The sequence below is a fragment of the Pocillopora verrucosa genome, chromosome 13 (assembly GCF_036669915.1).
Source record: "Pocillopora verrucosa isolate sample1 chromosome 13, ASM3666991v2, whole genome shotgun sequence".
NCBI lineage: Eukaryota > Metazoa > Cnidaria > Anthozoa > Scleractinia > Pocilloporidae > Pocillopora > Pocillopora verrucosa.
The window spans coordinates 6,383,317-6,648,094 of NC_089324.1; the positions used below are offsets into that span (position 1 = coordinate 6,383,317).

The 264,778-nt window shown below is 37.9% G+C and overlaps 18 protein-coding genes, 1 non-coding gene and 1 pseudogene across 20 annotated transcripts in view; 7 read left to right on the top strand and 13 right to left on the bottom strand.

Moving 5' to 3' along the window:
- The window catches only part of LOC131796997 (E3 ubiquitin-protein ligase TRIM71-like), a 7,612-nt gene extending 7,137 nt beyond the window's left edge, over positions 1–475 (top strand). The window contains exon 2 of the mRNA XM_059114608.2: positions 1–475. This exon is cut by the window's left edge and continues 3,991 nt beyond it. The gene's annotated coding sequence lies outside the window, so the exon portion shown is untranslated.
- Positions 476–2,413: 1,938 nt separating this feature from the next.
- LOC131787433 (spectrin beta chain, non-erythrocytic 1) lies at positions 2,414–35,988 on the bottom strand. Of its 2 annotated transcripts, none has more exons than XM_059104542.2 (54): positions 35,739–35,988; positions 30,328–30,457; positions 28,420–28,571; positions 27,749–27,829; positions 27,544–27,636; positions 26,838–26,926; positions 26,443–26,523; positions 25,933–26,048; positions 25,437–25,549; positions 24,680–24,867; positions 23,956–24,073; positions 23,405–23,469; positions 23,133–23,175; positions 22,878–23,003; positions 22,458–22,546; positions 22,192–22,330; positions 21,955–22,117; positions 21,364–21,605; positions 20,803–21,120; positions 20,167–20,282; positions 19,597–19,723; positions 19,080–19,172; positions 18,861–18,979; positions 18,381–18,477; positions 17,913–18,047; positions 17,798–17,848; positions 17,573–17,644; positions 17,173–17,252; positions 16,938–17,031; positions 16,409–16,600; positions 16,028–16,105; positions 15,396–15,568; positions 15,024–15,114; positions 14,673–14,819; positions 14,188–14,451; positions 13,678–13,808; positions 12,928–13,024; positions 12,566–12,655; positions 11,767–11,967; positions 11,104–11,312; positions 10,375–10,579; positions 9,692–9,886; positions 9,207–9,386; positions 8,562–8,806; positions 7,805–7,943; positions 7,128–7,212; positions 6,832–6,923; positions 6,610–6,714; positions 6,151–6,387; positions 5,261–5,376; positions 4,907–4,982; positions 4,221–4,312; positions 3,999–4,041; positions 2,414–3,457 (listed from the first exon to the last, which is right to left on the bottom strand). In XM_059104542.2, exons 1-54 carry the CDS (start codon positions 35,856–35,858, stop codon positions 3,290–3,292), a joined length of 7,101 nt encoding a protein of 2,366 aa, XP_058960525.2. In that variant the 5' UTR covers positions 35,859–35,988; the 3' UTR covers positions 2,414–3,289. The 2 variants fall into 2 exon arrangements, with proteins under 2 accessions (XP_058960525.2, XP_066016020.1); XM_066159923.1 differs by lacking the exon at positions 35,739–35,988 and adding an exon at positions 30,806–30,943.
- A 4,181-nt stretch (positions 35,989–40,169) lies between these two features.
- LOC131787449 (ribitol 5-phosphate transferase FKRP-like) lies at positions 40,170–42,014 on the bottom strand. Its single transcript, XM_059104557.2, has one exon. It carries the CDS (start codon positions 41,871–41,873, stop codon positions 40,224–40,226), a length of 1,650 nt encoding a protein of 549 aa, XP_058960540.2. The 5' UTR covers positions 41,874–42,014; the 3' UTR covers positions 40,170–40,223.
- Positions 42,012–48,031, top strand: LOC131787450 (nucleolar and spindle-associated protein 1-like). Its single transcript, XM_059104558.2, has 10 exons — positions 42,012–42,389; positions 42,976–43,037; positions 43,205–43,368; positions 43,977–44,054; positions 44,234–44,273; positions 44,651–44,729; positions 44,828–44,884; positions 46,207–46,541; positions 46,819–47,031; positions 47,457–48,031. The coding sequence occupies exons 1-10, from the start codon at positions 42,294–42,296 to the stop codon at positions 47,539–47,541; spliced, it is 1,209 nt and encodes a 402-aa protein (XP_058960541.2). The 5' UTR covers positions 42,012–42,293; the 3' UTR covers positions 47,542–48,031.
- Positions 48,032–49,533: 1,502 nt separating this feature from the next.
- On the bottom strand, positions 49,534–51,774 carry LOC131787444 (uncharacterized). The gene has a single exon (XM_059104552.2). The coding sequence runs from the start codon at positions 51,621–51,623 to the stop codon at positions 49,869–49,871; it is 1,755 nt and encodes a 584-aa protein (XP_058960535.2). The 5' UTR covers positions 51,624–51,774; the 3' UTR covers positions 49,534–49,868.
- Positions 51,775–52,634: 860 nt separating this feature from the next.
- LOC131787447 (solute carrier family 35 member G1-like) lies at positions 52,635–54,845 on the bottom strand. The gene has a single exon (XM_059104555.2). The coding sequence runs from the start codon at positions 54,697–54,699 to the stop codon at positions 53,467–53,469; it is 1,233 nt and encodes a 410-aa protein (XP_058960538.2). The 5' UTR covers positions 54,700–54,845; the 3' UTR covers positions 52,635–53,466.
- A 1,014-nt stretch (positions 54,846–55,859) lies between these two features.
- On the bottom strand, positions 55,860–58,235 carry LOC131787446 (solute carrier family 35 member G1-like). The gene has a single exon (XM_059104554.2). The coding sequence runs from the start codon at positions 58,072–58,074 to the stop codon at positions 56,860–56,862; it is 1,215 nt and encodes a 404-aa protein (XP_058960537.2). The 5' UTR covers positions 58,075–58,235; the 3' UTR covers positions 55,860–56,859.
- Positions 58,236–59,132: 897 nt separating this feature from the next.
- Positions 59,133–67,715, top strand: LOC131787442 (uncharacterized). Its single transcript, XM_059104549.2, has 9 exons — positions 59,133–59,488; positions 60,486–60,531; positions 60,689–60,907; positions 61,947–62,213; positions 62,455–62,727; positions 63,329–63,604; positions 63,915–64,085; positions 65,231–65,419; positions 67,161–67,715. Exons 1-9 carry the CDS (start codon positions 59,165–59,167, stop codon positions 67,379–67,381), a joined length of 1,986 nt encoding a protein of 661 aa, XP_058960532.2. The 5' UTR covers positions 59,133–59,164; the 3' UTR covers positions 67,382–67,715.
- A 1,085-nt stretch (positions 67,716–68,800) lies between these two features.
- Positions 68,801–70,615, bottom strand: LOC131787455 (uncharacterized). The gene is made up of 3 exons (XM_059104563.2): positions 70,428–70,615; positions 70,123–70,237; positions 68,801–69,155 (listed from the first exon to the last, which is right to left on the bottom strand). The coding sequence occupies exons 1-3, from the start codon at positions 70,497–70,499 to the stop codon at positions 68,935–68,937; spliced, it is 408 nt and encodes a 135-aa protein (XP_058960546.2). The 5' UTR covers positions 70,500–70,615; the 3' UTR covers positions 68,801–68,934.
- Positions 70,616–72,359: 1,744 nt separating this feature from the next.
- LOC131787432 (vacuolar protein sorting-associated protein 8 homolog) lies at positions 72,360–115,888 on the top strand. The gene is made up of 53 exons (XM_059104539.2): positions 72,360–72,499; positions 73,262–73,327; positions 73,947–74,041; positions 74,400–74,490; positions 75,706–75,738; positions 76,241–76,295; positions 76,597–76,641; positions 76,953–77,032; positions 77,623–77,709; positions 78,098–78,165; positions 79,489–79,539; positions 80,358–80,460; positions 80,884–80,940; positions 81,712–81,789; positions 82,807–82,848; positions 83,419–83,499; positions 83,993–84,076; positions 84,212–84,298; positions 85,302–85,376; positions 85,849–85,884; positions 86,189–86,279; positions 86,563–86,609; positions 87,040–87,132; positions 87,504–87,550; positions 88,389–88,487; positions 88,818–88,858; positions 89,203–89,285; positions 89,389–89,478; positions 90,211–90,262; positions 91,425–91,540; positions 92,185–92,230; positions 92,311–92,384; positions 92,861–92,895; positions 93,140–93,218; positions 93,354–93,446; positions 94,093–94,149; positions 94,817–94,899; positions 94,973–95,057; positions 95,563–95,661; positions 96,526–96,615; positions 97,314–97,363; positions 98,088–98,232; positions 98,761–98,850; positions 98,918–98,984; positions 99,211–99,311; positions 99,859–99,937; positions 100,196–100,278; positions 100,680–100,760; positions 101,109–101,284; positions 111,832–111,997; positions 112,313–112,363; positions 113,133–113,216; positions 114,275–115,888. The coding sequence occupies exons 2-53, from the start codon at positions 73,298–73,300 to the stop codon at positions 114,404–114,406; spliced, it is 4,083 nt and encodes a 1,360-aa protein (XP_058960522.2). The 5' UTR covers positions 72,360–72,499; positions 73,262–73,297; the 3' UTR covers positions 114,407–115,888.
- On the bottom strand, positions 100,496–110,254 carry LOC131787431 (glutathione hydrolase 1 proenzyme). Its single transcript, XM_059104538.2, has 8 exons — positions 110,067–110,254; positions 106,921–107,354; positions 106,098–106,296; positions 105,358–105,662; positions 104,580–104,716; positions 103,695–103,885; positions 102,861–103,101; positions 100,496–102,383 (listed from the first exon to the last, which is right to left on the bottom strand). The coding sequence occupies exons 1-8, from the start codon at positions 110,123–110,125 to the stop codon at positions 102,117–102,119; spliced, it is 1,833 nt and encodes a 610-aa protein (XP_058960521.2). The 5' UTR covers positions 110,126–110,254; the 3' UTR covers positions 100,496–102,116.
- A 713-nt stretch (positions 115,889–116,601) lies between the features above and the next one.
- LOC131787434 (uncharacterized) lies at positions 116,602–126,718 on the top strand. Its single transcript, XR_010716054.1, has 12 exons — positions 116,602–116,736; positions 116,846–116,906; positions 117,092–117,173; positions 118,564–118,855; positions 119,261–119,569; positions 119,857–120,317; positions 120,409–120,496; positions 121,692–121,848; positions 122,323–122,386; positions 122,798–123,075; positions 123,732–123,906; positions 124,996–126,718. It is a non-coding gene; the product is annotated as an uncharacterized protein (transcript).
- A 1,200-nt stretch (positions 126,719–127,918) lies between these two features.
- LOC131787435 (uncharacterized) lies at positions 127,919–139,484 on the top strand. Its single transcript, XM_059104544.2, has 12 exons — positions 127,919–128,104; positions 128,207–128,273; positions 130,397–130,493; positions 130,987–131,261; positions 131,936–132,256; positions 133,293–133,753; positions 134,243–134,337; positions 135,018–135,174; positions 135,534–135,597; positions 136,921–137,198; positions 137,544–137,715; positions 138,256–139,484. Exons 1-12 carry the CDS (start codon positions 128,063–128,065, stop codon positions 138,429–138,431), a joined length of 2,205 nt encoding a protein of 734 aa, XP_058960527.2. The 5' UTR covers positions 127,919–128,062; the 3' UTR covers positions 138,432–139,484.
- Positions 139,485–141,208: 1,724 nt separating this feature from the next.
- LOC131787454 (uncharacterized) lies at positions 141,209–163,947 on the bottom strand. Its single transcript, XM_059104561.2, has 21 exons — positions 163,789–163,947; positions 159,163–159,400; positions 159,046–159,079; positions 156,325–156,966; positions 154,833–155,888; positions 153,157–153,266; positions 152,808–152,884; positions 151,968–152,107; positions 151,437–151,739; positions 150,437–150,733; positions 149,689–149,994; positions 148,297–148,605; positions 147,597–147,899; positions 146,872–147,177; positions 146,152–146,618; positions 145,694–145,788; positions 145,214–145,370; positions 144,921–144,987; positions 144,282–144,544; positions 143,481–143,655; positions 141,209–142,903 (listed from the first exon to the last, which is right to left on the bottom strand). Exons 2-21 carry the CDS (start codon positions 159,217–159,219, stop codon positions 142,611–142,613), a joined length of 5,457 nt encoding a protein of 1,818 aa, XP_058960544.2. The 5' UTR covers positions 159,220–159,400; positions 163,789–163,947; the 3' UTR covers positions 141,209–142,610.
- A 2,913-nt stretch (positions 163,948–166,860) lies between these two features.
- On the bottom strand, positions 166,861–176,834 carry LOC131787443 (prolyl 4-hydroxylase subunit alpha-1). Its single transcript, XM_059104550.2, has 12 exons — positions 175,973–176,834; positions 173,877–174,217; positions 173,049–173,100; positions 172,485–172,696; positions 171,499–171,669; positions 170,828–170,898; positions 170,167–170,266; positions 169,655–169,708; positions 169,484–169,549; positions 168,304–168,372; positions 167,701–167,797; positions 166,861–167,429 (listed from the first exon to the last, which is right to left on the bottom strand). The coding sequence occupies exons 1-12, from the start codon at positions 176,310–176,312 to the stop codon at positions 167,359–167,361; spliced, it is 1,644 nt and encodes a 547-aa protein (XP_058960533.2). The 5' UTR covers positions 176,313–176,834; the 3' UTR covers positions 166,861–167,358.
- A 19,511-nt stretch (positions 176,835–196,345) lies between these two features.
- Positions 196,346–223,579, top strand: LOC131787438 (uncharacterized). The gene is given in 20 exon segments (XM_066160607.1): positions 196,346–196,633; positions 199,519–199,555; positions 203,899–204,564; positions 207,309–209,762; positions 209,810–210,570; positions 211,122–211,177; positions 211,571–211,716; positions 212,200–212,508; positions 213,105–213,416; positions 213,739–214,044; positions 214,524–214,826; positions 215,438–215,740; positions 216,616–216,927; positions 217,174–217,637; positions 217,825–217,919; positions 218,536–218,692; positions 219,282–219,351; positions 220,087–220,358; positions 220,804–220,975; positions 221,861–223,579. Coding segments are annotated over 20 exon segments (7,611 nt in total). The 5' UTR covers positions 196,346–196,561; the 3' UTR covers positions 222,205–223,579.
- A 313-nt stretch (positions 223,580–223,892) lies between these two features.
- LOC131787453 (uncharacterized) lies at positions 223,893–226,757 on the bottom strand. Its single transcript, XM_059104560.2, has 3 exons — positions 226,599–226,757; positions 226,331–226,419; positions 223,893–225,412 (listed from the first exon to the last, which is right to left on the bottom strand). Exons 1-3 carry the CDS (start codon positions 226,671–226,673, stop codon positions 225,187–225,189), a joined length of 390 nt encoding a protein of 129 aa, XP_058960543.1. The 5' UTR covers positions 226,674–226,757; the 3' UTR covers positions 223,893–225,186.
- Positions 226,758–228,173: 1,416 nt separating this feature from the next.
- On the bottom strand, positions 228,174–240,044 carry LOC131787437 (uncharacterized). The gene is made up of 14 exons (XM_059104545.2): positions 239,710–240,044; positions 237,676–237,732; positions 236,970–237,042; positions 235,691–235,761; positions 234,914–235,021; positions 233,741–234,064; positions 232,776–232,844; positions 232,042–232,105; positions 231,419–231,478; positions 230,710–230,887; positions 230,200–230,243; positions 229,989–230,063; positions 229,564–229,640; positions 228,174–229,124 (listed from the first exon to the last, which is right to left on the bottom strand). The coding sequence occupies exons 1-14, from the start codon at positions 240,042–240,044 to the stop codon at positions 228,992–228,994; spliced, it is 1,668 nt and encodes a 555-aa protein (XP_058960528.2). The 3' UTR covers positions 228,174–228,991.
- A 1,430-nt stretch (positions 240,045–241,474) lies between these two features.
- Positions 241,475–246,944, bottom strand: LOC131787448 (uncharacterized; annotated as a pseudogene).
- A 2,676-nt stretch (positions 246,945–249,620) lies between these two features.
- LOC131787452 (uncharacterized) lies at positions 249,621–256,649 on the bottom strand. The gene is made up of 4 exons (XM_059104559.2): positions 255,988–256,649; positions 253,741–253,776; positions 252,813–253,085; positions 249,621–251,447 (listed from the first exon to the last, which is right to left on the bottom strand). The coding sequence occupies exons 1-4, from the start codon at positions 256,472–256,474 to the stop codon at positions 250,168–250,170; spliced, it is 2,076 nt and encodes a 691-aa protein (XP_058960542.2). The 5' UTR covers positions 256,475–256,649; the 3' UTR covers positions 249,621–250,167.
- Between the last annotated feature and the right edge of the window lie 8,129 nt (positions 256,650–264,778).

Below are 264,778 nucleotides of genomic sequence, written 5' to 3' on the forward strand. Positions count from 1 at the left end.
CAGTATCCATATTCTCCATACTTTTCTTTATACACATCTTTTGATACTGACGAGGAGAATTTGTTCAACAATCAAAGCTTCTTGTGGTAGCGATCATTTCCTTTGTTCTCATGATCTTAGTGAATGGTTTAGCAGTATTATTGCTAGGAGAAATTAGATGCTGATCACCCTTGGGGTTTTAATAGTTAACTTCGTAGCATGCATGTCCTAGTTGGTCGTATTTAGGGCGGTTTTCATTACATATAGCTTGTAAAGTCTTGTAATAATCAGACTACCTGAAGTAAATAAGGGAAATTTTCTGTAACTGAAAATGGGAGGATGCTTTAAAGCAGACAAAATGGCCACAAGTACATTAACTAGGAATCTCATTTCAAGAACATTTTGGCAAGTCATTTATTTTGGTCTTGGAGGACGATTTTTTAGCATTGTATATTGTTTATCACAAGTTTGTCATACTCAGTAAAATGAGAACATATAGGAAAATACTGACTTTTGCTTGTGGTACTTGGTTTTTTTTTTGTAATCGTATTTGATCTTCACACGCCCTCTCTTATCATGAGATAATTTGGTTTCATCAACTGAGTTGATAATGTAATTTTGTAAAGAGTTTCCAAGGCTGAAGTTTTAAGCGTTAGCTCTTCGTCAAACTGAATGGCAAAGGGTGAACCTCAAAACGACAGCCTTAGAAACTCTTTACGGTGGCGAAATTGTATTATCAACTTATTTGGTAAAACGAAATCACCCTGTTATACTGTCTCACCAACGCAGCGCTACAGTTTCTTTGGAAACTTACCCCCCCCCCCCCCCATCTCTCTTATCATAGTTCCGTGTGGAAACGGTGGTCTGATGCTGTGACAATTGTCTTTCCAGTAGGTTATATTTGATCTAATTTCCTTATAATAAGATTAATTCGGGCAGCTTCCCACTTCCTAAAGCAATCTCTCTTCTCCCTTAAACCCTTTACACCTTTGAATCATAATGTATATTTTCCATAATGCATCTCACACATTTTCATTAAAATGATATCTAGAATTTGCTTGACAATTACGAGCCTCCTTAATTTGCGTTCATTTCATTTCTTCTCGTGACCTTAATATTTTGCACAGCAGAGTTGCTGTATGTAGAACTTAGATCCCAGTCGCTCCCAAGGGTTAGAGGCTTCAAAGATCTTCTCCTCTCTTTGTAACTCCACTCACGCTGCCTTGTAGACTGATGTACATATCTTTACCTGTTTATATTAGCTTATATTATATTAGCGCTGCACCGGTATCGCAGAGGTCATGGGTTCAAATCCCGTACGGGCCTGAAAATTTTTTTCAGGTCCTACTTACAACTACTAGTTTCAGTAGTGTTCTTAGCTGCGAGGATCTTCTAATTTCATCTTTCCACCGCAGTGCAAATATGTGAATTTTCATATATCTAAATCTTCATTCCCTCGGATGTTTATTTGTACCCAATTCATTGACCAGCTCCCAGTTGGCTTGTTAGCTCAATTGGTAGAGCGCTGCACCGGTATCGCAGAGGTCATGGGTTCAAATCCCGTACGGGCCTGAAAAAATTTTTTTCAGGTCCTACTTACAACTACTAGTTTCAGTAGTGTTCTTAGCTGCAAGGATCTTCTAATTTCATAATTATGAAATGTTACCCATGCCTCCGTCGGGTCTGAAAAGAGTGGCTAAAAGCAATACAGTTTCGTTGTTTGCTTCCCGAGCCATTGTAATCTGGCTGAAAGAGCTAGTACAAGTAAGCTGTAAACTCTGTTGGTGGACTGAACTCAGCTTACTTACGAAAGTTTTCATATGCATAACAGTACAACAAAGTTACTGATTCCCTTCGAAATCGTAGTCGCCTAGAACATGAACTTGCAGCTGCTACAAACTTTTACGGCGTTGAGCCGAGTTCATCATAAGACAAATAGAAGTCATTTCCTAATACAGAACTGGGCAAAAATATGATCGCAAAGCGGAGTGGCCCCAGTGTGCCATCGAAACTTTGATTTTCTTCCCGGTTTCAAGGCTTGCCTATTTGAGCAACTAACTTTTGAGCAAATCTAATGATTTCGTTTGTTTTGTGTTCCTCTTTTGCCCGCTGCTTTTGCGGTTCTCACTCAAGGTCGTAGGGAGTTTTTCGAAAACTAGAAGCCAAAGTACTAGAAAATGGCATAATACGGAGCTCGGAAAAATACGTGCAATGAGCTAACGCCCGCCCGAAATATAAGCTAAACCATCCAAAAAGTTGTATCTATCTTGTATAAGGATCTTGGTTAGAGGCGACGAATAAAAATGTAGAGGGGAGACAAGGAGGTTTTTCCCCCAATTTATTTCCTATAGCTCGCCCCACGAAACGGACACCTTTCTCAGGCCGACCAGACACTATCCCGAGATCAGTGTGCTTTAACAGCATAAGACATCAGTTAGCATTATTTAACTTTATTGACCAGCTTAGCGCTGTTCGCAATATTGTACTACACAATTCAAGGTGAATCAAGAGAAAAAAAAGTAGGATGTTCACACTTATTATCTGATCACCGGCAATGTTATCAAGATTATATTTTCGCGGATAATTCCTTCCTTGAACCAGTGTAACGTTTTCATCTACATTCACCATTTTAGCAAAACGTATCTCAACAAGAAAATGTAACAGAGAAATTAAGCATCAAAGTTTGAAGTTTTTCAACTAAACCCATTCCTTAAACTCGTATTTGATGACTTAACAAAATGTAAGTTAATTACAATTAAGAGAAAAAAAAAAGAAGAAAAAAAAAAAAGAAAATATCTATATACCACTTAAAAGTTTTTCCTCTCCCTTCCAAAGGTATTTGTTCAAAATAAAGCACACCTAAAAATATGTATGTTGAACTAATGAATGCTGACTATTAAACTTACAACAATATAACCTTTCCATTCTCGTGATTCACAATTCTTCTGTGTCGCTCGTCTGATTTTAATCACCTCCCTTGTAAGACAAAGGTCTAAACGTCCATCTTTACCTCTGACGCAATCTAGCGAAGTTCGCGTAAAAAGCTTCTTTCGGTTTTTGTTCTAACTAAGAGGCACAAAATCCTTTTGAAAACTAAAACCGTCTCAGTTCACACTAGAATTCGTTTTTGCTTAGCAAGAAAACACTTACACACAATAAACTTTACAAACAGGTCTATCCAGTTTAAACAACATTCCTTCAAGAAAGCCAAAGAATAATTCGTCTGAAAACGCTCCATTACAAAATGAAATTCCTAAACAAAGCGATTAACTGTTTGACAGATATTCATAACTTTTCGTTTCATCTTCTTTTATTTCTTCTCCTCTTTCTCCTTATCTAAGTTTTTGCTTCTTCGTTTGCCAAAAATGCCACTTCCACCTTTGCCCTTGTCAGTTTTCTTGCCAGGTGATGCATCTTTCCCGGCAGCCTCTCCGCTGATATTCTCCTGAATGTGTTTAATCCACAGTTTCATGTCCTCCTGAGACGGGCAGGGTAAGGAGAGAAAATTTATGTCAACGGTTAAAGAGCAGAAAGAGAGCTAAAACAATCAGCATAAAGGGTGACTAGCGTCTAATTTCTACCCATTGTATCACCCCTGAATGATACGGAAATGTCATGAGAATAAAGCTTAAGGACACCTCTTTAACTAGCTCTCGATTGCCTAAGTTACTCTCCTTGTCAGAACCATAAGAAATGTAGACGGAACAGTTTGGAGAATACGCGTACTGATGTTTGGGTTGTAAAGGTTAGGCAAAAATTTTCGAGGCTCGGACGAAAATAGAAGAACATGGAAAATGTCACTCTTTCTGACAAAGTTTGATGGCGATCAAACGAAAAAAAAAAATATATATATATATATATAATAGAGAAAACTACCAAGCAGTTCACAATTGGTGCATGTGCCAAATATCAGACGATACCGCTTTAAACTTGAGCTAACAAAGTTGCGATTACTTGATAAGTTACTTTACTTTTCACCGATTTTGAAAAGACTAAGAGACATTTCTTTCATTGCTCACCTCATCTTTAGCTTGGAAAAGGAATTCTTGACCAGCACTGGATCTGTGAAATAAAAGGAAGAAGCGAGTCAAACATGGGGTAACAATCAACGTCTAAAATAGCGACACATTTGCGAATAAGACATCGTGTGCTTCCTTTTAAGAGGCACCGCTGTTGAAAACAAAAAAAAGCGTTTTACTTTTTTCCTGAGTGCGACTGATAGAAGATGCAGAAAAAGGTACCTGAATCTGAACACGTTCTTTCTCTTGGTGTAATCAACGGCTTTTTCCACAAAACCTTCCTCTGTAGTCAAAGAATGGGCTGCCTCGTGATCCTAACAAGTAAAGCAAATACGAAGTGTTATTGTATAAACAGGTTAATATGTATGCATTATTTACTAAGGGAAAGGTCAAACTGTCTGCACGTCTCTGTCCATTGAGACAATTGGGACAAAGATGTCAACGAACATAAAAACGCCAAACCAAAAAAAAAAAATTGAGACCAACCACTAGCAATCTATTGAGGATACAAACAGATACAATAAAAGACACGTTTTATTGACAAAAGACTGAACAAAACAGGTTTGTCTTTGCGGAATCAAAGCGAATGTTCCTGAATTGACACTATGGTCCTCGATCGAGCAGCCAATGAGAACACAAGATTCGCTTTGGGTTACCTACCCGCTTACACAGACATAAAAGTTAATACATAAATTGATTGCAATATCTAAATTAAAAGATAAGTGAATAAAGACATATGGTTTCTTAAGTGAGTTATCTTCTGATGTTTACAAGTACCGCAAAAAGTTGAGAGAACTGGTTACAGCAGGATTTATTTTCTGACAAAACGAAGATAACTATTTACTGATTCGACGCCCGAGCGCAAAATCTTATATATTTCCCATAATCGATCTAATGTAAGTTCTTACCACGCGTGCTGTTTTCTGATCTTTGTAGAAATGAAGAGACATGTCTTGTAAAACAACATAGAATTGCTTCCATTGCCTAGCGGAAAAAAATCAGAACAGAAAAAAAAAATTAACGACTGATGAATTTCTTAAATTAGTTTTCAAAGAGAAAATAATTAAGTTTGATACCAATTTTTCCGAATGGAGGTTTCATAAAGCTGTTGTTCTTTTTATTCATTCTTTGAACATAGCAGTGGGAAACTGGATCCTACACCTCGTGCAGTCAAACCATACTAGAGAATGCTTCAATCAATTTCACATCGTTTACCGCCAGAAACTATCGGGAATTATTGGAAACTCTTCGGGTATACTTACCTGATCGGTGCCTTTCTGTTGGGAGCATCCATTGTTGGCTTACGATACAGATAGCCTTCCATTTTACCGTCTGTAACGCTCTCGTCTGTTTCTTTTTCATCTGGTGCGCCTTCGACCTTGACAGATCAAGATAAGGATAAATTTTATACATAATTTTTAAAGGTACATATGTTTCTCATAACGTTGGTAGTTGAGGCAGCTAAGTCAGTAGGCGAATTGAGAAACCCAAACTGTTGCTACTTTTCCTGAACTCCACAGCATGCAGTGATTATGTATCGCTATTCGCTAATTCCACCGTAGGGAACAGCATTCCATCGCCAATTCCCCCCCCTTCCCTCCCCTCCCCTCCCCTCTAGCATTTGTCAAGTTTCGCTAATAGTTAGCAAGAACTCGTTTACAATCCGGGTTGGAGAGAGGAACTAAGTGAGTAAGGTGTCCTGTCGAAGGAGACATCACTATGATAGTTATTTACTTATCATTGCATTCTCCATTTGAATATAGTGTGACTATACCACGAACTACCCTCTCCTCCCCCCCCCCCTTCCCAAGAGGGGGAAAAGAATCCCTTTTCGAATTCGTGTTAAACCATATGCTTTGAAATACTAAAGGAAGGGTTACGTCACGGCGATAATAGACAGCAAACAGACTCACACTTTGGGGTGCGGGATTAAACAGGAAGGGCGCACATTAAGGTAAGCGGGCTGGAGGTTAACCCAAGCGTGAATTGAAGGGTTGTAGAGGAAAAGCGGTTCGCGCCTGGCTCGCTCATCTCGCCGACCGTTTACCTTTACCGTTCCGATTTACAATCCTTTTTCGTCATAATCTATAATCAATATAGCGACCCCTTTTCAAGACACTGCGCGGAAGGGAGATTGCCTCTTCTAACTTACCCCTTCAGCTTCTGCGACAACGACAGCCTCCTCCCTCGCTCTCTGTTCAGCTTCCCTTTGCTCACTTCTTCTGCGTGCTTCTTCTTCTTCTCGTCGTCGGAGCTCTTCTTCCTCCTGTCTGCGGATTCTCTCCAGTTGTTCCTGCCGTTCTTTTTCTTCTCTCTCTTTTCTTTCTCGTTCTTCTCGTTCACGGCGTTCTTGTTCCATTTTGCGACGCTTCCCTTCACGGAGCTCGTACTGATAAAAGATAATGGAACATATTGCATTTAGTTGCTACGTTCCAAGAAACTACAGGAAAAAAAATTCTTCCCCGTTAAAGAAATGAGAATTTTGTAATCCAAGCCGCTTGTGGGAAAAGGTATTAAAATCCCTGGTCATAGAAAACACACAGGAAGTCTCCTTGAAGCGCAATTAAGATATGAGATGATGCTGTAAGCGTATCATAGTCTAAAAACCTACCGTCGTTAGGCGCTCAAGAGCCTGGAATCTTTCTTCTTGAGTATTGACGAGTTTCTCGAAGTTGCTGTGTTTCTCCAGCAGCTGTTCGACTTCGTTGAGATCGCTCTAAAAACAAATATAAAGGAAAACCATGAGTTACAAAAAGTGTTCGGAAATGTAAAATAACTTTCGTAACTAACTCGGTTATTTCCGTAAACTTACGGTCGGAGAGAGAATACCTACCCCAAGGTTCTCGTTTTTCAGGTATGGTTCCTGAGCGATCATCCATCCTTCCGCCATGTGAGCATCACGTGCAAACTGCATGACTTCGTGGACTGTCAACCATAAATGAACAACCTGTTAGGGCCATGGCTTTACGGAAATAACTTTGTTTCTCTGCTTGTTTGTTTGTATGTTTGTCTTCTATCATTTTCTATGTTTGTCTTCTATCATAAGCTACATTTATGAAAGCTATGCCAAGTGACACAAAAGAGTAAATGGGAAAAAGGAGAAAAGATGGAAGTGGAAGGCGCCGTTACCTAATTGAAGATGTTCCCATCTCTTGTCCCACTCGAGTGACAATTCATCTTTGTGTCGGTTCAACATATCCAGCTTCTCATTAATCTGAATAGCGGAGAAATTTAAAATTTTTTTCATGTTTGTTATTTCAAACATATATGTAACTTTATTTTGGTAACGCGCCACACAAAGGAAGCCTCAATTACAATAATGCCGGTCAGGAATCTGTCAAATGTACTAAACTATGAACATGACTAACATTAACATCACAAAAAGGAAAGCGTCACCATGTAGAGGGCCAGGACAAGAAGAATCACTTCATATTTGCTTGAAATTTTACTTTTCCATAGCCTCTATCAAAAATGTTCATTTTCCCTGACTTTCGCCAGACTCCCTAACTTAAAGAAATTTCTTGTTCCTTTTCTTTTCCTAACCTGTGGCAAACATGATCCTGCTTAACTATTAGGCTAGTGATAAAACCCGTATAACGACATATAAGACACTTTACTAGTTCTATTTTTATTTTATTATTAATTAATTAATTTTTACTATTCGTCACCATTCGCCACTATTCGCTGTATTCGGTCGTTATTCGGGTTTTATCACTAACTTTAACCATTTTGCACTCTCTTCTGACTTTCGCCTAATGTGTGAAAGGATGGGAGTGAAAGCTGAAAAGAAGACATCATTATTTTACCTCAGGAGTAGCGTAATGGTTTCGGGCGATCAAGTCTTTTCCCATCTTCACAACATTCTGGAAACTGTCTTCGCGTGCATCAATTTCAACTTTCCTGGTTTGATGTTGTTCCATCAAGACCTCGACTCCAGGAACATCCCTAAAGTAACATAAAGAAAGACATACCATAATTATTTTCGTTTCCGGAAGGTTTTAGGTCAACAGAGCTCTTACAGTGCCATTCTTCTCCATTGCTACACTTCGCGGTTAAGCCTTAAACTCCCATGAGTGACCAAGAGAGAATTTCTCCTTGCAATATCAATACAATATCAAGCATAGAAGTGATGAGAGTAGAGTAAAATATCAGTTAGTGGATTACTAGTTGATCCAATATCAAATTCTCCAAATTGATATCATACGAATTGTATGTCAGACAGTAAAGAGAATTATTAATGAGATGTTGGGAGTTAAAGGGTTAGTCATCTGACTCCTCTGTGGTGTTTTTCTAGCATAATTTACAATTATTCTTTCTGTTTTGAGGGATATGCCATAGTTTATTCGTCTTGAAAGTTGCGCGACATTTTTCGAGCTAGTTATTCGCAGTCCTCTCCATCTTTTGCAATCTCTCTTCCTCTCTTCTCCATCTTCATTTGTAGGTATTTAGCCCATCTCCAAACGATAAATTTAATTGCATTGTATATATAGGCGATTCTTATGAAAGTATTGTGAATTACTGTTTCCTCGTATGAAATGACTATATTAGGGTGGGAATACTCACTTCGCTTTCTCATAGGTTAAAATTTGCTTCAGCATGTCGTTCATCCACAGCATCTGGTCTTGAACAGCCAGTAAGAATCGGTACAAGTCATCAGCGTCATGAAGGCGCTCGGTACGTTGTTTTACACGCCAGTTAAGACGCTTCCATGCGTCTAACACTTCGTCCTCTTTGTCTTGGATTTCTCTAGCTTTGTCGCCGGCATAAGAGCCCTGGAGACGACTGGCTTCCTCCTGGACCGCGACGACCTGGTAATGAAAACAATAATTGGAATTCGTTCACGAAATAGCGGGAATGAGCTGACTATGCGCCGGAAAAAATGAATACAACTGCAACACTGAAATTTCACAGCAATTGTGGTACGAGTATGTAAATAATGTAGTCTGAACGGAGCCAGTACTGGCCACTACGCATTGCGCGCCTCTGTTTTTGTTATGGTTTTCACGAGAGCGAGGTTTGTATTGTTTTCTAGAAGCTTGTGGAGTAATCAACATCGAATTGATGGCCGCCGATGGTCAACGCCGCGCTTGATGCATACTAGTCAAAACTGGGTCTTTAAAGGCACTCTCTCTTGGCTTTCAAACCCTAAAACGGCGTTTTCATGCAAATGGTAAACGCTATTCCAGCAAGATAGCAGGAGAGGCATACCTGATTGCCGAGTGGCGCCAAATCTGCTTCGAATCCTTGGTGCACAACTTGCAGTTGATGTAAGCTGTTCAAATCCCGACCAAGGTCGTCTGTGAGAAGGTTTTCTTTCTCTTGGATCATGGCTAATACTTCTTTGGCCTCGTAGAAGAATTTGTGCAGTTCACGGGCAGCTTCTAACATCTGAGAAAATTTAGCAACCGAAGCAATATTGTTAGATAAGCAACGCAACAGTTGTTGCTTCAAAAACTACAGTTGAGAAATTTCCATCTGCGGTTTAAAAGTAATACTGGATTTCATTGGTTCTGCTTCGGTAAAGAATAAGAAAAACTTCTTAAAAGAGCAAACGCAAAAGCCTAATCCCAACTTATTAGTCACTAGAGGTTTCCCGCACCACGGTCTAACGTGGTTTCTTTTCAGGCTCTCATGGGCTCCCTGTGAATTTAAAATTTACTCGAGAAGCACTCCAACAGACAATATTTACTGACCTTTGTCCTCGTTTCAATGAGTTCTAAAAGATCGGCCCATGACTCGTTGATCTGATCTTTCCATTCCGCTATCGTAGCAGCGTCAGTGTGACCTGTTCCAATCAGCTGATCACAGACAGCATTCGTGGCAGCCACGCGCTCAGTGCCAGTGTTCGTAGTATCACGCGCGAACTCGCGGAATTTCTCGATTAGCAACTGTTGAGAGATAACAAATGAACAAAGAGAATTACCTACGAGAATTTTCACGACAAAAGCTACAAAATAAAGCTATGAGCTTGGAGCTGATTCTATGAATAAGGACAAAAAGATATCTGAAAAATTAAGTGACACAAGCAAAAACAGAAGATAACATTTGAGGCGTTGTATCTAAAAAAAAAACTACTGAAGATTATATTCCAAAGACTTTGTTCAAAATAGATGAGATTCCAAATGGCATGGAGCTGATTATGTATTTACTGTCTCAAACCGATAATAATTCCACATATTTATTATTGCCCCTTTCACCAAATCTGAAAATTACTTCGGACTACTTGGAGTTTGAAAGTTCCAAAATTCTAAGCACGGGTTTCTTCGATAGGCCTTTAACTAAAAGAAACCCTTACTATTGTGTCATAAAACGCAAACTTCCTATAAAAATATGGAAACAAACAGAACATGTGAAGGAATGAAACAACGAATTGTACCTCTACTTGGGCAAGGTCTTGTCCAATGTCCTGCGATCCAGCTACCACTTCCTTCTGAGCGATCCAGTGTTCCAGATCATCAATTTCTCCCTGCAGCTGATAAAGTTTAAGAGTCTCGTCCAGTTTCCCTCGGCGTTCCTCTGCTAGGTCCTTCAATCCTTCGTACAATTTTTCGATCTGACCTTGACGTTTCTTGACTGCCTCACTATGATGAACATTATCAAAGAGGCGATTTAGTGGACATTACGAACAGCAATCATAAACAAAACAGTAACGTACTACAAGTCCTCCAATAAAACTACGGTGAGCATTTTTAATAATTTGAAATGATGTTTTTGTGAATCATCCCTCCTTCCACTTTTTCGTGCCATTTTGTGTTCGTTCTTTCGCTGATCTTCTGATGACAAACTAGAAAAATTCTTTGGTTCATCACTTTATTCACAAGTTGACTTATTGGTCCACTCATTTGTGTATTCTACCGCTTACTAAATCTTTGGAACTGGACTTGAATAGCACTCCCTTTTGGTAACTCAATAGATACCAGAGAGTCAACTTAACATACCCAACTATGCGTTAGGTTACAGGTAATTTAGTGTTAACACTAAATGTAGTGTATTTAGAATATCAGCGAATTTATTGCTAATTTAGGGCTAACGCTAGAAACGTCAGCTTGAGTCACAACGAACAAAAAGATCGTAAATTCGACAAAAAGTAAAGTGTTTTCATTACCTCTCTGGATGCTCGCTCTCTACAAGAGCATTAGCTGTGTCACCTAATTCATTGACTGTCTCGGAATAATCAGCAATGGCTGCCTCCAAAGTCTCGTGTTTCTTGAGCATGGCATTGGCGCTTGCTTCGTCTTTTCCACGTTCGTCACCCATCATGTTCAATTCTTGTTCGCTCATCCACGATTCAGCTTCTGCTGCATCGTAGTAATACTGTAAGAGAAAACAACAGATTCGTTCATTTTTCCTTCGTGCGGCGGTATATTTCTTAGTCATGGAAAATCCGTTGCGACGATTCATAAGAAACAACGAGTATAAAAGCTTCTCGTGTAAAAAAAACGTTTTTTTAAAAACTATAGGACTTCGACAATGTCTACTATCGTGGACGGATAAAAACACTGGACATATTATCATTATCTGTCGAAGACCACAGAATGACCGCCGGAAGCTTAAAGTTTCTTAGAGACATTTGAAAAAGTGCTTCGAGGATCTAAAATTACATATATCCAAACAGTAATTAAGAGACATAACTGTTCGATGCAACGTAAAACATAATTTTGACAAATGGGTTAACTCAGAGATATTACACAAACAAAGTCTTATTTTTTTAAGCGTCTGACCGATATCTTTAGATCTTCATATAGAGCGAGCCAGAAACCAGACAAACCTGTTTAGCCTGTAGTGACAGGTCCAGCTGACCTTTGTACGCATCCGACAATTTCTTAAGATTGTCGTATTTCTCTTGCAGGTCCTGGGTCCTAGCAGCCACTTGCTCAGCCTCTGGGTGTTCGCTGTCCACGAGTTCTTGTCCTCGTTTGCAAATGGCGTCTTTGTGAGCTTCATGAATAGCAATCTCGGCACACAAGGTCTGTTAAACAAGATAAAACCCTGGTCAGTCCCTTTAGAAAGACGTTGTCCGCTCTGTCACGAAGGTTGGGAAAAGAAATTGTCCGAAGCATCTACAGGCAATCGAAAGACAAGACTACGGACTCCGCGCCCCGATGCTTTACCACAAGGCACAGAACTCCATGACGAGCTAAGCAAGTCAGTTTAAGTTACAAGTGTTGGAAAAACAGCCGATCAGTTTACGTGAACCAGACCAAAAGAACACCTGACTGACCAAAAAGATTTTTCATATGACTTCTCAAGTTGTTGAAAAGTCAGTTTATTTTTTCAAATTTTTTCAAGAACAAATTCACCCGGACGATCCTACAACACAATTGACTGATAGGAACTGTCAAAAATGAAGCTGAGGTAATCTCGTCCAAGAATGGACGCAAAAGATGTCCGAATCGATTTATTTTATTCAAACTGGTTATTTCTCCAAATCTTCCGTTTCTAATGAAATTTTAACCGCCCTTTAATCTAAGAGAAATCACTAAATTTCTCTTAAAACTAATATCTCTTGTAAACTATCTGGTTTCTGATTGCCCATTTCCCCTATCATACATTAAAGACTGTAATACCTGTAGTTTTTTCTGCAATGTCTGCACTTCAAACAGGTTGTTGCCGTAGTTGGTAGACTGAAGTAGAGGCTCTTTTTCCTTGATCCAGGCCTTAAGACAAACGAGTAAAATTGAAAATTAATCAACATGAAAATACTGATCGATGACTTCATTCATTAAACTTTAACTTTTAAATTTACCGAAAAAACACCACCAGACAAAAAAGTGTTTATGAACGCAAGCAAAATCCTTGTGCAGTGATTCTAAAGTTGTGACGTTATAAATTACGAGGCTCAGAAGATCTTACTAGGACAATTCCTCAATCATTCTAGAATGTTTCCTTGAGCTAAACATCATTCAAGAGAGGTGTAAAATCTCTTTACCTCTTCATCATCCACATCTCTGTTGAACTGGAAGTAGCCGAGGGTACGCTCTAGTTCTACACCCTTTTCGGACAACGGGGCAGCCATAGCGTCGACCCTGCGAAAAAAAAAAACAATAGCGAACGATTCAGCAAAATATGTCACTTTTTCCACCCTTGTGACATACTGGATCAATAACAGTATCTGGGTAACTGCCCACCTACCCCTCCCCTAACCCAACAACAGTCAATTGATGACAAGTTAGGGTTAATGTTGGGTTAGGGTAGGGGTAGGTGGGCAGTAGCCCAGATACTGATATTGATCCGACATAATTATGCATTTGACCATGATGACATTTCTAGTGATAACCCTTTAACTCCCAAGATCTGATTGTTAATTCTCACCTCTAGCCGCAACACATTTCTTTGTAAATGAGTTACAAGAATTTGGTGTTAGATCGAGATAACAACTTTTACCTGATAAGCTTCAGTATTCTCATTACCTGTTTACTGGATAATGTGAGGTTGTCATAGGGAGAGGTTACAAGTCATTTACTACTGGGAGTTAAAACATTGATAAATAGTACTGTTATTGCAACTACAGTTAAAACTAAATAGTCTTTCCGTATAAAGCGACTTCTTTCAGAGCCAAAAGGATTCCTCGCGTACCAAGCGGACAGAGACAAACAAACAAACAAACAAACAAACCATTTATCTCAAAAAAACAAATTTAGAACGACAACATCATCTTAAAAAAAAACTTCCCACAAACCTTTCTTCCATAACAATGCGAGTTTCCTCCACTGCATTCGGATCAAAGTGTCCAGCATCAACAAGATCTTGAGCTTGGCAGTTCAGTTCTTGCATACGCTGTCGCCTGGCCAAGATTTCTTTTTCCATCATCTAAGAAAACCAGAAAAATCAACATTCTTGTTGCATTTAGAAATTTTAAATAAAAAAACGTCTAAGAGCTGAGTAGACATTCTTATCTCTTATCCCGAAGGTTCCTCTACACCCAAACAAGGAAGTAACTCCTCGACCCGCATGTTAATTGAAATAATCAGCGCTAAGTCTTACTCCAAGTGTTCAGAGTTTGAAGTGAAGCGTTCTGTCTTTGGCACTCTATTAATATCTTCTAATAACTTACCAATATCGTTCCATCAGTACGTATTGCTACCTTTTTCGCGTTTTTCAGCAGTAACGAATTAATAGTTTGACGCCTTCCACGAATTGAAGTTAACATTTACCGATAACAGATCATGAAAGTTTCCATTTCACAAACCTTGTGTTTTTGGTAGAGCCTTGTGGCTGTGGTCAGGTCAGTCGCCTTCTCGTGGGTGACAACAGTTTGTTCGATCTCTGTGAACCACTGTTGGATGTTTTGAACTCCAGTGTTGAATTCTTCCTGTTTCTGTGCATCACCTAACTTGGTTCCCTTCTGTTTGGACGCATCTGACAGTTCTTGCCATTTGACGTTTAGTTTTTCCAAGCGCTCTTCAATTTCTGGTCTGTTCTGTGGTTTCTCTTCCGCGATGTTGTTTCCAGACTGTCATGGGAAAAATAAGAAATGTATCACGATTTAGCCCAAACAGTCTGTGAACATATTCCCAGACCTCCTCCATTCTCGTCCCTTCTTTGTTTATTACTTTGGAAAAAAAATTTTTCTCGGTATCGTTACACACACTGCATGGCCATTCACAGAAGCTGCATCACCACTAAGTTGAATACTGACAGGAAACTAGCTTTCGGGGATACTTTCTGACTCACCTCACAGATATTGTCAAGGCGTTCCTTGTTGGCCTGGATTTCAGCTTCAAAGGTCCTGTGTTTCATGACTTTACCCTGGATGTTACTCAGGTCTCTGTAGGTCTCTTCCGAAGCGATCAACAGTCGCTCGTTCAGCCAGTCGTACATCTGTGGAGTTGAAAGAAAAAAAAACTCACATTGAAAGCTTTTTTAACTGTTACCTCATTAAAAAGCTTAGCTTCTACTATTCCCATTACCTTCGCCTCGACTATTTGTCAATATAAAAAGGCTTCCTAGCCAGCCAATTATCCTTGAAATTTATCAACCTTCATTTCTGTATCGTGTCGTGTGTAGTTCATAACAAAGACTTACATCTTCGGCGTCTTGGATGAATTGTTGAAGCTCCAAAGCATCTCTCAACCTCTTCAATGCTGCCGCCATCTTTTCGTGATTTGCGTTCCTCCTGCGACAACGGAAACCTCGATGTTAGGACGGACGAGGAGTAAAAGGATGAAGACCGTGAAGGTTAAGAGGAAGGAGGATGGAAGAACAGGGGAAGGCAGGCAAAAATGGAGAGAGGGAAAAGGTGAGACAGCAGGAGAGTAAGAGAAGAGGAAGCAAGTCAGCCAGGGACGAGGAGTGAAGGGGAGGAAGGAAGTAGGGAGAGGACGCGGGGACGGAGGAAAAGCATATTATAAAAAATAAAAATAATAAATAATAATAATAAAAAAGAGTTGTTCTCGCCTTTCATCGATGCTGCGTGCTTTTTCTGTGATCTTGTCAGATGCATAGTGATTTTCATCATTGAGACGATCAGCAAACTGGATCATTTGGTTGATCTTGTCATCATTGGTTTGCATTCGTTTATCAAATTCTTCGTGCTTCTTAATCAGCTCTTTTACGGCCTCTACAGTAGCCTGTAAAACCGAGTGCACACATATCATTAAAACCAATCAAACAAAAATCATTCCGACGACCCAACCAACATTGTTCAACAGTCAAAAAAGCCGATACACCTCCTACACGACAGCACGGAAACGTTTCTACTCCTCACTGGTTACACCAGTTAATAGCTCGACTTTAGAACTAAGGATTTTATTGTTTTATTGGTTTTTATTTGTGTAATTTATAAAAACACAAAGGGTTAGTTATTAATACGAGGTCTAACCCAAACCATGGTTTTACACTATCAGTGGGCCTCAGGCTCTCTTTGTAGGAGGATTGATTCAATTAAATAAATGTCCTTCCCCAGTTAGCTTTTGACCTTCTTGACACTTTTCACAAAAACACATGTTCAGATAAATGTTCCAGCTAAACAGAGGATTGTTTCGTACGAGGATTTGTTTAACGGCTAAAATCTTCCTTTCTACACTTACTCCGCTTTCCTCCTTGGACAGGAACAACTCTTGCTGGCCGAGAATGGCTTCACACTGTTTGGAGTCTCGGATAAAAAGCTAACAAGAAAGACAGACAGGAATATGGATGAGTAAAAACGTCGACGAAAAATGTCAAATTTCTTATTTGTACCTGTAACAAAGAGAGGAGCAAAAAACCTTTGACAACACAAGTGCGATTCGATTAGTATGGTGTCTTTCCTGAGAAGTCTTCGAGTTCGTTCGTTTGTTCTTTCATGCAAGCGCACGCACGCGCGTGGGTTCATCCAATTGTTAGTCTATGTGTTCGTGCGTTTACTTAATTGTCATTCTGCGCGTGCGTGCGTGCATTCGCGTCCTCCCGGCTACGAGTTCTTCTAGTACCTGATGGTTCAAGGCCTGAATGAGCATTTTCTTCCTGTTATCCCACAGGATATGTACATCACTCCATCCAGTCTCCAAGTTGTCAAGTTGTTCTTTCAGCGATTGCTGTTGGAGGTCTGACTCGTCCTGGATCCACTTTGGACCACTCAACATCAACTGCTTGAAGTCAGGTTCTCGGCTGTCAATCTCGTCCTAGAAGGACAAGGAAGTAAACATTACTCCACGGCACGTTTCATAGTTAGAGCAGCTTTCAATTGAGTATCAAAAGAGTATCTAGATTGTTTTGGTTTTGCTTTGCATCTTTGAATCTCTCTTTAAAGTCACGCAACACACTTCCTTTGGCGTTATCGTAACTCATAACGAGCTCAAATGACGGTTGACCGGAAGATTACTTCATTCATGGGTAAATGCTAATAATTCCTCTTGGGTCAACAGGTCGGCTGGATTTCTTTTTAAATGAAACACTATGAGAGATGTCAAAACGTCTTAATGTTAACAGCACTCTCCATAGCAAATACAGCGGCAGCACCTTAAGGTCCTCAAGTTCTTTCAACATCTTCTCTGCATCAATCAACGATACAGGCATTTCCTCAGAAGCAACTTCATTCTGAGTGTTGTTCAACCTAAGAGAGAGACAATGAGAGGGTCTTTAGCTCATAAAATCCTCCTCGATTTCTTTAACTGACAAATACAAGTTTCAGGTGTATTTCCTTCGAGTCTTGTGAAGTATCTTGATGTTTACATGAAGTATACGCCATGCTTACCATATTTGGAAATTGTCAAGATCGATAACAAAGCGTTGCAATTCTCCTGATTCTGCCAAAGCATCATCTCGCTGCTTCACCTGTTGAAAAATACCAATGTATGCAGCAAGTAAGTCAAGAGGTTATGCCAATCGGCTCACATAAATTTGTTTCCAAGTCTGTTTCCACTAGTAGCATAACGAGCTACCCCATGGTTTCTGCATCGTGAAAAACTTAAAGTTTTTTTTTAAGATTATAAATTGCAATCCTTGCAATCTTTCCCAACCTGAACCATTTCAGCTCTTTACTCTTTCCAGCCTTGTGCTTTTCTTTCTTAGCATACCAGTATTATGTGGTATCTTTTCCGTTGTAACATAACGTCACACCTCTAACAAGTTTATCCTTAAAAATATCGACTCACGTTGTCCTTAAGATCAACCCACGCACTGCTGACGACATTGATTTTATCCCTGATGATTGGTTCTTCTGGTTCCTATGGAAACCAAAAAAGATAAGAATCACTCAAATGTAAAAAAGGGGCGAAATGAACAAAAAATCGTTAATAAAAACAAAAACAAAGCTGAATGCATTAATTGTAGGAAGGCAGAAATGAAATACTCGAAAATATTGTTTTCTTGATACTCACCCCTTGGTACTCAGAGCAAAGAACTTCAGAGTCATTTTCCAACTTTGTGACCTACGAAAAGAAAAAATTGTGAGGACAATGTCTAATAAAAGGCGAGTCTCCGACAGAAATTTACCTTGTCTTCTAAAGGTCCCAGATCTCGTTGGATGCTGTTGAGCCGTCGCTGCAAGATCATTACTGTAGCAAGATCCTTCATGTTAGTGACTTCCTCTACACTGAGCAAGAGACTGGATTTCTCGGTAATCCACAACTAAAGACACAAAAATAGATTGAAATATAAATAAATTTGAAGTTCAAGAACACAATACAACATCACCACATTTTACTAGAATGTGCTCAATATACAAAGGTCTAAAGGGCTGTGGTTCCAATCACACTACTGATATTACTTTTCCAAGCAGTTTACAAAAAGCTTGTGACCTGTGAACCTAGTAATTGTCTGGCTCGCCAGCAAGTGTACTGTAGCTGAGTAGGAGAGGATTCAAACAGAAGTAAGAATTGGTTCGAGTTTGGATCCTTACGGAATTCTTTTATCCGTTTCTTTCTTTGTTTCAGAAACGACTTCAAAATTCAGATACCTTACCTTGGTTTCGTGGACACCAGCATGAAATTGTTGGAGTCTGAGGGCTTTATCTAGTTTTGCCTTCTTGATGTCGGCCGCATTTCGAAGATTTGCCCACCTGTAAGTGGAAAGGTAGAATACCTGATCAGTAGTCTGTTACCATCGCCTCAACAATTTGTCACGTTCCTAGTCTTCTAAAAACATAACACTTTCTTCCCATACCTTAACACATGTGATACATGTATACAAATCATTCCAATAGCCTTTCCAAATCTCACCCCTCACCCCTTCTATAAAAATCTGGTCTCTCTTCCCCAAACAATACCTGGCTTTATATCTGTCTCATTCTGCTGCTTAACGACATAAAGACGAGGGAGAATGGTGGCAAGTCTCTCACTTAACACGAATTTGAAGCATCGGTAAAATTTTGCCCCTTTGAGAAGTTTTGCTATTTACTTTTAATAAACAAACATGTTTTAGTTTAGATCAGAGAGGACTTACTTTGTGTTGAGACCATCAATGGTGTCTTTGATTTCATCAGAATTGATGTGTCCTTTCTCAATAAGTTGGCCTCCAAGATCGTTCACAACTCCAACACGCTTCTCGTTTGCATTCAACTCCTGCAAGGAATAAATGCATATTCGTTTCATACCCAATCATTCAAGAAAACTCGAAAGATGCTAAAGGCAACTCATCGTCACACACAAATAGATAACAAACCTGCTGGAATCCGTCAAATCGTTGTTCAATGATTTGGCATTCTTCAAGATCCATACTCTTTTCGACAGTGAGAGCTGCTTCGAGCCTATCCTCCTACAAAAGGGAAAAAACTCATTACGGTAAAAGACACTTAAGCTGTACATGGCGAAGTTCAGTTGTTTAAAGTTTATGATGAAAGCACATTATCCAGAAACCAATGCTAAGTTTTCAGGCGATAGGGACTAACTAAGGTGGCACAGGGGGATACGACATTCCAGATTTAACATGTCATGGGCAATTCCTAACAGCCCAATAAAGTAGAATTAAAATGCTGTGTATAAAGGTAATAAGTTTACAAAATGTAATTCATTCCCTCCTTATCGCCACAGATAATGTGTTTGTTTATTTTTTTCCTATTCACACAAAGCAAAAGTCTTCGACGTAAATGAAACAAGTCAGGCATTTGTTAGTTCTCATAGCTTCAACAATGACGTGAATGATTCTCATCCTAGTAAACGTATCGTTATCAAGAACCAACCTTCTCATTGATCCAGCTATCCACGATGTAAGCATCTCTGTTGAGTTGATGAAGAGAAAGAGCATCCAAGAGTTTGTGTCTGCGGTTAGCAGCTTGCAGCCGTAAGTTTTCGTATCGAGTGTCCACACTGCAAGGAAGTAAAAAATTGTGTACCATTAAAAGCTGGAAAAATAATTAAGACTGGCCTACAAAAATATCCAAACGACACAAGTTTAAGATTAAATGCAAGAACTTCAAAGATTAGTCTTGACATTCTTCCACCTCTCTTCACGGCAGAACAAGTTTCCTCGCGTATGAAATCATAAAACATTCATCCATATGCTTGTGCCTTACTGCAACTGTTCGCTAAAGGAACCAGTTTAGTGACGTTCCAGTTCAGGATAGTTACGCAACAAGTTACATTTCTCAACATGTCGAAGAAGAAGTCGTTTCGCTTCGACCGACAATGGTAAAAAAAGTGTTCTTCAGTGCTCAGCAGTAAATGTATCAGAAATTTTACCATTTTGCCAAATCACAGAGGTAACAAAAGATACCCCATTTTGCTAGGTGCTCATGAAATTCAGTACTCACTTTCTGCATCTGTCGACCACTTCACGGGAGGTCTTGTCCTCGTCACCAAGTTCATCAACCTCATCATGGAGGCCTTTGATCACTGAAGCATAATTCTCGATGTCTTCCTCGATGATCTGAATGAGACGTAGGAAACGTTATGAATTGCTAGTGCAACAGACACACTAACTGTACCTTAAATTATCTATGCGAGTCGCATCTTTCAGGTTTCCTTTGAGATTCCAGAGACACTTAAGAATATCTGCTACAGCCAGCTTCAAATTCAATCTTTGCTGTCTAAGTTCTTCTTTCAATGTTTTAGTTTGCCTTTTTTTCATGAAAGGTGACTCGTATTAACTCTAACAGTCATATTCAACCATGAAAGGTTTAAAATACCGGACGAAAAGAAAAATAAGACCTGAAATCGCCCAGAATCATAAAAATATTGTCCACACAACATGTACAATCATGCGCTGCAAAGGGAATTGAAACGACCTGGGATTTCGCTGAAAACGCGAAATGACAAATCTGAACTGTACTGCACTTTGACAAAGGGCTTCGAATTAACGCAGGCGACAATCAGGAAAACACATGGAACAAATCCAGGACAAAAGTGTGCTCCTGGAACAATCATTAAGAATTAAGATAAAGACTCACCTTGTGTTTCTTCAACAATGTGTCGCTGCTTGCCTCATCATATCCAAGGTCATCGTTGGCGACAATCCTTTCCATCATGTCCAGCCACGACATGATATCATTATAATCAGAGATAAACTGTTGCAACTTCTGATTTTCCTCGATCTTCTTCTTGCGATAGCCAGCCACGTCTTCCAAGTTTGTCCATTTGTTCTGGATGCTGATCATGCGCGACTGGATCGTGTCTGAGGAGTAGTGTCCAGAATCCAGAAGATCCTGGCCACTCTTCATCACGGCCTGTGTATGAGTGTCACGCTTCGCGAGTTCACGCTCAACCGCCTGAAAAACAATCGAAATTTCTTAACATAAGCACTATTTAAAGGCTCTTAAAATTGTCACTTTTTATAGCATATTGATAAGCAAATAAAAAACCTCCCAAAGAAGATTTTTTTGCTTGCGTTAGCCCCCACAACCAAATTCGCCCCTGAAAGTAAGTCAAACAACCTCCACCCCCTTGTTCCTGCAAGATAAATGTACATTAAAAAGTACATAAGCGAATCAGGGGTTTTTACATTCTCATACCTCATGTTTGTTCAACAGGACCATGGCACTGTTCAGATCATGTCCATAGTCTGTAGACTGCAAGGAATGAGCCTTCTCTGACACCCACATCTCTTCCTCTTCAGCATCCCGGTAGAAGGTCTGCAGCTTGTGAGACTCGTCTAGTCTGGCGCGCCTTGCTGCTGCAAGCTGCAGGAGCTCATTGTAGGCACCTTCTAGTTCAGCTTGATGATCTCTGATCTGGTTTTCGTCTGGTTTGAAACCTGTATTTAGAAAATGCAGAGAACAAATTACGATGACTTCAAACTCTTGTATGTTGCATCATCTAGCACTGTGCACTATAAGAAACGGATGTGAACTTGCCGCGCGGAACTATGGGAGTGCACCTCACTCCCATAGTTCCGCGTGGCGCGCTAACAACAATTTCACTACCTTTTTCTTTTTGTCGCGTGACGGAATCCGCTGAACGGGAGGGAAGCTCATGGTCTAACAGTTTTGCAATAACAGGTCAAACGCTTGACACTTTACAAATAGTCGCAGACGATTTTTTTCCCTACTCATCTAAATAATGTTGTTTGTGATCGACACAAACAATTTTTGTATATTACATACCATCCTCTTCATTGTCCAAGTGTAGGAACACTTCAGCTTGTTCGTTCACAGACTTCACTCGGTCAGCTTGTGCTGCAATGTCTGCTTCTACCAGACTGTGTTTTTGTAAAAGATCTTCCACGCCAAGCAAGTGTTTACCATAATCTTCCGATAAAAGGCCCATCTGCGATTATACAGCACAACGAATTAGTGATCTTAATATGTGGGTATTGACATTACAGCATAAAACTCAGTTACCTTGATCTCATCCATCCAATCAATTGTGTTTATCATTTCTTGGAAGCAGCGTTGCAGTTTCATGGACTTCTCCAACCGAGATCGTCGACGCTTCAGCAATTCCAGCAGTTGCTCCCAAAGCCTTAAAATCAGGTCTTTCCTGAAAAAGATAAAGATGTGATCTTAGAATCAAGAATAAACTACGGAAAGAAAGAGGCAATAAGTTTGCATTCAATTAAATCTTACAGTGAAAGGAGAAGAAGAAAAGAAATTGTTGGAATACAAACCTCTCCTGGATTCTGTCTGATTCATGGTAGTTTTCTCTGTGTAATTCATCTGCAACTTGAACGATGGCTTTGATACGTTCTTCATATGCCTAAATAAAACAAAGTACTGTCATGTCCAATTGAACTTAATTTGAATCGAGTATGAAATGTAATTTGTGATAATTCTTATCATGACGAGCGCTTTTCTAAATTTTATCACAACTAAATTCTCGATTCAAGCTTTTAGTCTAGTCCTTGCAAAAGAGTCGGGCGAATTTGACAGAGCACAGAAAAGCGCTCTGTCGTTGAGAAGTTTCCATTCTTATCATCATGTTCTGCAAAATGTTTAGCTTTGTACTCAAACTCTACACACAGGATTTGAGCATGGTCATTGCATAGGCGAAATAAAGAATGTAATTTTAACCAAACAAACATACTAACCATGATATCAGTTTCAATTGCCTCGTGTTTCTTTGTAGCAGCTTCCACAGCAGCTATGTCATTTCCAAAATTGTCTTGGGACACCAGACGCTGGTTCTCATTCAACCATGTCTCTCTCATGGCAGCCTGCAATTCATTACGTGATCAGACAAATAATAAGCGATCTTGTCAATGTGTTAAGCTTGCCCGTCTCTAGGGTTTTCAAACGCGGAAATTTGAGATTACAAATTTCGAGGAAGATTTGTTATTGCTCACCTTTCTGTCAAACTTAGCAGCAAGCATCTCTAGTCTTTCTTGCCTATGAAAAGAAGGGAAATGAGATTTAAGAGAGAGCTACAGGGATTTGAAATTGTGAGAGTAAAAAACATCACATAATAAACAGAAAATAAGACTGCCGAAAAGATCTTATATACACAAGCATGTACATTTATATTAGAATGTGTAATTAAAAGTCAGAGGAATACATCAATCCTTTGCAGGCCCATTTCAAAGATCCTGTGATTATTTACAGCTCTGACAATGCATACCTCATGAGTTCTTCTCTCAGAGCCAGTTCCCTTTCATGTTCAGCTCTTTCAAGTGCTTCCCACGCCTGAGTAAAGGCAATTGAAATATATCATGATATGATTTTCATAACAGCTGCTTTCTTACTCTTTTATGTTTTAAGTCACTTTGCTGAAGCGACCTAACGGTTTCTGTATCATAAAAAATTAGCATAAACTTTTATGCTTAAAATCTATATTTTGTGAAAATTTGCTGCATCTACAACCATCCCCTCTCTCTTGATTTCACTCACAATCACTTAAACATTTAACTCTCAAAATCTGATTGTTAATTTTCTTGTCTAGTTGCAATACACTCCCTAGTAAATTAGTGACAAGAATTTGATGTTAGATCAGGATAACAACTTATACTTAATAAGTTTGAGTATTCTCATTACCAGTCTCCTGGATAATGTATGGATATTATAGGGAGAACTTACATGTTAATCACGTCTGGGAGCTACAGGATTAAAACTAGTTTCCTCTGCATCCAATGTTTGGTCTTGTCATGCAATACATGTGCAGGAAACACATACCTTGTTGATATCACTCAGTGCCTTGTTCTCAGGAGGAGTGTACATCTTTTGGTGATTGGCACGCAGTTTGCTTGTCAGAATAAACAACTGTACTTCAAGGTTTCCTTTCTCAACAAACCTGATGGTTGTAATAGTCAAAAGAACAATTCAAAACAATAAAGAGCCAAGAGATATAGGGGAATTGATAACTTCTGTACATGCATCTTAAAAAAAAATTTTAAACTCCAAATTGGTTTACTCACAAAGCAATTTCAGGACTAGAAAGAATTCTTCAAGTCTCAAGTCTCAGTGGCTCTCTCACCTTAAAGGTTTCCATTCAGGAGGTTTATGAGGGAGGGATGGCTAAATACACAAACTAATAGAGAGCAAATTCTAATTTCCTCTCAACTATACATTTCTTTGGATGAAAAAAATCATTTCACTTAAAACTGATTTTGACCTTAAAACACAAGTTTTTGACAGAAAGGTTACCTAAAGTTAATAAATACTCCAGTAAAATCCCTTTGCATTGCATGATTACATACTGAATTACTACTTTTGCCAGTGTTTCTATTGTCACAGTTTTTTTCAAAGGATTAAACATAAAAAGAGGGCAGGAAACTTGAAACTCAAAATCAAGGAGGGCTCTTTATTGGAGAGGTTGAAGGCCTGTTAGATGCAGTTTCCTCAGTCAATTTATCTCAAACAAAATGAAACAATTATCAATAATACACTTTTCTCTAACCTGGGTGGCTTTTCCTGAGTTCTGTACTGATTAAACTCTAACATCTCTTGCTGAACTCCAACAAGAGTGTTGGCAAACTTCCTGTCTGAGAGCTTCACAATGGTGATCTGGATCCACTCAAGAAGATCTGTTGCCAGCTTCTCATATTCGATGATCAGTTCATGGTTTTCCTTGATGCGCTCAATTACCTGAGGTGCAATAAAATTTTTTTGTAAAAAAAAATTGATTCTTTAAATTGCCTACATCATCCCATTCAATGTGAGGAGGGGGATTCACATACATATACACTACAACACAAGTAGCAGTTATTGTTTACTCTTTAACTCCCAAGATCTCATTAGTAATTCTCCTTACTTTCTGCCATATAGTTCTTGATGTTAGTTTTGAGAATTTGGTTTTGGATCAACTAATAATCCCCTAATTAATCGTTTTCTTTAATCTCATCACTTGTCTGCTTGATATTGTCTTGATATTGTAAGGAGAAATTCTGTACTGGTCACACATGGGAGTTAAAGGGTTAATTTAAAGTTACTATAAGTCACACACATTTACATCATTACTTCTTTTTTACCATAGCCAAGATTATCTTCATGTACTGGGAAATTAATCTCATAGAACCAAGGTCCAAGATTACTGGCTGATAAGCTTTGATTCCAATTTCTATTTCATGAGTGTTGCACACATCCAATATTCAGTATCCATTTGATATTTAGTATTATTTGAAAACTGCAAGTACAGTTGGAGTTACTTGACTTACCTTGCCAATTCGGCTGCCACTAACTTCCACTGTCTTCATCTTGGCAAAGTAATGATAATAAGCTGCCACATAGGTGATGACTGACTTCTCATCAGGGAAATCAACATTGACATCTGAAAGAGCAATGTTTGCAAATTACAGTAAGCATCATGCTGTCACATAATCACAAATTTTTTGTCATGCTGAAGTCGAGTTACTTTTTTCTTTAATATGTACATCTTTGCCTATCTATGTTTGTTTGCTTTTTCACGAGTTTGTTCATATTTTCTTTGTTATTAACATGTTGTTTGTTTTTTTCATTATTTGTTTTTTATTTTCTTTTTTCTTTCTTACTTACTTGCCTATTGCATGTCTAGATGAACATATAAATACATGATTAGCCACGATTCACTGTCTCTTGTTTGGAAGAGGGAAAAAAACACATTTCTGAGGAATCATAGCCTTATCAAACTTGGGCATCATTACAAAGAAAAAAACAATCAAACTTTCAACAAACCTTCTGCTTCTAACAGCTGTGGTATTTCAAGCTGTGTCTCTGCCACTTCAAAAGCCAGGTTCAAATTTTTCTCTGGCTCACTCTTTGTTAGTTTTTCATATTCAATAAGATCAGGCCTAACAACAAAAGTATGGAAGATATGTAAGTCATTGTAACTTGAACAAAATTGAGATGAAAGCTTCATCATTACTCCAACCCTTAAACGCTTCTTTGCCACCAAATACCATGGATATTACTAGATTATAAACACATCTTTCAAATGAGAGTTGCAGGGTACACTGCCACATATCTTATCAAGGCCAGCTGAGAAAACGTTAAAAAAAAAAAAAGTTTACCAGCAAGCATTTTCATTTAAGGAGACAGAAAATTGCTACTACAACAAAGAAAAACCTTGAAGTTAAACTTTAAGCTTCATGTTATTAAAAGTTTCTGTTTTGGAAACATCTAGAAATGTACACATCACCTCCATCTTATGTGTACTTCTCTGAACGAAAATTTCATTCATTTTACCTGTGTCTGTGAATAAGCGCATTGAAAGCTAATCCATCTCGCCAGCTTGTGGTAAAGTTGGACACAGTGACATTGCGATACCTGTAACATGAAAATGAAACTTCTATCAGAACCAGAAACAAAATCTATTCACTTTTGAAAGGAAATTGGCCATTTTATAGTTGTTTACTTAGTTGCCAAGTCTTGGATGTGGAGCAAGACTGAAGGTGACCATGTTGTGATAGAGACCAGTATCTAGTTAGCATGATATCAAAGTAATTTACATTTGAAAAGCAGCAACGTTTATATCATAACAAGGTCACCCTTAACCTCAGTCTTGTTCAAAGGCGTGGCAACCAAGCAGGCAACTGTAAACTCTTGAACCTGACAAAGAATGAATAGTGCAACTAACTAACCCAACAGTCTTTGACTGACACCACAATAACAGGGCATCTTTAGCAGATCTCTTTTCTTTTGTTTCACCTTCAATGGTAATATCTTGAATCTAAAAACAAAATACATTATTGTTATCACCATCAAACATGTATATCCTTTCTAATCTGACAACCACATTATTGCAAATCTTAATTCATCTGTGGCTGGAACAGACTTTCCCCTGATAAAAATTACATGTATTAAATATGTTTGACCCAATGCATAAACCATCTTTTATACATTAATGCGTAAAATGCAACCAAGTCTTCTTTATGAATGAAAGAAAGAGGTGACTTCATAATGATTTATAAAACAAGCAAATGATCAAATTGTTAACATGAGGATCCTAGGCAGAAGAATTTGACTGGAGTGTATATGGTTTTTCTTGGAAATATTTTGACAGAATTGCTCCTTCATCAGTTACACAGCATAAAACTTGTAACCACTCAGTCAGAGCTGCCTTCTAATTCAAGTATGGTTCTGTAAATGTTCTTCTAGGATGATTTAACAAGATAAAAGAAGCGGCAAGGATTCTTTTTAACTCTGGCCCAACTGCAGCTCACAAGGTTTAGCAACCAAGTTTAAAAACTAGGGTGACTGGTTCATTAACTACTTTCATTCTTTACTCTCCTTTCCCCTACAGGCCAGAGAGTGTACACAAAAATAGAACAAAGAGCATCTTCGCACCTGGAATCTGAGGATTATTGTCCAAATCAGACCCAGTGTAATCTTGTTGTTTCCATCAACAATGTCATGTGCACCAATGTTTTCCAGATGGACCTGAAAGGAAAATTTGTCACTGTCATTGGAAACTAAGGTTTACTCCAATAAATAATTAATTCATACAAACTTCAATACTTTGATTATAGACTAATTAAAAATACCAGCTTACCTTCTGTTGTTTCAAGAATGTTAAAGCTTTGTCAACATTTTCAAGCATGTGAATTCGCATTCTTCCCTTGGATGGTTTGGGCTGAGGACAAGACAAATTAAAATGTATGTTAATATACAACTTCAGTTACATCATAGGTGTATCAGCCATAAAATCCATTCTTTACTCCTCTAGATCAGCAAAATGCTCAACTCTGGTGATTTGCTATACAAAAATCGTGTTACAGTAACTATCAATCCATGAGTTTACACAATGTTCAATTCTTTAGTTTCTCCATAAGTTCCTTGACAAATGACAGTCCAGTTACTGGTTCCTTAGCTGTATACAAGCAAAATATGAACAAAGCAAAAGAAAACACTCAGCACCAAGGTTTGACCTAAACTGGAATGAACCTCAGTAAAATGACCTGATCTAAAATGCTTGGATAGACTGGTCTGCTTACACAGGATAGCCAATATCAGAAACTAGCATGTACAATAGGCATAGGAATATATTTCCAAATAACCTTTTTCAAAAAAATTGATTGAGGGGGTAGGAAGTAATCCTTGTTATTAAATTTCAAAATGAAGTCTTTCCAACAATTAGTATTTAGCCATTCTCACTTTCAGAAAATCTTGATTGTGTCAATTGACATGCAATCACTTTATTTCCTCAAGTCTATGCAGCCTTACCAACTTTTCTCCAGAAAGAATTTCAAGAAGAAGAATTAACTTCTTTCCTTCTTTAAGATCATGATAAAGGTCATTAACCCTGGCACCAACTCTCTGAAGATGTGAGTTGATCCATTTTGTAAATGTCTTTTTCTGAACCTTTTCTCTTTCATCTGCAAATACAAATTGACAATTTAAAAAAATTAAACAACACAGTGACATGATTGACTACCAGTATTGACGCTCTTGAACTTACTGTAATTCTATGTTCTTACTTCATAATCAAAATCATCCCTCCTTAGCAAATAAATTTCTTTCCAAATAAGTCCAATGAATTTGATGTAACATTTTACATATACCCAAAAGAGACCTTATAGCTGATAAGTTTTCTTTTCCATCTTCTGTCCTCTCAATAATTAAATAAGAATGTTATGTAAGGTTACCTATTAATTACATCTAAGAGTGAATATTAGGTTAATAAAAAAAATTGAAGAATTTTAACTGCATTACATCTATCCCAAACTGCCAATCTAATACAAGTGTCTCTGTTTTAATTGCATCAAAAAGCAAAAGTTGTTCTCAAAATATTAAAAAAGAGAAACATTTTATCACAGCAAACACCAATTTTGAGTTAAACAAAAGTAAAAACTGTTCAAAAATAATTGAAATTTACAGACAAATAACATTGTTTACAATATGTAAAAGCATGGACGTTGCGCATTCAGACCACATAGAGTCACTAACAATTAAAATTCAAATCATCCTCGACCTCTCTTTGAAATAATCGCATTTGCTGCAAGCTGAGTTCTGATAACAACAGAAATACAGAATTCTTTGGCATCAGTTCAAAACCTAAAATGACGTCGTTACTATTTCGAGTTTTTGTTTTCCTAATCATGCAGATATCTTTTTAATAAAGCCGCTTTGGAAATCAACTAGTTAAGTAATTACCAAAATCTTTGACAAGAAATCGGTCACGCAAAGGCGATGCAATCCAATGAACATTTCTCCAAATTGAAATGCAAGCTCATATTAGCAAAAAATAACATCAACAACAAAACAAATTAAATTAGTGGCAATCTGATTTGAGGTTTCAAAATATTGTATCAGTATTTAGTATTTCACGGGAATATGAAGACAATACTACACCTCTTTACTTACGTTCCTTTTACGACGATCGCGATCACAGGTATTTCACGAATTCAAGTGGCATAAAAACGAAGAGCTCATCTACAAATTACTAGTAGACAATCGTGTCATTGTCACAATTTCCTTTTAATTCAAACGTTATTGAAATACCAATTTGGCTGCTTCCTCGAAAATCACGCAACACCTCACCCACACCACGCCTATGAAATTCTACTTTAAATATTCACAACTGCATTTTGCTACCCCCTTTTTCGATCATGTGTCTATTTCGATCAGTTGACGTTCCGTCTGGATAAAAATAAAACGGCTGAAATGCGATTAGGAGCAAATTGATCCCTGACGAATAGAAATTAACGGTGTTGTCTCAATCAACCATCTTTTGTCCGCTCACACAGCGGTGAGCATTCGATTGCTCGAGGCAAGACACCAAGACTAAATAAAATTCCCGCACGCACCTCTGCGTAATAACATCTTACTTTTAATCATCGAAATATAAGTTTGTGGCATTACTGATTTACTAAAAGTTTTAGATGCATCGTAAGGTCAGAACTGTTAACAATCGAGCAAAAAACCTTCCTAGTTGCAAAATGATCATTACTATTCATAACGCGAGGATTATAAATAATTTACAATGCAAGGTCGGTTGAGGTTTTATTAAAGATTCAGTTCACATGCAGGTACATATGCTTATCATAAGTAAATGTGCGTTCAATTTTAAAGTGCTCAAATCATTTGGCGTTCATGGCAGACAACAAAAGAACTCAATTCAAATGTACGAACCTGCTAGCACTTTGATTCGAGATCGTTCGAACAGCCGCGCGGAGCTTTGTTGTTCCATCCACTGATCTTCCTCTGAGTCACGATAGTCCGTTGATACCTCTCCCATCGTTCCCATCGATTGAATAAAGGCCTGAAATTTGAATAACAGTCAACAGTGCTTCGATTTCTCGTAAACGGAGAAGATGCAATAAACTGAAGAGTGTCAGGGGAATCTGTAAAAGTCATTGAACTTCGCGATCGGGGTAAACACACTCTCTCCTCTCATTAAACATAAAACACTTTAACAAAGAATTTACACTGCCTGTTCCTGTCTTCGAAAGCGCTAATATTATGCTCTTTCCCTACAGTCTAGTTAGCAAATGAACTCTTTCTACAGATGTAATTCAAGTCCAAATCACGAGAGGAAATAAAGCATATGAGCAAGTACAGGAAATATTTCACGTCTTTTCCGATCGGGCCTGGAAGCAAAAAGGAATACCTCTCAACCAGAAGATGCTTTCACATCGTCCAGAAATATATCGATGGGAAAGCAACCCGTTATGAATTTTGAAAAGGACAAACTCCTAATGTGCATAACTGAATTCCACGCGACACCTTTTACACGCTCCCCGCCCTGTCCGAACAAGCTGGAACCAATCAAAAAACGGCTAATAAATACACCAGCCAATAGAATTGCTTTTTATAGCTCGTGAGTCACGGGCTCATCTCGCGCGTATACATTAAGCCCGGGAAATGCAAATCGTGACAGCAGAGGTTAGAAATTTACACGAAAACAAAAATCTCTTTGCGATAAGAGACACATTTTCTGCATTTTACAACATCGGTTAGAGCAAGAACTTTCAGAGAACTAATTAAATCCACGCCAAAGGCATTAGATGCGAAAATTACTCGCCTTAATTGCTCGAATGGGTCTAAAAGCAGACCGCAATGACCTTTTAACCTCCAAAAATTATCTACGTTAGCATTTCATCAAAGATTGTTTGTAAAGCATATTTCCTCATGTTTGGATACACTTAGTGCTGTCACAGATAAAGATACTGCAATTATTGATGTGTCGCTGAAACTATATGTTAAGCCAAGAAGGAGATACAAAAATTTCAAGCTTGTTTGATTTGGTAGAACCGATCTGGGGAAACAACTCTCTGTTATTATTTCACTTTTTTAAATGAAGCCACAGATTTGATCGTATTAGATTTGAGGCAAATCTTACTCTGGCTATAGAACAGGAATTTTAGTTTAAAAAAAAAAATATGTAAGCCCTCTAACCCTCAGCTAAACATTGTCAATTTAACTGACACACAAAGAGAAGATGTGAATTAAGACTAAAGCCCACAAAATACATTATGGGCACTATCAAATTGACTGCTGTAGAATCAGACTAATCAGAAAAAATACAACAAGGGTAAATATGACAAGAAGCAACTAAGAATCCAGGGTTATTAACCCTTTAACTCTTGTGAGTGACCAAGACTGAATTTCTCCTTACTATATCTATACAATATCATGCAGACAAGTGATGAGAATAAAGAAAAATATCAATTATGGGGTTACTAGTTGATCCAATAACAAATTCTCCAAACTAACATAATGAGAATTGTTTGGCAGATAGTTAGGAGAATTACCAATGAGATCTTGGGAGTTTAAAGGGTTAAATGTAACCAGCCTCTAACTGGATTAGTCATTGTGTTGCATCAGATTCGCTGAGAAGGGCACAAATTATTAGGAACAGTCACAGAGTGCTGAAATCAATGCAAAATGTGATTTCTGGTTTTCTTGTAATGACACGACACTTAAACATCAGGCTGCAGTTGCCTAAAGGGTGGATAAAGTTATCTGCTGGATATCTAGCACAGTATATTTCATTGACACTTATATGCTGTGTAGTGATTTATCGTTTGGATGGTGTGATTCACCTTTTGAACAACCAGGCCCTGGTCATTTTGCGATGGCCAATTGAGGGCAATCAGAAATTAAATCTATTTTCTATAAACATTTTGGAATTTACTGGATAGCTCTCTTTGCACTTAAGCCACAGCTCATCTTTGCCATTGCCTCAAAGATATACTGGGTATCATTCCTTCTTCAGTTGCAGTTAAGTTCATATTATCATTTGATATTTCAGTGGCAATCTTTACACAAGAATTTTAAATATTGTCTTCCAAATGTATAATCAGCAAAGAATTGAAATGGTTTTGCAAAAGTCTGAATGAACATCAACATATTACTAGACCACTGAAGAAAAGCTACATTACCTAGGTAAGGCTCTTGATAAATTTCAAATGGAAAATTTTCATCTTCTTTGCTTTTTCAAGGACATTTTCATATACATTTTTTTCTAATTCAGCAATTGATTATGCTTCTCTGTCTGAAGTAGTTAGGGCTTATTTTAAGCTCTACTGACCTTCCCTTTAATTTCAAAATGCCTCTTTAAAGAAACTTTCTGTGGGTGAAATGTGAAGTAAGCCCAAAGGATAAAGTTGTAAGTAACATATCAAGGTATTTCCTGTAACTGAATCAATACAACTTTTGGGTCAATTTTTTTTTCATTTAATTTTTCACAGGTGAGGGCCACATGTTCCATTTAACATGTCTACAGTATACACAAACTTGACCTTGTTGGAGAGAGATAAACTTCCATGACAAATTTTACCCAGTTATTTCAACCAAATGGTTTACTTGTTACGTGTTCTCAAAGGTTAAGTAAGAAAGAAAAATGAAAGTATTCTTCAGGAATCAGTTAATATGTTATCTGCAATAAAACACAGTATTTGGTTGATAAAGTGGTCAAGTCCAGTTTAGAGTTTTGAATTCCATCATTGATTCTAGATAGCAGTCTAAAGAACAGTGAGCTATTATTTTTAAACAATTTAGAGTGACCAGTCTCTAATTTCTCCTTACAATATCACCTCTGAATCTTACATTATGGTCATAAGAATGATCACCAACTTAAGAAGCTCTTGATTGTTAAACAAATTTTCCCTGCTGGCACCATAGGACATGTATTTAAAAAAAGCATGGGGAGGTTAGGGTGTAACCTTGTTTTAAAATAAAGCATGTGGCAGTCTTTTTAATAAATTGAAAGCTGGTGCAAGTTTTAAGTTCAGGAAAGAGTAAGGAAACAAATTCTTTAGTGCAAGAAAATCTTGCAAACTAAAAAACTTTAACCTATTTAAGCTTAAGTATTTTTTTTCATATTATATCAAGTGCTTCTGGGATACATATTTGAGTAAAAATATGTACCCGTTAGCAACTTCACAAACATGTTATTACTGAATATAAATATAAATGTAATGAAAAAAGAGGTATTGTCATAAGTCCTGATGAAAAACTGGAATTGATTTAAATCCTCCCTGCATCTTTTTTCTCAATTAAGACAGAGAGTGCATGTAGTGAAAGTAACCAGTCTTGTCACCAGCTATTTGACATAAATGGTATTAATTGAAATTACTCCTTTCAAATTGGTTAATCTTGTCAGCATACAGGAACCCTTTGACCTTAAGTAAATTGCTTTTGATGAAACATCGTGGTGTCAAAAATAATTTTAAATAGGAATAGATGTTAGGCAGTAAGGAAAGTTCATCTTTTTTAAACTCATACAGACATACTGAAAATAAATTTTTCTATTGCTGTATTTGATTATCTTCACAGGTATACGTCATGAGTTTAATGGAGTACACTAAGGGTAACCTTCAAGCTAACATCAACCAAATAAATTCCTGATACATGGGTTATATCTTGTCTTTTACGCTCAATATTGAAAGCTTGTGTCTTACGTGTTGCTCAGTAAAAACTTCCTACTCCAAAGTGTTACAAATTTTATCCAAACATAAGAAGTTTGCGAAAGTCATCAGGAATATTCAGTCATCTCTTCTGATGAACTCATTTACTGGATTTCAATCGTTGGTAATAACATAGCAAGACCCCAAAATGGCTAATCGATCGTTACAAGCAAATTACTAGACAAGGAGTAACCTCCAGAAATCCAGTGAATTTAAACTGCACAGGACAAAATATCCGCCTCGATCACGCACTGTAAGTAATATTCATCGATTCAACAATGCTTCACACAAAATTAAAATACTCCTTTAGTATCCAACCATCAAAGAAACTGTTTTAAATTCCGTTTGAAATAGTAGCGAGCACAGAGAAGAAACACCAAGAACCCGACAAAATGTCTCTTAATCGTATCTTTTGTCGACGGAAATCAGCCGCATGCGTCGCCAACGGTATTGAATCTTGATTTTCACTGAAAATTCATAATACGTATTTTTCAACAGCACTGACAAAAATCGGAATCAAAGCTTCGATTCGAAGCAAACGTTTACTTTCAATCAGCCGAAACCTGATAGCTCAATGTAAACAGTGACTGTTGAATCGGTGTTGTCTATTTCAGAAATCAGCAACAATGAGACATACCACAGAAAGCAATGAATGGGCGGGTGAGCGTGGAAATTTGCATCGCTAGTGTTTGTATTGATTATTTTCCAGCAAAAATCGATCGCAGAGATAAAAATTTAAATGCGACAGCCTTTTATTAGAGTGGAACGTGTTTTACAAGCGTGCAACACTGTTCAGTGGTTGCGATCATAGTAACGTGGCTAACCCTGACAAAGAGCGTGTTTTTTAAACGAAAGGCTTTCGTGTCTCTCCTCTGCAAAATAGTTTGCAAATGGCCTCGATCTTCAGAAATATCACATGGCACATGTAAGCAGTCTATGAAATGAGAGACTCTCATAAAACTCCAATTACAGTAGTACAGAGTTCGTTTAACAAAGATTCTCGAAATACCAACATGTACAGCAACATTCAAAATTATAGAGCTTTCTAGGTCTACCTCGATCGATCTGTACTTTTCTTATCCAAATTACTACGATCAACTGCGATCGATATCAAGGTCTCGGTAGTACCCACTGTTAATGTGGGTTACAAATAGGGTGAAATTACAAGGAATTTAACGAAAAACTGTCATTGGAACGTTCGCTGACATAAGCATTACTTCAAACTGAAAACACATGCTAGGCACAAAGAAGCAAGCCGCCAGGCGGTTAGATGCAACATTGACTTTAAAACAATTCTAATTCAGGTCTCAATTTTCCCGACTTGGATAAATTACCCCTTACCTAGGATTCGCGTTTCTTATCGATTGTCATTCAATAGATTTTCCTTTACCCAAACGTGTTGTATTCGAAGAAGTGATCGTTCGATTTCCACGTTTTCTGTAGAGCTCCCCTAAAGGCTTCTCGTCACGCACGAATACTAGTGACATTTCAAACATTTGAAGCTTCCCTACTTCAGAAAATCCATATCGATTGGAGCTTAATACAGCCCTTGGGCAAAAGAATAACTCGGTGTTTGTGATGTGGTTTGGAGACGGTCCGATCTATGAAAAAATATATATACTCTATGCTTACCTTCATAACGTCTGCATCTCGCTCTTCCATCTTTGTCGAGAGTGGTTCGAGTCGATGGCGACTCACTTCGAGCAGATCGGTGCTTGCCGCATCAAGCGGATGTTTCACATCGACAGACATGGTTCAAACGCTTTGATCGACCGCAAAATTCCCTGAAATTTATCAAATACGCGGGCGAAACAAGCAAGGTAAGAATCGAATCTACGATCAAAAGCAGTGAGAGACGCCCTAAAAACTGGGCCGGACTCGCTCGCTTGATATTCAATATTCCTGCATAAATTATAGAGTCCATTTACTGAATTCTCTAAGGACCAATCAGCGATCGATAATGGTCACGTAAAAAAACTGATCGTTCGTCCAGAACATTCATTCGTTCTCTACCAATCACACGCAAGAATCTCAAAACGCGGGACAGAAATTGTTACAGGGAATTATTTTTCCTTCGGCATAGATAAAGTAATGGGAGTTTTCTTGTTCAGCATAATAACAACATACTTTTTTCCTCCTCTGCATACTGACTATAATTATCAACGAAGAACTATAATCTATATAAACCCTGCGATTTTCATCTTAGTCATAAAAAAGTATTTCTTGGAATTTTGACACTACCAGTATTTTGAGACACCATACTTCAGTCCATTCAAAAACTGTTTCCGTGAGATAAAATTAAAATATGGACACAATCGTTTCTAATCTTCTCGAGCAATTTGCCGTAACAAACGCTCTCTCTCCCCCCCTCCCATTTCTTAGATACTCTTAATATAGCAGTTTTTAATCCCATTATCATTAATATTTTTTATTTTCTTTTTTACGAAAATCAGCTGTGATAATAGCTGCAAATGAAGAGAGCCTCGTGCTTTTTCATGTTTTGTGCGGCTTAAATACCCCCTTTCATTTGTTTTTTAATGACAACATATAAACTAATTCTCATGTCATTCGAAGACACTCTATTCGGGGTTTGGTTACTTCATGAAATTACCTCAAAATGTAGTCTCCACCAAAATTTCATACATCCATACCTTTCAATGACAGTTGTGATTCATGTTAATCAGGAAGTTGTTTGCTATTGAATTAAAAAAAAAAATCTCACAGCAGTAAGGACAACAGGTGGGCAGGGATCTTCCCTAAGGGCATAGCCTGGGGGGTGGGTCCTAAGGTACTTGTGACCAACTCTTTGAAAGCCTTTTTTTGTCATATAAAGTAAAACACGCGCATGTGCGCGGAGGACAGAATGACAATCTAGTGAGTACCCTCTGTTTGACACAAAGTGACCCCCCCCCCTTTGAAAAATGCTGGCTACCCCTGTTCCCCTCACTACCCCCTGTTAGTCTCGTATTCAGACCTTTCACGGTCAAATGGTTCAGTTACAGTTGCATAGTAGGATCTGGGTATGAGATTGTTTGAGTATACCTAACTTATCCTTTAATTTTATAATTAATTAATAGCGGAGCTTGCGTAACTCCATAATTATACAAAATAGTAGTAACCCATCAAGCCGAAAAATTTGGATGTACGACCGTACGACTGTACGACCGACCGACCGACCGTACAAGGTGCTACTTGTAGCATGCGCGGCCAACTGTACCACGGGCACTATCTTATAATCAGTCCTCTACACGGACACGGAGAAGTTGCGAATGAAAATCCATTAATATTACAACGCACTTTATCCATAGTAGGGGCTTTAGTTTTGTTGAAAAGACGTGCGGGAAAAAAAATGCGACCTCCGCTTTTAGGCTTGCCTAAATCTATATATTAGTGTTGTGGTCAAGTAAGTCTTAGTGTGGCAGCAAAAACACCATTTTTTTTGTTTTTGTTTTTGTTTGGTTGTTGTTGTTGTTTGTTTTTGTTTGGTTGTTGTTGTTGTTTTTTTTTTGTGCTTGTCCCGAGTTATTTGCTGCTTGGTTCCTAAGGGATGGAAATATGCCAGCCTAATGATTAGTGTGCTGGACCCAGTTGTTCAAAGCTGCCCAGATAAGTGCTAACCCAGGGTTAAATTTAAATAGTAGCTTCTTTAATCCTTTTCTCCACGAGCATTGAATAATCAAATTGTGGTCAAAAAGAATTATACTGATTTTTCTTTTAAAACTTTCAGACCTGAAATCAAATTTCACACTAACCCTGGGTTATCTCAACCTATCTTTGAACAACTGAGCACTGGACTCCCCATATAAAAGATCAGGCTGCAATTCCTGTTCAGGGTCATTAAATGTTCATAAGCAAGACACTATACACTCACAGTTTCAAAGTTCCTCTCCCCATACAGGAGTGTACAAGGGTGCCAGTAAGCTATCAGAGAGACCTGACAAAATGCTAATGGAGGGGGGGGGGTGGTGTGGGGAACTGTGATGGTCTGATATCCCCTCAGGGGAAGTGAAAATGCTCATAGTAACTTAATGTCATGGAAACCAGGATAAGCTCTGGTTGGAAATGCCATTACCCTTTAACAATCAAGATGTGAATGTTGATTCTCCCTTCTAGCTGCTACACATTTCCTTGTAAATTAGTTATGAGAAATTTGTGTTAACTCAAGATAGAAACCTCTACCAGAGAAGTTTAATAATTCTCACTCTCTGTTTGCTTGAAAATGTATGAATATTGTATTGAGAAGTTACATGTTAATACTTCTAAGAGGTAAAGGGTTAAGCTCATGGCAAACTTAACCCAACTAAAGGTGATAAATGCTATTGACAAGAATTTTTAACCCTTTAACTCCCAAGATCTGATTGTTAATTCTCCCCTGTAGCTGCTACACATTTCCTTGTAAATTAGTTATGAGAACTTGGTGCTAGATCAAGATAGCAGCTTTTACATGATAAGTTTGAATATTCTGATTACCTGTTTGCTGAAGAATGTATGGATATTGTAGGGAGAAGTTTTATGTTAATCACTTCTGGGAGTTAAAGGGTTAATAAAAAATCAGGCATTTTTGTATAACATTTATCGACACACATTTTATCCATACAATGGCTCTATATTGCCATTTACAACTACCATTAACTTTTTAGTTGAAGGTGTTTTTAAGAACATTTGATCGCTTCACACTTAATAGAAATCAAAATAAAACATTTTTTATATCATACACAGTCAAAGAGCTGGGTCAGGTTTTTTACATCTTAAGAAATTTCACCTTTTCACTTTTCAAGTTGCTGCATCATTTTCAGTCTCTATCAACCTTCTCATCCCTAGCTATCCAAGAAACCTCTTGGCTTACAATTTTCTCTTTAAGGTATTTTTTCTTTTTTAACCAAACTCAGCCCAATATTTCATGGGCTTCTTTTAACCCTGTAAGTTCCACTAGTGACCTGGACAGAATTTCTCCTTACACTATCAATACAGTATCAAGTAGAGAAGTAATGAGAATAAAGAAAAATATCAATTAGGGGATTATTGGTTGATCCAATTCCAAATTCTCCAAACTAAAATCACATGAATTGTGTAGCAGACAGTAAGGAGAATCACTAATGAGATCTTGGGTGTTAAAAGGTTAAATTAAAGGTAGTTTTAGAAAGTGCATTGAATTTAAGCAGACCCTCCTCATTGGAGCCTCATGTTTTGCCAGCTCACCATTTACAAGGGTTCATACTTTCTGGCGGGCAAAGAAATACTTGTACTAACGCACCAATGAAAGGCAGTTCAATGACTACCAAGTGCAAATATTCACTCAGAGAATCATGACACAGCTCCCTTGAAGTGTTTTTCTCTGGTTCCCAGAGTTTTCATTGAAAAATAAAGTGGCAAGGGAAGAGGGCAAAATATGGAGAATTTCCTCCAGGTCTGACAAAAATAAATTGCCCAGTAAATAAAAAATTTGCAGAGGAATTTGGATTAAAATAGAATGTATAGCCATTGCAATAAACAAACTGGAATGGTAGACTGATCATTTATTCTTTATTGATGTTTTTATCTATTCCAATTTCTCAAAAATATGCCACATATTAAATACATTTAGAGATATATACTTCTCTTTAGAAAATTTTCAAAATCTTAATATACATTGAAAGGTTACAAATGAGAAGAGCAACTGTTGCCAAAGAGTAATACTCCATGCAATCATCAAAAAGAAAAAAACACTCATTTTATCATTACAAATTTTTCTCTGTAGCAAAACATGACAAGGAGGGGCCACTGATGATGATCACAGGAAAATAATACCTGTCAGTCACTAACAAGGTTGATGGAGAAGATGGCAAGCGAATGAAATGTGAGTTAACTAGGAACTCACTTGCCCATTTCAAAATTTTAGCATTTATTTGCTGTATAATCTTTTGGGTTTACATTAAAGATTATAAACAGTCTATAAAAAATACTTTGTGACATTCACCCCCTGAAAAAATATCCTCAGGACATGGCATCTCAAAGCCACTTGGAGTTAGTTTGTCCCTTCCCCCACAAAGAGTGAGAAACTAAAAACAAAAAGCAGCTTAACTGGTGAAAATAAAGTGATTTCATTCGTAAAATACATTCCTAACTTTTAATAGGGGATCAACTCTTAATCTTTGACTTTTTTTTCAGTTTTGATGGGTTTGGATATTGAGGATTTTCAATAACACCTTTACCAAACTTGAATTCCAGAAATTCTCTGACATTGTTTGGAGCAGATGCTTTCATTCCAATGAAATCAATTGTTCCTAGAGGCTTCAAATAATGAGCAGGAAATTCCCTATCTTGTCTGTGAGTTTCAAACCAGGTTTTCTTGGTCATGGTGCCATCTTTTTCATAGAATGGGAAAATGTCCACATGTAAGTGATTATACTGACTAAACTGGATTCGAAAAAATTCTCCTTCAGTGGCTTTTTCCCAAGTGTAGCCTTCACTGTCAACATATGGTTTGCCAGAATTTGAGAGCTTTTCTGCTTCGACCAGATATGAGCATTTGTTGATTTCATGCTGATAAATACCAATATCTACATCGTAATCCCATGGAATGATGTCACCATATCGAGCAGCACCCAACAAACTACCTCCCTCCAACCAATAACTTACACCTGCTTCTTTAAGAATGTTGAAAAGATAACGTGCAGTTTGACGCAGACTTTCCAAACAACAGGGTGGTGTCCACCTTGACATATAAAGATATTCAGGCATATCATCAAAAACAGTGCCAAAGCACCGTCCTGTATTCTTGCCACAGCCATACCACTCCACTTCTCCTGATGGAAGAACAACTTTCTTGACCCCTAGTTTTCTGTACATGTCATTTCTTCTTGTTTTGAAATTATTCTCATATTTCCATTTTGTGTGAGCATTTGAAAAGAGCATGGATCCTTGTGAGAAAGAAACCTTGTGGAGAAGTTTTGTTTTTATATGGTGCAGCGAAGCTTGAATAAAGAGACTTTCAGGAAAAGGTCGTAAGTATGGTGCACTAAGGCTGTGAAGGAATGCAGCTTTTACCAAAACCACTTGATTGGGGCCAACAGAATCACAAGTTCGATAATAGCTCTGTGCTTCATCTTCGGAAATCGAGTACTCTAATGTCCAACGTTTAAGGTCAAATGAAAGTTTGTTGCACTGTATAGTTTCTTTTGATATCACTGGCACTGTAACAATTTTATATTGAGGTTTCACACCAGCCAAACCTTTAAGCTCTTCAAGCATCATAACTGGCAAACTTGAAGAGCTGAATCGGACACTATCTGGCATGAACATGACGTATGGCGTTGTGATATAATTCTCGGGTCTTCCAGCCGATTGCTTTTGATCGGGGGACAAGTCTTGCACAACCAATTGAATTTTGCCATTCGGAATATCTAATGGCGGATACGGTCGTTTAAGTGATATCAGCACAATATGAACGTTTGGGAAGTACTCCAAAATGGAACGAATTGTTCGACTAATGTCATTCTCAAAGTTTTCAAACTCCAACAAGACAATAGTCACTTCATTTTCAAATTGCGTAGCTTTGTTTCCCAGAAAGGAAATTTTCTCCTTAATTGCCTTTAATTTGCTTTGTTCTAGCCACTCCCCGTTTGTGTTTTGTACATGAGAAATGTAGAATAAGATGACACAATTGCAAGCTATTGCACATACCAATAGCACTTGGCATTTGTTGATCCGTGGCATGGAACGTTCGATCGCTCGCGTGCGAATCGTTGTGAGTTTCTGTCCTTGAGAATTTGAGTCAATGCTACGCATAAGCACCTTACTTCCCTTGTAAACATGAATATCTCAAGTATTGTATTGTCGGCTTCTGTGTAAATATTGATTAGATTAAAATTATCCGAACATAAACAATATTTTGGGTGCCTTCCTACGCCGCAGGAGACATCTAGCTTGAAATGTACGAGGCATTGCTCAAAGACGTGTGGGGACTGAGTACCATATCTCTAAGAACTTGCTCCCAGTCGTTCGCGTTCTGAGGAACTGGCCAATCAAGAGTAAGCGGTCCATTTCAAACTTCAGCTGTGGGTGATCAAACGTTCGATGAAGTGCGACTACCGCCATTAGACGCAGTGAGCGGTTTGTTTTGAACAGAAAGAGCTTGAAACTGTATAAAAAAGAGATCTAATCAGGACCAGTAGTTGGGTTGTAAGCCTGTCAGTATTGTGTGTCACGATGGCTGTAACTTTTGACGCAAATGAGCTTGAGGGAATGAAGCGCGCTGAGCTTCAAAAGCTCTGTAAGAGCGTGGGAATTAGAGCCAACAGCAAGGTAAGCGTGCAAGCATGCAACATTTATTGTGTTCTGGAAATCGACCTAAAGACAATTACGCACGCAGTTCCTCTCAGTTTCAAATAATATGCAGCATGCGACATAAAAGATTGATGGTCCAATTATGCAGGCAAAATTACGGGGCCGCAAATTTTCCACTGAAGCGTTGAACTGATGACAATTTTGTGGAGGTGTCTACCTCCTAATCACTTGAATATTGAAGAATGATGTTTTCCTTTTTGAACCAAATATATATTTTGACGTTTTGACTCCTGAACTCGATCATTAAAGAGGTTTTTAATTATGTTATATGTGAGCTTTTCCTTTAACAAATCTGTCAAGACGAGACACCTGTTTATGAAGAGAGATTGCTTTCTGTCTTTCTGCGTCGAGTAACACAATTTGAAATTATAATTCTGGATGACTGTTTTGTCCGTTTTGCGTGCTATTCTCCATATAACAGACCTACAAAATTAATATGTTCATTCATTTGTGATAATACGGTGACTTCTTCAATACTAAGATCACACAGAGTCATATTGCTCGCAACTTTTGTCACTTATTAACATCGTACGAAACATTTCAGACTTCTCAGCTTATTGAAGAACTAAAGATATATGCATTAAAGATTACTGGCGCAGCAGAAGAGTGAGTAGATGTTCTCTGAGATATAATTATTTGCATGCTCTCAAAGTGATGGAATGAATCATTTTTAAGAAAAAAAATTGTAAGGGGGGAAAAAACTCTAATTTGTGAAGACAGTCTGTTTTGAAGTGTTATACAGAGGCTGAGCTAATGATTTTCTCCCTTTGTAGTTCTTTAGTTGAGCAAGGAAAAGAATCACAAACAGCTGACTGCACCAAGATAGAAGAAGCAGCTAAAATTCCAGAATCAACAAATTTCAATCATGAAAGTGATAATGATGATAGCTACAAGAGAGAGCTAATGGATCAACTTGATAAGAAAGTTGAGGAAAAAAGTAAGCCTAACATTGAAACATCCACAGTCTGTACAGTTCGTGTTCCAAATCAACAGACACCCAGGTTAAATTGAAGAGGATAATTATATTTTGGTGCTTGCAGCTGGCTGCTAAGAAAGAGTCTAATAATAAATCTTGGTTGATGAAAAAGAAACAAAAAATTGGTGAGCTGGTCTCAGGCTGGTCTTCTGTAAGCTGTTTGCTTACAGAACTGTTTGTTACAAGAGTTTTGACAGCACATGACTGTATGCAACTTTGCACCTTAAATCAATGGCATATTATTTTTAATTTGTATATATCCTAGACTGGTATTATCATGATTTGCAATTATAGAAAGATTTCATTTAAGTCCTAGACTGGTATTATCATGATTTGCAATTATAGAAAGATTTCATTTAAGTTTATTAGGATATAATAAATAAGTGAATCATACCAGGAGAAGCTGAGTTACTGACTACATTTCACAGTGTTATAGTAGATTGCCTTCTTGTGACCATTATATGATTTAATTTGCAAAATCATGAATTTGAAAAGAATCAGAGCTAAGAGTGCTGCATTGTTATGTCATAAATTGAGTTATGAGTGAACCTTTTTCTATAACATTTTAGTGCCTGCAGAATGTAAAATCCCCCGATTTGTTCAGTTCCTCGGTAAGGAGTCAGCAGCAGAAACAAATAAAACTCCAGGTGAGCTTCCTGGTTTCAATAAAAACAAACCTTTTTTTTTGGCTTTGAACTTCTTTTCACTGGATGTTGTTCTATATTTATTTTAAGCGATTTCATAATTCTGAATGAGTTGATACATGTTTATAACAAGCATTCAATTTGATGAAAAAATTTCCAATTCTTTGTTTTTATGTTGTTAGCTAATAAATGGAACAAGATTCACAAGCAACAGTTTGAAAAGTAAGTGATAGACAGATGTTCAGTGATCTAATATAAGAAAATTGTAACAAGAATAACCTGCAATTGGTAACAAAATTGTTGACACATTGACCTCTTTAACCCCCTCTTACTTTAATTTTATCTCTCATGCCCTTGCTGAGTAAACCTATTTGCCCCCCCTTCCTCCCCCCCCCCCCTGGCCCAACTGGCCACCATAGACTGGAGTTAATTTTTAGCCCTAATAATGTGCCAGTTAATTTTGATGCTGGTTGTAGTAACAAGCTCTTGGTCAGTTGAGAAAGAAAACATGCACACAGACACTGGTGGACTTTGCTAGTTACTCTGAAGGTAAGAAATTACACTTTTTACATTAAGATAAATTTCTTTTTTCTTTTCAGGATGGATTCAATTGATGTATATTTGGAGAAGAAAAGGAAAAGAATGGAGTGTTTTAATCAGTCAGTCAAGAAAGCCAAGGTAAATTAAAGCAACTGACCAAGTTACGTCACATGTAAAAGTTTATCTGCATTTTGTTAGTCTTCAGTTCTAATAAGTTCACTTTGTTTCTTATTTAGATTGTGGTAGATGGTTGCAAGAAGGAGAAGGAAAATAGGAAATCCTCAGCAAGAAAAGTAAGAGGAAATTTTGAAATTTTTTTCAAATATAGTTTTTAAGCCGTCAAGAGTTGATGCAATTACTTATTAGAATGGATGTAACCTTTTCAAAATTGAGGGCTGGGTTGTTCAGAACTTGTTTAAGATAACCCAGGGTAAGCATGAAATTTAAATTTCAGATCTGAAAGCTACAGAAAATTCAGTTGTAAATTATTTGTGACTACAATAATTATGATTGGATTCTCTACAGAGAGTTCTGAAAGTTGTTCCAAAAGGCCCTTGAATAGAGAAATATAGAAACCTGGACTGAAATTTAATCCTGGTTTAGTGCTAATTGGCCTTTGAACAACTGGGTCCAGGAACTTAACCCCTTAATTCCCAGAAGTGATTAACAAGTAACTTCTCCCTTCCACGTCTATTCACTATCCTGCAAACAAGTAATGAGAATACTCAAGTGTATCAGTTGTTATCTTGATCTAACACCAAATTCCCATAACTTATTTACAAGGAAATGTGTAACAGCTAGAAGGGAGAAAAGACAATCAGTGACCAGTTGTTCAAAGGCCAATTAGTACTAACCCAGGGTTAAGTTTTAATCTGGGTTACTTTATTCCCTTCTTCAAAGGCCTATTTCAGATAATTTCTTCAATTCTTTTTAGAATATCCAGGCATCAAATTGTAGGCAAAAATATACTAAATATGCATTTAAAGCTTCAGATCTGAGGTCAGATTTCATGCTAACCCTGGGTTATCTTAACCTAGCTTTAAACAACTTGACATAGATCTTCAGAGTTCAAGGGTCAATTGCCAGCCCTAAACCCTTTGACCCTAAGAATGGCTGGTATCAAATTTCTCCTTGTACTATCATCCCCTAATTCAAACATTATGGTCACAGAAATAAAGGAATCAATCAACAACTAAACATTGTAGCTCTCCTTGTCAGCACCTTTGGAAATGTTTATGAAATGGTATGGAGAATATGCATACTGATGTGAAGGGGAAAGTGTTAACCCTTTAACTCCCAAGATCTCTTTCATAATTCTCCTTACTGTCAGCCGTATATAGCTCTTCTGATGTTAGTTTGGAGAATTTGGTATTGGATCAATTAATAATCCTCTAATCAATATTTTTCTTTATTCTCGTCACTTGTCTGCTTGATATTGTATAGATTATTGTAAGGTAAAATTCTGTCTTGGTCACTCATGGGAGTTCAAGGGTTAAATAGCCTTTATAACCATGTTACTTCAAATGTAATGATATTCTAAACAGTGTAATAGTTAATCAATAGTAGATTGTCTGGTCATAAATGTATATAATATGTGTTGTTTTCTTATTTGCAGTCCACTGAAATAAAAAGGAAAAATCATGGCAAACCAGCTGAAGTTACATTCAAGCCAATTGTTACAACTATCAATAAATCATCTACATTTGTTTTTGGTTCTCCTGCTCCAAAACCATTCTTCCAGCCTGCTAACAAAATTGCCACAAAAAGTGAGAAACTCAGATTGAAATCACCCAAAGTTTTCAAGCCTATTGCTTCTGGATCTGCTTCAAACATTGAAAAGCCCAAGACTCCTTTGGCGCGGAAATCCCTTCCTGCAACAGCCAGGAAGGAAGACAAATCAAAAACACCAGCAAATCCATCCCGCAAGTCAATTGCTGTGACACCTTTCAGGTAAGATTTTGCCTCAAGCATTTCAAGCTTTTTTTCCCTTATGGAAATTTATGTTGTTTCAACTGCAGATAGAACTATTTAGTCAACAAAAGGGACTCATCTGGATCCAGTTTGTAGTCTTTTGGGTCACAGCATATACAAACAAAACTTTGAAGTTTTTTTAGACATTCTTGTTACAAGCATATATTTTGACTTCTGTTGGAACCTGTACCACTATAATCTTAAAGACTTAGAATCTTGTAATAACAACTTTTCTATCTTTCTTTTTTGTCCTCAGATTTTTGCCAGCCAATACACTAAATGTCACAACACCAACCCCAAGAAAAAAATTTGATCTCAAAGCAAGCTTGGCCAAACCCTTATCCTACAAGCCACACACTGGAAAATTGAAACCTATTTCTTCATACCAGGAGGAAGTAAGGCCTACCATGAGCCATGCTAAAGTGAAGAATCATAAAGTGGATGTCAAAAGTGTGAAAGTTACATCAAGGTAAGGACTTCAACCACAGAGTAGCAGTCCTGCACATTTACAAATTATCTGTTTAGCTCTTAGTGAACAAACTTCAGCCACTATTATGTGTCAAAAGTCCTCAAAAGAGTAACTCTTCACTCCCACAAGTGACCACAATAGTATTTCTCCTTACTATGGCTATACAATATCAAGCAGAAATGATGAGAATAAAGAAAAATATCACATAGAGGATTTTTAGTTGATTTAATACTAAATTCTTCAAACTGACATCACCAGAATTGTACAACAGATAGTAAGAAGAATTAATAAATGAGATCTTGGGAATGATAGGGTTTAAAAGTGAATGATTTTAACAGTTGTAACACATAGTAAATTAATCCCAATAAACTGGTTATTATTACTGGTAAATTCATATTTTCCTTTGTTGAAATTTTTTTTTTCAGGGAACAACGGCGTAAGAAAGAGAACAAGAGCAGAGTTGACAGAAGAGCTAATAACTTGAGTAGGAGGAGAGGACTTGCTTGCTGATGAGACTGCACCAGACTTCATGCAAGTCTTTTCAGGATGCCACAATTACATATGTTAAAGTACATTTAAAAGACACACACTTGTGCCGCACACCTTTTTCACACTGACAGCTGCCTGTATGATCACAGTAACGTCACATTTAACTATAAAACATGTATATACACTGTATTTTGAAGAGGTCCTACCCAAGAAGCATTCTGACAGGAAGTTTACTCTTGTATAGACTTGTATTTTATACAGTTTTGAATTGTCCATTTTGTGATGAGTCTTTTCCTGTGAGGTAAAGCTATTCTAGGTTGTATATGGTTATATTCATTTCTCTTTTAGCCTGATTCAATTAAATGTTTATATTTTCAGTGAATTGATCCCATTTTAACATTTGGAACCTTGTGTAAACCTAGTATACCTGCAAGGTAATAGGTAAGACCTTGTAAATAGAAAAAAAAGCAATTGTGGTTACTTTGACAAAATAAATGGAAGAAGAAAATTATCATTTTTGAGCAGATTTATTGGTTTTACTGACAGGAGCCCAGAGTATGCAAAAAGAGGATTTGGAAAGGTTGCTCTTATCTTGAACTGCCTTTCAATTTTTTTTTGCTCTATGCCAGTATAATTGTGCCCTACAGTTGATTTTACAATTGTGTACTTGGTTGCCAAGCCTTTCAACAGGAGTGAGGCTAAGGGTGACCTTGTTATGATACAAACCTTGCTGCTTTTCAAATGTACATTGCCTTGTTATTATGCTAACTAGACACTGGTCTCTATCACAACATGGTCAACTTCAGCCTCACTCCAGATCAAAGGCTTGGCAACTAAGAACACAACTGTAAGATGGCCTATTGCTCAACATTTGGTGTTGGTTGTATCTAAAGTTGCTCATCCTTGGTTGAACACCGAGAGCTTTTTAAGCAAGACCTGTTCAACAGTGAAGACAACACTATTCATAATACTTTTCCAACATCTCAAATATGTGCCAGTTGGCCCACTGATGTTGAAGCAATTCCTATGGTCATGAGATGGAACATCAGAGCCAAAAAATGCACATTCGTTTGAAGTGACAGTGACAGTCTTTCCTACCAAAACAGAAAAGTACATGCCATAACCTTCCATCTTAACCCTAGCCAAAAAATGCACTGCTTTTCAATTTTTCAGAAATTTTGTCATTTTAGTCTTACTAGTGTTGGCTTTGGTTTCACTCATGAACCTACTTAAGTTCTGAACATTACTGCAAATTTGTCATCTCTGTGGCACCCATTTATTTTTGGTGCCCCATTTTAGATGGTGTCTCACATATTCAAACATTAATATGCCAAGTGATCCATTGTCTTCTCCACCTTCCATTTAAAAAAATTTATTTAACCCTTTTACTGTACTTATGGGAGTAAAAGGGTTAATAAAAAAATATCATAAGTACAGAATTTCTCCTTACAGTCTCATTACAACATCAAGCAGACAAGTGATGAGAATAAAGAAAAATATCGGTCAGGGGATTATAAATTGATCCAATACCAAATTCTCCAAACAAACATCACAAGAACTGTACTGCAGACAGTAAGGAGAATTACTGATGAGATCTTGGGAGTTAAAGGGTTAACCCTTTACACCCTCATGTCAATATGCATATTCTCCATACTCTTCTTCATACATTTCCTAAGATTCTGACAAGAAGAATTTGTTTAACAATCAAAAGCTGCTTTTTTTAGTAAGTAACCATTTCCTGTACTGTTGGGTTCTTAATATGTGAATCAGGGATGATATTGTGAGGAGAAATTAGATACTGGTCACTCTTCAGGCTTAAAAGATGAATAATTGGCTCTCTTCTGTTCTTCCTAGTTTTTTTAAATGAAATTGGTTAATTGCACCACAGCACAAGAATTACCAACTTAGAATATTCTAAACTTCTGTTAATTTCTCTGCTGACTTTCCTTGTTTGTTTGTTTGTTGTTAGTTAAACTACAGGTAGTCTCTAAAAAAAAATCTGGCATAGCACTGTGCATGAATCATGTCTTTATTTCAAACTCTGTAAAGAAATAATATTTTGAGTAGAGATTATACGCCTTAGGTAGCTAGCTTTGTTGTTTCCCAATCAAAATCATATATTGTAAATTGGCATTTAGAAGAAATAAATAAAAAATCATACTTTGAAAGTACCCATGACAGACGAAATTTGGAAAATTCAAGTTGACTCGTTTCATTTTGACCCAAAAGCAAAATGTTGGAATTACTTCCAAGTGCAACACCAAATTCTAGATCCAACTTAAGAGACCTGTATCAGAATTTGTATGATGAAGTTTGAGATGACCCTATGAGAATTTCGAATGTATTAATCACAGTGATGGCAAAAGAAACATCTGAAGCGGACATCCACTCAAAAGAACAACTGCAACAGTGATATTGTCATGGCTACCAGCCAGGATAGAACCTTCCACCAGCCGTTCACTCAGGGCCTTGGCAAGCGCCGAAGCCTTTTCTTCTCGCAAGACCTTTGCAGTTCGTGATCTGGCAGAGGGGGAAGGCAATGACTCAGTAGAATTTGTCGCGTTTTTATTTTCATCCATTTCTATGTCCATTTTTTGGAATCTCTCCATGGAATTCTCATTTTCTTCGTCACTTACTATGTTTTCTAGTGAACTTTGATCAGTAGTCTGTATCAGTGACATGTCACTGTCTCCCTCAGTATCTGCTGCGCCCTTGTTACGTCTGGGAATTTCATTCCACTTTGGGACAGGCAGTCCCACCTCAAGTGCAGAAGCTCTCTCTTGCATTCTCTTTACAATGGCCCTTACATCAATATCTGGTATAAGATCCTCCATAAGAAGAATGACCTCTTCCTCACTGAAAACTTGCCAAACCCCATCAGACGCAAGAATAAGAAACTGGTCGGTGTCCTCCAAAGTAAGGCAATTGACCACTGGTGTTCTAATCACGCTAGTTTTCAGAATGGGATCTCCATGATTTCCGAGACCTCGGGTGCTTCTAACCACACCATTAACCAAGGCTGTTTTATCGCTTTTAGTGACGTCTCCTTTAGCTTTCCTTATGCGATGACGCTCTTTTTTATCCCAGGGACTGTGATCGTTGGATAAGCGTTCTATCGAGCCATCCCCCCTGCACAAAACCGCTCGGATGTTCCCGGCATTGGCCACATACAAATTATTTCCCCTCAGCAAGCACGTCAGAGCAGAACAACCACTCCAGCGATTTCTTGATTGTTCTTCTACACCGTATAGCAAAATTTTGTCCATCTCCTCGTATGCATCGTTAAAAGCGGCCGAGATTTCCGCGTCGACGTTTTTGTGTTTCATGCTTGTGTTGTAAATTCTTTCGACTTTCTCCTCAAGGATTTCACCCAAATAACGCGCGCATTTTTCAGCAGCCATACTTCCCGAATAACCATCATAAACAGCAAAGAACCCGCTCTGAGGATCGTTACAGAAAAGATCCTTAAACGCGAAACGATCTTCCATCGACGTTTTCCATCGCGAATTCGCATGTTGACAAATGCCGAACGCTGGCGCACAGTTGAGGACTGTTCCCCAACCTTCAGTTCTAGGCTGGATTTGGAAAAGATCGTCCTCGTTTCGAAGAGCTGTTTTTGTTCCTTCGATATCAGCCTTGAGGAGCTCATAAGCCTGGTTCAATTTCTGGAGTTTCCTCATGGAAACTGGATTTTCAGAGTTAGCTGTCTCGTTGAGTCGACGCATAATTGCTCGCCGTCGTTTGACTAATTGTTTGACACTCGAAGGTTTTCGTTCCATGTTGAATCGGAACATTTCCAAAGCGTTGTGAAATTCTTGATGTTCTTTTAGTTGGCGGACTTTAATTTCTTCTTCGCACTTCATACAGACGATGGATATTTCGGATTTTACAGGAATAACTGGAGGAATAACTGGAGGATTTACAATCGGTGGTAAGTGGAGCGACCGATCGCTATCTGAATTATTAAAATCGATCTCGCTGTTGTTTAGGTAACTTAATTTCACAACAGACTGAGAAAAACCACTCAGATTAATACTGTCGTCATGAAAATGGTTCTCCATCGTAAAAGAGCGCATATGATAGCTCTCATTTACAGCCGGCATCCCAACCAAAAGGCTCCATATTCCTGTTCACCAAGAGAGCAACTCACTACAACATCTTGTTAATTACAGTTGTCATAACAACAGTCAATTTTGACAAGTAGAACAGAAATGTAACGCAATCGACACAACGTAGCAACTGCTCGCGTTTCAAAACTTTTTTCAAGGTACAAGAGAATATAACAACAAACTGATTGCTAAAATATAATTTGTAACAGGTGTTGAGAATTATTAAACTCGCACATCTCATCTGTGAGGAGGAACTTGCGAAAGACTTCTTTGGAACCGTTTTGCAATGCCGTCACGCAGCACACAAACTAAAAGAAAAAATACAGTGGTGCGTGACGTGAGCAATTGACGGCCAATGAAAAAATAGCAATAAAAATTACTTACCTGGCATGGAAGCTTACTTTTCCCACTCACGATCTTTTCTCCTGATTTGCAGCATGTAGAAAATAGGCCTCTGCCAGTGGAGAACTCTAAAACCAATTTTCCATAACTCATCTCATGTATATCCCAATAATTGGCCAAAAAATAGGCCTCAGTGATTTGAATCGAGGTGCAATAAAAAAATTGAAGCTATAGAAATATATAATTGAATGATACAGTTTCAAAAAAAGTTGTACGGTGTTACTTGATGTTGATACAATTCAACATATGCTTCGGAAACTGAGATAAGCTCACACAGAATGAGCCACTAAGGTTGAATTGAGACTCAAACAACTTGCAGTGATTGAAATAATTAAGAAGCAAGGACTGGTTATGTAATTCCATCCAACATGCTTATGTTTGCTCTGACATGACCCCATTTGGCACGTCAAATTTGGACAACTTTAAACTCTTGCAACAATGATCCCAGATTACATGATGCTAAAATACTGAACTGGCCTTAAATCTTAACCTTCTTTTAAACATATCTTAAGTTTTACCTTCTTAAAAATGCTTTTAATCTGTTAGTTCATTAGTTTAGAATCCAAATTTTGTAAAATATTTATTTGTTATTAATGAGGTCTTTCTCTGTAGTTTTATCAACACCAATTACTTGTTTGTACATATTGGACTTTTATCTGTAATTCCCGTAAAAAGTGCATTTGATCATGCTTGCATACAATTTGCTCTATACAAATTTTAATCATTATAAATCATTATTTCTTACATACATATGCTAAAAGCTTCCTCTTTGAAAAGACCAACTCAATATTCCAGTGGGGTTTGCAATGAAAATTACAGTTTAATAGTTTTTCTCCTTTTCATAGTGAAGGTAGCCTCAATTTCAGAACATGGAATGTAAGATGGAACAACAAACTGCATTGGTTGAATCCTGCAAAATCAATTATTTGCTGACAATTGCTGCATTGCCTCTGCGACGAAACTTTTTTTGAACCCAAAATCTCAGGTGTTCTTTGACTTATCAGACACCAACATGCCACATTCCAGCAGCAGAAATTGATGCTATCGGGGAAAGTTGTGACAATCATCAGTACAGAATTTCAGTCTTGTTTCAAAGAAAAATTTTTTGAGATTGTAAAAAAGTTTGCTCATGGTAATTTTTAAAAAGCACAATTGGATAGACAGCCCATCTAGCAATCATTATGCAAAGAGTTAATTTCCTGCTCAATTCCTAATTCTGATTAGACATTGTCCATTGGCTGGCTATTAATTCAAGCCCTACACCTACATCTCTTTGAGCTGCCCCCCTGAAGAGTGAACCAAAGATTAATTCTACCCTGGCCAGACTAGCTGTGTACAGTCTCCCCCTACCCTCCAAAAGAAAATCAGGAGGGTAGGGGGTGGCTGTGCACAGGCTAGGCGTGACAGGCAAGAAATGGTTGAGAGATTAGCAAGATTACTGATGTTCAGTATCCTCCTCCTGTTTAGGAACTTCTGCATGGGTCTTCTTTACATCCAAAAATTTCTTTAAGAAAATACAAACATTACAAAGCAAGACAAGAATTGCTCCACCAATACTTAATCCACTTGGAGCATCATCCAGGATAGTTATTTGAAAAATAAAGGAGTACGCAATTCCAATTGTACGCACCAATGAAACCACTGATGCTTTTTCCATAGATAAAGCCTTTGTTGCAAGTAACTGTCCGCAAAATCCACAAAATGCAGCCACAATGATGTAAATGGTATCATAGGAGCCACAGTCTGGGTATTTAAATCCTAAAGCCATTGATAAAGCAAGTGTCAAGACTGATCCAATAAGAAAGAAGTAAAATATCACTACCCTGATGCCCACTTCTTGCGACATTTTCCTTGAAACAGTGGCAGTAACAGCAGCACCAAGTGCAGCCAAAACAGCGAGAAGAGTAGGTATCCACGCTTGTATAGAGGTAGAGTGTTCTCCCTGAGATCCGAACAGAAAAGTAGGCCTTGCGATCAGCACCACCCCTCCTATACTCAGTATCATAGCTGCCACGTCAAACTTGCTAACGGACTCTTTGAGGAAGATCCGCGCAATGATAGCGGTATGAACAGGTGATGTGTAAAATATCACTCTAGCATCTGCAAGAGGCATGTGCTTTATTGCGTAAATACTCATTGTCATAGCTGTGACTCCGACCGTTCCCCGGAGGACTAAAAATTTGGTTTTACTCCACGGAAAAATGAAGTTGTCCTTGTAGAAAATCATTGTTGGGAGTACACAAGTTAACTGTATCGTCAAACGCATGAAAGAAACCTGTACGCTTGAGACGCTTTCGGCGAGCTTGACCATCAACGCACCTGATGTGAAAAAGAAAGCCGACGTCAGGGCTAAAATAATCCCAACAAAAGCCCGCAGCCTTTTCTTTGCAGGTGCCCTCTCTCTCGTAGTAATTTTGAAGCCGCCGCTATCTGAATCCTCGAGATGTTTTACAGCATGATTATCCCTCGTGTCTGAACTAAGGGAATTCCTATGGCCTGTTTCAAGTGTTTGTTCTGTTTCTTCCAGTAAAGTGTGATTGTCTTCGATTGGTTCCTGGAGGAAATCCTCCTGCAAAAGCAAGCCAAGGTCGTTTTCCACCAGGCGTTTGCGACCTTCCGCCTTCCTTCGAAATCTGTTAGTGATTGGAGCAAAAATTCTCGCTGTCATGTCTTAACGAGTAAGTTAATTATTCGGAAAACAGTTCGGTTTACTTCACAGCATTAAAGTCCTGGCAAGGCAAAATCAAGGGACATTTTGGTGATGAAACTTGCGATAATTTTCACTTGTTGATGATGTAACATTCGCCTCAGGTGACTTGCAGTTGACTGTGCTTTTTAACATCCGGGGCTCGGATAGAACGTCACGCAATTTCGTTAGCATTCTCCAGTTCTTTCCGACCCCCTCCCCTCCCCTTCCCTCCCCTCCCCTCCCCTCCCCACTGCAATTAGGCTCTTGTTGATTATGCTGGCATAATTTTTGGCATAACATTTGGAAAAACGAACATAATATTTGTACTTTTTTGTAAAAGTGACACTTCTAGCATTATCAGCATATTTTATGTGTTTTTTTGAAGGAAATATCACCAGAGTAATGATTTGCTTGGTCTGCAAGATTAATCATTTTTAAGTTCGGTCAATGGTTCAGCCCATTTTCAATGATGTGATGTCTTGGGAGCAGCAGGTTACTAAAATATTACGTATTGTCGTCAGCTATAGAAGACTGAGCACACCGGAAGTAAAGTTTACGTCGGTCCCAGTATAACCGCAAATGGAAGGAGTGTGTTGTGTTTTATTAGAGCTCCGTGTATCCCCGAGATAAGTTATAGATGTCATGTTATATTACCAAAAGACACAATACATAATTTGGACTTTTTGTTTTTCTCTTTTGAAAAGAACACTTTGAGAAAAAGTAGCAAAGTTTTCAAGAACGAGCGTAATTCTGAGCATAAAATAATCGTGCAGTGCTAATAGCATAATATGCTACTTTTACTAGCACCATCTCTAACGGCCTAACAATATTACTACAATATTAATTCACCGATTTTTGTTTGAGTCTCAAGGACTAAACTGGGAGAGAAAGCTGTTCAATAAAATAAAACCCGGAAAAATATTCACGTTGCCAATAAAAAATGAGTGTCTCTTTCCATATAGCCAACTCAGTGTAGGCGACTATGGACTCGGCTTCTTCTAAAATCCTTCCCGACAGAAACTGATCAGTCAAAAGGGCTCATGGGAACGCAAGCGGAGGAAGGTAGGCCTTACTCTTCAAGCATACAAAGTATGCTAAATAATAGCATAATAATAGAGTCATGGCAAATACTGCACTGGTTCAATCAATTAAGTTCGCTTTTATTCGGCAAACATAGTTTCTTTAAAAAAAAGATTGAAACAAATTACTCCTCTTCATCAGTACTTCACTGCTTGAATACAGTTTAGACAACCCATTCCGGTAGTGCTGATCTTTCCCCGCGGTCAAATCGAGCAGATTACAATTTCCAATCCTTTGTGTACACGATGTCTTTAATTTTCAACCCATGTGATTTATATTGAAAGAAAGTTCCCTGATATGCAATGATTTCTACGTTTTCCACATCGCCAGCATTTTATAAACTGAATGCTATTCCCAACTTAATCTACTTCTTATTTCAAGAGAGGAGAAGCTTTTTTTTTGTCTTTTTTGAATACATTGAGTCTGCTAGTTGGCGTAACTCAGTCTATAGTGAAAAACTCTTCTAGGGCTAATTCAAGCTAAAATTCGGCCGCTTTAGTTTAAACTATGCCCCTCATATAACTTTTGAAATCATAAACCACAGTCTTAGTACAGAGATTATGTTTCTTGACTCTAAATTGTTTCAACTGATTTTATCATAATGTTAATGACTTTTAGTTTGCCCAGGTACGAAGAGTCACGACGTGCGTAGCTGAGTGCTTCGCTCTAACTTAACGGAGTACTTTACCTTAACAGTCATAAAACTAAAGACTTATGTGCATGCTAGTGAAAGTACTTCTGAAGAAACGGCTCTCTGAGCCGACTCTACGGCCTGTTTATGCTTATTGTCAACTTGCAAACCCAAAATATTGTGTGTTTCTCCTTAAAGTCTCCCGTGAAGGGAAAGAGCAGCTACAATGCTGTAGCGATGGATTATGTTTTACTGCCGTATCCTCTGATGTGTTCCGACGGATGTGTTCTTTCTCCACGTGCTGTTGTTCTCTCTTGTCACTGAGGTGACTAATCGTACCTGGCTATACTTCATGTGAGTTATGATTTTCACGCTACTTGTGAATAAATAATAAGATAAAGGTTATTCGATCCTTGAACGAGTCACCCTTAAGTATTGTTCGAAGCCTTTGCGTGACTGTTTTTCTTGTCTAAAAATTTCTTGATGAAAATAGAAACATTACAGAGGAGGACAAGAATAGCACCACCAATACTAAGGCCATCTGGAACAACATGAAGGACAATGAGCTGGAGAACGAACGAAAACGCGATCCCAGTTGTGCGCACCAAGGAAATAATTGAAGCTTTTTCCAAAGTCAAGGCTTTGGTTACCAGTAATTGGCCTCCATAACCTAATGCACCGGCGCCAAGGACATACAGTGCGTCGTGAGTCCGACAGTCTGGGAATTTGAACCCAAAATTCGAAATTAAAGAAGCTATAAGGCTTATGATTGTTCCAACTACAGCGACGTAGAATACTACCACTCTTGAACCGACTTCTTTTGATATTTTCCGAGTCAGGACGATAGAGCAGGCATGACAAATCGCTGAAACGACAGCGAGAAGGGTTGGAAACCAGACTTTTTCGGATTTAGAGGCCTCCCCTAAAGAACCGAACAAAAAGGTAGGCCTCGCGATTAACACCACCCCACCAATAGTTGATAGAATGGCTACCGCGTCGAACTTACTGACGGATTCTTTGAGAAAAACGCGTCCAAGGATAGCTGTATAAACAGGAGAGGTGTAAAATATAACCCTCTGGTCAGCCAATGGCATGTGTTTGACAGCGTAAATACTTAGAGCCATGCCTGTAACTCCAGTGACTCCTCGAAGCAATAAGAATTTGCTCTTGCTCCATGGATGGATAAACTTATCCTTGAAGAAAATCATTGGTGGGAATGAGAAAACGAGTTGTAACGTCAAGCGGATGAAGGTGATCTCCAGGCTTGGAATGCTCTCGGCGAGTTTGATCAACAGTGCCGCTGAAGAGATGAACAAAGACGAAATTACACACAGTGTCATCCCTAAGAAGGCGACCCTTTTTGCTGCTGGTGGTGTAACTTCTGTTGTTACAGAAACTTCACCTGTCACTGAATATGGAGGACGCGCCGTATCTTCCTGTAGGTTAATTGTAGTGAACTCATCTGTGTTAGTGTGGCTTGATTCCTCCATTTTGTGGTGGGCATTCCTGTCTACAAAACATTTCTCGTCGACTTCAAGGGAATGCTCCTCGTGCTGAAGCACAATTGCGTCGTTTTCCAGTAAGCATTCGTCGTCAGACTTCCTCCAAAGTCTTAAGAAGGGAGAGAAAATCCTCGCTTCCATATCTGTCGAATGTCACAGCCGATGCGATTCCCTCCAAGAGATACTGGCTCTTGCCAATCTATGCTATGATTTTGGAAAGAAATTTTGTGGTTTTATGTACTTCGCCGTATTTCACAATCATAGCTCTAAGTTGCATCACAAAAATACGTTGTAACAACGTTACGGAGATAAATACGTTGTAACAACGTTATGGAGATAGTTGACCTTAAGTCACTCATGACGTCAGTGTCGAGTAGTCACACTTTTGTTACCTGTTTACGTCGCAAAAATGTGGGTAGCTCACGCAATCAAGACGTGTATCACTCTCGGACTCCTCACAAAGAACAGCGACAACGGAGAATGCTGGACAATGAGAAGGATAAAAGGGCTTTGACGTGTGGCAGATCGTTATTGGCTTAAATAAAACTTTTTAAAGTATGCAATTTGTTTTTCCAAGCGCTGTCTACTTGAAGAGTTAAAAAAATTATTGTCGAAACTAGAAGTTGCATATTTGAAAAAAAATAAGTCGCTTAAGCAATAGGCGTTCCAGGGTCAATCTTTGAGAGTTCGGATAATTCAAAATTTATATATTCATTTATTTACGTGGGTTTGAAAGTGACTTTTCAGTAGACTCGGGTTTTGGTTACATGAGATGGTAAGTGGGTAGGTGGTATAATTTAAAGATTGCTACCCTATTCAGAGATGAATTGATTTAACCCCTATCAAGATGAACTAAGTACCTCCTGCCGTAAAACCTGTAAATGATTCTTAGTTCGCCTTGTCTCCTCATTCTATGACTAATAAGAGTAATGCTCTACTTACGCAACGCAAGAGACTTACTTCTATCAAAATGCTTTACAACTTTTTGACCATTAAAAAACTGTTTCTTTGTCGTAGATTATTGTTCCCCGGTTCACAACTGCACTGTGCATGAGTATATTGGTCACCGAAAAACAACCGGCGACACTTGGATCCGTTAGACGATAATTTATTGGCATTCAAGTAAATCTGACAGCGAAAACTAACACCTTTTGGATGTTAACATATCCTTGTGCCATTTGGCAGTAAGCCATCCCGGCAGTTCCCCTGTTTCAGAGGGTAAAACGCGAAGATGGAACCCAAAGCAAATGGGAGGTCCCAGGCTCTTATTCTTGGCCTTTTCGTCAATTTAGTTCTGACTTTAAGCTCAATAGCTTTCACATACTATTCTTTACATCGATTCGATTCCCGTCTGACAGCAGTTGAACAAAATTTACAGCTGACAAGTTCTCCGGATCAGCTTGCTGATCGTGTGATCGCTCAGCCAACATTTAAACAATCGTCGCCGAGTGGACCACAAATGAAAGAAGATGACCGCGTCAAGAGAGCCGCTAATAGGCAGTTCATGTGCCACAAATGTAGCAGTGCCTGTTTGAAGTCAATTGGCCATCGAAATGTAAGTTTTTTTTTGCCTCTATGCATCACAAAGCTCTCAGGCCCTTGCAATGTTTTGAATTCCTGAAATTGGCGAATTCATATCCAGATGAAAAGGAAAAGAGTAATATTGCCAGGAAAAAGAGATAAATCCGTCTGAGTTTCAAGAAACATTTTTGGTTTCCTCAAACAAATTATGAGAACGGAGGAACGAGAAGTATACCGGATATGATCTGTTTGAGCAAAAACCGAATGCGTTGTCCAATCCATTTAACCTCTGAACTTTACTTCCGCCATCGCACTGATCATAAAACCGCCTGAATCCCCAGTTCTTTGCCTTATTTTTTCATTATTTAATCTTGACCGATTTTTCTATGTATTTTTCATGCTAACTTGATACTTTTAAGCAAAGTTTTTAACCTAAATCATATAATTTTAGAAGTAACTGAATTCCACAAACAGTGTTGGAATGGTAAATGCTATATCATGTTCCCGATAAATAGAAAAGTCTAAAAACTTTGACACTCCTGCTTTGATTATTAACAGACCTTGAAAAAAAAGTTGTTGTTGAAAATACAAAGAAGCGGAATTGAAGTTTCTGGTCCAAAATAAGTTTTAGCATATCTCAAGAGTAGGTCCATGATTTGTAGCTGCCACGGTTAGAAATACAGCGACAAAAAAATAAACACAGCTACGTAAGGCCTCTTGGCTGTACTGATTTCTCTCCAACTTCTCTGCGTGACTGCTGCTCATTTGAAAACCACAAAAGTCTTGTTTATCGATATCAAGGATCTCAGCGATCTTTTTCAACAATCTTTGGGATCATTGAGGATGCACACAAACCTGGCTTTGCCACATACTCTGCACAAGAAATTATAAACTGTTTATAATCTCTTGCTTTAATGGAACTATGTTAGGTTTTTCCGTTTTGATCAAGTTGATCAATAGCAAACTCTTGAGTGCTTTTTCATCAATGTGTTAATTGCTGAAAACAAAAATTGTTTTTCCTTGTTCTGCAGAATTCAACCACGAGTGGAAGCCAACTAAATGTAGTGTGTGTAGAGGGTAAGTTCTACCTTTTTTAATTCATTGTAATTTATACCATCATTTTCAATTCTAAAATGTCTGGAGTAAAGAAAAATATACATGATGAGACCGCATCTATAAACTAAGCTGAATATTATTAACCACATCTCATTCTTTTATATCTTTATCTTGTCAGCTCCAGTTAGACCTCAAGGTCCACAAGGCTACCCCAGACTACCTGGCCCTCCTGGTGCACCAGGCCCTCCTGGCCCTCAAGGACCGAGTGGCAAAAGAGGAAGAAAGGGTTCAAAGGGCGTACCAGGTCCCCGAGGAAAGCAGGGCTCGAGAGGATTACCGGGACCCCCTGGAAAATCTGCATCAGATGGGACAAACCATGGCAGTGGAAACCAACTGGGTACAGAGTTTCATTCTATCTTTTAATTCTATTAACTCATTCGGGGCCTTTGACATTGTCGATCCTGGCAGTATAAGGTACGTGATCTCGATAGCAGAACAGTCGAATAAGCAGGGGTAAGTGGTCAAATAAACTGACTTATTGTCAAGCTCAAAACATTGCAAAACCAAGATGGCCGTTCGAGTAAAAAAGAAGTACACCGACGCCCGCGGTCTTCAGCGGCAAATCCATAAAAGGGCGGGAAAACGAGTGATATGTAAACAAAACATATACATTCCTTAAATCCTTCTTTAACAGTGCGTGTGTGTCACATATGAACATAACAATGGCCAACACTGTTGAGTCTCTGTGGCTCAGTGGGTATTCCCTCATGGGAATCAAAATTTATGTTCCGCGCTCGTGAAAATTTAAAAATGTATCTTTTTCCAGCAACGGAGCTTGTTGCAATTTCGTAAGTATGGAGCGAATCGGAATATTGGCACCGCCCCCTTGAAGGAGTGCTAGTCCGTCGAAGGTGACCCTCCTTCCACCCCCCACCCCTGACACACCTCCTTCCACCGCCATTTCGTTACTCCTTTATATTTCTAGGTGGAGAATGCCACGGGGCTGAAACAAACAACACGACACAGGGTCGAGTTATAATGATCATCATCATCACCACCATCATCGCTATTATCATTACTATAGTTATCAAAGCCCTTTTCGATTGTGTGTCATCTGAAACTGAAATTAAAGTTGACCAAACGGCCAATCAGGTGGAAGGAAAATTTCATAAAGAGCCAATAAGAATCAAAGTAGAAATGAAACTGGCAATCTGCCTTAATTGCGGGAAAAACGAGTGACTTGGTTAATTGGTCATAGTTTTGCATGTTACTGATTGACAGAGTGGCACGAATTTTCTGGACCAGTCACAAAGCGTCACGACGCAAAACCAGCGTAGTCCTCGGATTGCCTGTTCGACGAGTGAAAATTTCTGTATAAGACTGACAATGACCTAGGATTGTTAAAAAGAAAACCGTCTAAAATATTTCTTTTGCAGAGATTCCACGTATTATTTCGAAACCACCCTCTTCCGATCCCATTAAAGAGAAAGAGAAAGTTACTCTTCCTTGTAAAGCTGTTGGCTTCCCACAGCCAATTATCACGTGGTACAAGAATAATGAGCTAATAGACGAGGGAAGGAAGCATTTTACAGAGTGGAATTTGGAATTTCAGGAAATCAAGTTTGAAGACCGTGGTATTTATACCTGCAAGGCGGAGAATTTGTTGGGACATGCGAAGCTGTCGGTCAATGTAACCGTGAATGGTTAGTATAGTTAACTATCAGACTTCCGAGCAGGAGGTGGTGAATATCTCATTCCCTCTCCCCCCTCTCCCCCCTCCCCCTCTCCCCCCTCCCCCTCTCCCCCCTCCCCCTCTCCCCCCTCCCCCTCTCCCCCCTCTCCCCCTCCCACTATCCCCCCCTCTTCCCCCTCTCTCCCCTTCCCCCGCGCGAGGCTTGTCATGCTTCGGTTATTCAAGGTTTTTATCTTCATTTTGGTTTGCAGTACCACCAAAATTCATTACGAGACCAAAGAGTTTTGTGACGGGTGTCAAGAATTGGGACACTGTTATTACATGTGACATAATTGGCTACCCCACCCCGGCTATCACATGGACAAGACCTCCGAAGCAACTCTCTTCGAACAGGCATATCATAGATGGCAAGCAACTTACGATTAGGAACACAAGCGAAAGCGACGGCGGAGGTTATGTTTGCCATGGGGTTAACTCATTAGGAAATGTGATGGCTATGACATGGATCTTCGTTAAAGATGTCGGTAAGAAGATTAATCGAAAAGCGCCATAAACGGAAACCTGGGGAGTACTACTCGTTAATTCTTCTTTGTCTTGGTTTTCCTATTGGCTTCATGAGAGATTTTGTGCTTAAAAAAGTTCGTAGCAAAGCAGACAAGGAAGACGCTCCTAAGAAAGGGTGTTTGACGAACACATTCCTTGGGCATCCACTATCCCCATCCAAAGTCCTTGTCCTCCAAGGAAAGACTGAAACCATATATGATCTCAGCCTTGTCTTTCAATTGGGCACAGGAGAGAGAGCCGAAGTGTCTCACAGACTTGAATGTGCCTAACATTGTCTAGCTAACAAACTAAAGAAAACAAACATAACAGATTTCTTGATAGCTTAGTTTTCAAATCTCAATTACCCGACGATATTTTCTTAATCTATGCACCTGTAATAGATCTGCATGTCAAGTACGGTCAACGGTACTATATCCAAAAGGTAAAATTCAAAACTAACAGTTATTAAGGTACATGAAAGCAAAATATATGAAAGACTTTCAATCAATCATGACGGTTTAGATCAAGAAATTAAAATGCTGCAGTAACCTCTTTTCTTTTACTTTTTGCATCTCGTCTTAGTTAATCCCTATATTGTCTCCAGTCCTCCAAGTAAAATTGAGGTGGGGAGTGTTGGTGATGCTGTGACGCTAAACTGTTCAGCTCGTGGGTCACCGCTACCTAGAGTCACGTGGTTCAAGAGTGGAAAACGCGTTGTTTCAACAGAAGAGGATGATGGGAGTGATTTATTAAAGAGTGGAGTCGTCATTCCTTCCTTCCAGCACAGTGACGCTGGGGTTTATACCTGTTTGTTTTACAATGACAAGAATATGACAACAGAAGCCACAACAAGTCTAAGTAAGTATGAATGCTTCGTTAGCAAAACGGATTCGATTGGTTTCTCAGAGTTTGATGTTGTTTTCGACAGAATGTGGATCGTTGGAATGGCTCACAAGATTGACTGAAACCCTATGGTGATTTGAATTGTGTTCCATTGCCCAGGTCAGGCAAAATCAATTAAACGATTGGCTTCCAACTGGGTTTGATTGGCAAAATCTGAACCTATTACGCTAGCTATTATTCATAACTTTTGAGATTTCCACATCCGGTTTCGACTTTGAAAAGCTTTCTCTCTCTCAATTGATTAGCTTTTCTTCTTTTCCTCTAGGTCTGGCCAGTTGTGGTAACCCTGGTGCGCCACAAAACGGACAGAAACGAGGCTTACGATACTGGTCCGGTGAATCAGTCTCGTTTGTTTGTGATCCACAGTATCATTTGACTGGTTCGGTCATCAGAACGTGTTTATCCTCTGGTAACTGGAGTGGATTACAGCCATCCTGTAAGCTAAGTCGCGGTCGTCAAGTTTGAGCCGTTCTCTTTCTTCCTGTTTTATTATTATTATTATTTTTTGTTAGGGACCTTTAGCAGTTAGGATGGCAACTCCAAGGAAGACATCGATTTAAAAATGATAATATATTTTTAGTTGGAATTTCGCGAATGACTGGATGTATTTACCATCTCTTACGGTGCCACAAGCCAGCCTCAGCATAAAAGTATGAGAGCGGCGTTGAGTTCCAAATTGAAACTTAAATGATTTGCCGTCAGGGTTTCCTTTTTCGGGCCACGCAAATTTTGATGATTTTATGGGGTAATTTTGCAGAGGCCGGCTAAAAAATGTACAAAGTTTTAAAACGCACTTGCCGAGCTAATGTTCTGCTCATTAGATCTTTTGTTTTGCTACGGCCTCGTTGACTTCGCCGTCTTGCTTTATTAGAATATTAGCTTTAGGCCGGTTATTTACACATGATTTTACGCAAGCAGTGAGCCTCAGGCTCTCTCTATAAGAGGGTTTATTTAATCAAATGAATTTCCTTCCACTATTAGCTTTTGGCCTCTTGTCACTGTTCTCAGAGATAAGTGTTTAGATGAAAGTTTCCGCTGAATAGAAGATGGCTTACAGCGCCGTTTTGTTCAACAACGGCTAAACTTTGTTTGAATAACTAGCCGTTAGGTTTCTTTTCTTTTTTTTCTAGAGAGATCAATCATATATATCAATCACAATTTTTATTATTACTAATTATAAAAATTGTGCAGTAATTGTCCAGTTGAGGACGCTCGTGGAAGTGACTGTTGTCGGTAGTTGTGACAGAAGGTTTAAAGACCCAAGCTGAAGATATCCACTAAGTTCCACTTATTGGCGTGACTATGTTTTTTTTACGTTCAATGTATAAAAAAACAATTATAAGATTCGTTTTTTGCGATATCCAGAATAATCATGGTCTAGTTGGGGGTTATCAGCCTCATGCAGCCTTCGGCTTCGGCTGATAACCTCTAAATCGACCTTGATTATCCTGGATATCACAAAGACCTCATCCAATAATTGCTAATAATTTCATGAGTCTGATTTGTCACTGATGTTTTTGTTGTGCCCTTACAACGGAAATATTTAATTTCAGAATATCTTCACTTCCCTTTTTTTTCTAGGCCACAGAATTTGTCCTCCTTTGGAAAGTCCAGACCATGGCGCCATCAACGGACAACAATTTTGGGAAGGGAAGACTGTTTTATACACTTGCGCTTCTGGCTATCAGCTTAGTGGAACCTCAGTGCGGCGATGCTTAAAAGATGGAACTTGGACAGAAAATAAACCAGAATGCCTTCCCCAGAAAAAAGGTAAACTACAAATAGCTGAGGTGGGAGAGAAGGGAGAGGAAACTCCTGATTTTCCTGTTTTCAGACTTGGCCTCTAAAATCTGTACCCGTTTTTAGATCTGGCAAACGGCTTATTGCGAAATAATTGATTCGGTATCGCATCAGTTGATCTAGGATTGGCAAAATTTGCCCAAACCCTTAGGTCTCATAATGTTTTTTGGCTATTTTTCTCTCTTCATCATTCATTTGGATCCGAAAAAAACCAAAGCAAAAACAAAAAAACCAAATAATTTATAAGCACTTATGGTTCCCTTGCAAACCACTCCCTATTTAAGACCATTACAGTTAAAACATTCTCTAGTATACAAACACTTCGACATAAACTTAAAGGTCGCATCTTGTTCTTCACATGGTGACAAGATGGAATTTTTCATTTGAACGTAAAAAATATTTGTTGGTACACTAAAGATCAGTAATTAATAATCGCCGTGGGGGGGGGGGGGAAAGGAATGATATACCTGATCTCCCCATAAGCCTCTGTAATATTCTCATGATCCTCTCTCGTTGGTATGTAGTTGGCGGTCAGTTTCTATAGCCCCCTCGGTATCCGCCGCTTTCGCCCCTTCGGATTCGCCCCCTACCTCATACCGTGTTCGCCCCCACACTTTTCGAGTTCGACCCCATCAAGTCGAGTTCGCCCCTTGATTGAGTGATATCCAGATGAGTTGATTCGTAAGTTGATGAGTAAATTCTTCAGTCTTAATTTCATAAATAAAGCTAAACGGGTACAAGTCTAACAACTTAAGCAATGCTGTCGCGATGAAAGCGTGGTTTACATCTTCTCAAGTCTGGTTGTTACGATCAACACATTTCGTGTTCGTTAGATAAACCGTGTGGTTCCCTTTATCACAAGTTCAGTGTATACAGTTATTTCTGGTAACCCCAGATCCCACGCAGAGTATTTAGTTGATTCTGTCAACCCAGTTCCCAAGCAGGTTCCACGCAATTGCCGAAATTCAAAATGATCGTCGCTGACGTGACATTTGGCACATTCTGTTAGTGCCTTCGTCATAAATCAACTCATCTGGATATCACTCAATCAAGGGGCGAACTCGACTTGATGGGGTCGAACTCGAAAAGTGTGGGGGCGAACACGGCTTAAGGTAGGGGCGAACTCGAAGGGGCGAACTCGATAGGGGGCGAACGCGGTGCAATTCCCCCCTCTATACTCTGTTGTCTACGACTGGTCCACCCCTCCGTTCCCTCTAGAAACCATTTGAACCCCTCCCCCCCTCTAAATCCTCCCCCCCAGTCAATAATCACGGGCTGGTCTCTTATTATCATTGTTATATACCTAGACTTTCACTCAACAAAACTAGCTCTGTGATTGGTTGATTATTGGTCACGTGTTCCTGATCAAATTCAAATGTATCCCAATCGAGATACAATTGCGCAGTTGTTGCCCGCGCGCCGAATACGACAGCATGTTTTGCCATATGACTGTTTAAGGGAAAGTCTAAATATATAACAAAGCACTTAATGTATAGTCCCTCGGGAAACTAGTTAGTTCTGTTTTCCCTCGAGTCCTGATGTTTCCCGAGGCTAAGTCGAGGTAAACATCAGGACTCTTGGGAAAACTAAGCCAACTGTTTCCCTCTCATACATTAAGTGTATATTGTTATATATTCCTTCAGAGGCGTAATACAAGTAGACGCGAAAACTCCCCCACAAAATTTAACCTTAGAGCATATTTTTTTTTCAGACAAATGGCCTGAAGGTCATTACTGCATTCTTGCTAGCGGATCATGTCCAGCAGGTTTTTCTCGGTCCTCGGGTCACATGCGGGCACTGAGTTTATTCAGTGGCAGTTCCACCTACATCACCCAGGCCCGGTTTGGGGACAGCATGATACAATGTCATGGAGGTTGCGGTCAATATGGGCATTGGATTGGAGAGATTTACATCAGAGCATGCTGTAAATAACTTCGTGTAATGCCTGTGAAATGGAATAAAAGGCATGATGCTGAAAAACCTTCGTTTACAACGTCCTCAAACAACTCTTAGTTAGCCTGATGTCAACAAGATTGCAAATTCTGATCTAAACGAAGAAGCTTTTTAGCGTCATAAGCTGTAGGAGTTTTCTTTGAAATAGAGGCAATCGAGTAAAAGGATTAATTCGACAGAAATAAACATTTGTAGCTGTAGGGTGTGTAACAAAGCGAGGTTTCTTGTTGGTACGCACATTAATCGCATAGACTGCTGGCAAAGATCATATATATGACCTTGTGATCCCAAATAAACATTTACCACATGGAAATGTTGTGGAGAAATCAGTTTGGTAAACAAGGCTAGCGCAGTTGTGGTAAATCTTTTCGCTGATTCTCTAAACGTGCCGGCTACGAATCAAAGATTTGCCCTTGAGACATCTGAACTTACATTGAGCTCCAACTCTGACGATTTTAATTTTTTCAGCAATCATTTTTCGAACAACTCCCTCTTCTCTGTATATTTTAGGAGATAATGCTCAATTTGTAGTCAAAAAATGATCACATGAGACTCAGGCCATTTGTGTAACCTTGTTCTTGAACCATTCAATCCAAAGTTGCACCAAAACTCTGCAAGGTGCATACCGCGTAGGGACATCATAATACCCGATGGACTGATGGTATGATTAATACGCGCTTCCCCTTGTCGAACCGACGATCAAACTGAAAATAAAACTAGTGCCAAGGGCTGAAGTTACGGGGGATGTTATAAGTAAAGAGTCTTTTGCCTCCATTACAAGTTTTGTGGGTGTATCGAAAATTAAAGGAACTGACTGTGATGATCATAGCATGAGTGTTTAGGTTTCTAAACTTCCCTATTATGGGTGATTTTATCATATTGTCTTGGATTTCAGACAAAATTGAGTGCCAAAACATAAGTGTGTAATGGATTTATGCGGCTTCTCTGTCATTGTATTAAGGTGATCGTAAAAGAGTTTCAGCCCCTACTTTCCTGCTTAGTTTCTGCCCTTCATTTTCGAAAATCGTCACGGTTTTTTGAAATACACTTGTCAAAACGAAATAAAATTATTACTGATCAATTTTAAACATTTTTGAACAGAGCAAAGAATTAACAGGCCAATAGGAGACGAACCGCAATACTGGGAGAAAAGTGGCTGAAGAACTTTGTGAATATTGAAAAATTGGTGAAAAATTGTAGTCACTTGAAAAGGAGAGACGGATTGTAAAATACGATCATCCTTATAGGATGGCAATGGAAGAGGGACACAAAGGAAGCTTACGACAGGCCCAGTGACCAGCATTAGATTGAGAACGACTCCAATAAAGCTCATGAAATCCAGCCTGCCATTTTGATCTGACACTGTCGAAGAGAACTTTGTTAAAACATGTTTTCTCGTCACGCCTTTTATTGATCATCACAGACACCTAACAAGGCTAATCCAACGGTCTGATGCAGCACAATGGCTGCGCTCGCTTTTTAAACTACTTGGGGCAGGTAATGTTGCTGTGGTAGGTGGTCTACTTCCTCCATTACTTGCAGCACGCTGTGATGTACAACTCTCCAATCCATTGCCCATACTTACCGCAGGGACCATGACACGTTATCTTGCTGTCCCCAAACGTGACCGGAGTGATATAGGTGTTACTGGCAGCATACATCTTCAGTGCTCGCATGTAACCAGAGGAGCGAAAGAAGCCCGCCGGACATGGTCCTTTGGCGAGAATGCAATAGTGGCCTGGAGGCCATTTGCCTACAAGAAGGAAACAGAATTTGCTCGGTTAATAATGTACGTAAATCGTGCTGGAAGAAGTAGTTCTCTCGCGCTGTTTTGGCAGAAAGTTTTTAGGTGTTTTTCCGAAGGGAGGTGTAAAGGTTAACTAAGAGGCAGTTGTGGGGATGCTTAACTATTTCTGAATCTTGAAAAATTTAAAGCAAAATAACGTTTTTAAGTTCGTCATTTGCAATCTGTTAAATTCTTCTTAATTCTTTTCAGTTTTCGTTGTTATTCTTTTTGTGTGTGTTATTGCCTCTTTTGTGTTTAATTTCCTACCGAACAACTGTTTTAGTCTCTCAAGGTAAGAAAACCTCTAGACACTGTAAAAGGTGGAAACATTACTCCGAACATCGTGACACGTAGGTCCTGGCTGGCAATATGAACCTTGGATTTGCATAGGATGTGGATTATGCACTTAGGTGAGAACTGAAATTGTCGTGAATTTTTGCGATCTAGTCAATGAGTTCCTGTCTCACTGTAATTTGCGACTAAGCTTACTGACTCTTTAAGCTAGGCGAATCTTGGTTAGGGAGGCTGATTTAAAGTGACATGAATGATGTGCTCGGTTAGGTCGAGCAAATACTTGTTGACTTAGTGGAGTCCATCTTTAAGCAAAGCTCATCGGGGGTTAGAAGCTAAGGCAATTATGCAGGAGGTACAAGTGTTGGGTTGGGTTTGTTTGATTGTTTGATCCTTTTTTGCAATTTAGTTCGTGTCCTTAAAAACTTCCAGTTCTCAAAAAACTTAAAAAAAAAAACTTAACTTTCCATTTTTAATGCAGCATCACTACATTACGAATTCGTCGTCCCTCCTCAAATATGCGAAATAGCAGGCCCTGAATTAATCGAATGATTCCAATTTGGAGGAACAACAATTCTACGAGCAATATGAAAATATGCATCGATCTGCTGTGAACATTCGCGGCAGAGGGGTGCAAACCTACCAATTGCTTGCTGCAACTGTTGCTTCGTCTTTTGGAGGTCGTTCTTAACACTTTGCAGCAATGTCTCTTGGCCATGGAGATAGGCTGCTAATGCAGGCAAACATTGAGGTATTCCCTAGATGAAAAAAAAAAATCAAATATGTTTCATGATGTTTTTGATGTTCAGAGCAGATTCTCATCTACACACTTGCAAGATTCTTGTTCATACGAATTCCATATGGTATACAACTTGCAAATGGTCGACTGGATGCTTTAGTTTTATAAACTTGTCATTTAAAGAGATTTACACTAGATCTCATACTCACATTGCCATGAGCGGGGATGGAATGGGAGAAGAAGCAAAGAATCACAACGAAGATGAACAAGACAAGCTTCATGGCTTTTCAGTAGTGGAACAAACCTGACTCAGATATTTACGAATCGTATCGATAGATAGACAACAAAATGTCGCGCACAGGAATTGATGATCTCCCTCATATATTCCTTCCTCGTAGTGAAGAAAGGCTTGTTGTAACTGATGAGTTTAGGAAAATAAACGGTTTTAATGGATTAAAATTTAAACAGCTTCTTGTGTTTAACTTTCAAATGAGCTGATGCCTGGATTATGTTTGCCTTAGGGCTTAAAAAAAAAAAAAACCATCAGCTTGGGATAAGCAAACAACTGCAAAGTGAGACTAATTAGCAATTATGGTGAACAGAATCATCTTTCATGACCTTTTTGTAACTTTTCGTACTTTCTTTTTCGTCAAGCTTTCATAAGTTCCAACAACATCAAAAATGGTGAAATTGGTTTAATCGGTGGTGAGATTTACCACTCAGTTCTTATGAAACTTGCAACAGATGGGAGAACGAAACAGCCATTAGCCAAAACAAAACAAATAAAAAAAAACAAATATTACAATGAAAAACAGTAACAACAAATCAGAGCTTGATCTGAATTTAATTACATAAGTCAGCGACAGCTGACCTGACATAGACGAAAAAAAATCTGAGGCAACTGATTTGTCTCATTCTATTGACAAACTACAATTGAAGAGTCGAGTAAGATAATTTGATGAGGAAAAAAATCATGTTATTCCCAGAGCATCTCAATAATATTAATCACCGCCTGGTTAACTGTAGTTGTAGAGCGCTGGACTGCTTCGTGGGTCCCTCTGGGTCTTAAAATAACTAAGGAGAATGTGCTGTTTTGGTTCTGACATCTACTATTGATTCAAAGTTCTAGTCTTCTCGGACGAAAAAATCGAAGGCTCCGTGTCCTGCATATTCTCTCCAAAGATTATTAAGGGACGTAAAAACCCCACACACTTTTCGCATGGATTAGGGGACGTAATTCCTGGTGCTGTATCCTTGCCTTTTTACAAAGATTCCTAAAAGAACAACTGTAAACTGCTAAATTAAGTCTGGCCAAAGTCCACTGCAAAGTGGTGGACTTTGGCCAGAACATCATCATGAGTAGAGTGCGCTATATAAATGCATCATCAACATTATTATTATTATTATTATTATTATTATTATTATTATCATCATCATTAGTGGCTACTATTGATATACGGTCGATCCATCGCGTCGGCTGATCGCACCAAAACATAAATTGGAGAAGCTCATTAGGGCTCTAAAAAATAAATGTTTTCTAGGTTTAGAATATTTCTTCAGCTTTATCGACTGTAAGATATTCAGCCCAAACTGCACTACAAAGAAAGCTGCCCCATCTAATGCTGTTATTTAACTCAAAGAATAGGGATGAGGGAAAAGGGAAGAGCCACTCGGGAACGTCACTCTTTGAACTAGACTCCTTTATCCTACGGACTCGCTAGACAGTCTTGTAATCTTTCCCCGATCGATAAAATATTTATTATCGCGTTGGTTTGACGTTCCATTTCTCAAAACAGAAGTAAGCACCGTGTCCCTAATAAGCACCCGGTTTCGAATAAGCGTCCTCCCTTCAGGTACCAAAAATAACTAAGCGCCTCTTAATTTCTCTCGATAACCCGGCTTGTCCAAAACACTAACACGCCAACTTTTGGACGAAGAGTTTAAGTCTAAGTAGCCAATATTTCAGCCGTTTAACAGAAGCATATAATTTTACGTTCATCAGTCGCGGGGAATCACGCGTGAGGCGAGCATAGAGGACAAGCTCACGCGCGATATTTAGCGGGAGTCCGTCCGGTTCAGTTGATGCCTGGTACCGTAACACGAGTAAGCCTGGCACTAGCTGATTAGGAAAATAGCCAAGATGGCGGACGATACGAAAGAAGACACGAGTGTGTTGGAAGGTTTGCTATCCACCAGTGATCACCTGGAATCACTAGAATCACTAGATCCAGCTTTCACTACAAACACCGGATCATTTAGGCAAAGACATGTTTCGGATTCAGTAAGTTTGGCTCAATTTTTCCATTTTAGATACAAAAGCAAATTGTATATTTGGGTAACAAAAACAAAACTACAGAAAACCCGGCTAGTTACAATGATTTGGCTGTTAAAGTTAGCCACTATTTGGAGAGCGCCATACCGACATTTCTCTCAATCGAAGACACTGACATCTTGTATGCGTTGAGAGCTAGGCCAGAAATCATAGCAGTTTGTGTGATGTGGCCATATCTTTGTACCTTGCCTTCAGCCTTGTCATTCAAGAGGTGTAAGGAACTCGAAGCAGAGTCATGAAGGACTGAACAACGTCATTTTAACTGGAGATTTTGTCCAATCATGAAAGCTTAGCAACTCTAATAGAATTTTGAAACTCAAATTTGAGTGACCGCCAAAATTTATTTAATGATTTCAGCATGTCTTCTCTGGACACATGTCAACAGGCGGTGACAGAGCTTTAGGGAACATAAAAAATACTAACCATAAGACCTGTTAATTTTGACTTGTAATAACCCTGAATATTTTGTTAAGGTATATATATTAGTCAGGAGCTTAGCCAGGATTTTTCAAAGGGGGGGGGGGGATTGTCACACTATGTTAAACAGAGGGTACCCACCAGTTTTTGCCACCTGAATATTGTAGGTTGTTAGCTTAAAAAAAGGCTTATAAAGGGAGGGGGGGAAAGGTAGTGGGAACCCTAGGATCCCCCCTAACCATACCCTTTTCAATTGGAAATTAAGCAATTCATTCATGGAAATCTATGTTGTAGGTGGACATTGAAGTTGATGTACCAGAGGTGGTAAACATGCCATCCTTAGAAAGTATCCTGAATGAGGTACAGTACTTTTATTGTGAAAAAGCATAGAACCTCCAGTCCTTCTTCTTGAACCTGTCTGTCTAATGATCCTGGATTTGAAAGTGATATTGAAGTTCATAGATAATTTTTTAAGAACAGTGAATAAAGTATGGTATTTATTTAAATTGAGATGTTGGGCTGTTTCTTTTGACAGTAAAAAGGAAGGAAAATTAACTGAGTTCAGTTTTACAGAGCTGCTATCTCAGAAAACTATGGAGTTGAATCTATTGCTATTATTACAGTCATCGGCATATGGTCTGAAACTAAATTGATTTAACTTTAACCCCTTAACTCCAGATCAAATTTTTAATTCTCCTTTCTGTCAATCATACAATTCTTACAATGTTAGTTCTGAGAATTTAGTATTGGATTAACTAATTATCCCCAAATTGATATTTTTCTTTATTCTCACCACTTATCTGTTTGATATTGTATTGATACTGTAAGGAGAAATTCTGTCTTGGTCACTCATGGGAGTTAAAGGGTTAAAAAAGACAACACTTAGATGAAGTAGATGAACAAATTGAATAGTTCCTTGCTATGAAAAAAATAAAAATGTTGATAAACATTATTTTATGGTTGTCATTATTTCACACAGAAAGATGAAGATATCATTTCATTAGAAGATGACCCTGATCTTGCCAACATCCTTGAGAACCAAGCACCGTCTTCTTCTCTTGACTTGGATCTTGGGTGAGTTCTCAGTGAATGTGCAAGGTAAAAGGTTTTTAAGTAAATACTGCTCTTGTGCCTCGTCCAAACAACAACAACAACAACCACAACCATAGCAGGAAAAACTACCACAAAAAACAAAAACTACCACAAAAAACAAAAACTACCACAAAAAAAAAAAACCAGCAGTTGAATGTTAAGTTCTTGGTCATACATGTGGACCTTATGGTGCTTGCTTTGTATATTATGATTCCAAGCTAAATGATTTTCTTTCCAGTTTTCCTTAACACAGTTGGTTGTTCATAGTATATGAACCCTGTAGTTGCATACTGTAGTTTCAGTTTTAATGTTCTTTCTTTTGCCTTTGTCTCTTTTACAGTTCAGGAAATAAAGCAAAGAAAACTAAACATGGTTCTGTTTTGCGACATGTTGTGTTGAAAAGTGTTTCCAGTCAGATGGTTTCTGCATCAGTAAGTGCAAAAAATTTTGTAATATTTATTAGTATTAATTATTAGCATGATAATAATTTCCTTGCTCTGATACAAATTTAATGATTGAGAAAGATGGTTTTATCGTCTTGTCACTAACATGGGACAAAGAAAAAATTCTGAGTCCTCATGAGGAATTGAACCTCAGACCTTCAGATTCCACGCTCTGATGCTCTACCACTGAGGCACAGAGACCCTATGGGGAGCAAGGCTATAAAATTTTTCCTTTGTCCTTTCACTTGTGACAAGATGAAAAAATGTCTTTCTCTATTTCCTTACTGAGCTCAAAATTTAGCATCTTTTTTATTCTATTACAACCATGATGCTATCGACATTGCTGATCCTAGCATTATGCAGGATGCATGTTATATATGACCTCTGTAATGGGCCTCGCTCATGATAGAGTCTCTGTGGCTCAGTGGTAGAGCATTAGAGTGTGAAAGCTGAAGATCTGAAGTTCGATTCTTCATGGGGACTCAGAATTTTTTCTTTGTCCCATGCTTGTGACAAGACAAAAAATAAAATGTCTTTTCTTTTAATTTACTTTACTCAGGGCTCAAAACTTACCATCTTTCTTATTATATTTACAAATTTAATGATATTTCAAAATTTTGATAATGAAAATTTTTCACCCAAATTTCACTTTTCAATGAGGTCTATTTTGTACCATTAATTGATGCTTGTAGGCTGTGAACAATATGAAAGCAAAGTACAGAAGAACTGTATTAAGTGGCACCATATTAAGCAGTCACTTGGTATTAAACCTTTACCCCCCAAGATCTCAATAGTAATTCTCCCCTATCGTCTGCCATAAATACTTATGATTTTAATTTGGAGATTTGGTATTGGATCAACTCTTAGTCCCCTAATTGAGTTTTTTTCTTGATTCTCCTCAATTGTCTGCTTGATTCTTTGTTGATATAGCAAGGAGAAATTCTGTCTTGGTCACTCATAGGAGTTAAAGGGTTAAGTGGTTGGTTGTCAAAGTCCTGAATTGTTTCCCCTTAAATACTGTAGTTTTCACCTCTATTGAGGGGTTGTGGTCACCTCAGAGTGAGTCTTAATGGCTTGTTTGTCCTCCTCCCGTACTGAACAAGTTTAAATTTTAAATTTTATATCAAGGAAATTTCCCTGTTTGAACCTACCATTAGATCAATATTTAGAAACAGAAGAGTGTTTATTCCTTTTTGTTTACAGGCCAGAGTGGATGCTGGTTTGCCAACAGCCATGGTAAATAACTGTATTTTTAATGTTATAGTGATGTATGTCCAGTTGTTTAGTCTATTGTGATAAGGGTCAAAAGACCACTTGAGTCTGATAGAAAATGGGAAAGATGGAAAATACATCTATTAGCATATATTCAGAATGGACTGTGCATGAATCAAGGAAGTTGTTGCTGTTCTGGCGAGTGCTTTTGAGTGTCTCAAAGCTTGATTCATGATTCTTAAATATTGATTCTCAATTCTACAAAATCAAAACTGGAAAGAAGATCTTCAAAATATGACCTGACAGCTTATGTTTTAGCTGTACTGTAATTCTGACTCACAGTGCTTTGGTTTGCATAAGAGTACGATGAGTACCGATAAAATGTCTATGAAACTTGTTGATTAATGTTAGGTAGTTACCTGTTACAGACTACCAATGCAACAGAAGTTCATGTCACACTGACTGGCCATGAACCTTTGAAGATTAATGTTTAACCTGTTTAATTAATAATTGTCATTTCTTATAGGCTGTTTCTTCTCTTATTTGTATTGGAACATCTCACGGAGTGGTGCTGGTTTTTGGTAAAGAAAATCATAGTTGTTTTGATCAACACATATAAGTTTAAGTCAGAGAAGATGATGAACATACACAGTGCAATCATAAGTCTGTCGAGTGTCAATATGTACAATGTATATGAGAGTAACTGGTGGAACTCTCTTGTACTCTAAGTCTTCACAGGACAATTCAAAGAATGCTTGCCATAGGAGTTTAAAATCTTGTGCAGAAATGATCAATGCAAGGGTTCATTTGAATAGTCCAGTTTTTTATAGATTCAGGATGTGATTATTGATTAAGCCTTAAGTTCATTTTTTTTTGTCTTAGATCCTCAACAAACACTTAAGCTGGTTCTGGGGAACACATCCCTTGGTAAGAAATGAATTCATTTTTATCAATTTCCAAGGTTTTGTTTATTTCAATAAAAATTGTTGAATCATTTGGAAAAATAATACATGACTTGATTGAGATAAATGATCTTTAGGGCATTGCTTAGTATTTTTGTTGATTAATTCAGAAGAGTATTTCCCTTAAATTTATTTTTTTTGAGTGAAATTGCATGTTCATATATGTCAGAGATATTACACACTTGTACAATCTGTTAATGAAACACTGATTATAATGACAAGATTAACATAAACTGCATATCCTGAATTTTTTTTTTAAAACTAATAATGTTACAGGTGCAGAGTATGGGGCTGTTACTGCACTCGGTATCAATATGGAATGTACAAGACTTCTATGTGGACATGCAAGAGGCCAGGTAACATGAAGTTGCAAACACAGATGTTATGCAGTGTGCTGTTAGAAGCAATGGATTATGCATTCTATCAGTTTACCATATAATTGGTAATTATTCACTTAAGTGGAGCTGAATATTGGGGGATATGTACCTTGCCGCTTTGTGGCTTGGTAAATATCCACCACTTTCACAGACATTGATGTGAGTAAGTATTTTAGAATAATTTTTATACCACACAGAAAACAAAAAAAATTAGTTTATTTTCATTGACACACCAAAAATTGTTTGAAATTAAATTGTTAATGTGCAATTTGTCTCTATGGCTGCTTGGATATGCATAGTACTTGCTAATCATTTCCAATTCAGCCAATCAGGGCATGTGGAAAGCACTATTCACCTACGTGGCATATACTGATAATCCATGAAGAATGCTTGAAGAACACAAAAAAATATATTGACCAATCACACGGGGTATATATCTACAGGGAAATTACATTCTCAAAATAATGCTGCTGAAAGCTATCAAACAAGACATCTACTATTTTATTGTAGTTCTGTACTGTATTTAATCAGTTTTATGATAAAGTTACCTATTTGATTATTTTTTCCAGATAACTATGTGGGATTTGCAGTCTGGGAAATTGTTGAGACAAATTGCTGATGCCCATCCCATGGGTAGTGCAGTGCTGCATGTTATGGTAAGAAAAAAGAATTTTTTGAACCATTTTGAAAGCATTTTGTTTTCTTAAAATGTGGTGTGCTATTTAGCCCAAAAAATTGTTTCTAGAGAGGGGTTTTATACAATTATAAACATATCTTGCAGGAGAGTGAGAAAAGAAAAGGAGCAATTAAAAAATAAAAAGTAAAAAAAAAAACCAAAGAAATATTTGCTTGATTTTTCACTTTTTTCCGCGGGAAGTTTACTATCTAACCTCGTCTTCGCGTACTCGACTCAGTCCTCCTGGGTCACGTTCAATCATAAGGGAACATCTGTCAAACCCTTATCAGCTATAGAGCACCTATTATTCTATTTTTAGACGTGGCTGCTAATTTTCTGTTGTTATTCATTGTGTAACTCATTCACAGTTCACAGATGACCCAACAGTTGCAATTTGCAGTGACAGTGGCGGTTCTGTGTTTGTTCTCAGCTTCAAGTAAGAATTTTTTTTATAGGAAAAAGGAAACGATGTAATGACATGAATTGCTCAGTGAAAAGGTTGCGTTATTAAGTAATTTCTGTGATCGCATCTATTTACTGGAGAAAAGAGCGATCACCTAAGACTGATTTTCAAGTGAAGAAGCACTTCTGAATCGGGAAGGGTAAGTTTACATTTGCAAGAGTTGAAATATGACAGGAATTACTTTAGCGCTGTTTTCCTGTTTAGCTTTGGAAGTCGACCAAAACAACTTTTCAGTGAAAATTTTAATAGTATGTCGTATTGGTCTCCCTCTACCACGTAATATGATTGGCCTCCCTCTACCACGTAATATGATTGGCCTCCCTCTACCACGTAATATGATTGGCCTCCCTCTACCACGTAATATGATTGGCCTAGAAAACTCGTGTCATCTTCTTAACCAATCAGATGGAACACCGAGAATTAGGCATACCTTGGCTTGTGTTTTCTCGCGCTTTTGGCAGTTTGCCTGTTTTTACCTTGAGTTCTTGTTGGCTCTTTGCACCGATCAATCATTGTAACTATTTAGGTATTTTCTTTAATGACAATCACTTTAATTTCGCTGTGAAGGAAGGACTTTTTGATCCCACGTGTACGGCTTCCCATGTTCTTCCAAGTTAAGCTTGTCGATAGGATCGTTTAGAAACTCCCAGGACATTTCTGAAACGATAAAAAAACAATTTTCAAGTGAACTGATCGAATCTTTACTTACCTTAATAACTCTAAATCTGAAAAAATATCACTTGCACGATTTGAGTTAATAGTTGTTGTAACAGTCCATGCAACTTTCATGACAAATGAACAAAGGGGGTAAGTTTCTAAAGAACTATGGTGCTGCGGCGGTGGGAGAGTATAACAGGGTTATTTAGTATTATCATCTGAGTTGGTAACGTAAATTGGCTACCGTAAAGAGTTTCAAAGGTGACGTTTCGAGTGTTATTCGCTCTGACGAAGGGCTAACGCTCAAACGTCAGCTTTGAAATTCTTTACGGTGGCCAATTTACGCTATCAACTCACTTGATAATACAAAATTATCTTTACAACCAATGCATATTTGTGGGACAGGTACTTATTCAATGAGTCGTATTTAATCAGATCCAATGAAAGAGAATGAGCATAGGAGAATATAGTACGGATTCAAGGAGCACTCAAAAGAAACCCGGCCTAAAACGTCCAGAAAAAGGGGGAAAATTGGGCGACCATCGGCGGTGCCACTTTTCTGGGCCAATTATAACGTTACTCAAAATAATTTAGAACCTACTTTGAAATACATATAATTCATGGACTTTATTCTAACAGGAGACTGATCGGAATGAGGACGTATGAATCAACTTGCTTGTTTTCAGGAAGGTAATGAAAATGACATGATATGATAGCTCTTATCTTTTAACCCCCAGATGAAATGTGTAATTCTTATTACTGTCAACCATACAATTCTTATAATTTTAGTTCAGAGAATTAAGTGTTGGATCAACTAATTACCCCCAAATTGATATTTTTCTTTATTCTCATCACCTATCTGGTTGATATTGTGTTGATATTATAAGGAGAAATTCTGTCTTGGTCACTCATGGGAGTTAAAAGGTTAATCTACACTAGGCATATGCACTTCACAAGTAAAGTGATCTGCATGTAAAGAATTATTTTACGTCTGTTTTCGTTAATTTGGTAAAAAAACACAACAAAAACAACAACAACAACAACAAAAACAAAACAACAACAACAACAACAAAACCAAAAACTTAGTTGAGGGTTGGCAACTTTGGAAAATCGCATCGGCCTTATGGTAAGTGCTCTTGCCGGATTCGAACCTTTGCATGCTGTTCTGATCTGTTCTTCGGCAAGTCAATTCCTCTTAGTGCCTTTCGCCACCCAAGGGTCGAAGTGGGTGTTGACCAACCTCCGAGGTAACCGGGAGGAAATTCCAGAAGGGGAGTTGGGGGTGGGGGTTAAGCTCTGGTGGTCTACCATCTCATTTTGCAAAGAAGCAATATGCTTCGTGGCATAGAAACCTGGAAAAGCTCCAGCCGCTGTGCAAATAAAGGTACACATGGAGACTTTCCTTTTTTTATTGTCACTGATTTTTATCAACTTCAGAATGGAGATCTTTTTGATGACTATCAGTTGCATATTATTGTCATGTTTGTTTTCTTTTTTTCGTGTTATAGCCGCGGTGAAGTGTGCACGATGGCACCTCTTCATTTGCATGAAGGAATGAAAGAGCATCCTCTTTATGAACAGTCGTTATTAGCTTTGGCCACTCTTACTAAGGTACAGTAAGACGAGTTCTACTGTAGCAGTTTCCCATGTTCCATATCGTGATTTTGACTTCTGCTTATATAAAGTACTTTGGACTAATGAATAAAGGGGATAAATTTCTAAAGAAACTGTGTTGCTGCGTTGGTGGGAAAGTAGAACAGGGTCATTTAGTATTATCGACTGAGTTGACAACATAAATTGGCCTTCCTAAGGAGTTTAAAAGCTATTGTTAACACTTGGTGCTAGGACTGTGCTCCAGTCGCTGACGAGGAATTTATAGCATTAAGAATACAAGTTTGATTGTGCATTCGATGGTCAATAAGCCAAAATGTAACAATGCCTTCATTCTTCACGAACTTAAGGCATATATATTAACGGTGTCCCATATGTATCAAAGAGCTTATATTCTACTACTTTTGTTGCGTTTGTTTACAGGTTCTGGTCTTAACACTGAAGCCTGAGCTCGAGGTCCTCTTTACTCACACTTTAAAGGTACGAATGTTGGAAGTAACTTTAAAAGTTGTAAATCTGTAAATGAAATCTAAAAGGTGGTAAATTTTGAACTCCCATGTGCAATACAGAAAGCTTTTATCAGCATAATCAAGCACCTGAGACTAAGAAAAGTTTTCTACGAGTAATCGGAGCTCAGACCTTTGGATCTCGTGGTCTGAGACGGTGGGGAAAGGGTGGGAGGGGGGAGGGGCGAGGCCATCACTTGATCAAGTGCGATTGGTGTTTGTTTTTTCTTTTCGTCGTCCCTCATCTATGATAAAACGAAGTACAACCATGACTAGCGTGAAAGTGCCTGAGTTCTTAATGTTAATGGCGGTAAAAACTATCCCCATTCTCCTCTGCGCCGACCGAAGTGGCAATATCTTTCTTATCTCTTCACCGAGCGGATTTTGCTTGTCATTCTTATCCTGATTTCAAATCTCGCGCTGAGATATTCGACTTAGCATTTTAGTATTTCAAGCCTTTTTTTTTTTTTTGCAACCAAAGAGCATTACCCCTTCGAAAGATAGCTACGACCGAAAATGGTACGCTCTTTTATCCACAGTAGTCTGATTGTCAAACTCCAACCAAACCCACCGTTTGATTTGACTTTTTTTCGTAGAAATATTTTAAGGTAAATTTTGGTAAGTTCGTGTCAATTCCCCCTCTTATCTCTCTCAATGAGCGTACATTATACTCAAGCTGAAAGCCCCACTGAATTTTAACATTTGCTTTTCTTTTTCAACTGTTAATAATTATTTCATCCCTTAGGGCCCTGCTGATTCTCTGCCGCTGTTGGCCTGGCAGTTTGCCATAATTCAAGTGGAGTCCAAAAAAGTCATTGATCCGGTGGGTAGCTAAATTTCTGTCAAGAAGTCAATATATTGACTGAGAAAATAGTTCAAACAAAGTAAACATAAAGCAATAAGGAAATAAAGTTGCGTTATCTATTCCAATTTTTCAGGAAGTAATTTTTTTAAAGTTTCGTCTGAATGTTTTGTGTCGTTCAGTGCGACGTGTAAAAGTACCTTTCAACTTGTTAAAGACCACAACGATGAACTTGAGAATTTAACTTTACACTAAATTTCCGCTCACCTGCGGATGAATATCAGGCAAAGAAATGATCCTGGCAGGTGGACTGCAATTTTGCAGGGCAAATGCAGGAAGCAAGGCTGAAAAAATTCGGGTTTCGCAGTTCACCTGCGTGGATCATTTCTTTGCTTAAGTATGCTTGAGTGTTTCAAGATAACCAATAGTTGACTGTGTTCCTCGCAACAAAGTAATCGTTGGAACAGAACTGACCCCATTAACGCTTGAAGTTGCCAAAGTGCTGGTACACCTCGGGCAGCAACGATTGTGCTGTGGTTGGACTGCGTGTCGGTCGAATTTCGACCCTTTCCGTCTACTAACCCTCCAAATGCCGATTGTTCACCAAGTATGTGGACGAGCTACGATCGACGGCGTACTTTTGGCCGATTCTGTCTGATAATTGCCTAAGGGCCGTTTTACAACTAATTATGTTGGACGACTGTCTACCGATAGTGGGCCGAAGATCTGGTCGACGCATTCGATGGATTGGCCCACTCAATACCACACGGAAATATCTCTTAGTTGAAAGTTGACTGAAGAGTTCAAGGACAGACGCGCAAAGTCGCTTAGGTGGAGAAGGGCATTTAAATGTGGCGTTTCCGCTGTGATTTGGAATACGGAACACGATGTGTCAAACAACTGCGAATTTCCCTATTGCAATTATCTTGTTCAATAATTTTAGATGAGACTGCTTCAGGGTTATTTTATGACAATGAGGTATTTATTGTTTTGTATTCTTAGAAAGTAATCATTATTGACATGTTCAATTTCCCGTAGGTTCTTGCATTTGGGAGGGGAACTGAAATTTTCTTTTATCAGGTAAACGTTTCTTTGCATGTTTCAACCATCATCGTGGCAAGCTAGTGGCTACTGTTCAAAATTATTTTGATAAAACATTTTGGTCAGGATGAAAGCAATTGTTAATTATGCTCTAAGGAACCTGTTTAACTTTTGATTGGAAAAGATGGGAAATTTTGAGTACGATCGTTGGGTAACGAAGTATGCATTTAATTTGTCATCAGAGTTGCACATCGCTGATCTCATCAGTAAGCAGGACGCTTGTTACATCTGATCTTAGTATATGGCCTCGCTTACTAAAGAGTTTTCTGTAGTTTGGTGTAGAGCATCGAGCCGCAAAAATTTAAATATCTGAGTTTTAATCCTCGTTGGAGATTCTGTGGTTTCGTAGCTCAGTTGGTAATAGCAAAGACACGGGTTTGAATCCCGTCGAGGCCTGAATTTTTTTAACCTTCTTTCTTCGGAACTGCAGCTCATTTGCGAGGATCATTATCTATTTGTACTCAGATTTTCTTCTCTTGTCTTGCTCTCACAATCACTGAATTCGTATCTTTCTCTGTTTAAACTTCAGTTTTCCTGTTTACTTCACAGGCCCATTCTCAAGGGGAAAAGCAAGTCAGATTTATGTTCCTACAAAGATTTGAGAGTTCGTATAAGCTCACTGCTCTTCATGTAAGTATGAGGTGTGGGCTTAGTTTGGGCAAATGCATTCATCATTTAAGGACTCTACACCGTTTTTTTAATGCCTGAAAGTAAGAAAAACTTTAAATTCCCTATGAAAAAAAAATCAATTGTGAGTAACTTGTCCAGTTATAAATCTAATTGGATTTCGGCGAATCTTGCTCAAGTGCGGTCCATCTACGCGGTTCATACCAAAGTGAATATGGAACTTCCGAATGTTCTTTTCCCTCGGTTCCCAAAGCAATATCTATGTAGTTTGACGGGGTAGTTTAGTTTTATCAGCTGAGTTGACAACGTAAATTGGCCACCGTAAAGAGTTACGGAGCTGACGTTTCGAGCGTTAGCCCCGTCAAAACTTTAGCAGGTCCTCCTTCAGGAGGCACCTGAAAATGGAACTCCTCAGCATTTTCGTTATTTATTTTTTTTTATCGGCGCCCGTTAGGTATGAATACATTGTAATATTCTGCTGTTCCTTTACTCCTAGTGGCTGAACCCACAAGTAATCGCTACAGTAGACGCGCTGGAGAGAGTCCATGTCATTGATGTGCGAAGTATGGAAGAACTTGAGGTGAAGATGAACGTGTGATGAACGATTTCAGTCGCAGGAAAATCTGATTGATTGTGGTTTTCATTTCTAGACCAAAAGCACATGCCAAATCAAACGGAAGCCATTTTTCTTGATATTTGGTTCAATTTCTTGCAGGTTCTTGACCTTAGCTCAGTACAGCTTGTGTACAGCAGCAGTTATTTCAAGTCACTCTCTACTGGAGGAAACGTCAGCAAGGCTTTGGTGAGGAATCTGTTTTTCGTTATTAGAGCTGTTTCCAACCCGAAACCTTACTAGCTACAATGGTAAATCAAAACAAATTTTTCATATCATTATTAGCCGATGAGAACTGAAAGGCACACTGCCAAAAGCGCGGGAAGACGTGGGTTACCAAGGTACGGGTAGTATTCGTACTGCTCTGGTTGATTGAGAGGACGGCGCAGGTTCTTGTCTCGCCAATCAAAGAATGAAGTGAAGCAAAAACAAAGCACTGGATTGTTGATTAATGCTCCTCTTCTTCCTGCCGTAGATCAACCAACTGAGAATTCTCGAACTTCCCCTCGCTACCATGCTTCTTTAACCCTTCATCTCCCAAGATCTGATTCCTTATTCTCCCCTCCAGCTTCTACTCATTCCCTTGTAAATTGGTTATGAGAATTTGGTGTTAGATCAAGATAACAACTTGTACCCTTCTAAGTTTGATTGTTCTCATTACCTGTTTGCTCGATAACGTATGGAAATTATTGGGAGAAGTTACTTGTTAATCACTTCAGAGAGTTAAAGGGTTAAAGAAAACAAAGTGTGAACAAAGAAGGATAAAGGTTTACCTATGGCCCAAAAGCATTACTGCAGAACCCAGAAGAGACAAATTTCCCATGTAGGTCTTATTTCAAATGCCGTCCCTCTCAATTAAATTTGGTATCCGCGAGGTTGTTACATGAACCAAGCTCTCTGCGTGAATGTTGTGTCAAGAAAGACCAGGAATTCCACACACAACTGGTTATTTCGATATTCTCATGCGAATCAACCTCGCTCCGTTACTTGATCACGTTATGCATCAGGTTCTCATCATGCGTTACGTCCACACACGCATCACGTTCTCATCACGCATTACGCTCCAATCATGCATCGCGCTTTTTCTGTTGGTGAGGAATAAGGTTGGAATAAACGCCACAAGGGGGGTGCAGTCTGATGGTTTAATTTTTTCTTGATTTAATCAACTGTTTTGTTTCTTTTTCATTCTCAGGTAGCCGCCAGTGAACATTCATGTTATCAGACAGTAGTGGTGTTTAATGGACAACAATTACTCCTGGGTGTCAAGGTAGATAAATTTTCTGAACCATGAAATATAAAGAAGAAGGGTATATCATGAAATGTCAAAGTATATTTTCAAGATTTCGCGGCACAACTAGTTACATAGTAGGGTGAAAACTTACTGGCCTCTAAGTACATCGAAAAAGAGAAACAAGCTGCACACAGGCTGTGACTATCAAATTCAAAGGGCTCAAATGAACGTTTGGTAAATTTCTAAGGAACTTTTTTATGATTTATTGGATTTTTTTTATGTAAAAATTTACCTTGAAACCACCAAACACCAAAATGAGAAGGAAACAGAACGAGGATATGAAATGATGAAGGATTGCAAGAGAGTGTTAAAAACATTTAGACTCACAATAATTTACACTCCGAATAAGAATGATTAATAATAAAGTTTAATCGACACATAAATATTCAGGATACCGTGATGACACTTTTATGGTTCACATATTCATTTATTTATTTTTTACCTTTAGTCCGTCCATGTATTGACACTAAGGAACTGGCGCGATGTAAGTTCAGACTTCATAATTATAGTTTTTAAGATATCTACATAAAGATTTGATCAACAGAATCAGTTGAAAGTAGGCAAAGGGTCAGGTTGTGATGACTTCTTTGTTATATTCCTCAGGATTCTTACGCGATGAGCAACTTTTGATTGCAAAGCTGAAGGGGGCGGGGGGGGGGGGGAGGGGGGGCACTTTGATTTCCAAGGCGTCCACTAAGGGTGCATACCTTAGAGGGTCGCGAAATAGTGAGGCGCATGGAGAATACTTAATTTGATTTATTGCTGTTTGTATTTTGTTTGTATTTTAGAGGATTGAAGTTTTCGTAAAGCAAAATAACTTCCTGGACGCTCTAGAACTGGCACTGTCTTTTTATGATGGCACTGCCATGGCTGTGATCGGTAGGTAAACACCTCTGATGGCGATCACAGTATTTCCTCAGGACCTTCGTTCTTATCATTTATCACACTGAAAGAAAAGATCTATCTGCCCAAGGCAGACACGCTCGTTATTTGATGTGGGTATTGATCTCCAGCTTTTGTTGTAATTTGCAACGGCTGTCACGGCATGATCCAAGAAATCGCGGAAAAAGTTTAGTACAAACTCAAATTTCTAACTTTTGATCTCCCAAAACCACCCTTCTTTCTTGTTCAATATAAACTGATTATTGATATTCTTTTCCAGGTTTAATTGGAAATAAAGAGCAGAGATCAACAGAAATTGCTGCACAGGTAAACTTTTAATTAGCGGTTATAAATTGCGTTGATTCCTTGAATCAAGACTAATACTTAGCATAGAAAACTACTCAGATGTCACAGCAAAACAAATTTGGATCAAACTTTCTTATCGGAAAGACGACATCTCTTCTCGATGCGAATCCTCAAAAAGAAACCAATAAATGAATAAAGAACAACTTTGAAGAACCCCCGCACACATTCGCGGACAAAAGAAAGAAGAAAAAAGAGAAATGATAATCCAAAAGTGTTTAATGAATACTTGAGTTGTTCATATTTTGTAACTCGAACAATTTAGTGTCATCTACTCGATAGAAAATTAGGGGTCGCAGACTGAGTCTCCATTGTGGTGGTAGAAAATTCCCCCCAACTTACTGCCTGGCTTGGCTAACATTTGACGAATTGTATTATTTTTTCTTTATCCCAGATAGAGGAACTATTACTAGCTTATGTTGATATAACAGTGTTCGTAAATTGCCCAAAGACTAGAGACACTAAGGAGCTGAGAGATTACTTCAAGGTGAGTTTTTGGTTCAAATGCTAAGAACTACAATATTATTCTTCCCCAATAAAGTAATGTGATAGCAGATTGCGTAAATCATCGAAAAAATAAGGTGGAATAACGTTTAAAACGACGATGGAGTGATCGTTGATTAAAAAAATTGATTCGATGAAACTACAGAATATGAAATAAAAGTGAGTTGAAAAAGAATGAAAAGGGAATGAAGGTTTCATCTTTGAGAAACTTTTAATGAAAGAGCGCCTTAAAACGCCGGGCGAGTCTATCAGGACGAAACTCCTTCTTTCGGAAATTCTTAATAAGGTTAATAATTTCTGATTAATTATTGTACTGTATTTTATCATTAGAATACTCTCTTATTGCTTTTGTAGGAAATGGTACCAATCTTTATCAAGTATAGCCTGGCCATCAATAACATGTGAGTTTTATACAAAATTTTAAGGAATGGTCTTCTTCTTCGTCATCGTTTTTATTCCTTGAATGTGTTTGACTTACGGAAAAAGCTTTAAATCCTGATAAGAGCGATTATACTAACTTTATTTTCACAAGTGAAATACAATCTCGGAAAAAACAAACAAACAAACAAACAAAACAGAAACAAAACCGATCAAATATTTAACAAATGAATTCCATGTGGCCTTATGGCCATGTGTCTATAAAAGATCTCAGATCACGTCAAGCTGTGGAAAGTGGTACACGACGTGCAGCTGAGTGTGTCACTGATGCTCTTACCACATTCAAAGTCTTCTGAAATCCATTAGCGAACAAACGCAAGACAACCGCGAATCGACTTGATTTAACCCTCTACACCCTTACATCAGAATCCACCTTCTCCATACTCTTCTCTGTGTGTTTCCTTTAGTACTGACAAGGAGAATTTGTTGAACAATCAAAGTTTCTTTGGGGTGGCGATCATTTCCTTTATTCTCATGATCTTAGTGAATAATTCAACCATATTGCTGAGAGGAGAAAATAGATGTTGGTCACTCTCAGGGTTTAATAGGGGTTAAGTAATAGAGAAGTAAAAACTTGTTGATGATTACGTTATAAATGCATCTGTTCTCCAAAAGACAGTTAGTGATAGCCAATCAAAAGACTTGTGTTTTTCAGCTCATTATTTAAAATGGAACTGAATGTGAATAAACCATTCTCATTCCATTTGTTATTGCGACGAATGGGCTCGAGCACATTCATTGATCACTGAACAGCATGGAATGTGAAACTGAGCCAATTTTTGTCAATTTTTATTCTCAAAGGGATCTCTTATTCAGAGAGATTTATGACAAGTTCTGTGAAGATCCTGTTGGAAAAATCGTGTTTCTGGAAAGCTTGGAACCTCATATCTTAGCAGACAAGTAAGTTTACTCAGAAGAAATAAATTTTTACGAGTTGAAAGAGGTGTAACTGGACGAACCTCTGCGGGATTGCATTGTTTTAAGGGCCACACTCGTTTTCCCGCGCTGGAAGTCGTACTTCAATTTGCTTCAAGTCCATTTTCTTTTTCTTTTTTCTTTTCTTGTTTTTTCTCTTTTTATATATTTAATAAGTCCCTTTCTTCCCATTACCCATTGGCTGGCGTCTTATTATTATTATTTTTTAATTCAATTCAATCTGAGAGCGCTTTTATTTTACATTATAAAATAACTTCGGAATGTCCCTGTTTTTTTTTTCCTCTTTTTTTTCAGACTAACGTCTTTGAGTCCGATTGTGATGAAGGAGTTTATAGGTAATGTGAATCTATGTATGTTTTAGGAGGTTTCTAGGCTGGAGTAAAATCTTGAGTAAACAGAGCTTGGGGTGAATTTTCAAGCTTAACTTCTATTTACAATTCATCTCAGGCAGATTCCATACCATGACTTCGTAAATTATAAACGACCTATCAGAAATCACGAATTGGTCTGTCAGTCTTCGAGGTAGTGAAGAATGGGTCGATGGATATATAATATATTTCTCGATCTGCTGGTTTACTCCGGGACCAATTATTTTAGCATAAAAGTAGCAAAGAAATCATGTTCATGAGAATTCCGAGACCTCTGTCCCATGAATAACTTTTTTCTTCAATTTTTTTAGAGCACTATAACCAGCAAAACAAGCTCAAAGATGTAGAATCATGTCTCATGCACCTAGATGTGACAAATCTGGATATACATCAAGTACGTACACATGACATGTCTACAGCGAATCGCATCCAAATCGAATCCAGTCCCTTGTTTTCAAGCGAAGTGACTTTTGCTAAGACCTCTCCTCTTTCCTCAGATGGTGAAACTCTGCTGGGCTCACGGCCTGTATGATGCCATTTTCTATGTGTACAACAGAGGCATGCGAGACTACACTACTCCACTGGAGGTATTCTTGGAATTGTAGGACGTTCATTATTTATCGCCTGGGGGGTGGGGTTCGGAGGATTTTGGTTATGTCACAATAAAAGTCACTTGATCCTCCTTAAGGCTCTGTGGTATTTGAATGATCCTCCTCAGTGGCAGTCAATTTTCCATAGTCCCCTGTTTATACTCTGAAACGACTGATTTCCCCCAACCCCCGTTCCTTTTGAAAACCAAGTGATCTCCTTTCCCCCCGTCCCCCTTCCCGAAAAAAAAAATTAAAAATCTTCAGATTAATTAAATTATGTCTGGTCCCTTGGGATATTTGGCCTTCCGTAAACCGTGTAAAGTTTCAATAGTTTTTACCTCTGTTGTAGTTGTTTTTCATGTTTACGCTGTTAAATGCCCAGCCTGTTCTGATGTGAGCGGTAGAACAAGAAAACTGCTTCAACTCCTAAACCTTTGAGAGTGACTAGCATCTCATTTCTCCCTAAATTATCAGCCCTAAATCAAACACTAAGATTATGAGAGTACAGCAAATGATCTATCACCAAATAAGCTCTTGATTGATAGACAACTTCTTTTTGTCGTTGCAATAGCAAATGTATAAATAACAGTACACAGGATATTCGTACTGACACTTGGGTGTGCAGGGTGGGTAGGGTGGATAGGATGGATAGTCTGGAAGTGAAACGTTGAAAATATTGCCCTCCCCCACTTTTCTGTCCTCTTGTTCATTGTTATAAATGTTCCACAGGAGCTGATTAATGTCTTAAAGGGCACAGTGCAGGCCAGAACTCCATTTGAAGGTAAGGTGTTTATCGTCAATGTAAAGAGTGACAAAAGAGTGCTGTGACTGAGGGATAAATGGATCTGTTCTGTGATTGAGTTCAGTGATTCTTTTAATCCTTTGACACCTAGGAGCTTCTAATTTCCTTACAATATAGCCCTTGAATCACGCGTGAAGGTTACGTTTTTAAAGGAAATGATCACCAACTGAAGCTCTCGATTGTTACAGAAATTCTCTTTGTCAGTACTTTGGGAAATGTCTAGAGAACAGTACGGAGTATATGCATACTAATGCAGGGCGTGAAATTGCGACTAATACAGGCGCCAATGCGACTAAATTTTTCACTTTGGCGACCAAATCCTGAAAAGTAGTCAAATTGGCGACTAGAATGCTTCATCATAACCATACCTAGAGATACGGTGAATTAAAAAGATTTACAAAGATAAATCCGCGGCAAACGTCCGCGTTAAGTTTGTTTCCAAAACTCAGCGCATGCATCTCGATCGATAACTAGACGTCATCTTGGATTTAGGTGAGCTTGAACGTTGTATATCTTCCATCCTAATGTCGACTTTGTAAAACTTCGAAGAACTTAATTTTGAAGGGTCTATCTAGAACGCTGATAGCGTAAAAAAAGTTTTTTTGTCTTTAAAAATGGTGACCAACTTTTTTTGAATTAGCTACCACTGTGAAAAATTTAGGAGCCAAGCGGCTATCAGCAAAAAAAAAAAATTAATTTCACGCCCTGTAATGTTAGGTTGTAGAGGGTTAAGATGTTAACAGCCCTTACTTCTGATACTGATCTTTTTGCCAAAATAAATATGGTATGAATTACGTTTGAACCGAGCTGTGCTGGTGGTGTTTGATTTATGTTTGCCATTTCTTTAGTTATTGATTATAAAGCGAAACTATAATGGAGTAAAAAGTATGAAGAACTTAAAAAAAATCGTTGCTTTGAAGTTTCGGATCAATATCAGTATCTGGACAACTGCCCACCTACCCTTCCCTAACCCAACATTAACCTTAACTTGTTGTCAATTGACTGTTGTTGAGTTCGGGGAGGGGTAGATGGGCGGTTACCCAGATACTGATATTGATCCGAAGTTTCTTGCAAGAAATAGTTGAGTGGTTAGTGCTTATAGCTTATCTGCTGACAGTTTTAATGTTCTTTCCGTTTTAAGATTCTGATCTTTCTTTGGGGAACAAATTACTTGTATACATCAGCTGCTGTCTGGCTGGACAGGCATTCCCAGTAGGTTCCATCCCTGAGGACTATGCACTAGACGTGAAAAAAGAGGTAAACGTACTTTTGTTGAATGCAGTCTTGGATTTTATTTCTTTTTCTTTTTTATTAGGTTTTTTCACAACTCTCGTTAAGTAGCTTTAAAATAAAATTTCTCAGTGAGTAAGTTACAAGTGTCTCCCTTAGGAGTTCAACGTTTCAGGCGTAAAACCAAAAATAAAAGAGAGAAAAGTGGTCAGTAATGTATTACAATTTTTCGTTTCTGTTTAAGTTAGATGGCGACTTGTTCGTACATGGTTCAAGAGTTCCTTCCTTCTTGGGCTAGCCCAGGAAGGAGCCTAGATTATACGCAGACCTTTTGCCAGCTCAAGGCCTCAAACTTTCCCGCGGGCGAAGGAACGCTCGCTTCGCAAGGCCAATGATGACGAGCTGCTCGTAGTCTTGTCTGTCTGTCAGTTTCTGATTATGTATTTTAGCCCTTTAACTCCCAAGATCTCATTAGTAATTCTTCCTTCTGTTTGCCATAAAATGCGAATGATTTCAGAGAATTTGGTATTGGATCAACTTGTAGCCCTTAATTGAGTTTTCTTCTTCATTCTCTTCACTAGTCTGCTTTATTCCGTGTTGATATTGTTAGGAGAAATTCTGTCTTGGTCACTCATGGGAGTTAAAGGGTTAGTTTTGTTCTTGCCTTCCAGGTGTTCAACTGCATCACGACCCAAAATACTAAAGACGGTTTTGAAAGTAAGTTAAACTATCCAGTGTTGCTCTGTTCATCCCATCGCGTCACTTTGTTAAAATTTTGATTATTGCTTTGCCCGTAGGTGAACCTTCATATCCACGTTTGCGAGTTTTGTTACATTTTGATACCCAAGAGTTCTTGAATGTTCTTTCTATGGTAAGTCAGTTCATTAGCGACTTCGTCTCTTACAAAGCATCCTACTGCATTGCTCAGTTCTCGAGTATTCTTTCCATGGTAAGTCAGTTCATTAGCGGCTTCGTCTCTTACAAAGCATCCTACTGCATTGCTCAGTAAAAATTCAAACAATGCACTGCAATATTTGTAGTCACTCTTAAAGACCAGTAACCTCCCCTAAAGACAAACTTATACTCTTTGACCTCAAAGAGTAACTAGCATCTAATTCCTCCTTACAATATCAACTCTCCCCCCCCCCCCAATCATATTTTAAGGTCACAAGAGTAAAAAGGCGACCGAGTATCTTTAAACGAATTCTCCTAGACTGCACCTTAGAAAATGTATAGAAAACAGTATGGAGAATATGCAAACTGATGTTAGGGTGTAAAGGGTTATAGGTACCAGTACACTAGTAAATGATTTTTTTTCGACCTATTATGTACTGAATTCGATTGCAGGCGTTTGAACGGAAAGATTTTGACGACAATTTTGAGTAAGTCAAAGATGTTAAAATTTACTTCTGATATTTATAAGTACTTTAAGTTAACAGAAGTGTGGTTGGTCTAGTCTTCATTAACCAATCTGATTCGCAGTCATGTTTTCAGTTGTCACGCACAGCCTCCTTTTGGTATGTCACGCAACGCTGTAGAAGGGACAATGAGGATATTACATGAGTGCGCGTGGATACGAATTTTACCATTGAATATTGATGGCGGTTTCTTGATTCCTCTTTATAGCGGTCCATCTGGTGTCACGCGAAGACAATACCTTGTGAATATCCTTCTTGACGTAATGGTGCAAGACACTGGCTTTACGGTAAAGTTTACGAAGAACTTCATGAACTTACGCTTCGTTCAAACAAATTTGCCATTTTTTTTCCTAATAAAGCTTTTTTTGCACAGAAATTTTGCCTTCTTCTTTGTCTTACAATATTGTTTGTTGCACATACAGCCAAGCCAAGTTGGATCGCTGTTTACGTTTCTAGCGCGGCAAATGGCAAAGCACGAGAACAGAATACAGGTCAACAAGGTGCTATTTGAACAGGTTGGACTGTCTTTTGTTTACAAAAGTGTTTTCATCGTCTAAAGACTCGCTTATTGTCATTGCATTTGTACGAGGCGTGTCAAAATAGTGGTTAGTGCAAGGGACTCTTGATCGACAGCTGCGGGTTGGGCCTTGGCCGAGTCATCCTGTTGTACTCTTAGAAAAAGCACTTACTCTCGCCATGCCTCTCTCGGCCCTGGAGCATAAATGGGTACAGGCAAACTGTCAGAGAAACCTGACGAAAGAAGCCTCCGGCTAGAGTTTATTTCAGTTTCTGTAGCATGAAGCGTCTAGAAGTACTGTTTCTTCCCCCTGGATGGAATGCTAATCCATCGTAGGTCATCTCCAGCCCCAGGAATTTCGTCAGGGTTCCTCGACATTCGCCGGCACTCATATATTCTCCTTCCTGCAGAGAACACCGAGGAAAGAGTCTTGCCAGAGAACACAACACAATAAAAGCCCTGAAGAAATGCGGAAGGGTAACCTTCGCATTTATTGGCCTCCTGTTCAGGGGGTTGGTAGCAGTACACCTGGCTGCTTCATACCACTGAAGCCGAGATAAGCTCCGAGACAAGTGCCGTGTAAACGAAACGTTACCGCTTTTGCCTTATTAATTCATTTTAATTGCCTTTATTGCTTTTTTAAGGTCTTGGAGTATCTTGCTAACCCCGACGATGACTCCAGACACGAGGAAAGACAACAGGTAGTGTTTTAAAAACTATTTGTTATGTTAAGCGATATTTCAGAAAATATCAGAGAGTGATAGCACTTGCGTATATGACAGCACAACTGACCGATTGCATCTGTGCTTTCTAATTGGACGATAGTGGTTTACGTTGATATGTTCTAAAACTATTTTTCAATCGAATATTTGGTTTTAAATCTAGAATTTTCAACACAAAGTTACGCAATTTTTTCTGACGGCGAATTTTAGAAGCGACGATTCAAGCATTCCATTTTGAATCTACTACGTGGGTCTTAAACATTCAAGAAATTCTTCCTTTTTTTGCTTCTAAAAAGCAAACTTAGATTTTCTATGGATAAAGCTCTGGTCTCAAAATATTTCTTGGTCGTTTTAGCCTTGCTGTTTATTCATAGTAGTACGCGATTACCTGGTAAATACGACACGATTGTAATAAAACATTTTTTTCTTGCGTAAGTTCTCTGTGCTATGTTTTAGGACAATTGTTTATACTTTTGACTGCGATTAATCATGAACCAATTATTATTTTTCGAGTGCAAACAACACGACCTCCATCGGATGTGACAACCGCATCGTGATACAAACAAGAATTCTTAATTTCTAGCCTTTTTTTCTTCTTTTTTTTTTTGAGTTCGTTGATTTTTTCTTTTATTTTGATATCTTTTAGGCCTTGTTAGAGCTTTGGAATGCTGGTGGCCTGAAACAATTCGATGACGCCCGCATACTGGTTCTTGCGGAAAATGCTAAGTTGTAAGTAATGTGTGAGGTTTTCGCCATAAACCGTGCATTGCCTCATCGTTGTTGTGGCTAATTTTTCCTCCAGCTATCGCGTTTGTGAGATGTTGTACGAGAGAAAACGGCAATTCTCCAAAGTGTTATCCTGTTACTTCAGGGATTCCTATCGAGAGGTAGATAAGAGTAATAATTATGTAGTTGATAGGAGGTAGATACGAGTAATAGTTATGCTTCCCATCAACTACGTTTCATATGTGATAGAAGTCCTAATCGAGCGGTGGACGGGGTGAAAATGCCTTCATCGATGGTGCTCGACTGATTTGAAAGAGATTTCCACAAGCGAAAGAGCATCTCAGATTTGTTAGATCTGCGCGTGATCGGAGAAAGGAAAACTTAAAAGTAGGCGTGAAACATTGCTCAAAGAAAAGAGTTTTTTAGCGGTTTGGGTGACATCTGTCCGGCAGTCATAAAATGCTTTATCGATTTAGAGATTTTCCAACATGTAATGACTCTCGTTAGAGTTTGCATTCTCTATCCACGTCCTATGCTCGTTTACAGCATGGTACTTTACAAAGATTGTCTTCGTGTCCTATCTACAGCACACGATCTGTTGTATGCGAATAAGTTTTACCAAGAGAATGGGAGACTTTTAAGCTGTTGTTTTTTTTTTTTAAACAGCACCAGGTTTTCACTTACGTCCATTATGTGATGTCAGAAGACGTGTATACTGATCTGGAGAGAGAGGAGCTGAAGGAAGCCACACTCAATAGTTTGCAGGTTAGTTTTGTCAAGGTCCAAAGTTCCTAGACAAAATGTCGTATGTTTGGATTATATATTTTCCCAAAGTTAACCAACATAGAGAAAGATGTTTTTTCGTCTTGTCACGAGCGTGGGACAAGGAAAAAATTCTGAGTCCCTATGAGGAATGGAACCTCAGACCTTCGGATTCCGCGCTCCGATGCTCTAACCACTGAGCCACAGAGACTCCACGGTGAGCGAGGTCTAATACGAAGTCCATATGACACGCGGCCTGCATACTGCTAGGATCAAAAAAACTTACCAGCTCTCTCAAGGAGTAGGCAAATGAATATTATTTATCAGTTAAACTATGATTTCCTAAAAAATGTTTTACGTTTGTCATAATATTGGTACTTCTACTTTATCACATACTTAATTCTATATCTTGATTTATATTTATGTGCAAACAAGTTTTACTGTTAAGAAAACAGAACCATCACAAAATGCGTAGAAGCCCTTATCCTGTGTTGTTACACAGGATAGTTTTATCCACAACCCTACACTGATAACAGTTTAACACGTGAACGCAATATTTCGAGGTAACAATTTTTTGAATGGTCACACACTAGGATCCCTTTCAGAGGCTAAAAAGTTGTAGTTACTTGGTACACCATGATAAATAGTACCACCTGAAAATGCTGCTTTGTAGTTAAACTCCATTGGTTTGCGAAGGCCCAGGTTGTGGGGACCTGCTATGTACAGCGTAACAAGCATTACAGCCCTTTGATTGAAGCTGACCTCTTACGAGCAACCGAACACGTATTAGATGATATACACCCCCTTGAAAACCGGTAACTTAGATTTGTTTCTAAAGGTTAGGAACGTTTTGTATTAAACTTTCAGAGCTTTCTTTCAATCGACTGCGGAAAAACAGCTCAAATGATTCTCACTGAATTTCCGGATATCTTGACTTCCGTTATCCGTCAGTTAGAGGTGAGTGTGTTGTTGAATTTGCAGTTATGACCACAAGCGGCCCAAGCTCCAGCTGTGAGATAATCATTTCACAGCAGGAGCTTGGGCTGCCTGTGTGATGACAGACGAATTTGACGCTTTTAGATAATTAAAGGCCAATCTTCATATATGTGGCACGTACTGTGCCTATGATAGGATAAGGAAGAGAATACAAAAAAATATAACGGTTGCATTATCGGTTTGATTTGAACTGTGCATGTATAATTACCTGGTAGAGATTGTTTATCTATTTGTGAAGCCATTTTTTTAATCTGCATGTATTTTTATGCCTATTTTCCTTGAAGTAAAGTAGTTTGCAAAAGGAGACGAAAAGCAGGAATATCTTTGGTTAGCGATTTGCTTAAGAATGTGCATGGTATTGCCATATGTCCAGAAATGCATGCATTAATGAAAATGACGGATTTGACTAAAATTTTTCAAAATTGTCATCTCCGCTAAGCTAGTTTCGCATCGACGAATTTGACTAAAATCCGCCCGAATCGTAAAATCCATGAACATTCACTCGGTGAGACAAAATTTCGTCAAATCCGCCATTTTCGTCACTGCGTGTATTTCTGGGCAAAAATGTGCAAGTGCTCTCCTGCTTATACTTCCCTTCCTTTTCCTTCCCTTTTTTTTCGTTAAATATTCTTTTCTCCTTTCTTTCTTTCTTTCCTCAGGGACAATCGACTGTGCAGTATGAATTTCTAAAAGGCGTGTTTGAGAATAAGTGAGCAAAAAATATTCTTTAGGATAAATTATATGTTAGTGAATTCAAAGAAATTTCTGAGTTTCTCTCTTAACTGTGATGAAACGTCACGAGAATGGACTGGGCAGAGTATGAAATGGTTCTCAGTTTATTCAACTGACTTAGCGCTTCAAGTTACCGTATGCATCAGGTGACAGAATCTCCTTGAGTGATTTTTTTTTTCTATGTTGGTTTTTGTTTTGTTCTGCTTTCTTTCTTTTGTCGTTATTTGCTTGTTTATTTCATGTTTTCTTTTGTTCTGTTTCTTTTTCTGTTTTTGTTATTTTGTGACATGGTATACAAAAAGGGAACACCCTTTTAAAGTTCTCAAAAGGAAATGCTTTAAACGAGTCCTTGAAGCTAAACGGTGTCCGTTGCTTGCTAAGAGATAGTTTTTTTTTAGCTTACCGTCACGGTGGGAATTTTCCCACCGCGATGATAAAGAAGCAGGTACCTTTTTTATTTTTTTTATACAACGATTCAATATTCTGAAAATAGAGCAGACGTTCGGCAATCATGTTCTAAGTGGTCAATTATATGGAAAGCTCGGTGATTTTATTAGTTTGAGCAATGGAATGCGTTTCTTCTATATTCGAAAGAACTTTCATGGCGCGAGTGCCGTGATTGATATGTTATTCTAGAATGGCCGAGAGACATTGCTGTTTTGCCATTTAGTCCTTTTTGTCTCGTCTCATCTTTATTTCAGATCCCAGACCCCTAGCCGCCCAGAGGACACACCTGACGCTGAAGTCCACGAAAAATACATCGAGCTGATGTGTAGATACCAGCCAGATCTGGTGCACAGTTATTTAAGAAATACTGAAAACTACAGACTTGAAGAAACTTTGGCGGTATGTATGGAGTAATCTTAAAATATGGCGATGGAATTTTTAGAAATGACTAGATATAAGACTTTTAAGTTTCGTTTGCACTAAAAATTTTGCATAATGAGAGATCACAATTCCTATAGTTTTCCACTTTATCACGAAAAGAAATTGAGTCAAATTACAGCCGTAAAGTTATTACATTTTGCTTTCAAGAGTGGGATTGTAATCGTGTTATTTAATGCCACTTGACCTGGCCTTTTGACGTGTAGTTTTGGATAATATGTTGTGATTTGTGGACTTGAAATTTCCACATTATGCCGTCATTTTGTAATCAACTCACGCGCTGTGTTCCCCAGAGCTATTGTTTTGTCAAACCGCTTTACTAAGGAAACGCAAAGTACCGAAAAAGCAATCAAAAATCTTAAACAAAGCATTGCATAACATTTATTTTCTCATGTTCCAACTGAACAGCATAGAATGGGTTTTAATGATAGTTAATATGATGAACACATTTTCTGATTGTCCCTCGTGCGTTTTGCTTTTTTGTTGTAGATTGTTCGCCAATTTAACAACACATATGCTACATCCTATCTACTGGAGAAGGCTGGCGATATTCATGGAGCTTTCCAGCTTCTTTTAGAGGTACGTATGCCTGTATTCTCCTTCGTTGTCAGAAGCAGTTCATGATCATTTTCTACTCTTTTTGCAGACGTTAAAGGTGAAAGTAAAAGTTCTTTGTGATGTTTTTGAGGAAAACGAATCACCATCTCTGAACGGTACAGTGATTTTTTTTGTAAGATGTTATGCCATCACGCGATAAAAATCTCTAGCCCATAATCTAATTTTTGATAAGTGAGCTGAAAAGGTTAACATTATTTCAGACGTTTTCGCTCCATCTGTTTAGCAGATTTCAACTATTTGATCCACGAAATAAACATACGCCACGCACATAACAGAATATGTAAGTTTATTTTAACACTGATTTGAAGGGTTCTCTTCCAGAAATCAGGAAGCTTACTACAAACATTGAGGCTGTTTTACTAGGAGTTTTAATTCCTCTGTGCCAAAGAAATTCTGGGAGACTTGAAGAAACGGACAGAGAGGTAAAGCACAATTTTGGTGACAAGATTCGTTGCTCCTAAGATACATCTTTCCAACCAGGAGTATTGAAGAATACTGAGCAAAGAAGACAATCTGACACTTTCTCGAGCCACGAGGAAGAAATTTGTAAAGCTGAAGCAGCGTTACCAGGACCGTAGTAAAATTAGTCGCCCTCCCGTTCCCTCATACTTTGCGTAGACCTTTCATTTCTGTCTGTTTCTGTAATTAACTTGTACCTAATCGTGATCAACGTTGCTACTTTGTTGCTACTTTGTTCTCGTACAACAACATCCACATTTATAAACTAAAATAATCCTCAGTGATGAAGCTCTGAGCTCAGGGGTTAAGGAGCCAATATTTTTTTTAAGTTCGTCATTTGTAGTCCGCTTTGATACTCTCCATTCTTAGCAATCTTCATTCCTCTTTGATTTGTTGTTGTCTTTTTCCTTTTCATCCACTGGAAGAAACACGAAGTTGAAAGTCTTTACTACTAAGAGCAAATTTCATCATTGTAGAAAATGACCAACTTTAACGTTTGTGTCTTACCAGGCTTTATGGTTTCCTCTTCTCGAAACCGTCATGGCCCCTCAACGGAAATGTAAAGATACAACTAGTGCATATTTTTTAGGTAAGAACCTTACGTCATTGTTCTCACATTGTAGTCTCCTTTCTGAATTACTTTTTATGCAGTTTCGTAAGCTGATATGTAGATACGAATGATTTTTAACAATTGTGAGAAACTAGTTTAGAATTATCACTTTAAGTTACTAAAAGGAAGTTTAAAAGAGAGAGAGAGAGAGAGAGAGAGAGAGAGAGAGAAAGCGAGGAGGAACATTAAAGTTGAATCGAAGATAAAACTTAATCATGATTTATACATTTATTGTAGCTTTTAAAGATCAGACAAGACACGTTTTAAACAGCATGATGGGCTATATATCGTTACCGGCCATTTTACAGAAGATTATGCAGGTAAATTTCCATTGATTTAAAAGACAAATTTCCGGTTGAGTGGCGAGTTGAATCTAGGATTGGATTGGTGTTGGTTCATTTCGCCTTGTGATTGGTTCAGGAAACTCCCGCTATCCTCTCAGCCAGTCAGCTGCGACTTCTTTTTTTTTCGCACATCAAGCTGCTAACTTGTGTTTCCTTTGATTTCTTGTGAAATTTGCATTACTTCTGATCAAAATTAATGATTACTTTTCTTTCTACTATTTTTATTGTTTTAAAAATAACTCTTGCTTTTTGCACTCTTATTCATTCGCTTTCTGCACTCTATTTATTTACCTTCTGCACTCTATTTATTTACCTTCTGCACTCTATTCATTTACCTTCCACCGAGTTCATTTGAACTTATCTTTTCTTTACTATAGGATCCGACTTACAGTACTGGTAAATTTGGTGAAATTAAGGAACTTATTTTAGGAATGTTAGACACTTACACATATGAATCGGTGAGTATTTTTTTCTCTGGGTCAACTCATTGTTATGTATAATTCTGCTGCAACCACATTGTCAGATTGAAAAAAAATATCAGAAAGTTGCGTGCTTCAAAGCCGAAAGACACCATCTGACTGGTTGCACTTACACTGTCATATATATATATGCAAAAAATCAGAAATTTACGTGCCTCAAAGCCGGAAGAAAACCATCGAGTTCGTGTGACTGCTCCTAGCGACAAAATTTTATGTCATAGAGACATAGATTTCGAAATTTTCTCATGTCACGCGAGGTGAATAGTCGTTGTGTCATATCACCTCGTGAGCTTTGACCTTTAACCATTTTCTTTTTTTCATCTTCAGACTCTTTTAAAAACAACCAACAAATTACTCTCTGGGGATCTTCACTCCTCTCTCAGCCATCTTAAAAATCAGAGTAACCATGGAATGACACCCAAGTCGTCAAGGTGTTGTATCTGTCATAGGCTCTATACTGATGATACTGCAAGTGGTCAACGGGATGATCTTTTGATATACAGGTGAGGAAGTGAACTCGGCGTCAGCCACTCATCATTAAAGTTATATCTATTTTTAAAAACTATGTAGATCATCTTGTGAAACTGAATTAGTTTGAAAGCGAGGCAGAACTGCTGGAAAAAGACCGGTATGAATGTTTCTTTTGATTAACAGTTCACTTCAAGGTTTTTTTGTTTTTTTTTGGTCTTTTGTTTTGGTAGTATATTTGTTTTGTCATGTTTACTTTTGTGTATGATCGATTTGACAGCTTTTTATTGAAGCTGGGTTGCAACATGTATCTGACGTCTGAAAATTTACTTGACCAGTACGATATCGCATTGGCAGCAAGATCTTAACCTAGTCAATCGGGCTGATATTTCCTCTACTTCGGATGTGCTAGTGCGCAATTTACTATCGATCCAGCAGTCGGATTTTGTGCCATGTGATATTTGTACGCAATAAGTCCTATGTGACATAGGACTTATTGCGTACAACTTACTCCCCGGTTTTTCTGAATTAAGGACGATATCATAAAAATACCTCACTGACCCCACATTGCCAGTTTATTTTATGAAATTTTGCTGTGAAATCTAAATTCCTCAAGTAAACTCGTTGTGTTACACGTTACGACATTTGAAGTGCATTATGGGATACTATTCTTAGGATCACGCTCTAAAGTTAGTTATAACTGTAACCTTCAAGTCATGGCAGCAGTTATACAAATTAAGGTTACAAAGACTTTCTCTTTTCAATGACGCAGATCTCCTCTAACAAGAAACTCGCTCTCTAATACTTAGATATTTTTACTGTATGTTGCGTGATAGAAAGTTTCGTTGCATTGCGTTACACTAATAATCAGTATCCAGCCGCCCAGCTACTCTTCCTTGGGTCCGATTTGCCAGTCAATGTCCCATCTTTGTTCCTTGCCACAGCCTGGACCACTGCGTAAAGGCTCTTGGCCTCTACTTTATGCCCAAGCTTCTTTAATCCTTCTTGGATCGGCAGAGGCATGGGGTAATCTTCGTCGATACGAATATACATCGGTTGTAACTGATGGTGGAGCCTGGGATCGACAACGGCTTGAGGGAGGGTTCGGCCAAACCAGAGATAATTCATTGTAACCTATAGAGTAAATAAAAATAACAAACAATGAATTATCGGAAAGCAAGATCAAGGAATGTACCTGTAAACCTCTTATTATTATGAAGAACCAAGTTGCTGGTGTCCGTTTTTGATTCCTTCGCAACTCAACTCTGCAATTTTTCGAACCTAGACTCTCAATATATATATATATATATATACATACATATATATATTTCTGGTGCATGACAAGACGCTCTCGACAATGCGTATTCTAGCAGAATGCAAAATGCTCGTCACACAAGAACCTTGTGAATCTCGCCAACGGGCTCTTCATGGCTCGATCAACTGTGGAGTCGAAACTGAGGCAACTCGCGAACAACTTTATTTTTTTACTCTTTTACCACTTTCGTGAATTATGATTGCCATCTGCCGTAAAAACTTTTAGTTTCGATATTTTTCTGTGTTTGCCTGATTAACTGAGCCGCAAAATTATTTCGAGATTTTCCGCTGTCTTACCAGGGAAACTGCAGTTGTTATTTTCGTTCCACCAGACGCACCAAGAACCAAACGTGCCACTCCGCTTTTATCCACAAATATAGAGGGTGTGGTGGAGGATTGAGGTCTTTTCCCTGGTACGATCATATTTGATTCTGATGGTAAAACACCGAACCAGTTTTCTTCCCCTGGAGTCGAAAAGTCGTCCATTTCGTTGTTGTAAATGATTCCAGTACGAGTCGATCGATATTTCGATCCATAGCTAAAAGAACAATGATGAAATTCAATTTACTATGCTTAGAGATTCAAAGGCGCAAGTAAAGTGCTCTCGGAATTAGGTAAGTTAACATCTGTTTAAAAGTAAAAGTAACAGAAACAGAAAAAGACAAAAACAAAACAAACAAACAATCAAACAAAACAGCAAAAAAAAAAAAGAAAAAGAAAAAAAAAGCAGGGTATAGCGAGATGCACAAAGTTCGACGCATGGTATTTTATATTTTCTGTCACACTTCACATTTCACATTCGGAATTTGGTAAGTTAACATCTGTTTAAAAGTAAAAGTAACAGAAACAGAAAAAGACAAAAACAAAACAAACAAACAATCAAACAAAACAGCAAAAAAAAAAAAAAGAAAAAGAAAAAAAAAAGCAGGGTATAGCGAGATGCACAAAGTTCGACGCATGGTATTTTATATTTTCTGTCACACTTCACATTTCACATTTCGAACTTCAAATTTTACACTTCAAATGTTCCTTGAGTATTCATGTTTCTGTTTTATGCGTGATATGTGAACAGCTCGGTAGTAAACGAAAGTTGCCGAGTGAAATAACCCTTATTTACACCAAATGACCTACTACAGATTGATCGTTGTAGTTGCTGAAACAGCGTCGCCATTTTCTGCAATAACAGACAAGTGTGAAGTCCCCTGATCGTTGGATTTTTGATAGAAGTCACCGTAGTGTGTGTAATTTGTGAATGTGCGGTCGTCCCGGATCCTCTGACGTAGAGATTCTGCAAACGTCTCGTTTGTCATTTCCTTGATAACCTACAATGCAAGATATTGAAAAAATGTTTTCGATCTTTTTCTCTTATTTTTAGACTTTTATCTCCTAAGATCTGATTACATGTAGTGTTTTCCTTCATAGCGCTTTACTTGCCCATGTTTCAGGGGAAATTAATCCTGCATCAAGATAACGCGTTAGCAACTCAGTTTCATCACCTGTTCACGGGGTTATATTTTAACATTCTAAGGAGAGGTTACGTTATAATCACCTGTTAGAGCTCATAGGTTAACTAACACCATAGCAGATAACACAGTTTGAATTTTCACTTCTTTTGCGCAAGGGGATGAGCAGCTTTTTTACACGGTTTCCTCTTACTGAGAAGTTGTACTCCTGTATTTAGAAAGGCGCTGAGCGCACAGTATTTCCGGCCACACGACTCGAAGCTCAGAGACGTATATTAACAGAGGTCAAAACATGACAAGGCATTCTTTGGGTGACTTAAGTCTAATTATTCCTTTAGTATAGCTGTTCTCGTATCTAAGGGAGAGTGCTAGGAAGAAGATAACACAAGGGATCACTAACTGCGATAAGAAGAGCATAACTTCCGCAGGCATCTAGGCTGAAATTTTTAGACTCAACCTATCCGTTCATACGATATTTTAATCCATGACGACTTCGTGTAACGGACCAATAGCAAGTTAAGAGACACGATTTTGATCGAAGTTATGGGATTACCTGTGTTACATTTGCAAAGTCCTGGTCTCCCAACAAAGCTCTGTACGCATACGCAAACTTAAAAGCCTCTACAATCCTGTGGTAGGTCACGACCGAATTCTTTGTTCCATTCCGATCTGATGGCTTCATGTTGTATCCTTAAGGATATAAGGTGGCAAAACTAAGTGAGTGGCTTGATTCATATAGAGGTATCAGTAGTTTCTATGGTGAGAAATCTACCTCGTGAACGGTTGAAGGTGTGGTCCAGAGAGACCAGAGTTATGTTGCAAATCATGTGAAACAAGAGTGTCTTGCACACATAAATTCCAGATCAATATCATTATCTGGGCAACTGCCCACCTACACCTCCCCTAACCCAATAACAGTCAATTAATAACAAGTTAGGGTGAATGTTGGGTTATGGGAGGGGTAGGTGGGCTGTTGCCCGGATACTGATATTGATCCTAAATGGATTAAATTCCTTTATTTTTTAACTACCCCTGCCTCGGAAAGAATCTAGCAAACATGTGTTTTAACAAACAAGCAAGACAGGACCAAACAAACGAATGAAGAAGCACAAGTTATTAAGGACTCTCCTTCCCCGTTTATACATATTACATTCCAACATGCAATCTCAAATTTAACTTTATTGTCGAGGGATCTGTCTTTGAGTTGAAAAATTTATGGGAAAAAATTAATTTTAACTGTGTCTTTCCTCATACCACAAAGGAGAAGGGGGGTCAGTTGTTCCTTTAGAGCCCACCTCCCCATCGGCAAGGCCCTCGTTGTGTTTTCCTACCTTTTAAAATATTCAGGATAAGACTCAGCACCGCACCACTTCCGGGGGGAGGGGTCGAGTACCAGTTGTACTTCCCCAGAGTTCCTTGTATGGGTATCTTGAATTTTGCCTTGTATTTCTTTAAATCTTCCAAGGTAAAAATACCGCCGCCTTCCTTGACATCCTTTACAATGTCCTCGGCCAGTTTTCCGTTGTAAAAATCATCAGGTTTGTCACGAATTTTCTCCAGTGTTTTCGCATACTTGGGCATGTACAGGGTCTCGCCTAGCTGCTTTAATTCGCCTTTCTTGTTAAAGAGAAGTTCCCTTTAAGTTAAAAGTAGCAGTTTTTAATGATATGGGGATTAAGAATAAAGGAGAAAAATATATTATTTGTCATTCAATTGAAGTTTTATTGTCACCCTCCGTGCAGACATAGTTATCTTTGAAGCAAAGCGAGTACGATAAATAAATCTACCGTAGAGAGCAGACCTATTACTTTGTGTTACCTGCAGGAAATATCATATCCCTTCTTTTTTTCTTATAATTATTTAAAACAGTCATAGCTTACGAAATCTGACTTAGAAAGAGTTGACACTCATTTACACTGCCAAGAAAAATTGTCAGGCGAAGACCTTTTTCGGGGAACTTGTTTGTGTGAATAGTACATGCACAAGCGCGCGTTGTGAAGAATACTTTGAAGTGTAAAATGGAACTCATAAATTCAATCCTAAAGCCGATTATCTACACATTTTTACAAACCTCAAGCCGGGATCTTTTTTAAGAAGAGGCTTGACAGTTGGCCTTGCGGCCGCCTTGTAAGCAGCATAACCAAATGGAAATCCTTTTTTGGCCATGTCAATGGAAGGCTGCACCAGTTCCCTCCAGGGAAGTTTGCCATACTTTTTCCAGCCTTCGTAAAAACCTTTCACCTCGCCGGGCACCCCAGAGGCTGTGGGACCTAACCAGTTTGTATGGTGATTTAAAAAAAGTATATTTATAATAAAAATAACAAGATAAAAGTCAGACGTCAAATAAGATGAAGTGTCGTCGGGAAATAATTACATGTAATTAACCACTTTGAACTGATTCGATTTTATCTGGTTATTTTACACTCTCGCAACTACTTGACCTTCGAGATCAGAACGTAGTAGGCAGAGTCCGTGATAGGAAGTTAAGGTTGTTATACATGTGATATGAATTGATCGAACCCATGTACCTGAATATAGACCGACAAGCACATGAATACTGTATTGATTATGGTGAAATTAGAACTCCCAAGGACTGACTTCTGGAATTCCATTTCCAATTACACACTGTTTCCATGATGGAACTCTGTTTCCAGTGAAATTTTATTTCGTAGCTCGAAGAGAGGAAAATTACTCTCCAAAATGAATTAAGATACGTTTCATTAGTGCCTTTTGTTGTAATAATAATTGGATAGAGAGTCTTAATGTTTTGGAGGATCCATCATTTGTCAAGTATATTTCGACACGGGACTGATTATTTCCTTTTACGGTGACTTTCCGAGTGGATCATTCTGGTCACGAAAATTCGGTTTTAATCATGTAAAACTAAAACGCACCTAATTTGGAGCTCATCGTTTCATTAACATACATGTTTCTGTTGGCCTTCCCCGGGGCTTCTTCGCGAAAGTCTATGACCTCCACAAATTTATTGCTCTTGTCGTACACAACCAGGAAGCCGCCTCCCCCGATACCGGCCGAATGCATGTTGTAAACCCCAATACAGAACAAGGTAGCGATGGAAGCATCCATGGCTGACCCATTTTTCTTTAGAATGTCACGGCCTATCTCTGAGCATAGGCCAGCGTCTGACGCAACAACCGCGTGTTTATAGGGGCCATCCGCTCCTGGTGGACCAGTTGGTGGAGGAGGAATCCCCACGCTCTTGGTGGGGATTGGTTCCTCTTTGTAAGTCGTCCAGACAATCGGGAATATAATTATAAATAGCAGCAAGAATGCAACGGTTATCGTAATGCAAATGATGCCGTTGAGTCTGCGGAAAAAAACGAATGAAATAATTACTTTAGTGTGATTTACACATTTGTTGTTTTATTATCGATCTATGAGGCTATGTCACCTTTGTTTGACTCTGCAGTGGTCTGTACCGGAAGTGTAACAATATCCTTAATAGGTACATGCTATCGGCACATGCCCTGGAAACAGGTTCAGACTATTGTAGGATGGGCTATCGTGTTCTTTACCGCATAAATCTCCGAACAACTTATCCAAGTGATAACCGAAAAATTACGCGTTTCATAACAAATTTTAAAAAATTTAAAAACTAAAATTTTAGCTACAAATCCAGCCCTGTGTCTATGTGGCTCGGTCGAAAAAATATTAATTGGTAATGTTTTGGGATCATCCTTTCTTGAAACAGGATTTACAGGTCGTGTTTTTGCTGCTTGAAGTTATTATATCTATTGTATGAATATAGCATCCAATTAACAAATCTTAGGAATTAGTTACAATTGAACACTGCTTTTTGTCCGTTAGAGGATTTTAACATTTGTGAGGCTCTTGTACGGATATTACGAGTCTTTTGAATCTCTGGCTTGAATCAGTGTATTTTCAACCCTCGATAGTAGATAATGCCGTAATGTTTATTAAGCTTGAATTGTTTCAGGAAGTATTTCTGTATACAGCTATCTGCAGAAGGTTGTCGGAAAAAGGACAAAGGTTACCTGTGTATTGGGTAATCAATGTTCTTTAATAGGTGGAACATATAAATATGGACAAAAGGACTAGTGAACAGGGAATGAATACCGACATGTACGTGAATACAAGAAGGAAAAATAATAGAACATTAGGTTGTGAAATTTTTTTCCTTGGGTCACTTCGAATGAGCTCTTTTTGAAATTACATCATTTTGGTCGCTCATCTTTAGTTTTTCAGCAGGGTTAGAATTAAAATTCAGTCTTGCGAACAAAATGATGTCATCAAACCCGCTGTGTTGTCTGCAGTGATGTCTTCTACTATTTCCCTGAAATGTGGAAGTCAAGGAGTTGTTTTCCTCGCTCTTCTTTAGTTTTTCACCAAGGTCAGAATTAAAATTCAGTCTTGCGAACAAAATGATTTCATCAAACCCGCTGTGTTCTCTACAGTGATGTCTTCTCACATTTCCCTGAAATCTTCAGGTGAAGGAGCCGTGAACTAAAAACTACCCATAATGCCTCTTAGGGTTGTTGCGTTTTTTTTTTTTGTTTGTTTGTTTTGTCGACAACCTTTATGCAAACAGCTGTTTCCTCTTCGTGTTCTGAAACAAAGCGTCAGTCCAGTCCCAAAGGTAATCTGTTGTTAAGATTGTTTTTTAGGCCATTGTTTTCTTCTATGAAAGAATTCTATGCATAATGTTGGATTATATGAAAATCTTGCCCTCTGGCATTCAAGTAGAACACATATCGATAAAATCACGAACAAGCGAATACCGTCGTCTTGATCACTACATGGATTAGTTAAAAGTACGTTCCAAATGCTTAACCCAGTGAGCAGTAAGATTTTAAGTAAAAAGTAAATATTGCTAATTAGTTATTTACATGCCGACTAAAAAAAAGCATGCTGACTTGCACTCATTGTTTGTCTCAAACGTTGTTAAGAAGCAGTGAATGTTACGAACCAGCTGAAGTGACCTAACCAGTGACAAAACGAGACCATCTCTATTCAGGCGTCGCTTAAAAATGACAGAAAGTTTCGGTGAATCATCTTCATCGTTAAACTCTATGCTTTGATGTTGCATAATCACTTGCTGTAACAAATAAAGCGACCAACGCATTGCAATGCATCGAGCACGTCGACCTCTGCCCTTTTATCCACACATTTAGAAATCTCTCGAATTAGCTATCAACAGCAAGCTTTATGGACATCTTCCTCGAACAAACTATTGACTCTGTGACTCAGTGACTCAGTGAAATTATTAAACCTGGCTGTACTTCGGCTCTAACCGAAGCCGACGATCTTGTTTTGAAATAGCGGAAGGGACCACCGTGCAATACAAAAGGATTTCCTTCTCACCCAGATGTCATTTTCGCTAAGCTTTACCAATAGATACGTGTTATACATAGTCAGCGGGTTCATTTTTCCATCCTCCTTTAGTATCTTATTGCACAGATTTCAAGATAGCGACTCTAAAACTCTGGTTCACGCGTTGGGCGAATATAGTTCTCATTTCTTCTGCGTGGTGTGGTTTTGAATGCTCAGTTTCTTAAGGAGGAACTTATCAACTTTTGTCTCAATCGGCGCCTTTTTGCGACTAAATGGACTGAATAGTGAAATTATTAAACCTGACTGTACTTCGGCTCGAAACAAAGCCGGCGATCTTGTTTGGAAATAGCGGGCGGGACTACCGTGCAATACAAACGGTTTGTCTTCTCACCCAGCTGTTATTTTTGCTAAGCTGTAAGCTGTAGTAACAGATTCCATCGTCCTTTCCTATCTACTCTGACAGCTTTCAAAATAGCGACTCTAAAAATCTGGTTCTCATGTTGAGCGATGATAGTTCTCATTTCCTCCACCTGGCGTGATTTTGAAAGCTCAGTTACGCAAGGAGGAACTTTTCAACCTTTGTATTGGAACCCTATTGCGACCAATCTTTGAAAGAACCGCCTTTCACCATATTGCCATTATAAACATTCCAGTAACACAGCGATCTGTTGCATAAGAACTTAAAGACGCTGTTGCAGCCGCCAAACTCGCGTGATTTGATACTCACCGTCTACGTCTCTCTGTCAGGTTACTTGAAAACGATTCTTTATATTTACCTTCCTCCATTCGGCAGCCAATTGATGTAATATCTATAGCGAAACAGTGGAAGCGAAAAACTCTACCTTAGAACTGTTCGGGAAAAAGAAGTTCGTTGAAACGACTTGTTGTGTGTTTGACTTGAAAATGAAACACAGAGGTCAGGTCAAGGACTGGCGCAAATTTAGGTCAGATTGTAAACATTTCCATCATGAAGACGTCACTCGTGTAAGGAGAGGTGCTCCAAGTTAATTAAAAAAAAAAAAAAGAAAGACATTAAAAAAAAAAAAAAAAAGAAAAAGAAAGACAGAGGCATAAGGGCTTAAAATACCTCATAGTTGCCGTTCTCGCGTTTGGGAACCAAACCTCACTCGGGAAACGAGTGAGGTGAAACTTACGAGAAAGATCTACGTGACAAAAGAATATTTTTTGAGGGTTTGAAATTTTTTGAGAACATCTTCCTTTTTTCTTGTGACATAGTGCGTAAAGTGCAAATGTTAGGCTATTGTATTAGGGTATGAGTTATTGTGGAAAACAATTTGCGTTATAACATAGCTAGTAAATTTGTCTGATCAAATTCAATTGCGCGAGCGGTGCTTCATATTCCTATTTTGCACACTCATGACGTCAGCAAACAAATCCCTCGAGAAAAATTTTCCTTTGGGTTGAAATGTTATAAAACAATTGGTTCATACGTCAGCTGTGCTTTCATCGAGATATGAAGCACTTGGGAAGTTTGGAGAGCACTCAAGAAGCTAGAGTCGCTCTCGGCTACGCTTCGAGCAACTCTTACGCATCTTTCGTGCTCTCCAAACTTCCCGCGTGCTTCATATCTCGATGAACGCACTCTGACATATGAACCAATTGTTAAATATAATTCGCTCCTTGCCGTCTTCCTTTCAGTTGTGTTTCGTAATTTCACACTGCTGTTTTTTTTTCTAATCAAAAAGAGCAGAGATGATATGTCGAGAGCTGTCTCGAGTTGACAGACTTAATCTTGCCGACAGACCATTGTCGCTGTGCGTCTCACGGAAACTGAATTAACATTTTGTTATTCTCCAGAAACACAGGACATTCGCATATTTGATATTATGGTAAATCTATCAATAACACATAACTTCCTTCTTGCAAAAAAGAGTTTTACTCTGGCTTGGCACTCAAACGAGGAATGCGTGAACAGTATTTCTAGACATTTCCTCGCCAAGCCGAGCGTGACCTTCATTAAATACCAAATGCTTAAGGATCCATTCTTTTGCACTTTTTTTGTCTTATTATTGAGCTTAATAGAACTGCTGTCTAGGGCGTCAGAATTGAAAAAAAATTCGTAAAAATATAAAGCATGTATCACGAAGTATCGCAATGTAAGTATTGAAAATTATATTTCATCCTCCGAAGCAAAGAGGAGCGAAGAACTGATGTTTGGGGGTGCGAAGGAAGAGGAGGGCTGGGAACAGGTGGTTTATTCGGTCAGATTCTTGTAGCGAAAGGGATAATCGTTGGACTTCGCCTCTTCTTATGGAACTTCAATAGACGCTTTATCTTTTTAATCTTCCAATTAGGATATGTAGGATCTTCATATGTCTGGATATCATTAAATTTTGTTTTCGAATGGCAAGCTTTTGTTTATAGATGACTGGTTTAGCTCAGAGCAAGCATAACTTAATTGAATTCTGCAACGTGTAGGAGCTTTTTAGATCTTCTAAAAATATCTTTAGTTACTCTTTTGGTTTCTTCAGGTGTGGCCACGTATATCATTCAGAATGTATGGCAGGGACTACCGGAACTGAGGGAAATTGGATCTGTATGCTCTGTAATAAAACTGGGCTTTCGCGTCTTTCTTCGTGGAAAGGCAAGAGAGTTCTGGGGAAGTCAGTGAAGCCATTGTCACCCGGATCTGTGCAGGTATGTGTCATTAAAAAATTATCCTTGTTGTCTTATATAATTCGTAGGACACAGTTGAGGAGAATATAGGAAATTCTTTGTTGGCCTTATATTACTGAGTGACACTGAAGCCTTAACAGCCAAAAGATTCCCTATGGTGCAAGTACTTTTTTCTTCATCATCGACAAACTTTTACTAGCTTTATTGCAACAATTTTAAGCAAAAAATTTTCAACCAAGCTTATTCAGTTTCATCTTTGAAGCAAAATATCTTCCCAATGGTTGACAAAATTAGTGTATAAATAACGCAACCTTTCTTTATGATTTCCTCGTGCAGAAGTTCAAAACAGAAAGTTCTGGAGCGGCAAAGAAGGAGGATCTCTCCAAGGTAAGGAGGGGTTGCTATGTTGTTGAGAAATATTAACTTTTTTTAGCTTCCATAGGCATGGGTGAAGAGACTAGAACTGCTAAGGGAATCTTTTAAAGGTTATGATTTTTTGGTTATACGTTGCCAGTTGTCCCTTGTAACACAAACTGGATGAAATAACCTAATTCCTATTCTAGAAACAGTCGACTCTCACCCTACGGACACCTCGCTTTTACAGACAATCCACCATTGCGGCCAAGAGCCAGCCCCCCGGCGAAACGCACAAAGAAATAACAGAAACCAACTTCCGTTATTACGGACTCTCACTATAGCGGACACTTAAGTAATTCGCCTAAAATTTTGACTCTCATGATATAAAGCGACATTACGATAAATGAAAATGAAGAAACCATTCTTCAATTGGGTGTGAACAGGAGGATTTCCTTCTTGTCGCCGAATAGATTTCCGGTTCGTGAGGTCACGCTAGAAGCTTTATGTTTGCGTCGTTACACATTCTTTGAGAGCATTATTTACAACACAATTTTGTTTCTCTTGTTCCCCGCTACTACGTACTCTCGCCATTACGGACATTTAATCTTCCCCCGAGGGTGTCGGCAATGACGGGAGTCGACTTTATTTCATTTTGATTATCTTGTGTTCAATTTTTTTCCTTTAGTTTTCTCTGTTTCAAAATAAAACATAGGATGTGGAAGTGGACTCTGAAACACTTCACGGTTCCTTACGTAAACTTACGTTTTATTTATCCTTCGTATGTCTCTTCTCTTGACAGACTGAAAGATCAGTGCCTTCACTTACGCAGCAACAATTCGAGGCAGTGTCTAGGCTGAAGGCACAAAACAAAGGTGTATCGCGGGTAATTAGATTGACTATTAATGTATCAGATGATCTTAAACCTTAACTACCAAAAATGAGAAAGGTCTCTTTGATCATAATCATCTTTGTCAAAAATCGGAATAATAATGCAACGATAATGGTGCATTCAGTCGTTTAACTTCTTTCGATGTAAAGTATTTATGTTTTTTTTTCAATTTTGCTTTTGTTTTGTTTAATTGGTTGTTTGTTTCTGACTAGTTTAGAAGGTGGCGCTACTTTCGACGCTTAATTGTAAACTTTTTTCACTCATTGTCGATCTTCATACTTAACCATCCTAAGATAAGAGGATGGTTTGGGAATTCCCGGATTGATTGAATTACAGCATCGACAGGGATTGGTCGATACATTCTCAGTTTCCTGTTGAACTGTGAAATACTCTGACGAAGTCAGTTTCAGCGCACTCCATCAGAAAATTTCCCGCTCCTTTAAAGATTGATCAGACTGGAGAGATGGTGAAAACCAAGCAGGATTACTTTAAAAGAGGTGGAGAGAGACAAATGTCGGGGCCATCGAAATACTCTCGGCGCCGAATTGCGTGCCTCATCAATGTATGCCGGCATATATTTAGATTTCTGGGATTCTATGGGGAGGCTGGGGTTATGATTGATTTCTCCTTTTTAGAAGACGTTTCGGCAATCCTGGGTAAAAATACCACAGTAAAAAACTTTATGAGGACTAGGCATGAGTTTACCGCGCTTAGAACTCCAGGTCTGGTTGAGTTCCAGCTTTTTCCAATGTGGGATTGGTCGATACATTCTCCGTTTCTTAGGTGAGCGGTGAAATACTCTGACGGAGTCAGCTTCAGTGCACTCCATCAGAATATTTTGCGCTCGCTTAAAGATTGATCAGGTCGGGGAGATGGAGGAATTTTGCATGATTACTTTAAGAGAAGTAGAGAGCAAGACAAATATGGCGGCCATCAAAATCCACTCGGCGCGTGCATCGTTAAGGTGTGCTGGCGTACATTTAGATTTCTGGGATTCTATAGGAAGGCTGTAGTTATGATTGCTTTCTTCTTTTTATTTCCTTCTATTTCAGTTGGCCATTTTATCAGAGTTATCAAGGTCAAGTGATGCTATTAGTCATACTTACGGCAGTCGATCGACTAGCTCAGGCAATATCTTTGAAGACGAACGCTTCAGACTGCATCTTGCCCCGCCACGAGATTAGAATTATTACATCAATTGGTGAGAGCTAAGTGCCCTTGTTAGCGAGACACCAAGGTGAGATGAGCTGGAAAAGTTCGGCTCGTGGACTTCTCAAGAAACGTTTGTTGGTTCCATAATTTAAGTCAACGTCACTTCGCATTGGAAATTTTCTGTTGGAGAACGGTTTTCCTCAAACCTTTGGAACTTCATTGCAAATTATCTCTATCAACTTACCTACGTCCTCTTTGTCAAAAGTCGCCTCATTCAATAACTGGCGTATTCAGTTTTGGACAAGTTGACTTGTCAAGGGAAAAATTGTGAATGAAAACATGCTGGTGTAAAGGCTGCGTTGTGGTGATGAATTGATGCTAGTTTTCTTGTAAAGCCTTCAAGTTCAGTTGTTAATGAAATTGTATACTTTATTGCCATGACTATGCATTATCAGCCATGTAAGTCATGGGACTATTGATTTAAGTTTTTCTGGGAGACATACTTTAAGGAATGCACGTACTTGGATGAAGTATTCATATAGCAGCGTTAAGAATGAGTTGAACTAATGCTGCTATACGTAGCATTATTACAGAACCCTGCTTAATTCAGTCAAGCGTGCTTGTAAAATATATGTTTTCTTTGGATTTGAGTACCGGTCGTTTCGCACCCAGCTAGGTCGATTCGTACCCAGTTAGTCGGGTCGTTTCGTACCCATACAAATAAAGTATGTTTTCCATGTTAGGAATGTTTTAAGTAAGAATGGAAAAGACAAAAAAACGAGAATCAACGAATTTGTTATCGTTAATAACAGAGGGAGAAAAAAATTCACATTCACAATGTCTGCATGTTATTATTAAGAAAATGGTAAGTGTAAACAAGAGACTGATCTATTAAAAAAAAAATATATATATATGTATATATATATGTATATGTATATGTCAGAGTTACCTTGCACTAGGTAACAATTCGTTGTTTTCAGTTAATTAGGAGGTCAAGGACAGAATTCTGGTTGTATCTTGCTCGCATGATTTTACCAACTTGTCGTGTATAACAATCACCATTTATTCACGCGATCGCGCTTGAGGTATTTCAAATGAAAGTATATATAGAATGGGTACGAATCGACTCAAACTCGGTACGAATCGACTGAATGTGGTTGCGAAACGACCGTGGGTACGAAACGACTGGATGGCCTGGATTTAAGTCACGAACTTGGCCTAAAATGTCCTTTTACGCGAGCAAGGAAATTTTTAAAATTGAGATCAGCACAAGGCCTTTTTCAAACGCTTTTAATAGATAGTTTCAAGAAGTCTTTGGAAGTTAATGCCAAAATTTATATTATTATTCATAAAAAAGCATTCATGCGCGTAACGAAAATATTTTTATCTAGGGAAATTGTTGATGTTGCAATATATTTTCAAAATTAAGAAATGTAAGTAGAAAGGGAAGATTCTTTGTGCGTTCACTTTTACAATATAATTTACAAGAATTTCGCTTTGATGCTGCTTTGAAAAAGCGGATTGTACCAAATTATTTATAATAAAATGAATGCAAGCTTACCTTTTATATTTGTTCGCGATTCTTTTTTTCCCCCTAATATTACGCGAGAGCTTTAAGCGGAATGAGATTGTTAAACTTTGCTATTGGTAGGAGAGTCTCGTTGCAAAAATTCCGTTCTCTTGGGACTGATGAACTAAAATGTTTTAACTCTGATACATCGACAAGCACAACTTACTCCTCTGCTTCGTTCGTACGCACGTAGATCTCAAGAAAAGTCACGGGCACTGGAAATTTAGATTCAGTTGATGGTGTAGCCCGATTAAGTCGAGCTACATCCGGGTTCTCATGGCTTTCATAGTGTGGAGAGAGAGAGAGACTGGCGAGAAAAGGTGGAAACGATGAGACATGTGGAGGAGATAGGGTTTTTCGTGCGCACAACCAGAAGAAGGAAGAAAAATAATAGATTGAAAGCTGCTTTTAAATCTTGGCTATTATCATTGTCATTATTAATATCATCACAATTCATCTCAGTACTTGATTCCTACGCGCAAGTCGTCTGTAGTCTCTCCAACATCGACAAACAGACGGCAGGTGAACAAACATTCCAGTATTCTCAAATTTAGTGCCGGTTTGAGCGCTTTGCGATTGGTTGGCGAGAATGACATGCAGCAGGAGAGTGTTCAATAATTCACAGTTAGTTTATTAGAATTTTCCCGCTTAACTGGGAAAATACAACCAAAATTTGTAGTCGAATTCAGCCCTTTTATTAGCTTCTGGTTAGCGGTTGAGGTCCGTAGCCGTTGATTTTAAATGCTGATCATGGTTTGTAAAAGACCCGGTAGAGACGCGAAAATATCTTTGGTAAGAGGCAAATTTTCGTCTTTTGAATTTAACACCACATTATGGTGACAAAGTTGTTTAAATCACTAAATTCGGAAGTGAATTAACTTTTATGTGATCTTTTCTTCAGCTCTTCAGACTGGTGGTTTTACTCAGAGCCGGAGCTCATGAGTACGTCCAAACTCCAAAAGGTAATTTTATTCTGCAGAAAATGAATATAATAAAATAAAGATAAACTTTATGCAGAACTGCAGTTTGTTGTTTTCCAGAAACAAAATGCAAAGACATCTGTTTCATTTTACTTTAGTAATTTTTTTTTAAAATGTGAATACGTTTTTATAAAGTTATTTTGACTTTTGAAATTAACACTTTTTAGCTATTTGCCCTACGCTAACGGTTGTTATTTACTTATCCTCTTTGAAATATTTCACACACAGTTACTCAATACCTTGCTGTGAGTTTGTTGACACTTCAAATACGAGATTCTTCTATTGAGGAATAAGAAATTTCAAAAATTACTTTCGGCAATTAATTTGAATTACCTGCAATGTTTAACGCCTCGTGGTTAAGTGACGATTTACAAATTTTAAAACTTATCTATTTTGTTCGAACTGAGTTCGCGTTCTATCTAGGCAATTTAAAGCTGTAAAAATTTAATGAGAAGCTTCAGATAAGACGAGACCACAGCTAATTGTGGTCCGTATAGCTTTAAACTAATGGTTGAAGTGTTGTAATTTGATCGCGTTATGTGAAGGACTTATAAATGACGTTTTCCTAAATGTGTATAAGAAACAACTAATTTATTAAACAAGTGGTCTGCTTTGTTTAAGAAAATCGTTTGCCTCATCAAGTTCTCTATGCTTCTAGACAAATTGAGACTGGTAATACATATTTTGAGTTTTGCTTTTCTTTATTCGCAGAATGTATTACGATGGCTTCTCTTAAATTGGACTTCTCTTGTCGTAATTACTACATTACACATATAAACGTGTCGACACAAACTGGTTTCAATTCCATTTATTGACATCTGAGCTCTCTTTTCAGTACTTTGAATCTTAATGAGAAGAAAATTTTTTTTAATCACTTTTCTGAGTTTTTGGGATTTTTGGCCGTGAAACCAAAAATAGCTGCAATTTTTATTGAAGTGTATTTGTTTCTTAGTGATAAGACAGTAGCAATATTTTTTTATCTTTTCATTTCGGTCGTTAGAATTGTAGCATGGAGGAAAGTTTTCACTCAAGGGGCAAGAACGGAAGCTTACCAGTCCAGGTGGCTACCAAGGTTACCTAACAAAACACTGTGTGCAGGTGCAATCTCTAGTTCAAGTTAAACAAGAAAAAGATAAAATACTAAATAGAATATGGCAAAGAAACGCAACTTGCTAAGAACCACGGCATAATCTCGGTCCGCGAGGGAGGATGGGTTTTTTTTTAATCAAGAAAGAAAGCGATACAACTTGATATTCCCTGACAAAAGGCCAATAAAAATGAAATACGTAATTGCCAAGGTACATTCCACTGATGACTGTTGTCACCCAAATCCCACCTAAGATCAAGGAACTGGGAATTTGAAATGATACAGACGCGTTCTTATTATTTTAACCTTTTGATTCTGAAGGTATGATAGTTAGTTCTCCCCTCTAAATGGTAAGAATTTCCTTCTAAATCAGTTAATGGATTTAGCGTCTTAGCTCAAGATAACAACCTCTCATCGATAAGTTTGAGTGTTCTCATAACTTTTTACTGGATGGTGTCTGAATACCACAGGGAGAAGAAACATGTAAATCACTTCGGGGAGTTAAAGGGCTTAAACGAAATCTGTAACAAACCTTTTACTGTTTACATTCAGATGGTCTATTACAGCCACATACGATGCCGAAATTCGAATTACCTTCCACGACTTTGACTTGGAATGGAGCAAGACATGTATCCTGTATGATTACGTCACGGTGTCGGAAAAGTGTCTTTCCTCGAAAACCTGGTCGAGTACCTAGGATCTGGGGATAACGTGGATGGATTTTGCGGAATCATGACGCATTCAATGTTACAGCAAGCTGCGGTAAAGTGTTGATAGAATGTAAATCTGATGATTCTATAACAGGAAAAGGATTCAACGCTACCTATGAAGTTATTCCACACAAGTAAGTGGTATCCTTCCACCTCTCCCCCCCTCACCATCATTCTCTATTTTCCAGCCGTATGTATACCTAGTAACTATTTTTGAGAAGTGGTCTAGGTTTAAGGTGACGATGAGGCAGGAAGGGGCGGAGGAGATTTATTTCGAGTTAAAAATGTTACAAGTTTGTATGACTTTCGCCTTCCTGGATTTTAGGCTAATTATCTTACAGCTTTCTAGCTTAGAAATTTCGTTGCTTGGAAAAACCTTTCACTTACTCCCGGACCTCTTTTTCTTTTGTCCTTTCTCTTTTCCTTTCTATATTTCTTTCTTTCTTCCTCCCATCCTCCCATTCTCTGTCTTCCTATCTCAATCCTAATTTTTCTTTATAATTAATTGTATAATGTAATTGTTTATCTACTTTTCACAGAAAAACTGAAATTGTATCATTTTGTCCAGCTGGAACTAGTACTTGTTCATCAAGAAAAAGTATTTACAGAATCTGAAGACGGAAATATCCCATGCCAAGTTGCAGGATCTGTGGACATGCAAACCTGGTCTTATCTCGGTTCTGACCCTGAAAATCTAAATGGATCATTCGACGGACTTCGTATGTTCACCGACGAAGAGGGAGGGCTCTTCATCAAGAACCTTAAGCGAAGTGATACAGGATTTTATAAGTGCTATGTAGAGAACTCCCTGGGAAATCACAGTGCAGTGGTGTACCTGCATGTGAAAGGTGAGTGTCGTTAACGATTTGTTTTTTTGAACTTACAAACCCTCTCCTCTTGTAAGCCTGTACAGGCTAACCTCCATTATAGTACGCATCTCTACACGGTCAATTTGTTTTGTTTAAATTCCGTCATGATTTCATATGTACATTTATTTCAAGGTGAATTCGAAGCAAAAAGCGTTTCGCAGTTTTTCTTTTTTTTATTATCAGTTATGGAGAAAATAACTTGTAAGCACCTAAGGGAGATCTAATTTGTTTTCTCTGTTTTTTTTTTTCCTGTTTTTGTTCCACAGAGAAATGTAACTGTCCCAAAAAGATCTTTGCCAATTGGTACAACATTCCGCCATACATCAAATATAATGGACCAGGACAGAATCCAACCGGATTATTTCCGCATTTCCTCCCACAATTGTTTTCTCATGCTGTGGAAACTGTTCTGAGGTGACGGGCCGTCAGAGATCATCTATGATGTTAAATTCCAAGAAAACCTGGTGGCCATCAAGGATATAAGCAACCTTGAGAGCGTTGATACCATCACGTTTCCTATCAGTGGGAACAAGGATAACCCCTCTTATAAGAATGAGTTTAAATTCTTGCCGCTTATAAGCTCACCGGAGTGGCTTTATCGTTGTTGAAGAACCACCTGGTACTTCTGCTAAAGCTGTGTTTGACTCGGTCGTGTCGGGGTGGCCTGTGCTTGTACTCACCATTTTGATGGCCTTGTTGTCTGGGATAGTTATGTGGGCACTGGTAAGTAATTTTTTTCTGGCCGAAAATGTCATAGTGTTATACTATGAGGATTGACTTTTGTAACCTTCTTTCAATCTATTATAAAAGGATACTAGGTAACAATCCTGAAGAATTTCCGAGGTCATTTATCAAGGGGAGCGGAGAAGGTTTCTGGTGGGCTTTTGTCACAATGACAACTGTGGGGTAAGAACTTTTCACAGTTCAAGTAAACATATTTAGTAATAGTAATGGAACCGAGAGAAGTCAAAGTCGGTCTGTAATCACACGAGTGATTAACAAAATCGGACGAGCACGAAGCGGGAGTCCGATTGTTAATCACGAGTATGATTAGAGACAGAACTGAACGATACAAGTCCGGTCACCAATTAATCATAACCATTTCAATTTCCGAAAAAAAATACACCTAGAACAATATCTTCAGTGGAGACAAAGTCTTCTGTTAAAATTCCTCCATTTTGGAAATTCCCGGGCCAGTTTTTCTTTGGAAGAATGGTTGTTGCTATGGTTATCGTGATCATTACTGTGAGTGGTGGCTTAGCTGAGTAGACTTGTATGATTGGCTGCTTCAACTGTCCGGGTACAGGTATCCGATTACAGCCAACTGTCCGATTACAACTGTACAGAATGATTCAGTAAAAAATGAAGGTGCAAATGCATCAATAATATTTGAGGAATTTGTAATGGTTATGATTAATAATGGTAATAGGACCGAGTGGAGTACAATTCGGTCTGAAATCATACGAGTGATTAACAAAATCGGACTACCGTGAAGCAGGAGTCCGATTCGTTAATCACGGGTACGATACAGACATATTTGGACGACACGAAGTCCTGTTGGCAATTAATCAAAACTATGACAAACTTTCAGAAAGAACATAGATATTAGTTATACGTTTTCGTAAAACAAAAACAACAGTAAACTTGGCGAAATACGAGACAACAGCGCGCGCTCATCACGTGTTAACTGTCCTATTACCCTGTCCAATTGCAAGCATTACGCGTACTCTGTCCTATTAGTGCTCACATCGGGCTAGTGATAACCATCACGTTTTAATATTTTTCTGCAGTTTTGACTAACCTTCCGTTTAGTTATGCTTTCTATGAAGCGCTGAAAAGGAAAAGAAAATTATAGAATAAAAAATTATTGCTCAATGTGAAGCCTCAGTAATTAATGATACATATAAATTTCCTGGGAGGGGGGAAGGAGGCACTGTAGGCATAATTATGTAGGACATTCAACTATGAAATTTATTCTGCGCTTTTCTTGTTGTGTTTGTTGTTGTTAGTAATGTCGCCTTTTCTTTTCTGTTCAGCTCTCTTTTTTTCTTTTTTTATAACATCTCCGTCACATGACTACCATTCGACATTTTTCTTTCAGTTATGGTGATCGATCTCCCCGGGGATTTCTTGCTCGTATATTTGCGATAGTCTGGGTTCTAGTTGGCCTCGTGATCACATCCATTTTCACCGGTGTAGTGACCACCTCTCTAACAGCCATCACACTGAGTACTGATGTCAAACTTTATGGTGCTAAGGTTGGTTTCAGCCAAATCTCAAGCACATATTTTCCAAAGGCCTGGATATGGATTTGTTCCGAGGACCGAGGGAAATTTTGACGCGTTGCCAAAAAAAACTGTTTTGCAACGACTGCAACCGAACTTTGGAATCGATGATGTTATAGTAAACTCAAAACATACATTCTCACAAGAATTTTCCGCCACCCAGGAATTTAGCCTTACAGGAGCTTTAAAAGGAAAGAATCGTTACTCAGACTAGTCTTACATTTCAAGTTGTCGCCAAATATGTTCCTATCGCAAATTCTCTCTTCTCAAAAACCAAACTCTATTTAAACAATATGATTTTGATAATCTCACCCCCTAATTAGAGGCTATACTGGGGTTTGACTGAACTCGTCGGTTTCAATCCAGTATATTTCAAACGCGGCTTAAATTCTAAACATTACATAACTGTTTTCCTTGGAAGTACTGAAAGTTATCTTTATTTTACAGGTTGCAGCAGTGGCCAATTCTACCGAGTACAAGCTGGGTTTGAGCAAAAATGCAATTTTGAAAGGTGAGTTCTTAGAGATGACTTTAAACTGACTCACCACTTTTTTTAAAACTAACAATGATGATAGGTTGATTAAGACGATAATGACAACTTTTTTTTCCTTTTAACATAAAAATTACATGTTGCCGTGTGTCTGCCGTGTAATATTTGTAAGAAGAACACGTGACACTCTAGGCACGGCCGAGTGTGTGGGTATGTGCGGGTGTCCTTAACATATTTTGACGTATCCTGTGATCTATTATCGTACAGACCCACAGCAACAAGGAATCTATTTTTTTTAAATAATAAAAAGCAATATATTGTTCATTTTGATGTCGTCTGTGCGTCTGTCCTCTAATACATAAGTAAGAACCAATCAAAATTCGTAATATATAATTCAGCTTATCGTATAATTATTATTTTTTATTTTAATAGAATTTAATGACCTAGAATCGATCGTTGAACCTCTGAAGAATCGCGAGGACAATTTGAAGGGCGTGCTTGTAGACACTTACGTGGCTGGGGAAATGTCAGAGTTTTCAAGCGATGAGCTTCGAGTCAACAAAATCATCGACCATAATTCTTATTATGGCGTCGTATTTGGAAATGGAGAGTTGACAAAAATTCCAATTCAGGAATGCTTCACTGATTATGTGTTGTCCCATCAGGCGGAGATCTTCGAGATTGTGAAGAAGGGTACTAAACCTATGAGTGTAAGTAGTACAGCCATTTAACATAAAAGGATGGTCGGTCCATCTCACCTAAATCTGATAAGATCGGCTCCTTAAATTCTCAATTACTTAAGTCCAAATCCGTCGCGTTTCATTGTATCTATTTGTTTGAGTTGAGTTCACATGTTCGTCCGATGTTATTTACACAAGTTTTGCAAAATTTTTCTCGTAATGTCCGTTACGGTCTACTACTTCTTCTTAACTAAATTAGATTTACACAAGTTTCATGCGAGAAGAGCAGATAGCTTAGTGTCACTAATTGATTTTCGCGGTCACTCAGTTCCACAAAAAATTGAAATGTCAAAGAAATATAAGTCACCCGACAACAGTTTTTTTCGTAATACTCGTAACTTGATAATTTTATCATAAGACATATTTTTCAAGTGAATTACCTAGGTCATAGCCACCAACATTTTACAAATATATTGACTCATCTCTGTGCCAGTTTTCGATCGTCACTCGCTCCTCCATGTTCACTATTGCCCCTTTCAACACAAACACTCCCCCACTTCATCGAAGGCCCGCAATATTTATGTAGTTTGTTCTTGCCTTGATCAAGCACAAGATAGCTAGAGCATTAATTCGTCTGTTAGCATAAACGAAAACACTCAATGACCAGCTTTAATCTGTTCCATCAGGAGCCCGACGGGAACGCAGCTTTAGAAAACGTTCGTCTGGCTTGTTTGATGCTAATACTCCTCTGTTTCAACGTTCCATGTACACGTGCGTTGGTCTGTTGCTGCTTTTCGGCGACCTGTGGTATTATCTGGGATTACGGTTATATGAGGTATTGGAAGAAGAAAGCTGAAAAGGGTACGAACATTTATTGAAGTCGATCATGTATTTATTTCTTAGGGAGGCGTTTCGTTAAAAGCATGATAGTCTAATATATGGTCGGACACTTCATATATACATAGTTGGACTCATCCGATAGATGGTTCGACACATCCGATAGATGGTCAGACACATCCGTTAGATGGTCGGACACATCCGCTACATGATCAGACACATCCGATACATGATCAGACGCATCCGATTCATGGGTCGGACAAATCCGATACATGGTTGGACACATCCGATAGATGGTCGGACACATCCGATACATGGTCGGACACATCCGATACATGGTCGGACATATCCGATACATGGTCAGAAACATCAGATACATGGCAGACACATCAGTGAAAACTACTGTATACATAGAAGTTAGTAGGACAGTGAAAACTACTGTATACACAGAAGTTAGCGTCTCCTGTCCCTGTATCGTCTCGGTGTTGACAACTCTCAAATGTATTAAAATATAATCCTTTCTAAAATGAAAAACATTTTTTCAACGTGCCTTATGCAACATTGTTTCTTACATTCATCGTAGAAAAAGTCGGGCGCAGCAACACGATGGCACTTACTGATCACTTAAAATTCAATTTTTTCCTCCTTGGAAATCAACTCAAAATTCTTGAATCTTGTAACCGATGTGAAAGAAAATATTTGCTGGCTTGGATCACTACACGGACTGGACTTTTGCGGAAAATTTTCTCTATATATTTTCCCCTTTTTTTTTCCCACGAGTTTTGGGTATGACTCTTGATTTGTTGCTGTGTTCCAGCCGGAACATCTCACAAACATTTACTGCTTTCCACCAGATGAAAACTTCTGTATTGTTTTCGTATTTTAATTTACTCCAAATGTCCAGTTATAAATCATCTACCACTTACAGGTGCCTTTACCACCATGAATGACTCGAAAAGTAAGACGATTTGAGGATGTTAGGATGTATTCCTTGTTAATGTTCTGCCACTCGAGGAGAACATAACAATTTGCATGCTACAATGGCGGTGATACAACGTGTAACACTCAATCCCCACAAATTCAAACCACTCCGCATTTTGTTTCATGTTGCAGAGGAACTCGAGCTGCTTGGTATTCCTGCCTATGAAATGGCGAAAAAGAACCTGGATATGCTAGATGCCTTGATGGAGGAAGTGCAAGACTTCTACGACAACTGGGAGAAGAGAATGGACGAGATTGTGGATAAACATGAGATGCAGCTAAGGCTACAAGCAAAAATGAAGAACTTGGAGGAAAAAGCGACTGAAAAATCGTCTTACGAAAATGAACTTTATATGAGTAGATGAGTTGTTTCACTGTCTCATTCCTCCATTATCACTGTTTCCATGTTTTTGCATTGTTCCACTTTACTTCACACACGTAGCTGAGCAATCATGCTAAAAGTAGTTCATTTACTTCGTAGACTAATCCTGTTTAAACTTGCCGTTAGATTACGAATTAGCTCGATGGAGCGCCACCTCTAACCCTCTTGTACCGAAAGCGAATAAGTGAAAAGCGCCGTATCTAGCCCTAGGAAGGCGATATTAGAAGAGTGCAACTTTTCTTAGAACTGTCTCGAAAAATTATTTCAAATGGTTGTTACTCCGTTCTCTTCCATTTTTACTGACATAACGAAGGGAGCAATGACGATGAAATACTTCCAAACAAAGAGCAACCCAATGCGAAGGAAAAGCCCAGTTTTTGAGAAAAACAAAACAAAACAAAACAAACAAAAGATTCCGAATTACTTTGAAACATTTGAAAACATTTGAAAACATTTGAAAACATTTGAAAACATTTGAAAACATTCGAAAAGATTCAATTTCAATTTCAATACTTCTTAGTCACGATTTTTGCTTAGGAATACGAGGATTTTCAGATTAGCACCGTTCTCAAGTTCACGTTGACCCAAACTGCGTCGCAACGCCTCTGCACTTGATCGAGTAAAATGTGGCATGAGTAATTCAAACGTTCGACATTTGGAATCTTCATTGAGTCGACCTGGCAGTTTACGCGACCTTTCAGATTAAAGGATTACCGTAGAAAGTTACCTGGATTTGGCATGGGAATGACGTTTGAAAGCTAAATCATTCGCATCATTTATTAAATAATATGTCCTTAATAATCAGTGACACTTTTTGCACTTCATTTACGCTAGCGATCAAGTCTCTTCTGAACGATGAGCAAGACGTAGGCTGTACAGTATTGCATAAAGAAGGATACACACACTCCTGCACTCTTGACGATTATTTTTTAATATTTTACAATTTGTGACAGTAAAGTCGTTCAAGATTATCTCAAAAAGGTAGTCTTGTAGGTTAGAGAACGATGTAATGTCTGGTGTCTAAAATTAATCATAATTTGCCGCATTCAACGACATTCTTACTTGTCGCAAAAATTCAAGATAGACATAATTTTGTTATTGTCTACATTCTCGTCGGAGCGTAAAAATATGGACAGGGTTGAGTTTCGTAGAATGCGTCCCAAATTTTTACGTACCTTGTTTATCATGGTGTCCTTTCAAGTTATATATGTGTTAACAATAATTCGTCGCTTCTTGAATTTTCCTAGATTTTTTAATTGTTTGTTTAAGGTTCTTTGAAAGCAGCCCGCTTGGTAAATAAAAAAATTTGTTGTTTCAAAACATTCAAGAACAATATAATTATTTATCCCATTGACTATAAACCGTTCTTACAATCATCCCGTGCATCTTTTCGTTATTTCATCGCTTGCGTCATGCAACAAAAATATGAATCTTCTTAATTCCTAGGTCTACGGCTGCAAAGATTCCCATCGCAAGGTTGTAACGTGTTTCAAAATGTAATGTTTCGCGCTGTTTACATCTGTCATACAAAGCAAATAATAGAATACAAATACAAATTCAACATCAACTGTTTTTGTACCTTACATTAATTTACAAGATACAGAAAAAGATATATTTTATTTAGAGAGTACAGGCTGCACTTAATAATCAGAGGAGCTTCCCTAAATCTATTTGCCTCAATTCTAATCAAAGAACCCGTGCCAACGAAACAAAGATGCAATTTTAGACGAAAACGGCGTTGCATTTCCTAGATTGGACAAGATCGAGAACATTCGGCGGATTTTCGCCATTATTTAATCGAGGAAAGCGGAATTTTCCAAAAGTGCTGTCGTCATGCCGACGTTTTTAATTTTTTTTTCCGGCACACAATTATTGTTATGTTTATTTAACGATTTTGGGGCAAACGTCAAAAGTGAGTACAAACGAAATAAAAGGGACCAGGTTATCTGTTTTCTCATCTCTTTACACTGCAATTGCATGGGTCTAATTAAAGAACGGGTACAAAACGAAACAAAAAAAGGCTGTTATAAAAATAAGTTGCTCTTGTTCGGAACACCTGAAACTGCGGGTTAGTTTTTTTCCCCTCTACAATCTAACAGCGTTTAGATGAATTAAGAATTGACTGTATGAAAATTACCAAGTATAACACAAGTATTTACTTAATCTTTGAGACCGAAAAAGCGTCAGAGGCATATGTTATAGACATTCTCTTAAACCTTTGTATTTATTTTTGTTTTCCTAAGGTAGGCATTTTTCCATAAGTCATAGTATCCTCCAACCGCGATTAAATTTCAATATTTGAAATATATTAAAAAATGTACCTTCATAAATTGCTGTTGGCCAAAAATATTACCTTTAATTCATAAAATTTCATGTAATATTTTAGCGTTTAGTTAAATTCGATTGCATTCGACGACCAGTTTTGTAAGAAGGTGTATGACAGACTTTTTCATTAATTTGTGTTGCGGAGTCATCCTTCTGTTTATATTTAGTCCATATCTTGAGCACGTAGGACCAAAGACATCCTTGACAACGCTTTATTCAAATTCTACTCAAACCCGTTGATGTTTAATTTGTTGTTCAATTAGAGCGAGCTATGATTGGCTGGCGCAAATGACATCCTGTCAGGTGGTAATAAACTATTCATGCACGAAATTTGCATTTGCACAGAATTTCCTCGAATCGACAGCGAAAATTCAAACCGATCTTAAACCGAATGTAGCCTTTAATTCTTCACGTATTTCTGAGACTCAACCGGTCGCCAAAAAAGGGAAGAAATAGAGAAAAAAGGCAAGCCTTTACTTGAGCAAGTTGAACATGCTATGCGAAACTACCTTCGCCTGGATGAAATTCGTTTTGGTCAGTTGCATGGTTTCGACATTTTCCTCCAGTTTAAGCTGAAATTGGAAAATTGCTTTTACCTTCAGGTAACCAATCCTTTCTTGAACCTTTTTTTTGCAGCTTTTGAAGCTAGTATTGGCATTATCTCTGAGCACAGAAGCAGAAAATTACAAGCAAACACTAACAAGTAAGATTCTTTCATTAGTTATATGAAGCATTTTAATGTCGCTATTGAAGTTGGTAATATTCTGTGGTAACGAAACGCCAAGACATATCAGTGAATTGATTATAATTTAGCTGTGTTTTGTTTTAAAGATAATTTTTTTTCAGTGGGAACGATAATGATCATTTTGCAAAGCGATATGGATTGTTTCGCAGTTTATTCGCTGCTTTAATTTGGGAGGGGGAAATGTTTCGAAATGTTACGCAGTACCATTATCAGCCAAATAATAATTATCAGAGTCAAATTATCCACAATGCTATAAGCACTACTAAAAACAGCTTAAAGGCCCTCGACACTTCCATTCAACTGTTATCACCATAACTGAAGCCACAATTCATGAGCAAGGAATAGAGAATGTTTCTAGACATTTTTCCACCTTCTTTAAGAAGAACGAAGTCCTCTCTGCTACTAAAATTTTACTCATAAAAGTTTCACAAACACAAAAAAGATCTCAAATTTTTGCAGTGTTTTTATTACTCTGTGCAAACGGAAATATATGTTTTCTTCGAATCTTGGTAAAATGTAAACGGAATTGAATAGATCGCGCAACTTGTTGTGAAACACAACTTTGTAACATTCAATATTTATTTGGCCTGCAGAAGAGAGAAGATGAAATTCTACAGTGGATAAATTATAAATTTGTCCCCGAAAAAATTAATTGCTGTGATCATTTAGATCTATATTATCTGACACGAAATTTATCATAAGTTACCTTAAAACTAAGAAAAAAAAAACCAAAGATGAGTTATCTTAGGAAACGAAAACATTTATAAGAAAATGATGAATTATTTTCTCGTCTTGCCGCAAGAACTCGTTGAAAAAGGCCATGACATGACATCTGTTTGTTTCCGGGGCTCAATTATTGGTGGAAAAGTTGCAGCAGGTGTTGCAAGCTGAGTATAATATACGAACGAAAATAGCTAGAGTAATTTATTTTAGAAGTTGCAAGAAAAAAGTTTTGGTCATTCGATCTTTACTGGTAAAGAAGTAAATAGAAGATATTGTGGGGATGACGTTGAAATTCGACAAAGATGTATCGTATGTACGATATATCGTTCAAATTTGGGGGAAAATACTAAGACTTTTTTTCGTCCGACACTTTTTCGAAACTGTTGTATGTTAATTTACCCTAATGACTTAAGATTGGTAAGTTAGGGTGGCGATATGCTGGAAACGTCTAAACTTTGATGAAGTCAAAAGCGACCAAGCAAAATTAATTGATCAATTTCGCAAAAGCCCTCATCTTGATCTGATCTCCGTTATTTCAGCGAGCATTAGCTTAAGTTTACCAAGACTTCTTTGTAAAATATTGTGAAACTGAACTTGCGTGATAAGGCCAAAAAATTCGCTAATTCAAAACGGCATTGTGACAGTTGGCTGTTTTGAGTCTCTTTCTGAGATCACCGGCTGAGGACTAAGCGTTTTATTATGAATAGCATGCAGGAGTTTCGGGATTAAAGATGGCTAGTCTTAAAAAAAATCTCGATTATAAAAAGAAGAGAAGTTTCTGTTAAGAATTTCCCGAAATAGCTCCTCGACCAGAATTGATCTCCAAGTAAAAAAGTGAGTAATTCATCCGTGGCCTTCCCGCCCTTGAACAACACAAAGTGTCTTGATTTCACATTTTGGTTTCGTAAAAGACATTTAGGCCAAGAAGCGTACCAGATTTGAAACACACATGCAGAGCTAGTGCTTTACTCGTCAAGTTTTCTAATTTAAACACGCCCTAGTTTCCTTAACGGTCGTCCGTGATTTTCTGTAAGTCTCTAGCGTCAAGTCCTGTCTCTTTCGCATTATTTAGTTTGAACTACATGGTTCTGCTCTCAAAGCACCATGGAGGACAAAATGAAAGCCCTTTATGGCAACTGCAGGAATGACTTGCGTTAATGCACAGGTTAAATTTCTTCTGCAAACAATAGCACGTGCATTGTTCTAGCTTTGATTTATCGTTGCTTATTCTATTTTCTGTTAATGGGGTTGTCTCATACGCCTGCTGGATTGTAATAAGGTGGCGTGAAAAGATGACCATGTATGCATCTTTGGATAACTTATATTTTTTTTAAAAAATCTTGCTTTTTCAACACCAGGCACATGTGGAAAGGAGGATATCAAACTATCCGATGCAAAAGGAAACTTCACAAACCCCGGAGGATATGAAGGGTATCCGAACGACACAAAATGCATGTAGGTTAATTGATGCACCTTTATTTTCTATAATCTATGAATATGTTCTTTATTCGTGTATATATTCACTTTGCTCAACTTCCTCCACTGCCCATCGTACTTTGCACCATCAAAGGCCAGATTTTTGCTTGCAACTCGCTCATTTTTGCGGATTGCTCCCAATTTTTAGAAAAGAGAGAAGATGTAAAAAGGAAAAAAATTTACCCTTGCATTAGGACGGGCGTCCATAGTTTAAACTGTAACTATGAATATCAATGGAAAAAGATTTACATAGGTTCACTCTAATTAAAATGCTTTATTCTTGGTCTGTTTTTCATCATTATCCTTATCACTACCATCGACACTATCCTTATCTTTATAGCTATCGTCATCATCATCCTTAATTTAATTATTATTATCATTATTGTTTTTAATACCATTATCATCATTCCATTTTAATTTATGGAAAGAAATTCATCAAAAAGGTTTCGTTTTGTTGTGCTTTTTGTTTCAGTTGGATCATAGAACCAGGTTATATCTCGAAAATTACAGTCACATTCCATGACTTTGACTTGGAGCCTAGTAAGACATGTACACACTATGATTCCGTCAGAGTATTAGACAAATGCAATAAATCAAAAACTTGGGAAATCATCGAAGTAAAATGTGGAAGCAGGACAAAGTTTGACATCACATCTCGATGCGAAAGAATGAAAATAGAGTTCAAGTCTGATGATTCAGAAACAAGGAGGGGATTCAACGCTACCTATGTGGTTCAACGACAGCCTCGTAAGTCTAAACAGTCAGCCCTTAAACCCATTCTACGAACTTAGCAATGCACAAAACCACAGTCCTTGATTCTGAATTACTCACGAACGAAATATCCATTGATATTTCCTTCTTCTTTCATTTGTTTCCTCTCTGTTTTCCCTGTTTTTTTTTCCTCGTCTTCCTTGCCAAAATTGCTCCTCCCTCTCTCTCCCTCTCCCCCTTCGTCCGTCTCTCATCTTTTCTCCCTTCGTTACTCTGCTCCTCCCTTCCTTTAATAATAATAATAATAATAATAGAAAATAATCATCATCATTTATTAAAAGCATATCCTATTAAAAAGATGTGTCTCTTCATCTGTGAAAGCCCTACAAAGGTCTTACAAGGAAGACAAAGCACGCGCTTTCAAAAATGTTTTCCCTGAAGTCCGAGCATTTTCTATTCCTCCATCCTCTACACCTTCATTCCTCCGTTCACCTTCTTAGAGCAAAGAAACTACTTCGTGAGAATAGATTCCACGCTATTTCGAGGACTTAGCGCCGTTTTACTTGCTGAAGTATAAATGTATATACTACACTATTATGAACTCTAAACAATCATGGAAAATCACATGGCTGTAGGATTTTTACAAGATTCCATTGGAAATAACATCGTTGTGTTATACTTATTAGTTGTTTTGTTATTTTATATCACAGAGGCGCCGGAAATAACATCGTTCTGCATTGAGGGAAAAAAAAACTGCTCAACAGAGATGGAGGCTGAAGAGTTTAGTACCCTGTTATTAACTTGTAAAGCTTCTGCATCTCCTCAGCCAGTATTCAATTGGACGTACCTTGGTACGAACGAATCGAATCCCGAAGGATTTCTAAATAGAACCGAGAACCGCATTATAGATTTTCGTAACGGAACTCTTAAGATCAAAGATTTGAATAGAGGTGACACTGGCTTCTATGAATGCCACGCCGATAACAATGTCGGTCAACCTAACAGTGCAGTAATGCATCTTCGCGTAAAAGGTGAGACAAAAACGCTGATTCTTTACCAGAAAGATAAGTCTTCTTATTCAACAAATTTCTTTCACTTCGAGAGAACGACAGCTATCACCAAATCAACCCTTTAACTCGCTCAACCCTTTAAAACCCATCATTAATCAAGACATCATTTTTCCTTACAACACTGGTACAATATCAAGCAGAAAAGTGGTGAGAATAGAGAAAGATATTCATTTGGGGAATTACCAGTCGATTCAATACCGAACTCTCCGAATTAGCATGATAAGATTGTATGGCAGAAAGCAGGGAGAATCAGTACCACCAGTCTCCTTTAGCTCGACTAAACTGCATCTACCACACTGAAACAAAACAAAACAAAAAAATATAACAGAGCACATCTTTCCAAAATTCAACTATGTTGTAAAGTCTCGCCTATCATTGAACATTCCATACTGAAACATTTAAAATTTCACCCTTTTAAGACTAAAAATTGTGCAATATGCATAGCGCCAGGATAAGAGCACTCGACTTCCTTCCTTATGCCGCCTGTGCCTTAGCCCTTTTTACTTTGCAGGTTAAAGGAGGCAAATTTTTTCAAAACACTCTTACCTTTGGGCGATCTCCGGTAATTATAGTGCGCCAGTGTGCATAGACATAATCCTATAGAGTGATAAACCTAACCCTAGATTGGACCCAGTTTTCCAGTTAATTGATTCTTCCAAATACGTCGAACACTCTCTTTAAGGAAACCCGTCACCCCGAGATTTCCATAACTAAGGTTATTATTCAGCTAAACGGGACTTTAGCGGATTGTTCCTACCAGAATATTGATGTAACCTCTACAGATACTGTGGGAACTCTATGATATGATGTTTACACTAACTTTGCTATATCTAGAGTTTCAACCTAATTTAAACATTGGTGTTAATGAACGCTTTCTTATTCTCAAACTCGCAAAATTCAATTGGAATGTTTTTCGCCCTCTGGATTTTTCCTGACTTTGTTTTTTTCTTTGTCTATTTCTTTGTCTATTTCTTTGTCTGTTTGTTTATCTTCTCAGAGAAATGCAAATGCCCCAAGCGTATCATTGCTAATTGGTACGACATCCCACCCTACATACAAGACAATGGACCTGGTCGAGAACCTTCCGGACTATTTCCGCTGCTTCTTAAAGAAATTGTACCGCTTTGCTGTGGGAACTGTTCCGAGGGTGATGGACCATCGGAGATCATTTACCACGAAAAACGTCAACCAAACCTCGTGCGAATAAAATCACTCGATAACCTTGACAAGGAAGACACAATAACGTTTCCTATCAGCGGGAAGAAGGATGAAAGAAATTATCAGAATGATTTTAGGTTCATGCCATTGATTAGTTCACCTGGAGTGGCTTTTATTGTTGTTGATGAACCGCCTGGTTCTTCTGCTAACGCCGTATTCAACTCTGTACTGTCTGGGTGGCCTGTGCTCCTTCTCACTATGTTAATGGCCTTACTGTCTGGCATAATCATGTGGGGACTGGTGAGTAAAATTTGATCCAATCATTTTATTATTCTCGGAAGCCATATTTATTGCCGAATCCCGGTTTAAATATTTACGAAGGAGTCTTTAGAGTTGTTACTCGTTAGAGTATAATTACAAGCTCTCATAAAGTCTAAAATATGCATAAGCTAATTTCTCTCTCGCCAAGGTATAATAATAATGATAATAAGTCTTTGATTTTAAGATAAACTGCTTACAGCAAAAGTGTAAGTTAACATTGATTGAGACGTGAAAAGCGATTGAAACTATACTAAATAACCCTTATTAGACCTAATTTCATCTATTTCAAGATGACAGAAACTGGAAAAGACATCTATTTATGTCTATACGTTAAAAGCCTCCAGTTATAATCCATGGAAGAATGTTTGACGGAAACTGGAGTTTAGTAGTGTCGGTTCTTCCCGCATCTTTCATTAATTAGTTCATAGTAATCATCTTCGTCGCTCTGATGTTCTCATCTTTTCAAAGGACACATGGTATAATCCCGATGAATTTCCGAGGTCATTTATCAAAGGAAGTGGAGAAGGCTTTTGGTGGGCTTTTGTGACCATGACAACCGTAGGGTGAGTGTAGTCGTAGAATACAGAAAATGTTCCACGTGTATGACCGAATCCTCGTACTCAGTTTCTGTATTCTGTATCTCCTATCCGAGCTTCATGTTGGGGGCTGTTTTGTGATATTGACTTCTGCATGTTTGATATGAAAACTATGTTCCTTCGGTTTGGAGGTATAATTCTATGAGTTATTAAGAAGCTTGAGAAAACAACTTTGTAGTCAGAATGATTTTAGGGCTTCCAAAATACGATCTATGTCTATGCAGTTTGAGGATCGCTTCAATGGCTGGTGCTATTGTGATGTGTAAATGTCTTAATGATCTGGCACCTGGCTATTTGTTGAACAAACTTTGCACTCGATCCACTATTTCATCAAGTAGAACTGCTGCCGGTGAGCGTGCCTTTAATTATCGTGATGTAATAAACATGAAACAACCTGAAAAAGGACTTGAAACAAAAAGTAGGCACCAAACAGACCCTTCCTTACATTCAGGGTGTTATGAAGGCACTAAACAGGAGTGTCGAAACGTTGGGTCAATGAATTGTAACTTCTCGGTTACACTCATTAAATCTTTAAACCAGAGTAGTATCAAATCATGTCAGACACCAAAAGTTTTAAGAAACGTCGAATAGATAAATTAGTGAGTAATCGAATCTCAACTGATTTCCGTTCTCTCGTTTTCTTTCAGTTATGGTGATCGATCCCCTCGGGGTTTTGTGGCTCGCATCTTCGCAATAATCTGGGTTTTAGTTGGCCTCGTTATCACGTCCATTTTCACTGGTGTTGTGACTACCTCTCTGACAGCCATCACACTGAGTACTGACGTCAAACTCTATGGAACTAAGGTGGGTTTATTCTGCCCTCAATTAAAACTGTTCCCCTTTAAAAGACGTCACCTAAAGCAGTTTGCTCATAGACGAAAAAAATAGTCGATCATGAACTTGACATTCAGAATCTTATCGAATGTTTCAGGCCATATTAGAACCTAGTTTATGTAACGTTACTCTCTCTAATAGTTCAGCGGTAGGTCAACTGACTGAAAAAGCTTGTACAATTAACTGGGTAACTTCACATTTTACCTCTTTCATTTAATTACCAATTATTTTTTGTACCGGTGGTGGGAATTTCTTATGCCGTGTTTTATACTCACCATGGACGTTTTAAAAACAATATATTATTTGAATTATTTTTATGGTCATTTCAGATCGCAGCAGTGGTAAATTCAACCGAGTACCGGCTTGGACTGAACAAAAATGCTAAAATGCAAAGTATGTGTTTAGTTATATAGAGAATAATAGATGGGTGTGCGTAGATATGGAATTTCTCTTCAAGTGTGAGCGCAGCGAACGAGTGAGGTGTCGAGTTGAACACGAGAAGAGAAATTCCATATCTGCAAGCAACCATGTATTATTTTATTAATCATATAAACACAATAGCCCTTTACTGACTTTCAGGTAAACGGCGAAAATCGGTCAGTGGCAAATCCTCCAGTTGTCGATTTTAATTCTCAACCGAGAGAAATGCTAACACCAAAGCCACTGAATACGTAACTTTCGGTTTTTCTTCTTGTATATTGGTTTTCTTCCCTTTCTAGGAAAGTTTGAACCTCACTGTCTGTCAGCGATACGGATTTTTTAGTGTTTTAGCCGCCATAATTTGAGAAAGCTCCAACAAACAACTTGTATTGAGAATCGTGAAGGCTTTGCCGTTCATTGATCAACCTGACCGAGTGGCGCCAAAGGCGAGTGACGTGTCAGCAGCTGATTGGCTATATCAACGCACGTGAAAAAATACGATATTTTTTCACGTGTGTTGTTACGGCTTTTCTCAGAGCCGGAAATCCCTGTATAACACCGCAGTTTATGTGATAAATCATATTCTGCTATAGATTAAACTATTGGAACAAGAGTGCTTCTTGTGAATCATGGGCTAGTCGGCATGTACATTTCAGTCTGTACCAGAGTCAGTCATCATTATCGTAGGTACAACAGTGGAGGCGATTTTCTATTCATTATATTCACTTGAGGACCCAGCAAAAATATGTTCATCTTGATGACAGAGCGAAGTCGACTTCTAAAACGCGGGCTGACAAATTAAAAACTTTGTTGTGATAGAGCGACCTTGTTCGAAATTCTGAAACTTTTCTTGAGGTCTGTGAAGTGACTGACATAACTTCTCCTTACAATGTCAATACAATATCAATACAATATCAATACAATATCAATACAATATCAATACAATGTTAATACAATATCCAGCGGACAAGCCATGAGAATAGAGATTAATATCAACTGGACGATTATTTGTTGGTCCAGTACCAAATTCTCTAAACCAACATTATGAAAATTTTAAAGCAGATATTAAGGAGAATTACTGATAAAATCATGTGCGTGAAAGGGTTAAAGTTTTTGTCTCCTGTATCTTTACATTCTTCAATATCCAGAAGGGCATTTTGTAAAAAAGTTCTTCAGTATATAAACGATTTGTTATCACAATTACATGGAGTATTTAGGAACTGAGCAATGTTTGAAAACTCAATTTGAATTACGCCTTTAACTGAGTATCTACGTTATGCAATTATGTTCTCACAGGTTTCGATACCTTGCAGTCAATTGTGGAACCTCTGAAGAATCGAAAGGATGACTTAAAGGGCGTGTTAGTTGATACGTACGTCGCTGGAGAAATGAAGGAATTTTCCAGTGAAGAGCTCCGGGTGAATAAGATTATTGACCACAACTCATACTATGGTGTGGTATTTGGAGAGGGACTGCTATCTGCAAAGAATTTCCAAGTCTGCATCGAGGATTATTTTCTTTCCAGACAAGCTGATATCTTTCAGATAGTGAAGGACAATACGAACCCTATGAAGGTGAGGTCTCAGTAGTTTAAGTCAATCTTTCGAAATGTAATCACCATTTTTCAATTATAGGTATAGTGTAGTTTATTTACTTCAACTTATTCTATAATTTATCAAATGGCCACCCTCCCTTCTGCTAAATTTTGACCACATTCATGCAATGAATCCGGTCTAATTGACTGTAGTTGGAAACTGTGAAAACAGATTTTAGCTGAGTATGAGATCTCGCACTCTTTCTTTAAATTAATTTGCATGATAGCACAGTCATTGCATATTTTAATTTGGAGCGAGCCTCTCGTGAAAGTGACTAAATAATTAAAATCTTGGCCTGCATAAACTTGCCTTTCCTTCTCATAGGAACCAAAAGAAAGCGCGGCAGTGGAGCGCTCGTCTGGTTTGTTTGATGCCGAGTCTCCCCTATTTCGAAACGCCATCTACTCGTGCATTGGTTTGCTGCTGTTTTTCACGTCTTGTGGCATTATTTGGGATTACGGTTACATGAGACATTGGAAGAAAAAGGCTGAGATGGGTGAGTCTAGCTAATGTTTTTACAGATTATGTAAATAATTTGTAGAGATATTATGCAATATGATGCAACTTTCATTTGTGTCTAAGGTTATACCCCTTCCAGCCACCTCAGAGGATGTTCTTCCATAATAGATTCCAAAATATTGCACCCTTCTCGAGATGAGTTGGTATTGGAACTGTTTTTCATATATTTAAGATCATAAAAACTGTTTATATTGTCTTGATAAATGATAATGCAATCATTGTAGACTTTCCTTTTCACCAATTACTGTTTTTCATATATTTAAGATCATAAAAACTGTTTATATTGTCTTGATAAATGATGATGCAATCATTTTAGACTTTGCTTTTCACCAGTTTTCCAGCTCTTTAATGAATTAAAAACCAGACAATATTTTTTGAATGGGTTTTTTTACGTGTGTTCATCCCGTATCTCAGTTGTGTTTATTGCGTACTGTAACGAATGAATGAAACGCGGCAGTTATGTAGTCTCCATTTATCTTCTTTGATGATAACAACCATTTTGCATTGTCGTTTATAGATGAACTTGAGCTTCTTGGAGGACCTGGGTACGAAATGGCCAAGAGGAACCTAGACATGATGGATTCACTGATGCAGGAAGTTCAAGAATTTTATGACAACTGGACGAAGAGACTAGACGAAATCACAGAGAAACACGACGAGGAGCAGAGGTTACAGAGTAAACTGAAGAAATGAAAATAAATTGCACTTCTTGTAGAGGAACGATGTAATTTCGAGAAGTTGATAAAATCTTTAGCACAAATGGTTAGTAAGTGAAGTCATAGTAAGAGAATACATGTAGCATACCATTAACTAGTCCTAGTATGTCATTTCATCGATGGATATCGCATGTGGCACAGTATGTGAGTGTGTTTAGTCTAACCTGCCTTCAATGACTGCCTTCACGTCTCTACAACGAAAATTTAATTCTGCACCATTGTTGTTCTTGAAAGACGTGATAGTTGTAAACCTGTTTCATTAAGCGTGAAAGCTTGCTAGTGAGCTGGGACGAGTCCACTTAGGCGCCCTAAGGGAGGTTGCAATTAAAGAGAGGTGGCTTTAGGTAAATGTAGATTTAAGTGAATTTTGAAGTGTGCAAGATCCATCGAGAGCAATTGCAAAGAAAAACTCTTTGATTGGTTTGTAGCATCCACCTAAATTGGTAACTGGTCATTGACTGCTCAATGAGAGAGTGATCCAAAGTAACCGCGATCGTTTGGTTGATAAATGACCGGTTTCCGCTCGGTGGGTAATCATTGACTGTTCGGAGATCTTTCATTGACCATGGCAAGCCAAAGTACTTGTCGAGAACCCTTTAACACCCCCTCCCCCCTCATCCATCCCCCTTCTATTGGAACAACGTTTGCTTGGATAACTTTTGATATGGTCTCACTAGGAGATTTTTTGTAAGGCATAAATCCACTTGCACGTAGTAATGATGTACACAGTAACTTTTATCGAAGCAATTTAAATGAAACAGGAGGATTAACCCCATGCTATCGCGTATAAATACAGTTTTGATGTGATTTCCGCTACGATTCAACATAAAGCGGGATTTTTCTTTCCAATATTCATCACTGACAGACTGTATACAAGCTTACCTGATGTTAAGTTGTTGATGTTAACAAGAAAATCTGAACCGATAAGTAAGGCAAGACTTCTTATCTTTTCCGAACGAAACCCAAGCCTTTGACTTTATATGTAAGTACTGAGCCTATTAAAATTAAAGTTGGAGTGTAACAAAACAAAGACCAGTCCACTCTCGTTTCCTACAGTTTTCTATATCAGTGTGAAACAGTTCGGTGGCGCTAAATGTCGACTGCGCTCCAATTTCAATATTTTATTGGATTCGTCTGACAGTGATGATTTTTCTCATGCAGTGAGTAATCAATTTACTATCACTGTATGCTTTTTGTTATTTAATTTCATTTTATTTAGCTGGATCTGCCGTTACGTAGCTATAGTCACAATAGATAATTGAATAATTCCATCTCGTTTACGTCTCGACTACAAATGAATGTGGATAGTGTTTTATACATTTTATGGACATGAGCATACATCCACGCGTAGTTAATAGAGATGTCTGGATAGGAGAGCCGGCAGAAAGCTAAGATGAAAAAACGGTGCTTCAGCATATATATATATATATCTATATATATATATACATATATATATATATATATATATATATATATATATATATTGGGAACACCCTGACAATTCACTCACTTGCGTCTGTTTGCTCGTACTATAACTAAAACTATCTGTCGGGTTTCCAACCAATCATCTCCATAATGATCCAAGGTAGAGCAATTTTCAATTGAGTTTCGAAAGTGATCCTGGAAAGCTTTGGTTTTTTGCTTTACATCTCTTTGTGATTGGTCCATATAACGTGCACCATCGTCTCAAACAATTAAATGTAAAACTAAAACCAATACCAACTTGGTCACTCAAGTTTTCCCGCGCTTTAAACAGGTTTGTTTTTACTTTGAGTTCTCATTGATTAACGATGATGTTGACCTTTGCATTCTTTTGATTAGTAGATGAGGTAGCTTCGGTTTTGGTTTCTTGGCCCTCAAATGAAAATTGCTCTTATTTTAGATAATGATTAACATAAGGATAAAGCCTCTCATTCCGTTAATTCCAAAGGCTGAACTTAATTCTTGTAAAGTTTCATTTCGTTGCAATGTTAGATCGAATCCGTATGTAAATATTGCCTGAAAACAGCCAGCTCAGCTTTGTAAATAAAGAAACCTGTCCTTGTAAATTATGTCATTTATAATACAATTCTTCCCGTTACATTATATCGTTATAAGCATGAGACCGAGACGGAAAATGTTTTTTTTTTTTGCCTTAATAAAAAGGGGATGATGTAGACCTGCTTAACAGTCTAGAAAATATATCATGACACCTAAAAGAGCATGCTTTTAAAACCGATTTTGCAGCTCTGCGTTTGGTAACTTTGCTGAGCCGAAAAATTCTGGAATCCTGCGGATCCTAGCGCAAAAATCAGTTTCATTTAGAGATTTTTTGTCATTATTTGATTTGTGTCAATTTCATAACAAACAGTTTATCAAAGTTGAATGCAAAAATGGCAAAAAAATAAAAAACTTTTTGGGACCGGATACTACTAGGACTTTTGAAACACGGGCTCCGAAGCCTTTTCGACTCTAAATCAATTTAGTTCAGTATAACTCTGCTACCACTCTAGTATCATCGAAAAGCTGCAATTTGGTCGGCTATGCTACTCGCTATCCACTCCGTGACTGATAGAGGCTAGAGTGAGTAACCTAACAGTGGACGGTTGTGAGCAAAATGAAATGAAAACATAAGACTGTCTTGTTGTTCATCTATGGACGACTGGCAGATTTATGCTAAAGCAACTACATTGTTCCCTCACGATTTCTATGCGTGCTCGGTACTGGAATTGGACTTTGCCCTATCGACTCTCAGTCGTTAAATAAACAAATCGAGAAAGTTTCTCTAACTGAAAAATTACCATACACAAGACAGATTGGGTGTAAAATCCGTCCAGCAGTTCCTTTATTTGGCTAGATGACTTTTTAGTTATATTATTAACAATTTGAAATAAAATTAATGTTTTTAAAAATATTCTACAGTCTGCAGATTTTAAACGAACGTATTTAACATTTTTCAATGTCGTTTTACATCAAGATCAACAACTTCCGGAAATAACCAGCATTCATCTATAGAATGCATCACGTAGGATAGCATTAATTGGAAAGCATTTCACTTATCAAAGTGAACCAAGAATTTCATATTCACAAGATATGTTTACATTGCCAAAATATCAATCTTAAATTCTAAGAAACAACCAATTGTTTTATCTGGGTCAGGTAAAAGTTCTAATAAAACATAAGTGGGAATTTGTTACCAAAATCATATTCTTAAGGTACTGGTTGAAGCAAGTTACTCCAAAAAGACACTCAGGGGGAACGCTACTCAGTTCAATATATACCATTCTTTAACTTAGCTATAGTTGGTACATGAAATTGCGTTCCACAAGACAATTGAATCAAAACACTTGTTTAAACACAAGTCTACCTTCCTGAATTCATTATTGTCACCTTAGACTGTGTCAGTGAAATTGTATGTTAGTGCAGTGCGAATGTCTATTGTAATCTGAAAGGAAAACGATTGATATTTGCCAGCATCACACGAGGCGATTCAGATATTGGGCAATACATTCTCCGTATTTCGCCTGTATTTGCAAGAATGATGAGAAATATTCATTGAGACATGCATGCAAAATAAAATTATCATAATGCACTTGATATATCATTTAATTTAGCGCATCACTCAGCTAAGAGCAATTATTATTATTGTAATTATTTAATTTTATTATAATTATGATTATGATTATTATTATGACAATGATTATTATATAGCTGACAACTTGTTCCGAAGGACGTAGGTTGGACTTCTACTGAGAGCACTCGAAGTTCTTTTCTCTGAGTATACATATGTCATCTATGTCATCTACAGAATTACACCTTCTTTCACTCATTTCACTTTGCCTTTTATACAGTTACGGCATAAGCAGATATTTTATAAAGAAAATCAACACTTTCTTGGATAACCTAGGAGTGCCATTCCTCTTTTATTGCTTTTTTTTTTAAGAGAGCCAACTTCCCTTTCATTCTCATTTTATCCTTATGCATTGGATGTTATTTGATGAGGTAATTTTTACACATAAAGTAAAATTTCCACATAAATGCTATTGTCAAAAGACAGGGTCACCATGAAAACATTCCAGGAGAGACTTCTGGCAATGCAATTTCATAATAACTGGAGGAACCATATCGCCTTTGGAGAGAATCAGTTTCATCATGTGACTTGACTCAACACCTTTCATCATGGTACCACTCCGTTCTGATGGTGCCGTACAATGCTCCTTTGAAAAGGGAATGCAAAGTTATTCTTATGAACGTTCCCATTCAAGGCTTCAGTTCCTCCTTTATCGGCTTGCTCTTGCTTTAATCGCGTCAAAAGCCGCAACTCCCGTCGATGTTTTGCTTTGAGATTTTCCAGTCTGAGACGGCAGTTTTTATGAAATTCGGTCAGAATCGTCTTCATCGTTTCTTTGCTGTTGTCATATTTGTCCCTAGGTTTTTGTTTGTTCAGAGATTCCAAGTAGTCACTGTATTCTGGTCCCAAAATAAAGGTAAAGTAGCTTAGTATCCTTATGATTATCATTGTAAGCTTAGACTATGTTAAATCATTAAACACTTGTCACGGAGAAATCGTCTATACTGTAAATAATTATCTTAATTCGGAGCAGTGACCACTTTAAAAATGGCCCAATGCATTTGTTTGTTTGTTTGCTTGTTTTTTGTTTTGTTTTTTGTTGTTTATTTTTTTTAAGTGCAAAATTAGCGAGGCATTGAAATGCAATGGTAATCAATGGGTCTCTCTCTATAAAAAAATGGTTCAGCAAGGGAGACATTATCTATCAAATGCTTATTTCCATTTAATCATAGGCTTACGACCTGAACTGGACAGTTCAATTGCGGGCCAAACGAGTCAGGGACTCAATCGTAAACTCATTCACTCTGACGAAGGGCTAACCCTTGAAACGTCAGCTTAAGAAACTCTTTACGGTGGCCAATTTGCATCATCAACTCACTTGATAGATCTACATTACTCTATAATAGCCTAGCTGACGCCATACCACAATTTTTCTAGAATTTAAATCCTCAACTCAATGAAATTTTAGTATCTTACCGAGTCTCTTCGGAGATGGATTGCGATTCTTTCTGGTGGTTAGCTCATATAGTAGGAAGATAACTGTCAGCACGCCAAAGGCACCTCCACACCACGTCATCGTTTGGATGTACACCACAGACTCTGCGTCAAACAAATTCTCTGTCTTTTCTGCCGTATTGTCTTTCTGAAGTCCCTGAAAATTCAATAATGTGTTCCTGATTATTCATTCATAAATAGTATATTTTCGCGTGACTTGTGCTTACGGAAAGGTTCGAACGAGGTTCTGACGCACTGAGTGGTGGCTGGGATCGATTAAGTACATCACATATATCTCATTCGATGACTAAGTTGGTTATTTCATGCCATACGAAGCAACAACTTTCCGCTCACTCAATCGTTGATCTGGTGGTGAAACACGCCAATAGTTGACGTTTTTGTTTTCGTGCAGCACTTCACTCCACGATGTGCCCCATCTGTAAACGTTCTGGTGGATTTTTCTTAATGTAACAGCATATGCAAAATTTTTCCTGCGAACGCAATTCTACATATTTGTTACCACGATATTCCCTTTGATATCTCGAAAGAGATCTTTCTCAAATGCGAGAAACTGAGTGTAGTCGTCCTTTAAGGTGAAACAAAGAGAAACAGTGCTTGAAAAGGAAGTATCCTATCTACAAAGAAATGTTGCCTCCACGAGGACAAAAGGTCGTTTTCGAACGTTTCGTTTTGTTTCCTTCCTCTTTGATATCAAGTAACTGGGAAACAGTCATAAAACAAAGGAGGAAAATTCTCGTCATAAAGTACCATAATGATAATTACCGTAACGCCTTGAACATTGTCGGTGATGATTTGAAATACGGACACCCTCTCCTCCCTCAAAAACTCACGAAAGCATTTCTGCAACTTTCTAGCTTGTCCAGCCATTACAACTCCATATGCTGAGGAGTAAGAGATTATCTTGGTCATACGGAGAACTCCATCACTGAACAATTCCTTCCGACTTCCCACAGTGTAGGAATCTATGAGGGCGCCATCTACATGTCTGTCTTTCAAGGACTGGTACAAGTCCTCAATGGTGGCTACTATAGGTAAAAAAAAAGAATCTTGTTGGTGCCACGTTCATAACAGTTAGTTTTCATACCCAACAAGTTTTTTTCCGAACGACCTTCTTCTCTCAATTTGTAGGGAAGACGGAACTATGTGACATGCTTTTTTCCTTGACTAAAAAGAGCTTTTGTCCAATAATTTCAGTCTTTGAACAAAGGGATCCGTTAACGGAAATTTTTACATGGAGCACTTTTGTGGTTGAACGTTAATTGATGACGACAAATTGAGGCCTAAGGAAATCTTTACTCCAGCTGGTTTCCCTCACAATTCCTCCTCGAGATGTACACTTCCAAAAAAAGAGAAAAAAAATTTTTCTTTATCAACTTGATCCTATTTTTGATTCCAACTTACCTCCATGCATGCGAGCATTCAATCGAGTTCCAAGACGAAATTCCGGTGTATCAGCAATGGCGGAAACCTTCGAATCGCAAGAATTAAGACCATATTAATAAGGTATATACTTGGAGAAACAAATTTTTTGAAAGTGAGCCACTAAGCAATCTAGGGGGGAACTGACAGTTCTGATTAAATCTAAGTCCTCGTAAGATATTTGGACGAAGATGATTGTTCATTTTGCTCGCAAAGTTAATCGGAGGAAGGAAGGAGGAAGTTTTGAAATAGAGAAATTCAAAGATTTGTTTCACCTTTGATCCATACACGGCAATATCCGATTTGATGACATTCATTGTCAAAGACGTAGTGATGAATGAAATCACAAGTGCGATGATGATGAGGCCACAATTGATCCAAACTATTCCAAACAACTTAGAGTGTATACCACGGGGCACACGGTCTCCATATCTAACAAAAAGAAAAAGGCAATTGTACCTTTCACATGCAAAATTCTACCGCAAACCTTTTATGGCTGATGATGTAACAACGCCAACACAGAATGTAAGTTTTCAGGACCATAACTGGAAAATGGTTGACGAAAGGAATTTGCAAAGGGATACTTCCCTGTTCAAAACCATCTTTATAGTTAAACAGCTCGGCCGGAGATGTGATTATTACTTTATGTGCCCTGTTTCAATATTTTATGAACATAAACATACAGACTTTGCTTGCTTTAGTTGATTAGGCAAAGATACCAAGCGAGCAAATAACATGTTTCATGTTTATCTTACCCCAAAGTTGTCATGGTTACAAAGGCCCACCACATTCCTTCAATTGGTCCTCTTATAGGAGAGGAAGGAAATTCTTGTGCATTGAAAATGAAATCCTGTTGGTAAACAAAAATTTACTGACTGGAAGTAACGCCTGGGTGAAAAAATCTTTAGTTTTAATCATTTCTGTTCAAGTGGCATCTGGTTAACAAAGTTTCCTGCGTCAATTCTGTTTTGCAAGTTAGCGCGTTTTTAATTGCGTGTTTTCTATTTTGTTTGTTTGTTTTTTTTTTATAGTTCCCCCAAACGAATAGAATCATTGATAAAGAAAATAACGTATAAGTGGGATCAACTTTGCAGCCTCACAATACAAAAAAAGCCAAGGTTATTGAATATTAAATGAGCTGCATGTAATCATGAAGTACTTGTTCCAAAAAAAATTCTGATCAAGTGCGAATAAACAATCAAACGACACTTACCATAAGCCACATAACTATTCCAGAGAAGAAAGCTGAAATGAACACAGTCACGATCAAAGGCCACAAGTTTAACACAGCTTTGACTACCATTTTGGCCGTAGCTCCTGGTTCGTCTCCAGCCACGATGAACGAAACCCCAGCGGACTGCACTAAAGGCGCAAAACCATATTCATTGGAATAATCCAATTGTTCCATCCGTCCGGAAACGGGAAAGCTTAACTCTTTCGCGTCATCTATTGCTTCTCTGACTTGTTTCTCGGTACTTTTCTTAGCTGCAGAGTTGTGCCCCGAGTAAAGAAAATCAATTTCTGTGTAGCCATGTTGTTTACAATCACCACAACAGCTGCGGACGACAAGACGCAGAATTGGCGGGAAAATACCGCTTACGTTGCCGCTCTCACCTTTAGCCATGTATGGCGGGTTCAGCCAATAGTTTGTGTAAAGGTTTTTGTTGCAGTTGCAGGTTTCTAAATCAAACAGGAAAATCAATTTCTTTCAATGTATGCCACAGATTTGAGAGATCAGTCAAGTTAATGAGCCACAATCATTCTCTAATTTGTTGTTTGGTCGTACGTTATTTGGAAAACTAGCCACGGCTTTCCCGTTCGTCTGATTCCTTTAATTGCACTTAGACAACACAAAAAGGATTAAAAATCGCCTCACCTTGCGAAATGCGAGCAGTTTTGAACAAGATTGAAAAAATTTGCAAATTTTACTTACCCGCAAAAATTACCGAGGAAGGTGTACCGTTGCCTTTTCTGGTAAATGCTCGAACTTCGATGCTGTAAATTGTAAAAGATTCCAAATTACGGAGCTCGAGAGAAAAGGTATTCGGTCCAACTGTGATGTTTTTTTCCCTTTCACTCAGCTCTTCATTAGGGTTTCTGAGTGCTCGATAAGTCACTGTATAACCCAGCAGTACGCCATGAACATAATATGGATTCCCAATCGGTTTCCACGACACCGGGATCGTCGTGGGAGTGAATTTGCTGATGCCTTGGACGTTTTCTGGAGGCCTTCCTGGAGCTGTGAAGGGATCACAAAGGTATTAGGTTACAGAACTAATTGGCTACATTCTTTCCCACTCTTCTTTTTAAATTTGCAAGTTTTACCCCAACAAATTATCACATTAATTCAGAGAGTGACCCATTATATTTAATAGTTCATATTGTTAACGTTTCTAAGGTTAACTTATCTCTTTTTCTATTGCTGACACACTTTCATCTTGAATCCAAAATATGATGTGAGTTATCTGCTAACTTCCACTTATGAGCTCGTTAGTAGTGGCTTCTAGGGGCTATGTCAGCATAGCTATTATCGTGATATTAGCCTATATACCTTGATCTCAAAATACTAAATGCAGGGCTCTCCTGATGTATTTAAGGGAAATGTATTGACCAATGCTGAAAATCAATAACAAACCAACAAAACAAATTCGACATTACCATCCTCATCAGTCTGTACGAGAACTTCAGGGCTAATGACACCCCAGCCCATTCTGGTGAAACCTAAAACTCTGATGCCATAGTTGGTATACTTCCATAGTCCTGTCAGCTCCACGCTGGTGCTGTTCGGTCCCACTTCGTAATCCTTGTATAGGTCCTGGGACTCGTTCATAGCACGATATAAAACGACATACCCGGATAATACTCCATGGACATAGCCGTGTGCTATTGGATTCCAGTTCACTTTAATGTTCGTAGAACTTGTGTTGAAAACTTTGGTTAAAGTTGGTGGTCTGCTTGGCCCTAAGATACATTTGGACAAAAGATTTCCTTTAAGTTGGACATTCCATCGGATATTAAAATGATTAAAAGCAGAAAAACCTTCACAATACCAATCTAACCACTTTGATAGTATTGAGAATTTAGGTTGAATTAACCCTTTACATTCCAAACTCAATCTCCATACTGTCCTCTGTATACACGTCTGTTGATACTGATAAGGTAAATTCGTTTAACAACCAAACCTTCTTAGGTTGGCGATCATTTCCTTAATTCTCATGATCTTAAGTAATGATTTAGCATATTACTGCAAGGAGAAATTAGATGCTGGTCACTCTTAGCGTTTGAAGGGTTAATTAGGTGGAATCTCATTCTCCTTAACAATTACGAATAGTTTTATCAAGTTGTTGAAAGCACTTACGGTCTTCTTTCGTGGAAACGGTAAAGAACTTTGCCCTGACGCCGTTCCCCTTCGAAGTGTAAGCCAAGATGGTAACATCGTACTCTGTGTACTTGGAGAGGTTCTTGAGCTCCACTGTGGTTGATTCAGCTGACACGTTCCTTGATCTAAGCTTTTCTTGACTTGACCGCGATTTCTTATACAGAATTCTGTAGCCAAGAATAATGCCGTTTTGATGATTTACAGGCACTGGTCGCCAGTGGATGAATAGGCTTGTTGAAGTGGAGTTATCCTTGGCAACCGTAAAATTTTGCGGAGGCTTAGAAGGCACTGTATCGAGAAAAAGAGACTTAAAACTATTGGAGGTTTATTATGATCTGATACAATAAAACTCAATACCATTTTTTATTTAAACACGTATCGTCCAAGAACTATAACTCGTTCAAGATACAAAGTTAACGTGTGCAAACAACATAAATTGATCAAAAAATTTACAAACACATTAAACAATGAAATATTAAGAAATTGTAAATAATAATGACCAAAAAAAGGATATAACGATTCCAAAGAATAGCATTATGAATATTCCATTGGAATTTTTTTAGACGCGCTGGGTTATGAAATTTGTTGGGAAGACTTTTCCTGATGTTCGCAGCTATATGGCTGAATAATATTTCTTTCACAGTAATTTAAACCTAGATAAAGCTGGCCTATATCCATCTCTCCTGAGAATACAGTTCGTTTTTCTAAAGCTAAAAAGGTTTTTAACATATATATATATATATATATATATATATATACACTCAGGACCATCTCCACATAGACTCTTAAAAACTAATACTATAGACTGATCGATTTGTCGTTTGCTAAGATTTTATAGTTGAATGGTACTCAATATACGTTCATAAAGAAAAACCTTTCCGCTGACTGAAACAAATTTAAGGATCGAAAACCTTAGATCTGACATCGTGTAATCGATCGATAACGAAATGTCAGAAGCCTTAGCAAGCTTTGCTAATAAGTTAAAACCGAAGCATCCTTGTCACCTGATCACAAAGAAGTTTACTTCATCAGCAATTTCCTTTATACCGCGGGAAAACTATTCAACACAACCCGCTTAGCCAGAGAAAAGTTCACGCAAACAGCATTTTATAAATATTATTTTGATAATTAAGTGGAGGGACGTATATGTCATGGAACATATCAAGACAACAATTTTTTTAATGAATCTGGAAAACTGCTGGTCAGGTTGCTTTGTATTGCGGCACACGGAACATTATAAAAAGGTTAAATAAATTATAAGGCAGCAAGCAATTATAGAGGAACAATCAGGAAGGGAATACGGTCGTTTGATCGAATGACTTGAAGGGGAAATAGCCGCGTCGACATCAGGCGTAGAGAACAGCTGCTTACCATCCTCGTCTGTCCTGATCATGTAACCTTTGGACAACAACCCCTCTCCTTTCCTGGTAAAAGCACCAACCTGGAACACATACGCTCCATATTTCTCAAGACCGTAGATGGTGGCATCGTAGATGTTAGCACCAACTACAACTGTTTTCCATGTGTTAAGGTAACCTGGTTCCACTCGACAATATTCTACTCGGTATCCTAGCAACCGGCCGTGTATATACCGTGGAGGAAGAGGGTCCCAGTGCACTCGAATGCTCGTGGAACTGGTGTAATATATCTGTGAGATGTTTGGAGCCCTGCTGGGAACTGTTGGATTGGAAACGAAAATTAATTGAAAGCTTCAAGCAAGTAATCAGACTAAATGTGCCTATACAGCCGTTTATTGATTAAGGATGTTGTCTTTATTATAAATAATTACCAAACCTGCATTTTTTCCACGATTAATCTTGGAAGAGTTCGCCAAAAAACTTTTATCACACAGGCTACGATGGTAAGAGCTTCGTTCATTGTTATCTATTTCATGCTTAGATCGGCATTTTCTTGGTGAGTATACTACATTGAGTTATGTTCATTCGACAATTGCCTATTCTTCCCTTGGTTTTTGATAAATGGTAAATCAGCCTTATTGACTAAGACGAGTTTGCCGTGCACTTAACTTCTTAACATATAACTCAGACTTAACAAGCAAAAGATTTGAAGAAAATTCCTTATTCTGATGAAAATGAAGAAAACAAACAGAAAACCTTACCACCCTCGTCTGTCCATACAATAACACCTTGACTGACGACACCAATTCCTATTTCATTGATAGCTGCTATGCTGATTACGTAACAATTGTACATCACCAATCCAGAAAATCGATGGCTTGTGACATTCGGTAAGATTTTTACAACTTCTGTTACATTCGTTGCTACTCTTGTGAGATTCATCTGGTAGCCGAGTAAGACTCCATGAAGGTACTTTTCTGGCAACCGGTCCCATTCAACGAAAAGCTCCGTGGAACTCAAGTTTCGGGCGGTCACATTTGCAGGTGCACCATCTGGAACTAATGTCATATCTTACATTACAGCAGGACCAAACATTCCGAAAATCGAGGACACTAAGAATAAAGCACTATTAAAATACTCATCCATTTTTGTTTTCATACTCCAAAACCAAGATTTTTTCAAAAGCGATCTCCCTCAAGATTATTTCGAGCGGTGGTTGTCGACAAAACCTGTGCCATTGTCAGTGCTAAGAATGAGAACAGCAAGATTTCGCTGGTATAATTGAATAATTAGCATCTTTCCCAAAATGTTTCATCAAAAAATCGGAGGGATAACGTCTTTACAATTTTTATTTACTCACATTTAGAAAGTTCCAGTCTATATCCCGACGATTGCAGTGTTTCCCAATGTGCGAAGTTCACTCTGCACTCTGACCGTCAATCATTATAATTAGGAACCATCCAATTTACCTAACCCTGAGCAATTTACAGTTCGCCCGCCTCTTTTGCATGATAATCCTTAACATTTTGCGGGTTCCGTTTACAGCTCAATGATGGTCATTTTGGGCACGTTGGGCGGAGAGGTACTGTAGGAGTAAAGTGTCGTGACTAAAAACACCAAACAATGACCTCGACCAAATTACTGCTACCGGAGTTCGACCTCGGATTGCTAACAGTAGCTAGAATCATTACAGTGCCGCATACCCATTTATTTCCCCTGATCAAGGTCTATAGCTTTCACACTTTCTGAGCAATATCTTACCATCCTTATCTGTGTAAGCGCACACTGGGAGTGAAGCAATCCCATCACCTCTCCTGTTGTATCCCATGACACGCACACAGTACATGGTGTAGATCTTCAAGTCCTTTAGTTCTGCTTTGGTGTTTTCCTCTCCAGATATCACACGACTCCACCTGGTAGCGTCCTCTTGTGTAGTGTAAAGAACACGATAGCCAAGGATATCCCCACCAACAACGGTGCGAGGCCGAATTTTGTTCCAAGTGACCATGATGCTTTGGGAGCTTGTGTTTCGAGCTGTGACGTTTTCAGGGGCGTCACTAGGGACTAATAAACAAAGAATGGAAAGAACTGCGTCTGTCGAAACAAATTTATCAGTTTAAGGAGAAGCGATAAGCCCATTTTTGTCCCATGCATTTGCTTCCACTCACTTTGGTTATAACTTTATGAACGTCAAATTTCTAAACCTTCCCTAATTCCCGTAAAGGATGCTTTTGGCGTAATTCACATATTCCTCTATTCATGTTAGAACGCACCATTACATCAAAAACTTACCGGCAGCGCTGTTTATGTATTCCGCTTTAGCTTCCATTTTGTGCAGCATTTTCTTAACCGTCAGAGCGTCTTGTAACGCAATAATTCCGTTGTACTGAGCAGCCATGAAATTAAACTGAAGAACGCATTGTACAACAGGCCTGACAGAAACAGAGAGTGAAACTTTTATTTTATGAGAACTTTCTTGTTCTTCAATTGCTCTGTGTATTTGAGACAAAACGTCGTAAGACGTAGCAAGGTTCGGCAATGTCCGGGTCTTGGAGTGCTGCATTTGTTATAATTTTTCCGATTCTTATCTTTCATCCGCTGCAAATGATTCATCATCGTACATACATTTATAGCATTAGTTGATAAGAGAACGATGTGAGACATCACGAAAAGTATGGACATATTTGACTTGAAGCCGCCTTCCACACAAAAGTTTTTCAAAATTGCTGTTTCTAAGACGCCTTATTGTTCAATTTAATTATGGAAACGTGTTCCGTCAATTCAATACCGCTTTGTTCATTGGCAGCCTATTGAAATTTCAACGCCACCTTAACATTCACAAACGAAAAAAGGTGTGCTTCAAAGGATTGAAACACAGTAAGAAGCTCCCGATATTTTTTGATTGGATTAACTGCAACAGTAGAGAATGCGTTTTCAAGGTCAGGTCTTTTGATGTTGTTAAGATTCTATGTCGAATGAATACCTTAGTTCGATAATGAAGATTGAAAGAAAATTTGGCCAATTAGCGATACAAGTTCACATAGGAAAATAAACTAGGTAACTGGTAACAGGAGTGCAAAATGTAACTAATTCTGATCATTCCTTTATCTATTTACCGCTTCCCGCCCTTACCCCGGGGCGTCCGCAAATCCACACGATTTGACTTCAACTGAGTCCAGAGCAGAATTTTCGTCGTAAATACTTAGCACCTGAAAGTCATATACATAAATCAACCGTGTTAAAGAACATTAAAATACCAAGTCGAGCGAGGAGCGAGGAAACTGGGAAACATCCAGGAAACAAGTCTCTGGACAAGCAGGAATCATATCGGAAGCAAGGAGAAATTATAGGGTATTCCCTTAGTTGAGGAGCAAAACAACGATAACCGTGATAAAAAGACGCTGTATGGAATGCTGATCAGATAAACTGTCAGATTGCACTTCACGAAGAGAAAAAGAGGATAAATGCAGGAGAAACTTACATTGTACCTGATCTTGTTGGCTAGCGCTTGGAATATCTTACTATTTTTATTCATGAGATCTGGAGTAAACGTTTCGCCTGGAAATCTGACGGGCGCTATAAAGCTAATATCTAAATAAAAAGAAAAAGAAACAGGGTAAAAAACACAGTTGTAAGTATGCATAATTACATAAAGAAACTAAATGAAGCTGAAGTGACTTTAAAAATTGTGTATTTAAACAATTATCTTAAAAGAAATCAGATAAAGGAGGGGTTTGGATCACACAGCTAATTGAAATGATATGTAAAGCTCTCATCATTTACACCTGGACGGTCCGGGCCGTAGACAGTTTTGTCCTTAACATCAAACATGACCTCGTGGTCCAATTTTTAAAAATATTTTCCAATTTTTGTCCTAGGCTGTCATGGCGTCATGGCTTCTGTCAGCTGTCGATTTTCTAAGTATTCCTTAGTAAGTATTAGCTCATGGATAATCATATCTACTTTTTCCGAAAATTGTATCGACTTTCTGTTAAAGGACAGTCGAGTAAGGCGGTCTGACTAAAGCTTATTCAAAAATGAGCTTTCGGTTCAATTCAAAATAATATCGACCACGACTCTGAGGAAATTCATGCTAACTGGGTTTGCTCGACATGCAAACGAATAGTTTATTTCGACCTCAAACGACCTTGTCTTTTTTTTCTTTCTTTTTTTTTTGCGGACATCTCACCGTGAACAACACTGCCCTTGTGTGGAAAAGCTTAAGGGGGTCGAAGTGTGTTCCCTGAAATTCTTGCAGAACTACTTCCAGTACATTACACTTCCTTCAAAATTCATATGGAAATTGCAGACGAGATTGAAGTACATATGTTATTTCTTCGGTTCCTACCCCCCACGAGATGTCTTTTAGACATCACACCAGAAAAGGATAGAGTTTGATAACAAAACACTGCGAGCAAAATACGAGTGCGTGCAACACATAGCGGGGTGCGAGAGTGGAGATGACATGTCTGTCGGGAATTAGATTTGCAATATAGTAATACAGAAATAAATAATTCAATGATGTCTCTCTTGAAATTTTGAATTCTGTTCTGGCCGCCACGAGAAAGCTTACAAGGAAAAGGAACTTCCCAATCCTCTCTGGGCCACATCAGCTTTTTTGGTTTTGTCTGTACCAATCATATCACAGGAAATGGTATAGACAAAAGTGTCTATGGCCTAGACTACTGGCTCCGGTTTCTCGAAGGTAGGATAACGCTATCCACCGGATAAAACTCTATACGGTGGATAATGCTGTACGTTTTCCTATCACTTATCCACTGGATAGCAATTTATCCGTTGGATAGCGTTCTCCGACCTTTATACAACTGGGACCTGGACGTTATATCAGATAACTATCGATCGGCAAGACATCATTCATTAGGCTTCAGCTTTTAACCTTTAAAATAATACCACATACCAAGACTTGAATAGTTCTTTGATCAGCAAGAATGAAAATGATGAACTTTAGCTTTCAGCGTTTTTTTACACATAAAAATAAGACTGTCCATTTGTATATCAAGGATAAGGTAAGCGAACACCTGTCTTTTGGTCGTGGTTCCAAATTTGTTGACGCTACCTCCAAAATGCTATCACTATTCATTTGTATTACATAAAGTTGAAGGAAATGACACAATTAAAAAAAGAGATTAATCTTACCAGGACACCTTTTTGTGTTGCAATCACGACTCTCTCTTGCCGGTCCCAAAAGCGAGCAATCTTTTCCCTCGTATTCTGGTGCAGGGTTGTTGCATTGCCGAGCCCTGACGCTCTCGCCACCACCACAAGATCGAGAGCATGATGAGAAGTCAGACCACTCCCCGTAACCTCCATCCAAAGGGCAGGGTTTTGTGTTACAAGGCACCACCTCCCTTGAGGGTCCTATACGTGTACAATCCAGTCCACCTGCTTCAGGTCTAGGATTTGTGCAGTTGCGTGTCCGAAAATGCGTCCCACCTGCACAAGATTTTGTACATGGGCTGAAAACAGACCAGTGTGTGTAACCTCCGCTGACTGGACATACCTCAATGTTGCACGGCTGGCTTTCAATTGCTGGTCCAAGGTGAGAACAATTTCTTCCTTCGCCAACAGGGAGAGGATTATCACATTTTCTCGTTCTTGTTTTTTTTCCCACACCGCAACTTTTTGTGCAAAGACTGAATGCACTCCAGTTGCTATAGTTACCATCAACAGGACACACCTTAACAAAGCAGGACAGCTGTTCATTCGTGGGCCCAAACATTGTGCAGTCTTTACCTCCATACTGAGGAGCTGGTTGAGTGCATGTTCTCGTCCTGGTCTTTGTTCCTGTTCCACAGCTTGTGGAACATTCACTATAATCTGACCACCCACTGTAACGGCCATGAATGGGACAAGGATTTTCATTACAATCTACTTCCTCTAGCTCAGGACCTAAAGCTGAACAGTTGAGTCCGCCGTATCGAGGACTAGGGTGAGTGCAAGTTCTAGTTCTGTATTGTTTACCACCTCCGCATGTAAATGTGCATGAGCTGAATTCCGACCATGCGGAGTAGTTACCGTGGATAGGACAATCTCTGAGAAAGCAATCTTCCGAATCGATCGTGGAACCTTGACATAAGCTGCCTCCGTGTTTTGGCGGAGGATTCGTGCAGGATCTGTTCCTCGTTTTCACACCCAGTCCACATGTGACCGTACAAGGACTAAATTTAGACCACTCAGTGTATTTTCCATCCACTGAAAACAAAATAACAGATAGGCTACTGCTGGAAAATGTGATTCTCAAGGCCTAGTGGACGAGTCTAGGGAGAGGGCTCGGGGTTACAGAGCCTCCATTCACGTCAGAGCTGTTTTTTTTCTTTCAATTCTTGTTGGACAGCAGAAATTCTTATCGTATGTTAGTACTGGATCTAACGTTTTTAAAAAATCACTTATCTTGAAATACTTCTTAGTGTAAGACTCGTTGTTAGAATAGGAGTAATGCTCATTTTATTCACATATGTGACCAGGCCCAGCTCACATTTATCCTTAACTTTCCCTATAATACCCTAAGAAACCAAAAAGAGGTCGTCCCTTTTGTTAACATAAACACACAACACACTAAAAAAACAAATCCACAACCACAAATTTGTCTTAAGTGGCCGATTTGAAATGATAGAGTGTTGCATATTACCTGCCTTGGACTCCATGATATAACAAACATCCTGTTTTGATAAAACACCATTCCAGATAGCAAGTTCATCTATGGTCATCTTGATGCTATTTAACCGAGCATTGCTCGCCCCAAGTATTAGCATATTATTTGGCGGAACTGACGAATACCTATAACTAGCCCCAACATTATATTTCTCGTATGACACGCTACTACAGTTGAGTAGAACACCAATTTTGTTATCTATTTTGTTCCACGAAAGAGCCACGAAAATCCAGCTCCCATAGGTCCAGTTTACTTGTACGTGTCGCTGGGTTGCACGACCATTTACATAAACACCAAAATAGTCACCGTCGATTTGCATCGTTGTTCCAACAGCTTGCGTGGCAGAACCTATCTGCATAACAAATCGTTTGTTCTGACGGTCGTCAACTCGAAGCCAGAAAGTTGCCGTAAACCCTGTTTTACAAGCTTCCGGATTACTTATACAGTGAAAAGAGAAATTTCCTAGGTCAGCCCAGCTTCCTAGAAACCCATCCAGTTGAATTCCGTTCTTGCTGTAAGCCTGCACGCTTGTGGTACCCCTTTGGTCTAGAATTCCAGGATCTTTGAGTGTGTTGAACGGCCAATAATAGCTCGCCTTCTGGTACCATGGGTCATCACCTTTGTTTATGGGCAAAGAAATTAATACTGTATACATAACTGATAATGTACCTTACAAACATATTTCTAATACTGAAATAATGATTACAATATAAATAGTAATGTTAATGATAATAACCATAATAAAAAGACAATGACGACAACGATAATGATGTTGAACGATTTTCAGAAACGCGACAGTCATTCCACCGAAATATAGTGATTAAATGATGAAAGGAAACTCATATGGGAGAATGCTGTGTTGAAATGCAATTTTACGATGCGTGGGAAACATTGGCGACTTTGTTAAACTCGCTGAGCATTCCAGGATTATGCAGGGTGGCAAAGAATGCAGATTGTTGCAAATATCTTTTTCAGTTTTTAGACGACAAACGATCAGCAATATCATTCGACATAATTAAACGAGCCGTATGCTTCATCAAACTGTTGCCATTTCTGTTCTGATCTCGATGGTAAGTAGTGACTATGAAATCGTTTCGACAGCCTGATTGGAGTCGGGGCTTGACTTTGTGTTTATCTTACTTTATGATTTGCTTTGATATTATCTCATCTTTATTGATTGGTAAAGAATAAAATGTAAAAAACTCTTCGTGAAAATTTTCGTAATAGTTTAGATACCAATCTACTAGTAAACGACATTGCTAGTGTTCAGTTAGCTTAATAATTACATGCATTGAAAGATAGCCTCTGTCAACGTTGTAAATTATGAATACATATCTCGCCGGCCCACAGGTATTCTGACTTGCTCGATGCAAATCAAATAAGTTGTAGAAGATAGCACGAGCAAAGTGCCTAGATATTTTCTATATTCATTGGATTTGTTTTAAATTGGCCTTTTTATTTCACCTGCTATAATCAGTTTAAGTTATGGAAGCAAATGTTTTCTTCTGACGCCAGATTTGTTCTAGGGACTAAATCTTCCATAAAACTATGCCTGTAAGCTAAATTACTCAGGTTTACATTTTCAAATAATGATCAGGAATCGTAATAACTGCTAACCACCACGAACATGATTATGATTCGCAGTTTCTTAGGGTACTACAGCGTAGGCGGTAAACTTTCGTCAGATAGATTTCGGAAAGCAAAACTGAATTTCTAAATAAGTAATATCCATTCAAAGACTAAGCAAAACAGTATGAATCTAGATGATTTACAGTATGCAATATTTTCACAGTGAGTGCGTAAGTTATAACATTCGCGACTGACACGGCAGTTATTTCATGGGAATTTGCCCTTCTGCCTTTTCAGATTGTATAGTATTAATGCCAATTTCGATTTCCTATCTAGTTTTTCTTATTGACATGATTCGATGCGAAACATTATTTTGAAAATTTGGTTCGTTCCCTAACCATGAACGAGTTATTTTTAATCTTGTGGTTTTCCAAGATGACAGGTTGTTCGCGGGTCTATTATGTTGAGCTCAACTGGAATCCAATTGTTCGGATATGCAAACGAAATCGCGAAAAATCATGAAAAGAAAAGAAGACAAAAAAAATAACTGTGTATTTTTCTCAGTGTTAATGCTAAGATCTTAAAAGAAAGACGAAGACTAATTTTAGCGAAAGTTCGAAACCCCTAAAAAAGTATTTTGATAGCTGTAGCTCGTCACCTGTAGTGATATTTCCAACGAAACTGAATGATTCATCGCCGATGCACAGATGCAAACGACATAAGGATTCATAGAGAGTAAAGTATAGTTATAATGAAGATATATTTGCGTGTTTCAATTCACTAGCTCTGAAATGGTAAACAGCAGTCGGATTACATTGTCTTAGCCCTAACTGTCAATTAAGTCCATTGTGTTCGATCTACATTGTAAGGTTGGATATGGCGATATATTTTACAGCTCCGTGGTGAAATAATCCGTGACAATGATAGTTAATTGAGAAAATGCGTTACATGGTGTTTGAAATTTACTTTAAATAAACCCTTGCACAATTATCGATGTGGCAAATATGACGGTTTTGCGTAGTGAAACACTTAAATGAGTACCTTAGAAATATCCCTATTTACAAGTATATAGTCTCTAGGTCAATGGTAGTGATATTACTCACGAAATTTTCAAAGAATCTCTCTTACCAGCTACAGTAAGCCCATTTGCAAGATGAAGGCACTGAAATTAAAAATAAAAAGAATGGAAAATGAGAGGAAGAAGACGCATTTTAAAATCCTAAAGTTGATCATTAGATATCTCACCTGCTGTAGTATTAAAACAGTTACGGGGCTACAAGCCTTTCCAAAAAATATCTCCATCGTGGAGTTGCAAGCCCCGAATGGCTTTCACTTAACTTTGGTTACGAGTCTTTGATCGATCCATTTTGCATTTGTTGTAGACGACAGTCCGTAGAGTTTATCATGACAATCAGGCGCTGCTGTAAAGTCTTCAAGCCAAGGTCGTTCATTCGTTATGTAATTGTGTCTTTTAACTCAGGGGCTGTATTTAAAGTAAAAATGAAACATTGTTAATAATTGATAATTGGTAGATAATTACAGCGCCGCTCGGTAATACTTTAAGCTTTTCCTTTTGTCAATGAATGCAAAAGGGACTTAGAGTGGTTAGAGTGTAAATCAACACGCTGTTGTATTATTGGGCGAGCAAAGTTAAGCACTTGGGGAAAACAATTTCTTGGTCATCGAGTTTTACCATCACACAATTAAGACTGTCTCTCCAAAAATTGCTCGTGTGGAGTGAATGCTTTAGTCGGTAGTACAATAAGGTTTATTTAACCACAAGATGTCCGCAAAATTCATCCCCAGCTTCGCTAGAAGTGAGGATGTCTGCAAACTCTTTGTAAACTGCATAAGATGTGAATATCACTTTAGAACACATGCTACGAGCTTAATGAAACAAAATTAAAACGCGACCAGGTATCTTAATCCAGTTATGTTGCTGGATCAATAAGAGAAGGGAGAAGGGTAACATTCAGTAATAAGCTTCCTAATTAAGAAGCTCTTGAACTAAGTGACTTATGTGAAAATTTAGAAAACGAAACATACGCTGCATATTATACTTAGCATTTTCCCTTACTTTTGTTTCGACAAATGTACGGTTGATTGAATATTCAAATTAATTTATTATGTTTTTTTTTTCATTGCCATTCTTTTGAGTCGAAAACACTTTGAGAAAATTTGAAATGCCACAATACCAAAAGCAACTTAAATTAAAAATGAAATTTTAGTTCTGTAATTTAGGTGATCGCTCATGGACCATTGTGGTACCTTGGAGTTTCCTGTCATAAATAGCGGAGAAATAAAAAGTCTTCGCCCGAGGTAAGAACTGTAATAGGCGGCCACCTTTCAAGCCATGCAATTGCTATTCGTGGCTAATAAGTTAAAAAAAAAAAACCGGCGGACAATGCTCCTAAACTGTGTTGCTAAATGAAAATGCCCATGCAAATGCTTTGATTTTCTACTTATCTAGAGTGATCCCTATTTTAACAACACGTTGCGTGAGTCTCGCCTCTGCCAGCCCGCTGAAAATCTCTTTAATCAGTTGAGGCCTGATTTCAGTTACAGATTATCTTTTAATTTACCCCCTGCGATACCTGAATTCAAGAATTTTATAGCTATTACGCCGAATCTGCATCTCCTACATGAAATTCACGATTTTGCTTCTGCTTATATTTTGGGAAGAGTCTGCAACGAAGGCGAAAGCCAACCACGGAACTTGCCCTCAGTCTTAATTCTTTTCATTGTAAGTTAAAATGAAGACAAAAGTGAATGCGTTTTTTCAAACTTTGAAAAAAAATTATATGCAAGAGTCTCCAAAAATGATGACTGACGCTACGGGATTTGTGGTTTCAACAAATTCTTGTTATCAGTAGGACTATGTATCGGCGCCTTACTGATTTGAGGAATAGTCATACATCATCCTATAAATCCGTGCAAAATTGGATTAATGTTTTTTCAATTTTCGCTTTTCTTAACAGGATTATTCTTCAAATACATAAATAATCTGCAGCTCTCAGCCTTTTAGAAAATATGTCGGCATTGCGGTTTTCCGGCACTTTAGCTGAGGATGAAAACTGGGATTTTTTAGTGTTCGCGAGGTATATTCTTGCATTGATAGAGAAATATTTTGGCACCACCTGTTACATGAATGTACAAAGCTGTCAAGCAGTAGATCGTCAGTTTACACCCTATCTGATAGATAACACGATAGTCTTTTGAAGGGTTTTTTAAATCATTTTAATCATTGAAAAATGTATTTATTAAAGTATCACAAACTGTACTTCCTAAAAATATTGCTCATTGACTCTCATTTGAATGGAAACACTGAAGTGTCTCATACGCAGACCTAAAATTTACACCATAGTGTGCAGTATAGGAAACGGTGCCTCGTATCCAGTAGGGTCACATCCGCAGATCCTAAGTTTTAAGCAGCTTTCATAACGATGGCTCCACTCGATCCGGGTTTAATGAGCACCAAAGAAAATTTTAGGAGTTCCTCAAACTTTATCATACTCAAGCTTTGGTGGTCAATATAAAAAGAAACGTCTATTAGTGAGAGCATTACATGGGCAATGTGTCACACACCAAGACAAATAGGGCATTTTGTTTTTTTCAGTAACAAAAAGTTAAAAACGCGAAATCTTGCATCGTTAGCTAATTAGACCACAAGGGATAGTAATTGTAAAACAAATGTCCATTAAGGAAAACATCAAAATCAAAAAACCCCTCGATCAATATCAGACTTACAGCTCAAACCAACCAGACACCGCTTATTGATATGTTTTCTTTCCGCAAAAAAAATATGTCAGATTAAGGAAGAGTTTCTTCATGGAAGTGGGTTATCTTAGGAAAATAGGACAAAAAGTTAGGAAAGCCTTCGTAATTAGTGAAACGACAAGTTCCACAGTTTTTTTTCTTGTGTGAGACAAAAGAATGAATTAAAAAAAAAACCCAAAACAAGGTTAATCAAAGCTTTCAGCCAAAATGTTCACTTAAATTTACTCAAACCTTGAATAATAAATGCACCAGGAAGAAAGACCCGTTAACTAAAACAACTAGGCTTGGCAAGGGATTCGCATTCTGGTTAAGTTTCCTTAGGAAGCAAAAAATCACCACCTTTAAGGATCTTCTCCTCTCTTACTGGACCACTCAGCCCCAAAACTCGTCCGATCTCCTTTCTATGTTTCTCTCTTTATTTCGCTGAAAAGAATAGAGGACTTCTTCAGAGAAAGCTATGGGAGGCACGAGTTTGAATCTGGTTGACGTCTGAATATTTCCAGGCTCCTTATTGCTCTTTCCAAAATTTCAGCTCATTTTCCCTTGCGCAGAATACATAGAATTGAAAAGATGTTTTTTCGTCAGCCTCAACCACATAAATATTAACACAACCGTGACCAGTACTAAAGAAGGCGTTAATAAACATCAGCCTCCTTACACCAAAAGATTCCGCAAGCTGTAGGCGTGGTGGACTTTATATCTCGCTGCTAATTTCTGAAAAGATTACAGTGGCCTAGCTTACTGGCCGACATGAATCCTCTAATTGCATCGCTTTACATTACATATTGTGCTGCCTCCATTCCGCCCATTTCCGTTTGCAAATTGTGTAAAGGGACAAATTTGGCTGAGCAAATGTTTGAGAGGACACCTAATTGGTTCTCCAAAACTTCCATTTCTCTTTCCGCTTTAGACATCAATTTTTTTAAAAGGCAAGGATACCTCGTTGTTCCCTAGTGAACGTTCATTTGATAAACTTTTTCGCGCTTCACATTGCCAACAAATGATTTTGAAAGAAGAAAGTTGAAAACAAATTAATATTGAATGACCGGTAAGGTGACAAAAAACATTCTTTTGGTATAACAAGTTTGTTTTAAGATTAAATGAAAAACCAAACCAAAACATATTTTCAAAGATTTTTTTTTCTAAAAAAAATGAATTGGTGAAATTGCAAGCAGTTTTTCCCATTTCAATCGAGACCAGAAAATGTGTAGTGAAACGGCAGACTTTTGAAAAAATGGCACTGAGTTATCGAAGTGTAAATTGGTGCATTGCATTAGTTAAAGGTAACAGTGAAATAAAAGATCTGAAAAACTTTAAAACATCGTTGTTATCATTAAAGGAGAATAACATCAGGTTTCCATAAATACTTAGTGTGCATCGAAAGATGTTTACAAGAATAATAATGAGGAAACATATGTTTTTTGAAGAAAATACCCACAAAATATACATATGTTTCGAAAGAGTTACGCATTTGTATAATCACTTTGGCGTTCTTTTAATAAACAGTTGAATTTCAACTCGAAGTGCACTTCACAATTTCGAAACGACTGTCGTTTATTTATAGCCATTCAAAGAGTTTTGTCTTAATTTAGATTCTATCGTGAATAAAAACCAGGCAACTCTGCATCTCGTGGTCTAAACTACAGAGCCAACGATGGGCATTTGCAAATAAATATAACAATCCATAATTGAAACCTCTTTGAAAATAACAGGTGATTTTTAAAAATGCTCAGCATGCAAAAAATATTTTACCACGACGGTAAAAGAAAAGAAAATTAAAAATCTTGACGCATCGTGCTGAAAGCGTTGCTTTTGTGAGAGACAATCTCATCCAACTTTGCTTTAAACTGCTGAATGCTTTGGCTGCATTGTCCTTCGTCCATTTGAGCAGGTTCTCATCCAACCTCACAGAAGGATATGTTTCAATTTTGAAAAAAAAAAACAGCAGGGCCACCATAGCTGAGGCACGTTTTATCCTTCGAATGTTTAAAACTCGTTTCCTTTTGCATTTCCCCTCAATCTTTTATCATAATGTAGTACTATTTGCAGAAAAGGGAAACAGAATAAAAACTCTTTACATTTGGTGTTACTTACCTCCTTTGGCAAGAACGCTATCAAATTACGCACCTCTGTTTCATAGTGGGCAATACTTAAATCCGGCGGTCAGATGAGTTAAATTATATTTGGAAAACGTTAGTACATACTCATGTACTCAAAAAAATATCATAGGACTTGAGAAAAAAAGGTCTTGTTCATCGGATGAGGTTCAGGACAACGACAAGCAAACGTGGCGGAACACGATTTTGTACATAATTATTCCGCGACCGAACTGACGTCATAATAGCTGAACATTTGAATTATAGTTTAACTAATGATCATAGCAAATTCAATACCTTACAACAAACCTCCTGAGCAGGTCAATTATTTATTGTTACTACTGCTGACTGTGAGGTGGGTAATCACAATAATACTCATATCGAAAGGAAAACTTCGATAGAGTGAAGTGTTGCTATACGATGTACATAGATCTTTGCTATAAATCTCCTGTTTGCTGTTTCAAAAGAAACTTCACTTTTGTATGGAAACTTAATTTTTTTCTCCTGAATCGCCATAAACGTATTTTTTCTACAATTATTTTGAAAATATCAAGTTTGCGCGTGAAAAGGAAGGGCTTAAGCACGTAGGTTTACCCATATGCGGCTACTCTGATAAAGTGAAAACAGAATCTCGGTCAGTCTCACTTTGACGAATGCTCTAAGCTAAATAGATAATTTCTTTTTAAACATATTCAATTTCAAGTTTCTTTTAATAATTTTGAGGAAAAATGACCATCATCTCTAAATTTTCCTATTGCAATATTTAATTTTACTTTTCTTTAATTAAAATAAGTAGTCAATTTTATCTTTACAGATAGAGTAAATGCATTTGATCAAGGAAGCTTCTACAACAACAACATTTGATTCGCTGTTTTCAAGATGTTTGCCAAATGTCTCTGAATACCTTTCCAATGCATGTTTGACTTTTTCTAATGAAAATGTTCTATGATGGCGTAAGTTCCGATTCCTTGATCAACCGAGTGATCGTTCAGCACGAAAACAAAGCTTTGCACTAAACTGTCTTATCCATTCACATACTGAAATAATTTTTTTGTTTCAGAATATCTTAATCTAGAATCTTAATACATATTCATCACAGTTATTGTAATTGTAACGGTATCTGCTGTCGAGGAAGTAGAATTTTACAGTTTTGAAAATTGTTACTGTGAGTCTGTAAATAACCTCAAATTTACTTTCCATAAGAAAACATAATGACATTTTCTTCTAATGTTATAAAAAACCTTATCTCTCGACAAATATGGTCGGTTTTGCAATTACGTCTGTATAAACTTTAAACTCGACTAAAAAATGAGTTTTAAATTTCCAGGTGGCTCCGGTTGAAGTTTAGTGCGCGAATTCAAGAATTCATATCTGCTTTCAGCGGAAAATTTAAGTAGACGATGCCCAAGTTTACGGGATTGAACGGAAATCGAAAGAGCTATCATTACTGCAACATCAAAGTTCTTATTACTTACCGCGCGTTATCCTGTCGAAAATATAGAATTCGCAGCAGCCCGAAAACCCGTTTACTTCTCACATGGAATTTTGTAAACAACAACTAACTTGCACTTTTCCGATGCTCAGCAATTCCTTTTCCTTTCTGTGTGTTCTTGTTTTTTTAGTCTTAGTTGAGGAACTGGGTCCTCTTAGAGGTTTACGCCCTCTTTGAAGCCATATTCCGTGCCTAGCAAAAATATTCCTGACCTTTCCTCAATTTAAACGTCAACCCTATCAGCAAAGATCTTTCCTTCGCCAATCATTATACTGACTTAACTCACAGGTTGATAAAATTAATCTAATGAATAGTAAATTTTTTGTAATCAAGCACAATGACACCTTTTGGAATATCATGATTTTGCTGTACAGTCTAGTTATGAAGTCTTTCATGAAACTATTTCCTGCCTTTGCAAGATGTTTACATGTGTGTGATCGCAAAATGATTTATAACGACCCTGTAGAAGGCTGAAGTGTAGTAATTATCCTTGGTGTAACAAAAACATTTTAGCGTAATAACATTTGGTCCTAAATGTAATAAAATCCAAAATGCAATAACATTTTGTGCTAAATGTAATAATCATCCAATGCCATCGTTCATCTTCGCCAGTGCATTGTTTTCAAAGCAGACATTGACATTCAAATGCAAAATTGACAGTTGTCGCACCATAGAATCTTCTTATTACATGTAATCAGCGTCTTTTCTTGCTAGAGACGTAAGTCGAGAAGCATTGGCTGCAAAACCTTATAGTTATGTGCGATTGGTATCAAATGACAGCTTTCAAATCAATAAGTACGCTGACCAATACCTCACCATACATCGCTGGCTTAGACTCGTAAGTGGAATAGATTTTGGGCAATTGTAATGACGTTATACTTGCGCAATGGAGTTAACAGCTAATAAAGCAAATCATAAACTTAAAAAAAGATGTCCGCTGACTTGTACGTCGGTCAAACTGCAAGCTCGGATATAGAGCCTTGTCTTTCCTTGCTTGAATAGCCCTTATTGGCTTGTACATTTTGTTTTCTTAGAGCGGATCCCATGACGGTACTCTAGGGAGTTATTGCTTTCAAAAATATAAACTTCCTTAACCCTTTCCCCCCCAGAAGTGATTAACATATTACTTCTCCCCATACGTCCCATACATTATTCATCAAATAGGTAAGGAGAGAACTTAAACTTATCTGATAGAAATTGTTATCGTGAGCTAACACCAAATTATCGTAACCAATTTACAAGGAAAGGTGAAGCAGCTAAAAGGGAGAATTAACAATCAGATCTTGGGAGTTAAAGGGTCAAGGATGTTGAGGATGTCTTGTCGTTCTTGCGCCTAAGCATCCTATATGGCCTTTATTCTCAATTGAGAACCCTTTTGTCGGCATCCATACCTGAAGACATTTCAAGTTTCTTTTTTTTTTCTTTTTTTGTCAGATTTCTGTCTAGGTGGCTAAACTCACGTCACACAAGTGACCGAAACAGTCGCAATGTTTTTTTTGTGGAGTTATACCTGGACTATGCTATGCAACCAACGGGAATGGAAATGCGCCATTCATAAAGACATCACCGAATATAGAATATATATATATTTTCATCTTTAATTCCAAAATTTACGCTTTTGCTGTGTAAGTTAAGTTTGCACTGAGGCTGCACTCTCGTTCCCAGTTCACTTCTGCCCAAATACACTAGAACCTGGGTTAAAGTACCAACCAACAAAAGTTACATTGAGCATTTTCTTTTCATTGAGCAAGGTAGTAATGTCTTGCATCTAAATTGCATATTCTCAGGAAACAATTGAGAAACCCATTTTTTTCAGTATTATTATTTTTAAGTAAAAAAATTTCCTCGAACTAGTCCAATACTTTACGCCTCGCCATAAAAAGCAATCCAAAAGTCAAAAAGATTTACATAGCCTCAACGTCAGCAAAATAAGGAATATTATTCCAATTTCATCAAGCACAGTTTTTCCTTAGATTCGCTTCCTTTAATCCTGGCCAGCAGAAGTTAGTATCCAAAAAACTTTTGAAATTTAAAAGGAATTGAAGTTCATGTCCACGGATGACCTCGAAAAAGCTTTCACACGTGCGGTGATTTAGCGCAAGGTCTGTTGAATTCATTTCCAGCTTCGTGGATCCATTTGTTTGATACTGCAACAAAACAAAACCGAAACAGTCTTGAAACAGCTCTGGATGCTTCAGTGGCGCACGTCTACAATTTTTTTAAATATTCCTCAAATATTGTAAGCAGAAAAACTTGGCCATTTTGATTTAAAGCAAGAGATGAGAGAGAGTAGAAAGAAGAAAGAAGAAACAGCTCTTATTTTAATCAAACTGGTAAAGAAAAAAGTTTACAATTAACTGCAGTAATCAGCACAGGTAATTACGATGATTATTTATGTAGAGTTACATGGAACCTTACCCCATTTCCAGCCTTTTAAGACCGGGCAGCCGGCGTGACGTGTTCGAAAATCTCCCTCGCCTGATTGCAATAAATTGTGCCAAAATACCGCGTCACCCTGTACACACAAAAAAAGGTAAAGCTGAAACGTGACGAAAAGTTTGGCAGCTAATGATAACAAAAAAACAAAAACAAAATTAAACAACCAAAAAAAGGAAAACGAGAAAGAGAGAGAAAAAAACTGATTTGACAAAATTTATGTATCTGGTAGGGTACAGAAGGCCAAATCCTCTTGTTAACAGATTATCGGCCGATAGCCAATCATATGTGAGCCTTTTGAGCCCAACGCGGAGATCAAACTCTCTCGCTTGATCTGCGGCGCGCTAACATCATTTTCTTTGTTTATTTACTTTCGCCCTGATTTTTTTTTTTTTTTTTACTCGCGCGACGGACTGCGCCGAAAAGGAGGGACGATCGTAATCTAAGTTCCATGCAATTGAGATTTCATGGATCACCTTAAAATTATCCAACTTTGAGCATTAGCGGAATTCCCTCATAATCAACATAAAAACTGAGCAATACTTCTTTTAATAACACGTTTTAAATTCAAAAATTTATTCGTACCTTGCTGGGCATAACCCTGGCTCCAACATAGGGGAAAACAGTTGCCCCTCCAGCCTCCACGTCGCTCATCTGAAAATGTAATTCAAGGGTAAAAGAGTTCACGGTCGATTAATAGCAAACTGTGTTTAAAACTTTTGGGCAACACTGTCATGTTGATAAACAGAGATCTATCGATAATTGTTACTTTCAACATTGGTGATTGATTATAAACAGCTCACACAAGTAAGACGGACTAGAGTTTTGTTGCCTATCAAACTAAGGAACATAACAACACATCACCAACAACAACAATACCAAAAACACCCAAATTCATTTATGACCAGGCGTTCGTTTTTCGGGGGAGAGCAATAGTAAGACAACGCAAAAGTCCGCTTGCTGAATCTTACGCTGCTCTGCTATCGCTCTTCTTCAAAAAAGAACAAAAAAGAACGCTTAGTCGCACGTTACAACTCAAAAAAACTCTCCAATATCTCCTGTTTTGGAAAATGTCGTTTGCCTTCCCCCAAACCGACAATTTGCTTCTTATTATCCCGCTTGAAAAGTGAATTACGCTCTAAAAACCTCTTAATTTTAATCTCTGTTAATAAAAAGTGTGTATAATAATTTACTTATTGTCGTGTGTTAAGATCCAAAAAGGTAACTTAAAAACACTTCCTTCCAATGTGCTAAACATTTTGACTATTGACGCCGGAATATTCGCCGCTGTTTGGAAAACAGCGGCGAATACTCTGGTTGTACACTTGCCGGATGGCGGGAACTACAACGCGCAGTTCAAAACCAGATACTGCTCTAGTGATCGCAAATTAAGCCAGTATTTCTATAATTTATTATTGTTGAGGCGACTACACTTAAGAGCAAAGCGAAAAAAGCAACGCCTGGAGGCCAATTTTTTTGCACATTGAGGCAATTGTTGAAGGGTCGCTCAGGGTACTTTAGAATCTCAAAAAGGACAGGTGAAAATGAGGTGACTGCTGAGAGGAAGTTTGGAATAACGGACTTTGGTTCCTTCCAAAACTAAAAACTATTTCAGTGTAATCGACAGATCTCAGCCAACGCCCTGATGTCCCTTTCTGTTCCTTCAAGTACAGTTCACTTCTTAGACTCAGGCTCATCTCAGAAAATTTGTGGAAAGTAACTGAAATATATCCAAGTGAAAAGTCTGCAGAATTAAACCACATACATAAAGAAGAACTGTTGCTATCCTGTTTCCTGTCCCAAGTTGACCCAATGTGGAATTCTTAAGATCCTGTAGAAAGCAAAAGGTATTTTAGGATTAGGCATTAGCCTTAGAGAGAGTAAATGAAACTACAAGAGTCGAAAAAAGCGAGAGACTTCAATGCAACATTTTTACCCTTGAGAAGTCAAAGTGGGGGTCGTAATGCCCTGCTAATCCATAATTTTGCACCTGCAAAACAAAATGAGTTTGAAAACGTTCACTTTGGCGCACGAGTAGGAAAACGGGAAAAAAAATATAGCTCCCGGTCTAGAGCTTATCCTGGAGTCAGAAGCATAAATTTACTCAAATGACTGCCCTTTCTCACTGCCAGGTTAATAATGTAAATCGTTCCATTTAATTTTCGCAATTATTTCCCTTGTTTCCGATTAATCTCGTACCTAGATCCTACCGCGTAACTATAACTGAAATATAGGGACCTCGCAATCGCTTGGCCATGGAAGGTCTGGCTACCAGACTAGTTATCGATATATTTGAACAAATCTTCCGTTTGCATAACGTTTCTCTCTTACTTACTGCATCTTGTTGCCACTTTAGAAAAGAACCCAAATAAATGTAAAAAAATTTGATTGATAGAGGCATTAAATGTACTCCTCCTAACGTAACGTGCGATGTAAAATGTAAAAAACCTGGAAATCCTCGGCTGTTTGTAAGTTGAGTCCAGTCAGCGCTGTCATCCGTCGGTTGACGCGGTCGATAAGCGGATCGTGTTTTCCGTTTAACCAGCAACTGGAAATGATATCAATTTAAAGGTGAGAATGAAATACCAAACTCGACTAACAGATGAAAACAACGACTTACACCCAGCATAAGATGCTTTTAAGACGTTTATAAGACAAGAAATGAACAGAAGGTATTTTTTTTTCCGATTGATCGAAACTGAATAACAGCGACTAACGAACCGTACCCAATACGATAATGCAAAACGGACCACTCAGTTTCCAACTACCACGCTTCACTCATCTTTTGATGTAAATAATCATTCTTTTTATATCAGATCTTGCTTAAAGCTACTAATACAATAGTGTGTCACCCCCGACTCCACGCAAAAACTCGCATTAGGAGAATGGAATCAAATTCGATAACAGGGTTTTGTTGACCGACTTAAATTGACTGGAGGGCGAATTCTTAAAAATGTCGACTGGACCATCAAAGATCGACAAAAAGTATTTTATTATTTGACATTTACAGTTACCGTATGTTTAAAAATGGTATTTCCTTGTGGAAATGTACCCAACATGATTGTGGAAGACAGAAATGTAAGAACAATGTATCATAAAGGATACCTACTTTTTGCTTATCCTGTAATGAGCAAACTCTAATTTTCCCGTTATTGGATTATGAACAGTCGCCCTGTTTAACTGAGGAGCATAGAAAAAATGATTAGCAAAAGAAAGATGAAAAAAAAGTGCATCGCTTTCCTAAATTGCCCCTGAAATGAAAAACATTTGGTTTTTGTGTTTTGCGTGCCTAGCAGATTTAGTGTGCCGGCAGTAATTTTTCACTGTTCGTAGTAATTTGCCAGCTTTTACACAAAAAAATTTGTTAGGTTTACACTCTGACAGTTTTAACTTTGACATCAATGTATCTCCCGATCCGTTCTGAAAGGAACTTGAATGGGACATGCAATTTGAATGAGCAATTAGATAAACAAGTGAGCAAACACAAATAGTTTGTGTCATGAAAATGATTTTGAAATTGGAAAAAAAATGGAACTATCGCCATGACTAATTCGTACTCGAGTGAGAGTAAGGACGATGTTTTTGTCTTTTGTTCATCTCTCTCTCTTTTTTCTTTATTATTTCAGGGTCATTTTAAATTTCAAAATAATATACGACCACATTTACGAAAAGTTCTGATCACTGTCATGTCATTAGGGCTAAATAAAGCGACAACAAAGACAAAAGTAGAGAAACAAAAGTTGATTGACAATAGAAGACAATTGCACGTACTATTCTTACCAAAGGTTTTGATATTGTTATGACTTTATCTATTTCAGCATTGCTCATGATCTGATGAAAAATCATGATGTCTGGGTTGGTGAAGACAACCTCGATGGGACACCTTTTGATAGTGCAGAGTGGATGTCCTGTCTTGTAATAGCATCTGAGTCTCTCCGGGCTTTGAGGGGCCTGGCAAAAAGGAGACACTGAATGTGAGTAAAAATGCTGTAAAACAATATATTTCGCCCAGCAGACCTAACAATTTACCTCGTTACTTATTCTACTGTGATCCTAAAATAAAACAGGGCGTTTCCCGCACATTTACCCTTTTACTCCCAAAATCGTTTCAGTGATTCTCCTTACTGTCAGCGATACAATTTTTATGATCTTCAGTCAGATGATTTGGTATTGGATCAACTAAAAAATCCGAATTGTTAATTTTCTTTATTCTCTTCACTTGTCCGATTGATATTGTAAGGAGAAATACTGTTTTTGTCACTCTCGTCTGTCAAAGTGCTAATGATGAGTCTAATAATGACCGGCGAGCCAAAGTCCTGTAGTTCAGTACCAGATTATTGGATCACGAAATCGAAGGTATTTGGTTAAAGGTTCCTCTTGGGGACTCAGGTTTTTTTTTATTTTTATTTTTCGTACCAATGCTTATAAGAAACGACTCGTAATTTTGTATAAATGGTCTATAAAAGTAAATTATTGACGACTCAAGTTTTGATATCGATGAATTTCTAATTCAAGGAATTATAGAATGAGACATACAGAACGATATTAAAATCTGTCGAGACCTTCCACAGTCACTCACAGTCAAAGTCAATCTCCGCAATCTTTGATCATTCTAACTTCCTCGTCCCTTTTAACTTTATTTTACCATTCTACTTAAACGGAATCCTCCTCCAAACCAAGGACACAGCCCATGAACGTTTTTTGGCCATTAACTTTTCACCTACCACTTCAACTTTTTAGTGCATTGTAATTTTCCTATTACTTACACGTGGCATTGGATCTCCTCGACACAATTTCTTAAAAATACGTCTTTCCTCAAACCAGTCAAAGTTCTTCAGTGTCGACTGAGGAATCTTCGTGGCCAGATAACTGAATTTCCGTTCCTGTTCTTGGGATTTCTGAGATTGGTCTCCGCTTTTGAGTTTTTGATATTCTTTAAAAGTGCCAAGATTTATCGTTGATCGCTCGTGATTGGGCACTGAAATAGGAGTTAAGGCTTAACGTTATTTCCATGACGATGACTTAGATAACTGGAACATTCTCATTTATCAATTCACTTATTTTACCTTAAAGAGCCATGAATGATAACTGATAAAAAATATTTCACAAAGAAATTCACTTTTCGGATGACAACTATGAAATCTTACAGTTTTCTGCGTGGGTTTGTCGGACGCAAATTCAAGCAAGCAGTCTGAAACGCGGGAAAACATTTATAACCCAGCAGAGCTGTGATTGGTAGAGGAGGTGGCTCGAGTTTTTTCTAGACAAATCAGAGAACGAAGAAATGCAAAAATAATTCAATCCCGGGTTACTTGTGTACAATTACTTACCGACTTTAAGAGCCTCTATGGTGTAATTTATCGCACTTCTCACATCCCCAAGCTGTAAGAAGAAAATTATTTCAAATATAGATCGTAAACCGCCTTATACGTACTTGATTTGGCGATTTTGACAATATGAAAATAGGGCATTAAATTTTCGCAATTTAAGCGTTCTTTACTTCATTTTTTTTTCATAAGAAATCTGAACTTTTTTTAAAATTCCAAGAAAAACAGGAACAAGTGTTGAAAAGTTATCAGAAACTTGTGAACAACAAGGAATCATTTAACGGCAATTTTAGGAATGCGCATAAGATATTCTAAGGAATTTTGTATGAATCTACCAATTCAGATGAAGACAAGACTGTTGATTTTAACATTACAAAAGATACAGAGTGGAGCTTATCTGTAAAACCAGTCACTAATTTGTGTATCAGTCGATACATATCCTGCATTTGTTGTTGTTACACATGGTAATCATTTTTCCTCTGATTTGAATCGAAGGTCTATAATATATGTGGGTATTAATTCTAGATGGGTTAAATATATATATATATATATATATATATATATATGGGTATTAATTCTATAAAGGTGTTAAATTTCGCTTTTTTAAATTCCACGAGCATTTTTAGCTGTAGGTCAATTTTTCAACAATTGCGAAAAACGCGAAATTAAGTACAAACACCGTTACAAGTAAATGAGCAGGCTGGTATATGAGAGCAAGGGGCATAGCTAGGTGGGAAAGGGAGGGGGGGGGTTCTTAGGTGCCCGTGGTCCCCCCCCCCTTTTATTTTTGTTACATCATTTGAAACACGGCGTGGAGGTGGACAAAGTTACCTTATAAGAGGACCAGGCCAGATGATCCAGCACGGAGAATCGACTTGGTTTTTCTTTCGAGTTATTAGGTTCAAGGTCCAATATTTGTAACGATTCACCCATCCACTGCCGAGTGTTCTCCATATCTTCCGACAAAAATGCTCCGCGACCAATTTTAAATGCGTCCATGGCAGTTATCATTGAGCCTGATTCAGTCGCTAAACCGTATTTACCTCTGGTAAAGTCTTGTGCTTTAAGGTTGTAGACATCTTGCAGACGTTTAATAGCGGCCATGGCGCCCTCCAAATCATCTTGTCCAGGAAAGTGTTCGCGATAGCCTTCCAACTTGTCTATAAGTAAACCTTGACGATTATATAGAGAGATTCAGCTTGCAAACAATTCACGTCAATTATTATTCATTATTAACTCCAGATATTGCATTTCTCAGTGTTCCGATTGGTTCACTCAACTCCAGTTATCAGCATCTTATATTGAAATGCATTGCGATGTGTTGAAAGCTGAAATTTTTTCTGAAAGCATTCAAATTTTTAGCATTTAATGAAATTGAAAAAAAAAAATTCATTCGCGCTTGTTGGATACGAGACTGATTAGAGCCAACTCGGCGCTACTCGCCTCGCTCGCTATTTATAATATTCTCTGATACAACATGCTCACAAGGATTGGAAAAATTGTTAATCATTCTTCTCTCAGAAAAACAGTTTTATGTAGAAACAAAACGCAGAATGCACGAACAGAAAGTAAAAGAAATAAAAAAAGCTGAGAATTTTAATTTGAGAGATATAACAACAAATGCGCGAGCGAAGGCTATCAATCAAACAGAAAAAAAATTCAATATTCCCCGGATTCACAAATTCGGTGCTTTGGTGGTATTTCAAATAAGCCACATATATTATGATTAATGTACCATAAACGAAAACTGATGTCTTGAATAAATAGTCTCACTTTTATTTACTTTTTTTCCTTATTGGTGACATTGGTTAAGGCAAAAATAATGCATGTTTTTTCACGTGGTTTTATTTAAAATCACAAGATGAAATTTTTTCATAAGTGCGTTTATTCTCATCAAAATAAAGAATTATTATTTTGGTTTAAAACTGTTATTGGTAACACAGGCGTTATGTATTTACTGAGCCTTAACAAGTCTCCAAGGCAAGGTGTCTAAAAGCCACTTAATAGAACTTAGATTAATGATTTTTTGCGAAGAATCACGACAATTTATCCTCATTTAATAACACTTTCTGCATTTAAAAGTGTCCGGACTTAAGGCATTTAGGCACTAATAGACGGCCATAATTTCTAACTGTGATCAGTTTAAGACATTGAACTTGTAAGATCTTTTCACCCATAAAATCAGCATGAACGTGAAGCTTACAAATTTGTAACGAACCTATTTTCATCAAATACAATTAAAAGCCTTTTCACCTTAATTGTTTAATTTTGTCAGTATGATTACAAAAGATATTTTCAAAAACATAAACATGACACCGGAAAGGTCATTTGCATCACAGACCTACGAGATTATACAACAAGTTCCTTTAAAATAGCGTTTAAATTTCATCGATGGTAACCTGAGGTGTGAATGCATTGAGGGACATAAAGTGAACCAATAATCTAGTCAAAGATAAAGCCGTTTCAATAGTACTTTTCGCGACTAAGCGTTGACGAAAAAAAAGGGGAAAAAAATGAGAAAGACTGCAAAATTCCGTAAACATGACCCCAGAGACATTTCTGTCAACGACTATCACCGTTCTATCCGAGTATTACGGTTTTCAAAGTCCATTCACATTATATATTGTGGATAAATTTCTTTCTATCACCTTTTTGAATTGGGAGTAAATGCGAGCGATGACTAGGCGACTAGATATAATGGGTTCATTGAGCTGCGAAATATCGCACGCTCTCGATTGCCGAGTTTTGCAACAGTGATAGAAAACAGCGGTCTTCACGGGTATTCTTTCAACGCCTTCACGGAAGACAGTTCGATCGCTAGGTTGAACTTCGTCTTCTCAGTTTTTTTTTTTTCTTACGCTTATCAGCACTACTGCGGTGTAACTGACCGTACAAAAGTTTTATTTTTGATGAATTAACTGGTTTACCTTCAGCGTCTCCCTCCTCTTGAATCGCCTTTACGTGTGGCCTCCACTCATTCACGAGCCGTTTGATCATTAAATACGTATTCATTGGATGTCCGATGTAAGCCTCTCTATTGTGCTTCGCTTGATCCATCGCCAACTTCAGATCTTGGAAGAAAGATCGCAATTTGTTCAGCCGTGATTCTTGTTCGATGAGATATTCTTCTAGCGTGTCAGTGAGTTCCATCTCTATATTTACCAACCGCTCCACATGAGACAGCGCTGTGAATATCTCCGACTGAACAAATGTACTTGATGTTATAAAATAAAAAAGCGCGGTGAAAAGCAAATGTTTCGCTGCCATAATGTATCCGAAACGTAGCGGCAGCTAATCGACGAATAAATACATCGATAGCAATAGTGAATGGGCATTTGTGTATTCGCAACAGCAAATCACGCATGCTCGAGACGACCAAGAGGGGTCGAGAAACTGATCGCGGATTTCCATGTTATTTCCAATCTCAAATCCATACTTTTGATCCACCGAATATTTTCCCTTCTTTCTTTCTCTTCTATGAACAGAATTTCAGCGAAAACATGTAAGTCCACATTTCAAAACGAATGAAAACCAAATATATTCGGTAACGCATTCTTCTCAGTCAAGGTACCTGTCTACCAGTGAAAGTCGCTTTGTTAATTATTAAGGACTGAGGTGTGACAAAGACCAGTAATGTGATCCGTACGTGCCAAACTTCATGCGTTGTGCTCTGAACGATTAGAGATGAAACTGTTCTTAACAGATGCAGACGATAAGAAGCTCTTTCTGCAGAACGCAAAGAGCTGTGGATGCGCATTGAGGATCTCAGATTGGGCGACTTACTGGTGAATTTCACTTTCATTTCTTTTTTGTCTCGTCACGCATCGAAAACTAAAGTGAGAAAACCAAGGTAAAAAAAGCGTAGGATGCCGAAAACCCAGAATTTCCAGGGTAGTATCTCACTGACAAATAAAAAATGTCTCTGATTATGTGCGCTTTTACGATCTTAAGCTATAAGCCGAAAATGTTACCAGACATCCATTGAGGTAAGGATTGATAACCCACGGTCTGCTTATACACAAAGCAGGCGACTTTATCAGATGGATCGAATGGCATCATGAAGTTACAAACATTCACCGAACCGTTACATTTTGTTTGGGTCAGCTCCCTCGTCAGAAAATCTACTCTCTCCCGAGTCTTGCCCTGTTGTAAAATCCCAAGTTGATAGCAAATGTTTCACGAGGAATAACAGAGTACTAACAACTGAGTTGATGACGAAAATTTGCCACCGTAAAGAGTTTCAAAGCTTTTTCTTTGTATCTATAAAAATATTTTTTCTTGACGCTTCAAGCGTTAGCCCTTCGTCAGAGCGAATGAAGGAATTGTGGGTTGTGTGTGTGTTTACATGCAGAAAATGGAGCTACGCTATTGGTGGGAACATGAGGAGAAAACACGAGTAAATAGGTTGAATGAAAAGCGCTCGTTGATACTGTGGGGATTAGGAGCGCCCATTTGAAAAATTAATTTTTCTTCTAGACTTCTGCGGCTTTCCGAACTGCCTAGATGTAGGGAAAGGTCGCAAACTGCCATATGCTGCTTATAATGATTTGGGAAATTCAAGTGTCTGGCAACTGGTTTGGATGCTTCCTTGTCATTTCTTTCTACGTCGCGAAGGTGTTCTCTGAATCGGTCACCAAATCGTCTTCCTGTTTATAACTTTTTGCAATAAATGCAAGTTATACAATAGTTGACATTGGCGAAGGTGCACGTGAAGTGTTCAGTGATCTTAATGGATCTCTTGGGTCCCGAAATTTTCTCTACGCTGTGAGGATTTTGCATCGTGAGCGAGTGCATTTGAAAGTTCCAGGTTAGTCACTGGTTTGAAATGAACTTCTGACCAAGAAGTTCCCTTGTTTTAGCCGCCTTTGAATGAAATTAGTGGAGGTTGCGAAAAGATAGTACCAGTCTCTGAATCGTAATTTACAGCTTCTAAGAATTAATTCAACTGCGTGGTTGTGAGGGTGAAATGTAAGAGTGAATGGAATGTGATCGGTATTTTCCTTTTGAGGCGTTTGTAGTGCTGACTGTCGATCAATTCGGTTGGGCGCGGTGGTGGCCCACTTGAACGACGGAAACAGTATAGCCACTCTTTACAATGGCCAATTTACGTTATCAACTCAGTTGATAGTACTAAATTACCCTATTATACTCTCCCATCGACGCGGAATTACAGTTTCTTTAGAAGCTTACCCTCTTTTGTTTTGTTGGATTGAACACAATCACAACCGCTATTTGTCGCTCGCTTGCTCTTCCGCTCGCTTGAAGAGACTGAGGTACTTGAACGGGTCACCCGGTTATCAGTACTTCTCCGGAAGAGTTCTCTGACAGCCGGCAGCAACTATTTTGTTTAACTTCCCTTTTTCATTCTTTCGTAGCTCTTGTTAATTCTTAAACCTCATCTCACTTTTCATTTGATATCTCCTATATCTGTGAGCCGAATTTCATTAAGTTCACAGCAAATATGTCTCCAAGATGAAGTGGATAGTTGTCCAGATAAAATTGTCTTGATAAAAATTTAAAACAAAAACCAAGAAGGGGGTGGCATCTACCCACTCTTCCCCCTTGTACGTCCAATGGTTTAACCTAAGAGTCACAGTGTCCAACACCTAATTTCTACCTACAATATCACCTAATTTCTACCCTTAGTCACACATTAAGGCCATTGGGTCGTTGTTGTCAAGGAAACGCCTATACTTGTGAGCAGAAAAATTATGTTACCTGCAACTTGTTTCGCAATGATTGTTTGATGCCATTTTACTCCAGGACCCCCTGGTGGAGGAAATGACTAGTGGGTGTTTTTGTATTGTTTTACTTGGCCCCGCTTGAGTATCATAATCAATATTCCTATCATAGCGTGCTTGACTTTTCTCCTCGTATATTTTCAAGGCTTCCTTTAAATTTTATTAATATTTTCAAGTAGTTAACAAGCGCATATGAAAAAGTAAAACGACCCAGCTAAAAATTCATCGTCCCATTCGACTTCCACCTCGAAGATTGATCAGTGGCGAAGATCTTCATACAAACCTATTTTTGCTCGCTCAGTGTATTCCCTAAAAAATCTCGATGAATCCGAACTGAGATTTTTGTAAATTGAGTATCTTACTTTCTATAGACATATGCGGCTAGTCATTCAACAAGCTTTGAAAACCGGTTTCCAAAGTTCAATCAGCTATGCAACCTCTCGCATGGAACGATTGTCATCTCGCAGGAAACGTTTAGGTTCTCAGGAGGCGAGGGAAATTTTTGTCTTTGAGCCAGAGAAGATCAAAAAAATGAAAAGAAATGATATTTTTGTTTTCCCTACCGCCTGTAGAAAATAAATATTTTTATGTAAATAAGTCAAAATCAATTAGCTGAAATTCAAAATGTTTTATTTACTAAACTTCGAGAGTTTTCCTAATACCCGCCTGGCTGGTTGGATCACCTGTTGTGACGCTTTAAATTACACCTGAGTATATATTTTCCTCTTGCACGTTTAACCGAAATAAACGCCTAAATTCTTGCAGAAGAAATCCTTTCGACTGGTCAAATTCACTGCCAATTTGAAATTTCCCACAGCTGACCTAAAATCATGATAAATTGGTCGAAATTGTCCGAAAATTATTGTCAGAAAAATAATGATTAAAACTGAATAGCGATTGTCTAACTAAGAATTTAAGCAGCCATGCCTGGAGCGACAGCAGATTAAAACCATATCACTAAGAAATAGATTGAATTACTCTTCCTTTGGCAAATTCCCCTCGCTCCTGGCTAGAGTTCATTAGCTTTTTTGTGTGCGTCGTAGCGTGCAAAGCGCAAAATTACAAATGGAAATTTAACAGCACTCTTATTACTTATTCACTAAGTCTTCTTCGAGATATAAATATACCGGAGGCAATTAAAATTTTGTCGAAAATTCGAGCAGTTACTAGCTTTCGAGAATTAGTTGTCATATGTTAAGTCGATAGTATTCCATTTTTGATGCTGCGGTAAATATTTGCATTTTTATACCGGAATTGACAACTGAGACATCTCACAGGTAAATATGAGTTTTAAGGCTTTTTTAATAGAATTTTCACATAGTTTTAGATTCGTATGCGTCATGTGTATAAGTCAGTTTTCTGTTTACCAACAACTTTTCGGATTGAAAAAGCATTCCACTGATAAGTCACCTTTTTACCTATTTTGTGTCGTTCAGGAAATGAGGCAAATATGCTGAAATTGCATCAATCTACAAACTAATATGTATCTCTGGAAATGTCTGCTCGGGGCAGTAGTAATGTTTGCTATCAGATATAGCTTAAACGAACAAAGAATGATGAGTGTACTTTTTTAAAGCAACAAAGGCTGTGTCATTATAATTCAACTTCCAAAACTTGCATAGAATGGGACGCATTCTTGTCCGGAACAATTTCAAATTATTAAGATTCGTGCCTGTGTTTACTATATTTGATGATTTTATGAACTGTGTTTTCAGCTTCTTTATTTTACCGGCCAGTTGATTCTCGTTCATATTTATTTGAGCCGAGAGCCCTTTAAGATGTCCCACAAGGAAAAATATTATTGTCGCTACTTCACTTATGGAAGAAATGAGAATTTGCCATCAACGTCAACAATCATTGAATTTTCGCTTGGCTGCTTTTTGCTGTTCTATATTTTATACAATCAACTTTTTGCGTATCTTAATAGAGATCTAAAAAATTATTTTCTTTTCTGTGCTAGTTTTATTTTAAAAAATGTTTCCCAACCATAAATTGCAGGGGTTTTCCAGCGCTCACCCACGTCTCCTAAGTCCGACGACTCATTGCTGGCTGCTAACTGCCTAAGATATACTTCGGGGGCAAGATGAAATATTTTTTTCGAGAAGCATAATACACACTTCAAAAAAAACAAACAAACAAAAAGAAGAAGCTAACAAACACAAAGGTCTTGTTTTCCTTATTCGAGAATCAATAATAGTCATGAATAATAGTCACTAACTGAAGTCAGCTTATCGATAGTATGAAAAACAAACTGATTGCAGTGTATCTGTTTGATGATTATTAATATGAATTTAAAATCAGACTAAGCCCCAATAATGAAACAGTTCTTTAAGTTCAGTGTGTCCAACATTCAAATTAAATTCTCGAAAGGCGACAGCGTTCTGTCGAAAGTTTTTTGTTATGGAAATTCTTCCAAACTGAAAGAACGGTTTTACAAGTAATCAATTTGAACAGCGGGACCGCTCATTTTACAGAGGAGGAATATCAACAGCTCCGTAGGGAAAATTTCCAAAATTTTAAACTTATGTACGCAAATTGTTAAAAGTAATCATTTTTAGCCATAGGACTGCTATATGCAGATGAATAAACAAAGATTTGAAATTTATGTGTCAAAGCAATCGAATCGAACTTTGAAGGAAGCCTTGCGTACAGAAAACAAAAACAAAAACGCGCAGAGATAAATAAACAAGAGTAGGTCGCAAAGAAAGCTATTTAGCGTATCCAAACACTTCGTTAAACTGAACAGGTCAAAATAGAGTACTTAAGTATTATAAACTGAGTTGATAACGTAAATTGACCACAGCAAAGAGTACAGAGCTGACTTTTCGAGCGATAGCCCTTCGTCAGAGCGATTGGAGGAATTGTGGGTAGTGTGGGTTTATATAGGGAAAATGAAGCTACGCTATTGGTGGGAATATGGTGACTAGAAAACGAGAATAACTTGGTTGAGAAAGCGTGGGACGAAGAAAAAGTTCTGAGTCCCCATGAGGAATCGAACCTCAGACATTCGGATTCCGCGCTCCGATGCTCTACCGCTGAGCCACAGAGACTCTATGGTGAGCGAGGTCTATTACGAAGTTCATATGACACGCGTCCTGCGTACTGCTAGGATCAGTGATGTCGATAGCGTTATGTTTTAAAATAGAATAGAAATATGGTAAGTTTGGAGCTCGGTAAAGAAATAGAGAAATAAATAAGTTAAATGAAAAGCGCTCGTTGATACCGTGGGGATTGAGAGAGCCTACTTGAAAGATAAATTTTTGTTTCAGAGATTTGCGGCTTTGCGAACTGCCTAACTGTGAGGAAAAGCTGAAAACTGCCACATGGTGATTAGAATGATCAAATTGTCTAGCGAATGGTTTGTATGTATCCCTATCATTTCTTTTTACGTCGCAAAGGTGTTGTCGAAATCGGTTGACTAGGTGACCTATTCCAAGAGCACCTTTGTGTGAGCCAAAAGGTGCAAATCAAAACAAACAGCTGCTACTCTTTGTATCTCCAAACAAGTACTATTTGAATCATTGAATCAAGGAGGCCTTTAGTGAAGCCCCCAGGTAGTTGTTTTAAAAGGGTTTCGAAGAAATGTGCAAATGAGGAGCGAGTCTTTGTTAGGTAGGGTTGCCCAGCAATGTACAAAATGGCGAACACCGTCGCTGAGTTTTCAAAAAGTTACTGTAGGTTACTCCAAGAGAATATTGTACAATCTTTGGGTTACGTTTTGTCTTACTGCGGTTGGTGGTCACCTTTTTTCTTTACCTTTTTTTTTCAATAGCAGAGACATTATGTGGCTCCCGAGGCATAATTCTCCCTCGATTGCATTGAAAACACGTTATTCTTTGACAAACTGGCAGAAACCATTGTAAAAATCGAGAAATACGATTAATCTTTTGTTTGAATTTTAACCCTTTTAAAACTCGGAACCCTATGTCTACGCTGCATAGAATTTTGCCAAGCATTTTGAAATATTTATAATTTCAGCCTCCAACATTACGATTATCATTTTTTATCTCATCATAACTATTATTATTATTATTATCATCATTATTTAATGAATATATTTTTTAGGAAATTCAAATTTGTACTTGACGCACACGTAATGATAATTGACTTTTAAGGTGTGAATTCTTGTCTTTAAATCCTCATATTTAAAGAGTTTTGAAAGTGAAGAACGAACTTAAATGCCATAGCTTCAATACTGTAGCGGTAGTTTCGACTGATTTCATGATGCTTCGTATTTCCTATGCAGAAACCGGTGCTCTTGGTTTAAAAATAACATTTTAAAAACTAGGACAATAAACCAAGCGGCCCAGGTCGATGCAAATGAAATTGAACTGCGGAACAATGCAATAGAAAGTATTAGCTAAGGTAAATCTTTCTTTTTTTTTCTCCCTCAAGTTGATGAGTTACATTTCAATAGCAGTTATAGGGTTTTTAGAAGCGTTGACCTTAAGAATTGTCCATAGAAAAAAATTTCCTTTGCAAATACTAACGTATTTAGACATGTCCACTAGATTTCCAGCCGTGTATAAAAGTGCGTCACTCTCTTTTTTTCCGGAACGTGACTTCTCTATCACCTATCAACTGTCGGCTGAAGTTGCATTGTTAAGGTTAGGAAGTTCATGATGTGGAAATGATAATTTGACAGAAATTTGCATCAAAATTTGTAACGCGTAATGACCTGGTTTTTTTTTTGTTTTGTTTTTTTGTGACGGTTTTCCATTTGTAATATTTATATAAATACACTTGCATATATACACTTTGGCGGTCTTAAGATTGTCAAGTCTACAACTTCTTGTTTTATTGTGTTCACCCATTGGTTTTAAAACATATTTTGATAACTATTTACGTTAAGATGAATGAGTGTTTGACGAGAAAGCTTTTAAAGATGTTTTTTTTGGCATCTTGGAAACATGATACTGGATTGAAAAAACAATAGACAAGACTAGACATAACAATTCAGTATATAGTACTCTCCCACCCTATTTACGGTTTAAACTTGGTTATCTTGCATTAGATAATTCTTTCCCTCACGTTTCTTTGTTCCTTAGCACTGATCGTCCCTTGTTTGTAAATTGGGACTGCAGACTGTCTTCAAAATTGTCCTGTACCATCAATCTTCAAAGGAGCTGTCGCTTTCAATAGACAAGGATGATTCTTCTAACAGGTTTGCAATTTTATACGTACAGCCTTAATCGTCTAACTTTCCGTAAAGTGAGCCTCACCCCGAAAATTTTCGAATCTATCCATTAGTCATGTTTAAAGGGATTTAGGTTACAATTCTTCGCCGCACTTTAAGAAAAAGAAAAATTAAGAAAATCAATTATATTTTGGATAAAGAAATTTAACTTAAGATCCGTATAGCTGTGTTCTTTCACTCACTAAGATGACGGGAACATTTGTGAACGGGAGTAAATCTCGCTAAAATTTTTAAAACCTAATTTGTTTAGATATTTGAATATACCCAGGAGCCCCTTTATCATTAAAATTATTGTGGTTTTCACCAGCAACTGAATTACATCTTGATCCGTGAGCTTTCACTTTGTGTTTACCACAAGTCGTGACCAGTAGGATATTTTTTGTAATTGTGTTTTTCCTTTAAATTATTGTTCCGTTTGACAATAGGTACTGCGGAGGTTGTGTTTTGGTGACCATAAGGAGAAATCTTATTTTACTTTGTGAAATTTATTCAACGTCGAAGAAACATATTTTAAGTGCAAAATAAACTTAAGATGCAGACTTAGTTTTAAGGCTAAGAGGAGTTGGCTTGCAGTGATATTGCCTTTCTATTTCTACCCTGAGGGTTATCAGGATATGAACATTACGGAGGACTGGAAATAAGCGATAAGCAATGGCTTAAACCACGATATTTACAGACTAATATCGGGTTCCGAAAAAAGCTCATAACGCTTCTTCTTTTGCAGCTTTTGCGCAAAACATGCGTCGATGGTAACGTTCAATGCAAACGCAGTTGGTGGTCATTGTCTACCACTGAACCTGTCATTTTCCATTAAATATCATTTCCATTAACATCCGCCATAAGGAAAATCGAGTGAATTGCAAATCGTTCAATTCATACATCTCCTTCTTCCGCGATTGCAAGAGTGTAAAAGGGTAGTCACGCGAGCCGGTCCTTTTTTTTTTTGTCTTCCCGCGCTTAGCTCATGTACACCACACTTTGATAGCTAAATTAGCACAATATTTCCTGAGATTTATATCAGGCACCAGATGTTGGAGAGAAAATAACATTTCTTCAACTCAAAATTTATTTATTTAAGAGATAAACAGCAAGGTTCGTAAATGTCTAAAACATTACCAGCTTTCCAAATTCATTTAAACTGAATACACAGATTTTACCTAAATTTGTGTCAATTTGTCCCTAAGAATACTAATACATTCTAAAGGCCGCCTCGCGAATGAAAACAAAACACAAAATTATTTTCCATTAGCAAAACCTCAATTAGGAAAATGTAACGGTGGAAAATGTTGATATTGACGAAGAAAAGAAGGAAGTACCTCCACAATAATTTCTTTTTAAAACCAAAATATTGACAAATAATACACAATCTTGACTCAGTCATAGTAGGTGAAATTATTTATGGACACGTACGTCCTTTGACTTTTACTTGTGATTGAAATTATTCTTAATGACTGTACAAACAGTTGATAATAAGGGCAGAGTTTTTAATTAGTCTTTTCGAAAACCACGAACGCTCTAGTTGGACCAGTGGTTAATCACACGAAAAAGAGTTCATAGGTTCATTTTGGTGCTCAATATTGGAGTCAGTGCAGCGATATTAACTTTTGAGGTTCCGGAAGGTTCTCGCGGGGATTTCAATTGTTTACGCCATTTAAAATGAGTGTAATTTAATTATTCGTTTCTTACTTTTCAAAATCTAAAGTTCCGTTCTAAATTCACCCTCCATCACACACATTTTAGAAACGGCACTTTCTTGGTTTTTCTGATGCAATAGTGTCTCTCCCACAGGTAAGTTAGCTCTTCATATTATCGGAATTTTTATGCGGTTTGCGAGTAAATAATTATGATAGGATGCAAATCCTACAGTCGTGAAGAGTCGTCGCAATGTGCAATAAAAACCAAAAGGCGGGACTATGACACATAAACTTCATGGGCGTTTGGAAAGTAGATTTTATTTCCATAAAAAACTAGTATGAATATCAAAATTTTTTTCGAAATAGAAAGATATTTCAATATTAAGATTAAATTTGATTGAACGGTATGCTGTAGGATTGATTTCATAAATAAGGCAGAAATTAACTCTACCTACGGCTAAAATAGTAAGAAATTTTGTTTGAATGGTTCAATTAGAGAGAGGACCTTCTACCTTAGATAATACAACTATGAAAAACTCCCAAATGTGGGATCCAAAAGAAGGGAAACAATAGTATGAAACTAATTTTTTGTATGTTTAACACGTAATGAAAATAGTTGAGAAAGCTAAGAATAAGATTCATTGCAAATGTGTTCCTTGTTTTGTATTTGATCCATCTTATTTCATTGTTTTTTTAGTTTTACGTGATTTTCCGAGAATAAATCGGCGTTTTGCTGGCTATTCTAGATAAATGCAAAAAGGGATAAGTTTCTAAAGAAATTGCGGTGTTGCGTCGGCGGGGAGTGTTACAAGACAATTCAGTTTGATCAAATGACTTGATAATATATATTTCCCACCGTAAGAGTTCTAAAACTAACTTTTCGACCGTTAGCCCTTCGTCAGCCAAGACAAACGACAAAGAGCTAACGCTCGAAACATGAGCCCTAGAAATTCTTAACGGTGGCCAATTTCCATTACCAACTCAGTTGATAAAACCAAATTATGCTAATCTAAATTCGTTTTTTCTAGCAATAAAGTTTCCATGTCCATAATCAAAGCAAACAAACTAAAAACTCAGTTCCGAGGAAGATTGATTGAAATTAAATAGAAAGTAAATTGTATGTGTATGTGTATTTAATGCAATTGTCATATCTTAACGAGTGACCATGGATGAGCAACACTTCGTTTTATTTACCTCTTATTCCCGTACAAGTCCACAAAGGCCAAGTTTGTCAAGACGCCTATTTCTGAGTTATTCAAACCTTGTAATACCTTGATAACTCGGTTTGATCAAATGAGCTTATGATGTAAATTGGCCGTAGTAAAAAGTTTGCAAAGGTAAAGTTTCGAACGTTAGCCTTTAGTAAGAGCGAAGAGCTGACACTCTTTACGGTGGCCAATTTACATTATCAACCCGTCTGATAAAGCCAAATTATTTTGTTAGCCCCCCATCGACGCAGCACTATTGTTTCTTTAGAAATTTGACCCCTTTATTCACTTGTTATCATTATCTCTTGCTTTTTATACATTTGCCTTTCGCAAAACTGATAGTATTTTCTTTTGGTTCATTTTTCGATAGGTCGGTCTCATTGATAAAATCGTGTAAGGATTCGGAAATAATTCTGTTCCCTCCCGCTGTATTAGGGCGGCTTTTTTTCAGGCTGTATTTGTACTTTCTTCCTTTTCAAGCGTAATTACTTTAAAATAAGAACATACACCAATCGCAGCCGAGGAACTCCATCCAATCATAGCTGAGCACAATAGCATTTATGTGTCGACCTCATCGCCTGAAGAAGACTAGCAATATGCAATCGAAACGTCGCGATCCACAAACGAAGTGACTGCATCGTGAGACAAACGATGATATTTCTCTTTTGAAATTATTTCAAATTACTAGTCAATTTTGCTTGTAAGGTGAATCCTCTAGTTCACAAAAATCTACTGAAAGCGCATCAAAATTGAAGCGTTGCAAATCATATCGTCGAATTTTTGGTATGATAATGTTGTGTGACAGTCTTGTTTAACAACTTTGTCTTTTCCTTGTTTGCTCAATTTTGGTTTAGTGGAGCTTCTTGCTGCTAACATAGTCAAATGCTGATTATTAAACCTGTTTGAATTTCACTGCTGTCGTGCATTTAACCCTGTCTTTCCTCATTTAATTTGTTATTCATTTAGTTAGTTAAATATTTTGTGGAAAAGATCAAATAACCCAGCTCTCTCGCAAGTATCTCGATTTATGATGATAATAGGACCAAGTGGAATCCGATCATTTCAGTCTATACTGATCATTTCAATGACTAGCAGAGTCAGAGTACTGCGTTTAAGCTTTTTCATGCCTAAGAGCATTGCATTGGACCATTTTCGGTAAGAAAATGAACTTAAAAAGCAGCTCATGTAAATGATATTCTATCACATGACATGTAAACTGTCCTATAAGTCGTCCTATTACAAGCATGACGTGTACATTGCCCAAGTTGCTGTTCATATCACGCTGCTGATGACTACTCGCGTTCGAAAATAAATAGTTTTGATTCTAATATTCGACTTAAACCTCTAAATTGCCGATAGTCCATGTTTGTCCCTTTACCCAAATTTCCGTCATTTAGACGTAGGCCACCAAAATACCGTGAATATATGAGGAACACGATGTAGTGGTAAAATTTCTGGGAGATAAGAGATCTATCTAAACACTTAGCACATTTAAGAAAATAAAAACACGCGTGTAAAATGTTGTTGCTTGAAGTACAAAACGAGATTAAATTCTAACTGCTTTTATGAGGCTGAATTACCAAGATCTTTCATAAATAGGAAGTAATCCTAAAGTTGCATTGTGATTGGTAAGCAAAACCCGTACCACGCAATACATCAACCAATATGATGCAAAGTGAAACCCAGTCGCACTCGGTCACTCATATTGTCCCGCGTAACGAACTTGATTATTTTCAGCCTTATTTTAAGCCCTACCCGCTATGCAGCTCTCAGATGTACTGAATCTCTTTAGATATAACCTCGCTTTTCATGATCAATGATTTGTCGTCCATTTCAATATCACTTTTTTTCTACAAATTTTTGGTGAAAGTTGAAAATAATAACACAAGTAAAAGACATCTTTAGCTGCCGCGTCTTGTTAATATTCATGTTTTGTGTTATTTAATTCTACTAAGAGATGTCAGTTATGGAAATATAAATAGACTATTTTTTCGTATGGTTGATGAGCAAGTTCTTCGCATCGCGTTCAGAAGGAGATAGCTGTTCGCACGCGGTTTATCTCTAGTACAAATAAGAAAAGATATGATGGAATACTTTGTAACGTTTGACGCGCTGTTTACCTTTAGTGACAAGAAGTAAGCTACATGCTAATAACAGACGAAGACAAACCGCAAGATTCATAAATAACTTAGATCTTTATTACATAACATTAACACATGTTCTCGAGTAGAATTGGAAACACTCAAGGAAACTCCAAAATTATTTTTTCAATCCTATAGAGCTTTAATTTCAGAGTTGCTCCCTCTTTTATCCAGCTAGATTAAAATAGTATCGTCGTGCAACAAGCTTACCTTTTTTTGAGGCTTAAATAATAAATTTGAATCAACTTATTATTGTACTTGTAATATCATCTTCGTTTTTAGGCAATTCATTTAAGCTCATACTGAAAAAGAAATTGTTCTCGTTTTTTCCATGTTTTGATTTCCCTCTTTACAAATATGCTCGGTATGATAGTACAATTTTTTTTAATTAATGAAAGGCTCGGATTAACTGGTAGGTTTTTCGGACCAGTGCGTTCAACGAGGTGGATCAACAGACTTAAATCTATGGTTCGCTCTTATAATCCTGTGCTAGGAATATTTGACTTATCTCGGTGATATGGTGTACAATCCAATCCTTAAAATTCATTTTCAGTGGTCCGATGAATATATATTTTTAATGAGCTTTCTATTTGGTGTCGATGATGATTCTATTTAATCCTGGACACATGTTTCCATAATGTGTACATCGGTCGATAAAGTGGGCTAATTAGTAAGAATAGCATGAAAATATCTTCAAGATACCGCTTTTAAATTTCCCGGCGAACTGCAGGTTACCACATACCAATAAATGCGCGCAGACTGTGTACCGTATATGCTGAACAAATTTCGTTTTATTTTCACAGAGATGCAAATACGATGAAAACACGTCACCAAGAGGAGATTTAAGGGTATTATTCAGGTGAGAAACACAATTTAAATTAGCTTCTTATTTATTCCAAACTCTTATTTATGCTCTGTACCGTGTGATGATACAAGAGGATTTCTTGAAAACAAACTTGTACTACATGGTGATGCGCGCAAGTTATAATATACGTAACGTTTGGTATGAAGAAACTTGGTTTGCTTCAATAGACAAAATTATATTCAACTAGCTGAAAGGTATGCTTAGAATATTGAATTTGAAAAAATATTATTTCATTTGTTTACACGATGGGAATTTATGAAGGAAAACTGCCGGTTTGTTCTATAAAAATTTCCTACAAACATAAGCTATCCCGAACGAATTTTGTATTGAAACCAGAATTCCAACAGTTTACCAAGTCTTTCACGCAAGCCCAAATCGTGAACAGAGAGAATGGATTAAACACATATTTTAAAGAGTGCATGTAAAACAATTAAGATAACATATAGCCAGTGTGCTACAAAAATTGTAATTTTTGTATGTCTTCCACTCGGGATGTTTCAGGAGATGCAATCATCGTTATGCTTTATCATTACGAAAATAGAAAATTGTGTCCGTAAACTAGAAACCTTCGCTATGTTTGTTTAACATAACTGATATCAAAGAAAACATTTACAATGATAAACACAGTTTGATCTTAGTTCGATGTTGAAAGGAGGTAACCATAGTAATTTCAAACATTTAAGTTCGGCTTTTGAGAAAATTGTCGCACGATTTAAAAACTAATCCACGCTGCAATGCAACCATCTCTCGCCTGCGAAAGGAGATCGATTACTTGCCACCCGAAAATAATTTGTTGCCTTATGCAATTTAAGTATATTTAAAATACAATATTTGACTATAGAATGCCATGTAAACCTTCAAACTCACAGTTATGACGAGACTTTTTTGTGTCCGGCAGTTAAGTGCTATGTAAGACGATACAGAGAATTTCATAGTAGGGAGTTTTTTCTTAGACTTTGAACGGAATCATTATCTCATAAAGAAATTTTATGAATAGCTAAGCTGTCAAAGTCACTTCAGAACTGAATATATTCCGTCGAACCCTATTTGGTATAGGATACAAATGAAGGCATACGATGTTGCACCCCTGAATCCATGTTCCCATAAGAGTTATCTGGAATAAATTCTAGACGAAAATTATTCTATACAAATTACAAATTATAAATGTAGCCATCTTCTTTGATTAGTTATCATTATGAAAAGCTATACATGAATTCAATCAAAAGGGGCCCCAAGAATGACAACAAGTCATACTAGAATTCGTCGTTATTGAGCATGCAGAAAGAAATTGTAGATAAACTTAGCTCAAGCTTTTTCTATAAAAGGAAAAAATAAACAGAAAAATATTAAAAATCAACTCTTTTTTCTCGTGAGAATTGGCTATATTTTTAGAACCCAGAAAATCGACACAGTTAGTCTTAAATAAAGTCCCGAAATAGAAATTTGACGATATGTTTGAACAGCGTTGCGTTTCATTGAAATACGACACGGTGACCAGTTTGCTGTCTGCCTTTATTACATGCATTAACATGCGCTCTAAGTTGGTGTGCACTCGTTGAATAATAGAAGAAGGACTAAAGAAAGAAAAGTAGAGAGAAGGAAAAAGAAATATGGCCCGTTAGAAATGGTGAAAAATGACAGAAATGATTATACGAAACCTCAGACTTCGGATTACACTGCTTTAAATAAAAGCTTGATATATATAATAGCGTTCCAGGGTTTTGATCACATTTGTTACCTAACTTAAGGTAGAAGGGGATAGCTGCTTGCTGAGTTGCCTAAGTGGTATTTCTATTCCTTTATTCGTGTGCAATTTACTTAACATAAACTTCCCTTCATTGCATTCAACCAGCTTCAATCTCTTCATGATCTGTAAATCTATTTTATTATGCTCAGGGTATAAATCATAGTAAGGAATTTTAGCCATGCGTTCATATTATTGGTCTTCCATTTGCCTAATTTCGGTCTCATTGTCAAAGTAATCTCGTTGACATCCAGAGAGCTCTTTTTCATAAACTTACCAATTAGTAGCCTAAAAGGCTAAAACATGATTTTTTTGCAGGTGGCTATATGAATTGTAAATTCTGCCGTTATCATTAAAAGAACGGGGACAAGGTACAGGTGATAGGATGTGGGGAAATACCTGGAAAGAAATCGCTTTTTGCGTGTGAACACCATTTTCTTGTGGCTGTCAAGCTCGATGTTGGATTTGATACCCACATGGCAGTCTTTGGCATAGTTGTCATAGTGCTTTCGTGGTATTTGGATACGGTATGCTATATTTATGTTCCTGGCGTTAACAAATAACCCCCTAATTCATTATATGGTCAAGTTCATCGCGAATGATCACCGAAATAAACCTAACTTACTGAGCTAAGTTTATTTCCCTATAGCTCACAAGGATCGCATGTCAAGTACTTTAAGTTAGCGGGAATGGGGTAGCGATGAGCACAATCACTACCGCTAAGGTATAGGTTCATTTCTGAGCTTGGCGTCGTACCGGGATTTTCGACCTTCCTCCAAAAAAAAACAACGCTCCAAATTCCTTTTCTTCAAGATAATTGACGAGAACAGCCACTTCGTGATGTCCACTTCTAGGTTTTTCTTAATATTTATTTTTTCTTAACAATTGTAACTTTGTATGTTGAATTCCTGTTGCGAGCACAAGGACTCCCAAGGCTTTTTTCTGAGTAAGGCTTCATCCTAGATGGATCAAAATACGATATCTGAAAAACTTCCAACTTCTTCGAGCTTTTTTACCCTTTTACCAACTACCTTGTAGCTATTATTCTGCACGGCTAGTTTTTCTGCTTCGAGAAGTTGTTGATGTTTTACTATTTCATATTCTATTGTTTCTGAACTTGACCGATTTTACGACCATGTTTCATCTCTCAACCTTTCCCAGCCCTACCAACGTAATTTCTAAAACTTGCGGAAATTTTTTTTTGACCTCGTGGATGATAATTTGGTTGTATAAAGCCATCAGGCTTCCTTCCATGCTTCAGGTGTTGGCATTAAGTAAAGTTTGAAGTACTCTAATATTTTAGAGCAAAATTGTCATTCGACTTTGATTCTTAAGAGAAAAGCTACGCAGAATCCTGAGGCAATTACAAGTTTGAGATGTTTTTTCTTTCATGAAAAGTACTGATATTGTGAATGTTGGGCAAAAAGATAAAGGCCTTTTTTAGTAGCATAGAATACACCTAATAACCGGTACATCACCAAGATCTTCGCGGCCACGGCCTGTTTTCGCAGATTTTGTAAAATAGATATATGTTTGATATGTGTAGCATACAAGAATTAAGGGTAGATAAAACTTGAATAATTAACAACGTTTTCCTTTTTACTGCATTGTTGCCGTAAATGAGCCATTTATCAAAGGTGCTATTTGTATGACAGGATAGTTGAGGCGAAACGCTGGTCGAATTTTCAGACATGTCAGATGGCGACCGCAGGGTTTTCTTACGCCCTCTTAGTTTGTCGATCAATGCATGATGGAATCGAGAATTGGAAGAGCTTCGGCTTAACGGAGACGTTAATCTTATTCAATGAGGTCCTAAAAGCCGGGTATTAAAGTTCCACACATACTTTCCAACTTTCCATTTACCTTGATGACTGTATTCTTTTCCATTTCTTTAGGCGACATAATTTCTTTAAAGGCCCAGAAACTTCCACTCTAATCCTTACCGTCCGTCGTTATTTTGATGATTGGTTCATTGCAACCATGTTACTGCTTATGTCTCTCGCGAAGTGCTGCATATGGGTTTGGAGATCTGACATTAATCTTTTCCATTTAGCTTTTTTTTTTTCTTTTTTTTTTTGTACAAAGCAAAGAAAAATGCGGGAAATTGCTGTGGTATGATATTGCCCGAAGAGAACTATTTTCTCTATTACAAATTTGCCAGACAAAGCTCACCTTTAAAGGATCGTCCTCTCTTTTTAAAGAAAATTCATGCTGTTGAGGTAACAACTGTTATTTCCCAAGACGTCGATAATTCATAAGTGTGCCCGAAGGAAAATATCCCGTTCTTGAAATAGCGATCGTATCTTCATAATGGCTGCAACATACAATTCCATGCCTGATATATAAGTTTTGAAGTTTTTTTCTTTTTTTATTGTAATCTTATTTGTAATTACCCAGTTTTGTCACATGCATCTTCGGCCATCCATCAAAATTGATAATTTACAGGTACGAGACATTTACGCAGTTTTTTCTCAACGGAAATGATCGATAAGTCTCTCCAGGCTAGCGCATAATTAAGTAGATTCTTTCTACAGACTTATTTCGCACTTTGAGGTTTCCAGATGCTATCTTCATCAGGTATGTGATGTTTACGTTAACCACAGCCGCATTCGTGTAGACATAAGAAAAATAATTAACAACCATTCACGGCATAACAGGCTCTATTTGCATAAGGAAATCGTGAAACTTGCACCGTTAGACTTATTAATCGACTCATTTGGAACGGACACTCTATAGAATCCACCGCACATTTTAGCTGAATCGACTGCAATTGCAATCGGCATAAACAGATCGAAGTATTGTCATGGAAAGGAAATAATGATAGATTTCAAAGATGGTGTAGATGAATCATTAAGCCGGCGGGTAGTTTTCTAGTTTCTTCGAAAAATACTCTCTTTGAATTATTAAACAGATATCTGATAGCAACTTTGTCGACTCAAAATGAAGGCAGAAATATATTTACTTAAGAACGAACACCTTTCTTCATATACGTTAACAAATGGACCAATTGGAGAACTAAAGAAAGAAATGAATCCTTTATGGAAATAATTAAGATCATTCATTTTTACTGTTTTGTTTTTGTTATCAGATGAATTTAATTTGGAAAAATAAAAAAATAGAATTTTTACAGCGTTTGGTTGGAAACTTATTCAATATTCTGCTACAGTTTTTTTGAAGGGCAACAGTATTTTCAAACTATTAACCGCATAATATAAAGCCCAGAAACTTCAAAACAATCAATTAGAGCGCATTATTACACGTTTAATTTTTTATGAAACCTAACTCATTCAACAGCAGGTAGTTATTTATCATCGAGTCATTTCTAAGGCGATGCAATGATGACTTTAAAAGCTGCATGTATGACATGATAGACAAGAATTAAAGCACCCGGGAGTTTGCATTTTCGCAGTCACGTATTGCCAACTAGCCGTGTATTCAAGGAACCTGGCCATTCGGTTATTTCCATATCTAGCCCAGACATAGCCCGCAGCAATAGAATGATGAAATTTTTTGGGTAAAGTGTTCTTAAACATTTTTAATGAGACAGAGCGGCTCCATTGAGAGTTTCACCGAAAGCCCCTCACGAAAAAAGCTCTCGCAAACGTAATAAGAATGAAGAATATCAAAACTAGATGAAACAGGGGGAAATATGAGATTCCTTTTAAGAAAATTTCAATTTATCTCGATACAGGCGGGAAAGTATTTTTTTGGTCTGGATCAGTCTTAAACAGACCGACAAGTTGACAAGTATTAATAGAAATGAGACAGAAATTTATTAGGATGTCTAAAAAAAATTTTCCATATAGATATGACTTTGAATGAATTTTAGAAGAAAAAGAACTTTCCAGAATGCTACCAACTCGAAATTGTTGGTTTCTGGAGAATTTTCGATCCATATTTTTCTCCGCAATATTTATCAAGATTCATCTTTCTAAGAGGGCAACAAATTATTTCTTGCTTTTGTTAATGTCATGTACATATAAAAATAAGTAATATCATTTGTCCTCTGAAACTCGTGTTAAATCCAAGTTTTTGCGGTTTCTCTGACGAATAACCTCTACCAAATCGCCGTTAATGTTAGGATTCAAAGCTATTTTCATCCCCATTTTCAAAGTAAAAACCTTGAAAACAACTTCACCTTGCTGGTTGGGTTAATTTTAGCATGTGGACATTAATTATTGATAGAAGAAGCCTGCTCCCGCGTGTATCTTATGCAGGAAGTGTGCGGAACTTATCTTTCCTTACCGGAAAACTTTGTCTTTCTCGCTTTTTTTCTGTGTGTGTGTAACTTCGAGAGAAGGTTTACAACTAATAAACTGTGGTTTTGGAAGCGTCAGCAACAGACACTGCAATGTGTTTGTCATTGTAAATGTTATTTTATTCTAAATATTTCTTGCTTTCCAGTATTTCTAGCTGTAATATTCGTTTTGTTTACTAATAGGAAATTGTCATTGATGTGTCTGGGGCGATAACTGGAACATTCGCTGGCTCCGTTTTCACATTGAATACATTTTAACTGCTTTATCTTATTTACACAAGACTGGCGATAATAAAGTCGTAACATTAAAGCGATAAAATAGACCAATTTAGGTGACAGATTTTGGTGTCAAATTTAAAACGCCTCTACGCGATTGGATCGCGATGTCAAGATTTACAAACATTGCACAGGCTTAAAACAAAGTATTTAATTTTTGCATTTTCGGGCGGTTTCAAAGTGATGTGCGTCTCTTCCAGTCGCATTAGGCCCCTCACGAACAGTGAATCATTTCAGCTGTGCCGTTGAAGGAAATGGAAAGTCCTCCTATGTTCATACGTGGACAATCTTGTTCCTTCGCCTAATTCTTAGAAGATTTTTCCCATCTGAAGTATTAAGACGGCACTTCAAAGTAACAGAGCTTGTATTTTTGGCAATTTATCAAGCTTCGCGTAAGTTGTTGAAAAAGAGAATCCTAGGGGAAACCTCCAGGCTGAGGTGGTCCGACGAAGATGATGCTAACATTTCAGCGCTACGTTTTGTGTATAACCTATTTCACGCATCTCGCCTGGTCTTCAGAAAGAGTAAGTTGAAATCAGGATTGAATTGTAATTTCCAAATTCCATGTTAATCAGCAAAGAACTTGTGCACAAATTTTTACGTTTTCCCGGACATAAAACTGCATAGCCCATCAAAATGAAAAAGTATACATTATGCTTGAAATTTTTAATTAGTAATGTAACGGCGGTAGCAGAGAACAAATAAGTCTTCTGTCTTCGCCAATACCCTCACTAGAAGTCTAGCAGAATCCTTCAATTGTTGCTCACAACACTCAGCTTCAAATTTTTGCCTGGACTTGACAAATTTAATTTAATTTTGCCACCGTTAAGAGTATTATTTATTGAAACAATTAATATTTAAATCTCCAGTGTTCGTGATATGTTGCGGCGCTTAAAATAAGTTCTCAACAAAATTTCATTTTAGCGTTAACCACATTAAACTTATATCAGGTTGTATTTTGGCCATCAATCGATGTCAGTTCTTCTGTCCGTGTTTCCAATCGAAAAATCTTTTTTTAATTTAATGTTCTGGAGAAATCCCAATATACAGTTTTCTTTTGTTATCTCTAATTATGCAATTGGCAGGATCTGTTGCTTTTCAAAAATCGGTTTTATTCTGGTTATTAATAAAGGGAAAGACATTTTTTAGTTAGAGAAAAACGTGAGAGTAAAAAAAGAATGGAAATTTTGTTTTAAATATTTTGGAAGATTTTGAATTTGAAGCGTTCTTCACCCTCCAAAAATTAAAGTCGAAAGAGATTTTAGCGTTATAGATTCGTCGTCCAGCTCTCCTGCAGGAGAACTGACAGCTTTATTCAAATAATTAGTTTGTTTTCAAAAGAATGAGTTCCATACAGCTCATACTCAGGAAACCTACAGCTGTGAAAATTAAAAGCCATCTTGAATGAGTTCGTTGTTTTTACCTTTTTTTTTTATTTTTTGCTTAATTCAATTCTAAAATGACAGAGTTAAGCAGAACGGTTATACACTGTAACAAATGTGTCACACTTTAAAAGCATCTGAGGAGTAATTACGGTAGCGCCCAAAAATATTGCCTACAGCAGCAAATTCTTTTTTGCGGCCGCAAGCAGGACACTTTCCAATGACTAATTACACGAGAATAACGCTTGAGTGCAGAATATCTCCATTATCAGCTCTCATTGTTATCAGTACTGTTGTGACAGACTAATTCTCTGATATCAAAAGTTATTCATTTTTTGCGACGAATCTTAATTCAACTAAAGCCTTCCCGTCGCTCTTTTATGTTTTGTGCATGGAATTTGTTTTCTGCATTTCACAACTTCCTTCCACTGACTCAAGACCGATGCAAGCCATTGGTGAGATTTGTTATTGTCCTCAAATGTTTCTTACTTGAGTGAGTTACTTAACTTTTATCTACTATGGATTTACTTATTTTCACCTCCTTTTTTCAAAGACGGATACCTTTCATCACTGAGCATAAACCGCTGGTCCTATCTTCGCTTTAGAAGTCGCACCAGTCCTCAGTATCAAATAAGTAAAGTCGCTGATTTATCCTGAGACAATTATTGTCAGCTTATCGCTCAAGAGTTGTTATGCATAATAAATTTACTCTAAATGTTAAACTTGAATGCAATTAGTGTTGCTGAGTCTGATTCGAGTGGAGCGTGGCAGGAAAAGGATTAGTTATAACTAATATTTGCAAATCGATCACAAAATAATAAACAAAAATTGCATCATTGTGTGGATAAGGGTAGGTGTTGAAGCTAAAGAATGGGTAATTTCTAACTCGGCGAGGCGACCCAACTAGGAAATTGGAGATTATTCAAATGGTCGGTGGTGTAATTTATTAATTTATTATTTGGACTAACTGCTTGAGGATCTATCGGCGTTGAACACGGAAAAATTTTATCTGCGGCCACCAAGAATTTTAAAGCAGGAGTTTTTGTTTTTTAATTCATTTCCGTATGGATAATGTTTATGATGGTTAAACGGTAGTCAAAACAAGAGAGCTAATAGCCTTGCGATTAAGACTGTTAACACACCAATTTTGCAATATCTAATATCGCTCAGGGATTTAGAACGTTAAAACACGAATTAATTCGTGAAAAAAATCTTCAACGATTATACCTCTCAAAGTTCATTTCTACCTCGAAGTTTTAATAGGAGAAATTGTTACCCAGCAACATTTTCAATCAATAATGGTGAACGCAAAAAAACATAATCTCGCTTTCACAGTCAAAGCTTTTAAATATTTTACTTCCACGAAAATATGATAATTGTTTGCGAAATACCCTTTAAATGCAAATTTTTGCTAATGTTTCCCTTAGGTCCGTTCGAGGCTATATTTTAGCTACATAATTGCCCAAAGGCTTGATAATACGTTTTATTTAGACAAAGCAGCTGCTGCTTTTATAGTGAAAATAGTGCTTATCGGACTCGAGCTTAGCCAATCGTATTCATGGTTAACTGATATAAATTATTCGTTTGCTACGTCTTTCAAACTTGTTTAACACATGGAATGAAGTTTTGCTAGAGTATCCGTTAACAACAAAAAAATTAATTTCGTACTGATAAGATTACATTTCTGATCGCGTGTGCTTAAGAGAAGAAAAACTTCCTTTTACGAATTTCATTATCATATGACAAGCTAAGAATCTAATCCCTGAGTTGAGCACGCTATTGCTTCGGATTCTCATGCGAGCATTATTGATTGTGGTTCTTCAAATCCTCAAGGTTTGCATCCAACAGGTAGCCGTTCGAGAGAACGTAAAGATATTCGTAACTTTTAAAATTGAAATCATAAAATATTCTATAGACACACTGCTAATGGCTGATGATCTCCACTGTACGTAGCCAATGGAAGCTACGGGAAATAACTACACGTTTCAATGAGTCATTCTTACATGTTTTTTTTCTCTCTCTTTTAGGTCGCGAGTGATGGAAGCAAGCCACATAAGTTACAAGGTACTAATTTAAGTTTACTTTCAACAACAAGACATAACATAAGACACAACGGTGTTTAAACTTGAAAAAGCGTGGACCAATGAAAGAAAATCATCAGAATTATATGCAATTTACGAAATATAGGCAACATGAAAGGTTTTTCGCTCTCGTCTATTGGACGTCTACCGCATAACAATAAAATACTTCAAATTACACCTAAAATTTTTAGCAGGAACAGTGATAAACCTGTCTGGAGTGACTTTATTTGTACACGCGCTAATCTAAACTCCAGCTATGTCAAAACAGGTGAAGACGACAGCTTATTTTTCTATTTCTTAAACATTTTTATTTCATACGACGTCTTCTTCTCGTAGATAATTCTCTTACTAAAGTTTATGTAGAGAGACCTTAGAATAAAACAGTATAATTATGGATTAATGATTTGCAAAAGAGAACACTTTAAATTAATTTTAATTTCGCATTTAAGTTTTCACGAAAGACTATTTAAAACGGTTTTAAGGCAAATACTCCGGCTCAGCAAAGTTCTTTTCGAGTCAGTAGAAATTTAACCAAAAGCAAAGACATTTTGATATCATTGTATGTTTGAATACAATTACAGAAAATACTAAGCAAACCGCGATATCGTAAAACGCAAAGTTAGCGTGAAGAAAATTGTATAACTGTGGTGTTAGTGATATTAATACTTAACATAATTTGACTTCAATCAGTTTCCTGCACGAATCCCCCAAGAACGATACTTTTTATTTCCGCGGAAAAAAATTTCAAAGAGTTTGTAAACAGAGGCGCGTTAAAAGCATGTACATACGCACTAACCTTTGCGTAAATAGATGTTACTCGAGTACACTTTATGATTAGCGAACACGATAACGAATGTACGTATACAGCAATTCCTGCTCCCGTGTGTACAGTTTAATCAAGCGGAGACCAAAGTTTCGATATGTTATGTTGCGAGGGGAATCGAACAAAAAGAACTGAACATACATGTTTATTCATTTCCTTTGTGTATCATTTAGCCAAGTAAGTGAGAGGTAAAGGGTTAATGGATCAAAAATGGTCATTCATCGGTGGTTGGAAGTAAAAAATCCTAAACCTTAAGCTGAAAAATTCCTCTTTTTAGTGAACTACCAGCCGTTCCTCGTTTAAACGAGTACACGGTTGTGCTGTAAATCAGGTATTCAATTTAAAATGCAATTATCAAAATTTCAAATATTCATGAGGGCTTTCAAAGCACTTTGCTTGTGCATACTGCGTACTGAATACGTCTGAATCAGTGTAGCGGCGACAAAATGCTTCAAAATGAAAAGTTCCACAGGTTACCCAGTATGTGCTGAAATTATCTTAAAACTGCGTAAGTTTGAAAAGACCCGAAGGCGATCGTTTTTATAAAAATTAAAGATGAACATTAACAAATGAAGGCTAAAAAATCAACACTATAGAACCAACTTTAAAACACGCCGCCGAATGAACTCGCCAACGGTGTTCCTTCTCTGAAAACGGGACAAACAGTCCTCGTCCACATGTTATCTGTTAACAGTGCCTTGATCACTTGCAGCACAGCCCTATCATTCCGCCAGAGAGCAAAGAGCAAGAGAAATAAAAATGAATTTTTTACAGATATTCATTCCACATCAAAGCGCAATATCTATGACCTTAGAAGAGTTTTTCCTGAAAGCTCCAGCCAGTTTCAGTTGACAATTTATCCCCTCTATGTCAACAGCGATCGTTGTTGCGTGGAGAGGGCTTGTGTCTAAGTGAAACGTTTTTGCTCACGTTATCGTGGCCATTTTTGCATATTAAAGAAAAGAAAGAATGGCACTTCAGACAGATTTGTACCAATAAGACGGTCAAAGTCTTGTGAAAAAAAAAACTGATGACAGAGCAAGCGAATGACGTTGACGAAAATTCATTGTTGAAAAAGAGACAGCAAATGCCATTTTTATTATCTCCTTCATAGCTACGTTCATCAGAAAAACATTTTACTTATCGATATTTTCTCAGAGAATTATCAGGGACAAGCGTAAGATTATCTTTACTCGCAGTCCGATAGCAATCTGCATTATTGAATAAAGAAAATGATAAAATTTCATCTTATCGTGGTCTGTAACGACAGGCATATGTTGAAAATTCAGTAACGACAGGCATATGTTGAAAATTCAGTCTAGTATCAGAAGAAAATCATGTTCTATCTTTTTATGTTATTTTTAGCAATTTATCTGTGATTTAGATGAGAGAATCATCTGAAGAACATTGTCGAGTATTTTTGGAAACTCTGTAAAAATATCGTCAACGAACATTAACTGCCTTCTCCCAATTCTTTCCATTTCTAACCTGTATCGAAAATAGAAGTTATTCTGAAAATTTCTGCGCGATATCCATAGCACATACGTATTGTTCCAATGAAACGATTTTAGTCCAATCTAGAAGCTTGGATAAGTTTACCAGGCGTTTTTTCAAAATAAAATATAAGAAAATGGGAAAAATAACACAGTTGAAGGTATAAATTTTGAAATCATCTTTCACATCAACAAATATAATTTTTGCGGTTTTTCTCATCTTGTTTGAACAATAAGAATCGTCGGCTCTTTTTTGACAGACAATTGCAAACATCTTACTGTATAATTTAATCTTTGAGTCTACTAATCATTCAATGCTATTCTCTGCCACGAAAATCCTCGGTTTCACAAGATTAAGTTTTATTTGAATGAACATACCGAGGCGAATGAATTTACCCTAGAAAATTATCTCGTCAGGCTTTTTGAATAATTCAGCTCTTCAAATTCTAAAATTCGCACCCTTGCCCAAAATCTAATTTCTTGTTGTCACCAAAAGATGTATATTTGCCCAGCCCAATTCCGTTAACAATACATCATGAATGCAAATAAATGTCATTTTTGCACCTCTAGAAATAATCAGGCTTCACTAATGTTTGAACTTCAACTGCGCAATTTTCCTGTTTTTGTTTTACAAAGCGAAACATACTGACGATGAATTATTAAAAATTTAGGTGAATCTGTAAAGTTCATTATTTTGGGCGTAAAGCACGCAAAAGATTGTCTGAATTTTGTCGACCATGATTCCTACTATCGGTTTTCTTTTATTCATTTCACATGGCATAATTGTATACTGGAAAATAGATATAGAAGTATGTGGGATGGTTTAAGCTCTTCCTTTGGATTCGACGCAGAATACTTTTTAACGGTTGTCTAAACTCTCTAGAATGAATCACTTTGAATGCCGCTGTAAGCGAGTTTTCATCCCAAGCACACTCCAGGGAAGTGTGACTACTGTCACTGAATAATCATTTTACATTCGTTATATAAAGCCATGCTTTATCTAAACTCAATAGGGAATCTCGTAGCAAAGATATAAAAGTCATGTTATCATGCTGAAACGCTTCAAAATCTCGATTTACCAGCTACTATATCAAATTCGTCGCTACAAGACTAGCTGGGTATGTTTCTGAAATGTTCAAAGAGAATAATTCCTGTTTCTAAACGAAACGAGATCTTTAATTAATTTCATCTTATTATATAACGAAGAAGTTTAAAAAGTTTGCATATGTTCCAGCAACCCAATTACAAGCAGGCGGATAACAAGTCATAAATAGAAAAAATGAAAATTTAAAAGTCCTGTTTAATTTCATACTGGCGCCAAAACAAAACCTTGAGATCTTCATACTTCCGCGTGATAATAAAACAAAGCGTAGTTTTTGTCAGTTGGGGGTCTTTTCTCTCTCTGTCATACAGTTATGTTTCTTATGCCGTTTAAGTTGCTTAAAAATTGATCTTAAACCTTCCTTACCCATGTAATATAGAGAAAGTATTGTTAGGGTTAAAGTGAGAACTGTTGTTTCGAAAAAGTGCGCGTTTCTCGACTTAAAGTGAGCCGAGAGTGGCTCCTACAGTAACGTGTGCCTTGTTTGTATAAATAGCTGCACCTGTAACCACAACGTTATTAAAAGTTTACATACACAAGAAAGAGTGTACGTAAATTTCAAAGTTCGGATGTTTTAAATTGTCGAACGCTGACAGAAACTTCGTTACAACTGTTTTTTTAGCAAACGAATTTGACAGAAGCGAATTGAAGACTATTTTCAGAAAGCTCTAGAAAAACTGTGAAAGTAATGAAAATAAAGCATTTCCTTCTCAACTGAACCTGTCGATGAGCCTCCATAATAGCAATCTCTTTTATTTGCATAACAATACGGAAGTCTGTTTAAATAATTTAGCTCTGAGTGTCGAAAGGTTTTTCTTGAGCATAGTATAGTTGATAGCGTTGCTTGACCGAGGAAGATGAAAATCTTATCTCCGCTGAATTTTTGTTTTCCTTGATATCCCTCAAAGCCACTGAATTGTACAAAAATACCGTGCATTACTGGCCTTTTGAAGAAGTCTCCAACAGAAGCGTCATCGATTATACCGGTTATAACGACGGCCGCTTAAGGGGAAGCTTTAATATCATCTCTGGTATCGTTGGTGCTGCTCTGGAGATCTCGGGCAATAGTTCTTGGGTAGACTTTGGCGTGTTACCAAGTTTGTGCATTAATCACCCTGAGACATGTCGATCAGGGTTTACAATCGCTCTCTGGCTCAAAATTCAAGGTTTCCAAAACAACAGAATTATTCTGCAATTAGGACAGCATCGTTTTTCGCGAGGTTTAACGATTTGGACGCAAAGGAGTCTGAGAAAGAACATAGGATTCAGCACTAACACTTTAAATCGCAAGTACTACTGGATGCTAGAATGGAAGAACGACAACTGGAATCACATTGCACTCAAATGGGACAATAGAGCCGGTAGTTTGAGGATTTATTTTAATTGCACTTTAGCCAAGGTCGTAAACAAAAGTAAAAAGGCTACGCCTTTGGAGGACAATAAACCATCGAGACTTACTTTAGGAGCAAGCCATGCGAAAAAAAATCATATGAAATTGATGGTTGACGAATTTGCCATTTGGAACCACACTGTGTCAGATGACCTACTGTGCAAGGTGTTCAGAATTCACTCAGGTTAGTGCGCCCTTTTGTTTCGTTCACCATCTTAATGAAAAATTATCCAAATAAACTTCTTTAGTTTACAAAACCTTCCCGCTGGGGTTGTTCGGTAAAGATGTTTGTACTTGTTAGCTTCCAATGTGAATTTAATGAAAGTTTGCGTTTCTGTATTTAAACGTGTAAATGGTGTGGGAGGCAGGTGAATGCATAACTGTAGAAGTTTTTATTCAACAAATGCTGAATAGACCATTGCTGAGTTTTTTTTTTTTTTTTCTCATGAAGATCAATTTCTTCGTCGTTAAAAGAGATGCCTCTCAACTCAAATAAAAAAATTTGTGAATCCACTGGGTAGATTTGCCCCCCCCCCCTTCCCTCCCTCGCTAAAAAAAAAAAAAAAGAAAACGGATTAATTTAATTTTTACCTGGATGGTTATAACAGTCTATAATCAGGGCTGCATATGTTTTACTTCATCGTCACTTAGAAAATTATTGCTATTACACACTAAAGAGTACTTTGACTTTTTTAAAACTTCATTCTCTTTAACCAGACAGTCTAAATATCATTTTATATTTATTTGTAATAATCACGAACGTTGGTGCATGAAACCTTGATTAAACTGTGTGCAAAATCAACCAACAGCACCATAACATAAGTGGAAGTAACCCACTCTTTCAAGAAGGTTAACACTGACAATGATTTAATTAATGTCATATATTTTACTTGGTAAAGCCCGTTGATACATCCAACAGTTCTACCTGGCCAATATCATGTAAAAAAGTTATCTCAAGACCAATACCAGTGAATCCAATAGCACGCTCAGGAGTACCTCAACGTTGTTAATACCTCATGCATTTTAGCCAGACAGTCTGCTTTTTCATTTCCATTCAGTTGTAATTCTCTGTAGCGTTGGCTTATAAAACCTTGATTAGACTTTATGGAATAATCACATGAGTAATCCACCTTTCCAAGAAGATCTCAACAAACCATGATTAGTTGCATCACATCGAACATCAATTTCTAACGCTGTTAATCATAACCATTACAAATTCCTCAAATATTATTGGTACATTCACAACTTCATTTTAAACTCGTGAATTGCGCGCATGTGCAAGAGCGAGTTGTAGATATGATGTGGAGAATGGCACTCGCTCGCTCGCTCGATTGGTCGATTCCTGTAAATTTTTTTCGATTTTAGGCTTTTGAATGCATTTGATAGTTTTTTGGCGAGTAATAAACAAACGAAATGGCGACCGTTGTTGCTAAGAATAGTGGTGGGGTGAAAAAGAAGCCAATGATTATCTTAAAAGAGTTTGTTTTTTTTCGTTTTAGTCTCAACAAGCGGCGCCAGCGACTGGCAGGCGTGCTAGGATTCACACTGAAATAAGAGAACAACCTTCGTTTTTCATAAAATTGTAATTTACAATCCTTGAACTTGAAAACAATCCGAAGATTCATTACAAATATCACTTACTCCGAAGCGCTCGGAGCTTACAGGTGTTCAAAAGCTTTTTCTGTTATGGCGTGAGATCGGGGACAAAATCGATCATTACATTTCGTATCGTGTGTTTTTTCTGTGTGAAGCAACAAAGGTGCCGGCGACTGAAGAAATTACAGGTTAACACGAAAATCAAATAACACCTAAACAAATAATTTTGGCTACCGATTTTCAGCGAATTTTTAAAGAACAATTTTCTTTTAATATAAGTTTCAAGACAATTTGAAGACTCATAAATATTACGTACTAAAATGCGAAAGTTATACACCACAAAATTAATAAATAGGCCTGAAATGAAATTCTATTTTGTTCTCAATTATACGCTGCCTAGCAAGTGACCAAAATCTACCCAGGCGGAAATCCAAAATGACGGTGGCAGTCTGGGCTCAGTTATATCACTTAAAACTCGTTCTCGTTTGTCTCATTTGATAAAGAAGGAATCATCAACGTTTTCATTAAGACAGTATTGCCTTGATTTTCCAATATTTACAATGATAGACAGTAAATTTCACTTTTCACCCACATTTACTTCCAACCTTTTGTTTTGAACCAGAAACAAAAATGATATATGTTTAAAACACGACATCATCCACCCTTGTCAAATGTAATAGCATGATCATTGCAATGGTAATGCCTTCTTATCCCAATGTTACTTTGTTTCTTTGCTACATTAGCGAACACTTAACTACTGCTCGTACTCTAAATATGACAATCAACCACAAAATTCCCTAAACCAGACAACATTAAACATAATGCAAAATCATGTAAGTCATCTGTCAATTCACGAGTTTGCTCACAGAGCCCTTTGATTAATTTATCATTTGTTAATCACTCGCATGATTGCAGACCGAATTGGAGTCCACTTAGTCCTATTATCATCGTTAACTGATTTGTTCACAAAATATATCAACGAATAACTAGGCAGATATATAACTAAGTGAATAAATAGATAACAAACAATTGATTAACCGAATAAAAAACTGAGCAAACATCTTAAACGTATAGAGCCGTTTGTGCGTTTTACTGATCATTACAAGTTTTGTAGGATAGTTTGTTTTTATCCTAAAGGTTGATAATGTAAACTGGCCACCATAAACAGTTTCTATAGCTTACGTTTCGAGCGTTAGACTTTCGTAACAGCTCCAGACGCTCTTCACTGTGGCCAGTTTACGTTATCAACTCAGTTGATAAAATCAAATTATCTCAAAGAAATTTGTAGATTTCTCGTGCAAAATTAACGTAATTCTCTCTTCTTCCTTCTAGTGGATAAAAATTACAGTGAGTGGTCTGATTTTAGCCCTTGTTCAGTATCTTGTGGTAATGGCACGATGAAACGGACAAGGAACTGTAGCCTACCATTACCAACAAATCGTGATCAACACAACTGTTCTTTTATTGGACCCTCCGAGGAAGTAAAGTCGTGCTTTTTACGGGAATGTCCGCTGGACGAAAACTATTCACAATGGTCAGTCTTTAACAATTGTAGCAAGACCTGTGGTGGCGGAATCAAGAAAAGAAGTAGGACTTGTTCAAACCCGAAGTCTGGACTCGGTGGTAGAAATTGTTCTAGTCTAGGATTGACGGTCGAAGTTAAAAACTGCAATACACAACCTTGTCCTATAGATGGAGGGTACAGTGAGTGGACGGAGTTTTCACGATGTACAGTTTCTTGTGGAAATGGAACGAGACATAGAACTCGAAGTTGTTCCCGTCCACAACCTAAATATGGTGGGAGGGACTGTGCGCATTTAGGATCAAATATAGAAATTGCGATTTGCAACAATACTTTTTGCCCGACTCACGGGGGCTTTAGCGAATGGTCAACGTTCAGCAAATGTACAAGAACATGCGATAAGGGTATTCAAAAGAGGTCTAGAAAATGTTCTAATCCCGAGCCGAGCCATGGAGGAAAGGATTGCTCGAGTTTGGGAGCACATGTAGAGACAAGGGTATGCAATACTCAACATTGCCCAGTAAATGGTGGATTTACCGAGTGGACGAGATGGGGTGAATGTAGTAGATCATGCGGAGTTGGAATTAAAAACAGAACGCGATCCTGTAGTGATCCTATTCCTATGTATGGCGGAAACGAGTGTGATGGATATACAATCGACTTTACAGTTTGCAATATTGATCTGTGCCGGGTTGATGGAAACTATTCTTCATGGTCAAAGTTTAGTGCTTGTAGCAAAAGCTGTGCTGGTGGTAAAATGAAACGAACAAGAACGTGCACTAATCCACCTCCAGATAATGGAGAGGATTGTTCGCTGCTTGGTTCAGCGATAGAAATTAGAAACTGCAACACTTTTCCATGTCCAATAAATGGTAATTATTCATCGTGGTCTAACTTCAGTTTGTGTAGTAAAAGTTGCGGTAATGGTACGATGGAAAGAACGAGAAATTGTTCAAATCCAGAGCCAAAACACGGTGGCGTGAATTGCTCTTACTTAGGCCTTCCAAAGGAGGTAAAAAGTTGTAATGCATTTCCTTGTCCGATACATGGTAATTTTTCTTCCTGGTCACTTTTTAGCGTTTGCAGCAAAAGCTGTGGAAATGGGAAAAAGACCAGAACTAGATCATGTTCAAATCCTGTTCCAAAACATGGTGGTAAAAACTGTTCTGCGCTTGAACCTCTAAAAGAGGTGCGTAGTTGTAACACCTTCCCCTGTCCTGTTCATGGAAACTACTCGCCTTGGTCAAATTTTAGCAGTTGTTCTAAAAGTTGTGGTAATGGTAAAATGGTACGAATACGAAAATGTTCAAATCCTACGCCAAAGCATGGTGGAAGAAATTGTTCATTGTTTGGGCACTCGACAGAAGTTCGAAGCTGCAATGCATTCCCTTGCCCAGTTCACGGAAATTATTCGACGTGGTCCAATTTCAGTGCATGTAGTAAAAGTTGCGGAAATGGGACAATGTCACGATTTAGAAACTGTACCAATCCGAAGCCTCGCCATAAAGGAAAGAACTGCTCTTCGTTAGGGGCCCCAGTAGATATTCAACTTTGTAATGTTTTTCCGTGTCCGATACACGGCGGATACACAGTTTGGGGAAACTTTACGCAATGCACGTTGTCATGTGGTAATGGCACCATGTATAGAACAAGAAACTGCTCCAATCCCGCACCTCGACATCGGGGCGAAAATTGCTCAAAGCTTGGACCAGCTGAGGAAATAAGAGCATGTAACGAGCATCCTTGTCCAATACACGGTGGCTACACGCAGTGGTCGGAGTTCAGTCAATGCTCGACAAGCTGTGGCAATGGCACTCATCGGAGAACGAGGCTATGTTCCAATCCAGCGCCAAAATTTGGAGGTAAAAACTGCTCTCTGTATGGTTTGGACATTGATGTCGAAAGTTGTTATTTGATTCCGTGTCCTTTAGATGGTGGATATAGCATGTGGTCAAACTTCACTGAATGTACCAAATCATGTAACGTCGGAAGACATACTCGAACTCGGCAGTGTAACAATCCTGTTCCTAAACACGGTGGGAAAGATTGTTCGAGCCTTGGTCCAGAGACAGACGTACAATTATGTAACACATTCCCCTGCCCCATCCATGGGGGATACAACCAGTGGAGTGGATTTGAGTCATGTACACGAACCTGCGGAGGAGGAAAGCTCATAAGGAGACGTTCCTGCATCAATCCGCCCCCTGCCCACGGAGGAAGAAATTGCAGTAGCCAGGGTCCAAGTATTGAGTAAAAAACGATTTGCTAATGAATATGAACAAGGGGCATGTATCACTCTTGGTGTTATTAGACTTGAGTGCCGCCTTTGACACTGTTGACCACAAGATTTTATTAAAAGCCCTTCAGACGAAACTAGGTGTTTGCGGCTCTGCTCTTTCGTGGTTCAAGTCTTATTTGGAAGGGAGATCTCAAAGAATTTGCATAAAAGAGACGCTTTCGCAGTCATTTGATTTGAAGTGGGGTGTACCTCAAGGTTCTTGCCTTGGCCCGCTTTTGTTTACTATCTATTCAAGTGATTTGTTTTCTCTCCTGGAGTCCCATTTACCAACTGCGCATGCTTACGCGGACGATACTCAGTTGTATCTGTCCTTTAGTCCTAGTGTTGGCACTGGTGAGTTGGATGCGGTCACTGCCATTGAAAATTGTATTCGTGACATTAGACAGTGGATGTGTGTGAGGAAATTAATGCTAAATGATGTCAAGACTGATTTTATGCTTGTTGGGACACGGAAGCAGCTCACAAAGGTGTCTATCGATGGCATCAGAGTCGGAGATTATAATATTAGTCCTTCTTCATCAGTCTGTAATCTGGGCACATGGTTTGATCCGCATTTGAATATGGATGTACATATTACCAAAACATGCAGCAGCTCATTTTATTATCTTTATAATATCAGACATATTAGGAAGTACTTATCTAGAAGTAGCACTGAAACACTAGTTCATGCGTTTATAACAAGCAGACTTGATTATTGCAACAGCCTTTTGTATGGGTTACCGAAATATCAGTTGTCTAAACTCCAGCGTGTTATGAATGCTAGTGCCCGTTTGGTATATTGTGCTCCAAAGTCATGCCACATCACGCCTCTACTTCACGAATTACATTGGCTGCCTGTTTGTTATCGTATCGAATATAAAATAATTCTTCTTACATTTAAGGTATTGCATGGTATGGCGCCCGATTACTTGCGCCATTTAATATCTATCTTGCCGCCATCTAGGTATAATTTAAGGCGCAACGATGACTCTGCAGCTTTATTAACTTTCCCGAAGATAATATCCAAGAAGACCCTGGCAGATAGATCGTTTAGTTGTGCCGCCCCTAGACTTTGGAATTCGCTTCCTACCACAATAAGATCTATTTCCAGTTTAGATATTTTTAAAATTAGACTTAAAACTTTTTTATTTAATAGGGCGTTTAATTAGTTCTATAGTTTTTATAATTGAATTGCATTATTTTAGAATTGTAATTTTGAACTTCTATTTTAATTTCTAATTTAATATTTATTGTAAGGCGCAGTTGAATATTTTTATAGAAACTGCGCGGTATAAATTTAAATTTAATAATAATAATAAATTTAATAATTGATGGTTTCTTTTAGGTTAAAGCGATTATGGGAGAACGGGCAGTATCTAATGTTGGAGATTTCACCTTCAGGTAGGAAACTATTAGTTTTTTTTAATATTTTTCTTTTGTCTGTTTTTTTTTATGAAATTTGTCAACTGATATTAACCATGTTTGGAACTTGAGATCCAAACTACTATGTGGTCAAAGCTGATCACAGAAAAACAAAATTATTTGAAAAATAAAATTATTTGATCCTACGGCTACATACCTGTTGACTATTTCAATTTATTTATTTCTGTCAGACTTCTCCGTTAAAATTCAAAATTTTCCTGTTAGTCGTTCGCGGACATGTTTGCCTTCCCTCTCGTTCCTTAATGTTCTCCGTCCGTTGCTTTCTTCTCGATGAGTTCCCTTCTTCCTTGGTTTTCTTGGTCTTTCGATCCATTTCTTCGTTTCTTCTTATTTACTGTTTTTCGTTTAAAGACAAGGAAGCGTCATCGTAGATTTCTCTGTCAGCTTATTTCACCAACCCTACCAAGGAATTACCGCTCTTCAAGATGCCATCAGCATCGACAGGAAAATAGAAAATACACTTACGGTCTCACCTGTAAACCTCATTTCACCGGATGGTAAGGGTTATCTAGTGTCACAAAAGCAGTTATGCACATTTGCCCTCAGCTGCAGCTCGTCTTCATGTTGAAGATTCGTGAAATTTGCTAAGAAAGTATCCTGACGAGCAGAATAAGAAAGATGGTTAGTTTGAGCTCCAGAGTAAAATAATAAAAGATGTTTTTAAGTGTTATCTCTTGCGTCCGCGTGAGAAATTGAGCCTTAGACTTTTGAATTTCGCACTCTATTGCTCTCTACAACTTAAAAACAAGACAGGTAGATATGCATTACTTTTTTTGCCACAGAATCAAACAGATAAAGACAATATACACTTGTGAACCTAATTGTGAAGGATATTCAGTCCAGGGAAGCCGTTTTCTTTAATTTTTTCTGTCTACGAAGTGATCTTCAACTTACCAAAAACAACGGATCATGCTAAGTAAATCTTTTTTCGGTAAACGCTGTACTAAACATTAATCATTTCCGTTGTGTTATTTTTGTAGTCCCATTTATGGCACCAGTCAACATCACGGCTATTAATTCAAGCTCCACCTCAGTTCTCCTAACATGGCTACCAATTCCGAACGAGTATTCCAACGGTCCAATTCTGGAATACAGAGTTACTTTCTGGGAATTAGGAAGTGATAACTTAGAAAAAAGGCTATGGAAGAAGGTGATCGACGGGGAAAGACTGTCCTCACATGTGACTAACTTGGAGAAGTTCACCACCTACCAGTTTAGAATGGCAGGTGTCAATCGTCGAGGAGTCGGAGTGGACAGTGAACCAATTGAAACAAAAACAGATCAAGACAGTAAGTACTAATTACCATATTTATACTACTGTTTTTTCATTAATTAAAAAGTGTCACTCGTTTCTTATATCTAGCCAGCTCTTACACAATTCGAGTTAAGTTCAACATTCTGCAATTTTAAAGCCAGTAGAAACCAGAATAGCGGATTTCACTCGTTAAGTTATAATCCCTCTATCACTTCGTTTGTTTGTTGAATATTAGTACCTCAATAAATCATTCACAGACTTACTTTGTCTCTACTCATATATCTCTCAACAAAGTTACGTTGATCATTATTTTTTTTGTATCGTCAGACATGTTTATGAACAATTTCTCCCCTTGGTGCTTTAAAATGGATTGTATCTCAGTAGTTAGGAGTAGTCTTAAGTTAGGATCAAGTGCAAATATTGCTATTCATTTAAAGCAGTATTGTTCAGTTTACTTGTGTGATTTAAGATTAAAACGCGTTTAAATTTTTTGTGTGTGTCGCTAGCTTCCGTAGGCTGTTGCTTTCACCTGAGTCACCATGGTTGGTATACCCAATCACCATAAATTAAGCTTTGCACGCAGAGTGAAATTTACGAAGTCAAATTTTCTTCATTTGATGCTCTCTTCAGAGCCTAGTTCATCGCCGTGGGATGTAAAAGCCAGTAACAAAAGCAGCACAACCATTTACGTTAATTGGTCTCCGATCCCCAAACAGTTCATTCATGGAATTCTATTGGGTTACCATGTTCATTACACTAACTTGGATCCTAATGGATACGAAGACGTCATTACTCGTACATACCCGACTGACCCAACCAGAACCTGGGCTCTAATTACAAACCTGCTTAAGTTCACATCATATCAGATTCAAGTCAGCGCTTTTACAATTAAAGGAGACGGGCCATTGTCGGATACAATCTTCGAGCGGACACAGGAGGACGGTAAGAAATAAATATCAAGAAAAATAGTGAGATAAGAGAAAAATTCCTGAAGATACGATCAACACTTATTCTGGTGTGCAACAAAGCGGGATTTGAGGACGTGAATCAAATGGCGCATTTGAAGCTGAGTAAAACAGGACCTTTTCCTCAATTTCAATCTTTTATGTCCTCCAAAGGGCGATATTTGAACCTCTTCGGTCTCCACCAGAGAATGGGAAATTATGAATAAGATTCTTGTGCGTGATGCCCCACTTTTATTGGCATAACTTCAATTTTTGACGATAGTTTTTTTTCCTTGTGTTCCTTCCTCGCTTTCTTTCAGTCCCTAGCCGGCCCCCAGGAAATGTTAAAGGAAACAATCTTACATCCACAAGCATCGTGATCCACTGGAGCCCAATCTCCTCGCGCTATGCACACGGTGTTCTCCTGGGTTATAAAATATCTTATGTAACAGCAGACGCCCCGAATAATCGAACATGGAGCGAGACTGTAGTCAACCAGTCAGCAACGTCAGCGGTTATTGCCAATTTACGCAAGTTCACAACGTACATGGTATCTGTTGAAGGTTTTACCAACAAAGGAAGTGGAATTGAGAGCAAATGTGTGGCGGTGACCACGGATGAAGACAGTAAGATAATGACTGTATATAAAGCTGCATATGCAAGTTTTACTCGATGAATTTCCGTTTGTAAGTTGTCCTCGGCGGTTAAGATGGAAAAAAGCAGAAACTTTCTTTGCCACGTTCCCTTCCCCAAAAAGGACTACGGCGTTCTGAAGCGAATAGGCAAAACGCATCCAGACCATGTCAGATTTGAATGTTTGGACTGCAACAACAATTAATACACAAGAATATCATAAAATATATTCATGTATTATGAATTTATACATTTATACATATATCAACAGACATAGTCGCAAGCTCCTGACTAATAACGAAAGCACTACAACTAGGAAATATAAAAATAGAAAAAATATACATATAAATAGATAAATAAATCGAAAAAGGTAAACATCACACTACCTAAGATAAACTAGCAACTACAGACCATAACTGCAAATTTTAAAATACTTCAGCAGACATGGTAATCTCTACGTTAACTTTTGCAGGACCCGATACCTTCCCTGCCAACGTCACCGGTTTCAACAGAAGCTCCACCTCTCTGTTTCTTGAGTGGAAACATATCCCTCCACAACACAGAAATGGCATTCTCCAAGGTTACAAGATTTCATATTTCTCTAATAGCTCTTATGAGACAGTCTTGCATCAGACAGTCCACGGTTCAAGGACGTCGACTACCCTTGAGAACTTGAAGAAATTCACGTGGTACGTCATCAGAGTGGCAGGGTACACCAGTAAAGGACTCGGTCCTTCACCTCTACAACCTTTAGTGATAAGGACAAGTGAAGATGGTAAGTCACGTGACTCGTTCTACCTCACTTCGCTTTCAGTATTATGCGTTTCTTCACCGTACTTTCTTTTTTAAAGTTTAAAAAATGTTTGAAAAAAGGAAAAAAGAAAAACAGCACAACAAAATATAGATGGCTAAGGGGTACGATTTGAGTTCCCTGTTCATTGGCGTTCACCAAGAGATCATAATCTCTTGCCTTCACCTAAGTAAGTTTTAGGCGCAGAAGAGTTTTATCCGTGAAGTGAAAAGTTAGAGACGCCAAGACCGAATGATTAAGAGGTTCATAGTATCGATAAATAAGGCTAAATTCATTCACTGAATTGAACTCGTGAAGGTATTAGACGCCTTTACTGGCTTTGTTCTTTTGTCTTTTTTTATCAGCGATCAGTTGAAGGTACTCTTTGGATACTTTACTCTGAAAACTGTTTATAGCCATGCTTGTATTCGCCTGTCATTTCCTTGTAAAAAAACCGGGTATCCTGAGGATTTCATGTGATCGTGCTATGGGCAATCAGTGTCCAGCACGATCTGGCTTGGCTTGCAAGAGACTTTTCACTGCAATTCTTGACCAACCAAGATAAATAAAAGCTAACGTATGACATTATTGTTAAGTTCCTAGTAAACCTGTGATAAAATTAAAAGCTCGTAACACAAGCCACACGAGTCTCCTTGTGGACTGGAAAGACATACCACGTGACTACGTCCATGGGATACTATTGGGCTTTAGAGTGCTGTTCTGGCGATTCAATGAGTCACGTGACACGTATGAGATCAGAGAGGTTCTTCCTGGTGAACGATCCGTGCATCTAAAAGATTTGTGGATTTACACCAAATATAAAATACAAGTTCTTGGTTTCACGGCTGCTGGCGAAGGTGCTGTTAGCGAGGAAATCGAAGTCTCAACTGATGAATACGGTGAGTTTTTTGCCTTTAATTTAGATCCACCTAACTTTGTTGAGGCACATCAATCTCCTGTCAATGTTGAAGCGATGAACAAGACAAGTCCCACAAAAATCGAGGTACAGTGGAAACCCATCCCAGATGAATTTTACGTCCATGGTATACTGCGTGGTTACAGAGTACTGTACAAGGCGATAGCCGCTGCAGACGAGACGCCAGAGGAATGACAGATGAAAAAGAAAGATATTACATGAGTGTCTATTCATCGATGTTCTCCGAGCACATTATGTACCCGAGATCAATTTCTATTAGGCAAATGCGAATGTGATTTTCAGTCCGCATAGGCGAGCGAAAATCGTATATACTGTAGTTCTAACCAAAAACCAGCTTTTGGCGAAACGGTTTCCCGGTGATGTACTTAGTATGATTTAATTTCCGTCTGGTCAAAGGGTAGCAACATGGAAAGTTACGATAAGTTGATAACGACCCGTTGCTCTAAGTAATACAGCAAGAAACCATCTTCAAAGAAGGAGAACAATTGCCTTCCTTTTCTCGGTTTTTCTTTGCTTCTCTCCTCTTTCCATTTAGAAGAAGCTACTTACGATTTTCGAAAAATATTGGAAATTGACTATGTGTGATGAGTAATGAGACATGTAAATCTCTCCTAACTTGCTGATCATTCGAAGAGCCTGAATGCTTGCCGGCAAGATTTTCTTCAACACTCAAAGTTGCTCTCAAAGCTTCTTTTTTCAGCCTTATGCTTTTTTAATCGGACAATCTCTCAGACCCTAGCAGTATCTTTCGATATACCAGCCTCTTATGGGAGTTTTTCAATTCAAGTGATGTATTTTCTCTCAAAAAAATTGGAACATCTTTCTTTCTTGCATTAGTTCCCAGTCAATCTCCTGTCAATGTTGAAGCGATGAACAAGACAAGTCCCACAAAAATCGAGATACAGTGGAAACCCATCCCAGATGAATTTTACGTCCATGGTATACTGCGTGGTTACAGAGTACTGTACAAGGCGATAGCCACTGCAGACGAGACGCCAGAGGAAGAGTCGGAAACTAAGATAGTAACAGTATCAAGCTCAAGCTTGTCTGCTGTTCTGGAAAATTTGGATGCATACACCCGATACGAGATCGAAGTTCTGGCATTTACCATTAAGGGCGACGGAGTGAAGAGTGAACCTATACGAGCAGGTATTTCACAAAATTTTTAAATACAACTCACTCCTAGAGGATCATTTCAATGCTAGTGTTCAGTTAGCAGGTCAAAACACTGCTTATCGCATTTTTAAATGTAATTTTCAGGGATTACCTTCAGATTTTTATTTCAACCTGTCAAGAGAAGTGGGAAAACCTAAGCTGTTAAGAAGTAAATCCGATCCCCCATCACGAGCTCATGATCGACTCAAAAACATTTTACTTCCTTTTGTTTCCTTCCAGAAACGTGTAACTGCTACAGCACTGTCTTCTCTAATTGGTGGATCAACCCGCCTTACGTTGACAGCCCCGATTCCAACAAGAGCGGCATCATCACTCCTATCCTAAAAGAATCTGTTTATTCCTGCTGTGGGAACTGCTCTGAGCATGGAACCTCACGAATAGACTTTGAGTACACTGCCTCTCTACGTCCTGCCAGGAAATCAGGGCTTGTTCAGTTCAAGAACGGCTTTGAGGAGAAAACTGAGCTTCATTTTCCAGTCTATGGCTTCATGGATCAGACTCGGTTTTCAGACAATTACGGATTTGTTCCTTTCGTCCAGTCGCCAGGCTTGGCACTGATCATAATCGGAGATGAAAAGGGAACCGCTGCAAATCTACTGCTCAAGTCACTGGCCTTTTGTTTCCCAGTACTCTTTTTGTCCATTGCCATGTTATGGGTGTCCAGTTTGGCCATGTGGTTTGTGGTGAGTAATCTCTTTGTCACCCACTGCCATTTGTGTACAACAGCAATTTTCTATTTTGCCGTTTCTTCTCCCTCGAGATATCAAAGCCTGATGACAAAGCTTCTTTTGAATTTTTCGGTAGAACAAAATAACACGAACCGTTTTTCATACTTTTCAAGATATACTGTGTTCTGTTTTACTTCCAAAGGAAACTGCAGCTAATGAACGCCACTTTCCTCGCAATATTCTACAAGGAAGCTGGGAAGCGATGTGGTGGGCGTTTGCTTCCATGACAACTCTCGGGTAAGACAACTATGACTGGTGATCTGAATAAATTGATGGAGGAAATAGGGAACGAATACATGAATAAATGGGCGAGCGAGCAAGTAAGAGAGTTAATGCCAGGATGACTGATTGACTGTGGATTGACTGTCTGACCAACCGGCTTCCTGACTGACTGATTGACCGTCTGGCTAACGGACTGAACGACTAACCAACAGATTGACGGACCTAACAACGAAATAACAAACCGATTGATTGACGGAACGCCAAACTAATAGAATGGTTCGTAAGGAATTTCAAAGCTGACGTTTCAAGCGTTACCCCTTCGTCAGAGCGAAGGGCTAACGCTCGAAATGTCGGCTTTGAAACTCTTAACAATGGCCAATTTACGTTATCAACTCAGTTGATAATACTAAATTACCCTGGTATACTCTCCCACCGATACAGCATCTCAATTTCTTTAGAAACTTATCCCCTTTAACACAATGGTCCACCCATCAAACTGATCGACTTGTGAATAGATCAGATGCATATACAACAAGTTGACGATTTGTTGTAACGTTAGTTGGAAACAATTTACTGCTAGGTCGATCTGTCTGCTTTTAATTGTGCAACTGCTTTCGTTCTTATTCGGTAGGTACGGTGATCGGATTCCAAGGACTCCGTTTGGTCGCCTGGTGGGTTTAACTTGGATCCTTTTAGGCGTCATCATGGTGACTTGCTTTAACTCTACCATGACAACACTGCTGACCGCGAGAATTTTGGACAAAGAGGTTAATTTATATGGAACCAAGGTGTGCATAAATTTTTACACAATTGTTTTCATTTTTCTCATCAAAAAGAAAACAAATACGTGAAGAAAATTTTTTTTCTTTTTGTTACATTGACCTACCCGTTTTGAACAAAAAACATTTTTGGAATCAAGTGTGCAAAAGAGGAGTTAAGAAGAACGCTTCTTGAGAGAACAGCGAAAAACCTTATAGCAAAGCCTACCAATTAATTTATACGCACCAGATTAAGGACGAGAAACTACTCCCTACTTGACCCTTAAGGTGACTTCCTCTCAGTTTATTCGAAACTTCTTCCATTATTGATTCTTTTTGGAGCATCCCTAATTTAGACGATCATATTACGCAAGCGGTATGTCAAATAAAAATTAATGAGAGTATCTGGCGTTGAGGGCGGAATGAACGTTGACACATTTCACAACCTGTTCAATCACTTTGGCATTGAAACCATTTGTAAAGAGCCGACCAAACCCCGTGTAGAAAGAAGTATCAAATAGCATCTAGCATTAATTTTACATTAGTTCGAAACATTCCAGATATATATATATATATATATATATATATATATATATATGTGAGTATCGTTTGTTTGCAGATTGCTGCAATTCAGAATTCATCCGGGTATCGTATTGCTATCAGGAAAAATGCCCGAGTCAACCCCGGTGGTAAGTGATATTTTTGTAAATGATGTATCTGTGATGAGCACTTTGGTGTTGATCTAAAATAACATTTCACTGAACAAAGATACTTCGACCCTCCGTGAGCAGTTATCCTGAAATGTTAAGTTTGACAGCAGGAAGCCAGATCGAGGATAACGTAATGTTGCTATTTCTTGTTTTTATTTTCTTTCTACTCTCCTCCACTTCTTTTCAAACTTTGCACTTGAGTCGTTTAACTAAGTTCTCTAATTATTAGAAATTCAGAAAGAAGTTTTTCGTTGCTGATCCTAACAGTAAGCAGGAAGCGTGTCATATGAACTTCGTAATAGCCCTCACTCACCGTGGAGTCTCTGTGGCTCAGTGGTAGAGTATCAGAGCGCGGAATCCGAAGGTCTGAGATACGATTCCTCATGGAGACTCAGAACTTGTTCTTTGTCCCACGCTCGAAACAAAACGAAAAACATCTTTCTCTATTTCTTTACCGAGCTCAAAATTTACCATCTTTCTTGTTCCATTTATAAGAAGTTGTTGAAATTCAACCTTCTAAAAATCTAACCTCCTCGGCTCTGGGTAATACGTATAGAAAAGGCCATCGCTCTTATTTCTCATTACCCACGGTTTTTGTTTACGATTAGGACGATCACAAACACAACCTCAAGTAGAACTATTTAGGATGTGCGTTTCTAGTTAATCCTGAACTTTCTTTGAAATATCTTTAATTAACTGGGCTTCTTCCCCTAGGCAAGGAGTACACTAATCTGCAAGAAGTTTACGAAGCTCTAACCAGTCGAGAGGTAAAAGGAATGCTTATCGATGCATACACGGTAGGGAGTAAGAAACATCTATTTAATCGACGGGATCTACGCATCAGTAAGCTACTGGACTACTCGGCTGCATACGGTGTGGTGCTAGGAGGAGAGGCCAAGAAGATACAGAAGTGTCTTCAAAAATACGTCAGCGAGCAGCGCTCTGAGATATCCAAGATTGTGAGGAATAACGTGCAAGCAATCGAGGTATTATTCTATGTCTCGAGTTTAGTTAGCGACAACTGAGGCGATAGGATTTGCGGTGGCGGGTCAAGAAAAGTGGGGCAGGGTTGGGTCCCTTGGGTCTTTTTTGTTTATTTTCATTGTTGTTTTTGTCGTTCTTTCTTCTTCTTTTTTTTTTTTTAATAAAAAAACGCGTTAGTTTGAAACTGTTTTAAACAAAACTTCATGCGTCCCTATGAAACATTCCTGGATCCACCTCTGAAAAGTGAAATGTATATGTTGTTGTTGACTAAGTATATAATACTAACTAGTCACACGGTGCATTCAGCTGCATGGAGCTTGTCCTAGTATCAGAAGTATGAAGCGATTCGCAGTGTTGGTACACTCCCTTTGCAAAATTAGGAGTATCAGTCTATCGCAGGTTTGTGAGTTCATGCATACCCTAAATTTTATTTCGTTCCTTCCATAGATTACGCCTAAAAGCATGTCTGTCGAGCGCTCGAGCAGTCTGTTTGACCCGAGGTTTCCCACGTACGTGCGTGCGCTGATCGTCTGTGGTGTAATCCTTGGTGTGATGTGGCTAGTAGGAGCTAAGTTTGAGTTTGCTAAGAAGATGGGATGGGTAAAGTTCAGGAAAAAAGGTATTTCCAGCACTAAGAGAAAACTGATCATTATCTAATATCAGCTAGTCCCCCAAAATATAGTTTTTGATATGATTTTGTCAAAGTTTACAAAGTTGATGTTCATCTTATAGCACTAAAACTACCTTTGATTTCACAGAGCTAATAAACTTCATGGATATCCCAATGGAAAATTGGGAAAAAGGGGATTACATAGTGAACTGTAGGAGTATTGTTCTCAGTAATTCACTGCGAATCCCTATTGCGCATAGAATCACGAGTAAACAGCGCACGCTAACCAAACTAAAGTGGATGCTTTTTTAATTTCCAGTGACAGACATTGGAAATAAAACAGAGCTGTGCTCCTGCAGTTCACTATCTCATCTCTAGTTTCCAAATTTTTCTCAAAGATGTTCATGAAATACAGGAGCGTTTATTAACAATTATAACAGGACTGAGTGGAGTCCAACAAAATCGGGCGAACGCGAAGCAAGAATCCGATTTGTTTATCACGATTATAATTGGACGAATGGGAACAGAACAGAATTGGACGACATGAAGTTCTGTTACCAATTAATCAAACCTATGACAACATTTGAGAAAGAAAGTAGACATCATTTATACGTTCTGATTAAAACAAACAAACAAACAAACAGCTGACGCGGCGAAATGCGCGTCAATAGCGTGTTAACTGTCCTATGACACTGTCCAATTACAAGCATATATGCATGACGCGTACACTTTCCTATTAGTTAGTGCTCAAATCGGGCTGGTGATAACCAATCACGTTCGAGAATTTTGTTAGTTTTGATTAGCTCTGTAAAATCAAAGGCAGAAGCCACAAATCACCTCCGTAAGATTCCTGTTGGCAGAATGTACTTGAATTCAGTTTTTGCTTCCTTGTAGGTGCAGAGAGTCACTCTCTTCCAAGACGAGTGGAGTTGTCCAGACACAAAGAAGAAATGAAGGCTGATTTGTCCAGAATCGTTGCCATATTCAAGATCAACTGCTCGCGTCGTATACAACACTTGAGGCAACGCCACAAAAAAGAACTGCTTCTTTTAGCCAAGCTCAAGAGACAAGCAAACAATGCGTTAATCCATAAAGGAACTTTACGGAAGGACAGTTTATTTAACTTTACTTTTGGACTAAAAACACTCGAGTTAAATCATAATTCAGAAAGAAATGGTCTAACAAAGCATGACTCGTCACTGAAACAAGACGATGAATATATGGAAGCCATCGTGTAGGGAGTGTATATAGTCGTCAACAGAGGCAGATCCAGACCTTGAGCTAAAGGGGACACCCGGTTTTATGTCGTTTGCCCAGCCGGTTTTTCTTCCTTCTGCGATTCCTGTTCTTTTTTTTTATTAAAAATAAGGGGGAAGATTCGCCACTGGTCAATCGAGAAGAGGGTAGCAAAGGAATAGGGGAGAGGGGGGGGGGTCTTAATCCCGTCTTAAACACGAATTTTAGAAACATTAACACGTCACGAGCACTTGAAACAGTATTTCACGCGTCACGGATTTTTAAGGGAAAATTCAAAATCTCACCCTCCCTCTGTAAAATTTACGCGTCACATATTTATTTTGGGCTTAATTACGCGTCAAGTAGACACCCTCTGCCACCTTCCAAGAATACTGAATGTATTTTAAGAGAAAAAATCCACTCTAAACGGATAAAAGCGTACTTAGAAAAAAATCTGGGACTACAAAGAAAAAGGAGTGAAAACTGACCTCCGAGCCAAACAGCCTATATAGCCTGCCAGCAGACGTTGTGTGCGCAGTCATTCCTCCACGCCAACGTCTGCTGTTAGTGGGGAAGAGTGATTGCGTGACATGAGGAGCATGAAGTGTCTGCGTAGTAGGCTGAAGCTCGTATGAAGGGAGATGAAGTATTTGCATTTTCTCTCCGTTAAAATTAAGGCTGATGCTATTTTGAATCAACACAGTTTCTTGTGTCGTTAAGTCAGCAACCTTAACAAATTTCAAATTATTTTAGAAAGGATAGCGTTCTCTAAGATTACTTACCTCAACTCACAACTATAACTGGCAAAAAAATGTTAGGGTTTTTAACTGAACCATTTCTATACAAGGGAAAAAGTTTCAGAAATCGTTTGAACACTGTATCATGACAACTTTTCATCCAGTTGAATCACTTCATGTATCCGCACACGGAACCTCTGTATTCATTATAAATTCTTATAGCTGCCTTTAATTTCGAGATTCATGATGAGAATTTTTTATCCTAAAGAAATATTATCTCTCTAAAAAATAGTCATTACTTAATAAAGAATTTCTCTTCTGGCCGATTAAAAAATTTCATTTTAGCGTAAAGTAAAGTAATGCCAACTGCTTTTTCCAAATTTAACATGACTTAAATTCCCTTTGTTTTGGTAATTGAGCCTAGAAGTTCCCCCTGGAATAGCTGAGTAACACACAAGTCTTTCTCGTGTAGTGTGTAAATAACATGGCATGGATTGGTGAAAGAAAAAATCTAACTTTAAAATAGCAAAAAATTATAAGCAAGAAGACATCAAACATAATTAATTATACATCATTAACTTTAAGGAGAAATAGTACAGAAGTCTGTTTGAACTATTAAGGTTCAGTTGATACAATCATTTATTTTCTACACGTATGTAACATAAAATAACAAATTTTTAGTTATCTTAAAATTAGTTATCTTTAAATCTAGAAATATTTTTACACAATAAAAACCACTGATTAAGAAATTGAAAAAAAAAATGAATGTCTATCTTTCATTTCACAACCATCATTGTGTTCTTCTACTATTTGATAGAAGGAACCAATTTTTTTAATAATATTAAATAAGGAAATTTCAAAAAGGCCAGTAATAATGTGTTGCGAATCCTAACTTCCTAAATTTGGACCATCATTGAACAAGAATGATTAAAAAAATTGGAAAAAAAATGGGGAAGTGCCATGTGAAGCAGATTTTCTTCTTTGAGGAAAAATGATATTTTGGATTTGATTCTTTAAATAATATTCCTGCATAAGATGAATGTAAAGTCCACTGATTAACAGAATGAAAGTGTAAAACAAAAGGGTATCTGCTGACTTTCATCATTATCTTTTATACATTTATGTTGATTTGTCCATTACTTTTTTCAATTTATCATCAAAACTAGCTTTAAAACTGACTGGCTGAATGCATTTCATTTAACCCCTTCCAGCTGATTTTAAGCCTTAGATGAAAAAAAAAAAAAAAAAAAAAAAAAAGGATCTTCTAACCAGTCAAATTTCCACAATGACTATTTCATTCTTACTTTGCCAATGTCTGGCTGTGTGTGACTGATAAATTGGTTGTTTTTTCTTTGTTGATTGCAGAAGAGAAAGTGTCCATATAACTGAAACCAAATTTAGGACCTGTTTACATGGAAGTGGGGGACCCAGGTAGGTGAGGTAACCTGTAGACAAACAATCTTACAACCACTGGATGCCAGGAAGTTTCTTGAGGTTGTTGTTGTGCTTGCACTGAGGGAGTTAAGATGAAAAAAAAAAATGTTTTTTCCTTCTAAGATTTTTGGCAATAACTGGATGCATTAAGCATTTCTGACAGTATAATGTCTTCACTTCAGCATAACATGTGAATGTGGTATTGAGTTCAAAGTAAAAACATGAAAAAAATTGCTCTCAGGGTTTCATTACTGAGAGGATGCAAAAGGTGGTTAATTATTTAGTTAATTCTGTATGGGACGGCTATGAAATGTGCAAAGTTTTGAAACACATGTTTTTTGCTATTGTTTTGCTCATTTGACATCTTTGCAACATGAACCCAACCCCCACTAGGCAGATTACCCCACCTTGAGACCTTTACATGGCAAATTGTCACCCCAACTGACAGGGTTACCCTACCTGGCAGACTGGGCTAATCCTGCCTGGGTGAGTCACCACACCTATCGTGTAAATGTGATCAAGATAAAATAAGAGATTACATGGAAAGGCAAGTTACCTTACCTATCGGGGATTCCCAACCTCCATGTAAACAGGCCTTTTATAGTTTGTTGTTTTCATCACAACCAGTGTCTGTTGTGTCCTTACATTGGTAACAAAAATGGTACAACCTTGGCTAGAGTCTAAGTCACCAGCTGTGAGCCACAAATTCATGTACCAAAAAATATAACAGTCAATCTATACACAATTTTAAATACCAAGACTTCCATGAATTCCTAATTTCTGCTACCATATGTTCCAATATAATAATGTTTGTCAATGTGATGCATCATCACTGCTTTCGTCTTCACAGATTGATGAATTCTTCAGCTGTTTAAGAGCTTCTTCTGCCTTTTCTTCTTCTTTGCTCCACAGTTCATACCTTTCAGAACTGAGGACCTCTTGAGCATGATCTTGAGTCCAGCTCTTAAACATGTCTGCTCCTAGTTCTTTATGAAGTTCACTTCTCTGCATGTGGGATCTTGTGACTTCGTTGCTCATTCTAAACCAAGAACAAAATGCATACCAGTCAAGATCTATCAGGAATTGTATGACACTATCAGATCATGCTACTTTATTATCATTGATATTTAGAAGTAAAAAATAATTGCACTCATAGACATCAGCACAAGACTCTAGGAAGACCCTCTTGGACCTAGACCTTCTTAGTAATGCACTTCGATTTTACTCAAAATTTTAAACATCAAAATTGGGCTATTCCAGAACATGAGAAGTTGAGAATGTGAAGCCTTGAAATAACAAAAAACAATCAGGCCTAAACAGGTGTTGAACTAATGACTGTACAAGAAAACCTTGGCAGTCTTCTAATCAACCAAGCTATGAGGAAAAATTGGCAGTTAGCCATCACATTAGCTTTTTAAATACCCATATATAATAATGAATATCAAAGAAGTGGGTGACAGTGGAAAACCTGTGGTTTTGATTTGTTGTAAGGGCTGTCATTGCTCAGAGATCTAAACTGCAACACCCCCTAAATTATTCAAAGCCATCGAAACTGTGAAGGATCAACCTCATATGCAATAGGTCCACCAAAAAAATAAAGCCTGTCTACAGTTTGAGTATCATAGAAAAGATGAACTGATACAATTTTAAAGACATACTCCATAATGGTAATGATAATAATGACAATAATAATAAAAATATGCAACCACAATAACAAGGAAAATGCGTTCACAGTTATCTTACAAGGACGAGCACCAAACCTCGAAAAAAGTTTTCCAAAACTAATCTTGTTAACCTTTACCGTATTCTTTTAAAGTAAATCATTCAAAAAAACATAACTTGAAGGCATACGAGTGGTATTATGCTCAATTATGTACTCGACAATGAAGAAGAGAAACGGTGACAGTTGCTTTGTTTATCCGCAGCTGTCACATCACATAATTACCAAACTACTCACCGCTCGCTTTCCCTCAACGCACGCTGATAAAAGTTATTCATTCTCTCGGCATCTAAAGTCACATTCTCAGGGTTTTCAACGTCAGACCGCTGAGAAGAAGAGGAAAACATCAGAAAAAAACCGATGGGAGCGAGGAGATAAAAGCATTTAGGGTTCTGTGAAAGTTTCTCATCGATCAGAGAGTAATTCATTGTCTAATAATGCCCCGAAAAAATGGTCATTTTCTGTTCTCTTATGTCTGACCAAAGATCATATGCTATGCACTTACCTCTGTAGCTTGAGCTTTACATTCATCGGCAACAAACTGTCTCAAACTGTCTTGATTCCCTTGATCATCGGCCATGTTTTTAACTCCTTTGTTTTGGAAACGGCTGGTAAGAGATAGGACACTTCCACTGATCTTACATGAACCTTTCTCTATGGCACTGTCCACGTTTCGCCCGTGGAGCGCGATCGCCGCGTGCAAAATACACGTAAAAGATTCATTCCACATTAAAACCCTCTCTCCGCACAGTGTTCGTTATGATCTACCTTTCGTGCGCAAAAATCTTTTCCAGCCGCAAGTGCCCACCTTTGAGATGCAACATTAACGAAGCTCACATCTATAAAAACTACGATCACGGCAAGGGTTCGGTGAATTTAAAGCTTCCCTGATGCATTTGAACACAATATCGCTGAGGTTTGCACCACCACTAAAGCGGGGGCTGACTCGTACGACATACATGAATTAAACCAGATTGTGATGAAAATTCAAAGAGGAACTTAATAACATAACTGCCTTTCTTTTGATTTTCTAGAAGTAGATGGCTTGCTGTTTTGTTTCCTTGTCGAGTTTACGCCCCTTTTTCCAGACACCATTGTTCACAGTTTGAACCACTTACGTGGCTAGCATTCCTGTTTAAACCAGTCTACAATTGTACACGACAATGATACGCTTGTAATTGTGCGCCCCTTGAGTTTTGAGGCAGTTGAAGTTAGGAGATCGACGGAGTTAGATCAGAGATTTCACGTAAGTTTCACTTGTTCAAGTTACGTAACGTGTGAGTTTCTCTAAACCCTTGAAGACAGAATCAGACAGAAGTTGCAGCCTATCGTATTTAGTTTCGTTTTCCTTTCGATTTCGCTTCTTTTGTAATTAGCCTCGGCCCATTTTTAGATATTTTACATTGCAATTTCCACTTTTAAGTTTTCACCGCAAGTGTATAATATTCAGACAGGTTGATAATCGCATGAAACGCTGTTGAATCAACTTGCGTCGTCGATTTCTACACTTTGGTTGACGCTTCCCGAACTCTGGTGCACAACAGCCTATGTCCGCTGCATTGGGTACACGACAGAGATTTAATATAACGGCGCAAAAAGTAACAGACCGTGAGGGACAACTTATTGTAAGGCTGACCAACTGATAACGAGCAGAAAGCCAAAGGTTGTGCAGGATCACCACCTTCGCATTTCTTTCCTACTAATCGGTTTCTCGGCAGTCAGTCCATTTGCTGCCTCTACCACGAAATCCAAACCTCAACTTGAATAACTTTGCTCTTTAACTCTTTACACCCTAGATCAGTTTGCATATTCTTTCTTCTTTCCTCCAAACAGGTGCTGACGAGTAAACTTTTCTTAACCAAGAAAGTTGGTTTAGTTGTTGATCATTTCCTTTATTCTCGTAACCATAATGAGTGACTTAGGGGTAATATTGTAAGGAGAAGATAGATGGTGACCATAATGAGTGACTTGGGGTGATATTGTAGGGAGAAGATAGATGGTAGTCGCTCTCAAGGGTCAAAGAGTTGGGGATAATGACAGTGAAATTTTCAGTGACATAGAATGATGCAAAACCTTTCGGTACTGTAGCTCCTATGGGCACCATAGTTTATTCCTTACAGAGGCCTTGTTTTGTTTCTCCAAGCTTTTCTTAAAGAACACTGAGTCCCCTGAAAGTTGGGTACTGACAACTCTTAGAGATGGAGAAATATCGCTCCTAATTCATCAGTAACTATAAACGACTCGATCAACAGCTTTTAGTACAGACAAAACATTCACATAGTTTATGTACGAGTTGCTAATTTTTCACTCATTTCCACAAAGCAAAATAATACACCGACAGATTATCGCTATAAAAGCAAACTGCAACATTTAAAAGTTAACACTAACAGCCTTTGCAAAAAAAAAAAACCCTTAAAATTATTATTATATTCATTGATATAATCTTATAATTATACCTTAAAATGCCCCTTATGAAGGAACCTCTAGATACAGTGGTACCAAATTTCGAGAGAAGGTAATTTTTTCGATTTTTATCGTCTCAGTGGTAACAACGATAGGATGGATGGAGTAAATATTTTATATTCTTACGATTCGTTTATGAAAATAGCGAAAAATGTGTAATTAGATTTGTTTCTCTGGGTCCGTTACAGAAATCCTATCTGTTTTTGTCGTAACCTAGATTGTTACCAACGTGTTTGTCAAACGCAACGGCAACTTTCATTCAATTAACTGGTGACATGCGCACGTTGCCATGAAAAGATGAGATTTGCGGAGCAATTCTCAGCATCTTTTATATGTGTTCAAATTCCCCTTCGTTCTTGTGATATGAGGTCTACCGTCGGAGAACCCAGCACATAACATCTCTGTCTTCCGTTCCATGGCATCAAGGAACAACAACTATACAAGTCTCTGTGCCTTTTTTGTCTTCATTTTCTTGTAAAATGAGTATTCCCCGACAAGAAATTGAAAGAAGATTTTCATCCTTTGAGACAACGAGACTCCTTTGAGAACCCAAAGGTCTTTCCACGTTCTGCACCAGGATTAAAGGAAAAACAAAACAAAACAACAACCAAGCAGATAAACAAACAAAGAATAGTTAATTTTGTTGCGTGGCAACAGGCCGAAGAGATGATAAGTACCAATTTCCCTCTTAACACAACGGAAAAAAAAACCACAGCTACAAGGGAGGGGTAGGAGATAAAGAGGCTTAAGTTTAGTTCTCTCCGATTTAACAACTACGTTCGTCAGAAATGTTTGCTTTTCATATTTCTTTAGCAGAGAGATGTGAGGATCGACTGCAGTTAGAAGAGTATGACCACTTCGAGAATTTAAATTCTGTCCAGTGTGTAACTGTACCCATGGTATCCTTATGGAAAGCATTTATCATTAAACCTTGTCAGCTAAACTTTCCCTAAAGTTAAAAATAAATGCAAAATTCTACTCGTATAATCGTTAACAGATTGGTATACCTGTGCATTGTGCCGCCTTCTGATGAGTAATATGTTGTACCACCGTCAGTAATAACCTTGAACTGGAAAAATGTTAACTGCGGATGAAATAAGATAAGATAAGTTGAAACGAAATAAAACGTGAGATGAGATGAGATAAAGTAACATAACACAAAGTGAGACAATCTTAAACATAATATAACAGTGATATCAAACAGAATTAGCTCGTATACATTGATGTAAAATTCTAAGCTTCTACAGCTAATGTAGAGTGAAATGTTGACACCAGATTTTCTAAATAGCGTTACAGCGGTATTTTTTTCATTGAACTTAAATTATCAATGCATATGTTATGGAATAAAGTCCTATGAACGACATTTCATTATCATCTTTCAACTGTGAAAAAACAACAACAAAACAAACAAACAAGCAATCATAGGACTTACAAAAAATACATAGAACAATCCAATACAATTGAGAATAAAGAGAACTGAAACATAGACATCGTGGCTCATAGCCTCCTGAAATAGTAAAAAAAAAAAGTAAAAAATAGTTTTCAGTGATCAGTTTAAGAATAATTTCGCCAATTTTTTTCTTACAATCATTTCCAAATTCTTGCTGGCTCATTTAACCGTGAGCAACAGTATTCTTACTTACCCCGAATGAAGATGCCTCTCCCAAAAATACCTTTAAGTTAAAATCTATTTGTGGAAAAGAAAGGCTTAGTCAAACTTCACAAAATTGATATGAAAAATTACACATCAAACCCCCCCAAAAAAAAAGAGAGAGAGAGAGAGAAGAAGGTCAGAAGTATATCAAGGTATCTTGGAAAAGTCCTGTTAAGCATTAGAGTGCACTTGCGATCGGTTTACTAGAGCGTAATAAGCCAATTGGGATGTTAGAGGACACTCAAAAACATTTCGAGTGTTCTCCCAACATTACGCACCGGTAAAGATAGAAAATGCAGTCTATTGTTTTAATAAAATAACTTGAACTTAAACAAAAATATGTTTAAATTTTTCTAGGTTTACCGGTGCAATACACAACACATTTTTGATCAGTCAGGCCGCACGTAGTATCTCAGTTGCATTTTATAATTAACAATCACTGACGACATGTAGGTTAGTAGGCCTTCAACTATCTCTCTTAGCTACAAACTCTACTCACAAGAAACTGCCGCCCTCACAAACAGCGCATTGGCCACTATTATTTCAGTCATGAAGCACACAAAAGCCCTGTGGTTATTTCTTGCCACACAGTTCATGAGGAACAGACAGTGATGATCCAAACTCTCTATACATACTTCGCACAGTTTGCAATGTTTGGTAAATTCAGGCATCACAATCTGTCCAGAGAAAATTGAAACAATTTGTTGTGAGTGGTACAATTGTAACATTCGTTAGTTGCCATAACTTTTCTCGGTAACTTTTTTCACTGTATTACCCCTAAACATTGATAAACGCGTGTCTTGACGAGACGCTGAGACGGTGACACACAATTTTCTCTAAAAAATTTCATTTGCACACGAGACAAGCCATGAATTTTTAGAGGGAGCGAAAATTCCACTTAACGAAATTTCGGTGAGAACGCTTAAAGCAGCCATTTAAACAACAAGTTTACCTAATTTCCTCAACATTTCCGTTAAAGAAATATTGTACTCACCTTCGCCTAAAAGCCCCCCAAAGGCGACAGACTTCGTCCAAAACACGTTCGCATCACCCTCATGAGATTATAATTTTCTTTTCATTTCAGAAATATAAAAGTATCGACCATTGACAGCGAAACCAACACAATTGTGGAGAACTTAAGCACTGGATTGCAAAGTAATAATCTATCCGAACTTTGGAATAACCATGAAACAGCAGTGATGCTATACCTCGCAAACGGTGCAAAATTGGCTCTCTGGTATAACTCCTTTGGCTACATCGAGAATGTTCTGTTGAGGAAATAAATTCAATTTTTGTGTTAGAAGGAAAAATAGTACTAATAAAAAACTACCAAATTTCCTGGTCTTAAAATTCCGCGTGAAACAATAAACAACTATACGAGGAATCAGGGAAGAAAACCCACCAGAGTCACAAGCTCTGTAGGTTAATCCCCAGAGCATGCAGGTGAGGCCAACGATTTGACGCTGAATATCAAAATATCGAGATCTGAATACGACATTGATTGATTTTTCCTTGAATTATTTCCTGCTATTTTAAGAATGGATGAGGTCAAGCCCGCAAGATTCAAGCCGGCAAGCAAAGAGAACATGCGCGAGGTCAGTGTGGAGTCTGGCACTAAAAACAAGTCCGGACTTCTCGCGCGCTCATATCGCTCGACCACTGGAAAAGCGTGGGCTTCACCACCCGTATTGCATCGTCAATGACAGTCTGCTCGCAAGCTGTTACACTGAACACTTTCAGTTCCTATTTGATTCCCTCATACACGTATTATATCCATGGCCCAAGAGGAGAGGTCCAAACCGATGTGTCGCTGTTGTCTTTTAATTCTTACCAATGATTCCCCTGTGTCTGATATTCTATTGGACGTCACAACACCAGGGTTAGAATATAAACTCCTGTGAACAAATGGAGCGAGATCTCAAAAGATTCATTCTACACAATGATATTTCACAAATCAATTAAATAAAATCAACATCTTGCCGCCGCTTTTCGACCTCAACAGAAGAACAGAGTTTTTCATCAGGTAAAAACATACGTAAATATTATTCTAATTAAAGCCCTGGCAAATATTGTGTTCTGTGCTTCGGCAAAAGACTTTGTACTCTCTTCCCCGCTCGCACAAAGGGGTAAATGCAGTGAACTGTCAGGGAATCTAACGAGATTTGATGGGGAGGGTCCAAATTTTGGTACTGAAACACCAATATTGATTTTTCACACCAGAACCTAGATAAGCAAAGGAATATTTCCCAACAACCATATTTTAAATCCTTCAAGATTAGAGGTAATATGCAAACCTTCAGCTGGAAAAATTTTGAATTTAGAAAAGAAGTAAAAAAATCCACACAAGTCTGATGGGGTGAAGGGGGGGGGTGAAGTTGGGACCCCACCACCCTCCCTCTAGACCTCCACTCTTATCCCTGGGATACAAGGGGACTTTGTCCAAGATGAAGTAGACCTCCCACAAGTTGCTTCAATTGCTATCGTAACGGGATAAGTTTAAGACTCACCAAAAATAATAAACTGAAAAAGGCCAGCAAATGAAACACGCCATTTTATCTCACTAACCTTAATGATACAAAAGTGACTGCCAAAAGAAGAACTGCTAACGAGGTCCAAAGAAATTCCGGCCACAGTTGTGAATAACGTTAAGGATATATTTTCTGGGACAATTAGCACACAATAAGAGAGAAAAATGTAGAAAACTATGGCATAACATTGAATACTATTCATTTTCCGACACTGTTACCATTATATAAATACACTACCGACATTACTCACGAATAGGTATTGCTAGAAACTGATATTAGCCTTATAAGTAATGTCAGTAGTATAAGTACATGGATCGTCAAGAGCGCTGAACAAAGTACTCAAGAGTATAACAATATAATTTGGCTTCATCAACAGAGTTGATAACGTTGATTGACCACTATAAAGACGTTTCGAACGTTAGCCCTACGTCACTCGCTCTGGCGTAGACCTAACGCTCAACACATAAGACTGGAAACTCTTTACGGTGACCAATTTATATCATGAACTCAGTTGATAATACCAACTTACCCTGTTATACACCCCCATCGACACAGCACCACAGTTTCTTAAAAAATTTACCCCCTTTATACTTAAAGAGTATAGTACAGTCACAAGATATTGAATTCTAAGTGTGATATATCAAGTAGTGTTAGATTGTTAGAAGTGTCATTAAATAAAAAGATCGGTGTAAACAATTCAAATCTGCACTGATTTCTAAAATTCGACATCACTGGAGTGAGCTCTCGACTATCATGACAGCGTAACCGAGAAAGTCAGAGAAATGACCATCTGAAATTTTCATACATATTCACCGTCGAGTGGGTAATGAAGATTTGACCTCATGACCCCGTAACTTCATCAGTCAAATGCTCTACCACTGAGCGAAAGGAACTGGAGCCAAGATAAGCCTGATACAAACACATGAAGTTTACTACTCGTAACCAACTTTTATGTCTTTCCTATTAAACAGATTACCGGTGCTACTGAATTCTTAAAGGATATGAGGCATAATATAAAAAAAGTAGCAGAAGAGGCTTTGTAGTATGGACCCAAAGAAAAACCCTGCCAGTGCAGGACTTGGAACGGCAGAGATGTGCTGCAATCTGTGTTTGGAGAACGACCAGATATTGAAAAATATAACAATTGCCACTGTTGAGAGTATTGCAAATGTAAGGGGGAGCTGATAGAAGGACAAAGCAATGAGGAATATTCCAAATGAGGGCGACAGAAGCAGGAGGAACCATGGCATCCACGGGTTAGGTGGACGACTACGAGGGCAGCGGCTGGCTTGCCAGTACTTCAGATGTCTCTTCAGCCACAAGTGTCTACAATATGGAAAACGGAGGAAAATTATGGCTACCAGTAAGTGCACTTGATCAAAACAGGTCATAACATCTTTATCTGTTCCACAACCAAGCTCAAAAATTTACCATCTTTCTTCCTCAAATTTATCTCATGAAGTTTATAACACAAAACAAGACAACCTGAAGATGGATAACATTTCACCCTATTCCAATACCTACTCAAAATTTACCATCTTTTTCAAATTCTACTAACAGTAACTCAAATGACTTTTTTTTCCTTATTGCTGGTCCTAGCAGCTTTCAGGGTGCAAGTCACACATAAACCTACACATATTTACACAGGCTGCCCAAGCTCCAGCTGTGAGATGATCATCTTGCATGATAGGTGTCTTTGTGATAATATGAGAGTTTGTATGGGAAGAAGAATAGTTCGAAGTAGGAAACCTAGAAATGGATAACTCGCTAAAATGACCTCATTTCAACAAAATAAGCAGTCAGACAACATGCGATGCACCGTGGAAGGTGAGATATTTCATATTGAGACTTTGACTGTATTTTTACTTCCTCAGAGCAGTCATAACTATTCCTTAACAACTCTTACATTTTTGCCATGACACCTATTATGCAAGATGATCATCTCTTGGGCTGCCTGTGGTAGTAATAGCCTTGCTTTCCATCCGACGGTGGTATTAATTTTCTTAACTAAATGAGTAACTGTCAAGATTTAATGGACTCATTAAGAGACATCACCAAACATCATATTGAGACCAAATATTATCTCACTTGAACAGCTTGCTGGATCATTTTAGGTTGTGCCTCAAGTGAGAATTTTATTGTAGTAGGAGTCTTATGCCATACACTGTACATTACCTTGGACTTTCTACATCACTAGCATAGTCCAGAGGAGTTTTCCCCATCACGTCTGGTTCATTGATCATTGATAATGTGCTTTTGCTCTCCAAAACCCATGCAACTTCACTGCGTAGAACAAATCACCAGAAAAATAAGAAAGTCAATTCAAAAAGATTCTAGATGACATTTTGTCATGCAATCAAAAAGCAACTGCACCAGTCTCCATCTCAAAAGCTAATACGTGAATCACTGATAAATGTGAGGGTTACACCACATGTGGATTTTGATTTCACCATTATACTCTATCATCAGTATGCATTTTCTCTACACTGTTTTCTATACACTTCCTAAGGTTCTAACAAGGAGAATTTGTTTAACAATCAAGAGTTTCTTTAGTTGATGATCATTCTCTTAATTCTCGTGACCATACTGTGTAATTCAGGGCTGATATTGTAAGGAGAAATTAAATGCTAGTCACTCTGTTAAAGGGTTAATTTTGACTAAGTATAAATGTACAACTTCAATTGTATTCAAACACCTGAATTGACAGTTCAACAAAAACTACACCTGGTTATTTAGCAAGCTGTATTCTGGTGAAATACTCCACAAGCCATTCTATTAAAACTTTAATAAAATACAAAGCAAAGTACAGTCTGTAATGTTTTCTTACATTCACGATTGTTTGAATATAATTTGGATATAAGTATCCTAAATGATAGGCCTTGGATTAATCTACCAAAAACATTTTTTTTAAGAACTCATAATTTTATAATTCAATGTCATATGCCAGCTTACCAGTGTGCATGTTTGGCAGCTAAGTGAAGAGGTGTACAATTTCCACTGTCTCGCACATCAGTAGGAAACCTCTGCAGAGAAAAGTAACTGCATTTACAGTACATCAAAATGTTAAATTATAGGACAAGAAATTTATCCATATTTTTTGCCTGAAAATTAATGTCTGCCCTTGGCTCTACTAGAAAATTAGATGGTGCAAATTCTCTTTTCTAATTAGTTGTTGTTTTTCCCTAGTGAAGACAAAATTTTTCAGCCCATTATTTATACTGACCTCCATGACATTGTTTGATCAAACTTGTACACAAATTGTGAAATTTAATTCAAAGATTATTTAAGTATGAATTAAACTTTAGTATGAAACACAGTTCAATCAGAATTAATTGGTGATACTTTGTACCATCAATCATTTAAATTTTGAGAAAATCTAAAACAATTACACTTTAAGAGATGTCAAATAATTGCCACAACAAAATCTTAGAGGAACAGTAAATCCCACCCAAGCACTTCAGCACACATTTCTAGTGTGTAAATTATGTCACCTAGTGGTCACTGTCCAGTAATTGTGTGGGCATTATTTTTAATCTGCTAAACTTTTCTTTCCACAGTGACTAAACTTGTCTAATTTGAATTTGCTGCCTTATGCACAGAAAAAAAAAAATACAGGGTTTATGGTGTTTCCAAGAAAATGGTCCGTATGGCAAATCCTGATTCAGTAAGAACTTATCAGAAGGCTCAGATTTCCTATATTGCCAATAATGAAAATTCCATGTGCTCTTTGTATCCCATCACTCAGTGAGTGAAAATTTATTATAATAAATTGTAGTAAAAAAAATGTAATCATGTTTAGCTGGGGACAAGTCATGCTGTCAAGCCATGAGTTAAGAATTTAAATATGTAGTTAGCAACAAATTGTCTGTTGGAAATTGAAGCAGCATTAATTGCAAGAAATGATTTGAAAGAAGAGACTCCATGGAAAAAAGCTAAACTTCAATCCCAATATTAATTTAAGTCCTTACAAATTATATATTTTAAAAATTTTAACTAAACATTCTTTAAACCAAATATCAAATATTTGGCAAATCTTAGCTTCTGCCTTAATGGAACTTTTTCATGCATAAAGAAATCAACTTCATTAATCTAACGTGCTAATTGAAAAAAAAGATTCAATTAATAACATTCTCCAATTTCATAATAAATTTATGTATAACTACATGTACATGCAGCATAATGAAATAGTGATTTCCTTTTCAATCATGTAAATTAGCGCATCTGGACATACCTTGTGACGAATTAGATATTCAGTGGCTTCTAGCTGACTGTTCTCTGCAGCTATATGAAGGGCAGTCAGACCTCTATTGAAAAAAATTATATATTTTAGTCTAGAGAACAATTTTAAAGCAAAAAACAGAAATAGTAAACTGAGTCACCTTGTTTCAAATGACTTCTGAGTTTCTTGTTTTATGAAGACAAAATTAAGGACAAGCTTTTATTGATTAAAAAGAATGATCTCTGCTCTCTATCCCTACCTCCAGACCTAAAGCCAAATATTTTCTCAACCTGCTCTTCTAAAAAATTAATAAGAGAATTCTGCAAAGAAGGCAGAATTCTATTACAAACATTCTACGCCCTGAGAAATTTCCACTGTGTCTTGGCACCATTATGCTATGGTGCTATCTCCTGTTCCATGTACCACACAGTATCCACAAGTTACTAAATTATATTATTACCACAATCAAAGCCTTGTGTAATCATGAGCTATACTTATTAACCTTTAACTCCCATGAGTGACCAAGACAGAATTTCTCCTTACAATATCAACACAAAATCAAGAAGACAAGTGATGAGAACCAAGAAAAGTATCAATTGGTGGAAATTTATTAGCTGACCCAAAACAAAATTCTCAGAAGTAACATCAGAAGAATTGTATTGCAGACAGTAAGGAGAAACACTAATGAGATCTTAGGAGTTTAAGGGTTAAGATTTACCTGTTATCTCTTTTCTTTAGACTCAGACCACATTCTGTCAAGTAATGCAGCTTTAATCTGGCAAAAAATAAAATGATGGCAATAATATACAATTTTAAAATCAGATAATAAAGTTAAATTCCTTTTTTTTTTTCTATCATTTTGACTGTCACTTGATTACTGGGTAAGTTTAGATATCGAAGAAAGATAAACACATTTCATTTCATTTTTTTCATTTTTTTCATTTCATTTTATTTTTATTTAAACACAGTCAATTCATCAGCCTAAAAAATACATATCACATATGCAAGAATATTTAAAACTCAAACTATATACTATAACACTAAAAGCTGTTTTCCATGAGTGCCGTGCGTTAGACTTAAAGAATGTCATTGATCTTACGTTTAAATACCCCCAGAGACTCTGTGTTCATTATATCGCATGGTATACTGTTCCATAATGTGGCGCCATTGTAGCTTAAGCTTTTTTCGGTAATAATTAATGCGCAGTAAGGGAACATTGAGCTTATTTTCAGAGTCCCTGAGGTTATAAGCAGAGTCACGCCATGTAAAACTTTAAACACAGATACTCTGGAGCTAGCCCGTGCACCTCTCCATGTTGAAGAATGAACGAGACCTGAGCCAGCAAGTATGACAAAGTTATGAGTAGATATTAGTAAGTACTAAGGAATAAAATAATATCAACACAGGTGAAATTTAAAATCAAATGTTGAATATCCATTTAATAACATCAATGGAAAATAGAAGAATTCAAAATTTTCTCTTTCCACTTCTCTAATTATTCCTTCCTTCAGATTTTGTCATATATAATTATATTATTTATCCATCTGTTTGAAAACATTTCATTCATTTTTTAAACTATTTAATCTTACACAGACTTCTATTCAACCTCATTGTTGTTGAAAAAACAATATTTGGTAGATTCTAAGGAGAATGGCTGTTTTGATTTAACTGCCTAGTTATAAAATTAATGAGAATATTTTAAATCTCTAATAATATGAATGGAGACATCCATAACCAAGAGGTGGACTGTAACAGGCAGTTTACATTTTTTTTTCCTTTGCTTAAAATTGAGCAATTTGTTCATCATGAAACTGATAAGACTTGGATAGAGCCAAATGAACTTTAAATGCAAATTACTATAGAGCAGTATATTACCACTTAGGTATCTGTGCATGTATTATTAGTGATCAATCAACTAAGCAACAAGTTTATTTCTAGCTTTTAAGAGAGTTTTGTTTTCCTTCTACCCATTCATTAAACAGTTTTGATTGTTTCAATGTTTCATTAGCATTCATAATTTATCCCTGATTATTAGACCATATTATGTTTTCTGTATCCTTTGGATACCTCTGATGTAATAGTCTAGTGTTTTGTGTACGTAAATTTAAATATACATTTAATAACATGTCTGGTCATGTCCCAAAACAAGCCTCTTTCTGTTTTGGTGTTTGATACTAGTGAAAATATAAAGAAGCTTTTTTTTCTTTTATCATAGTGCTTCAAAACTGATCACCACTTCATCAGATAGAATGTTATTTTAAGCTGGATAAGGCTTGATTTGCCATCTAATAGGGCTCCATAATCACCGCTTCATTTCAACAATAATTATATCTTATCACTACCCAACACTGTTATGACATCTACTAAAGGAAAACCCCATGAACAAATGCTATGAAAACCTAAGAATCTTAGCATTGGAAATGTGTAAAATTTAAGAAAATTCGTTTCTCTGATGTAAATAATGATATGGTGCTTTTCGAAACTCGAATGTTCATTTCACACCGATTTTAAGCTTAATTAATTGAGTAAATTATATCACTGAGCATTAAATGAATTCCATAATCCATTACCGGTCACAAAGAAATTGAAACTTGATTAGATGAACAGAACGAATAAATCCAACGACATAAATTCAGGCTATCAAATGCACGTATAGAGAAATACAAACAAACAAATTAAACAAAAATCATCTTCCGCTATTCGATTCATTAATTGACCGGCAGTAGTCTAAATTTCTCTAAAAAACACTTACACAGATCCACTTTTGGCAGCATGATGAATGCATGTCCTTCCAGCGCTATCCTCTGCTCTCAAGTCTGCACCAATCTCCAGCAACTTGTGGACAAGTTTTAAAGAGGCAACTTGGCAAGCGAGGTGCAGCGGTGTCTCCCTGTAAGCGTTTGGATGGTTGATATTAGCACCATACTGCAGTAATAAATCTATCAATTCTTCATTATTTTTTAGCGCCGCATGGTGCAATGGTGTTAGACCATGCCATCCTACAGAGTTGGCGCATTTTGGATCAGCCTGAAGTAAGTCTTTTAGGTCAGTAATTTTATCGTTCAAAATGACATCGAAGACCGCCATTTTGATAGAAGCTTTGTTTTCTCATTTGGGTAACCGCTGAAGATAATTCTGTCTGCCTCGAAAATGCCACTCCCGATAAGGGTCGGTGGAGTGGATAGGGGCATTGGTCACATAATGCCTGAATGTGTGTGCTAAAAATTAGGAGAGGAAGACGCAATTGCATGAAAAACTAAAGCGAAACGGTCATATATCATGACTAGGTTGTAAATTGTCTCAGTTGAGGCAACGATATTGGGAGTCTTTTCCTTCTCCGAGTGGTTTTAAGGGTCATTTTATTGGATCACACTCGACCAGTAGCTTCAAATGTTAGAGGAGGAGCCAAGTCACTTTCTCTATCTCTATACTTGATTGAAGTGGAATAATTCCCATTCCTTGGATGAGTCATGTGAATTGCAGCTGGACAGAAAAAAGTGGCTGTTAGCAAGTATGAGCGACTTTTGTTTATTGCAGTAAGAAACACAATCGAGAAATTGATTTGTTCGCAATTGGTTCGAGCGAGGGAGGACTCCATGCTTAGTTTCGAGCGATGCATGTGTTTCAAACTCATTATTTGAGGGGAGGGATTCCTTGAAACTCAACCATTTTTCTCCTAACAGCAATTTTCAATCAAAATTTTTCCAACACTGGAAAAATGAATAAACGAACAGACAAAAGAACACGACAAACAAATAATCGAATGAACAAACGACTGACATGCCAACGAATAAACAAAGAAATGGGCATGCGAAATAAGGAGCAAACAAACGAACAAACTCTTGAGTGAGCGAACGTATGAAAGAGGCTATGAACGAACGAATGTGAAAGAACGAATGAAATAATGGACAAATGAATAAAAGACTGAACAAGTAAAGAAATGGGTAAAAGAGAACGAAAGGAATATGCTCGTTTTTTTTTCACAATGGTCTACCTAAGTATCTCTCTGAAGAGCTAGAGAATATTCAGCGCCGTGCACTTAGAATAATTTTCCCAGTCTTAAGCTACCAAGAAGCTCTTAAAGAGTGCAATATTGCCACCCTCTAACAACGGCGCCGATTGCTGACGGAGCGCCTATTCAGTGAGATCAAAGACAACACCTGCCACAAATTACATGGCCTTTTGCCGTCATGTAATCTTGGTACCGTAGCCTTAAGGAGAAAGCGCACTTTTAACGTACCTTTTTGCAGAACAAATAGACTGAAGAAAAGTTTTATCATATACAACGCGGCTATTTCCTAATGGCTTTATCATATGTAACACGAATTTTAATATACATATATAGTATTTTTAGCTTTTTATTTATTTTTTTTATCCTTTTGTAACTAGTGTTAAGTGAACATTTGTACAGTCCGTAATCCAGCCTTAAGGCTGCAATGGATTTTAATAAAGCTATCTATGGAACGATGGAATTGACGAACGAAATAAACCAATGAAGGAGTCAAACGGATGAATGGACAGGCGACTAGGTTGGAGAACTAGAGCGAAGTCAGAGTTAGTCAGCCACTGACCAGTCAGTCAGTCAAATCTATCATGACATATCATTTGATTAGGCGGTTAGAATCTGTTTGGCAACACAGTGCATCGCAGTTTACGGTGTTTATTCCGGTACGTCGCGAAAATTGTACAAGTTTATATCTATCTTGTCTCGTTCAGGCCTCCCTCATTTCTTGCAGCTCAGTGTCCGAGGTGTCATGAGCTTGTTAAACTTGTCACCTAACCATCAAGCATTGCGCACTCTATTTCCCATTCAAAGGTACCGATGTTGAGGCGGTCTCGCAGTACATCTGCGAAAGAGCATTTTTTTCTATAAGCAGTAGCAATACTTCCGTAAAAGTGGAAATTTGTCTACGATGCAATATGGCTGATTTCCATAAGCATCGATTCGACTAATATCCCCTCTTAGCGAAGGAACACCTTTCTTCATTTTGATCGTAGCCTCATAAAATCCATCATTCGGAGACGTTGTGAACTGCAAACTGATACAATGTGTTCTCGGTTAAAGTGTTGACGGATTTTTCACCGAGTATCACTCCACAAGAATCACAGTCATCATCTCGGCTACTTTTCTCAAAGAGTTGCAATTTTACATTTGGCATGTCGATGTATGCGCTTTGGACTTCTTTTAAAACAAGCTTTTGACAAAGATTTTCTAATGCAGAGTATTTTGACATTAAATTGTTCATAAACTTAACCACAAATTCTGCTAACATCTTTATCAGAGGCTTGTTTGTTGAGACTTCTTCTAAGTTCAGACATGGACACCAGTGCTCCTCGACACCGCTATTTTCACACGTGCGATTGTCTTTGTCAATCCTGTTAAACAGGCTTTGACCAGTCGTTATCCCGCTCGGATAATTTGGATACGACAGAATGTGACGCAGGGTAGCGTACACATCAAAGGGCGTGGTCAATACTTCTGAATTATGAATCAAATTCTTGTATAAATTTCGATACTTCCTGGTAAACCACTTTGGTACTGTAATGGACATGAAGGGAAGTCTCTCCTCTAGCTTCCCTTGGATTGATTTTCTCACATCAGAAAACCTAGCTCCATGGTCTCCGAATATAATCAAAAGGGTACTGTTGAGAAAGAACTCTTTTTCCATGGTTTGCAAAATTGTTTTTAAATCATCATCGGTGTAACCAATAGTGTTCTGATCGTCGTGTGAGATCACCGCGTGTGTCACCAGTGAAAATTTTGGCCTGTCTTTGTAAGCGCGATAGAAGCTCATGAGATACTCCAGTGAAATATTATGGGAGGCACGGCCACTGATGCAATGGCCTTTAATGATATTTTCTGCCTCCAACCAGAATGGTCTGGAATAATGATCCGTGGGCGGATCTTTGAAACCAAGTAGACGATAATTGAATGATGCAACACGTGGAAAATCCTCGGAGAATAAAGTGGCGTATCCGTGTTCTTTGAAATCTTTAAAAACCCAGCGCCACTTATCAACTGTGTCTGAGTCACTTTCACTTCGTCTGGCTTCAGGCTGGTGCTTTTCAGCAATCCCAGTGAGCAATGCACAAAGCTGAGCCGTTGTACCATCACCAACAATTGTCTCTCCTGGAGAAAATTTAAACGGTAAGAGAGAAAAGAAAGTTGTCAAGAAAGACCTGCTTGCGTAGAATTTGTCCTAAGGGAAGAGACTAGTACAAGTCATACCAGTCATTATTTATCACCTTGGGGGAAGGGTCGGTGGATTTTTTACAGGGGGGGGGGGAGAGTGAGGGGTCGGATGCTTCTACAGAGGGGGAATGAGACGTCGCACGAGATCACATGATCTTTTGGTCGTCGCCAACAGAGTATAAAGTTGAGACTATAGATAATTTACTGCCAATTAACTTCCAATGATTAGAATATTACGGAACCTTTAGGGGGATCAGGTAAATTTTATTGTGACTCAACCAAATTATTTCAGTCGCTTCTTCCCCCTTCCCTCCTTCCCTTTCCCCCTTCCCCCTCCCCTCCATCCCCCCTTCCCCCTTCCTCTTTCCCCTCCCTCTTCCCCCTCCCCTCTTTCCCCCTTCTCTCCTTCCCTCTCCCCTCCTTCCCCCCTACCCCTTCCCCCTCCCCTTCTTCCAGACGACAGATCATGACAGGTTCCCAGCAAGTTAGAACTTCCGTCGTCGTGTCAGGGTTTGCCTAGACACCTCGAATTTTCAAGTTAGAACTAGTGTCATGTCCGTCCGGTCACCCTGCTGTGGAAACGTTACAAATCTTCCGAATCTTTTCCGAACTTGTTCAGAGATGCTAATTAATATAAGTGTGGAATACGCTTTTAGAAGTGAAAAATGTATATGTTTTTAAAAGGGTGGCTCTTTTCCATTCATCGACATACCTTTTGAAAAGAAATGCGATGAAATAATTAGCAAAAATGTCAAGCAAATAACCAAGCAAAAGAATTGACCGCGTTAACGACAGAAACCATTACCAACCTTGAAGAATAATTGAATTGAGGTGCTTCGTCAAATATTTCAAAGTGTTGGGCATCTTTCTTTGGAAATTAGCAGCAGATGTGGAATCAAACATGATCAATGAGATATCCAGTGGAATACCACCAGCCTTCACCGATCTTGATAAGACTTCCTCTTTAGGTATGACCTGCATATGCACATCACTCTCCACGTCACCGGACGTCGTAACAACATCGACTCGGACAAAATCAGATTTGACCTTAGCTTTCCCCAAGAAACTTCCTAAGAATTTAAAGCAAACGTCAAGAAATATTTGACTACATTGTCGCACTGCTTGAATTGAAAAATTCTTTCGGATGCAAACTATATTTGACCCGCCTTACTAACCTCCGTCTTATTACACAGAAAAAGAATACATACCTCTTACTTACCGAGTTCAAAGTCCGTACTGTAAGTTGCGGACCGAATAAAAAAAATTCCGTAACTTACAGTACGGATGAGGAAAAGAGGTGAGCAAGATATTTACAATATCGATCGCTAGAGCGGAGATATTTCAACTCAAACAAGCTTTTGAGTTTAGAGGGCCATACAGTGAAATACGGTCCTCTTAATTGACCAATCATAGCGCACGTGCTAACTGAGAGATACGACAAAAGAGATTATTACTGAAGATTCACCCTACGAGGAGCCTTAGCTTTCATGTCACGAGATGACTTTATTTACCATCTGTGACGTTACTATAGAATTAAATGCGTGTATCATACTTACCAGAGTTGGAAGCAGTCGCTTTTCTTCGAAAAAGCCAAGACCACTGAAAACCAAAAGAAAGGCACCGACGGGTTACTAAAGCTTGGTTAGCTCTAAGAGTGACGAGTATCTAACTTCTCCTAACAATATCAAGCTGAATCAAACATCAAAGGTCGCAAGAAACAAAGGAGATGATCATCAACCAAAGAAGCTCTCGATTGTTAAGCAAATTCTCCTTGTCAACACCTTAGGAAATGTATAGAGAACAGTATGGAGAATATACGAACTGATCAGTTAGAATGTTAAGGGTTATGCTCAATAACAGGTAACATGAGATGATTTCAACACAACGATAGGAAACCTCTTTTTTAACGTCTATGGATTGCAGCGATCAGTTTTTTACAATAGAAAACAGATGTTTGCAGAAAGGTTGTTGGAAAAAGCGCAAGAGTACGCAACACTGACGAAAGGCACTAAAGCAGTGAGGGTAGTTTTTAGTCCCTGGTTCCATCATTTTCCTTTCGAGAAAACCAGCGCTGTAAGGTTTAGCGAGTTGATGATTTTTTTTTGAATTTTTTTTGCGCAAGACTGACTTTTATTACTAAATCTAATGAAAACGAAAAACGAACTCAGTGACCTCAATGAACGGCGAAAATTTGAGATCAACAGAAATCCGGTTGATTGGTTTCGAACTCTATCATGAAACAATTTCTTAAAAAGTTTTAGCCTTGGTGTAATTGGGGTATAAGTTTGGGCTAACTACTAAGAAATTTTATTAGTGTTGATTTGTGGTTGCAGCTGATGGGCATATTTTCTTTTTATAATAAAAAGGGCACTTTATTGTAGAAAGTGCTAAAGCATTTTTTTTGAAATTTACATTTTTTTAATAGCTAAGGCACAGTCTTAAAGTTATTTCATTAACAGTTAACGGAGGGTTTCAATTAGTTTAGCCGGCTCCTGCCGATAATAACACGCCATCATGAGTAAAATTGACAAATTTTAACCGTTAACGGTAAAGAAATAAAATAAAAATAAACCGTCTCCCACATCTCTGTAGACAGACCCTTATATTTACATGCGATTTCAAAAGTAATGGTCATGGATCAAAGCACCGACATACAAGTGTTAGTTCAATGAAAGGCAAAGTAACAAGCAAGACGTATTAGTTGGCAATTCAAAACAAAATAATAAACAATTCAGAACAAAATACAAGAACTAGATCGAAACCCAGAAAACTAACACTTGAACTGCGCGACCGTAAAAATACGAAAAATTCGTCAGAAACTAAAACACATAAATTGTCGCCTAACACGTTAGTCGTAAAAAAAAAAAAGCAGTAAACTATTTTTTCATTTCTAAAATTTGTTATTTTGTCTCATTTGGGTTAACCGATAGCCGTGAAACGGGAAGAATTTTCACAGGTTGCCGTAAAAGCCATCTCCCAATTGAGTTCCTCTTAACAAAGATCGTGGTGTTCAGTAACGTTAGTGGCCTGTTTATTTTTTAATAAATATTGGTTTAAGCTTGCCTAGTTCGCAACGGGCTGAAATGTTTATTTTCGTCCAAGAACGAAACAGAAAATGCCGTCAAGCGTCATTTGAAGTCCTTGTGGAAACACATTAACTAATTTATCTTGTTTTTCTGTTTATGTAACTTGAGCGGAACTGACCTGTTACTTGTTACAAGTTTATCTTAAACAGACCCTGTACTGAAAAGAACAAAGCAAGGTCTTCAATCTGTCTTCGATACAATACCAACAAATAAGATTTCTCACCGGAATCAATCCCCTTTGGTTTGGTTGCACAGTCGGCTTGACCATGTTCCACATCTCTATGGGATCGGAAAGCTCAGCCTTGGAATCATCTCCACGTGGTCGTTGAATTGTTCTATATTTCGCGGAAGAAATCCCTTTCCCTTCACTTCGAGAATGTCGCCTTTGAAGTTCGAATATGTCTCTCCCTTGCACTCAAGCTTGCCAAGATCTTTCATGAATTTCATTATGCTAGGGTGGTATGGATCCAAGTTAGGAAGACGACAAGCGGAACTGAGCTTTCCCACTCGTCTAACATATTTCATACGACCAAACCAGGTTTCGCTAATGTTATAAGTGCTCGCAGGTAATTATCATAGCCTTGAAAATACAAAACTGTAAAAAAAATTCCACAACAAATGAGAAGGATTTTAAAAGCGAAGCGGAGGCAACGTAACGGCATTCGGTTTTAGAGCGTAAGATGTACTTTTCGTCCCTTTCACATTTCATTAACAGTGCAAATGCAGTTATAATAAGGCGTGCGCAGGTACCATTGTGGTACTGTCACACGAATAGTGACAAAGCTTGCCTTAAATAAAAGGACCCGTTAACTATCGCAGGAGCCGCCGTGGCTGGATAAAGATTTCCTCAGCTCTGACCAGGTTCATTTCGAGAGCTCAAAATACAATTCTCCATATTTCCAGTCGAACGATTTTCCAAGGATTTAGTCTAAAATCGTATGCGTGCCATGCAGCCGTCATTACTACTTTAATGTTAGAGAGAAATCTCCTGTGCAGTTGTGGAGGACGGTCTCGAAGAATCCTCCATTCATTTTTCTCAACTTCAGGATTTTCCTTTTTGAGGTTAAGGCCCCACTATTGCATGAATCTGACTGTTTAAAAATTACTATGCCTCAAAGTTATTTGCTGATTTATCAACCGAGACAGGATATTGTTTACAGAAAGGCCTCCAAATTAAGCTCTATAGACACATTTTGAATAGGTCCTAAGCTATTGTGCTAAATTTGAAACCAGCTCCTTACATGGATGAGGAACTAAAGCTCAGGGAATTAAATTATTTATTTTGGTTTTTACTATGATCTTTCCCGGTCGTTAATTCGTAGTTAGCCCCGTTTATCTCGAAAATGGCACTTAATTAATAGAGGTGGCTGCTTAACAGAGGTGAAAATTACAGCTATGAAGTGGAAAATATTTTTTAGGGACTTCGACGAATGATCGTTTAATGCAGGGTGACCGCTTAATACAGGTTCGATCGTAGAAAAAGCTAAAAAAAATATATAGCACTTTCGATGTATGTAGAACATAATTATGAGACAATAATAAAAAAAATATGTATATGTATATGTGTATATATATATATATACATATATGTTATTTGCCGGCTGGGAGGTCCGTATGGTGAAAAACTGTGACCGAGGTCTTGAAAATACTGCCCGAGGCCGTAGGCCGAGGGCAGCATTTTCAAGACCTCGGTCACAGTTTTTCACCATACGGACCGACCCCTAGCCGGTAAATAACATATTTATTGTTTTTAAACTTGACGAAATTCTTTCCGAAAGAACCCGAATGATTTATGGACGTAAATACGGCAAGATCTTCCATAAACTGAACAATTTTTGAGTGGGTAAATGGTAGTTAAAATAGAGGTGATGCAAATTTAAGAGAGATGCCTCAGCGAAACATTTTCATTTCCGTAACGATAAAGGTGATTTAAAAGGCTTCCAAACAAACTTTGAAACATTATTTTTACAAGTATCTGTCACAATCTGACACCTGTCAATTAGAGAGAGCGCAAGAAAAAAAAAAGCGTAGGAACATTTGAAAACCAACAGAACTAGTTTGGCAAGGACTGTCAGAACAATGTTTTCTTTAAAATCGGTTAATGATCTAACGGAAAGTATTATTTACTCTCATCGATCATTCATCCATGTACGAAGATTTACCTCTGTTCATTAAGTAAACGGCGGGGAAAGTAATTGTGAGTAAATTCAATTTTTTTATTTTGAAGTTGTGAGAGTTTGCTCGTTTGTTTGCTGTAATGGCGTGTTTAACTCTGATCTTTCCTTCACAAAAACTAAATTCGAACGGCACACTCCAACGAGACACAAGGGAATGTAATGCGGCCTTTTCTCAAAAAATTCCTTTAATTTCTGTTGTGCAATTTAAGGTACAAATGTCCAACTTGAACGGAATTGGAAAGACTCACCAGGAGCGTATATTTGTTGTAGAACTTAAATTAAAACTTCGCTCGCTCTTTCACTATGAACAAATTGCTCGAGAAAATTCAGATATTAAATGAATGAAAGTTCCATCGTTCAGTTTAACTGTAACCAAATACCTCACGTTTCAACTTTCTGGGTACTTTTTGTGAACGATTAAAATTAATTGCAGACGGTTTTTAGGCCGCTTGTCAACCAACGTAATGACACTATTGTTTATACAAATTCATTCTGAAACCAATATTTTTCTGTCAACCAAAGTGATTTGATAGAGAGAAAAGAGAGGATTCATAAGTTATTTATCGGCTTGAGGTAGTGACCGACGTGTTTGCTTAAAAATACTGCCCAGCCGGAAAACGAGGTATATTTATGAAAAATGACAACGAAAGTTGGGATGTACTCGGCGACTCACGAAAGCGTTACCGTGGCCCGTGGGTAGAGATAGGAAAATACTGACCGGGTAAAGAACCAATCAGATTGCAAGATTCGTTACCGTGCCCTCTAAAAAAACAATAAATATATATATATTATATATATATATATATATATATATATATATATATATATATATATATATATATGTATATATATGGGATTTGATGAAAATCTTAATAAGAAAATCTGATAGGTCTCGGAGAGATTTCACTCAGAGTGTTCGATAACTACGCTCTACTGTCTATTTTTTTCCATTTTTCCAATTTTGTTTGGTTTCTCTTTTAGTTTTAGTTTGACATACTCGGACTTAAGCCTTGTTCTCTGTGTAATAGCAGTATTCGCTGAACTCATGTAACCAGCGATCGGCGAGGATCGTGGCAATTCGCGCATAATTAATCACTGCAAGCTCACGAGAGCACGAATACCACAAACGTACTCTGGTATTTCGTAAACTTTGCCCCGTTTACCAGGGATAGAATCCTAACGAACTAGACTCAATCAATAGACTCGATTAAGCTCAACCGTTTAATTATACTCTCGTATTCACTCAGTTACAACGGGTGTGTATAGAGCTACTCTGCATAACTTGTAACGAACTCATTCTCATATACTACATTCTCTACATTGTGATTGGTTGTTGCTAAGCACTGATATAAAGGTTATTCAAAGTTGTGTCGATCATGCAAACCGATCAGTATTCCAAATCACGAAAGGCGGTGCTTCTAGCTCTTGATAAAAAATGACAGTCTCTGTAACTAAAAAACTGTCTCTCTTGATATAATGTTTACACTTGTTATCTGATATGTGTCACGCACGAAACACAAAGTCTCCGACAGGTATACATCATACGGTGTTTCAGCGCTTTCTGGGAAACTTTGAGTATCTATCACATAATCGGATAACTCGTCTTCAACGAGCTATATTTTACGAAATAGTTCTATCATGAACATGCCATTAAGATTAATTTTAACTGTCTCCACGAATTATATTTTATACAATCACTGAACACGTCTTTCACTTATCTACCATATTAAGAACATCTTTTAACTGGCCTATCATCATGTACGCTGACTCAAGCAGTAACAGTATTTCCGTAAAAGAGGATATTTATCTTCGACACAGTGAGGTTGGTGTCCATAAGCGTCCAGGCGGCTGATACCTCCCGCGAGTGACGGAGTCCCTTTCTTCATTCTAACAGATGCTTCATAAAATCCTTCATTAGGTGACGTCACGAACTGCAGCTGATACATTGTATCCCGGGCTAAAGTGTTCATTGACTTTTTACCGTAATTTAACCCGCATGAATCACATTTTTCGTCGCGGTACGTCGAGTCAAAAAACTGCATATCCGCATTTGGCATGTCACGGAAAGAGCTTTTGATTTCTTTTAGAACCAATTTGTGGCACTGCGTTTTCAACTCTGGGTGCTGAAAGATCAAATCGTTCATATGGGTAACCACAAAATCGGCTAATTTTTTTATCATTGGTTCCTCTGTGGAAACTTCTTCCAAGTTCAGACACGGGCACCAGTGCTCCTCAACTCCAGCACTCGCGCACGTGCGTTTATCTTTGTCAATTTTAGTAAACAGACTTTGGCCGGTTATTATATCACTGGGGTAGTTGGGATACGACAGGATGTGACGTAGTGTTGCGTACACGTCAAACGGTGAGGTCAGCACTTTGGAATTATGGATCAAATTCTTGTAAAGATCTGGATACTTCTTAGTAAACCACTTTGGGACTGTAATGGACATATAAGGAAGTCTCTCCTCTAATTTCCCTTGGAGAGTCTTTCTTATCCCAGTATATCGAATACCATGGTCACCAAATATAATCAAAAAAGTATTTTCCAGAAAAGACTCTCTCTCCAAGGTTTGTAATGTTCTTTTCAAATCATCATCGACATGACCTATTCTGTTCAGATCGTCATGAGATATAATTGCATTCACCATGAGAGAGAACTTGGGTTTCTGTTTGTATGCACGAAAGAAATCAACCAAATAGTCAAGAGACATATTGTGAAATGCTCGCCCACCGATACACTGAACAACCCGTTGAGTAATGTTGTCCGCCTCCATCCATAGTGGCCTGGCAAAATGGTCTGTGGGTGGATCTTTAAATCCGTGTAGCCGGTAATTAAAGGTTGCATAAGCCGTCGAGTCCTCAGAAAACAGGGTAGCGTATCCTTTCTGCTTTAAATCTCGAAAAATCCACCTCCAATTATCAACTGTCTTAGCATTTGGTTCACTTCTTCTCGCTTCTGGTTGTTCCTTTTCAGCTATACCAGTAAGCATTGCACACAGTTGGGCTGTTGTACCATCTCCCACAATTGTTTCACCTAGTATGAGTAATAAATACACATTAAGAGACTGGCCAATATTTATCGCCTTACAAGGGAAGGAGGGGGTCGGAGGACACGGTAAAATCTACCTGATACCCTGATGAATTTTCCTCTCATGGTAGCTATGTGCTTATACAAATATTAAAAAATATACAGGGATGGAAGAGATTAGAGGAGATGAGCGGCGAGGGAGTGAATGGTATTAAAAAAAAGACCCTCAATTTTTCTATAGTCCTCCCTTTATCCTCTGTTAACGACCCCCCCCCCCTCTATTCCCACTGAAAATTATGTGACCCCCCCCCCCCCAATTCTCCGATCCCCCTTGATGAAAAATAAGACTGGTCCCTTTTTCGATGGTTTAACAAATGATACGCTCAGATAATCTTCGAGGTTTGCAGTATTTTTCCAAACCCCGGCTAACGATAAAAACAACATCAGCGAAATTGTTGAAATAGTTTTAAATGACTGCCAAAAATCTGATACGCTTAAAGGTTCAAAGCACAAAAAATAGGATAAAACCGAAGTTAGAAACGTTCAGTGCGAACATTTCATTGCTCCGCTTTCCGTGCGTATTTTTGCCCCGTTCTACAGTATGTGCGCGTTCTGATACCTTTATATGGTAAAATGGCTTCAAAGTGGAACAAGAAATAGTGTTTTATATAGCCCTGCACGGCTGCCGCAGCTCAAACTGCGGTATTTATACCATGAAGTGAATAGATATTTTATACGGTAAGCCGAATTTTAGATGCATTTTGATTGATTTTTTTAATTATGACCTACTGGAGGACAAATGCGTAGATGACGTCACCGTTAACAACCTTTTGCTTTTTTATCATCTAAAACATACAGATTTGATGTTGCCGTTGGTCTGTGCAGTCATAGATCACAAAAGACGTCCAATGATGTTCTCGTTGAGAGTATCATTGACACGCGTGGCTGCACTTCGCCGTGTGCCACGTTTTTGTTCTTACCACACGGCAACTTAGAATCTATCCGTGAAATGGCTCCTGTCTAAGCATGAGCTGCTAGTCCATGGGCTGCTCGTTCTCTTAATCTTTCTCGAGTTCTTGTGACGATAACAATATCAATAAATTAACCAGCGATGAGCCGATGGACAAACCTATGAGACAGCGGATATCATCTTGTCCAAAATCAAATGCTAGAATTTTCACGGAAATGCACAACTACCAGTAGGTCTATAATCGGATCTCTGATAGTGAAGGTTCAGAACACCTTTAATTTTTCAAAGCAATTTAGATCACTTCACGTCGCCACGGCTTATGTCATTAGTACTTCTCATCGCGTCTTCGATACCAACAACTATACCAGACACTAGACACCGAAATTTTGAAATAAACAAACCTTGAAGAACGACTGAATTGAGATGTTTGGTCAAGTACTTCAAAGTGTTGGGCATCTTTCTCTGGAAGTTAGCAGCAGATGTGGAATCATACATGATCAGTGAGATATCAAGTGGAATACCACCAGGTTTCGCCGGTCTCGATAACACTTCATCCTTTGGCACGACCTGCATGTGTACGTCACTTTCGATCGCACCCGAAGTTTTCACGACATCGACACGGAGGTATTCAGCTTTCACGGTTGCCTTTCCATAGAGTGGGGATGAGGGGCGATCTGTGTCACGAAATGAGAAAAAGACGCACGAAGGATGTTATGTAAGTTTCTACCCTGCGCGTCAAGAATGTCAAGCAAACGAAAAAGTATCCCGGACGCAGTAGTCTCCTTTGCAGTCTGTGTTTGATCTCGTGGGGCGTGGTAGTAAGGCCGGGGGTAAAGCGCGTTTCGTAACGAGATCCAGCAATGGCTACGAGGGAGACTATGATTGCAGACGCTCGATTTTAATCAGGCGCGCCCAAGTTAGACCAATAAGCCTGCGACAGAAGTCAAACACGCAAGTGGAAGCTCTGTCATGTACATGTTGCACGTATATTGTGTGCAGGCCAACGAAAGCGATTATGAATGAAGATTATAAAAAGTCATTTACAATACAAAGGGAACTGGTTTTTGCTGCCGAGAGAAGTTTCCAAACTAATTATATGGGGGAGTGCATGTGACGGAAATTTGTTAGTGACTTTCACACCGCTTTTTGTAACACATATGGCACATCTCAATCTACTTTAAGGCAACTACGAGTGCTACTGTGAAGAGCTTTTGGCAGCGCCATATTCGTTATTTTTTTTAGGGTAATGCTGTGGAACAGTTTATCCTATTTTTTCTTATGTAATGTTCAATACTGCGCCAGAGTCCAGTTACTATTACGAGTACTTACATCCTTTGATCCAGTTCCACAATTTTCTAAAGATACCTGTTAAAAAACCACAAACCACGTTAATAGTCAGAAATAGGCTTCTCCTTGATTCCTTCGCGGTCGACTTATCCAAAATTTACCCTGATTTTTTATATATATATACTTTTCTGATACTCGTGTCCTCGGGCCCTATCACAGACAACACTTGCACCTCCACCGCTGGTTAATAAACTCCACAATCAGAGCGGCGGACCAAAAAGGGAGGGAGGTTGACCCAAAACTGCATGGTTCTTCTGCTGCTATTTGCCGGTTCAATTAAACGAAAACAAGCTAGGGAGAAGTCCGGGAAACGATCGGACATTGGCGGATGGCGTGACAGCTTTAGCTCAGCTCCACGTTTTGTACTCTGCTGCTGATAGAGCACGCTCTTTTAACCAATAATGTTTTTAGTATGATATAAATTATTCTAAAAACAAAGCAATAGTCATGAACTGAATCTCTCTTTCTCGCCAGTATTTCATTTAACAAAAGAGATGTATGCAAAGGTCTCTATTTTTATTTTATGTGTAAAGAATAATGCAAATCCAAATGCAAAATTCAAACCCGTTCTGAAAGTAACCAGAAAACGTTAGGAAAAGACTTTTAGGCTGTGCGATGGATTTATCCAGTCGATAAATTCCAATTCTGTTACAATATAGAAATGAAACCAAACTAAAGCCCAGGCGGACAAAATGGGCCGCTTATTCAAACAAAGTTTGTTTAACAAAACCGCATTCAAAACAATTAATCTCAACCCAAACTCTGTCTAGCGCGAATTAAGCTGCATCTTAAGTGGCGATCTATGTCAGAGCGGTCCAGGGCAATTTGTATCGGAAAAAGTTTTGCCTCAAACTTTGCCCATTAAGCTATCTTTGGTAGTTAATAAATAAAACCACATTGGTTTTATGGAAATACGTTAAAAAAACTTTTTTGACAGAATCATTTGCCAGATTTGCCGTTTAAAATGTGTAGAGTATCAATCAGTGTGTTTTAAAAGCTATACCCTATTATCTTTTCTTTTGCAAATGGTTAAAATGAAAGATTTATGAAGCTAACAATAAAGAACGGTCGGAGTTTGCCTAACAGATAATTTGCATAATTGTGCTGTCACGTTAGCAAAATCACCAAAAGTTTAAAGTCATTACGGCGAAGGAAGTAAATAAGTGCAAGACGTTTTTACATTTTTACTGTGCTTTCGAACATCTTATTAGAGCATGGTCTCTGCTGACTTAGCAGCTGGTAATGGAGCCTGATTAAATTAGGGAAATTCGCACAAAAGTCCTCGATAGGATTGCAATCTTGCGGTCGCAAAAAGCTATAGCTCTGGAGAGTTTCATCAAAAATCCCTAATCTAACATTTCCATTTGCGAACTATGACCTGACAGTTTGTAGATGCTATTGGAATGTTGAATCAATCCGTCATGTGTAGCCTGTGACTTGGTCACCAACTTCGAGGTGACGTTGATAAAGAAACTCTGGCAATGATCCGTGCTTAGCCAAACCAATTGAAATATCGTTCAATAGGGATCCCTAGGTAGCCTATATAGATGGCTTGAATGACGATCAATCTTGCTTCGAAGCAAGTATTAGGATAACAAGGTGTAAAGCAAACTTATTGGTGAGATCTTTCTGAGACGACAAGAACGAAAAACATAAGACTTGATTGATATGTTAATGAACGCCTTGTCCTCGGGCACGTGCAGAATTTCACGCTATCGTCACACAAGTTACAGCAGAAGAAAGCATGCAAAGCGCTCAGTACGTGGATACCAGAGCTCATTCGTAGCTGGTTAAGCACGAGTATGCACTCCATAGAGTGTCTTGTTTTGTACAATAAACGGCCTAGTTAGGTCACTAGAAGACCGGGGTCGATAACGTGACATGACATAAAGGGGCGCCTGACAACTAGGGGAACTTAATTTACTCACTTACCGAAAACTTGACGATCAATACATATATATATATATATCAATATTCGCCACTGTTCGAGACTATTCGCTAGTATTCGCTAATATTCGCTAGTATTCGTCATTATTCACGACTATTCGTAGTATTCGGTGATTATTCGGGTTTTATCACCAGCCTGTTCTTTATGATACGTTGCGTTATACGAGAAGAAATTAAAGACGGCATACGAGAATCACCTGAGATGACATATCGATTTTCATCCGCTGGTAAAATAAAATTTTACTTCATTAAAAGTTGTTATCAAAATAAATCATATCTTACCTGGTTTGGAGGGTTTCTGATTAAGTATTTTGGCTTGGTTAACAACGTGCTTTGGTTCGGAAAGTACAGTATGAAAATCATCTCCAGGAGCTCTTTCAATTATTCTGTATTGTACGGAAGATATATCTTCTCCTTTCACTTCCAGCATATTGTGAGCGTAAGTTGAATACGTTTTTCCTTCACATCGTAGCTTTCCAAGATCTGTCACAAACTGCATGATGCTTGGGTGAAACGGATCCAAACTCGGCAGTCTACAAGCTGACGAGAGATTTCCAACATTTTTCACATACTTAACTCGCTGATTTCTTTTAAAATCCACATAATGCTGCTTAAACGACGATTCCGCTACAACGGTGTCACTCAGCTTATAATAGAGGAGCAGTAGTAGTCCACCCGACACAGTGAAAAGCATAAGATTAATTTGGTTTCGTCGAAAGCCTCGCTGAATTTTCGTTGGACAACGTAAACATAAAAAAGCCCTCATCATCTTTGATGAGATACAGTGTAAGTGCTATGAATGAGCCGTAGTGAATCACGTCTTATCCAGTATTTTTGGTTTGTTTGTTTGTTTTACCTAATATATATGTCCCACACTGTACGTGTCTACGCTCGAAACCAATACAACGCTTTAGTTCGGTTTCGAAATCACATAGTTAAACACCTAGCGGTGTGCCCACTCCGATTGCGTTGCATTGTGGTAGCTTCAATCAATCAATCAATCAAATTTTATTTAAAGAGGCTGACACCCGGAAACATTGTTATAATTATAAACTAGACCGTGTGAGCAGGGTAACTGGGATACCTGGATGGTACTGGATCCTTGGAATGGAGTGATACTACGGGTGTCGGACTAGTATACTGAAATAGTGAGCTTAAGTCTGGCCAAGGGCATACACTTATTTCAAAACAAAGGCATGCTATGCATGCAAGAGTTAGTCTGGGAGCAAATGTCATAAAATAAGGTCCCGTGTGAAGTTCGTGCTGAAAGCAAGCACCTAGTGTAAAAGTGTTCATTAGGTCCTACTAAACATGAAAAGTTTTGGTGCCAGCTTTGCCACTTGCTCAGACGGCGGGGGGGTTAAATTCTGACCCATGAAATTCACCGTGAAAACGAGGCTGAAACACATAATTCCTCATAACTTTGTTAATAACGAACGAAAATACACCAAACTTGCTCACATGATTGAGCATGATACTCCCTGTTGATTTATGCTAATTTACATAGGTCACGTGACCTTACGCATGAAAGCGAGGCTGAAACATAATTTACTATAAATTTGTCAAAAAAAATCCTTATCATGCCAAACTTGCTCACCTTAGTCAGTTAGTCAGTGACTAGTAGGTGTAATGGCTTATAACTTTAACTTTTTATTTTATTGTGTTTTTCATCTTGGAATCGCTGAAAAGGTAATGACATCCTTGACATCTCAAAACATTTCATTTCATTTCACTAACCAGGGTCTTCTTACAAGGTCGAAAATCGTCCCTTATGACAGCAATCTGTGCTTCTTTTGTGAAGAGAAAGCGAAGTACCAGAACCCTCTGCATTTGGTGTCAACATCATCTGCTAGTAGCTCTCTTGATAATGCAATAAAGCAATCAAAGGATTCTAAACTGCTCGTGAAGCTCTCGACGGCTCTAGACAGCACTGACGCTCATTCCATATTACGGCACAAGAAGCGGAGTGGAACAGCTGGTTTGTCGGATGTACCAACCAAAGACAGACATAAAAACTGTCAAAACCCTCAGATGGTCCCTCTTTAAGAAAAATCAAGCTGAGTCTGAGAGGTTGCCGCCCACACAAGCTGCTCTCCATCAAGCCATACTGAGAGTGCACTACCAGCTTCTTGTTTGGAACAACGATCATGTAGTTGCCCTCACCAGAAGGCTATGGATGGCAAGATGAAGATGGAAAGTGGGTACCAGTCATGACAAATCTTCCACCAGTTCCAGAGGCAATTATACAGCTTGTCCAATGCAAGTGCGCCAAGTCCCGTTGCTCTAACAACCGTTGTCAGTGTCAAAAAGCCGGACTTGTCTGTACTGATCTCTGTCTGTGCTCTGAAGATTGCCAGAACGAGTATGCTGAGAGTGATGATGAGTATGATGAAGACGAAGTCGAACAGGAAATTTCATAGGAATGGACAACAGAACAATGTAAATAGATATTCAGTAAGACTTTCATGGAACCAGTATCATAAGTTGGCAAAATTATTGATTATGTGAACAAGATAGATTCTCAAATGGAGTCTCCGCAGTATTTGCTTTATCCGTCTCGTCCCTGTGCTATGGGCCATAGGACAATGATTAGTTGAAGTTTTTATATCTGAACTCGGATAACCAGAAATGTATCTGCCTAGTAGTTGTTAATACATTTGGCAAGACAAATGCCATCCTACACGATGCTACCAGATATATCCAGCCTCGTTTCCATGTATGGGGTCACGTGACACTACAAAGTGGCACCAATCGATGCAAGATGTCTAACTGACTAAGGTGAGCAAGTTTGGCATGATAAGGACTTTTCTTTTGACAAATTTATGGAAAATTATGTGTTTCAGCCTCGCTTTCATGCGTAAGGTCACGTGACCTATGTAAGTTAGCATAAATCAACAGGGAGGATCATGTCCAATCATGTGAGCAAGTTTGGTGTATTTTCGTCTATTATTAACAAAGTTATGAGGAATTATGTGTTTTAGCCTCGTTTCCATGCTGGATTTCATGGGTCAGAATTTAACCCCCCTTAAAAGCCGTCTGAGCAAGTTGCAAAGCTGGCACCAAAACTGTTTCATGTTTAGTAGGTCCTAATGAACACTTTTACTCTAGGCGCTTGCTTTCAGCACGAACTTCACACGGGACCACATTTGCTCCCAGACTAAGTTATTTGTTGTGGGGTGGATGAATTACTTAAAACATTGTAAGTGGTCTACATTCTTACAAAAGGAAAGAAGAGTATTAACGCGGAAAAGAACGAAAATGTCGAACTACCTCACACACAGGTATTTTGTGGTAGATTATGTGTGTTGTGCGAATAAAACGTAACCAAAAATAAACTGTATTGGTGCCACGGATACCTGTTAGTACAAAATGCAGACAGCAGTTGCAGACCGGATACAAAATGTAGACTGCAGATTGCAGAGTGGGTACAAAATGTAGACTGAGAATCTGAAGAGTTTTTACGTCTGGTATGTAATAACATGTCATCTTACAGCTTACTGAGCGTCACGTGATCACTTTTCCGCGGTCAGCCTTCACGATTATTTGCACTATTGTGGAAAATTCCTGGCCCATTTCTCGATGAAAATCGATCGTTATATAATTTCAAGCCTTCAATATAGTCTTCTTACTTTGCGCGCGAGTTGGTTGGTGAGATGTGCGTACAGACTTTTTACTAACGTAATAAAAGTAGATGACGTAATAACAGTAATAGTAAAGCAAGCTTAAAACGGCAGAAATCGCCAGAATCTACAACGGATACACAGGGTATGAGTAAGTTTTATTGATTTTACGAGAAAAATGTTTATATTTCGAAATATTTATCCTTGTAAATCGACCATATTTCGTTCCCTATACTATTCCTAATTTGCAACGGTTCCTCTCGTAACTTAACACCGAGTCACACAACGCGTGACGCGTTCATAAATTAATCGTTGGCTTTTTTCTCGAGGCGTGAGCTTGGGCCGCCTGTGACAAGACAATTACGAAAACAATACTTAACATAATAACATTAAACAAAAAACACAGGATTTTGGATCATGTGTTAATTAAAAAAGAATATCCATACAACTGCAATGAAAACAAACATAAGATTCACCTTTCTGATCGTAAAATTAATACCATTCGCACTGTTATCGTAGCTACGTTCCCTGGCATCAGGTGAATCCAACATGGCGTCTTTCGTCACAAGCAGTTTGCATCCATTAGAGTTTTGTTCTTCAGTCTCACGGTAGTAGTGTTGTTCAATAGATTGCATAGAATATATGCAGTTTGGTTTCAGATTTCAGATTTTGCTTTTTACAACAATTGTACGTTTTTCAACTAAGACATTGGCATTCTTGGCATACAAGGCATACAAGGCATACAAGGCATACAAGGCATACAAGGCATACAAGGCATACAAGGCATACAAGGCATTCAAGGCTTTCATGGCTTTCAAGCGTTCGCTACTCAATCCACTCCAAAATTACCGCTCAATAACATCTTTTAGTGTGGAATTGCCGCGAACAATACGACTTGTGTATGCGTCTGTAAGTATTTTGAGCGTTTGCGCCATAATGCTCCAGGTGATCGCAATCCAAACACGTTGAAATACAAAACGATTGAAAAAAGAGTTTTATAGGCCAAAATCTCGTGGTTCGTCATGTGACCCAGCCCTGTCTGTGTATGACAACGTCAATCATCATCAAGATAACACGCGTGATCAGCATGTGAACACCTCATTGGATCACAGTTAGTTGTCATGGTGTGGAGGCCCAATGACCACTGAGTACTATTGCGCAATTTTTCCATTTTGTGGCGGAGGAAAAAAAAAAAGACGACAAAAAAACAAAGGCATTTTATGACTGGGCTACCACAGGTATCCCAGTAAAAAGCCTATTATAATTTAAAAAAACCTATTTAAGATTTTAACTAAGACCTAATTAAAAATCACAAGGTACAACAGATCAAGATCCAAAAGTTAAAGGTAATCATTGAATGAAGGACAGATATAGATGAACTAGACCCTGTGAGCAGGGTAACTGGGATACCTGGATGGTACTGGATCCTTGGAATCAAGTGTAGTGATACTACGGGTGTCGGATTAGTATACTGAAATAGTGAGCTCAAGTCTGGCTAAGGGCATACACCTATTTCAAAACATAGGCATGCTATGCATGCAAGAGTTATTTTTTGTAGGGTGGGTGGATTAATAATAATAATAATAATATAATATAATATACAGTATTTATAGAGCGCTAATTCCCAATGGTCCAAAAGCGCTTTACATAATAAAAATAACAAAATCCTAAACCTACAAAACTACATTGTCATTCTATAAAAATTCCCAATGGTCCAAAAGCGCTTTACATAATAAAAATAAGAACAAAATCCTAAACCTACAAAACTACAAAACTACATTGTCATCCTATAAAAACATCATCATTCTATACAACATCATAACCAATTTTAAAAAGCCACGTCTTGAGCTTAGATTTAAAAGAAGAAAGGGAATTACAAGATCTAAGTTCGAATGGAAGTGCATTCCAAACAGAAGGTGCGGCAAAAAATTACTTGTGGTCTACATTCTTACAAAAGGAAAGAAGAGTATTAACGTGGAAAAGAACGAAAATGTCGAATTACCTCACACACAGGTATTTTGTGGTAGATTATGTGTGTTGTGCGAATAAATGTAACCAAAAATAAACTGTATTGGTGCCACAGATACCTGTTAGTACAAAATGCAGTCAGCAGACCGGATACAAAATATAGACTGGAGACTGTAGAGTGGGTACAAAATGCAGACTGAGAATCTGAAGAGTTTTTACGTCTGGTAAATAGTAACATGTCATCTTACAGCTTACCGAGCGTCACGCAATCGCTTTTTCTCGATCAGCCTTCACGATTATTTGCACTATTGTGGAAAATTCCTGGCCCATTTCTTGATGAAACTCGATCATAATATAATTTCAAGCCTTCAATATACTCTTCTTACTTTGTGCGCGACTGAGTTGGTTTGTGTGATGTCTGTACAGATTTTACCAACGTAACAAAAGTAGATGATGTAAACAACAGTGATGGTAAAGCAAGCTTAAAACGGCAGAAATCACCAGAAACTACAACGGATACACAATTCGCGACTCAATCCAGTCCAAAATTACCGCTCAATAACATCTTTTAGTGTGGATTGGCCGCGAACAATACGACTTGTGTATGCATCTGTAAGTATTTCGAGCGTTTGCGCTATAATGCTTCAGGTGATCGTAATCAGAACACGTTGAAATACAAAACGACCGACAAAAGAGTTTTCTAAGCAAAAATCTCGTGTTCGTCATGTGACCCGGACCTGTCCGTGCATGACAACGTCAATCATCATCAAGATAACACGTGATCAGCATGTGAACACCTTCACCCTCATCGGATCACAGTTAGTTGTCATGGTGTTGAGGGCCCAATGACCACTGGGTACTATTGCGCAATTTTTCCATTTTGTGGCGGAGGAAAAAAACAAAAAAAAAGACGACAAAAAAACAAAGGCATTTCATGACTGGGCTACCATAGGTATCCCAGTAATTAGGGCAATCAAAGGAGTCACTTTACCAACGAATAACTCTACAATACACACGGCGACACGCCGGCCGCATAAGCCGAAAAGCAAAAGGCAGTTGATCGTTAAAAGGTGTTGATAGGCTTGTGCGACTCCTGCCATTCGCTTTCCCTTTTAAATCTTCTGACCTGAAAGTTTAGCTGTTATTAGGATATCTTTTAATGACTTTTGTTTGCGATGTGATAATAAAGGTTAGGTTAAAGGTGTCATTTCTCCATCTGGATTGGATTCGTTGGTTGGCGTTACTCACAGACATATCTTGGAAAGGATTATGTGGGATGAACAAAGCTTAAGATTAAGCAGATGAACAAAAACCGAGCTAGATTAACCTAAATCAACCCAAATTCACACGATGCAAAAGAACAACCACTTGAAATGAATAAATTTATCCTCATTCAAAACTAGTCCAGATCTTTTTAAAGGTTGAGAGCGCGTATGTTAATTTCCATGCAAATCCTTATATCAGTTCACCCATTGCGCAACGTGAACATATTTGCATATTCACAGAGGCTCACTGGGTTAGCTAGCTATTGGCTTCACATGGTTGGACATCAAGGTAGATTAAAAAAAAAAAATTTCTCTTTTAACATTATCTTCTTTATACCCGAAATAAAATTTCGAACGGCGTTAAAGTATTTTTAACTTTTATTTTATGTCATTATTATTAAATTTTAATAACTTTATTATTAAATTTTAATAATATCTTCTTTATACCCGAAATGAAATTTCGAACGGTGTGAAGTATTTTTAACTTTTATTTTATTTCATTAATATTAAATTCAGTCTCCACTACACAACAAATAACACAGTAGTAAGCGTGCCGAGAACCAACCCGAAGCATATATAGCCCGAGGCATGCATACATACATTCTCAACTGATATACCATATACAATCCTGATATACAGTCAATTCCTTACACATTCAAAAATAGGTATACATTACTAACATGCAAACTTCAACAAGTCGGGATTAACAGAGATGGGCAACCGCTTACAAGGACATTACTACGGTTATACGGAGGCCAGAAAAAACCTGCCAGAAAAAAACCCCTTTGGGGGAAAAAAGCATGACAAGAAATCTGGGTAAGAACCATGGCCCAAACTCAGCGCAGTTGGCAGCCCGTCCTACGAGGCTTCACAGTTTCAAACTAAAATAAATTTGTCATCAGCCAGAGGTGGACGGTTGCATGGTTCTGAGGCCTAGATGAACACCACGTGCTATACTCCCCTTTATATACGACTGCATCATTACCCATGATGCTCGGGCCCAAGGCCCAAGCCTTATCGCATCTCGTGCCGACAAAATATTTATTTCTGCCTTATTCACAAACTCAATCGTCAGAAATACCCTTTTTTTTTTTTTTTACAAAAAGCTAAAGGTTCCGTAGGTTCTGCTGGTTACGGAGGTTCCGCGGTCTGCTGATCCATAGTTTATAAAAAAAAAACTCCTAGTATTCCGTATCAGTCTTATAGCAATCCTTGTGTTTGCGCAAGGTTGTTTCGATGTATAAATACACGATTTTGGTGAGAGATCATCGCTTATTTGCCGTCATTTATCACAAATGGATTTATGTAATGTTGATACGGGGGAAGCGTGCGTTTTTTTGCGATTAACTATGAGATAATATCTAATCAAATCTACCGATAAACCTCTCACCTTGCCGTAAGGTTTATTGCGCAGTGATCTCGAAATATCATAAAATTAACTTTAAATCTCTTAGAAATAACTCTGTGCAGTCTAAATGGCTATATTTATGCATGTATAGCCTGTTTTCGTACCTGTTAAGGTTTTTGATAAACCAATTACGACGGCTAAAAATATTCGTCTTCAAAGGAGAGAAGCCGTTGCAAGCAGAAATGGAAATTGTTTTTCCCGGGCTACTGCTTTTTGGAGGAATGAAATTGGCGATAGGAAACGGGAAGATCAGTAGGTCGAGGTCCAGTTTGTTTTGGAGCTACCACTCCTCGCTATTTTCTACCACAAACACAGCAACGGTTTATTTAACACTAAACTTTTCTTCAGTGATATCTTCGGCTGATAACTGACTAATCACGTTTGTTGACTGTAACTGCACAATTCCTTCCAGTGTTGGCTCAGTAGCCAACGCATCCCACAGAATCGCCTTTAGGCGTCTTATTGATGTGTTTTTGTCCGTCAGTTTAGTCTTACACTTAAATAAACCCCGTAAAAGATTGGTTCTAAAAATGGTTTTCTTCAAGAGAAGCTTAAACTATATTTCAACGCGGCTATAAGAAACCTCTGATCACACAACTCCTTGAAAGTGTAATGTACATGGTTTTTCCCAGTTGAAATGACCCTTGTCTTCATACTTATACAGACACGAATTTAGAGAGCATTAATTCGTTTCTTGAACAAGGAGAAACGATCGATTTTCGGGGTAAACTGAGTACCTGTCGGTAAGATTCATTAGGAAGTACCCTCCCCCTCCAAAGTTTTTTCGAGTTGCAAACACACTCAAGGAAAAC

Bases quoted from the DNA above. Each gene is read 5' to 3' on its own strand.
- LOC131787433 (XM_059104542.2), bottom strand. From the start codon at position 35,858: ATGTCTGTCGATGTGAAACATCCGCTTGATGCGGCAAGCACCGATCTG. The intron at 15,115-15,395 runs GCGAGAACAACT...CCGTTGTCGCAG, and splicing joins GCACGCAGCATCGATGAAAG to GAGGAACGCAAATCACGAAA. The intron at 9,887-10,374 runs GTACAATTCGTT...ATCTCTCAACAG, and splicing joins AAGACCTTGCCCAAGTAGAG to TTGCTAATCGAGAAATTCCG.
- LOC131787449 (XM_059104557.2), bottom strand. From the start codon at position 41,873: ATGCGTAGCATTGACTCAAATTCTCAAGGACAGAAACTCACAACGATT.
- LOC131787450 (XM_059104558.2), top strand. From the start codon at position 42,294: ATGGCTGTAACTTTTGACGCAAATGAGCTTGAGGGAATGAAGCGCGCT. The intron at 44,055-44,233 runs GTGAGCTTCCTG...TTATGTTGTTAG, and splicing joins AGAAACAAATAAAACTCCAG to CTAATAAATGGAACAAGATT. The intron at 44,730-44,827 runs GTAAATTAAAGC...TTTCTTATTTAG, and splicing joins AGTCAGTCAAGAAAGCCAAG to ATTGTGGTAGATGGTTGCAA.
- LOC131787444 (XM_059104552.2), bottom strand. From the start codon at position 51,623: ATGCCGGCTGTAAATGAGAGCTATCATATGCGCTCTTTTACGATGGAG.
- LOC131787447 (XM_059104555.2), bottom strand. From the start codon at position 54,699: ATGACAGCGAGAATTTTTGCTCCAATCACTAACAGATTTCGAAGGAAG.
- LOC131787446 (XM_059104554.2), bottom strand. From the start codon at position 58,074: ATGGAAGCGAGGATTTTCTCTCCCTTCTTAAGACTTTGGAGGAAGTCT.
- LOC131787442 (XM_059104549.2), top strand. From the start codon at position 59,165: ATGGAACCCAAAGCAAATGGGAGGTCCCAGGCTCTTATTCTTGGCCTT. The intron at 62,214-62,454 runs GTTAGTATAGTT...TTTGGTTTGCAG, and splicing joins GGTCAATGTAACCGTGAATG to TACCACCAAAATTCATTACG. The intron at 64,086-65,230 runs GTAAGCTAAGTC...TTTTTTTTCTAG, and splicing joins GAGTGGATTACAGCCATCCT to GCCACAGAATTTGTCCTCCT.
- LOC131787455 (XM_059104563.2), bottom strand. From the start codon at position 70,499: ATGAAGCTTGTCTTGTTCATCTTCGTTGTGATTCTTTGCTTCTTCTCC. The intron at 70,238-70,427 runs GTGAGTATGAGA...TTTTTCATCTAG, and splicing joins CCATCCCCGCTCATGGCAAT to GGAATACCTCAATGTTTGCC. The intron at 69,156-70,122 runs GTAGGTTTGCAC...TCCTTCTTGTAG, and splicing joins ACAGTTGCAGCAAGCAATTG to GCAAATGGCCTCCAGGCCAC.
- LOC131787432 (XM_059104539.2), top strand. From the start codon at position 73,298: ATGCCATCCTTAGAAAGTATCCTGAATGAG. The intron at 91,541-92,184 runs GTAAACGTACTT...CTTGCCTTCCAG, and splicing joins CACTAGACGTGAAAAAAGAG to GTGTTCAACTGCATCACGAC. The intron at 100,761-101,108 runs GTGAGTATTTTT...TTTCATCTTCAG, and splicing joins ACACTTACACATATGAATCG to ACTCTTTTAAAAACAACCAA.
- LOC131787431 (XM_059104538.2), bottom strand. From the start codon at position 110,125: ATGGAGGAAGGTAAATATAAAGAATCGTTTTCAAGTAACCTGACAGAG. The intron at 104,717-105,357 runs GTAGGAAAACAC...TATATCCTTAAG, and splicing joins TATCCTGAATATTTTAAAAG to GATACAACATGAAGCCATCA. The intron at 103,886-104,579 runs GTAATCCCATAA...CTTGCATTGTAG, and splicing joins ACTTTGCAAATGTAACACAG to GTTATCAAGGAAATGACAAA.
- LOC131787435 (XM_059104544.2), top strand. From the start codon at position 128,063: ATGCTATGCGAAACTACCTTCGCCTGGATGAAATTCGTTTTG. The intron at 128,274-130,396 runs GTAAGATTCTTT...TTTCAACACCAG, and splicing joins TTACAAGCAAACACTAACAA to GCACATGTGGAAAGGAGGAT. The intron at 135,598-136,920 runs GTATGTGTTTAG...ATGTTCTCACAG, and splicing joins CAAAAATGCTAAAATGCAAA to GTTTCGATACCTTGCAGTCA.
- LOC131787454 (XM_059104561.2), bottom strand. From the start codon at position 159,219: ATGGAGATATTTTTTGGAAAGGCTTGTAGCCCCGTAACTGTTTTAATA. The intron at 149,995-150,436 runs GTAAGGTTTTCT...CCAATCCAACAG, and splicing joins TGTATGGACAGACGAGGGTG to TTCCCAGCAGGGCTCCAAAC. The intron at 147,900-148,296 runs GTAAGTGCTTTC...AATGTATCTTAG, and splicing joins CGTTTCCACGAAAGAAGACC to GGCCAAGCAGACCACCAACT.
- LOC131787443 (XM_059104550.2), bottom strand. From the start codon at position 176,312: ATGGCAGCGAAACATTTGCTTTTCACCGCGCTTTTTTATTTTATAACA. The intron at 174,218-175,972 runs GTAAACCAGTTA...ATAATCGTCAAG, and splicing joins AGAGGAGGGAGACGCTGAAG to GTTTACTTATAGACAAGTTG. The intron at 170,267-170,827 runs GTAGGTATCCTT...TATCATTTCCAG, and splicing joins CATTACAGGATAAGCAAAAA to TTGCTGGTTAAACGGAAAAC.
- LOC131787453 (XM_059104560.2), bottom strand. From the start codon at position 226,673: ATGGCCGATGATCAAGGGAATCAAGACAGTTTGAGACAGTTTGTTGCC. The intron at 226,420-226,598 runs GTAAGTGCATAG...TCTTCTTCTCAG, and splicing joins GTAAAGCTCAAGCTACAGAG to CGGTCTGACGTTGAAAACCC. The intron at 225,413-226,330 runs GTGAGTAGTTTG...TTCTTGGTTTAG, and splicing joins GCGTTGAGGGAAAGCGAGCG to AATGAGCAACGAAGTCACAA.
- LOC131787437 (XM_059104545.2), bottom strand. From the start codon at position 240,044: ATGGCGGTCTTCGATGTCATTTTGAACGATAAAATTACTGACCTAAAA. The intron at 230,888-231,418 runs GTATAGCATCAC...TTCTCTGGACAG, and splicing joins AATTTTGCACCGTTTGCGAG to ATTGTGATGCCTGAATTTAC. The intron at 229,641-229,988 runs GTAAGTCCTATG...TTTCATCCGCAG, and splicing joins GATTGTTCTATGTATTTTTT to TTAACATTTTTCCAGTTCAA.
- LOC131787452 (XM_059104559.2), bottom strand. From the start codon at position 256,474: ATGATGAGGGCTTTTTTATGTTTACGTTGTCCAACGAAAATTCAGCGA. The intron at 253,086-253,740 runs GTAAGTACTCGT...TTCGTGACACAG, and splicing joins GTGGAACTGGATCAAAGGAT to ATCGCCCCTCATCCCCACTC. The intron at 251,448-252,812 runs GTTTGTTTATTT...TACTCATACTAG, and splicing joins CAATTCAGTCGTTCTTCAAG to GTGAAACAATTGTGGGAGAT.